Consider the following 275,021-nt stretch of genomic DNA (forward strand, 5'->3'; position numbering starts at 1 on the left):
ATGAAAGCAACCTAAGTGTCCATCAACAGATGAATGGATAAAGAAGATGTGATGTATTTAAATACAGTGGAACACTACTCAGGCATAAAAAAAAGAATGAAATTTTGCTATTTGCAACAAAACTGATGGACTTGGAGGGTATTTATGCTCATTGAAATAAGTCAGAGAAAAATATATACTCTGTGATATCACTTACACGTGGAATCTAAAAAACAAACTAGTGAATATAACAAAAAAAAAAGAGGGAAGACCTCAACTTTTTAAATAACTTTGATACCAAAACTTGACAAAGACAAAATAAGCTAATCTCACTCATGAACAGAGTTGCAAAATTCCTAAACAGAATTGTCTCCTACAATGTGATAAAAAGATAACACCTTATATCATGAACAAAAGGAGTCTATCCCAGTACATTCGAAATTTATTTAACATCAGAAAAATGAATTAATGTAAATCACTACATTAACAGACAAATGAAGAAAAACCACATGATAATCTCAGTAGATGCAGGAAAGGCATCTGTTTTACTGAAAATTCACACCTGTTTATAATTTTTAAAAAAACTCTCAGCCAACCAGGAAGATATGTAAGCTATTAAAGTGATCATATACCAAATCTCTACAAGCATCATCCTTAGTAGTGAAACATTAAAATTACCTTTAGATTATAAACAAACCTAGGGTAACCATTATCCCTACTTTTGTTCAAGATTGTATTGAAGATCCTAGACAAGTACAGTAAAGCGAGGGGAGTACATAAATGGTATAAGAACTAGAAATGAAAAAGCAAAACGGTATTTAGAGTTGGCATGATTGTCTTCATAAAAAAAACTAAAGGCATAGATAATTAAATTAACAAAAGTTAACATTTACTAGATACAAAATCCATATGCAAAAATCAAATTGCTCTCCTATATTCTAGCAAACAAAATAGAAAAATAAATTTTAAGACCATTTTAAATAATATCCAAAATATAAAGTACATGGGAATAATCATAACGAAATAGGGCAATCCTTCATGGAAAGATGCACCTAAATTTATGGAATGTCACTATGGAAAATCTAAATAAATGGGAATATAGAGACAACACATAACATTGATAGATATACTCTTTGTCCTAATGACTCTTGAAGTTATACCACTTTTGGACAGCTCTTTTTTGGTATAATTATTTTTTCACCTACATTTAAATTGCACATGATGTTTGGGTTGGAATTGTGTCAATAAAATGTTGTGGACCAGAGGTGATAAGGAAGTGAGACCAATGAGCTTCCTTTTAGCATGTCAATGAATGATGTAGAAATAGGTGCTTTAAAACAGCTTGACAAGTTCACTTTTTTTCAGAAGCTTTTGAGTGGATATCAGAAGGATCATCAAAAATCTTTACTGTAAAGGTCAATTTTCTAAAGCTTAACTTTTGTGCATTATGCTTAAAAATCACACTTTCTTCCAAACTCATTTATGTTACAAAAATGCCCCAATTGTTTTAGATTTCTCTAAGACTCACACTTGGAGACAGCCGTAGAGATATATGTTATAGGGTGAGCCTGGGGGTGAAACCATCCTATACAATTAGAATGAGTCAGGACACAAGGAGCATAAACCTCAACTTTATAGGAATCCAAGCGCTCCAAAAGTAGTAAGAATTGCTGCAGGGGTTTGAAGGAGTGAGAGAATTACTGAAGTTCTTGGAGTCGTGCAGAATCTAATTCAGTATCAGGCAGAATTTGGGGAGAACAGTGGGTGAATTAGGGGAAAGAAGGTTGAGATTTGAAGAATAGAACTGTGATAATGAAGAGGTAAAGGATGGAGGTTAAGAGGTGAGCATGTTATCAAATACATATGCTCCATCAGGGAGAACTTTTGACTGTTAATCACTCTATCAGCAGCATTTAAAAAGCTGACTTCATCTGTGTTTCCAGTCCATATTTATTGTTGTGTTGAACATGGTATAATGATATGAAAAAATATTGAATTGGGGGCACACAGAGTGATATCTAAGTCATAAGAAACCCTAACTAGAAAATTAATTCAAAATAAAACTGTGAAATAGGTAGTCAGGAGTTAAAGGTTAACAATTTGAAGCTGAGGACACAAGGATAATGACACTTGCCAGGCCCCCTTAAATATCAACTCATCTCATAACTAGAACAGAACTTCTTGGGAAACCCTGAGACTATTCTAGACCTTTCAGGCCACTTGCCATGGACATAGTCTCATAAGGATATGAGACTATTCCCAGGGATCCAGTTAAAATGGTAAGACTTCAAGATGAGATAGTTGGCCTTATTACACTTGGCTCCCAACAGTAGCCAGGTAGAAGCTCATGCCTGCCTGAGTGTGTGTGTGTGTGTGTGTGTGTGTGTGTGTGTGTGTGTGTGTGTCCAAGGAGCCCATACTCCCTACCCTATAAATGAACAGCTAGTTTGCAGCAGAACTCACTGCACCCTCACTCTATGCCTGTTGATCCCTCCTCTGGGCCTGAGATCAGCACAGCCAATGTCATCACCAGGGTGTGCCAAAGTCAATGGAGAAGGTCAGTAAATGTGTTCACTTCTTCAGTGAAAGCCGACCCTGACTCTGTTGGCATCCATCAGAGATAAAGATCCCTGGGTTCCTCGGTGACCACTGTGTTTAGATCACACCAGGACTCTGTGGACAGTGCCCATGGAGAAGATGTCACAGATCTTGACCCTATTAACCTCCACCGTGCTCCTTTCTCCCCTCTCTAGACACGTGACTCTGTCTCTGCTTTTCTAACTCTCTCCAGCTAATCTGTTCTCTGAATCTCCCCTTCAAGTTTCCATCAGTCTCTCAGAGACTGCCCACCAGACCTCTCAGCTCTGGTGAGGAGCAGACGGCTTGGGTGTGTCTGACAGGGCCCTTCTGGTCAATTAAGGCCTGTCACCAGTTGCTGCAGAGAAGGAGACAATCCTATCTCTAGGATTACTTTTTCTCATTTCTTTTTTTTTTTTTCAATTTTTTTTTCAACCTTCCTCTTCATGTTTGTTCATGTTGGCATTTTCCAGTTATCTAACATTTTTCTTTCTTATTCCCTGGAGAAGGAGAGGCTTAGAAGTGACTCTAGGATGGTTCTATTTTAGAGATTGTGATACAGAGCTGAGGTCCATATTTTTTGCAGTGTTTTGAGGAGCAAGATTAAGAGGAAATGGGACTTAAATATATCAGGAGAAAAACGTGTGTTAAATGGAAAGACCCTCCTGACGTGGAGAAGCAGGAACCATTAGAATGGACTACAAAGTGTGGATATTGTCCACACTCTCCTCTCTCCAGGTTTCTACAGGGCCAGCTTGGTTTCCTGGTGGGACACTGGCCAAGTCTTTACAGTATTCCTTTCACATGTGAAGTGAAACCACAGGAGCGGGAAAGAAAGCAGAAATCAAAACTAATGTTTATTTATTGTCCAATCTGTGCCAGCACTAATTATATATTATTTTAGTTAATCCTTATTTTATAGTAGAAAAAACTTGAGAATCAGCTAGCCAACTCCACATTATAGTAAGTGACAATGTCAAGGTTGAATTTCAGGCATGCCTGCCTCCAAAGTCCCTGTACTTTACCCCATGCCTCACTGCCTCCCTATAAAGTGATGAGATCAGGTTCCAGGCAAGGTTTTTTAATCTCTAAATATATCTGTTCACCTCTCAAAATCATTTATTTCTTAGTCCAAGAATCTTTCTTTCAGCTTTTTTCTCTTCTATTTTGTTGATATACATCTCACTTTCTCCCTCTCCCTTTCCTTCTCTCTCTCTCTCATTATCCCTCACTTTTTCTCTCTCTTTATTCCCTTCTCAAAGCTAATCAGTCGTTGCAAATTTTTTTCACACACTTTAAGTACCAAAATAGCTCAGACTAATCAATGCCACGGAACAGCTGAAGTTATCCAATCTACTGATGTTCAATAATTCTACTTGATTACTAAGTTTTCCTCCCAGATTTCTTATTCATCTATCTTTGGACTTATGCACAGGCCCTGAATATTCAGAGGAAGATCATTATGGATACCTTTGTGTATCATTTCCTGTCTCTTTTCCTTGGTTGTCTAGCTGTTTTAACTCTTTGATTAAGTCTCCATATTGAAGGTGACTGTGAGAAGGGAGAGGAGCAGCAAGTCTAGCCTGGTTTCATTATAGCTTCTACTGGAATAGTGAATTCACTTTAGGGCTCAGCTGGAGAATGAATAGGCATGATGGTAGGAGATCAAGTCTCAGGAAATGGAGGGGGGCACTATATGGAGTTACAACCTCAGCTATAAATGAAATTGAGGTTATCTTTGGTATTTTCATTATTTATGGTGTCTCCCATCAGATCAACATGAATGGTCTTCTGGGAGAGTTTGTGACCTACATTGACCTTTGGACGTCACAGGGATCTGGGTCATCACAGGCACCTAAAATGCCCAACCTTGGCACATTTATAACACTTGGTCCTGGCCAGGCCATCATCAGGGGATTCAGGTACTTCAGAGATCCTGTTTCAGAAAGATGTAGAGAAACCGAAGTGTATCCAGTAGTAAGGAGGAGGATGAAGCAAAAAGAAGACAGAAGACTGAGAGGGACAAGAGAATTTAGAAGATTTCTACAATTTAACTCAATTGGATTAATCTCTGCTGCAAGCTGATTATTAGCAAGGCACTGTGAGGAGCAAAAAGACTACTCAGTGTCCATCTTGCTTAAGAAAAGGGAAATGGGAATAAAGTTAATATAGAAAACAGGGGAAACTGGTAGGCCCATAGAAATAATTCTAAGTAAATTTGTAAGACATTGGGATAGGTTGCTAAATTGTAACAAACTTACCAGCAGAGGCCTCCAGTGACTCACTAAGGATTAGCTGTCCTGTAAAAGCCATCTACATCTGTCCTCCAAATATCTTTCCAGCCATGGATCCATATGCTTTTGTCTACAGAACTTTGTTAGGTAATACATGGAAAAGTTCATTTCCTATTGTCTCCCAGTATGATTCCTAAGTTCCTCAAAGTTCATGTAGATGCATTAGAGAAAATCATTGAGTTCCAAAGTTACATCATATTTTTAAATCTTTAAAAATGCCATAATTCCAGGGCATTCTGAATAATATGTGAAATCAGCAGGGAAAACAATTATTCTTTTCAGACCATTTGAGGATTGGTAAGGGCCTGGCCTGTCTTTATAATGATGGGATGAGTGCCATAGGATGCAGGGTCAGAGAGGCCTAAAGAACAAAGGCTCTGGTCTTACAAGGTCTTTCTAATTTCTCTCCTTTTTGCTCCTAGTGACAGGACCCACTGTAGGTTCCTCTCTTTCTGACATTCCAGATGTGAGACACCACCCAACTAGATAGAGCTATTTTGTTCTCTCCCTGCACAGATAAGAGGCAAAATCTTCCAAACAACTCTGCAATTATGCATTCCCTCTGATCTCTGGTTGTGGATGACCGGGGTCTCACCAACAAGGATCTCTGGTTACCCTCCTGTTTTAACAGGGCTGATTCAGGACTCATCCTTTATTGATTTCTGGGGCTTGTCATCATGTCTGTATTTTTAAATGACAGTGGCCCTCTATTACATTTTTTAATCTGATTTCTAAATTCTGTTAGTTTTCCTATTTAGTAAAAAGTTATGTTCTCTCATGCTTAGTTAACAAAGAGAAATTGATTAGCCACTTTAGGGTGAAGTATACATTCTCTGAGCTGGAATCAGGAGGTGGATGCCTTTGCCTTCTTCCTCCAGGCTGCCGGTTGATCTATTCTTATTTGATTAGGAGAATTTTCAGAGATGGAAGAGGGAATACAAGCCTTATAAGTACTAAGAGCTGGCTTTTAGTTCTCAGCCTTGAGAAGCAAAGAAAATCTTCATTCAATCCTCAAAGATCCCACTTCTGGGCATATATCCAAAGAAAACCATAATCCCAAAAGAAACATGTACCATAATGTTTATTGCAGCACTATTTACAATAGCCAGGACATGGAAGCAACCTAAATGCCCATCAACAAATGAATGGATACAGAAGATGTGGCATATATATACAATGGAATATTACTCAACTATAAAAAGGGATGAGATGGAGCTATATGTAATGAGGTGGACAGAACTACAATCTGTCATACATAGTGAAGTAAGTCAGAAAGAGAAGGACAAATATTGTATGCTAACTCACATATACGGAATCTAAAAATGGTACTGATGAACTCAGTGACAAGAATAAGGATGCAGATACAGAGAATGGACTGGAGAACTCGAGGTATGGGAGGGGGTGGGGGGTGAAGGGGAAGCTGAGACGAAGCGAGAGAGTAGCAGAGACATATATATACTACCAACTGTAAAATAGTCAGTGGGAAGTTGTTGTATAACAAAGGGAGTCCAACTCGAGGATGGAAGATGCCTTAGAGGACTGGGGCAGGGAGGGTGGCGGGGACTTGAGGGGGGGGAGTCAAGGAAGGGAGGGAATATGGGGATATGTGTATAAAAACAGATGATTGAACCTGGTGTACGCCCCCCACAAAAAAATTTAAAAAAGTTTTTAAAAAAAGGCAAAAAAAAAAATAAAAAAAATAAAAAAATTAAAAGGGGAGAAACTGGCAACCATAGTAAAATCAAAAAAAAAAAAAAAAGAATAACTTGCAAAATTTATATATGGTAAATTTATTATAGGAAACCAATACTGAATAATGATGTATTATTTATAGGTATCTGCATATGTAATAAAATTACAAAACATGTGCCTGGAATGATACATATAAATTTCAGGTTCTTGACTATTTCTGGAAAGAAAAGAATAGGATCAGACTGGGCGTTAAGCTGTTTTTATAATACTTAGCTCTTAAAAGAAATGTTAAAAGATAGTCTAAAGCAAATATGTCAAAAATGTTGATAATTACTGAATTTCATGGTGAGTAATGGGATTCTGTTATATTTTGTCTGAAGTGTTTCATTAAAAATTTAATTTTAATTTTAAATTAAATTCATTTTTAAATGAAAAAAAAAATCCTCAAAGAAGCCCCAATTAGTTTACACTTTTTATTGTATGTATTTGATTTCAAAATTGCTGCATATCAGCCATTATGGAATTTGGTACCTACATTCTGTTCACACATTATCAAATTGGGAGCAGGAATTTCTGTATTCTCTAGTAAATATTGAAGAGAAACTGCTTTATATCCAGTAATAATTCAGTTTACTAAAAGAACATCTTTTATGGTTACTTTCTGCCTCAAATTCTTCTCAAAGTTTAGATATAATTTCAGCTTTATACCTAATTTGAAACATTTTGGGCTTAATTCAGGTTCTCACTTAGAGTGACCATTTTTTCTTTTACCAAAGATGCCTTTTTCCAAGAAAAACCTTTTTTAATCAGTCAGTCATTAGCAAATATTTTTGTTCCATCTGATATTTTTTCTTCTAATGCACATTTTCCTGAGTATTTTATTTCATTACTCTTCAGATCCCCTAGTATTTTATTGCAGCCCTATAGACCTTTTAACCATATTGTATTATATTTAATTTGTAAACTGTCCCTGTCCTCAACTGCTCTGCTTGCTCTGCCAGAACTTAACAGTGCTGAAGAAATGCATTTTTCATATGCACATTCAGTTTTTTAAAGGCTTTGTGAATTTTGAGGATTACAGACATTTAAAAACATAAACATCCTAATTAATATTTTTCATTTATCCAGTGACCTACAAACGGGAACAGTAAATTAAAATTTGTTGAGCACTTTTCCTATTGCAGATATTGTTTTATGTGGTTTACATGTATATTTTTATATAAATATATTTTTTGATTGAATAATTTCCTCCTAATCTTCACAACAACTACACAGACAAATATAGTTTTCTTCATTTTACAGATGAGGAAACAGGTTTGTAGGAGTTGATTTTTAAAGTTTTGTCACAGACAACATTAAATAATGTAGAAAATTGGAGTTCAGATGGTCATTATTCCACTATTCCTTCAACATACATATTCAATATATTGAACAACTGCTATGTGTTAGGCAGTGTGCCAGGAGATAAGAATGTAAATCTCTAGAGTTAAGGAGCTCAGGAACAAGTGCAAGTTCAAATAGGCTGACGTAGCAAGAGTTACTGAAGACTTCACTATGGATGCAAGAGTTGAGATTGGTCTTACAGAAGCAAAAGTTTGTCAAATGGAGAAAATATATGAAGACTGAACTCCAGAAAGAGGATTAGCTGAGACTTGGAGGCTTAGGGAGCTATAGTGTATTAGGGAAACAAAAGTTGTAGCTGGGGTATAGTGTGTCTGTAGGAGAGCAGGGGAATATAAAGAGTATTTATCAGCACTTAATAGCAATATAGTATGGAGGTTAGAAAGAAAGCAGTGGAAAGTGACTTCATGGTTTCTGGTTTAGATTACTAAGGGTTCAAGTAATAACATTAACTAAGGAGGAGATAAAGACAAAGAGCCATAGATGCTCCTGGGGGCACTGATAACTGTGCAGGCTGCTGTCTGTCCTTTGTCTTTCACTAGACCAAATCTAAACCAGACTTGACACACTGAAACTTTCATTGAAATATTCTCAAAAACCTACAGAGCAGGAAATTATACACCTTAGTTAGTCATATTGTTTAAAAGCACTTTGGGGGCAGGAAGTTCCTCTAGCTACCATATCTGCATGCCCTAACCATGAAAAAAGTGGGAGACCACTGGCCACCAGAGAGGTACTCCCCAGTATGAACTTCCTTAAGGGCCTTGAATCTCCATTTTAGTGCTTTGTTCCTTCCATCACCTCCTCCCACTTCTCCCAATAAAAAAATATTAATATTCTCTCTGGGTAAGATCTGGTTACTCACATGGCCAGAGGCACTGCCTCCATGGTGATTTAGAATGTCATTTTCTGAACTTATGTCATAAATATGCTATTTAATTACTTACCTTATTTCACTCTCCTCCCCACCCCAACTCAGTTCTCTATGCTCTTAGGTCAATTTATTCTCCTTTTAATTGTGAAAGCAAGATTGTAGTGTAGGTCTGGAGAAGAGCAACAGGATACTTCTCAGCCACTTTAGGCATTGTAGGCCTTAGGCTACTGAGTGGCCTAGGGAAAAAAGCTTACCAAGTAGCCTACCTCAAACATGAGAGCTTACCTCAACACAGGGTTGGGAGCCAAAGCTCCAGCTAGTAACAAAACTGTTTTCCTGGACTTCTTTAAGACATCTTGGGGGTAGCTATAGTCTCAAGAGGTTACCAGCTATGGAATTCGGTGCTCAACCATCATTCAGTCACTCTCCACAGGAGACACTTTTGAGGAAAGAAACAATTCTGTAAGATAAAAGAGTGCTTTCATGTTTAGTGTAAAGAAGAGAAGTCTATGGGACTTTAGTGACTTTAAATCTCTAAATCACAAGTTTTTTCACCCTTCATGAGTTCCAGCTGCCTTTTAGAAGTTGATTAAATTGTGGACTTTCCAAAAATAGTTCTCACACACATTTCGTGTATCGCTTCAGAGATACATGGACATTCTGAAACATATCTATTGATTCCCTTGGGTCCATGAACCCAAGTATGAATATGTCTACCATAAAGATTTTTCACCCAGAAAAATAATGCTTTTCTGCTTTAAGATCACAAAATAAGTATTTAATACAAAAAAGCAAAGAATTAGAGTATATAGAAGAGGAACCAGGTTTCAAGCTGTGTGAGATTTGAAATTACTAGAGGCACGTTTTATTTAAAGCAGACCTGTAAGAAGATATTCAAGCCTCACAGAGGCTGAAACTTTCTAAGAGAAGAACTTACATGATTTGAAACAAGCCTGGTGAGTTCCTTTACAACACGAGTGAACTAACCTCATCCCTAAAACAAACATACTCTACAGAATAAATAAGGAATACAGTGCTTAGTATATTTTCTTTCCTGTGGTCATAGCATGCTAGGAACGCAAAAGAAACATAGTGGCTAACTGTTGAATTATTCAAAAGTGTCCTGGCCCCTTTGGTAAATATGACAGGAGTCAGAGTCTTATTTTATAATGAGACATTTCCCCCCAGTCTAGTAGCACGCTTTGCTTATTGTGCTCCTGTGGTCATGGAGTGTAGACTTCTCTCAACTTACCAGCACTGTTCTATAAGAATTCAATATATGTGTATCAGCAGGATTCTTCCCTCTCAGGATCTGCCAGACATCACTGTGACCCAGTTTCTTTTTTTTATACCCAAAGCTCTATCATATTTCTTAGTTTACAATTTAATTTCCATGTATGTGATAATATTACTAATAATTGAGACTTTGATGGGGTCCAGTAAATAACACTACTCCTCCCTTCACTTCTTAATCAACTGAGAAATAAGACAGAGTCTGATAATGGAGGATAAAATATCAACTTTATTAATAACAAAGCAGAAATTTGAGCAATTAGACTTCCTATTGCAGAAGCACAGAGTCAGACAGACTTATTTCCCTGTAGCTAGCAGCTACAACAACATTGCCTCCCCAAACAGGGATAGAACATGCCCTTAAGTATGCCACTCATTCCCAAGGAGAAGGCTAGAGGAAAGAGACAGACATATGTGCTTGGTTTTCCTTTTAAAATCAGGTAACTGCTCCATCTCCCAGGTGATGGTGTGAATGAAGGAGAAGGGAAGGGTCAGGAGTGTGTGTTGCTACTGTATTTCCATTTACGTGGAAGGAAACATCAGGAATATGGAAGAAGTTATTCCCCACCCTACCCATCCCTAACCGTATCTAACATTGTGTTCTCTTGCCCCATTAAGTCTTTGGTTAACCAGGGGTGTAGGGTATCAAGACAGTCCTACTTCCACCTTCATGTGGCTGCTCCTCCAGTACAAATCATTCCTCTGTTGAAAGGCTCTGGGAGCTTTTAAGCAGTCCTACTTTGCTTGCAGACAGTTCTAAAACGGATCAGAACAGTAAGTTAATTAAATCAAATCTGAAGTCAGTGTAAAGCACAGCTGAAAATTCATCCTTTATTCTTTCCTCCTAATCAAACTGTGTTCAGCTACACTGCCCAACATAACAGAGGTTCTTCAGTGAGATTAAATCACATCATTAAATTACAATAATAAATTTGAGGTTCAAATGTGATGATGGTGTAAACTATTTTATAAACTATTTTAATTTAAATGAGCTTACAGACTCTCCAGTCTTTAAATAAGAAACCCAAGGAGTTGTGAGTGGTTATTTATTTTATCTCTATGCACCTGGCAAAAGAAAATCCCATGATCCTCTACTGGTTTAACAAAGAAATCTTACAAGTATATGTACCTTTTAGAAAACAGAGTGATATCAACCTAAATATTACCATGGCCATAATTAAGACCACTAATAAAAACTACATTTTAGAGGTTTGAGATTAGCTTTGTAGCACATAGCAACAATTTCTATTGTCCAGTCTTAGAAGATTCTTTGCCAAAAGTAATATTTGCAAGCACATGTTTTATGTTGCAGAATAATATGAGCTTATCTGAAGCTAAAGGAGAATAAATGTCTTCCTACTTTCCTGCTGGCATTTCTTCAAATAACAGTTATGAGGGAATCTGATTTCAAATCAAGGTGCTAGAATTCAGTTAGTTATCACAGACAAAATTTAAAATCCTAAGAAAGTAAAAACATACACTATAAGAAACTGAGGACAAAATAAGTTTATTAACAAATGGAATATGTGAAATGTAAAGTTTCGCACCTATTCTATACAAGACAGTGCGCACATAACTTACTAATATTTAAATAAACATTCATCACCTACGGTATAGATGACAAAGAACTAACAAGGTCATCAGACAAAACTTCTCTTCCAGGGTGGCCCACCAGGTCAGACCATCCCCCGGAGGACAAGTTCTTCAAACACCATGAGAGTTTCTCTGTTATTTGCCACAGTGATTCACTGACAAACATCATTACCAGCCAAGCAACAGAATGAGGTAGGATGTGATTTTCAGCATATTATATCATTTAATTATACAAATGTTTGATTGGTTAACCCCTGCTGGTAGTTAACAGGGCCCTCAATGCCAAGTATCACTGAATATTTTTTCTGGCACAATGAACCAAAAATAAGCATTTACGCTGCTGTATAATACACTACTTTCCTAGTGATTCCTTAGGTTGAACCTCAGTTTCTTCTTGGTCAAGTGGCAGCTGTCTGAAGTGTAGCTCACTTCCTTACAGCCCAGACTCTGACCTCAGCTTCAACATGTCCACTGGGCCCAGGATTCAAAGGCACATCTTGGATTAAAGAGTTCTCTCTGCCCTACCCTGACCTTTCTGGGCCCCCAGATGAAAAGTTCTAGGTACAAGTTCTAGGGGATCACTTTCAAAGCAGAGATGATGGGAATGGCCTACTGCCCAAGCACTGCCTGGACCTATCAGGAGACACCTAGAGGGAATGGGGATCTGAAAGGAGTGGCAGTGATGTCACAGCTATCTTCTAAAATTAAGATAGGCAACATGAGAGATTTAAAGACATGGAGAACAGAGGGGAGTTCAACCAGAGGTCACTCAATGACAGATATCCACCACCAGACATGAGAAACGGAGAGGGAAAAGAAATGAGTGAGAAGTGAAAGCAAGGGGGAAAAACCGAGGGAAAGACCAACAAGAGGGGGAAATTGAGTGTATAGAAAAGGGAGTGGAAGGAGAGAAAATGAAGAAGAGTGGTTGGCAGAGCTGAGTGTCAAGAAGGAATACACTGTCTATAAGCATCTGAAAGTGGAAGGGATCTACCTAATATATCCTAACTCCAAAACAAGATGAAAAGTAGGAGAGCTTTAATATAAATATAATGATTTCCTAAAAGTTAAACAATGAGAAAAGAGCATGAGAATTCTGAATGCTTGTTCTTTGATTATACAAAAAGACTTACTCTGATTTGTAAAGGGACAGATTGAAGTTGTCTGAAGGTCTATCCAGAAAGATGGAATTTGTGCCCTGCTCATAACTTCCCTTTTCTCACAGGGATGGTTGGGTCCTTTTCACCCAATGATGTATAGATGTAGAGCCCTAAATTCCCACCCCAGCAGGAAAACTATCTCCCGTTATGAAGCATTGCAAGAGCTCACAACCAGGCCCCATCTCCAGCATGCACAGCAGCCCCTGGGAGGGTGCGTCTGGAAAGAGCTAGGATGATTGGGAAGAGCTAAGCGTGACGGTTTCCAGAGATATGAAAATCATTCTCAGGACTTCCCTGGTGGTGCAGTGGTTAAGACTCTGCGCTCCCAGTGCAGAGGGCCCTGGTTCAGTCCCTGGCAGGGAACTAGATCCCACATGCATGCCACAACTAAGAGTTCATGTGGGGCAACTAAGACCCAAAGCAACCAAATAAATAGATAAATATTTTTTTTAAAAAAAGAAAAGAAACTCATCTCACCTAAGGGACAATCCTGAGGGTTAGCATGTTTTTATTTTCTCTAAAAATTCAACCCACCCATTGTTTTAAATAGGTACATTAAGACTAAGCATTTTTTCCTTCTAGAAACATACATATTCAAATATCTTTGAAGTGTATCCTCAATATGACCTTCTATAAACTATTACCCTCCCCTCAAACACTCCATTCCTCTGTTTGCCATGAGTTCTGAAAAACTATCTTGTTTTTTCACTTCTGAAGACATTTTGATTAAAGGCTACTTCTTCCACATAGAGGGTCCTGGAGCAGACACTTTACTTGACTTGAGTCCTGATTAAACTAGAATAAAGTGTAACCACTACTTCCTTAATTTTTGATATTATGATTCCATGGATGCAGCCTGTGGTGACCCTGGAATTTTCACTGCCCCATAACACTGCCAATTAAATAATGTTTACTTAAGTCACAAAACACTGACCAACACTCATCCATCTTTTATATTATATCTATCTATGTTAGCTGGGTTTCTGTCCCCAAGTAAGTACCTTGCTTTACTCTACAGCTGTCTCTCTTGTGCTTTCCCTGTCCTTCCTCCTCAAGCAGGTCCAAGCCAGCGGACCTAAGGAATGGCACCATGGTGACACAGTTCATCCTCGTGGGCTTTGAGCAGAGCTCCCCTTCCACTCGGGCATTGCTCTTTGCCCTCTTCCTAGCCCTCTACAGCCTTGCCATGGCCATGAATGGCCTCATCATCTTCATCACCTGGACAGACCCCAGGCTCCACAGCCCCCTGTACTTCTTCCTTGGCCACCTGTCCTTCCTGGATGTCTGCTTCATCACCACCACCATCCCACAGATGCTGATCCACCTGGTGGGGAAGAACCATGTTGTCTCCTTTGCCTCGTGCATGATGCAGATGTACTTGGTCTTCTGTGTGGGCGTGGCTGAGTGCATCCTCTTGGCTTTCATGGCCTATGACCGTTATGTTGCTATCTGCCACCCACTTAGCTGTGTCCAGATCATGAGCCGGCAGGTCTGTGCGAGGCTGGTGAGTACTGCCTGGTTCTTTGGACTGATCAATGGCATCCTGCTTGAGTATATGTCATTCCGGAATCCCTTCTGCAGAGACAACCACATAGAAAACTTCTTCTGTGAGGCCCCCATAGTGATCGCTCTCTCCTGTGGAGACCCCCAGTTTAGTCTGGAAATGATCTTTGCTGATGCCATCGTGGTGCTGCTCAGCCCCATGGTGCTCATTGTCATCTCCTACGCCCGCATCCTGGCCTCCATCCTGGGCAGAGCCTCCTCCTCTGGTCGGGGGAAGACCTTCTCTACTTGTGCCTCCCATCTGACTGTGGTCATCTTTTTCTACACCTCGGCCATGTTCTCTTACATGAACCCCCGCAGCACACACGGTCCTGATAAAGACAAGCCTTTCTCCCTCCTCTACACCATCGTCACCCCCATGTGCAACCCCATCATCTACAGTTTTCGAAACAAAGAAATGAAGGGGGCCATGGTGAGGGCCCTTGGGAGGAGCAGCCTTTCCCAGGCAGAGTCTGTCTAGTGGGAAGACTCCTGGAGGGGCAGCTCCCTCCTCCAGCCCTGACAGTTAGGTAATTCTCCGGTGCTGAAAGGCTCAAGGAAAGAGCATTCATAGCTTCCTTTGCACTAGCATCAGACCTGGAAGATCCTATTGATGTCTGATGCTCATCCGTCTGATGTAACTTTAAGCACTGTTTTCTCTTGGACCTTCCTCAGGAGAATGTGAGACTTTCCTGAGTAACCTTCTTCTAAGTTATCACAACAGGATCTATAAACACATAAGGACACAATTCTATTTCATTTTCTTTCTGTAGCACTTTTATGTTCTTCCCAGCCTGAGTTCTGCATATACATTTGGGAGTAAACTTTTTTCTCTTTCAACTTATCATTTTAATCTGTTTTTCTTTCTCACACTCCACTCTCACTTCCTGAATCTGCCCTCATCCACCCTGCTCCTATATGAGAAACAGTAGAGGAAGAAGTAAGAAAAAGGGAATTAGGGAGCAGTGTTGACATTAAGAAAAGTCAGTTACAGAAAAGAAGAAAAAGAAAAAGATCAGTAGCCTGAACTTCATCTTGTTTGCCTCCACTAGCCCATGAGGGAGAATCTGTGGTGGCATTAAATTACCAACACTGCACTGGATGTATGTTTATACTTGTGTGTGTTGCAAACGGACACGTGGGTGAGGCCAGGTGTCAAGCCCCTTCTTCCTAAGTCCCCTAGTTTCCTTAATACATGACTATTTGATATTTCCCTTCAGATCCAAATTGTAAGCACCTCTAACAAGCTTCTCAGACTACCAGTTTCCTTCCCTGAGACCCATACTCCTAATTAACTTCCCTTTCCCTACTGCCTGTTTTTCTCAACCATGTTTCATTTCATTTCAGTTCAGTCCTACTCCACCTTACCTCCTCAATGTAAATGGTCCACTTCATTCCCTGTACTTTAAGGAATACCTCTCCACACTACCTCCTCCACTGCAGAAGGCTTTCTATTTGCAACCCTTCCTCTCTGGCTTAGTTCCTCTTCTTAGCAAAACTCAGTGTCCCTTGAGAGGGCATTATAGTCTCAGCTGTTCTTTCTTTGAAAATTGCAACTTTCTCATGCTCCTTTCACAGTAAATAGGAAAGGAAAGAGGATAGGCCTGTGCTTTGTTTTCTGGTACTACTTCCATAAACTGAACACACCTCACTTGGGATGCCCTCAAATAGATGTACTACCCTTTCCACATCCTGACATCACATACTAACTACGCTGCAGTGAACTGAAACAGTAGCTTCACTCCACAAAGCTCTAGTCTTTTGAGTCCAAATTGGTGAATCTCTAGATAACAGAGGACATATGAGAAGCACTTGTCAGACAGCAAGGAGGAAATGAGACACCACCGTAATCAAGAAGAAACAATAAGCACAGAACCTAAACACTTACATTATCAAAGAAAAGCTATACCAAGGCAAAGTTAAGCAGGCAAGAAAGACTTTATTTAAACCTATTGCAATAGGAAGGAGACTGAATCCAACTCTGCTGAAACAAGTGGCTGGAGAGTTTTTAAGAGCTGCAGTAGGGCGATCTTAGGCCACCTGTGGATTGTAATTGTTCTTACCCAAAGAAAAGTAGGCTTACATGCTGTAGTTTACAATTTGGAGCAAGATACCCACTAAAGCTGGGCTCCCACCCTCCCACAGAGACTAGGAAATAGGGATGCTATCTTCCTTGAGGATTACAGTTCAAAAGGATGGCTCCCATGTTCTTGAGAAAGATATTCCCTGGGTTTTAAAACTGGCAAGAGGCTTTTAGGGAGATTTCTATACATTTCAAAGGGGCAGAGAAAGAATTTTCAATTGCAAGTTTCTAAAGTAAATTCTGAGAAAAAGGGAGGTCAGGGACCTATGTTCAAGATAAAACCTGTATAAAGTTTAGTCAAGCCGAAAGGGGAATGTTAAGGCCTTCTTCGTCACCACAGAGAATGAAAGAAGTGCTTATTTTCCCCCAAAGATCTCAGCTCCTGCTCTAAGTTTGAAAATTCCTGTCTAACAGTGCCTTTTAAAGTAAAAACAAAAAGTGAAGGAAAGAAAAAATAGAAGGGAAAAAGCAAAAAAAGAGGAAAGTGCTTTTAAAAGAGTTTTCTGAGAAATAATATAACATTTTCCCCGGACTGTTTATGCTGATATTATAAACAAGACAGTTCCAGCTTTTAAAGCTCTAACAGGTCAGCTAAGAACAAATAATGGTAATACAAAGGGCGAAGTTATAACAGCCTATACAAAGTACATTGGGATGACAGATAATAGCGCTCACAACTAGTAAGCACTTAGGTTCTAAAAACGTTACATTTAAACCTCACAAAACCCTTGAAGTAATAGTACTACCTCCATTTTGAGAAGAAAAACTGAGATTCAAGGAGGTTAGGTAATTTGCTCAATCAAAGCTCGTTTCAAATGGCACAGCCACAATTCTAAATGGGCACCACTTCCTGAGCCTGCACTCCTTAAAGAGATAACAGAATAACTATCCCGAAGAATGGGGCAGGCTTTATACTGAGGAGGTGATATCAGAACTAAGCCTTACAGAAACATCAGTGAATTAAAGGTAGAAAGTGGGGCGTGTTGTGGCGTTGGCAGGGACTAGTAATTCTAAGCAACCGGAACTGCCTGATTCATCGTAAAAATGGTGCGGTCACCGTGGATGACGAAGGTCGAGTATGGTCAGGAATGCTGGAAAATCAAGCTGAGTGACCTAGAACTGTCTTCTCAAGGGCACGCACTTTCTGGTTCAAGGTCTGGGGCTCCCAGGAGCCCCGGACGCCGGACGGGAACGGACGCGTGGGGGAGCTGCAGAGCTAGAGAAGCTCCACCCTGGCCATGTCTCACTGTCACAGCTTCTGCCTTGGTCCCTGCCTTGGACACAAGAAATGCCCACAGGGACTGCGAAAATCCCTGTAATTGCGTTAACTAGAAGCCATCCTGAAATGTGCGTCCCTGCTCATCTCCCGATGCAAATTCACGGCTCACCGGATCGCGCGACCAGGCTCTCGGGTTACCACAGCCCGGCCGAAGGGCCGAAAATGTGGGAAGGAAACCCAGGAATTCTACCCCGAGTCCCAGCTCAGCCAGACCTCAGCTGTGGCCGGGCCTTGGGTACCTTTCATCTAAAGCCGGCGCCACGGTTCCCGGCCGGGTTCGGCGCCGCACCACCCAGGAGGCATCGGGGCCCTGACCTGATTGCAGCTGGCAGAAGAGGTGGGCATGGTCCGCGCTAAGAACCCGCGGCCAATCATCCTTCCCCAGCCTCTCGGATCGCCGCCATGGCAACCAATGAGCGCCTTCTCCTTGGCCGCCCCGCCCAGGCAGGAGAGCCCTAACCAGACCCTCTGGGAGACACTCGCTATTCTGGGAGACTCCGCAGCAGCGCGCACCTGCTGGTGATGCGGACCTCAGGGCCTCGGGCTTGGGATGCCCTCACAGCCCAGTGCCGCTGTTGAATCGCCGCGCCCCTTTGCGGAAGGTGGGAAGGGATGGGGGCGGAGCAGGGCTGGAGGCAGGCCTGAGCCGAGATCTTTGCCGATCACGTGAAGTCACCCTCGCTCCCAACCCTGTCCACGGATCTGTAGCCTCGTTCTTTCCAGGTGGGAGCCCCCCTTTCAGCGAATTGCCTACTAGTTGGGCTCCTCTTCCCTCTTCTGGACAACGGCAGTGTTCTCTGAGCTTCCTTACCTCCGTTTCCAGTTACCGACTCCAGGAAGCCATCCTTGATCCCTTGCCCTTTCTGAGTTCACTGGACTTTAAGTTCCCTTCATAACCTGTGCGTTTTCCTGACACTGTACTGTTATTTACTTTTCTGTCTTCCCCACCGGTCTGTGATTCGTGAGCCCTTAGCACATTGCCTGACTATAGGTGGTGCTATAGCGTCTGTTTCCTCATTGAAGTCTTGAGCAGAATCCTGATGTATTAACCAAATAAAAGCAAAGCTGTTCTGATGCGAGTGGAGAGGGAATGTCCAGAGCCCTGGACCTCCCAGGAAGCCGCTGAGCCACCATAATTAGTGACTTCAGCTGAAGTAATCAGTTTAATGTACATGGCCTACCCAGGACATGAAAATTAAACATATCTAGAGCCTCTAGGAACACCCTTAAAATCTCATTTTTGGATTTCAACTCTGATTACACGTGTTTGTTTTTATTTTCCAATCTAAAGACCTAGATAGCTGTTTCTCTCTTCTGTTTTAATTCCTTACCCTCTTCACCCAGCTCTGGGCTTTGAGGCTAACCTGTATGGCCCACATCAACAGATTCCCTTACCTCTGGCTTTCTGTTGGGTTCAGCCAGTGAGTAACATAGGCAGAATATCAGAGGGAAGAAAGGGTGTGGGATTGGGGTATTTAATCCTCTGACTGTTTCCCTGTGAGGTTTATGGGCTCACTTGAGTCCCCTTGCCAAGATCTCTCTCCTGCCATGTGGCCCCCCTCTACCTAGGTCTCTGTTTCTAAGTTTGAACCACCATTTCCCATTACCTCTTCAGGCTCAGCCCCTCTAATACTAGATTCTGGGAACTGCCCACTGCCCTCGTGATTTCCCTGCACCATGCCCGCAGCTTTGCAAATAAATCTTTGTTAAACTTCCTCAAATTATTGTGATTTGAATGTGTCATCTCTTTCCTGGGTATGCCCTTTTACAAGATCATTCTCTTTTACTGGGGTAATGGAAACAGTTATCTCACATGCAAACATTTGAAGGTTATGTGATGTGTTAGAAAGAGCATGAGCTTTGAAGCTGGAGAAAACTGAGTCTCATGTCATTCAATCATTCATTCATTTGGCAGATGTTGCTCAGTCCTATTAGCTGTGGTAGAGATTTTAGAGAGTATCTGCTATGGCACACAGCCCATTTCCCAAGAAGCCTCTTCCCCTCCTATGAGGGTGAACCCAGGCAATCAAGTTAGTAAGCGCCATGGGATACCACCCTCCACCATCAGCACAATCAGTGCAGCAAAGCTAGATGGGTTAAGTCCTCTTTCACCAGAGTTTGGAATTGGTATGCAGTGGAAATAATCAGTTCAGGGCTGGAACAGGCAGACACCCAACCTATGGAGCAATTGTCTTCTGCCACCCACCTGAAGAAACAAAGAAAATTAACATGCAGAATAGGTTGAAGTCAGAGGAGAGGTAAGCAGAGATAAAACACCATGTCTCTAAAGAAAGAGCCCAAGATAATGACTGCCCTGGTTTTAGTCAGCCTTGGGGGCCCACCTGCAGTCTTGCTCTTGGGTTTTGTGAGATAACCTTGCATCCTTATAAGAAGCTCCTTTTTTCTTCCCTTAAAAGTATTACAGGTGGGTTTCTGTTTCTTGCAACCAAAAAAGTCTTAGCTATGGCAATATCTACCGCAATGTGGTTACAAGGACTAAATGAGATAAAATATTTCAAACATCTAAATCAGTGCCTGTGAAAATGTTACTTTCTCCCTTCCAACTGTAAATGGCACCCATGTGCTCTGAGCATCATACTGATCTGTTCTTTGTACTTCTTATTTGGAGTGACAAGCCCATTTTACTGTCAGTATTTCTGCAAGATTTTCTTCATTCCTGCTTTTCCTCTTCTGGTTGCCATTCTGTTCATGGTGCAAGTGCTGATATATCTGTGTTTGTGTTTTGCTACATTTTGTTTTGAAGTTTTTGTTCCTCAGTGGATAGAATTAATCATAATCCTCAGTTCATGAGACACCATCACTGGTCCCTGCAAGGAAAGGCTCTCCTTCTATGTCTTTATTCCTTTAGTCTATCTTTATACCCTGTATCTTCACTACCTCCACCCCCGCCCCCCCATCCCCAAAATAGGCAATTTTCTAATGTGTATGTTTCTGTTTAACTGTATCCTTGGAAAATAGTTATTATTTTGTAGGCATTTATTTTTAAATATACTCCAAAGCTACTGTTATACGTCTCATTCTGTGCCTTACTTTTTTCACTGAGCACCGTTTTTCACCTCCAGCCACGTTGCCAGATGCTAGCATTGAATCTGTTGCTTCACTTTGATGCCTACTATTCCATGGTGTGCACTATTCACTCACAGTGTTGTACCTATCCACTCCTCCACTGATGAACACCCACATAGCCCCCAAGTCCATGCCACTACAAATAACCCTGCAAAGAGCATCTTCATATTAGTCCCTTTCTTGACTTGTAAAGAATTTGTTTTATATTTCTCAGGGGAGGAATTGCTGGGCTATAGGGTATGGATCTATTTAATGTATCCAAGTTATGCCAGATTGCTTTCCAGAAGTGGTGGAAGCAGTCTGTAGCAGTGCAGGTTTCTACATTTCCACATTCCTGACAACATTAGTAATTATCTAGATTTCTAATTTTTGCTGTTCTGATAGGTGTAAACTGATATCTCATTGTTGGTTTAATTTGTATTTGATTACTAATGGTTTTGACCAAATTTCCATATCCATATTCATTTTCTCTATTCTGTAAATTGCTTATTGATATTATTTGTACCCTTTTTTTCTATTGGGTTGCTGTCTTCTTCCTGTTTATTTGCAGGAGTTCCATGTATTTTTTAGGATGATATTACATCCTTGTCAGTTTTAGACAAAGCAAATATTTTCTTCATTCTGCCATCTGCCTATTAACTTTGTCCATGGTGTCATTTATCCAACATAAATGTTTAATTGTTTTGTAATCAAATTCCTCAGTTTTTGCCTTATGGTTTGTGCTTTTGAGAGTGTTGAAATATGTGGATTATTCTCTTAATTATGCTTGCACTCTGCCTGGCATCTCTAGATCTCAGTTCACTGGAGAGGTCCCTGTAGTCATTGAATCCCCTTCTCTTCATTGGACTCCAAAGTATTTTCACTGGGTAGGTTTCATTCTTAAGAGAATCACATCTTCCTTGAGCCTTTTCTCCCACAGAATCTCAGGTTATAAAAATCATATCTTTTAACTATGAGTTGCAGTCCCTACTCTGCCATCCTCTTCCTTATGAAGGATGATACTACACTAAATCAACATTCTCCTCACTTCAGGAATTTGGCTTTGTGCCATTTCATAATTTGTTCCTGGGACCTATAATCAGTTTATTTGTTTTGACAGACTCTAGCACATTTTTACAATGATGTTATTCATTTTCCTCTCCTTTATCTTCACATAAGTAATTCCTTTCTTTTCTCCACTCTCAAGGATATAAAAGACTATCTCCGTCATGTAAAGTACTACTTTGACTTTCCTTCTATCATTTTCTTTTGTTTTTATTCCTCCTACTTACTTCCTTGTGTCTCTTTTCTTCTTTCCTTCTTTCCCTCCCCGCCCTTTTTCTTCCTCCTTTCCTTTCTGAATTTTACAAATACTAAGGGCCATGGCTGGCTTTCTGTAGATCGCGGCAAAGCAGCTGCTTCTATCCCAGAAGCAAGTTCCCCACAAATGTGGCAGTTCCTTTCTGGTCGCACATCAGAACCCAGTTCTGTTTCTTTGGAACACTGTACTTTTCACTGCCATGGACCAGGGTGTGGTCCAGGCACGAGTCCCATCCTACCAAGTTTCTTTACATGTGTGACATTTTATTTTCCTCATTGTGTAAAAACTCAAGTTCTAATTTATATTACCTGTACTTTGTGCACTGGTGTAGAAGCCATAACTATTTTTTCCCCAACCCTCTTCTACTTACTTTTTTCCAGAATGCTATGGAATGCCACCTTGGCTACTGCTTTTCTTCCAGGACATACTTGATGTCCTCTGTAGTATAAAATTTTGTGCATTTTTTTCACTTTTGTCTTCTCCATTTTATCTTGTCACCCCCACCCCACTGATTCCCAACGCACCACACACTCACACACACACACCATTCCCATTTTCAAATTGAAGTGCTCTTAATTCAGTTAACATTGCTCACAGAAAACAGATTTTCCCTTCAATCTTCTGAGACGCACTCTGTTCCAATTCAAAAACATAGCATTACCTCATCATTAGACTGTGAGCAACATAGGGGCAGGGACCATGATTTCTTGGAGTCTGCCCTAGTACCTACCATCTTCCCTGAGACATGGTAAGCAGTTGGTAAGTACTTGCTGGTAGATTGAGTCAGTCACAGTTCTCTTCTTGGATGTCTTTTCCCATCATCCTTATAAACGTTATTCACCTACTATAAATGGAATTTTGAATTTCCCTTTTTATTCTCAAAGCAGAATCCAAGCCACCATAAGCTTCCCTTAGCATATTGTAACTACTTATAGCAGAGTAAGATACAGAACAATCTAATGAGAAAAAAAAAAACTGATTTTTATTTCAGACGAACAGGGTTCTAGTGCTAATGTCGTCGTTGACTATGCCAGCTTGCACATGTCATTCCACCTATTACTTTAGTTATATTAAATGACATAATTAATGTTTACTCACTGTTAACCCTCTTAAAAGGAGTCTATACATTTTTTTCAAAGTACTGGAGGTAGAAATAAGGTAAATTTCTCTGACCCAGGGGTCTAAATGTGAGATAAAGTATTTAATAAGAAAAAGAATTTGCTTGTTATTCTATAGGAATAACAGGCAGAGGAGAAAGAGAGTAAAAGAAGGATAGGGTGGAGGAGCCTGTGAAAGGCATAAACTTCTCATTGGGAACTTTCCTTGTGATCACTCCTTTGTTGTTCGTGTGCGTGCGTGTGTGTGTGTGTGTGTGTGTGTGTTACGTGTCCCAGAATTGATAAGGAGTCAAACTGAGACAGCGCTCATGGCTTTAGGGGTGTGGATGCAGAGGGAAGGAGATGCAGAGGGAAGGAGAAGCAGAGGTCACTGCAGAAATTGTATGGAATGCTATGGAATTCCCAGATTTTGGAATTTGAATTTGAGCCAAATTTAATCAGATCTCAAGAGACATGAGTAGTCTTTTCAGATATTTGAGTTATATATAAAATGGCTATATAATCCTCACTTAAGTTTCTTTCAACAATAACATATTTGAAGATTCTAAGAAATGGTGGCTTTTTTTATTCCCAGCTCTAAAATCCTATAATTTTTCATTTATCTATTTGAGATACATTTAAACACTTATTTTGTGCCTATTATTTTGTGCCAAACACATTTCCCCCCCCATATTCTAACATCTCTGAAATGGGATGTGTCTTATAATTGATCATTGATGTCAGTTTATAGTTATTGTTGGCCAAGCAGCGGTCGTGACATAGTTGTCATTGCCTACACATGTCTGGGCCTAATTATTCTAGGTGGTGTGGCTAACAATCTGCAGTCCCTTGATATTTCAGTTAATTAACCATTTAAGGACCATTTGAAGGAATATTGGTCCTCGTTGTCGGAACATCTTTCTTGACCTCTTACAGGCAAGATAAAAAAAAAAAAGTCCCCACTTTAAAATTTGCAGCATTGGTGGTGTGGCCTGGAAGAAATTCCCAGAGATCACAATCAACCTCTGTTTTAAGAAATGCTGCTTCACTAACACTCAAAATGGTCCAGAGAGTATAAATGTGTGAAAAATACAGACATCAACAACGCCAAGCCAAAAAGTGATTCAGAAGTGTCAGACTCGGTATGAAGAAATTCTAATAATACTGTAATGACTTTCAGTTATATTTGTGTGCATTGTAGTGATATAAAAAAGTTCATTTTCTAAATAAGTCTACATAAGCTCTTTAAATAAATTAAATTTTAAAATATGTAATAAGAAAGCATAGTGATAGTTCAATTGGCAGTATTTTTTCTTTCTTAATGGTACCTAAAATAATGTCGTGCCACACAATTGATAGTGCATTAAAATCAATAAGATAAGATAAATATTTCAGAGACTCTAAAAATGAGAAAGCAGTTCCAGCTCAAGATATTCATAATCCAGAAGGGGGAATAATAAGCATAAAGAATAGTAGAAGTGAGGCGAAATGTAGTAATTGTCCCCCAAAGAGGCACAAACAAAAAGATTTGGATATTTAAGGGAGGAAGAGATCACATGAGGAAAGGCTCCATGCAGGAAGTAGCCTTTGAGAAGGGCCTCGAAAAACTGATGGGATTCCAACTGGCAGAGATGGAACAGAGTAGGAATAATAGACAGTAAGAGATCAGCTGCAGAAAAGTGGGCCTTTCTAGAGAATGGTGAATAGCATATTTTGATTCAAGGGTTTGTTAACCTTTCTTGGCTTTAAGAACTTTATGAAGGCTATGGACCCAATTCCTAGAAATAAAAGCATAAATTTCATAATCAAAAAGTTTTTTGCATACTGTTTCTGGGGATTTCCTATTTACAGGTAGCATAAGAGAGAGGCGGGGAAAGCATTCTTGTAGGACACCCTATGAGAAGCTGGTGCAGGTGACCAAGGCTGCAGAAGTCCCTTTTCTGAAGGAGAATTTTGGATCTGACTGCATTTGGGAAGAATGGCTAAGAGAAATGGAAGCAAGGGCCAGGGGGACACATCTAGTCCACTTATCCAGATATTAAAAGAGCTAGGATACCCTTGGGAATCATTTCTAGCTGACTGGATGATATAGGCTTCCAATTGATGGTGTGGTGGCTAGAGAATGTACCTGGGAAATGAAAACTATGGGTTTAAAAGTATGCCAAGGCCTTATTGCAGGGAGCTTGACCACCCCCACTGTATTTTATGCTTAACTCGAGAAGTAATGGGACATGATGCAGATTTCTGAGGCAAATGAATGTTCAGAGCTGTGGTTTAGGAAAATCAATCTTCAGAATTATAGGTGTGTGAGAGGCCAGGGGAAACCATTTAGGAATTCATTGCAGTTGGTTTTTATATCCTTCATATACATTCTATTTATTCGGTTCCCCTTCTGTCCTCACCACTCACTATTTGGCAGAGCCAGGCCTTTAGGAAGCATTTGGTGGTGCTTGCTGAATTGAAAACCGTAAATTTACTTTGAGGGTCCCCTTGTAATATCCCTGTTACTCAGCAGGGGGCACCATTACGGCATTACTTACAGAGCAGGCTCCTTCTATAAGCACAGGGCTTCCAAGCAGAAAGGCTGTGTTTCTTTGAGGGAATTCACCTTCAGGGGACAACTTAGAGGTGTAGGGCAGGGGGAATGGTAGCTGGGATTAAAGATTCAAGAATATTCTTTTTGTATTGTGTATTAACTATATCTCAACTTTTAAAAATATTCCTTTTGTGCTTCTATATGTCATTTCTTATTATAGCAGAGTATCTTGGCTGAATTTCTATTCCTAAGCATATAGATGGGGAAAGGTGCTTAGGAAAACCTGCCTCTTCAAAGATGCAAAGTTTTCGGTCTTGTAAGAAGTATTAGACTCAAATATATCTGGGAAAGAACTGTCCCTTAGTTCTGGGAATACTTCTAGGTGAGCCATTTCATTATACATATCAAGCAGAGACCACACTCTGGTGATACTGAAGCCACATAAAACTGCATATTTATGTTGCAGGCCAGTTTGCATCTCTAAAAGAAATAACTATTTCTCTAGAACACATTTCAGTTGTACCACACTAAAGTTGTAGCTTATTTCTGGGAAGTTGTATGTTTTCATTTTGAGATTAAGAGCTAACCCTGAAGGACTTCCGGATGAGAGATAGGCGGGTCAGAAACGGAAAGAGTTGTGATGACTTACATGCAGCGTTGTGTTGGGCTCAAACATAAAGTGCAGCACAAAGCTGGGGGTGGGGGCGGGTACCATCACCTCACTGTCACACATCAGCAGTGCTCTGACAAACTCCCAAGTACTGGAAGACTTGGCAGTAATGGTAGGCAAGATTCTTAGCACATTCTAAAGGGTGTCAATATAATTTGAATTTGTTGAATAAGTGGTGAGTAATCAGGTTTATGCAAAGATTTCAATTCAGTGTAGGAAATACTCTGGAGGCCCCAGGAGGCAAGGATGTATCAATTCAAGCACGGTCATTTCTTCTGTTATTTTTCGAATTTAAAAGTCTCATTACCTTTTAGCTTAGTGATTCTTACCTTTTTACTTAATTCTATCTTATAGAATTAAGTTGAAACAATAGATCTTCTCCCTAGAGAATATACATACATGATTTTGCATTCAATTTCAAGGGGCTCTGGCTCCCTGAAATTCAATAGTGACCTCATTCATGGGTTCCAGTTTAGAAACCTCACCTGAAACTCACTCATCACAAGCATTATAAAGGAGAAATGCCAGAGGAGAGTGGAGAATCTGGAGAAAGAAGGAGGTGGGAGAGAAACCTGTGCTGTATCCCTCTGAGATGCTGGTGCAGGTCACTGAAGAGAGCTGAAGAATTGCTTTTTCTGGGGAGATTTTTATCTATTTGGACTTGAAAGGAATAGCTAGAGAACTTCTAGGAGCCCTGGGCTAAGGGACTGATGACACATTTAGGACAGTAGGCATAGGAAGAGGAACTAAATTGGCGTCAAGGGTTAAAAGCCTCAACCAGACCTTTCTACAGGTACAAAAGGGCTAAGCTGCCTTGAGATTCATGTCATACTCTGCAGAATCTGAGCTACAGGGAACAGGAAAGAGGCACAGGAATGGAGCTGTGTCAGGGAATATCTGGGAACATCAGCTTCTTCCTTTCAAGAAGCAAGTCCAGAAGGCCATCTTCTCGGTGCCATTATTGTATTATCACCCACTAGACTCTGAGAAGGGTCACTGACCAAAACCTGATCTGCAATTACTTGTTCTGACTGAGAAGATGAAAAGTGAGTAAAACTAACATTACTTCCTATTCAGGACTCTTAGACTCTTGATTGGGGAAATAAGGGATTTCCTTCTCTGAAGAAGAAATAATAGAGCAATTAGTGGAGTGGTTCCCATCTAGGGTTCTTTAAGTCAGAAGATCTGGATTTAAGTACTGGTTCTGCCAAGTACTAGCTGTATGACCTTGACCAAGTCTTGCAGTCTGTTTCTGGAACTGTTAAGTGAAATTAATAATAGTGTTGTTGGGAGATAGGGTTGTTGGGAGATAAAATTGGGCACAGCATCTGGCACACAGTAAGGACTCAATAAATGCTGCCATTGTTGTTATTGGTGCTGAATGCTGGAACTGTAACAGGAAACTATCTTCCAGCCCTCAGGGGCACTGCCCCACTAATATACTTTAGCTGCCCTCTCTAGGGCCCTGGCACATATTCCCCAACCACTGCACAAGTCAAGGCTTCCTCTGGTCATCCTACGTGTACAGGGCTGGCTTTCAAACCTTTCTGACCCATAACTACATGATGTTTATGAAGAAAGTCCATGTCAGCTTGGGAATCTCATCATCACCTTGACTATCATGAATGATAAGAGTTTTTTAGGTAGGGAAGGATTATATTAAATAAGAGCTTCTAGAACCTTCCCTGAGTAATTGTATTTTCCCAGAGGAGCCAGTTACCACCATCACCCCCTATCCCAAGAGAACTATAAGAACACTAACATTTGCACAATACCTTCCAGGGGTCTTAGATATTTTTCTCCTCAACAATTTTTGTCCCCATTTTACACAGGCATAAACTAAGTCTCAAGCAAGGAAGCAAGTCTCAAGCAGTCATTTACTGCTGGAACTGAGATTCAACACCAGTGCTCTTTCCATCTCTCTTTCCATCTCTCTCTCAACCAGCATCAAGAACACACACACACACTTATATACACATACATACACACATACACAGGTGCAAGCACACGCACACACACACACACGCAGAGCAGCCCAGCTCATTCTCCCAAATTTTGTTTGGAGAAGCCTTGGGAAATCTCCAGTGCCCAAGGGAGCAGACTAGAGCTGATGTCAGTCTAAGCTCCTGGGGGAATACCTTACCAGCATTCTCCACTAGAGGCCTGAGGCAATTTTTGCGGTTTTCTTTGTGATGTGTCACTCTACTGCCAGAGATCCCGGGCAATCCCTCCTGAACAATACCCCCTCCCTAACCCTTCCATGGAACAAGTGTCATGCCTACCATTCCAGAACTCAGATTTGGAAAACATCTCCCAGAAGCCATGTGCTTCACTGAAAAGAAGTCTGCTGCACATCTGGAGTTCTAGCTAAGAAAAACCCTTGTTAGTTTGGGAATCTCAACACGTACCCTGTCCTTCTTCAATCCAGCTTGAGGTCAAGGTCCAGGATGGAAGTGACACCAGGTAGCGTTGGCAATGCATGTCCCAATCAGGGCAGGGACAGTCAACTCCTAGGAACCAGAGGCAAGAAGAGAGGAGGAAAGGCATGGTCCCTGTAGTTCCCGCTAAGCCTGTGTCCATACAGTGGGTCCAGAAGCCCCACCCTGACATAATCCTAGTACCAGTCAGCAAGGAGGGGAGATGACGCCTCTTTATTAAGGTTAACACCAAGGAAAGCATTGAGAAGGAATACACAGAAGAGGAGGAAGGGCACACAAAGTCACCACTTAAGGAGGTGGGAGGGAGGCACATCAGCTAGAAACCTCAGGACAGCCACATGCTCCATGCCCTGGTTGTTGGGGGGAAGAGGAGAGGAGAGCGGAAAGCGCCATGAGAGCTGGGGGCTCACAGAAGGGTCTGAAGCCCCCTGAACCTAACACCAGAGCCATAAGCCCTGCCCCTCAGGGCTCACACACTACTACAGGTTGACACACGTAACACACACAAGACATTATGAAGGCAACACTAAGAGGGAGTGCGCAGGGAAGTACTGACGGGAAGAGGAACTGAAGTTAAGCAGGTATAGCCAGGAGAGAGACAGTTTTTGGCTGCGGCCCCCAAGAGTCCCTCAAATGTCCCCTAAATCTGGGCTGTTGCTGGGCACCCCCAAGTCTCTGCCTGCGAAGTGGGCTCTTTGTTCTCTAAGCCTCAGTGAGTGGATAAAGCAATCCCAGATGAAGTCAATGACAAGGCAGGATCCGCTCTGCATGCAAAATCCTAGAGGTTGAGTTATTATGTCTTCATGCACATTGATAGCCAGCTCCTCCCAGCCCAGGGGCCCTTGGAACCCCATTCACCCAGATTCCTAGGGCTGCAGTTCCCTCCTCAAGCTTCTTTTACCAATCAGCAGCCGTAGATATCTATGAGGGGGAGAGGCTTCTGCAGAACGCTGAATAGCTTGGATTTCATCAGAAGGGTAAATTTTCTGTTGCCAGAACAGAATACCCCCAATTCCTTAATTTCTAGGTAAATCGTTAGCGATTATTCGCCATAGTCCTAGATAAGTCCTTTTTCGGAATAGAAAAAGCAGAATTTTATTTACACAATTCAGGGGTTCTCCTGTTGGCTGGGGACAGGGAAAGGGCAGAGTAGGGGATTGGATCGGAGTCCAGAGATGGGCGCTTCCTCTCCCGGAACCTCACCTTTCCGCAGTTTGCTACCTCTCGCTTGGTTAGGCAGAAAGAATTCTTGATGCTCCCAAAGTCCTTCACCCTGTAAATGCTTCCTCGAGGGTGTCTCTTCCGCCTGACCCGCAAGAGAAGCATGCTTGCATCGTGCCGTTCAGTCCCCTCACGTCATGCACTCGGAAACCCAAAGCCAGCCCGGGAAAATAGTGCCCCCTCGGAGTCCCCTCACAGAGAGGCCTCGCCCTCCAGCTGCAGCAGGGTAATGTCGGGCAGATCTAGGGGCTCCACAAGTGGCCCGTCCCCCTCCAGGAGGCCAGCACAGGGGCTCTCGGGGCGCTCACAGTGACTAGTGGGTGTGGCGGAGCTGGGCATCTCCTTCTCTTCTTCATCGTCGTCCTCCTCGTCCTCAGGATCGCGACCCAGCAAACCGCTGTCCGCGATCCCAGGCGAAGGGGTCTCCGGCTCTTGGGGGACACCCGGGAAGCTCCCCTTGCCGCCGACCACGCCCAGGCCACCCTGGCGGGGCGCGGTGGTAATAATCCGGCACATGGAGACGATGGCTCGCTGGTTGGCGCACACGTCGTCCGAGAGCACCTGGATGTGCGAGGCCTGCTCGTCTAGGGCCCCCCGCATGGCCCGCACGTCCTCAAACAGGGCCTGCAGCTGGGCCTTCAGGTGTTCCATCAGTTCCTTCATGCCGCCGTTGTACTCCCCGGAGATCACGTCCCCCACAGCCGGCACGGTGGACACCTCCAGAGGTGCCGGCATGTCGCCGCCGTCCTTGGTCATGATCTCCAGCAGACCGTCCTCCATTGAATGGCAGAAGCGGGCGGTGGCGGCTCCGGGTCCGGTCCAGCCCGGCCCTGGGCGGGGGAAAGTTACGGGGAGGGGGAGAGGTGCCTGGAGGTGCTGGGAGGAGCCGAGGGAAGAGGAGGCTCCGGAGAGGGACGGAGAGCCTATGTGAGGAGGTGAGTCCCGGGCGGAGGGTAAGGGCAGGATCGGGAGGAGGCCGGGAAGAGCTGGCGGGACGAGGACCGGGCTATAGCCCCAGGGCCGGCGTCTCTCCGGCTTGCCCTGGGACGAAAGCGCCCTGCCCTGCCTCGCCTTCCTGAATTGCACCCGTGTCAGCGCCGCCCTCTGGGCGCCAAGAGAGGCAAGTGCCCGCCGGTTCCCGGGGTCACAGAAGCGCTCGCACAGGGGCCCAGGTCGAGGCCGAGGCCAGCAGCGGGTCGGGCACGGGACTCCCCTCGGCCATTAACGGGCAGCGCCCGCGAGTGTGGTTGGAAGTGACAGGGGCGGGTCTCCCAGCTGCGCCGCGGATGCTCCTCTGTTTCCAAGGCGACGCACAGCACGTAAATGACGTGTGTCTCCATGGCAACCAGGAAGTGGAGAAGAAAAAGGAGGAAGGTTGGGAAGCTGCAGTGGGGCTCTGGAGTCTGAGCTAGCGGGTGGAGCGGGAAGGGAGGGGACGCTGCAGTGGCCTCAGCTGAGGCTGAAAGAGCGTGTGGCTGCAATGTTTAATAGGGAAGCATGAGAGAGCAGTTTGCTGCATAAATCCCCAGGTCGGGGAGACATCGTCCCTCCCCTAGCCTGGGTAGTAGGCACTTAGCGCCACTGCCTTGGAAGGATTTTCACCCGCCTGCAATCCTTTCTCTGAGGATGGCGTTAGAGCCAGGTCCTGCATCTTCTCTGTCGTCCAGCAGGAAAGCAGAAAGTGTAGAGGCCGAGCCTATTACCTAGACTCGAGCTGGGACGCGGAGCTCCCTGGAGCCCGCCCCGCCTGGCCTTAGCGGTACAGAGGCGCGGGAGGGCACTACGGAGGTTTCCGCCACTCCCTTCTGCTTCTGCAGTAAATCAGCTCTCGCTGTAGATAAAATAATACAGGAGCCGAGAAAAGATGGGATTCCCTCCCATATGAGACCCAACCGCTTCTACCCAGGACACTGGGGGTTTTTCCAGGACGGTGAGGCAAAGTGCTTCTGTTTTGAGAAAGGAAGCTCCGTAAGAACAGAGATTTTTGTTTCCTCCGTGTCCTCCAGCACGGAATCCCCAGCACCTAAAATAGAACCTGGCGCATAGTAAGTAAATGCTCAGTACGTTTGTTGAATGAATATTTTAACAAGAACCACTGTGTCCCACTCCCTCATCCAGAACTCTCCAGCTCACAGCTAGTGGATTTTAGGAGACCTGGATTCCATTTTGTTTCTGCCATTTATTTGTTGAGACCTTGAATAAATCATTTTTCTGATCTGTTAGGGGATTGGACTGGATAATATTGGGTAATATTATTTCCAACTCTTAATAACACTGCATTAGCTCACAGTTGAGTGGTGAACTGTTGGCAATGTGTGGAAGAGATGGAGGTGGGGGATTATGTAAGGGTAATTCCCTCCCCGCAAGCCCACAGCCCATGTACATACATACACTGAGTGTCTCAACCTTTGGGACAATTCCTTTCCCTTTTTGAGGAGAGGGGTGGGAAAGGAGGAGGAAGAAGAAAAATTGAATTTAATGTATTTACAGACAACTTCAGATTGAAAAGCAAACAATACCTGGGCAGCAGCATATTACCTAATAATGATGTTAGTAAATTGGAGAAGCCAAGTGGTCAGAAACCAAAAATGAAGTTAATAAGAAGAAATAAATCTGGGGAAGAGAAAAGCTGTATCACTTCAAGATGGAGAGGAGCTAGGTATGGGTGAGTGTTTTGTATACTAGTGGTTCAGCAATAGCAAATGTGTTACCTTGAGGTTTCCCTGGTTGCATACTCTAGTGATGAGGAGTGGGACTGGCCCGGAGAAACTTTTCTGGCAGTAAAGAACGCTTTGACTTATTCCATGTCTTACTGCTATTAAAACAGAAATAAGTGGGGAAATATCCTAAACAGCAGAATGTTTAATCTAAGGCATTGTTGGTATAGTAAAGTATTATGCAGCCATTAGAAATTTAATTTCCCAAAACAAATATATGAACAAATTTTTAAAACCTATTGTATTTTCTATGATTCAATCCTATTTGCTTGTTCATTCCATCCTTCCTTCATTCCACAAACTTGTGACTCTCACCTCAGTTATCACTCCCACCTCCACCGTGTGCCCCACAGGTTATTCCTAAAGCTCAGGAGAAGACAGAAATGCTTTTCCTTGGTTTCCCTAAGCACAGCCAAAGTGCGCTGGTATTCACTAAAAGACTTTACCAAAAAGCAACCATAAGAAAACAGACAAGACAGAAAAAACAGATGAGCTTACACAGCATGTTTCTGATCATACTACAGCAAGCATATTCTCCGGGCTTATGGGTTCAACCCTGCTGTTCATCTTTCCCTGAAGAACTTTGCTATAGTCAGAAAAGACTGGCATGATTTTCAAGTTTTTTGCCTGAGTCTGTTCCTTCACATCTCTTGACCAGCACTCCACATGGGCGCTTTCACCTTGCCAGCTCTCTCACTCTTCAGATAGGTCCCTGCCTTCTACCTACGAAGACTGACCCTGTCCCCAGTACAGGGCCTCCCATCTTAGCCTTAACCTTACATTAATCATAGCCCCCATACAGTAGGAGCTGGGTTATGCCATCATACAAGGACCTTTGCCACTATTGTTGAGGATACCATGTATGTCAAGGCTTTCAGCATAAGATTACATCATGCTGCCCAGAGACGCTGGCATGAGGTCTGCTGAAAGTACAGAGGGTCTGAACCTAGAGGGAAGGGAAATTATTGGAGAAGCACGAAAGAACATGGGAAACAGTGCAGAGATCAAAGGGTGTGGCTCATCCAGTCAAGCTCCAGGTCAGACATTTGAGAGTCAAGGGTAGGTGGGATCCGGGGGTGTGGACTAGTAACAGGACTGGAAAATACAAGGAGATAATTAGTGCCTCAGATTCAGGACCAGATAATTTTAGGAATTCTGTGTGAAATTAAGACAAGGGAAAAGAGGAGAAGGGTCTAGTCTCAGAAAAGTAAGGGGGACAGATGCAGAGAATGGAGCAGAGCCTCAGTCAGCTGGCTGGGTTACAGCGCTGGGCTCTCTGGAAGCCAGTGCCCTGGAGTTTGTTAAGTGGGTCCAACCCCAAGCGAAATGGGTACTCTGGCCATATCACTAGAGTATCTACACATAGCAAGAAAAAAAGAAAAGCCCTATGCACTCCTCTTCTGTTTCCTGCCTTTTTCTTGTCCTCTGGGAATCACCTTAGCTGTTCTGTCCCTTCATCCCAATCTTATCAGCCCATAGGGGGAAGAGACTCCGTGCTGCATAGATAAATGTCTCCGTCAGGTACACCTAGCTCCAAACCTCCAATTCTCACTAAAATTGTGATTCTTAGTAGTCTCTGCCATTTTCCTCTGTCTGGTGTCTAGTTTATCTCCAGTTTCTGTTTTGTATAGCTGATGTACTTTTTGCACTATAAATCCAGCAATCACAATGAAGATGCTCGCTTGACTCAGATCTAGAATGATGGTCAAAATCAAGGAACAGCTGACTGTACCACAGGTCTGCAATCCCAGACAATACTCCCCAAATGTTAATTTTATGAAGCTGAGTTGCCTTGTGGCCCACCTCAGCGTGATAGTCACTCAAAAGAAACACATCTAATAACCAAAAAGAATTAAAAAGCAGTTGAGATTTTTATTATGGTCTCTGGAAAAACTCTAAAGGGGTTTACATTCTTAGCACAGAGCAAAACATCTTAAACTTCTCTTCCCTCCTTCTCTATTCATCTAGCTCATATGACCATAGCTGTTGCTACCCTTCTCTTTCTTTTCTCCACAAACACCCTGAAACTTTCTCTGAAGCCTGGCCCTTACTTTTTCACTCCCCCAGCCCCTTTACTTCTTGAGTGTATTCTTTTTCTCTTCTGCAAGAAGACACTCCTGGTTCTTGTTTCAGCTCCTTTGATTCTGTGCCTCAGTCCCCTGATCTGCACAGGTACCAGGAGCCCCAGCTATCAATGACAGGAGCCTCCTTCCAAGAGGATAAGAAAGACCGAGAGGCTGAGAATACTCACATTGTTGTGGATTTTGTCTGTCACGTAGACTAAATTTTCTCAGCACGAGAGGGCTGTTTGCTGGCATCACAGCCAACCTGCTTTGCTCACCCTCCACAATTGCACAGAGAACTGGGCACGGTCATTTGCAAAGATCCTAAACCCATATGAGCCTCTGACTAGAGGGGGGGTCCAGCTGTTCACATTCTCAGGAGTCTCTGCTGTCACAGATATGGTCATTAGGTCACACACACACACACACACACACACACATCCCTCACTTAAGGCCTGAGCTGGGCTTTCAGTTTCTTGCTTTGTGCCTTCAACCTAATTTTAGGGATCCTAAAGGCCACCCCTTCCCATTTCTTTCTCACCCATATTAACTTAGAGCAAGAATTCCCAGGGACCTTCTGACTTCTCATGCAGTCTGCACTTCCACTGAAAATAACCTGTCATTTCAATTAACCTGCTTTGCTGCTTTTCACCCTGCCTCCCCTTTCTTCATTGCGCACTACAACAGCTTCTCTTGTATCAACACTTGCAAAGCCTTTTTCCCCTTTCAGTGCATGTTTAGCCATTTATCCTGTACCACTCTGAACATGACTAGTTCTAATCCAAGTGTCACTGGGCAGTTGGCCATAGACACAGACACTCCAAGCTCTGAAGCCACCCATGACCCCTGGTGCAGGGCCTCATGCACCCTCCTCATGCATCCTCTCCGTATGTTTTCTTCCCCCAGAAAGTTGCCAGTAGTTCAGGGCCTGGTTTGTCCCCACATCAGGCCCCTCGTCAGGCATGGGTAATGCTGCACCACCTGAGAACATGCACAGTTTCTGGTACCCTGGGGCAATTTTGCTTGGCATTGCCTCTCCCAGAGTATTGGTCAAATTTGGAGGAAATTATGTCTAAGTATCTGGGCAGGGTATGGACTGTGGCATGTCTACCTCAGACTTCTCTTCCATTTAAAAGAATTTTTGGAAATTTAGTTCCTCAATGCTGACAAACAAACTTCCAGGCCCCTTTTCACCTGTCATATCTTAAGGAAGTCTGTGGACAATTTATAAAAAATTTTTCAGGTCTCACTCTTAATAATGCCTCTACTTATGCTCTCTCCAGACTTCTCAGAGGCCCTAAAAATACTATCAAAAGTGGTTCCTACCACTTCCCTTTTACTAAGAGATGGTATTCCAAGGGCCAACAAGGCACTGCCAACTGCACTAGTAGAGCAACCACTGCGAGGGTGCACTGTGGTTCTATCCAACACACATGACTACACTAGTATTCGTGACTGTGTCATGAACAGGGTCCCCCAAATGTGATCCACATCTTCAAAGTGCTGCATCTTAGGCAAAAGTGAGGAGAAGGGCCCTCTCTCCAACTTTTTCACAGAGATCCTGAAGCCCCTGTTTTAAGAAGTCTTACACGAAAGCAGCTCCATCTTCTGTGGTCAACCACACATTCACAGCTTATAGACATAACGCTTGCTTTATTTGTTTTAAGACACAAGCATCCCCTTCACTCTGGAACACTTTAGTCCCTCTACTTTGCTTTACATGTCTCCACAGCCATTAAAATCTGTGATACTCTATTTTTACTTGTTTATTTGTTTATGTATTTATTTATTGTTTTTCACCTCCAACTAGGTGTAAGATCCGTTTTGTTCACTGCAATATCTCCAGCACTAGAATAGTGCCTGGCACCTGGGAGAAGCCCAATAAATGTTTGTTGAATAGATGAGTGAATGGAGCCTGAATCCATATCTAGAAAAAGAAACATCTCCCTTAAGGACACATAGCCTGCAGAGCTCCAACTCTGCCTTATCTTAGAGAGCAGGTTATCTTTGATTTCAGCCATCTACTTTGATGATCTATGGCTTACGTTCACACAATGAAATGGCCCTTTTAGTGGCTTTCCTTGAACAAAGGAATACTTACTATAAGACACATGGAAGTCCCCATGGTGGCGGGGGGGGGGGGGGCTTTTGTTTTGTTTGCAAAACAAAAACATGCTTGTAGCTTTGATATAATTATCACCTAGCCACCCACTGGAACCCCCAGTGGCATATTCCACCAGTATCCCCATCAGAGTCTCAAAGATCGGGGCCAAGTTTTAGTCCAACCTCAAGGTCAGAGAACTGCATGCTCTCCCTTTCCCTCAAATGTTTGAGAATGGGATGATGCCAAGCCTGTATCCCCATCCTGTATGTCACAGAGAAGAACTCCTGATTTATACTCTTATTCTACTAGAGTCAGGCTCGAAAAAAAAATACCCTGCTACTAGTTATAAGATTGATGGCTAACTGAGAAGGAATATTGTGAATAGAAAGGTTACTGTGCTGTAAAGTTAGTGTTTTTCTTCCCTTAGAGTTCCTGAGCTGATAGACTAATAATTTAGTGTAATGTTAGCCTGGGGTACTTTATACTGTAATAAAATTGAGGCCTTTTTGTCCTTTTCTTATGCCTTCCCTACTTCTGTTTTAAAACCAAACCAAAACAAACTCTTCCCGTTGATCAAATATATAACAAAGGAGACATAAAGGTCAGTTTTTCCAGGATAGTAAAATCAAATTAAAAACCAAACATCAAACCTGGATCAGAAAAACAGTATTCCAGGAATTGAGGTTAGTCTTTAAACAACCTTAGTGTGACAATTTCAATAAGAACTTGCTGTTCACAACAGTGTTATCTGGGTCTCTAAGAAACAGAGGGCAATTTCACTGGTAATTGCCCAGATCAAATGCATTACACTGGGACTCAGTTCCCCTCAGAGGGTGATCCTGAGTCATGTATCTAATCTCCTATTCACCCCAGCTCATCCATCACTGTATCACACACCCTTCCAGTTGCTTCATGTATTATTAAAAATCAGTTCCCTCTTACCAAGGACATTAGTGGCTTTTGCTGCTCAGCAGAACAATGAGTACCAACTGAGACACTTGCAGGTGTGAAAGACAATAAACTGCCCACAATTTTACGTTATTAGAACATTGAAATCGCTGGTGTTTCAATTATGATGAGTTCTCTGGGATATAAGGCCTCTCTGCTTCATACTTGTGGATTTTTATTAGTGTTTCGGGGACATTCTTTTCCTAAAAAGAGTGATTAAGGAGACAGATTCTAAGGAGATGGAGATGGAGCATGGAGGTGATACCAGGGCTATATAATATGAGCCTAAGGTCTAAGGGAAGAAAGGAAATATTCAACAAAGATGAGAGAGAAGGAAAAGCTAGAAGGAGATTCTCAATAGATTTTAAACTCTGAAACAAACCAGCAGAGGATAAAGGGCAGCATCCTGTGAGGACAAGTGATAGGATAAAACATTTAAGCAAGATTTCTTAAAGGACTTCTTGAGAGTGCTGGATATGTGAGAGGAAGGAATTTGAATTTCCTTTCCAGGAGGACTTGAAAACTGGGAGAGTCTTACTTGTCTGAGTTTAGCTTGGAAAGAAATAGATTTATTTACCCTTGAGACCAGCTCTGTGATATTTCGGCACCCCATTGCCCACATTTGAACCACAAACCCAAAGCTGAAAGAGTCCTGAAGTGATTGCATATTTTTCAAAATAGGAAGATTTGCTGGAATCTCTGATCCCACAGACCCTTCTCTAATCCATTTCCTCCTCCCCTTTTCTACAGGCAATGCCATCCTTTAGGCCATGGTTATCTCATGCCTGGAGGAATGTGACAGTTCCACTTCAGCCTTTCTTCTGCCCCTCCCCTCTCTCCTCCCTGTGCATCCCTCTCCTCACAGCATTTAGAAGAATCTACCTAAAATTCAGATTTAAGCCTTTTAACAACCCAGCTTAAAATATTCCATAAGTTTCCCATAGCTTCCAGCCTCAATTTTCCCACCGCTTTCTGCCTCACTGTTTGCCTTCTAAATGCACATACACCCAGCACACTTTCATGCCTCCCTACCTTTATTCATGCTGTCTCTTTCTCACCTTTTTCCCCCTTTCCTTTTCTTTTGGACCTTTATTAACTGTGAAATATAACACAAATATATAAAAGTAAATAAACATACATGTACAATTTAATGAATAAAGGCAATAGATGTATAATCACTCTACCCAGGTCAAGAGTATTGCAATCACCTTTCCTCCCCTCCCCAGTGTCCCTCACTGCTATGCTGGAGTCAAAACCCTCTCCCTCCTGTGGGTGACCGCTGTCTTGATTGCCACAGTAATAATTGTCTTGCTTTTCTTTACAGATTGTCACATACTTATACATTGCTAAACAATATAGTGTAATTTTGCCTGTTTTTGAACATTGTAGGGATGGAATCACAATGGATCTATTCATTTGAACTTTATGTGAATGGAACTATACAATTTATCATTTTGTGTCTTGCTGCTTTTTCACAACATTATATTTGTAAAAGTCATCAGTGTTTTGGGGATACCTGTGCTTTGTTCACATTTATTTTTCCACTGTAGTCCACTGCAGGAATATACTGCGACGTATTTATCTGTATTCTACTGCAATATTCTGCTGTTGATGGACATTTCAGTTGTTTTAAAATTTAGGCTATTACTAGCAATGCTGAATGATTGGATATTCTAGTAAATATCTTACAGTGCACAGAACAAGTCTTTCTAAAGTTTATATATACAGACAGACTTGCTGAATCATAACGTATGAGTTCAGCTCTATTAGAAAATATCAAATTGTTTTCAAAAGTGGTTATAATAATTTACATTCCACCAGCAGGGTAAAAGTTCTCATTACTCCACATTCTCTCCAACATCTGGTATTGTCAAATTTGTAATTATAAATTTCTCTCCAATATAGTAATCCCAAGTGTCTAGACAGTGCCTGGCTCATCGTATGCATGCATTAAATATTTGTTGAATGAACGAATATTTCTTAATTTCCAAACATGAGAATTTTCTGGTTATCTTTTTGTTATTAATAGCTTAAATCCATTGTAGTTGAAGAACCCTTCCTGTTCAATATCAACCTTTGGAAATTGTTGAAATTCACCCAATAGACAAGTTGTTTGCAATTGTTACGTATATGCATCATGGAAGAGTATGTGTTTTGCATTTGTTGGATGCAAGGTTTAGAGACATCCATTAGCACAAAATTTAGAACAAATTTATAAAATGTTTATTAAAAATTTTTATATCCTAAGTGATTTTTTCTATACAAATTACATATTACTAAGAAGAGGTTTTTATAATCTACCACTATGTTGTGAATTTATCCTTCTGTTAAATTTGTTATAGTTCTGATAATTTTTGCTTTATATATTCTAGTGCTATGTTGTAAGTGTAATTTAAATTTTTAAATTGTCATATTTTCCTGGTGAATTGAACGGTTTTCATTATTGGGCAGTTTTCTTGTTCACGAATAATGCTTTTTGCCTTAAATTTTGACTGATATTAATATAGCTACACCAGCTTTCTTTTAAATGGGGTGCATAATATCTCCTTTTCCATTTATCTTTCAACTTCCAAAGTCTTAAGTGTATTTCTGACAGATAGCATAAAGTCAAATTTTGTTTTGTTTTACATTTTGTCCATTTTGGCAGACTTTGTCTTTTATCTAGTGCATTTAATGCACTTACTATTAATAATTTGGATTTAAACCAAATTTGTGGGTTTATATATTTCTCATTTCTAATGGGTTTTGCTTCCTATATTTTGAAGTTCTTTTCTTTATGTGTTTAACAATGTAGGATTGTTATGTCCTTTTGCTGAATTGACCACTTTATCATTATGAAATGGCCTTTCTTTATTCCTAGTAATATCCATTGCTGTAAAAGTTACTTAGTCTGATGTTCGTGGAGCCATTTCAGCTTTTTTTTTTTAAAATGTTTGCATGGTATATATTTTCTATTTTTTTTCTTTTGTCATATCTGTGCCTTTATATTTCAAGTAGGTTTCCTATGGGCAGAATGTACTTGAGTCTTACTTTTTATCCAAACTGACCATCTCTATCCTTTAATTGGGATGTTATTTATGCTTATTATAATTATTAATAAGATTGGATTTCCATCTATCATCTTGCTATTTTGTTTTCTATTTGTCTCATCTGTTCTTGGTTTCTTTTTTCTTATTTCCATTCCAATGTTTAAACTAAGGGAATTTTTTTTAAGCTCTTTATTGGAATATAATTGCTTTACACTCTTGTACCAGCTTCTGAGGTAGACCAAAGTGAATCAGCTGTATTTATACACATATCCCCATATCCCCTCCCTCCAGCGACTCCCTCCTGCTCTCCCTGTCCTGGTCCCCTAAGGCATCACCCATCATCAAGTTGATCTCCCTTTGTTATACAGCAACTTCCCACTAGCTCTCTATTTTACAGTTTGTAGTGTATATATGTCTATGCTACTCTCTCACTTCATCCCAGCTTCCCCTTTGCCCCCTGCCCCCCCCAACCCTGTGTCTTCCAGTCCACTCTCTGCATCTGCATCCTTATTCTTGCCTTGTCACTGGGTTCATCAGTACCATTTTTTTTTTTTTTTTAGATTCCGTATATATGAGTTAGCATACAGTATTTGTTTTTCTCTTTCTGGCTTAGTTCACTCTGTATGACAGACTCTAGGTTTATCCACCTCATTACATATAGCTCCATTTCATTCCTTTTTATGGCTGAATAATATTCCATTGTATATATATGCCAAATCTTCTTTATCCATTCATCTGTTGATGGGCATTTAGGTTGCTTCCATGTCCTGGCTATTGTAAATAGTGTTTGGACTAAGTGAATTTAAAGATGATTTTTTTTACCTTGGCTTTTGGGTTTTTAGTTCTTCCTCTTCTTTTCTCTTTATTTTGTTTTGTTTTTATTGCTTTAGGGCAGTTCTTTCCAATAGAATTTTCTGTGAAGATGGAATTCTATATTTGCATTGTAGTATGGTAACCGCTAGCCACATATGACTATTTAAGAATTGAAGTATAGCTAGTATGACTAGGGAACTGAGTTTTTAATTTTTTCTAATTTTAATTTTAATAGCCATATGTGGCGAATGGCTACTGTATTGGACAGTGCAATTCAAGAGTTTACAACATACACTCTTATCTTGTCACAGTGTAAGAACCATACAAAGACATACTCTCATTTCCTCCCTTGTGTCCTTTGTACTTTTGTTGTCACACATATTACTTCTACATAAGCTAAAATCCCAACTGCACTTTAATTATTTTTACTTTAATCATTTCTCTTTTTAAGAAATAAAATTTGAGAAAAATATTTTATAATATTTTACCTAGTATTTATCATCTTTTGCACTCTCTGTTCCTTTGTGTTGATCCAAATTTTCATGTTATTTTTTCTACCTGAAGAACTTCCTTTAACATTTCATCTTTTCTTTGTTTAAAATGGTCTTTATTTCATCTTCATGTGCAGAAGATACTTTTGCTGGGTAAAAAATTCTGGGTTGACCTTGTCTTCTGCTTTGCACAGCTTTTATAAGAAATCTGCTGTCATTATTTTCTTTGTTTTTCTGTGGTGGGGTATGGTAAACTTTCCTGTAAAGGTTCAGGTAGTCTTTTAGGTTTTGCAAGGCATATACTCCCTGTTGAAACTACTCAACTCTGCAAGGCAGCACAGAAGTAGCCATAGCAAATACATAAATGAATCATGTGGCTGTATTCCAACTAAACTTTATTTACAGAAACAAGAGGTGAGCCAGATTTGACTCATGGCCATAGTCTGCCAATCCCCGCTTTTTTTTTTTTTCTCTTTTTTATTGAATCCCTGCTTTATATGCAATTTGTCTTTTATATCTGGCTGCTTTTAGAATATTTTCTTTATCCTTGATTTTTAGCAGTGTGACTGTGATGTGCCTTGGCATGGTTTTCTTTACGCTTATTATGCCTAGATTTCATTGATCATTCAAACTTGGAATTTTTTAGCCATTATTTCTTTAAATATTTGTGTTTCCGCCAGCTCTTCTGAAACTTCAGTTACATGTATGTTAAACTGCTTGATATGTCTCACAGATCACTTTTGCTCTGATCCTTTCTTTTTTCAATCTTTTTTTCCCTCTGTTTCATTTCGAATAGTTTCTATTTCTATGTCTTCAAGATCTCTAATCTTTTCTTATTTGCTATATTTCCCCTGTGAAAATTTTAAATTTTATTCATTTTTAAAATTTTATAATCCTTATTTTACTCAACATTAAACTTTAAAATTTGCACCAAATTATCAAAGTATTACTTTGACTCACGATAATATTATACATATTTAAACTCAACACAGTTACAAAATGAAACTGTTTATTTAAACAATATAGTTTTCCTCTAATAAAAAATAGCTTTAAATATAAGGTTTGACTTCAAACTTTCATTGCTGTTTCACTCTTTGGCCTCCATTCCAGAAACAGACATATTTCAACTCATTTCTTTAATGGATATTTTGCAACAAGTTTCTGAAGTTTTCTAATTCTTTCATAGTTGTAGAAATTCTTTCAGATGCATTAAACAATGATACTATTTCTTGTCTGTTTGGATGGATTTCATACGTGGGCCCACTTTCTGGTATATTTGCTATCAATTTCTCTGAAAACAAGACCTTCAAAGCAGTGCCCAAAGCCTGAGTCTGAATATTTTCCACAGTTGACATTTAAAACAACCAACACAATCCATAATTTGGGGAACATTTCTACAATGCAGCCTAAAGTGCGCCTGTCATTAGCCTGCTCCTTTTCTTCATCCCAAGCAAAAAAAAAAAAAAAAAAAAAAAAGAATTCCATAAAAATGCAAAAGAAAAAAATTGACTTTATGAAATATTTCCAAGAGTAATTTCTGAATCTTGTTTTCTGAACCTTAAACTTCATTTTCAGTGAATAGTTAGCAATCTAGTTGCCCAGAAAATGGTAGCACTTTAGATAAAGGCCTTCATTCTTTTAAGTAGAGAAAATACGTGTTCTTAGGCCTTCTTGGATCTTCCCCTTCTGTCAAAATTCCATCAGACCCACTGATGAAGTTCTGTAATGTGTGTCCCTATTTCTTTTCTGAACAGGTATCTTGTAAAAGCTCTCTCACACTCAAACACGCATTATTACTTGTAGTCCAGATATGTCTGCAGTATGACACTTTTTTTACACAGAGACCTTCTAGGCATCTGTGAAAAAAATGTTCTCATCACATTTCCCTTGACTAGAAGCCAAAATATTTAAATGTCTTTAATTGTCTGTGACTTAAAATGATTTTCTTCATAGATAATGATATTCCCTATCTTCCAAGCATCTGGTCCCTTCCAATTGTGTAATGCTTAGGATTAAGAACAACCTACAACAGTCTACAGAGCCAAGGTACTATATGTCATCAGCTTCAAAGATGTTGTCTGAAGAATCATCATACTTGGCCCACTGAAAAACAGTCCTCTGTGTTTCCTGACTTAGAGATCCTTCCCAAACTCCACATCACTCAGCTTGTTCGTATTCTTCAGTGAGCTTATTGGCTTCTTCAGAATACTTGCATCTTGTGGATTTAATTTAAATTTAATTAAAACACAATTTTTTATATAAATTTATTTATTTATTTTGGCTGAGTTGGGTCCTTGTTGCCATACTCGGGCTGTCTCTAGTTGTGGTGAGCAGGGGCTTCGCTTCATTGCAATGCGCAGGCTTCTCGTTGCAGTGGTTTCTGCTGTTGCGGAGCAAGGGCTCTAGGCGCACAGGCTTAGTACTTGTGGCATGCCGGCTTAGTTACTCCACGGCATGTGGGATCTTCCCAGACCAGGGATTGAACTCATGTCCCCTGCGTTGGCAGGGGGATTCTTAACCAATGCGCCACCAGGGAAGTCCACTAAATTTTTAACATACTTAATGTTACATTTTTATTACTTCTTACACTGAACTTATTTGCTTTATCCTATAACATACACAAAACAGTTTCACAATACCAGTATTAGTACTAACCATAAAACTACAGAATGAAGTTTTAAGAGTTCTTTGCAGTTTGTTTCGTTCTTAGAATATATGCCACTGAAGGACAAAGTCCTGTGTTCAAAAATCATTTGAAATAAATCTTTCTTTTTGGTTTTGTTGCCAATATCATACACATTTAGGTTTGTTTTGTTTGTTTTCAATTTTAGGGCTTGCCCTTTTTGTTTCTTTTTGGTTTAATTTACTTTTAGAATATGTAAAATAATTACATGATTCTAAAGTCAAACATGCATTAAAAGTACATTCAGAGGAGTCTGCCTTCCACTCCTATCCCCTGATCCCAGTCCCCCCATCACCTCCTATAAGTAACTATTTTCATTGGCTTCTGGATTATCTTTCTAATGTTTCATTTTTGTTCAAACTGTAGCTACCATATAACTTGTTCTGCACCTTGCCTCACATAAATGTGACAATTATTCTATAGCAACATACAAAAATATTCCTTATTATGTTTACAGCTTCATAGTATTCCACTATGTGCCATCGTTTAACTATTCAACTGCCCACTGTTGACAGTATCTGGGATATTTCTAGGTTTTTGTTTTTTGGGGGTTTTTTTTTTCTGTTAAAAATAATGCCACAATGACTAACCTTGTGCACGTATTATTTCAAGTTTCTGCAAATGTACTTTTAGTATAGATTTCTAGAAAATGTGATAGCTGTGTTAGAGGGTGAATGCTGGGTTAGAGGTAATTCTGCTAGATAATACAAAATTCCCTATAAAATAGATAATAAGGACCAGCTGTATAGTACAAGGAACTCTATTCAATACTTTGTAATAACCTGTATGGGAAAAGAATCTGAACAAAAAAAGAGTGGAGATATATATATATATATATATATATATATATATATATATACACAACTGATTCACTTTGGTATACAGCAGAACCTAACACAACATTGTAACTCAACTATACTCCAATAAAAAATTAATTAAAAAATACACAAAATTCGCCTCCTAAAGGGCTATATCATTCTGCACTGCTGCCAGGAGCATATCAGTGGCTCCTTCCCCAGAGCTTTGGCCACAAATCGTTCTCTCAAACATTTGGATTTTTGCCAACACAGCAAGAAAGTCTTTCTCAATGTAATGTAATTTATTTTTCTTTCTTGAATGAGTTGAGTGTTTTTTTACTATTTTAAGGGCCACTTGCATGAACCTTTTCAAACTATCTGTTCATGTCTTGTGCTCATTTTTCTACTGGACTTATGTCTTTTTATTTCTAGAAGATGTTTATATATTAGGGAGATTAGCTTTTTCCTGTGGTAGAGCTGTGAATATTCTGTCCAGTGAATTCTTTGTCTTTGGTCTTACTTACAGTATTTGGGCCATGTAATTTTTAAAAGTTGTATGTAATAGAATTTATGTCTTTTATTGATTCTAGATTTTGAATCACATAAATGCTTTCCCCACTACCCCCATGGGTATATTATACAGAGATCTATGCATGTTTTCTTCTATAACTTGTATGGTTTCCATTTTTGTTATGTTTAATTAACTGACTCATTTGGAGTTTATCTTAGTGTGCACTATAAGCTATAGATACAAGTTTATCTTTTTCCAAATGATACCTAGTTGTCTCAACAGCATTTATTTGAGTCCATTTTTCCATTATTTTGGAACGTCCTTATCATATAATAAATTTCTTTATGTATTGGAGTGATGCCTAGGCTTTATATTATGTTCCACTAGTGTCTGTCTATTCATGCACCAGTTTTACACCATTTTAATTATGAAGGCTTTATACTATTTTAAATGTCTAGTAAGGCTGGCCTCTCCTCATTGCTCTTTTTTTGGGGGTTTCCCTAGAAGTTCTTGTTTATTTTTCCATGTAAGCATAAGAATCAATTTGTCTAACTAAAAAACAAACAAAAATCTTGTTGAAATTTTTATTGGAATTATATTACATTTACAAATTCACTTAAAGTATGTCTTTCATTTGCTCAAGTCCACTTTTGTGTCTTTGGGGAGTAGCATAAAATTTTTCTCATAGATTTTTACATATTTCTTCTCAACTTTATTCCTAGGAGTTTTGTAATTATGGTTGCTATTAAATGGGATGTGGGTATTCTCTGCTATGTTATCTTCTCACTGGTTCTTCCTTGTTTCTCTGAGCCTACTGACTTCTGTAAATTGCTTTTATATTCTACTACCTTACTGAATCATCTTTTTGTTTTCAGTAGTTTTCCCATTGATTTACTTTCTATACACACCATCAGGTTATCTACAATTCTCATACATTTAATTGCTTTCTTTGTAACAATACTGTGGCAAATACCTCCAACACCATGTTAGATGTTACAGCAGTGTGGATAGCCTTTTGTTTTAGACATTAGTAGGGATGCTGCCGGTGTTTTCCTATGAAAAAAGTGAGATAGATATTGGTAAGCAATATACTTTGTAATATTAAGAAAATAGTCTTCTATTCCTATTTTGAAAGTTATTTTTCCTAGGAATACATCTTGAATTTTCTCAAATATTTTTCCAGGACTATGGAGATAATTGCAAGATCTTTTCTTCTTATATATAATAACATTATTAAATATATTAATGTATTTTCTAACATTGAGCCATCTTTGTATTCTTAAACAGTTTACACTTGGTCATGACACTTCATGCTGTTTGATTCCATTTGCTAATGTTTTATTTAGGATATTTGCACCAATATTCATAAACGAGATTGGTCTGTAGTGTTTCCTTTAGTACAATCTTTATCAGATTCTGGTTTCAATGTTGTATTTATTTCTTTAAAGAATTTTTGAAGTTGTCCTTCTTCTGTGCTTTGGAATAGAATTGAGATTATAAGCCTTTAACTCAAAGATATAAAAAACAAACCAATGAGGATACGGAAGGGGGCAGAGACAAGATAGGGGTAGGAGATCAAGAGGTATAAACTACTATGTATAAAATAAATAAGCTACAAGGATATATTGTACAGCACAGGGAATATAACCAATATTCTATAATCACGTTAAGTGGAGTATAATCTATGAAAATATTGAATCACTATGTTGTACACCTGGAACTCATATAATATTGTAAGTCAACTATTCTCCAATTAAAAATAAAATAAAATTGGGACTTCCCTGGTGGCACAGTGGTTAAGACTCCTCGCTCCCAATGCAGGGGCCCCAGGTTCGATCCCTGGTCAGGGAACTAGACCCCACATGCGTGCCGCAACTAAGAGTTCGCATGCCGCAACTAAGGAGCCGGCCTGCCATAGCGAAGACCTGGCACAACCAAATAAATATTTTTTAATAAAAAAATAAAATAAAACATTATATGTCTTTTAAAAACCCCATTTGAAACCATCTTGGATACTTTTAGGGAGATTTTTTAAAAACATTCTATCCATTATTTTAATTGTTTTCAGAAGAATGACTGGTCTAAATAAGTTATTACTTCTATTTCCTGAGGAAAAACTCCCACCTTTCTTTACCTTATTTACTCCTTCTAATCTTTCAAGACTTTATTCAGTTATTATCTCTTCTGAAAATCTCTGAACCCCCGGGTTGTGCTAAGCTGCCTCTTTTCTGGGCTCCCCCGGGACATTGTCATTCTTGCATAGCTACATTATATTGAAGTAATCTAATAATGGTATCATTATCCTCTATTAGCCAGAAGTTTCATGCAGACAAAGATCCTGTATATTGGCTCCACTTTTTCACTTCCAGTGTGTAGTGCTAAACACTGTGGCTGACAATCTTTGATCAGATTCCTCCAAAGCCCCCCCACACAAACACACTACACACACCTGCTTATTCTCCAGTTCCTATCTCTGTAAATGGCCCCTCCATTCATCCAGGAACTCACAGCAAAAATCTAGGACTCATTCTTGGAAATCTGTAACTCCTCCAATCCAGCTTGTAGTCAGTCACCAAGTTCTATCAATACTGACCTTAAAATACTTCAAATGAACCCACTTCTCTCCCTCTCTGTGGCCACAACCCTAGTTCAAGTCCCCTTAATTACCCATATCTCTTAATTGCTGTTTTCCCTGTCTTACTCCTTACTCTGCCCCTTCTACAATCCTTTCTTCATCAGAAAGTCAGCGCAATCCTTTAAAAACACAGCTGTGATCATGTCACTTGCATTAAACCTATTGATAGCTTCCTATTCTTTTGGGATAAAGTTTAGAATCCTTCACATGTCCCCCAAGACCCTGCCTGATCTGGAGTATCCCTACCTTTCTAGCCTCAACTTATGCCCCAGCCTCTTTCTCTTCTTCAAACTTCCTCAGCTCTTTCCCTCTTGAAGTCTTTGACTACTCTTTCCCATTATCTGGAAGGTCCACTCCCTTCACCTCCTCCACACCTTTGATCTGGCTATATCCGTTTATCTTCCAGGTCTCTGGGAAATTTTCCTTGACCCCCCAGTCTGATTGAGGTCTTCTGTTGAAAGGTCATAATATCTTCCACACTTTTTCTTTATATAACTTATCACTATTGTGATTATTTAGGCATTCAGGTGATTCCTTAATGTTCATTTCTCACACTAAACTATAATTTCCCTGGAGACAGGTATCGTGCTGATATTATTTTCAGCTGGATCTTCAGCACTATCATAACAGAAAAATAATAAGATTAAATAAGTATTTGTTGAATGAATGGATAGAAGGAAGGAAGGAAGGGGAAAAAACCTAATTAATTAAACTCTGAGCAAGAAGGCTGAAGGACAAATGCTCTATTTCCCCTCTAGGGGGAGATACACTCCTACTAGAGGTAGCACAGGCCTGAAGCAAGCACATAATTATGAGATCAACCATAACTTGCTTCTCAAGCTCCTAAAATTGATCCAGAGAATCCAATCATTTCCTTGCTAGTAGGACTCTCCAGATCAGTTTGAACAACCCACTGAAACCAGGCAAGTGGGCATTTCCTCTGTTAATTTCCATCCCCTGAACAATCTTAAAAACTCTCCTGCTAGACTTGGTCTACTCCAGTCTTGGTTTGCTAGGAAATTTAACTGCCCACAATCTTGAAAAGATAGTATCATGCATGTATATGTGATTTAAATATTGTCATTAACATTGTCATTTGTATTTTTACAGTAACTTTTTATCAAAATCCCTCAGGCAGTCTTTCTTTATAAAGTCTCAAAATTAGCAAATTTATTCTGATAGTGGAAAATATGGGTAACTATTGGTAGGGCCAAAAAAATAGTAAAATATTGATGAAAAGCTAATTAAAAAAAAATAGTGATTCATAAATTTCCCCAGCCTTGGGGAAATTTAAAAGGAAAAAGAAAAAGAGCAGTTTGAATACTGAGAGCATGTCTGCCTCTAAGCAATTCTGAAAGAAGTCCTTGTTTAATCCTGATGACATGTCTTGGGAGACTACCCCTGCTGCACATTAATACTGTTCTTTTCTTCACTGAACTACTTTCTCTAGGACAAAGTTTAAGTGTATAAAAAATTTCATGAGGTTTACATTATATTTCCTTGAACTTTTATTTTTTTCTTTTTCTTTGCTCTGTGTCCAAAGCCCTCTTTCAACTTTCCTTGTAAATGTGCCACTGACTTCTTTCTCAAGATCAGGGACCAGTACATAGTGGCATTTTGCTATTGCTGTCTTTGAGAAGTCAGTTCACCTTAGTTCAGTTCAGTTTGCATTTATCAATACCTACTGTGTGTTTGGGACTGGGCTACAGGGAGAGGTGAGTTCAGGAAATCTAAGTGCCTGCCTTGGAGTCCTTTACAGTGTAACTGAGAGGACCAGACATTTGGTAACCTCCTTGAACAAATACAACAATGACATAGATAAGAACCAACATTTATACAGTTTACAAAACCGGGTTTCACAAATATAATCTAAGTTTTGTGAAATTAACTGTTGGGCTAGGTGTTGTTACTCTGATCCTCTTGCAAAGTCATCAGTAAACTGAGACTTAGATAATGTAACTTGCTTAGACAGGTAAGGTATGAATAACTAGAGCTACTGTCAGAACTGGAACCGTAGTCCCTGTGGTATTTGCATGGATATTTCATTGTTTCTAAATTAAGGAATATGCTACAAGTGATAACCCTAAAAATTAAAGAAATTCAAAATAGAGAAAATGCACTATTATACTAATGAAAGAAAGCTATTTTTCCCAGCTAGCCTGACACTTGGATCTTATTTTTTCACTCTACGTTATTTTTGACAGATCCTTGACTTTTAGGGACTCAAACTTCCTTTTGGTTCTTTCTCTTTGGTGATGGGGAAAGATCTTTAGAAGGAATCACTTCTTATTTAAGTCACCTTTCTCTAGGAAGGGCGTAAGGAAAACTTTTTCATCAATATTAGTCAAGCAGCCCCTGAAGAAGGATGAGGGCTTTTTAGACAGAAGAATAATTGATGAGTTTTGGCCAGAAGCCAGAAAACCCTTGCAAAATGCTTCATGTTACCACTTAGAGAGATTGCAGGGCAGAATTCCTCTCCTCCAAGAATTGTCACCCTAGAGGACTGCACTCAAAATCAGGAAAGGGTTTGGAGCCAATTGGTGAAAAAAAGGAGTTTGTCACTCCAAAAAGGAGTTGTACAAAAGCCCAGGGCTGTTAGGTTGCCACAGTGCTCAAGGAGCAAGACACCCAGCTCTGAAACCTGGGACAGCTTGATGGCATCTATCCACGGAGACTGGATACTAATACATGTTGAACAGTGATAGCAGCAATCATTACAAGCAAAACATCATTATCAAGTTTCTAGTTCAAGTTTATGCCAAGGTCTGAAAATAGGAACACTAGTTGTACTGTCAATCAACACCATCTAATGAACACTTCTTTAAAACAGGACTAGAACTAGCAAGGGAGAGAAGAAAAAATAAAAGTATTGTGAAAGACACAACATATTTAAAAAAAAAACTCGGAATCACTTGTAATCAAAGCATGAAGTTCATAAATAACAAACTGAAATATATACAGATGGAGTTAGGATGCTAAATGCAAGATTCATGGGATATGATCAAAATACCACTTTACTTTTTGTGTTTTACTATCTGTTAAAAATATTTATTGGGAGGGGATAATTTTCCCATGCCCCTGAATGAAAAGTTGGGCAGATTCTCTGACTTTTTGGTTTACTCTTTGATAATTAACAGTCATTTAAGTCAAAAAAAGAGTCTAAGTAGTAACTGGAATGTTTCCAGTCCAAGATGGTACTCAGATACTTCAGTCTTCATCTAAGGTGTAGGTCTAAGCCCTCTCCTCCCCTCCCCCATTGAAGGTCTCCTGTGGTTGGTGGCTGCCTGCCTTCAGCTTTCTTCTCAAATTACCTCCTCCTCCACTAGTTAACTGCTATTTGATCTGCGGTGTAAAAGTGGGAGGAGGCAGGACAGCCAAGGGGATAGGGCAGTTCTGTTTTGATAAGATGGGTCTGTAATACCTGGGTCTGGCAGATTGTTACTCTTTTCCTTGTAAGGTGCTTTTAGAGGTTCTTTGGAGTTTCCCATCATCGGGGACTTCTCACTTGAGTCCCTCTGGCCTAGATAGACACAGGTGGTTGCCTGCAGCAACCTCTGTGGGTTCTAGGATTCCTGTGTTCACCTCTAGCTTCTGGTCACTGGGTCCCTGTACCCCTCTAGACAAGTCTTTTGAATAGACCAGAGGCAACCTCATGCTGACTGTCTTCTATGTGGCCCACGGTGGGTCCAGGAAAACATTTGCACATTTGTCATCCCTACCGACTCTGGGTGTGCTGGTGTATCCCAATGCAGCCACCTCTGTTTTGTGGCCACTGCCTTCGTTAATGTATATGCAAGAGTCAGTGCAATTCTCTGTGTTTTACAACTACGGGAAACAATTTCCAAGCGCTCTGGTCCCACAGAGCTCCTCTTTAGGCTTGAGAGGGATGCAGCAGCAGCACTGCCTCTCCCTCTGGGTGGGGATGGAGTAGGATCTCAACAAAACAAACACATTTCTCCACGAGAAACCTCTTCACAGACCCTCTCTCTCTACATGCTCTCTCTCTCTCTTTTTTTTTTTTTTTTTTTTTTTGGCTGCTTTGGGTCTTCGTTGCTGTGTGCAGGCTTTCTCTAGTTATGGAAAGCAGGAGCTACTCTTCCTTGTGGTGCGTGGGCTCCTCAGTGAGGTGGCTTCTCTGTGTGGTGGCTTCTCTTGTTGCGGAGCACAGGGTCTAGGCGCGCGGGCTTCAGTAGCTGTGGCACATGGGCTCAGTAGTTGTGGCTTGCTGGCTCTAGAGCACAGGCTCAATAGTTGTGGTGCACAGGCTTCATTGCTCCGCCGCATGTGGAATCTTCCCGGACCAGGCACCAAACCCACGTCCCCTGCATTGGCAGGCGGATTCTTAACCACTGCGCCATCTGGGAAGTCCTCTCTACACTCTCTTGATCTCACCATGAAGCAAAACTGTTCTTCAACATTGACTGTGTACTTAAAAATTTTGTTGAAATAGTGATCTTTAAATGCAATTGACTGTTTGCAAATCTGTCTCCCAATCCTTGATAATAAGGAAATGTTTCTCTTCATCTATGTCTTCCCTGCACTGATGAGTTTAGAGCCTGGAACAAAGTAGGTGCCCAATAATTGTTTGCTGAATATATGAATAAATGGATCTGAAACTGTCTTTGGTTTTGCAGTGGATTCTCAGAGACTCTGTAAAATAATATGTATGGGCTGCGCTATTTTTCACTTCCTGGAAGACTAAGCATCCTTAATTTCTAAGATGCTGGGAGTTTCCCAGAATTTATATACCTCAGCATTTAGCAACCAAGAAATTTTGAGGGATGAGACCACGATGGGGGTGGGGGGTGGGGGCAGATTCATCTTTTTTCAAGGAAAAAATGGATAAATAAACATGAGATAGTCCAGGTCTTTGAAAACTTATGTCAAGTCAAACCTCAGAAAAAATTTCTGGGGAACTATGGATATTGTCTGAGTGGTTTTTTTCAAAACCTGAAACAACAAAGAAACAAACAAAAAATACATTTAAAATATCTGACAAAATGTTAATGTGTTAAACATAGGTAATAATATAAAGAGTTCATCATACTATTCTGTCTAGTTTTTTGGTGTGCTTGCACACTTTCATAATACAAAGAACACTTAAAAATTGAAGCTGGGAATCAGCACTGTCTTTACCCTGCTTTGGAAAGGAGGTACCAGAAAAAGCAAAAATGGAACAAAAACTACATGGACTTTACCATGTTATAATTAAGTCTTCATGGGTCCCATTCATATAAAAGTATTACAATAGCCATAAAGCTGATCTTATTTGGACTAGGGGGTAAAAATTTTGGAAGCAGGATTTTTTTGCTTAGGAATTAGGTAGCTTCAGAATTTATAGAAGTAAAAGGATATTTAGAGGTTATTTCAGCCAACACACTCACTTTACAAATGAGAAAACTGATGCCCAAAGAAATGGAATAATTATCGATCTTAGAGCCAGGACAAAAACCTAGGTTTTCCGCACTCCAGCTTCTCTTTCTACCACTCTGGTTGGCACATAACATTGAACGAGAGCTGCCAAGGCATAGAACCTCTGAGAAGGGATGGATGCCACCCTTCAGGTGCAGTAATTTTATTTGCTAGGTCCTTTGTCTCTATCATTTTTGCTGTGAACAGGTGGGGACCTCCTTTTGTGCAGTGGGTTTTCTGAGAAAGAATGGTGGACCCCCTAGAGCTAGACTTAAAAAGATGAAGGCCTTAGAGTCAGGCACTACCCCTCAATAGGTGAGCTATGTGAAGCTTTGCTCTGCTTTGAGAAAGCTCTGGGTGGTGCCAAGCAGAGCATCACCTTACTGGATCTGGAGAGAGAAACTTAACAAGTCTGGGCCCACAGCATGATGGGATGGAATGTATTACATCTCTGCCTCTCATCTCAGCCAAGTAGGATTGAAGGGGCTTCGATGTAGAATATGCCATTGGGTTATTCATGTGAGTCACACAATTCTGGACACAGGGATGGGAGTTTGAGAAATTAGAAAAGACATGTCGGTGGCTTGATTTTTTCTGTGATATTGCCTGCTTGTGGCCAGGAAGGATAGGTTCACACAACGAACTCCCCCATTTTGGATTAGCACCAACACATACATCTCTTCCCCTTGTGTTTGGAAGTTTAACATTCTTAGGGCCCTAATCCAAATTTCTACTTTAGAAGCAATGGACACAGAATGGAGCTGTTTCCATTCACTGAATTTGGTCAAATGTCTTACTTGGGGGTAGAGTGGAGAACTCTAGCCTTCACATAATCTCAGTTTCCTTCAAACTTTCTGAAGTAAATATATGAATTAAAAACATTGTAGTTAGTATGTAGCTACAGTTTCAACTCCAGACTCCCTCCCAGTCAGAGGGCTGCCACTAAGCCCCTCTTCCACAGAGCTGCCAATGACCAAAGCAGCCTTTAATCCAGAGTCTGGGATTGGCAGCTTGCAAATTGAATGTTGTCTGTTTTAAAAATTTATTTCTTGAAAACAAATACTGCCAACATTTGCAATTTGGTAGAATTCAGTTTTTTAAAATCTAGATTTCAGCTTCTTTTTGAAAAATTGAACCATCTCACCAAAGCAGAGTGCTGGGAGGTGGGGGACACATTCCTGCATGGAAAAATCCTTTGAGTTTGGAACTCAGAGGAGGCTCACTGCACTTTTCCAGTTCGCCATTCCCTCACTGACATACAATAATTGTCTGGGCCCTGCTTTACTCTCAAATTGGTTAGATTTTGTCGCTCCGAGCAAGCTTTGGGGAGTGGGTGCTGGGGCACTCTTCGTTAAACAGGCTGAAGGATAGGTTACAGCACTTAACAGTCTACCTGTGTGGGCTGCTTTACTCTTTGTATGCATCACTACGTGCTGCTGGCTTCTAAATGTTTATGCTTTGCATGGAAAAATCATCACTCAGAGGTGTCAGCATCTCTCTGGTTGGGAAAGGTTAATGTCAGCATGTACATCTGTTTTCAGCCCTCAACATGTGCGCCAGTACTCATCTTGCATGCTTATTTTTGATATATAACTAGTTTCCTTTGAGGGAGGGTGGACAATATCCAGAAGGGTTCCGAGGAACATAGATGCGTTCCAATGTTATGAAAAATGCTGGAAGTCTCTTTTATTTGCCAAAGAGACTTATAACAGTTCATTCTCCTAACCAACCGAATCAGAGTGGCGAGTCTGGGAATAATCTGGGATTTGGGTGTTCAGGTCCGATATCAGACGGAGACAGTGAGAGGCAGCTGAGGGCTCGGATGATTGCAGGCCTGGTCCACACAGGTAAGGCCCCACGGAGTTGGCCCAGCAGCTCGCGGAGGGGTGAGGTCTCTGCCTACCACTGCCGCGGACCAAGCCCCGAGCTGCGGCCGAGAGCGCCACATTGCGCCTGCGCAAAAGCCTCTGGCGGGGCTAGAAAGTAAACCGGCTCACTAAGCCTGGGTTGGACCGAGGCGGCTTCACAAGTCTGCGCGTGCGCGTTCCGTCTTCGGACACTTGTCGGTGCGCAGGCGCCCATGCTAGCCGCCCATCCTGTAAACAGAGCGGCCCGCGGGAGACAACTTCTGCTTCCGGGTCACGCCTTGACAGCAGCTTTCACCACCCAGGTCAGCCCGGCGGTTCGGTGAGTGTTGCCCCGCTGCGGGGATGTCTGCAGCCAGCTTCCCTAACCCGGGGCACCACGCCCAGTAACGCTCCCTCCACTCCCCGCTCGGGGTCGGCAGCCCTCGAGGCTGGGACCTCGTTCCGGGCCTTGGGGAGATCAGGGCCGGGGTTGCTCCGCCTTTGGGGCTCCCCCGGCAGCTTTCGCGACCCCGTTTCAGTCCCGGCCCCGGGAGACCTGCTGGGATTGCTGCGGTCTCTCAGGAGCCCGTGCGGAAAGGGACACCACAGGTCTTCGCATTTCGTGCAGCTGCTCTCCGCCCCGTAGACTTGGCGAGACCAAGCTGCCGCGAGCCCTCCCTAGCAGGTGCGGTGGGGCGGGGGCGCACCTGGCCGGGGGCGCCTCCCCGCCGGGGCCTGAGTAGCACCAGAGCTGTTGAATGTCGCCTCTCTCCTACTCTGCTTCTAGCCTCGCAGTGAAAACCACCACCACCACCTTGGTATTATCTCTGGACCCGAAGTGAAAGAAAACGGGAGAGAGAGGGCTTTCAGCTCCAGCAGAGGAAAGGGGCCACTTGGGGTTAAACCGCGCACAGGCTGCTGCTCGGAGACAGGTCGAGTTTAGATTTCCTTGACCCTTGCTGACAGTGGATGTTGTGCATGTGCCCCGAAGTTACACTCTTAAGCAGGAGCTTCGAGGCAGCAGCAGAGGACCAGTAGTCATATTCTGAGTTACGAGTTCTTAGCCTGGAGTCCAAGAGCGCTCCGAAAATGATTGCAGGGTCTAGTTTTTTTTTTCTTTTTTTCTTTTTTTCTTTTTCTTTTTTTTTCAGATTATCATGACCCAGAAATGGTTAACAGAACCGCTTCGGTCTAAGCCTTCCACTTTGGATGCTGTTTTCTGCCCCTGTTCTTGGAATCACTGACTCAAATGCATCTATGCCTTTTTTTCCCTCTTTCCTTGCAAAAAAGAAGTGTAAGATACAAACCCTTGTCTCTGAGGAGTTTCGTGGCTGTTGGAGTAAAACATCGCATTTAGAAAATTTCAGAGTGACATATAAACAAGTGTGTAAGCTTATTTATTCTTAATAAAATAGGGTAGAATACCCAGTTTGTCATTGATACCTATGAATTGAATATTTTTAACTTGCATTCCATTAATGAGTACTGTATATATTTTAAACAGATAAATGGCTACTGATTAGCAAAATGGAAACTATTAGAGTCTATAGTATATTATGTAATGTGTAAGGGGATACATTGTGTATCCCCTTATATTGAATGTATTACAATTGTATGTATTACAACTTTTCACAAAAGGCAAAAATTACATAGTATGAAATAACCAAGATAATTTTAGGATTTTTCCCTTAGTAATCATCGTATGCATAAGATGCTTAATTACTGCAAGTCTTGAATTGTTTTAGGATCCAAAGTAATAAAGCTTTACATTGGTTCAACAAATATTTATTGAGAACCTGCCATGTGCCAAGCACAATTAAAAATAACACTATACCCCCATGGAGCTTACAGTTTGATAAGAACATGGATTTCTAAACAGTTATACCTAGAAAGCCGGTACAGCATACCATATTTTCTCTACAGTTTGATATATGCTTTTTCATAGAAATGCTCCACCTTTGCTGTAATCCTAAATGTTCCCCAACTGATAAATGGCTCTTATACAGCCAAAACTTTTACCATAGTTGAATTTAAGTATATTGCATTATTTTCTTCTTTAAGCGCAGAACTCAAGTGTACTTCTCAGTTATCCCAAATGGCCAATTATTAAATTTTTAAATTTATTTTTCACTTTTAAATATGCTTGTTTTCCTACAGCTGCAAGCATGTGTCATTGGTGTGAACTTTGAAATTTTTTTCTAATTTTATATAGATGAACCCAGAGTAATTATAGTTTGGCATTCCTTCATTTTAGAATCTTACCTCAAAAACTTCCCATTTTTTTCTTTGCTGAAAACATTTAAAACTATTTCACAGATGCCTTGTCATTATTAACATAGAAGTATTTGTTCCGTCTCTTCTTACAGGTCCGTTAGTCAGTCAATCAACCAGTATTTATTAAATACCTACTTTTTGTGAGACTCTGTGGCTGGCCTTATATGGGCCAAAAAGTAAAAGAAAAGGACTTTGCCTTCCAATTGATTACAGTTTAGATGGAAAAACAATATGAAGATAACTATATTGCAAGGCCAAATGTAACAAGCAATCTAAAGGGGGTGCGGATAATAAAGACCGCCTAATTCAGAGGAGGAAAAGAATGTTCTGTGGCACCTTTCGCCTTTAAAAGAATCCCTTTCCTTGCCTAGTCTTTTTTAAACCACACAGAGCTCCGTGGGGAGCTTGGAGCCTCTTGGGGAAACCTTGTGCTAGACTAGGTCAGAGAGTGGAACTGAGGTTTCAAGGGTCAGAACATTTGCATCCTGGTTTACCCAGCTCCCTCAGCAACTATTATAATCCGCTTCCTATGATTCAGAAAAAAATGATAATAATGAATTATTTGATCTCTTTGAAATCTGGTTTTAGTAGTGGGAAGGCCTCAGAGAACCTCTAACCCTAAGGACGGGTGTGCTCAGTGATATTGTGTATGCCTAAAACATCTGTGTTTCAGGCAGTTTGGAGCATGTGAACGTACTCTGAGCCTTGATGAGTTCCAGCATGTGGTATATTATGCAGAGCATTCAGAGCAAATACTCTCTCTCAGAGCGCTTAATCCGAACAATCGCTGCCATTCGCTCCTTCCCACATGACAATGTAGAGGACCTCATCAGAGGGGTGAGTGTGCTGTGCTGACGCGAGAGTCCTTGGGGAGGTGAAGTGGGAAGGTTCCTGGGGAATCCCTAATGGATCACAGATTTGCAGCTCTGACTCAGTACAAGATCACATGGGAGTTTTTGCATTTTTCTAAAATGTGTTAAGTTGACCATTAAGATGTTTTGCTTCTCTTCCCTTCTGCCTTTCACTTCGTGCATATATTTTTCTTCAGGAATTATGTTCTAGATAAACCTAGTCTTGTGTTCTTTGTAAAATCTCTGTCTGGATATGGTGCACATGGGATCTCTGACACATGTTCTAAGGGAGGAAGGAGGCAAGCAAAGCATAAGTGGTTTTCACATCCTTTATAATAATTACATGGAGAGATATCACTGGCCTTCTATCTTAACAGCAGCTACCACTTACAGTTCTGTAGAGAATATCAACCCCTAAAATGCATGGTAATTTTTGACTTAAGAAAACACTTTAACTATCTGATATCTAACCACTACTATTCAGTAATTCTGTTAAATGACTAGTATCCTAGAAGGGCTTTGATGCCTTTTTCTGTATATTATTCCTGTTGAAGAGAAGTTGCAGGGTAATTTTTTTGATCACTAGAGAATGCATCCAGATGGTTACTTCTGTACATTCTCTTTAACAACTTTAGAATCCTTGTTTACAGCCTAGAGTTCTGTAGCTGCTTAGAATTTTGTGGCACAGCTGTGAGAAGAAAAAGTCATACAGCATAAGCTTGTTCTCGGGAAAAGTGGTATCAGAAGACTCAGCAGTAGAAACTTTGTCACGTGCTAATTCTAGCTCTGCTGCTGAGTCATTCTGTGACTTTGGTCTGATTGTGGTATCTCCATCTCCTTTACCAGATTTGAAATAGAAGTACCGATGGGGGCTAGGTGGCAGAGAATGCTGATACTAAGAGACTACTTTGACGATGTTTATAAACAGAGATAACATGACCTTACTATTAATGATGGTTATCTGTCAGATGGCAGAAAGAGCATGCCAGTTCCCTTGGCTTCAGTCTGAAAGACTCACTTTCCTTACTTTTTCAGAGCATGGTAGCCATAGAAAGTTGATTGCTTTTCCAGCCTTCTGGCCTGATGATAAGGTTGCACTGCTTTTACATATAAGGTTATGTCCTCAGTGATATCCAGATGACCATCTGGCAGGCTAGCTTGTGGAGAAACTCAACGACTTGTTCTAAGGAATCGACAGTTCCTTTCATTCATCTTCAGTGTATTCTCTTGATCTGGATATTGGTTTATAATATCCTTTAATTAATAGTAATAGAAACTGGGGCTGGTAGTATGTTTATAGTACAGTGAGAGTTAGAACCCTTTCCCCCACCAGACCTTGTTCTGAGTCTTGTCCTGTGTGGTGAGCCAGAGCTGAACACACTGATGGAAGTTTCCTTCTGCCCGTAGGGAGCAGATGTGAACTGTACCCACGGCACACTGAAGCCCCTGCACTGTGCCTGCATGGTGTCCGATGCTGACTGCGTGGAGTTGCTGCTGGAGAAGGGAGCTGAGGTAGTGTTTTTGACACTGTCACATCGGTGATTCACTAAAACTTGAGCTTCACACTTTCTTAAAATTTCTTGTCTCTTCTCCTATTTCTTCCCACCTTCTAGTTCATGGTAACATTGGCATGGCCAATATTAAAACAAAATGTAATGGTAAATCATCCAAAGTATTCCATTCCTTTGCCTTTCTTCCTTACACTGTCCAAGCCTCCACCAAGAAGGACTTTTTATCTCCCGTTAATCTCCCAGCCTTCCTTCTGGGGTTGTTTATATTTCCATTTAATCCTTTGATTGCCTGTTGACTCTCCAGGCCCCTCAATCCTGATTCAGTCTAAACCACTTGAGACCTGCTATCAGATGTGCACTTCTAATACCTCTGTCCCTAAATCATTAGGCAGTCCCTTCCTTGGGATTGAGCTACGTGTGTTCTTTCTGCCCACTAATTTTTTTTCTGTCTTAGCATATCTGGTTCCTGTCTTCTTTCAAATGCATCTTAACATAAAAAAACATAGATTAATTTTTACTGACATTAACAAGAAGCAGCATAGTATAATGAATGGTTAAAAGAATAGTCTGGAGCCATACTTCATGGCTTTGAATTCCAGCTCTGTCACTTTCACCTGTGTGACCTTGAACAAGTTACTTAACCTTTCTTTGCCTCAGTTTCCCCATCTGTAAAATGAGGATGATAATGCTGTCTTCTTCATAAGGTTGCAAGCTGTTTAGAACACTGGCATGCAGTAATTCCTAAGTAAGTGCCTGCTGAATAAATAAAGTAGCAGTTTTGACAACGTGTGAGGCATCTTCAAGTGCACATGCTGAGGCACTCATTTGAATCAGATATGCCATGAAGCTGGTGTGCAGGCCTCCGACACGCTGGTCGGTAAGCCTGCTCCAGCCCCCAGCATCCCCACCTGCACACAACCACGTTGTTCTCTACTTGTCATAAACTATCCCATAACTTTTGTGAGTGACCCTGAAGTGAAAGCCAGTGATTAATATTAATGATGGAAGTGAAAATATCCCGGGGTGGGGTAGAGGGAGGCAGTTTTTAGCTAAATAGAAGGTTGAATTCAGTTAAATATTTCAGGGGGGTTTTTTCAGTGCATTTTATGGGAGAAGATAATTTGCTCTTTAAACCTGTGGTTTGAAGTCTCTGTAGCCTTCAAAAATTATAGGTGATGCTGAGTTTTAGCAAGCCAGCTGCTCTTCCAGCACTGGAAGATTTGCGCACTTTCCTCCACGCTCTCTTATGACCCCACAGCATTGTGTCTGCAGGGGGCTGACTTGGATTAACAATTTTGCGCTTCTCCGTATGGTTAAAGAACACAGCAGAGCTACATGGGCAGAACCTTGACCTCGTTATTTTTCAGTCTGGTTGCAGTTAGCCACAGGATACAGAGTGAACCAGGATAAGTAAAATAATCCAAAACCTTTACTCTGGCCAGTATATTTAAGCCGCTTTCCAATAAATGTCTTTCAGAGTAGTTACAAGGACTTAGACTTCATCTCTTTCTTTCCCCTTATTCTGTAGTAGAGGTCCTAGTGAATAATAAATAAGTACATAGCAGCAAAATCCTAGATAATGCAGGTCAGCTAATCAATGGGCATAACAGAGTGTTGGTTGTTTGGGGACAGTTGTTTTCCTATTTGTCCCTCAGCTCCTGTTGTATCTCCATCCTGATCCCCACAACTGCCCGGGAACTGCTTGTTGAGCCTCACGTTCAGAACGTTACGTAGTGAAGGCAGTGGATAGACACACGCAAGCTTCTTTACCCACCTGTCATCCTCTCAGTCATCTATACACTGTAACGTAGTTGCTCCCTCTTTACAGGTGAATGCCCTGGATGGTTATAACCGAACAGCTCTCCACTATGCAGCTGAGAAAGATGAGGCTTGTGTGGAAGTCCTGTTGGAGTATGGTGCAAACCCCAATGCACTGGATGGCAACCGAGACACCCCACTTCACTGGGCAGCTTTTAAGAACAATGCTGAGTGTGTGCGGGCCCTCCTAGAGAGCGGGGCCTCTGTCAACGCCCTGGATTACAACAATGACACCCCCCTCAGCTGGGCTGCCATGAAGGGAAATCTTGAAAGTGTCAGCATCCTTCTTGATTATGGTGCAGAGGTCAGAGTCATCAATCTAAAAGGCCAGACGCCCATCTCCCGCCTGGTGGCTCTGCTAGTCAGGGGACTTGGAACGGAGAAAGAGGACTCTTGCTTTGAGCTCCTCCACAGAGCTGTTGGACACTTTGAATTAAGGAAAAATGGCACCATGCCACGAGAAGTGGCCAAAGACCAGCAGCTGTGTGAAAAACTGACCATTCTGTGCTCAGCCCCAGGGACCCTAAAAACACTCTCTCGCTATGCTGTGCGCCGAAGCCTGGGACTCCAGTATCTGCCAGATGCAGTGAAGGGCCTTCCACTGCCAGCTTCTCTGAAGGAATACCTGTTACTCGTAGAATAGCCCAGAGGAGCTGTGTGCACCGTCAGGCAGGCAGCTCTGGGTAAGGTTTGGCCCTGCAGCACTGTCTCTGTCTTGGAAAATAGGAAAAGAAGTTGTTCTTTTGTGTGGTTTATATTTCGAGGCAACATGTCACAACAGTGACCTCCACGTCACCTCTCCTCCCTAGACCAAGCAACCAAACAATGTCCCTCACTTTTGTTTCTGTTTCTTGCTTACTTGGCCTTTTATATTGCACCCTGCAAAGGAAGAGGTCCCCCTGACCCTCCCCTTTAGGGAAAAAGTCAACAGTGGGACTAAATTTCTGTAGGAAGATGAAGCGTATTTATAGAATGTGTTTGGTTTTCCTTTGGGGACATGATTAACGTTTTCAGAAGAATCCCTCTTAGAAACATTTAAATTGATCTGTGAAGAAGTTTAAGAAAATTCCAGCTAACAATTGCAGCCCAAAGATGAAGATCCTAGAAGGTGAGCAGGTTCGGGGCTGGACGATATCCCTGGAATCGTCCTGGGGCGTTCAGAGGGGACTGGCCCCCTTTCTCACCATCGAAGGGGAAGGCAGTCTTGGCTCCTTTTCCATGGGTGTGCCCAAGGGTTACATAGTTCAGCAATGTTCTTTTAGAAAGAGTGTCTTGCTGCTTTCCACATAGTGGAAGAGAGAGGAGGTTCTACACAGTCCTGAGACCTTTTCTTCTAATGCAGTTCTTTCTCTTCCTGACAGCCAGTTTGCTTTAGGGGGCTTGGTGGGCACTTCCTGCACCGTACACGGAGGTGTTTGCTCTCGCAGGGGAGGACATAGGCTGGGCTGCCTTTTCTCATGGGCCTTCTTCATTCACTCTGCTGTGAGTTTGGAGTTTGTTTTGTTTTCAGTTGTTTAGGAAACTTTGCTTTTTACTGAGCTATACAAGACATTGGTGGAGGAGGTGGAGTTGGGGAGTGGGGGAAGAGCATTTTAAGAGCTTCCTCTGAGGTGACCCACCTACCCAAAAAAGATCTGTCCTAGTGAATAGTACTTAGTCTACAATACTCTCCCTTTTCGTGTTCTTAAACTAGATCACGTTGTTATTGATCCTAGATGACCTTATGCAAATGAAAAAAATTTTTTTTAACCGATTGGGAACCATAAATAAAAATGAACAGAATCTGCTGACACAGCTAATTTGAAAAAGTAGGTCTGCTTTTGTCCTTTTGCTGTTGGTGTTTTTTGCTCACTTAAGAAAAAAAAAAAGAAATAAACACTTCTAAAAGCAAGTTTGGCAATTTCTACTGTTCCTACTTTTCTCTACATTATTTAATTACCCTGAGCCCCAGTGTCCTCATCTCTGAAATGGGGCTGTCACCACCACCCACATTGGGTGTTTTGAACAATCAGTGATAACAGTGCTGAATATTTATTGCTAATTTCTCTTCCACTTGAAGAACTGTACAGAGAGCATTTGGCTGCTTTAATGCTGGACTCTGACAAGGCTTCTCGGTCATTTTTTAGAACTGTTTTTAGGGTGCAACAGTTATATTTCGGACAGCCAGCAAAAGTGAAGTACTAGAGATAATCCTTTCCTCAATCCCTTGTAAAACCACCTTCCTGCTTCAGCAAGTGAGGAAACTGTGTAGGTTGGGAGGAATATGTATTCTTGTGCCAAGAGCCAGGATCTGATTATTGGAGACTAATCTCAAGCCTGGCATTGACATTGCAGCATCCTGTCAATTGGGGGCATAGTCTGTAGTCCCAATCCCAAGGACCAACTGTATTACATGGGTACTTCCTAATGAGGAAATATGGGGCAGAAAACAAATTGAGCTGAATAAGAACAGACAATTTTCCTAAGCAGTACTGAAACCAACCCACCAAACTAGGTCCAGGTCTGGGTGTCCCTATTTCCCAGGTATTCAAAATGTACATGTCTCCCTACCAATGATGTCTGGCTTTCATCCAGGAAGGAGCACAGGGGAAAAGTTGAGAAGGAAGAACCCTGGATTGTCAGAGGAAGATTAGAGATTGGGGGATGGCTGGAAAATAGCAACATTGGGTAATGGGTATATGATCAAGAGATGAAACACAACTTTATGCTTACCGAAGATGGGAGCATCCCACTGGCTGCAGAAGATGCAGGAGGGATTAGTTGTGGGATGAGGATAAGGACAGTGTCCTATGTTCTGGGACCTTGTGTACAGAGTCAAGAGATGTCCAAGAAGAGAGAGGTACACGGGGTTAGCACATGGGCTGCATTTTCCTAGGTGTCCATCTGGGCAGAGTCTGTTGCTTGGGGCCGATAGGAATGCAGTTGTAAAGATGATAACAGGAGAACCAAAAGCAGTGACCAGTTGGCATTTATTAGTGTAGTTATGGTTTGTCACTGTCGTGAAAGTAGTAGAGGAACTAAGACTTTGTTATCACAAAGAAATAAAGCTTATTTTTAGGAAAATTCTAACCAAGTAACTGAAATCGAGCAGTAGCACTAGAGGAGCCCAGCCTTGTGTGACACGTGAAGCTAGGGTAGAAATCAGGATAAATTCTACCTACAAGGAGCTTCCACTTACTGGCCCCTGCCCCAGCTCCCTGGCCAGAGCCGACCATGGCTGCAGTTATGGAATAAAAGGAAACCTAATGGAAAATGAGCTGAAACACTTGAGAATACATGGACTTGGTTCTGTCAGGGTAAGCTGACCATGATCAGACAATCCGTTTCTCTCACTGCAAAGAGGTTTAGACGGTAGCTTCTCCGGACCGCTTCCGACTGATGTGCTCCAGGTGGGCATGCTCAGAGGTATCCAAGTCTATCTCATACTTGGCTAGGATTTTGAGGATGGGCCTCAGCTTCAGCCACCACTGTTCCTTGGGGATACGGTGACTACGGAGGAATGAGGCAGATGATGATTTAATCTTTAGCACCCCAGTCAACTTTTATCAAAGGCTATGGGAAGAAGTTGAACAGAAGAGGCTGGATTTGGGGCCTGGGCATCAGATATTAAGTAAGTACAAATACAGGTGTTACTCCTAAGAGAAAAGGACTGAAGACAGTGAACTGCTTGGGAAGAGTAGATTTCGAAACTACCGGGGAGGAAACCAGCCCAGGAAGTAGAGGTACTCACTCAAAATCCGTCTGTTCCTGCAGCTCAGTCACTGGTTGAAAGACCAGGGCCCTCTTACGCATCCCGAGAACACAGCCTGAGTCTGGGGTATTGGCAAAGATCCGCCCTGCAGTAGGGATGGTCAGTCAGCTTCTATCCTGAGAACAAGCTTCTAGGAAGGAGGCTCACCCTCTTACCCCACCTACCATTACGGTAACTCTCTTTGATTTTCCCAGCCATCCAGTTCATAGCCTTTGCACCCATCTTAGTGGCAAAATTCCTGTCAAATGGAGTTGGGCTCCCACCCTGGAAAAAGAATCATAAAAATTACACGGGGAAGGACTCTAATGAAGAGGCAAAGACGTGGGAATACACAGAGAAAAATGAAAGAATGGGCCTCAGGTTTATAACCAGAAATAGGAATCCCGAAGTCTAACTATGAATGGAAACCCTGAAACAGGGCCAGGAGCCAGGGCGAGCTGGCCTAGCATATTTGGCCGTTTATCAGATATAAGAGTAACTGATTAGTACGAGGGGATGATTGGTGTCACAGTTGCCTCTTGCAGCTCCATAGCTGCATGACCCTGTCCACTCCCTTCTAGTCTTACTGGCCGTTCGGTCACTTCCCTGCCCCTCGTTAGCCTAGCAGATTCTGCCAGTCACCATCATCGATGACACAAGTGTTCCTTGTGACCCAATTTGGACACCCTTGGTAGCACCTCAGAATAATATAAAACATGGTGCAGAGTTTCTCTGAACAAAGCAAAAGTAAGTGGGAAAATGGGAAGGAAGGAAAAATAGAAAATAGATCTTCATACTTTATCCAATAGTACCCCATCCCTGCAAGAGCTGATAAGCTCATTCATACTGAGACAATGTGAATTCATCTGTGGGTGTAGAAAGGTCAAAGGCCAATGCTTAAGAGGCATCTGCGGGGGACGTTTGGGATGGGGTAGGCCTCAGGCCACTAGTATCATCTGTGAGTGAGGCCTGCCTTGAGTGAAGATTGGGTGTGAGTGATAGAAAGGGATTCCTTTCCCCTTGAGGCCCCAGTTAGTGGAGACAGAGCCCAAGCCTAGCAAGGTGCCTGTACTCATCTCACAGGGTCCCCATGGAAGGCAGCATGGGTGATGGGGAAAGCACTAGGCCAGCTCATTTTGGCCTCACCCACGCTTGACTACTGGCCCTGGAAAGATTACATCTCCTCTCTTCACCTCGTTTTCTTCATCTGAAGCAGTGGTTCTCAACTGGAGACGATTTGGCCCCCCAGGGGACATTCAGTAATGTCTAGAGACATTTTTTCAGTCATACACGTGGGGAGGCGTGCTACTGGCACCTAGTGAGTACAGTCCAGGAATACTGCTAAGCCATCCTACAACGCACAGAACCACCACAAAGAATTTTCCAGCTCAAAATAGCAAGAGTGCCAGGGTTGAGAAACCCTGCCCCAGTAAAGAGAATGAACCACAGAATCTCTAAGGCCATTGCCAAGGTTAAGATTTCTGATTCTATGACTGTGAAAGCCTGCAGGCCCATGCTCTGTGGCCACCCCGATAGCCTCCAGCGGGCCGGAGGCTCCTGAGAGATTTGGTGGTTGTGGGGGTTATTTATGGCTGTCTGGTGATGGGCGTGGCGTGTCTTCCCCACCTGCTGCATGTGGCCAAGCACATTCTTCCTGCTGTCAAAGATGCCCTTCCCCTCCTCAGAGTACAAGTTGAAGATGAAGTCAGTGCTATAGTTCTCATTGCACTTCTCGTTCCTGCAAGAGAGACCAGAACCTGTGCTGGGCACTGTCCCCCGCCCTCACTCGCCTTCTGCCTTGGTCAGCTTCGGCCCTCCCACTTCCATCTCCTCCCATGGTCCAGGCTCTCTCCCTTTGTATCCAGACTCCTCAGGGTGTCCCAGCCACGGATGCAGTCTGACTAGGGCCAAAGCCTGACTGTTGCTTCTCTGCATTTGGGAGCAAACCAGGGATGAGGTACCTTAGCACCAATCCTCTCTTCACAGTTGTTTTCATCTTTTGTACCAGATGTTCCACATTCACCTGAAAATGAAACAGAAAATCCGAAGTCTGGCTGAAAGTGGACACAGCTGGGCAGGCGCATAGATCCCTTTCTCCCCGCCAGGCCTCTGCAGGAGGGAGAGGGACATGAAGAGGGCTGTTTACAGCTCAGGGCCTAAACCGTGCCTAATCCCTTTAAGAAGGTCAGTGTGGACTGAAATTAAGCAAAGACTCCAGGTGCAACAGGCAGACAGAAAGTTAGAGACAGTGTGGTAACTGTCAGTTTTCAGCCCCTTTCCACCTCCTCCCAATCCCCCTTTCCAGGGGTTTCCACTTCTCCCTCCCTCAGAGGGCCGACTCTGCTCTCTGGTCTCTAAGAGGGTTGCATCCCAGCTGCATCCATCTGTTTACAGCAGTGATTCACCCGGAAGCAGTTCCATCACTGGGCTTTGAGTTGGGGGTGAAGAAGGGAGAGGGTCACCCTCCAATGCGGGCAGGGGTGGGCTGGGCCCTTGGATTAGGGAGTTCCCTCAGCCTGCAGCCCTCCACTTTGTGGCTCTTTCTCCCTCCAGTGAATGGGGATCTTGGAAAGTGAGGATCACAAGGGTATCCCCTCAAAAATGGAATGAGGAGTCCGGTTTGGTAGCAAGGGAGATCCGGAGGCAGGGCAAGGGGAGGGTGACTTTCTCAGTCAGTGAAGCCATCTACTCAAAGTTCAGAGAGGTTTTGTAACCTCACTAAACCTTTCTCATCTGTAATGTGGAGATAATAGCTCCCTTGCATGTCTGTTATGAAAATAAAATGCAAAAACGCACATAAAGGGCTTAGCTGCATGCCACCCTTCAAACAAATGCTCCAGCAGGAGTGGTGGCCACGTACGGGTTACACCAGAAAATGCGTGCCCAGTGCTCTTTCTAGGACTCCACAGACCAGCAGCTCTGTCCTCCTCGTAAGCTCTCACAGCTTAGGTCACTGTGGGGACAGTGGGGACAGACTGGGGCAGGAGAGAGCCCCCCAGTAGGCTCTGAGTAGCCGTCTACCTGCAGGTCTCGAATGGTGAAGGGCTCCTCAAAAATATAGGCAGCATCCGCCCCGGCCGCGAGGCCTGCCATGGTGGCCAGGTAGCCACAGTAGCCGCCCATAGTTTCGATGATAAACACCCGGCGCTTGGTGCCTGCCGCTGACTGCTTGATGCGGTCACAGGTCTGCAAAGACAACGGGTCATAGAAAGACAGGGTCGGGGATGTGATCCTTGTCACTTCTCCAGCCCCGGCCATCATGCCATCACCCAACTCTGGAGCGATATCCTCCCCAGGCCAGTGGGGACCCTACGCCTCATCAAGTGCTTGCCTTCATGGACGGCAGAACGTCCACCAAGCACAGTGCAGAGCTCCTTCCCTGGAAGGAAGCTGTCCCTACCCCCGCTGTTGCTTGGAGTAGGGGAATTAGGCTGTAGGACCTCAGAAAGGCAACATCATTTGATATGCGGAGGACAGACGCATTTCCAGGTTAGAGGACTCACAGGGGGAGGACGGTGGACACTGTTTGTATGGTTAAATGCAGTGTGTGTAAATGCCAGGGCTTGAAGAAGCATTCTTCTAACACGGCCACTTGGCTGGTACAAAACAACTGGCTCACTTTCTAGGCCAGACGCGGTCCAGGGATTACAGTCCCGGCCAGAAGCGGGGGAGCCGTGGTGGCCCTCACCATGCAGATGGTGTTGAGAGCCGTGTCAGCCCCCACGCTGAAGTCTGAGCCGGGCACGTTGTTGGAGACTGTGGCAGGGATGACCACAAACGGGATGCAGAGCTCATCGTACTGCTTCCTGCCCTCCATCAGTTCCAGGCCCCCCGTGTAAGCCTGAGAAGATGAGAGCAGCGGGGGCAGGAATGAGGGGAGAGGCAAGGTGGCGGGGGAGGGGAGGAGGAAATGACGGGGCACTCACCTCAAAGCCCCCGATGATGACAAGGCCCTGAATGTTAAACTTAGTGATGCTGGCACTGATCTGTTCGAAGCTCTTCTTGGGTAGAGTCCTAGTTGATTGGGGTGGGGAGTGGGAGGGGCAGGGGAGTAGAATTTGGGGAAGAGACAGCAAAATTGAGGGAGAGAAAAGCCAGAGTGAGAAGGCACTTTGTTTATAATTTCTTAACTTGTGCCTGCTTCCCTATCCCACTTCTCAGCCCCATCCAAGAATACACGCTGGGGCTCTTAAGTTGCCAGAGCTGCTGAGAGATGTCTGGATGGGCGTGTCTGCCCTCACTGAGGCAGCTGTGAGCTTGGGGGGAGAGGACCCGGCCACAGCACTGGTCTAGGCAGACCCTGACGGAATGGACTGACGCCCACGTGCCAAGCGCCACCTTCTGGGGTGACTAGCAGGAGGTGCTCCTGTAATGCCACTGACCTTTTAGTCCCAAGTCTAGAACCGCCTTGGCCAGTCCAGCCCCCTACATAGCTCCAGCCAGCCTCCTCAATCTGTGGGGGAAAAGTCACACAGGTCTGCATCCTGGCCTGACACCACTTCTTGAGTTCTGACCCCACCCCAACACCCACCCCTCTTAGCACTGGAGCAGCAGGCACCAGCTTTTCCCACCTCACTGGACTTCCTCCACCCTTACTGCTCACTCACAGATCTTAAGCACCTGCGTATGCCGGGCCCTGTGGTGAACTCTGGGACAGAGAATTCAACCAGACACGTTGTTTGCAAAGGGTTCGTCTCAGTGGCTCCTGCCTGTTCCTACTGCCCTAAAATTAAATACAGCAGTCCCCCTTCACCTGCGGTCCACTTTCCCCAAGCTTTGTTACCTGCAGTCAACCTCGGTCCAAAAATATTAAATGGAAAATTCCAGAAATGAACAGTTCGTAGGTTTTAAATTGCGTGCTATTCTGAGTAGCATGATGAAATCTTGCGCCATCCTGCTCCATCCCACCCGAGATGTCAGTCATCCCTTCGTCCAGCGTGTTCACGCTGTATATGCTACCCGCCCATTAGTACAGGAAAAACACGTAGTATACAGTTGACCCCTGAACAAGATGGGGTTGTTCAGAGATGCTGACCCCCTGCACAGTCAAAAATACATGTATGACTTCACAGTCAGCTCTCATATCCGCCGTTCTGCATCCGTGGATTCAACCAACCCCGGATCTGCAGTGTTTGCTGCTGAAAAACTCTGGGGAGTTCCCTGGCATTCCAGTGGTTAGGACTCAGTGCTCTCACTGCCGTGGGCCCAGGTTCAATCTCTGGTTGGGGAACTAAGATCACACAAGCCGTGTGGCGTGGCCAAAAAGAAAAAAAGATTTCTGCGTATAAGTGGGCCCATGCAGTTCAAACCTGCGCTATTCAAGGATCAGCTGTACCTCGGGTCTGGTGCCATGGTGGTTCCAGGCACCCATTGTGGATGTGCCCCCTGCGGACAAGGCGGGACTACTGTATCACCTTCTGCTTGAAACCCAAGAGACAAAGGCAGTGAGGGACGGGGGAAGGTAAGAGAACTGACAGGTCAGCCGCTACACTTATCCTCCGCACGACCGCTCCTTGGCCCCAGACAGGTGCCCTCCTTCCTCGTAACCCCGTACCTGACCCTTGGCCAGGCCCTCGAAGCCGTCGTGCACAACCAGCACTCGGTTGCCCTGGATGAGGCCGATTCTCACAGTGGAGCGGACGGCGGCGTTCATGCCTGCGGCCGGGGCCCCCACGTTCATCACGGCCACTGTGTATGAGCCACTCTAGGGAAGGAAGCAGAGAGGGAGAGGGGAGAGGGGACAGCAGGGGAGCAGGGACAGGTCAGGGAGGGGAGCTGGACTCTGAGTCCCTTACGGTCCTGACAGCACAGCCCTCCCCCAGGGAACACCAGCACAGCCTGTCCCCTCCCCCCATACCAGGGAAGCAGAAGTCTTCATCACAGATCAGTAAATAAAGCTCTGGTCCCTGAACCCAGATTATTACTGCACAATGAATAGGAGACCCTCCAGAGCACTGTATCCCAAAGTGGGATGCTTGGACCACCTGCTGCATCAGATCCACCCAGGGAGCTTATTAAGTCTGCATATTCCCGGTCCTACCACCCACCCCCACCCCGGCCATGTAAATCCCCTCTGAGGGAGGGGAATACGCATGTTTAACAAGCCTCCCAGATAATTCTGGTACACGGAAAATATTAAGAACCACTGTGCCAATGGAAGAGGGGGCTCAAATACACTTAGATGTGATCATTTCAGATTTGCCCAGAGAAAGTAATACAAGAGCCTTCTCTGCCATTCCTTGCATGCTACCTTGTCAGCGCTGAACTGGATGTGGGTCTCGGGTTAGAGACACCCAGGGCACTCTGAGAACATGGGCTTGTATCTGGGTGACTGAGAGAAAATTATCTTAGTGGGGTCTAGGACTCAGCACTGAAGATGACAGGCGAGCAAAGAAGCTGGCAAGGCATCAGGTTGTGTGGATTGAGGGTAGCACTTCATAATGCTAGACTGAGGGAGGAGGAGGGCCAAGGGGAGAGAGCGACTTGCCAGTACCTTAGATACTGGGGGTCTGACATGAGCCAGAAGCTTGTATACCTCCCAGTTGTTCATGAAGCTCCTAGAAGAGTACAGAGAGAGACAGAGAGACAAAGAGACAGAGACAGAGAGAGGTATCTTCAGGCCATTCCCCAAGGCCAGCAGCCAAGGGGATCTGGTCTGAAGTTTTGCTCCCAGCGTGAAGTTCCACAGGGCAAACCTCTAAGGACACAACGGGGACTGAACAGAGATCGGGCGGGGCTCCAAAGTGGCCACCACACCCTCCCTGAGCACTCTCCCTGCCTGGCCTAGAGAAATTTATGATCGAGCTGGGTCCACATACAGAAATAACAGACTGTGAAAGGCTAAGCCCAGGGAGAGAATCCCTGCGGCGAACTGAGCCTCCTGGTCATCTTGCAACTAATTCTCTTGAGGAGAAAACTGCTGCAGAGACAATAAGAAGAGGAAAAGCAAAGGCTCCTATTTTGGGTCTGGAGCTACATCGATTTTTGGCTTCATTCCGGCATCTGATTTCTGTAGCTAGCGAGCTCCTGGTCGTTTCCTCACCGGCCTCTCAGCTTCATGGCTTCATCAAATCTCCTCTCATCCATCGCCTTGGTCACGTCTTTGGTCTGAGGGAGGAGCATGGCAACAGTCAGCCTCCAGGGCCGGGTTCCACAGAGCTGGATTCCCATCCCACACTGGGACCCTGCCTGCCTCTGGGCTTGCGACCAGATCCTGCCCATCCCATATCCCACCTTTTCTATGCCTCCCAAACTTTCATAGAAGAAGTATCTTTGTTTTTCCTTAATTTTCTGAGCAATGAACAGCAAAATTAAAGGGCTGATTCAATGCTCTATCCAAAGATGGGCAGAGTGGAGGAGCACACACAGATAAAACAGCATCTTCCTCCATTCCACACCCAGAGCCCCAGCCTCAGAGCAGCCTCTAAACTAATGAGCAAATGAAGATGATCCCGTGGATAACCAGTTAGGAGGAAAGGCTGGTCCCTGCCATGTGCTTCCCAACTACTGCTTTCTGCTCTGTGAGCCAGTACTTCAGCTTGGGGGCTTTCAGAGACACGGTTCCTGGCAAGGCTGGAGTCTGTCTGGGCTGTAGGTCATCAGGACTCCCGAGTCTCAGGGAGAAGCAGCCAGGGGATAGGGAACCAGCCCTGACAGTCAACCAGACACCCTAGCTCCAAGCCACAGCGTTTGCTCTGGTGGTATCACAGGAATGATTCCGCTATAATTAGAAACTCCACTTCCTGAGGGCTCAGCATCTTCTAGACCATTTACATATCTTCTCTCCAATCCTTATCCTCACCTTCAAGGTGATTATTTATTAGAAACCTCATGTTGGTTCAGAGAAACGTGTTCAAGGTAGAAATTAGAAAGACGATAAGCTCCCCAGCCAGACCTTAATAATATTCCCCTGCTTTTGATAAGGTTTGGAGGGAGACTGCATGTCTCTTGAGGTTGGCTGTTATGAGATATTGGGTCTCATTACTAGGTAGGATGTAGAGTCTTGCATCTTCTTTAGGAACATCTGGCAGATGGGAAAACTGAGGCTTAGTTAGAGAGATGACAGCTCCTGCACAAAGCCCACTATGTGCCTTCTCCACGCGCCCCTTCCTGTGCCATGCCGCCTCTCCACCTGCTCCCACACTGCACTGCCCTCCTCCCGCTCCCCCAGCCTTGGAAGCTGCTCTCTTTCCCCATTAGCTCTAGCTCAGCGACAGGGGCTTAGGGCTGGTAGGAAGGCAGGCTGGAGTCAGTACTCACCACCTGGACACACTCCATGAGGGGCAGGCGCACAGCCTGGTTACCAGAGAGGCTCACCACACAGGCTGGGGTGTCCGGGGTCCCCTCCAAAAGTGCCATCACTGCTTCCACACCCATCCTGCTGCCCTGCAGGGAGCAAAGATAATCTATTTCAAGCCTCCCCATCTAGTCTTGGCCTGGAGAACCTGGGCATTCAAGGCCCTTTCCAAATCACAAGTTGAGCTCCGCATTTAAGGACTGAGGCCAAGAACTCTCTGGGTTTTACCTCCCGACCCAGATTCCATCTAAAGCTTAATGACTCTTCATCCTTTTGCCATCAGAGACCCAAGGATGCTACCTGGTTCCAGAGAAATATGCCCACTACAGTAATCAAGGGGATTACTGGGGCTGAATAATATTTTCTTGAAAATTGATAAAACAATGAAAGTAGGATAGAGGGTACAAACTGAGTGTCTGAGGCTAGATCTTAATGCTGTCACCCATGCTCAAAGCTTAGATATTAGACCTTAGGGGAGCATATAGTTTCCCATCGTTTTTTGCAACCAAAGAGAACTCTTGAGCATATGGGGATGGGTCAAGGGCCACTGCAGTCCAGAGGCTGGTGGCAGGGCAGCATAAGCAACGGTTGAAGGCCCTGTGCTGGCGAAGTGCAATCCTGCCGGGAAAGGACAGCAAGTTGAGGGTTCCACGGTGTGAGGGCCACAGAGCCCCATGACTTACCAGGATTCTGTCAAAGGCTGACGGTGTCCCACCCCGCTGCACATGCCCCAAGACCGTGACCCGGGTGTCATATCCCAGACGCTTCACCACCAGCTGAAGGGGCCAAGAGAGGGACAGAGAGAGAGATACAGAATCAAGCAGAGGAAGCAAGCAGGGATCTAGATAAAGCAAGGATGACTTCGCCTCTTATCTTGCAATGATTCCTGGGTGGGAGAAAACCAGGGGGCAGGAAACCTGGGGAGAGATGTACAGGACTAAGGGGAGCTGCAGAAACCACCCCGTGTCGAGGCCTCCCTGGCTCCATTCACACTAACATTTTTGATGTCTTCCGAGGAGATTGACTTCCCATTCCTGTCAATCGCACCCTCGGCCACGATGATGATGTTGAGACGAGAGCCGCGGTTCCTCGTCTGGTCAAGGACAAAGGGGAAAGGTCCGTGTCGTGAAACTGACGGGCAGGAGAGGGATCAGCAGCAGAACAGGGTGAGGGATTCTCAAAGGGCAAAATGAAGTGCCGGTACCTCGCTGAGCCGGCGACACAGGTGCTCCTCCCAGTCATCATCCGGTGGACACTCAGGAATAAAAACCCAGTCGGCCCCACAGGAGAGAGAGGTGACAAGGGCCAGGTATCTGAGATGAGAGCCAGAGGCGTCATGCCAGTGTCACTCCACACACAGCCTCACCCGTTCCCGACAAGGCCACCAGGCCCTGGGGGTGGTGAGAGGTCTGCGGAGCCCCCGTTTCACTCTTGACGCTGAGACCGCTGCTTGGTGCGATTCGGCCCCTAAGAGCCCCTTCTATTCTCGCTCACCTGCCGCAGAGGCTCCCCATCTCAGAGCCCTGTCTGCTCTGTCACACTGCACACGTGCCTGTGCGCACACACGCCTGCACACGTGCATGTGTGGGCATGCGGGGGAGGTGGCGTGGAGACGGGGACAGGCGGCCACCACAAGAGGCGCGTGTTCGCCTCTAGATCTACCACCACTGGAGGCCTCCCTGGACTCCCCAGGGAAGAGGAAAGGGCTATTGCCTGGTCCATGGAATAAATGCGTCAAGATGGGGGATCTTACCCACAGTGCCGGCCCATCACTTCTAACACAAACGTCCTCTGGTGGCTGCAAGAGACAGACGTAGGGCTTACATAGTCCAAGTGGCCCTACGGCCAGGACCAAGCCCCCACCCACATTGAGGCCACATCCCACTCTGAGATGCATTTATGCTGTGGGACTTCTTCTGAGAGACCTGGAAGACCCAGGGGAAACACTTTAGCCATAGGGCATCCTTCCCAGGCCTGAGAAAACACTGCAGAAAAAGTGTCAGTACTGAGGCTCCGTGTCTCAGAAGGAGGGGGCCTGGGAAGGCAAGGAGTGAAGGGGAAAGAAGTGGAGAGAGGACTCGACTAACCTCGAATCCTCTGGGATCACCCTGCAGGAGACTGTCACCCCTTCATCCTCCCATTCTCCTGCACTGTCTCCCCTGAGTCCCTGCCCTTCTGAGCAGTGGTGTAATGGGCTCTACAATCTCTCTGATACGGTTGGAAAGGTTTAGGGCTCTCTGGATTTGTCTCAGTCTGGACACTATTCACTTAGGAGACGCCACAACTATTAAAGACCTCAGAGCAACACGTTTGGACAGTGGGTAGACAGTGGCCAGAGGCAAGTCTTACGGCATTTGTAGAGCAGTGCAATTCAGTGCTCTAGGGATAATTCTTAGTTAAAAACAATGTTCCAGCCCCAGAAAACTGGTCACTGTAGTCACCATAGCTCAAACACTTTCATCTTCTCCAGTCCCCAGCCGGTTGGTCTGTTCCAGCTCCATCCTCCCATGCCGCCTCCCACCAGGCCCTCACCTCTGAGCGGTAGTAGTGATGGCGTCTACAATCTCTATGATCCGGTGGAGGGCAGAGTCAGTGCCAATGGTCATGTCGGTGCCGCAAAAGTCATTGTCAATTGAGCCAACCAGACCCACAATGTTCAGGTAGCTGGACTTGGCAGCCTCCTCCACTGTGATCTTACCTGACAAGGGGAAGCAAAGCAGGAGGCACGGGGTGAGGTCCCTGGCATGCCAGGGAGCAGAAGGCTGGAGAGCGAAGGGGCTGCGGCCAGTGGCCACTGTCAACAATGCCAGAAAAAGGAGGGCAAAGACTGCCCTCTGTGTCTGGGCAACAGTTTTCTCCCACGGGAGGAAATGGGGCACGGGGGGGTGGAGGGCCAGTGTGTGCGCACAGGCGCAGAAACCACACTGACGAGAGCCACGGCCACGTCTCACCTGATTTCTGGAGGTCACTCAACAAGTCACTCCACTCAGAGCGGAAGGTGTCGGCCCCGGTGAGGCTGCCGTCACCCCCAATGACGCACAGGTTGGTGATCCCGCGCTTCACCAGGTTGTGGGCGGCCCGGAGCCGGCCCTCTCGTTCCCGAAAGTCCTTGCACCGGGCGCTTCCAATCACCGTGCCTCCCTTCGGGGAAGAGGCGGGAGTCAGCTCCCCAGGAGACACGGCCAAATTTGGGCTCAACACGCTAAGGTTCCTGTATCCCAACACTGTGAAGGGCTGCCGTCACCACGTGGCTCCCTAGGAAGTTCCCTGACGCCCTGAAGAGTCATTGGCCCCTTCCGTGCGCGTGTGTGTGTGTGTGTGTGTGTGTGTGTGTGTGTGTGTGTGTGTGTGTGGTTTTAAAGGTTTATTCTTCATGTAAAGGATTAAGGAAATTCACATGAGTTTCAAATCCCAGAGCCATGAGTACTGATGTTTAACTCTGTTGTCTGAGGGTCTATGATTGTACAGACTTAGCCATTAGTAGAAGACATGCGAGCCTTGATTGCCTTAGACACGTTTCTATTTCATTTGCCTAACTCCTTTGACTGCATTCAAGATTGTTCATTTTATCTTCATTTTTAGCTTAATCTGCATGGGCCTACACACAGATTTCCCTGTTTTTCATCTCCTTGGAGTTCACTGAGATTTTTTTTTTTTCCACTGGCCCCTTATAAAGGAAGGGGAGATGGTGCTGGCTGAGGTATCACAGGGTCGTTCCCACGTTCTGCTATGCTTCTTAGAAGACTGCTAAGATGGACCCACTCCACTGAAGGCTTTGTCGCCACGACTGTCCTAAAGAGAACTAGGGAATACACACATATCTGTAGGCTTCTGAAATAGTCTCCGTCTTCCTTGTTCTAGACTTTTAAGCAGCAGCAGCAGTGACTTCAGCAGGGACCAGGCACAGCCGATCCTTTCCCCTCTGCACCTGGGGATCGTGTGCTAGTAGGAGGGGTCACAAGACCCTTCACAGGAAAAACAGCCCTGAGTATGGAAAGCCCTAAATTCCCGGGAGCTTGTAGATACCCCCAGAGAGGAAAGTACTTAGGGTTTTCACAAATCATCTGAACTCCTGGCATTCATGACTTCGAGGGTCCTGATAGGGACCACTTGATAGAGGCACCATTGCCTGCATAAAATCTTCAATGACTGCTGCTCATTAAATTTCTTCCCATGGATTTTTTAGGGGATTGAGGTAAAGAATGGGGATACAAATGTAATGTGTAGATTTTTCAGTAAATCAGAAAATGAGTATAGAATGACTTAGAGAAAGTAGCAGAAAGGGCTGTGGATACAATCAAGACAATCTTAGGGTATTTTTTTTTTTAACTCTAAAAGGCTCTCTGGGTTCCTCCCTTCCCTAAAAGGTCTGGTTTCAGGTCACCTCATCGTCATCACATGAGGACTGGCAAACTTCAGCTCTACTCTGGCTCTGGCTCCAGTCCTCTGGTGAGGTTATTTTCAGGGCCTGACCTTCCCCGTGACCCCAGAGCAGGACCTGTTATGTGCCAGTTCCTCAAGTCTTGCCTATGACATTTCTATAAAGAGCAAAGCGTCCTGTGATCACATCCCCACCTTCCATCCCGCCCCAGGGAACCAGGGTGATGTTTTCAAATGCAAAGAGTAAAGGGCAAACATAGCCCCTCTCTGATCACAGAATCCCTTCCCATCAAGCCACATGGCAGGGAATTTGGGAAACCATGAGCCCCCATCCAAGTCGGTGAGACAAGGGCAGGACAAACACAGGACAGGAGTCTCCAGGAACATACCAACTGAAGCATCATCGAAACGCTCTCCCAGGTGGCTTCCTTGATGTTATCTCCACCATCCACCAGGCCCTGATAACCCTGTGGGGTACATTACACCCATTCAGCCTCTGCCAGGCTTCCCCCAAATTCCCAGGATTAAGACAGGGTCCCTGGGAAGAGGTTCTCTGAGAATCAAGTCACCCATCCCACCTTGCATCTGGGTGCTCCTGACATCTGGGTGCTCCTGAGAATAACATAGACTAAGGAAGGAGACGTCAGCTTTTTCAATACCCTCTTCCAGTTTCTCTCATTCTCGAAACATCGGGATGCCCCTCCTAATATTTAATTCTTGACCCCCCTTATTTCTGGCTCATCCCATTTCCTCCCAGAGGAACTAGATGACAGATGGTTTTGATAACCAACAATGGAGGGGAAAAAAGAAGGGGATGTTAGAAGGAGGAAGGGAGAGATATGTGACTTGAAAAGATAAGAGACTATAACATTTGAGAGAAGAAAGGCAGATAGACCTTATGGAAAGAAGACTGGACAAAGGATGAGAGGAAAAGCAGAGGAGGGAACCAAAGAGGAGTTAGAACCTCAGAAAGTAAGGCGAACTGCAGAAACAGTGGGACTCCTCCCTCCTAAGGCTCTGTCTCTGGATGTACTGAATTGGCTGTGAAATACTAACTCATTTCAGCTTCTCTTCTTTTGGGGGAGGTAAAGGGAAGACAGAGCTTCTTACTTTAAATCAAACAGGCAACAGGAGGACCCAGCCTGCAGATCCCTGGGACCCACCGTCATTCCTGGAGCCCAGAGTGGGGAGGGGTGAGTCACAGAGACAGGGAACCAAGACAAATCAGACACAGCAACGTAACTGGGAGGTAAGGAAAGAGGGTGGGGAGGGAGAGCAGAAAACAGAGAAAGAATAATGGGGAACAGAGCAGAGAACCAACCTCATGGACAAAGAAGACACGGGCACCAGTATAGATGCCAACTCGAACCACAGCCCTGACAGCAGCATTCATGCCTGCAAGGAGGAAAGAGTCAGAGAGAAGTTACTCCTAATAGCAGCACTGGACTCTATGATCTGAGACAGTCCTTTTCTAAGGCTTTTCTCTGGATCTAGAATCCTCTCATCCAAGTCTTATGACTTCCCCACTAACAATGAATTATTCCATTCAATGTTAATATAGCACAAGCTACCTTCATTCATCTCCCCTCCCCCCAAAACCCCATCTTTCCTAAGACCTTTTCTGGCCGGGGCGATCTGGGGAACAATAACCTTGAATGCTTGTTGTGGGGTTAGATGCTACTAGATGCTCATCCATTGTCAACTCATCGAATCCTATCCGCAACTTGAGAGTTGCCTCCATTTTACAGATTTGGAAACTGAAGTTCAAAGAGGTTGAGGTCACACAGCTAGGACAAGCTCAGCTTTTAATCCAAATCCTAAATGTCTAAACCAACACTGCTGACCTCCATGCTAATCCCAATGGCTGTGCTAGGCTTTTCCTTGCCTTCTGCACTGAATCTAGGCATACAGCTTGTATGGGCTTTCCAGGACAAAGACATGGCTCTCTGGGGCTCAGTGACCCGACCATTCACAAGCTGTTCGTGAGCACGTCCATTACTGGCTGGCGGATTCTCCCAGTCTCCACACAGACACAGCTTTTCAGTGTCATTGAGTTGGTGTATGTTTCAGTGTGCACCACACACTGAGATCCTCTGGCTCCCAAACTACCAGAAAAGGTTGTGACCAAGTGTGCAGGTAGAATTAGTGGAGACTCTATACGCTCTTTCTCCCGCTCTGATCTTCTCCTGTGACCCTCTGCGTAATGTGTATGAGGAACTTAAAAGTCACACTGTCAATTATGCTGTTTCCACTGGGAGAAACAATTAGGGCTGAAACAGGGAGGAGAGCCTTTCCCCCTTTTCCCATGTGAGTAGCATCCTTCTCCTAGTAGCTACTCAGTGACAAGAACTCTCTCTCCCAAGAGTACAGGAAGGAGCTGACCTGTCTCAACACACAACACATGGCTGTGAAGACCTTCACAGTAGAAACAATGCCACTGCTACTGTGCTCAGCACAGCCTCCCTGGTGAGACATTCCTGGGTCTTGATCCTGGTAACCCTGTCCTGCCTTGTAATGTGAGGAGGTGAAGCTATGATGGATCAACTTCTTGTGAAGCACTTTAATCACCCTCCCTCAGATACCCCTGTGTACATTACACATTTTTATTTCAATCTGAAACCTATTCATATGGTCCTTAACCCTGGCTGGGGAAATATCACATACCAGTAAGCACCAGAGAGGTCAGTACCTGGAAAACTCCGTAGCAGCAGACTAAAATCCATCACCAACTACTGATTACCCAAAGCTATCTGAAATGGAATAGAATCAAAAAGACCAGAATGTCTGTTTTGGGGGGTTCATTTGTTTGCAGGCTGACAAAGGTTGGTATTACATGGCTACAAGCTCCAAATCAAACTGAAGGTTCATTTGCTTACTGAACAAATACGTATTAGATACCGATCATGTTTCTGACACTATGTAGGCACGGGGGATGCATCAGGAAGTCACAGAGAGCCTGGGGATACAAAGACAAAGGACTTGGGAATGGTGCTCAAGACTTGGGAAGAATTATAGTGTGATTCCAATTTGGATCCTCATGGAGGGGATTCGTACAAGGTGCAGGCGGGACAAAGAGAAGGAGCGACTATGCTGCCGGGAGAAAGTCTGGGAAGGTGACACAGAAAAGGCAGCATGTGTCCTGAAACCTGAAGCATAATTTCCTTTCAAATATTTTTGTCCAGTGGATGGATTTAGGGAGAATGTTGTAGGCAGGAGGAATAGCACAAGTAAAGGCGAGGATCAAGAAGTAGCCTTAGGTAATTCAGTACTATAAAGAATAAAATGTAAAATGACAGAGAGATGAAGCTGTACAGGTGGGAGGCACCTGTGTGCCCAGTGAGGAAGCTTGGCTTTTATTCTGGAGGCCAGGGTTTGATTGGGGATCCACAGGTGATGGTTTCAGGGAATCCATGAACCCCATGAAACTGTATTAAAAGCTTCATGGGCATGGGCATTTCTTTTGGGTGAAGGTCCACAGCTTTCGTTTGATTCTTAAAGGGTTATGTGACTTAAAAAAAAAAAAAAGTTGCAGAAAATGGAGAATCTTTGAAGACTTTGAAGAAAGGAGGGACATGATGAGATCTACATATCAGCAAGATCACTCTGGCAGCAACATGGAAGACAGATTGAAAATGGTGACACCAGGATTAGAAGGCTACCTGGCAGCCTAGACAAAAATGATGACGGCCTAGACTGGGCATTTGGGACAAAATAGAGACTGGACAGGAGACACCTAAGAAACAGGAGCAACAGGACTTCCATCTAATCGGTGATATGATTAGATTTCAAGGTGTTGGAGAGGAAGGAAGAAATGTCCCATGACTGACTCAGGCTACGGGGAAAACGGTTTTGCAGTTAACTGAGCAGAGGCGGGTTTTGGTTTGAGAAGGTAGGGGTGGGGATGATATATTCATATTTGGATCTGTTGAGTTTGAAGTTCTTGTGGGATATCCATGCGGACTTGGAAGAGACTGTCTCAAGAAAATATGTAAAATGAGAAGGGAAAAGGGCAATGAATGGAACCCTGTGGAAAACCGACATTGAAGGAATGGGCAGAGAAGGAGGGGTTCCATGACGAAAACTAACACGGAGTCCCAAGAAAGACAAGCAGAGAACCAGGATGTGGCAATGTCTTGGAAGCCAAAGGGGAGAGTTTCAAGAAGTGGGAACATTGTCAAATGCTTCTGATAATTGATCTAAGATGAGGACCGGAGGGTTGGGCTTGCCAACAAGAGCTCATTGGTGAGCAATGATGTCAAAACTTACTTATGACATCACTAAGGCAAGGGCCCATGAAGTCCAGAAGTCTAATTGAAGGACTTAAAAGAATCAAAACAAAAATCTGTAAAGGGAGGGGGCTTCTCAGAAGCTTTAGGAAAAGCCTCTGTGTATGAAAAAATACAAGATCAGAGTCAACGCAAAGCCACTAGTGCTTTAGGGAAGATGAATAAATTCAATTTAAAAAGATCAGAACAGATATGAAACTATTGTTTGTCTATTTATTTTTAGGCTTTCACAAGGCCTATGGGATTCTCTCTTGGATACCCTGAGTCCTTGAGTATAAATCTGTAATCTTAAGAAATAAGGAAAAAACTTTCTTCTGAAATATATAGGTTGGAATGCTATTTCCTGCTCCTGAGGTGAGCAAGGGTAGGGGAGAAAAGATTTAAGGAAAACAAATCACTTAAAAGGTTTTAAGTATAACACAAACAACAGAGGGTGGGCAGGAAATATCCAAATCCACTGGCAGAAGAAAAATCCCTTAAGATTTTCTTTTCTCCAGCCTCTGCCTTCTTACTTCAACTGTATCAACCTGCAGAGGTCATCCTTCCTGCCTCTGAACTGGATATCTGTCTCCCTAGAAATCGAGTTTTAGGACCTCCTTTGTGCCTCTATACCTGTGTCTCAAACCCCTAGTTCCCTAGAAATCACAGATTGGGCTGGATAGATAGCTTATACTAGAAAGTTCCAATAATTCTTTGGGCTCTCCTACTTAACAGCACTGGTCTATTCTGGCCCCAGGCCAGCCCTTGCCTGTTCCATGTTTCCCTAAATAACCCACTATGAGCAGCTGTCTGACTTATTAGAAGCAAGACAAAGGATAAGATTACAGGCACCATCCAGGGGGTATTCTGGGTACAGCCAGGAGGGGCTCTGGAGAGCATCAGAAGCACGTACTTTAGAGTCTCCAATTACAGCCTGTCGGGAAGAGGCTTTAGGGAGAACTACAGGTGATGGGTATCTATGACATGAGATAGGAAAAAAAAGAAAAAACAATAAATGACTTGTTAACTACTTTTTTGCTAAAAAGTTTCTTTCTACCCTAACTGAACTTTAAATAAGAAAGTACATGAGGAGCAAATGTTTGTTAGAAGTGAATTATACTTTCTGATGGATATGTAATTAAAAATTTTAAGTCCAAGAACAGAATCCAGAGAGGAAATAGAATCCTGTTCCTAAGAACCTTTAAAAACAGAATAAACATGCATTTGGAATGGACTGCCTGTCTGAAGACAGAGGGATAGAGTAGATGACTGAAGTCCTTTCCAGCAGAATATGCTGATTTCATAAGGCCAAATGTAGCATGGTTTTAAGAGGACTGGGACCACTTCTGAGCTGGAAAGGGAGTTAGGATTTGGTATCTAATCAGCCCAGTTTCTGAGTTCAGGATGTCTGATTCTTGGCCACTCTTCTACTTTAAGAGGTTATTAGCCTTGCTAAGCTCAGGGAGTGACACAGCTGAGGCCCCTCTGGATCTTACAGAGCCCAATCTCACTTTCCCATGTGGCCCACAGCCTCTAGGGGAAAACCTTTCTGTGACCTCTCCCTGGGAGAACTAGGGCCCCTCAAACCCATCTCCAGGCAGGCCACTTCTGCATTTGAGCTGCTCTTTGAGTTGGGACCTCTCAGCCCTACTTTTGAGTTTTCTGTTTTGCTTCCTTCCTCCCTAGAATTCCATCCTCTACCAATTTCAGTTCCTACTGACATGCACCTGTGATGTTATGTGGACTCACAGTGATGTTTCCCTGGGTACACAGTGCCTGTCACAGAATCCCATAGGCCTTGGTCCAGCTGGGCCCTCCAGAAATCAGCTTATCAACATCCCTTGCCTCCACGGAAGGTGAGTCTTCCCTGAAAGCGGGTGACGGTCATCTCTGAAATAAGAGGGTCTCTCTGCTCAGGATCAGAAGCTGGAAGAGTTCTGCTGCTCTTCAACTCATGTTAAATTCTAGACCTCTGTTGTTATTTTCTTTTTTTAACCTCTTTCCCTCTCCAGTAAGCTCTACCTTTTCATAAATTTGTAACTCTGTGTGCTTCATCTGGATTTTTTAGCAGGCTCTCGCTTCCCCTAATCTGACAATCCAATTCCACAGGCCATCCTACCAAAGTTTTAGGATCAACACTCAGAGTTCATGTTGAAGAACTCATTACTGATATGGGATTCCTTCCAGGAAAGGAGAGAAAAGCAACAGAAGCCAGGTCAGCAGTCTCAACAGCCTCAAGGAGGGCTCTGCATTCCTAATCTGGCTACTATTCTGAAACTCAGGCCTCTGTGCCCTCCTTCCTCTGTTTCCTCATTGCAGCGTTCTCTTGTTCATAATATAGATCACAATTATAACTAAACATGAGTTTAAAATATACGTAAAGCCTAGCTTAACTAATATACTAATAAGAAGGCTCATAAGAGCAAAGATGATGTGTGACTTTTCCACTGATGTAGCTTTAGAGCCTACCATCCTGTTTGGCACACAGCAGGTGCTCGACAATTCACTTTCTATTTAATTAGCAATGCATGGATTGCATCATGCACTGTTCTAAGCACTTTACTTAAATGAAGAGTTCAGTTTCTTGAAATCTATCTCTTCCATGAAGTTCTCCCTGCTTAATCCAACCAAGGCCTATCATTTCATTACGTAAGTGGATTCTACTTGGTTAAGACACACTTTATTATTATTATTTATGTGCCTTACGTGAGAATTCTAGTCATGTATCTTTCCTCATTAAATTAAAGTTCCCAAAGGAATCAGCTTCTCCACAACACACAAGACAGGGCTCTATACAAAGTGGGTGCTTGACACAAAATCTAGGAAAGCCTAGGGAGAGTGGTGCAGAGGGAAGGGGCAGCTAGCTGAGATCCCTTCTTTCTCTCTTTTCCTCACCACAGTCTCCATGTCCTAATATCCTTTCCAAAGAGATTCTGCCTCTCTTCAACATACTACAAATTAGAATATACAAGAACATACATCAAAGAGGGAAAATAATTTAAAAAAAAAAAAAAACCACATCCCCTATCTGTCACTTCATTTTTCCATACACCTGATAATTCTGACTCCCAGGTTTCTTGGACTCAACCCAGAGATGGGTTCCCTCTGGCTTTGCTTTCTGCCCCACCCCCTTGGATGTGTACTGATTAACTGCCGCTGTTCCTGTTTGTTCGAGGGTTAAAGGAATGGAAGGGGAGGAAAGGCCTTAGAAAACAGAGAACGATAAAATGATGCACTGCGCCTAGGAGAAGAAAATGTGCTGTAAGAGTGAGGTACCTAACTCGGGTCAGTGCTGGAGCTCTGCAGACAACAGAACTGATTACCTGAAGATTCACTAGGGCCCACCAAATACCAATTCCAAATCTCCTCCTTTTCCCATCATTTTCAACGTACTTGAAGTGAATCCACCTACTGCCTCCTCAACAATTTTATCTCTTTAGTCTCTTTCTTTCCAATGTTGCTTGAGAAAACACCAGTTTTCTAGGTACCACAGGACCAAAATGGTCCCAAATCTTCAGAGAAACTTGGAAAGAAGTTTTATGGAGACTTAAGTAAATAAAAGTAGAGCAAATGAAATTCAAATGCACTTGCAGACTTACACATAACAGATTTTTACAGAAGCCCAAGATTCCAGTGTGAATCACATCAAGAGGATCTTAAGGAGGAGAGTTCTGTTCTACAAGCTAAGGGAGTCAGGAAATTCAAGGGGGCCTCCCAGCCATGGTTTTTGTGTCTCCCCAAGCTGGGCCCTCCTCCTTACCTTGGGCATCGCCACCGGAGGTTAACACAGCGATGGCTTTGCCGACCCCCAGCGTTTTGGCGGCATGGTGCTCTTCATGGTTCATGATCCACTCTAGAATTCAAGACAATGGCCAGTTAAGACACAGCTGGATCAAGCTGCTACGAGCTCAGGGGATGGCTCTGTTAGACTGGCTAGAGCCACCTCAGTCAGGCTCTCCCACTATACCGAGTCTGAGCTTTTCAGCCAGGATCTTTGGACTTCTTCCAGAAGAAAGCCACACCCTCGAAGCATGACAAGCTGAAATGTCACAGAAATCAAGCCCAAGACTGCAGAAATCCTTGCTAATCCCTCCCACCTCAATTGGAGCCTATTTGGAGAATGAGCTAAGGTCAATGGGAAGGGTGGGTGACTGAACAGAAATGAGAGAGGAGAAAAGTTAGCCTCAAAGATTCCTCCCTTCTAATGAAGGGAAGGGTTGTTGCAAAGGATAGGAATCAGATGAGGTTTGGGGCACTGAGAACCAGCAAAGTGGAAGCAGAAAAGCAAGAGCAAGTTGGGTTACGGTTAAGATTAGGGTTGGGTGTTATGGAATTGGGCTAAGTTGGAACAGGAGTTTGAGGTTGTACAGGCACTTTAGAGCTTGGGCAAAATAGTGGTTCAAGCTCAGGAATGGTTAGGGCCTTGCTCTGGCTTTTCCCATCCCTCTCAGGGCCTCTGCCTCCTGAGCATCTCTTGATCCTTCACCTTCAGGCCTTGCTCCTCACACTAAATACTGTCAAATGAGAAGAGTAACACAAAATCACTGCCACATGTACACAGATATGTACACATGACATGTGAACAGCTTCATATTTTTGTCTTTAGGGCTTATCTCTTTCAAAGGAAAACACAACACATATTTTTGTACCCATAAAAGTGCCAATGGAATCATCATTCTCCCAGTTATCCAGGCTAAAATCTGTTGTTTTTAAAATTTATCTCCTCTTTGCTCTCAGAATCAAAACAGTTACCAAGCCCTATTATTCTCCCTTCTTATTATTTTCCTTTATCCTTCTCTTTCTTTTTGTCCTCATTGCCCCTTTCTACCTGAATTGCTCTCTACAATAGCTGGTCTCCCTCTGCTTGTGCTTCCCTTTTCCACGCTATTTGAGACACAAAATAAACCTCCATGGGAAGGTCATAGGCCCCTGAGGCCTCAGTGGAGGGAGGATTCATTCACACGAACAGGAGCTGATGACCTTTAAGTACAGCTCATGTTTCTGCTGTGAACCTGGGGCAATCAGGGTAGCTGCTGATAAAGACATAGGTCACATCCACATACAAATCCACACATATGCCAATAAAATACATGCAATGAGACACTCACAAAGAAAAACATACACAAATATACACAGTGTTGTTAACAAACACAGATTCACAGACATGCTGCACATAATCAGTGCTGACAGATAAACCCAAACTTCTTGGGTTGGCATTCAAAGCTTCCATGATCGAACCCTTGCCTACTAATTCAACCTTTGCTCACATGAATTCTCTGCTCCATTATCACCTGAGCATTTCTTTGTTCCCCCCTACTTTTCTGCCTGTGCACACTGCATCACTTGCCTGGAAGGCCACCCCTGGCTCTTTCCACAGATCAATATCCTACTCCATTATCTAAGGCCCATCCTAGTCACATCCCTATTAAACCTATTAAGCCCTCACTGATTACCACAGGTCAAAGAGGGCTTCTTGCTGGACCTCCTCTAATCACATATTGTCTGAAACCAGATCATTTGCTTAGCACTTAATTACTATTTTCTGTGATATTTTAATTGCTTCTTATGTATTGAAAAGGTTGGACTAGAAAAGGAGTCAGCAAACTACAGCCCACAGGCCTAATGTTTTCATATTGCAGCAGCTAAGCAAATCTTTCACATTTTAATTGGTTGAAAAAAAACAATTTCATGATGTAAAAATTATATGAAATCCAATTTCAATGCTTATATCCCTCACATTCTTTGGTATATTATCTATGGCTACTTTTGTGCTATGACAGCAGGGTAGGTTACTGAGACAGAGACCCGATAGCCTACAAAGCCTAAAACATTTACACTCCGGTCTTTAACAGAAAAAGTGTGCAGACACCTGGACTAATGATTGCTAGTCATTTCCCCAGCTAGACTGAAAACTCCTCTGGGGGGGGGGGGGGGGGGATCACGTTCATTTTTTAAACTCTCCCACAGCCTACCAAAGCCTAACTAAGTCTATGCACATAACAACAGGAGTTCAATAAACTCTTATTAAAAGTATTAGTGAACTGACAAGCAACAGGAAATGCACACAAATATAGACAAATTTTAAAATATGCTTGGATACAGATGTATCTCTATATTCCCTCTACTTCTAACACATACAGATACAAATAGGACTTAAGAAAGCAGATAGTGACAAACAGTGAGAGGAATACAAACACACATGGATAGAGACAGTCTCCTATTTAACTAGAGTGTTTATGTCCAAATTTCTGCAGTTCTCAAAAAAAGAAAGACTAAGTGGTTGGTGCAAACAGGAAGGCAAAATTTTGGAAAGGAAAGAACAAAACATGAGTACTACGCTGATCCCTTTTTCCCTGAGTTTTTTCTTCTCATTCACTCTGGGAGCTCATCACTGATTAGAAATCCAGATAGGGATCTTCCACCCAGGGAGGCTTCAGTGAGGGAGAGAATTCATCATAAACAGGGGGAAGGTTAGGAATGCTGACCTGCAAAACACAGCTCAAATTCATCTGCATCTCTAAAACTGTTATAGAGGAACGAGTCACAGCTATGCAAGCAGATCCATGAATAAACAGATCGACAGTAGCACACAGAGAAACAGACAGGTTAAAACCTATATGTAAAATCACAGATGCGTAGATAAGCACTAGGGAGGGAGAAATACAGGAGAGGCAGCATCATAGGTGCACTGATTAGAACTGGATGAGTGCCAGGGTAGGAGTCGGGCAGCCCAGGGCAACTAGGTCCGAGCACCACCCACCCATCCCTGATTCCCAAGCAAAGGGGCAGTGCATGCAAGCCGAGGGAAATGAGCCAAGGAGCTAGGATTCTTCACCCATCCCCCCAAGGGGCTAGGATTCTTCACCCATCCCCCCCAGGGGCTAGGATTCTTCACCCATCCCCCGCCTCAGCGCCTGCTTCTGATGCCATACCACCTTTTTTCTTTTCCTTTCTGCTCCTCTCTGTTCTCCCCCACTGCCTCCTCACAGCACGTTCATTCCCACCTCGCTCTCAGCTCTCCCCCTCGCTCTTTACCCAAGGGCCCCTCTTGCCTTAGAGTCTTAGCTCTCCTCCGCCCGGGATTCCTTGCAGATTGTCCTTGGGGAAAGGGGGAGGGGAGCTTGGCGAACACGGGGAGGAGCCAGGTGGAGGCAACAGGGGAGGGGAAAGAGGAGAGGCTTTCCAATCTCCACTAAGCTGATGCTGGCAGGGAGACTCCGCCTCCTCCTTCTCGCCTTTCTCCTCCCCGTCCCCCCTCCCCCTGAGAACACAGATCAAATGTGACATCGGCTTAGTCTCATCACTCCCCAGAGGGTTCTGGAGTCCCCGCATCTATCTCGGGACCCATCAGCTCCTGTATACAGTGGGAATCAGGATTTATTTAGTTGTTTCCCTTATTGTCATCAGAAGCACTTTTTTCCTAGCCAGGGCTGCCTGAGACTCCTTGCATTCAAACATCCTCGGCAGCTAATAATAAGCCTCCCTCCCCGGCCCTGTCTGTTGTCTCCCACCTCTATCACTCTTTGAACAAACATGTATTGGAAGTCTGTGTGCCAGGTTTTGTATTAGGTTCTGAGAAATGAAAAGATAAGTGAAACAGAATACCTGCCCTTGAGGAACATTGATCACTGGTATTTTCTATGGAGGGATCTCAAAAACTCCTTCTACATTTATGTACGCTTCTCAGAGAAAATTCAGAGAAGCTAGCTAGGAATGAGAGTACTAAGAGGCAAGACCCCTGCCTTGACAGCCTCGTTCTCAAGGCTGCTGTAGAAGGGGGTGCAGGATTCTGAGAGTGAAGCTAGTATATCTGTTGGGCTACAAGCAAACAGAATCCACCCTGGGAACACCGGTCAATACTACCAGAGCAAGAGGGGCATCCTTTACCCAGATCCTCTTCACTCTTTCCACTGCTCCACCCGCGCCTTGGTTCACTGCCTCTCCACAGTCATCTCCCATCTCTTTGCTGTTTCCACTGCCCTCCCTCTTGCTTACTTTTGTTTCTGCTCCTGCACATTTTGCAAATAATAAGAATGCAAGTGACTAGGAGATAAAACCACATGACTACACAATATTAACTTTTGTATTGCAAATGTTGCCATCAAAAAAGTGAAAAGACAACCCGAAGAATGGGAGAAAATATTTGCGAATCATATATCTGATAAAGGACCAGGTATCGAGAATATATAACTCTTGCAACCCAATAATTAAAAGATAATAACCGAATTTAAAAATGGGCGAAAGATCCGAACATATATCTAACCAAAGAAGATAGACAGATGGCAAATAAGTATACGAAATGATGCAAAACAAAATATGTCATTAGGAACTGCAAATTAAAACAGAGATACCACTACAATCTATTAGAATGAAAAAGCAAAAAACAAAAAACTGACAATACCAAATACTGGCGAAGAATGTGGAGCAACAAGAACTCTCATTCTTTGTGGGTACACATGCAAAATGGTATAGTCACTTTAAAAGAGTTTGGCAGTTTCTTACAAAGCTAAATATAGTATTACCATATGATCCAGCCACCACATTCCTAAATATTTACCCAAATGAGTTGAAAACTACATCCATACAAAAACCTACACATGAATGTTTATAGCAGCTTTATTCATAATTTCCAGAAACTGGAAGCAACCAAAAAGTCCCTCAAAAGGTGAATGGATAAACAAACTGTGGTACATCCATACAATGGAATATTGCAATAAAAATAAATGACCCATGAAGCCAAGAAAAGACACGGAGGAACCTTAAATGCCTACTGCTTAGCGAAAGAAGCCAGTATGAAAAGGCTACAAACTGTGTGATTCCAACCATATGATATTCTGGAAAAGGTGAAATATAAAGACAGCAAAAAGTGGTTGCCAAGGGCTTAGAGTAGAGATGGAGCAATAGATAGGTGGAACGCAAGGGATTTTTAGGGCAGTGAAACTATTCTGTATGATGTTGTAGTGGAGGATATATGACCTTATGCATTTGTCAAAAGTTATAGATCTGTAGACACAAAGAGTAAACCCTAATGTAAACTATGGACTTTAGTTAATAATAATGTATCAATATTGGTTCATCAGTTGTAACAAATGTGCCACACCAATGGAAGATGTTAATAGGGGGACTGAACAGAGGACAGACAGGGTATATGGAAACTCTCTGTACAATCTGCTCAATTTTCTGTAAGCCTAAAACTTCTCTAGCAAATAAAGTCTATTAATTTCAAAATTATACTCTGTTCAATGAAATATCAAATAAAATTGTGATATTAAGAAAGAAAAATGGGCAAGGGTTTGAAGAGACACTTATCTAAAGAAAATATACAAATAAACAATAAGGGCATGAAAAGATGCTTTCTTTTTTGGAAGATTATTAATTATTAATTCAATTTCTTTAATAGATATAGGCCTATTCAAATCATCTGTTTCTCCTCGTGTGAATTTTGGCAGATTGTGTCTTTTAAGGGATTGGTCCATTTCATCCAGGTTATCAAATTTGTAGGCATAGAGTTGTTCACAGTATTCCTTAATTATCCTTTTAATTTCCAGGAGATCTGTCGTGACGTCCCCTCTTTCATTTTGGGTATTAGTAATTTGTGTCCTCTCTCTTTTTTTTCTTAGTTAACCTAGCTAGGGATTTATTAACTTTATGGATCTGTTCAAAGGACCAGCTTTTGCTTTCATTAATTTTCTCTACTGATTTCTTGTTTTCAACTTTATTGACTTCTGCTCTAATTATTTTTTTTTTCTGCTTACTTTGGATTTAATTTTCTCTTCTCCTATAGTTTCCTAAGATGGAAACTTAGGAAACTGTAAGAGATTTAGATCATCTTCTTTTCTGATATATCCATTCAATGCTATAAATTTCCTTCTAAGCACTGCTTTCTCTGCATCTGACAGATTTTAATAAGCTGTATTTTTCATTTCATTTAGTTCAAAATACATTTAAATTTCTCTTGAGATTTCTTCTTTGATTCGTGTTATTTAGAACTATGTTGTTTAAGCTCCAAGTATTGGGGTATTTTCCAGTTATCTTCCTGTTATTGATTTCTGGTTTAATTCCATGGTGCTCTGAGAGCAGCCATTGTATAATTTCTGTTCTTTTAAATTAGTTAAGATGTTTTTTATAGCCCAGAGTGTGGTCTATCTTGGTGACTATGTTATCATGCATGCATGAATGTATGAATGAATATGTATGGGTGAATCGTGTGACCTTGTGAAAAATTTATGTTCAGCTGCTGTTGAATGAATTGTTGATGTCAGCAACATTCAGTTCACGATGGCACTGAGCTTAACCATGCCTGTACTTACTTTCCGTATGCCACATCTGTCCGCCTCAGAGAGCAAGAGGTGGAAGCCTCCCACTCTGATAGTCAGTTCCTCTGTTTCTCCTTTTAGTTCCATCAGTTTTTGCCTCACATAGTTTGATGCTGTGTTGTTAGGCACACAGACATTAAGAATTATTATATCTTCTTGGAGAACTGACCCCTTCATCATTATGTAATGCCCTTCTTCATCCCGGATAACTTTTCTTTGAAGTCTGCTCTGTCTAAAATTAATACAGCTACTCCTGCTTTCTTTTGATTAGTGTTAGCATGGGATATTTTTCTCCATCCATTTATTTTTTATCTCTAGATATCTTTATATTTAAAGTGGGTTTTTTTGTAGACAACACATAGTTGAGTCATGTTTTCAGATCAACTCTGACAATCTGTCTTTTAATGGGTACATTTACACCACTGACATTCAAAACGAGTACTGGCTTAATATCTGCCATATTCACAACCATTTTCTATTCGTTGTCCTTGTTCTTTGTTCCTATTTTTGTCTTCCACTCTTTTTGTGCCTTCTGTGGTTTTAATTGTGGTTTAACTTTATGTGACTATTTTCCCTCCTTTCTTAGCATATCAGTAATGCCTTATCACTTTTTTTAGTGGTTTCCCTAGAGTTTGCAATATACATTCACAACTAATCCAAGTCCACTTTCAAATAACACTATTTCTTAAGATTTCCATCTCTCTGCTTACATTGCTTGTCTGTTCTTACATGCTATTTTGTCCATTAGAACCCTTAGCACATTAATCATAGGTGTTTATAAATTCCCGGTCTGATAATTGCAACATCCCTGACATGTGTGGTTCTGACGTTTGCTCTGTCTCTTCAAATTGTGGGGGTTTTTTGCCTTTTTATATGCCTTATAATTTTTCTTCGTAGCCAGACATGACATACTAGGTTTTAAAAAGTGCTATAAATAGGCCTTAATGATGTGGTGGTGAGGTATGGGGGAGGGAAAGCATTCTATAGTGCTGTGATTAGATTGCAGTCTTTTACTGTGCCTATGCTTCTGGACTATGAATTTCACAAGTGTTTCTCAGAATTTTTTTCTCCCCACCCCCTCTTAGGTGGGCTAGGACAGGTAGAGTGGGCTGGAGTTGGGTATTTCCCTTCCTCAGGTCAGTTAGACTCTGATAACTTACCCCTGTAAGTCAGGCTCTGGTTAACTAGTTTCTCCTGGAAGCAGGCCTTGTTAAGAAGAAAAAGTGCTCTTGTAAAGGGAAGAACAAATCTGACTCCATATTGAATGTTTCTTTAACCTTTGTAGTCTATTGCTTTTGCTAACAATCACTAATGGGGATGCTGCCTATAAACCTAAATTATAGGTAATGGGCCACCTCTGAGAACCCTGCCTCCCATGTAATGAACATGAAGTTAATATACTTTTGTTTAGCTCACAGGAAAGCTTCTGACCTTGGCTGCAGCAAGGAAGAAATTAACACATGTAGGAATCAGGACTTTACCCCCTTCTAAGTATAAAAGAAGCCTGACTTCTAACTCAGGGAAGATGGCTTTGTGGGACACTAATGCACCATCTTCTCAGTCTGCTGCTTTCCTTGCCTCAACAATTTGTCTCAATTTATTGGCCTGTCCTGAGGCCAGCAGTACAAAGCTGGACTTGGTAACACTCTGGTTTATTTCAAAATCGTTCCTCTTCTCCTCCCCCTGCTGGAAGGCCAAGGAGATTTTTGTCCGATATTTACTGTGGGAATCTGGTCAAACTTCTGAAAGGAAATCTCACAATATTGTGAGGGCCCCTCTTTGACTGGATCCCCCTATAGTTTTTAACTCCCAGAGCTGTCTGTGCTGAGCCTCCAGACATTTGTCAATTACAGTTCAGGCTTTCCTACCCCTTCACTACTTCCCCAGGAGGTTTCCATTCCTGGGTCTCTGCTCCAGTAAGCTGTGATGAACTGTATTCACATGTTTGTCTCTCCAATTTTGGGTTCAACAGTTTGCCCTGTGTCCTCCCCTCTCTTATGGATTCAAGAAAAGTTGTTAGTTTTTGAGTCTTCTTACTATTACTTGCTGTTAGTATGGAGTGTGACTTTCAAGCTCCTTACATGAGGAACTGGTAGACAGAAGCCCAAATCATACATTTTAAATGGGTGAATTTTATGACATGTGGATTATATCTCAATAAATATGTATTTAAAATTTGAAAAAGGAGAAGCTGGAAAAGCTCCCCATACATTCTAAGGTTTTTAACTCCAACAATGAATCTAAAGGCTAAAATTTAAAAGTCAATCCACCCCTTCCTTTTCTACCCACTACCCACTCCTATATCTTCATTGAAAGTGTTCTTACTGAATTACTGCATTAATGAGTCCACCTTAAGTAGGTGAAGACAAGGAAATGTCACTTACTCATAACCTTATCCCAAGATACTTGATCCTTTATATCAGGGGTCCCCAACCCCCAGGCTGCAGACCAAAGCTTCATCTGCCACTCTCCATCCCACTCCCCATCTCTCGCATTACCTCCTGAACCATCTCCCCACCCCCCACCTCCAGTCGGTGGAAAAAATTGTCTTCCACGAAACCAGTCCCTGGTGCCAAAAAGGTTGGGGACCGCTGCTTTTAGATCCCTTTTTCTGTCCAGGGATCAATCACCCTTAGGGGTTCCTAGAAGACTATAAGAGCACAATTCAAAGAAACATCTCAAAAGTCACCTAGGGAACCTTCAGGTCAGTTGGAGGTGGGGATCACAGAAAAGAAGAATATTCTCAGAAGTACTTAGGCCTTGGGACTTACCTGGTGGTGCAGTGGTTGAGAATCCACCTGCCAATGCAGAGGAAACGGGTTTGATCCCCGGTCCAGGAAGATCCCACATGCCACGGAGGAACTAAATCCATGTGCCACAAGTACTGAGCCTGCACTTTAGAGTCCGCAACCCACAACTACTGAGCTTGTGTGCTGCAACCACTGAAGCCCACGCACCTAGAGCTCGTGCTCTGCACAGAGAAGCCCATGCACAGCAACAAAGAGTAGCCCCCACTCACCACAACTAGAGAAAGCCCTCACGCAGCAACGAAGACCCAACACATCCAAAAAAAAAAAAAAAAAAACTTAGGCCTTGCCTACGGTCATCCTGGTACAATCCCCAAACTTGAAGATATTATTCTCTGAGAGCTAAATTAGTGAAAAACCAACACAAAATAGAGAGTAGCTAATGTAAGAAATACTTCATATTAAGAAATAGCTGCAAATGTCTTCCTGATAAGAATTTTGAGAAACCTCTATTTGTTATTAATTTATTCATACATTCAACAAATATTTACTGAGGACTCATTATGTGCCAGCCACTGTGCCAGGTACTGAGGTATAAGAAGCTCCCATGAAGCTTATTTAGAGGGACTATCCAAGGTTCATAAGAAGTTTATATTTCATTGGACCTGGGATCTAATTGAAGGAGTCAATAACCCAATTAACAATTATATCAAATTCTTATGCTATAAATATATTAGTTGAGGGAAAATGGAGTAAGAAAAAAAATGGGACCTGGATATTAAGTATTTAGCAGTATTTATTTAGTCCTGTTCGAGAGAAGAGCACCAGTGGGTACGTATATATTCCAGCATTAGAGAGACAGATGATATGATAAAACCATGATAGCTCCTTATAAATGGATTTTCCTTAATTTTAATCTTAAACTCTAAAACCAGACATTTCGCTTTTTCATAATTTTCTGTTTATCAAACAACTTTTAAATCTCAAATATTGTTTCCCAGGATGTTTAACGACTTGGAAAGGGCACTTTAGTGAGATATGGTTGACTTATGAATCAAACTTTGGATGTATAATTTGATGGTGGACTAATGACAGAAGAGAATGCTTGAGATCTGGGAAGTTCTAGAAAATATGGTATATACCCAATCCTCAGGCCTCTAATAGGGGAGGCTGAGAAGCATCTCTCAGGGCAGGGTGCTGGTGTGTGAAGCCTATAGGTAAACACAGCATGGTGACTAAGGAAGAAGAGGTTGAGAAAGGGGTCTAAACGTTGTCATACAAGCTAGGGTGCCTAAGGAAAGTGTCAAGAGTAAGGTGCACAGCTTAGCAGAGTTAAGGACCAGGGGTCACAAAAACAAAGCAGCAAATTAGGCAAACAAGAGATGGTACCAAAAAAAATCTTGAGGCAACCAAACTAAGCCAGTAGCTGAGTTTGCCCTCATTACAAGGTTATTTTCATTGCTGATATGGTTTAATGGGGCTGGAAAAGGACACCCTGAACCCCTCTTCCAGAGAAGAAAGCTGAAATGTCCTGGGTTTGCACTGAAAAAGAACATGGGATCCTCACATAGGCTTCTCAAGGGGGGCTTGTGTCCATTCTAATGACTCAGGGATAGGAATTAGCTAGGGTTCTGCTGAAAATCTAGAACTTTGTCCAAACTATAATGAGCTTTCTTCAGTTGTCAGGGTTGGTAGCTAGAATTCAGGCTTTAGGGGACTTGGCAGAGAGTGAGGGGAAAAAAAGACTTGAACTCATAAGAAGAAAGTCAGTTGGACCCAGAAGGCCATGTGGTTAAAGTCCACTATTTCTTCTACCTTGTGCTATCTGGTGGTGGTCTTCTTGTTTTCAGCATATCAGGTAAGCTAATGCGCACAAAGGAGAGCCACCTTATATGATAGCTCACCTCGTATGTCATACGCTGGTACCAAGCAATGAAAGACGTATTCTTTACATAGATCCTTACAGCACAGGAAGACATTTAGAAGCTTCTCTTAGACTCCCCAGAGCTCTCTAGGTATCAGACAGCTATTTGGGATATTGGCATGAAGTCCAGGCAAATACTAGGGGCAAAAATTATAATTATTATGAACTAAGGTATGCTGGGGGAGAGAAGTATAAGATGTTTAAAGAGAATTCTGCAGCAGCTAGATAGGAAGAGCACTTGAATAAACCAGCTGAGGTATCCTAAAGTACCTGGTTCACATGCTCTGCCCATTAACCCTGTGAAGTAATGGTAGGTAAGTAAAGATATAGAGAGCTTTGGAGAGGACCCGCCAAACTAGGATAAACATAGACATTACTGCCAGGAAGTTGAGCAGTTCATGAAGACAGAAGATCTCTTTGACAATGATTACTAAAGGCTGGTATAGATGAGGGGCAATAAACAAGATGCTGTACGCCATTCTTGTGAGTCCATTCACTACCACTAGGATGGTGTCATGACTATGGAATGGGTACAGATCCACCACCGTGAGGAGAAGATAAAGATTATATTGATGATGCTAGTGATGGTATACCAGGACATTTAGGAATGAGAAGTAGGTATATCAGTCATCCAGGTGTAACTCTAACCCTGGAGAAGTGAAAATAGCAGTACTATAGTACTATAGGTTTCCTGTGTTCAGTCAACAAATATTGAGCACCTATTACATGTTAGGCACTTTTCTAGACTCAACGGGATCCAGGATTGGAAAAAGAAACCCCATCTATCCTCACGGAGCTTAAACAATAGTGAGGAAAGCAGATAATGAACAAATTAGTTAACTAGTGATAAGTGCTTTGAAGAAAAATAAAGCAGGGCAGAGAAGCAGAGTGACAAGGGTGCTATCTTAAGTAGGGTGTTCTGGAAAAAGCTTGCTGAAATGACATTCTAGGAAGAAGTCTGAACAAACAAGAAAGAAAACCATGCTACCAGTTGGAGGTACAGCTTTCAGATGGGGAGAAGCAAATGCAAAGGTTCTGAGGCAGGAAGTTAGCAGTATCAAACCAGAAGATCACCAAGATTTCCTTTGGACTAGATTCAGAATTGTAAATGGGTTACTATAACTTGGCGGGTTCATATTGTGAAACACATGCAGCAGTTAGGTATGGGTCTCTCTCTGGGTTGAAACAAATATCTATCTGGTCCCCTCACTTCTACACAACCCCTGGATCTCATCTAGTTATTACCTAATATGCTATTGTCTGTTTGCATCCACTAGAATGGAAGCTCCCTGAGGATGGACCCTGGGCACAAGCATGAAACCATTCTCTGTGTTGGAAAGTCATCTTTAGCTCTAGTTGGGATAGGATGGCTCCTGGAGACATTGCAGCCTCTACTAGCAACTAATACTAAAGTTTCTGACACAGAGCATTGGCTTAAGACAAAGGTTCTTGGTTCCAATCCAGCAGATTCAGCATCATCTGGATCCTTGTCAGAAATGAAAATTCTTGGGCTGTACCAGGAACCTACTGAATCAGAAACTCTCGGGCTGAGGCACAATAATGTGGTTTAACAAGCCCTCCAAGTGATTCAGATGCACAATGAAGTTTGAGAGCCATTGTTCTAAATTGTGGAGGTCTAGGAACACCATCTAGAAGAATAAATCTGCATGTCTCAAAGGCCTGGGTGGTTCCTATGGAGTCATTTCTGCCAATGAGGATCACCTTCTTGAGAAAGCTAGGCTAACTTTTCAATAAAGAGATTATAGGTAGCAAGATGACCCCCACTGCAGGCTGAAGCACCAACTTTCAAGTCTTGATAAGGGCAGAGGTAAATAAAGTCTTTAGCTGAGGTATGAAGACTCAAGCTTGGACCAGATACACGTTTTCTTTTCTTAAACAAGCAAGTTTGGGGGGATATCAGAGAAGAGAAGACAAATAATCATTATATAAGACAATACTGGGAGTGAATATTCTACTTCGGATCTGCTAACACCTCATCGAGCATAATGTGAAAGGCCTCGCTATTTAGCAAGCCCAAGGAATATATCTTCAGGCTCTTAAATACATTTCCCTGCATTAAATGAAAGGTAGTTTAACTGGGGACCACCCAGAGTAGGGTAGTCCAAGAGGATAAATAAGATAATTTCTATTAATCAACAGAAGATGAAAAAAGTGTTCCACAGGTCCACTGGTATCCTTGCATATTTGACTGGAAGAAGAGCATCTGTAAGGCTATTTTCCCACTCAATGACCTTTCTAATTTAGTTGACACTATAAAAGCCCTGAGAATTTTAGCTTCACAAAAACACAAGTTCTTTGGAGCTGGTTCTGGGAGGTTGGGATCGGGAGGTCAATGTTGAATGGCGACTAGGTTGAGATAATGACTAGGTTGACAGAGGCAGAGCTCCCACTGATTTTCCTTCAGCAAGAATACAGGTTCTGGGCTTCCTAGGTGGCGCAGTGGTTAAGAATCCGCCTGCCAATGCAGAGGTCACGGGTTCAATCCCAGCTCCAGGAAGATCCCACATGCCGCGGAGCAATTAAGCCCATGTGCCAAAAAAAAAAAAAAAAGAATACAGGTTCTTAGAGGAGAGAAAAAATGGCGGCGAAGTAGAAGGACGTGGAATGCATCCCTCTCCACAGATGCGTTAGGAATACACCAAAAGACGCGATAATTCACACAGAGAACCAGCTGAACACCAGCAAATGACCTCGGACACCAGAAAGGACTGCAAAGATCCCAACATAACCGGGTAGGACAGAGGGGGGAAAAAAAGGAGAAAGAATACATGTTCTTGGATCACTATAGCATAGCATCTATATATACAGAATCCTGTCTCTGATGCAGAAAGCGAGTACACCTGCCTGGAAGGAATTTGGGCTGTGGGGAGCAATCATCTCTACACATCAGCTCCACTCATAATGCTGGGATAACGTCGCATCCTGGTCTGCATAAACCACCGAGGTGTGAATGTATTATCAAAGGAACAGAGGGTGGTAGGGACCTGGGCAATGCTGGTGACAGAAAGCCTAGATGAAGCAAAGAATATGATAGGTAGGTCTTATGCTTCCAGGCTGGGGTGTGGGGAACTGTGACACAAGAGGCAGATGGGTGTAACACTACTCTCTTGACATGCTCCCCTCATTTGCAGCCCAATAAGAAATGGTCTCAGTAGTCAAAGGTTACCAAGGCTTTTTGCCCATCAGTGAACAGGAGGTGGTTTGTGCACAGGGGAGGCTTTAGATCTAGTGGGCACCTGGATCTGTTAAACCAGAGCCTGGCCCTCAAAACTGCCTGCTACCCGAGTGTTTGTCCTGGAGGTAGACGTCGCACACTCTTAGTTGTCTGGGAATACTAACCATGTTTCTTTACAATGGTCAGGGCCTAGGTGACTTACTCCCTTGCTGTGCCCCACTGCGGGACCGAGTGACTTCCTTATGTTGAGAATTGATCCCCTATAGGCCAGAAACAGATACACACACAGACAACCTGCCTCACTGTAGTACAGGCTGATTCATCTATGCTGATGAGCAGCGAGTTGGAGAAAATAGCAGCTGCAGCTGCTTGCCTCTCAGGTATGAGACTAGAAACAAAATGTATTCCATTTTTCTTGAGGACTAGAGCTCATCACCTCCATATATAGCTTCACTTAGAGCAAGGAGCAGAACATCTTGAAGGGAGTCCCTATGAATTTTTCAGGGTTGCAGCAGCAACAGAGGGACATCAAGCCAGGATTTGGGGGTTCTTTGGCATCAGTAGCTCTGAGCTCACCTCTGCCAACCAAGCTATTTGGTGTCTGACTTCCTCACTCATGCCCTACCAGGCTGCATTGCCTAGATGCAAGGAATGGAGCAAGGCAGTGCCATTATCCATCCCACCAAAGCAGGTAACCACTCTTGCCCCCTCCAATCCATCCTCAACACAGAAGCCAAAATTATCTTTTTTAAAACACAAATATGATTCTGTCACTCTTCAGTGACTTCCCATAGCTTGGGAGTGGTAAGACCTAGAAGGCATAGCATGATTTGGCTCTTCTACTATCTTTATAGTTGGCTCTTCAGCTACTCCTCCCCTCACTCAAGCTGTACTGGCCTCTCTGCTCCTCCAATGAGCCAAACCACTGCTCATTTCAGAGCCTACTGTCCTTTTTCCCAGAAAGCTTCTCTTCCCCCTTTGCCTGCTAGTGCACACTCATCTCTCAGGTCTTCCTAAGAAAGGATCTTTCTGACTTCTCAGGCCAGGTTAGGTCTCTTGTTTTACACTCTGATTACCTGGTATTATTTTCCTTCATTGTACTAGCATCAATCTAATTATCTAACCACATGTGTGATTATGTGATTACTGTCTTACTCCCACAAGACCTTAAACTTCATGAGGGCAGGCAATGTACTCATTTTGTTTACTTTAGTCCCAGTGCCAAGTACAGTGCCTGACATAGTATGTGCTAAACAAGTTTTCTTGGAAGGATCGAAAAGGAGGAGGGAGAGAAGGAGGGAGATAGAGAGGAAGGATGAAAAGGAAGGAGGAAAGAAGGAGGGAAGGAAGGAGGGAAGGAGGCAGGGAGAAAGGCAGAAAAGGAGGAATGGAGGTCCCAATGAGGCAAACTGGGAATATATTTGATTCTCAATCTCTAGTGGGAGAGCTGGAAGGGTTAAATGTAGCTCTTACCTGAGGCCTCAATGCTTAAAGGCAGAAGTTGAACATCAAAATTTTGTCCGTGGAATAATGCTGAGTTCAAACCACAGAAGCAGGTCCAAATGGGTCATCAGAGCAAGGGGGGTCTGAGGTGAGTATTAGGTATAGAGCAGAATGAGAATAGGAAAAGCAGGGAAGAAGAGGGCAAATAAGAAATAATCTGTACAAATTCAGGAAACTGTAGGACAAGTCAAGCAGCTAAGCTTATTTCTTCACCTACCAGCTTTCTATGCGTGGGCAAAGCAAGTCTGATTAAAGGGACACAGACCACACACAGTTGCCATATATAGATATGTATTGTTCCAACAGTGTAATAAACTGGGATTCTTGTATACAAACCATTTTCTCGTGAGTCTGGTTAACCCTGGGTACATTAAGGAGATTGAATTAAGTTAGAGAGTAACCCATTTCGAAGCTTAGGACTGGATCCTTGTCCATGGTGCCCTGACGACATGCTGGAGCTCAGTGAAGCTCTGCCTAAGCAGTCAGCTGGCGCCTCCCTTTCCTACCTCTTCAAGGGATCCTCTTTTGAAATTCAACATTTTTGAACCAAAGTTATCAAGCTCTTAACTTACACACTGTCTCATATTATCTCCCTTCTTGATCGTCAACTCCTGGGGGAGCGAGAAAGCATCTAGTTCATTTTCTCATCTTCTACTGAGTCTAGTACCATGACTTCAAATAGTAAATGCTCAAAAATTATTGAATAAATATTGCTATATATTTCATAGGTGCTGGGAGTAATTACGCCAATGAATTTGTTAACTTCTTGAGGAAACCTTTTTAGACCTGAATGCCTTCTGAAAATATAAGCAGTTGGACTAAATAATCTCTAAGGCATTTCCACACTGTAAACTACTAGGACACTGACAAGGTTATGTTACAACCTCTCTACCATTTCTAGTATATTATTGGGCACATAGTGGGAACTCAATAAATGTTTGCAGTGAACTGACTCCAATACAGATATACTTAAGTTGAGAACAAACACAGAAATGTGTTTCTGAAGTTTCATATAAATTGCTTGAGTTGGACACTATTTAAAAAGAAATTTGTTATTAAATGGATTCTGAAGGTGAATTTTTTTACGATGTTTGAAATCACTTTGTGATAATAATAACTCCTTAATTTATTTTTTAAGTTTCACATTTTTATATATCAAGGTTCTTAATAATAGGATAAACCAGATTAGCAGCTTACAGCTATGAGGGAGCCAAATGACTTACTATTGACTAAATCAAGCTATTCTTCATAGAGTGAACTGTCCCTCTTTCTATAGTTTCACAGATTTCTCTCTCTCTCTCTCTCACACACACACACACACACACACAACTTTCTCACTTGTCAACTCATATTTCGAATTTAGTAGGTCTATCCTAATTTATAATGCTTTCATAAATTTTTAACTTTCCAATACTCCTTTCCACATCCCTCCCCCTTGTTTAACCACATGCCTCACCATTTTTAAAAACAGGTATGCCTTCCACGGTGTCTGGATCATCCGTAGTTTCTAGATTCTTCAAGGCGTCTGTCTCCGGTGGTGGCTCTTGCATGAGCATGCTGGAAGTTGAAGCGTCCCCAGCTGAGAAACAACATTTCTAGGTCACCCTCAAGGTGGGATTCAGGGAAGGGAGTGCTCTTTATTCTCTTTCACTTTCTCTGTGGCTCTCAGCTAGCTGTCCACGGTATTTTTTGCATAAATCCAGTGAAAAATTAGAAAAGTGATGACTCCTACCAACAACTATCTTACCTCCAAAAGGTTCTATTCTTTTGATATAAATAATGTAAAAGCAGAACACTTAACTAGAGACTTTAAGACTAGGGTAGAAGAGAAAGCCATTTTTCTTTGGGATTCTATCTTATAGGTTTTGGAGTATCAATTACAATGGCAACAAGGACTCCCACATATGAACCTGGAAAGGTTGAAATAATTCACAAAGGACAGAGAAATCAACTACAAGCTCATGTGCTATAAATCCTGTTCTCCCTCAACTCCCATGTCCTCCTTATCTGTCTGGGGCCTGTCCCCACATATCAGGCCAAAATCTCACCTGATACTTGTACAAGGAAAAGACAGGATGCAGTCATAAACACTTTCTCATAGTGGGGGTGGAATAAACAAGGTCAGTTGACTGCTAAAGCCCACCTCTACACTGGTAAGTCTCATATCCTGTACTGAGATTTCCTGCAAGAGAACCCATTCTGTCACTGGAGTATAATCAGGAGACAACGGTACCTATTGTCTGAGGAGTCCTGACTAACTGGCGAGACTGAATCACACACATGAAAAATTTCAGATGCAGTTCCTTTTTATGCATGGTTTTCTCCTAGAAATAGAGACAGGGTTTAATGTAAATCAACAGATCTGTGGAATGATTAAGATGGACAAAAGGGAAATGGACCAGGTGTGTTCAATACTAATCAGCCTTAGGACCCATCAGCATAAAATGTCAACAGATGAAGTCATACATATAATCTACCTTTATACATTTGACAGGGCAAGATATCCTGAACTCAGCAAGCATCTTCTGCAGCAGCTGAGGGTAGCTAAAAGGCTGGGGGCCTGCAGTTCAGCCAAGTCTGACCTCAGACTGTGGCTGTCATCTGGGTCTTAAGTGCTTACTCAGAAGCATTTCTCCAAGACTTCTAGACAGGGCCTGGGTCCTGAGGCTCACCAAGCTGAGGAACTTGGTAACAAGTCTAAACGAATAAATATATTTCTTCTCATTATTTTCTCTTTAAAATAGAGATTAAAGGTTAACCAATTCAGTCCCAGGAACAACAACATAGCCATTTAGTTCTTCAGAGGACAGAATCCTGGGTTTGGTCTCGCATAGCTTTCCTCACACCTCCTGGAGGAGTGTCTCAAACTCCTCCAGAGTTCTGGAAGTTTCTACACATTTCCAGAGTCTAACCTACGCTGATCCCAAGATGTTCCCGGCCTCGCTTTTCCCCAATGGCCAATCAAGCATGATGTGGTGCAAAGAATATAGGACTGCAAGTTAAGAAACTTGCTTCCTACTCCCAGATCTGCCGTGTACTTTATAACTTTTGGAAAAAACTCCACTTCTCTGAAACTCTGAGACTAAATGATCGCCATTAACTCTACAGGCACTAACGTTTTGTGATTCTCAATGAAACATGACTCTAGCTTGAGCTAGATTTAGCTCTCAGGTCTGTATCTGTCAAGGTGGCCACAGGTTCCCGCAGATCGAGGGCCACAGCAAAAAGCTGCCATGGAAACCAGAACGTAAGCAAAAGTCGCCGAGCGGAACTAGAAAGCGGCGGGTAAAGGGGCCGAGGGAACAGAGAAAAGCGAAGGACGAAGGGCACACTAACAGTGTACTAACAACGAGAACGAGAAAAAGCCCAAACTGAAAGAGGAAATGATGACTACAGCCTTAGACGATCCCCTGGCTTCTCAGGCCTCGCCACACTGCGCAGGCGTTCCGCGGGTCCTCAACTCTGCTCTTTGACCTCTCGCCCCACCCCCATCCTCCACAGCCACCGAACAGCTCTTCCGGTGTTGTAGAGGCGGTTCCGGTTCGCGGCGGTTCCCGGGTTTTGCGTTCCGCGCCCGGCCGGAAACCCCTTCGCATAGCAGCCGGTTCCGGTTCGGTGAGTGGCGGCGGGAAGCTGGGGGAGGGGTGAGGATGGAGGGAGCTTGGGCCGGGAGGCAGTGCGGGCCCGAGCCCGGCAGCCTGGGCTGGGCTGGACGGAAGCGGGGACGGCTGTGGGGACGGCGCTTTTCCCTCTGCCCCGCCCCCTGGGACCACCTCCCCTCCCCCCTGCCGTCTGCCGGCCGCGATCTGGCCGGTGGCCGTTAGTTAGGTTTCCCGAGGCCGTATCTTGAGGCCTCTTTCTCCGGAGTCGAGGAGAGGCCGTCTCCCTGCGGCCACGGCCGGCCCCATCTCAGCGCCCAGCCCTACTTGTGAGAAAAAGGCCGGTTGGGATTTCGGGGCTTTCCCGCCAGAGCAGGTCTTCTCTCAGGGGAAAGCTGTTTTCACAGGGAAGCTCAGCTTTTCTGTTATACCTGCTTCACCTCCCGCCTTCCTTGAGACCTGAAAGATATTTCTCGACTACTTCTGCGTCTCACGTAAACATTTCTCCAACTCTTTTACTCTGTGGTATTTCCCCGAGATGTGATACCGCTAGTGCCACCACCAGAAAGAAACGTCTGGACCCTCCTGCCCAGGTTATGAAAATCCCCTTAACTACCACCGTTTGCTTACCTGGCTCATCGCCTCCTGGTAATTCCCTTGAACCGTCTCTTTCTAACTGAATATATGCCCAGTTTCTCTTGAGCTTGGTGATTTCTCTTTATCGGTGCCTCTGCAGTATTTCCACTGTCTTGTTGGCAATAACTTGCTCCTTTATCACTTTCATGTCAGCCTTGTTAAAGTCACTTCACCTCACGTTTGGTTCACTTATTATATCTGGGGTGGTGGTGATTCTTATGAAATTCATATAAGCTTTTTATAGGGCACCAACTGTTTGATGTAGGGACCTTCCTCCAACTGGATGTTTTTGGATGTAGTAGATCGCATCATCTCCTAAATATTCTTCCTAAAGATAATTTGTGTTAAGGATTCGTGTTGCAAGATAGATTACACTGAATTTAAAATTACAGTTAGGGTGAAACCTTAAGCGTCTCTTTAAGCACGATCCCTTAACCTTCCAATTTAGAGATTCCCTTTTTTCTCTCTAGTCCCATTTTGGGAGCCTTGTTTTTATCCTGAGAAGCCTCATTCACTCTTGCCTAATTGCAATTAGTTATCCCAGCTGCAAAGATGGTCTTCATATCACCCACCTGATGACAAATCTAGAGGGAGCAAATGCATTAAAAAACAGGTTCTAAAAAACAGGTTCTTCTGCCTCAAGCTAAGGTGATGTAACTCTTCACTACTGCTTTGGAAGTCTTTCCTTTTTTTAAACCTGACTCCTTCACCTCCTGCCAGTTGCACCAGCTTTACTGTTTTGCTGTATCTGTTGATGAATCTGGTTTCCTCCCGTGGACAGTGAGATTCTCAGCATCAGGGACCAGTCCCCTGTAGGTTATTGGTGCACAGTAAATGTTTGTGTATGAAAGAAAGTGAATCTTTGGTGTTTCAGGTGTTAGGGTCTAATTGGAGAGATTCATTGTAAAAATATGAAAAAACAAAAAAGTACATAATAATATAGTGCAAACTGTTTCATATACGTAATTTTCCAGAGTTCATAATAGAATGATCATATGATCACTTCCACACCCTTCTCATAAACTGTCCTTTCTACATCTTGGTCCTACATAAAGCTAATTGTACAGTGCCTCTCATCAATATATATTTTCAAATAACTTCATCATAGCTCTGAACATTCACTTTTATAATCACCTCTTTGCATGTATGTAAACTTATAAATGTTTTACCATACTCATTACATTCTGTTATTGTCAGGACTTTGCCATCTTTTTTTTTCTTTTAGATTTCCTGTTGTGTTCAGCTACTTACCTGACTTCACCTGAATACCTGTAACTACTTATGTTCCTTTTGTAAATTAAGTGACCAATGTGAAGTAGAAAATGAGTTACTAGAATACTCTTCTTAGAGGGAAAATATTGTTATGCTTTGAAGAGTTTGGTGGCATCAGAGGTTCCAGGTCCAACATTTCATGAATCTTGGGGTAAAATATTCCTTCTCCCATTGTATTTGCGAAGTGGCAAAAAGAAAGCATGCTGAAGAAGCTGAATGTATTTGTAGTAAAATGTAAATGTGGGGCTTTAATTATTGAAATTATAAAAAAATGTGGATTCCCCAGAGTTAGCTAGGGATTACTTTTATCTTGCCAAAGTGTATGAATCCTTGAATAAAGGATATGTTAAAGAATGTGAAATTTTGTGATGTTTGCTGAAAGAGCATTTGCTTGGAAGTGAGGATGCCTGGATTTTTGTCTTCCCTTTGCCCCATCTTTGTGATTTCAGGCAAATCATTTAACGTTTCTGGACATAATCTCTAACATTCTTTGATTTCTTGCTTGCTTCTCTCTTCACCTATCTCAGCAGTGCAAAGGAAGTTTAACATGGGATTGTTCTAATGGGCACCAGGCTTTTAAATTGGCATTATTCTTAATACAATAAGAAAAGTTAGTGATGACTGCTGGTCCATGAGGGCAGTTGGGGGACAGGGAGAGAAGAGAGGCAAAGTGTCCCAGGGACCTTTCGAAGTGCTGAAATTATTGGACAGTAGAAAATGAGCAAATATTTTAAAACTAAACCTGAAAAAAATGTCTCCTCACCCCTCCCCACCCAAGCCAAACAGGTGTGTTTTGAAACTTTAAATATGATAAATAGTAAAAGTGTAGGTTTGTTTAAAAAAAAAAAAAAAAACTAGTGATGACAGTTACAGGATGGCCTGAAAGAGTGACATGTGAAAAAGCCACTGCTAGTTTATTGGTTGATAGGATTTTTTTTCCCCTTAATAGGAGACCCAGGGAATTTGGCTTTATGAAACAAAAAAAAAAAGAGGAAAGAATAATCTGGAGAATTACCAGATAGAAACCTTTTAGTAAGTTCAGCATTTGGAAATATATTTGAAGCCGAAATCTAAGGCTTAAATTCTTTGGGCAAGCTCCCTGGCAAGACTAGGTAGTCAGGTGGTCACTCTGCTTAGTCTGTACCTATGCCAAGAAGGGCTCAAGCAGCCTTCCTTTAGGTGTGCACTTCGTTATTTGACCATAAAGAATTCCTGTTATCATCATTCAGTTTCCTCAGATTGAAGTTCTAATAGTGCTATGTACTTAATGAAGTGCCCAATCTTTTCAGAATTATGTGATAAGATTATAAATATATATATCCCTAGTCTCCTCCTCTTTTAAATCTGCTACGAAGCCTGTTACAAGGGTATGTTTATTAACCTAGTTCCACCAGTTAGGCTTTTAACTTCTTTTTCTGGACAACTTAGACATATCGAGGAGAAAATAATTTCATGTAGGCAAAGGGGCTTTGGTTTGCAACTGAGTAATGATGGGGGAAAAATTACTTAGTACAACTGCGAAGTGTTCCCTTGATAGCTTTTTGTTTGGCTGCTAAGACGTATGAAAGAAGTCTTAATAGGACTACCTCAAGATCTGTCACTTATTTATAAAATGGTTTAGCAGGACTTCCCTAAGGGTCCAGTAGTTAAGACTTCGCCTTCCAATGCAGGGGGTGCGGGTTAAATCCCTGGTGGAGGAGCTAAAATCCCACATGCCTTGGGGCCAAAAAACCAAAACATAAAACAGAAACAATGTTGTAACAAATTCAATAAAGACTTTAAAAGTGGTCCAAAAAATAAATAAAATGATTTAGCATGCGGTAATAGAAAGAGCCATGGATTGGGAAGAATGTTTAGGTTGTAATTTGTATGCAGTCACTAACTTTATGATCATATGCAGATTAATCTCCAAAGGGTTGGCTCTTCTAACCTGCTACGTGCTGTAATATTCTGTGATTCTGTGGGTAGTCCACACTTACAGAAATGTTTGGAACTACCTCAGGCTAGTTTAGTTCCCATTCTTTTCCCATCAACTTGCCTCATCATCTTATATTTTTCTCCACTAAGACTACAGGTGTCACTTCTGAGTGGCTTCCTGTTCTATAATTATATGAAAGAGATGTTTCAGAATGTAACATTTCTGTTTTCTGTCTTCTTTTATAGGACTTTGTATCTTTGCTGAAGTCAGTGATGTGAAAACACCTGACATGGGTAAGACTGACTGTGAAGTAGTGTACAGTCCTTTTAGTTACTCTTATTAGATTAGCTAGAGGGAAAGAATATTTGCATCTTTGTGCTTAATAATATTTTCAGTATTTGCATCTTTGTGCTTAATAATAATTTTAAAGGAGATATCCTAATTATTTAATACAGTATACCAAACAATTTTCTTTTGGTTGGGATATTGTTTATAGCAAAATTTTAAAGCATTTTCTCATTCATGTTGTTGAAAATGCCAAACACACAATAGCAAGCATTACTATGTGCAAGGTCTTGTTTTTTAAGTAGTTGAAATACCTAATACAGTAAGTCCCCTACATCTGAACCTTCGAGTTTCGAACTTTCAAAGATGCGAGTGTGGATTCGCATGTCCAATCACATAAGTTAGTTCGCGTTTCTGGCATACATAGTCACATGCATGCATCCTCTACAAGTGGTTGTGCTTTTGTGTACTTTACTGTACAGTACTGTATAGGGTACAGTAGTACAGTATCTTTATTTCAAGCCCAGGATGTCCGGAAGCAAGCATAAAAGCAACAGTGATGTAGGTGGTACTGCTAAGAAGCGCCAGCCGTTGTACTGTACTACGGTACTTTTCAAGGTACTGTAAGATTAAAAATGTTTTCTTTATTTTTTGCGTTTGTTTTTTATGTGTTATTTGTGTGAAAAGTATTATAAACCTGTTACAGTACAGTGCTATATAACCAATTGTGTTAGTTGGGTACCTAGGCTAACTTTGTTGGACTTAACAACAAATTGGACTTATGAACATGCGCTCTCAGAACGGAACTTGTTCGTATGTAGGGGACTTACCGCAGTACCTAGTAAGTGCTATTATTATCTCCATTATATTGACAGAGAAACTGAGACACAGAGGTTAAGAAACTTGCCTAGGATCACACAACTATAACTGGCAGAGCCAGGGTTTAAACTTGGGGACTGGTTCCAAGGTCCTTGTTCTTTAGTACTATGTTATACTGCTGTCTATATGATAAATAATTTGCTTAAGGTAAAATTTAAATTTCATTTAGCTAGTGGCATTGAGGATTAATTGTGATCGAAACATTTTCTGCTATTCATAGTACTTTATGTCTGTAGTGGGGAACAGTATAAGGTCAAGGCTAGTAGTCAATTTAGTAACAGGTTGAAAAATCTGTACAGTTAGATCTTACAGCATCCCATATTCTACTTTTAAGTCCATAGTAGTCTCCTCTCTACTGTTTTTTCCCTTTTGTTTATTCTACCATCTTTCTCCTGGTCGTTTCCCTTTTCTTTTATTGCTGATATCAGTGTAAATCACTGAGTTGCCTTACTCTCATTTGTTCCTGTTCTAGCTCTTTTACAGTAACAAAGGTCTCAAAAATGGTTATAAAGTAAGGTTCTGCCACAGTATTATAGTAATTGAGCTGATATCTGTTAAGAGCTATATGAATAAATTATTCTTTCTGCAGAAAAAATTTTTAGGTGGATTAAATTTTAAAGCACCTTTTTGAGTTGAAACAGAGGAGATAAACCAGGCTTAAGAGTATTTGTCTTGAATTGTGAAATCCCCCCCTTTTTTTAATATTTAAAATTTTTTCTGCAGTTAAAATAATCAAAATTTTCTTTTGGGAGGATTTCATTATTTTTAAAACTTTGAATTAGGCTCTTTTTATTCTTGTACAAGCTTTGAACCATTTAGTAGATAATCTCAATTCCAGATTAACCAATTTCTGCACATGGGTCTGTTTTCTGGACAGTGACATTTTAAGATTTCTTGCCAATAGTTATGAAGGAGAGGTTTTATTTGACTGTAGAGGTGTTTAGGGGAAATCATTTTTATTACGTGAAAAGATTGGTTCAGAGGCAAGTAGGTAATGAAGAATTATGTGACTTGAACTAATCCAGACTCTTTCCCCAGATGATATTGCTGATAGGATGAGGATGGATGCTGGAGAAGTAACATTAGTGAACCACAACTCCATATTCAAAACCCATCTCCTGTCACAAACAGGTTTTCCAGAGGACCAGCATTCACTTTCTGACCATCAGGTTAGCAATAATTTTCTTTCCTTAATTAATGAATTATTTTTGCTTAAGTTTTCATCTGATAGAGTTTAAGTCCCACACTCAAAAGCACAAGAAAATATGTAAACTTTTTAGAGTCAGTAATGCTGGTATTTGGAATTCACAAATGGAGAAAACAGCACCTCTGGCAGCTGCATTGCCATAGACTATAACATATGCCTACTTTTCTCAAATGCTTTTAGTTCTGGTTTCTCTTAGTTCTTCTCTAACATAGTACTTTCTTTTCAGCAAAAGCAAAATGTGTTTTCAGATTTGTTACTTTAGTAGATTATCTCTACCAATTAAAAATGCAAAGCGTTTTCTGTTAAAAAAAAAAAAGATAAGTTAAATTAGAACCAGGCTGTGTGTAAATTCTTGGAGAACGGTACCTTTTAGAAAACTCTGTATTAGTCCTCTGAATATTACAATTACTAATACACAAATCAGCGTTCTTTTAAACTGGTGTCTTAAATTTGCTGAGCATTAAATGGGAGGAAACTATGAAAATACACAGCAGCTCTGAGATTTCTCTGTTCTGTGAAGCTTATTTTCTCCAGGGGCCAGCAGCATCAGCATCACCTGAGACCTTATTAGAAAAGCAGAATCTCAGGCTTTACCCCATACCTACTGAATCAGAATCTGCAGTTTAAAAAATCTCCAGCTGTCTATATGCACATGAAGGTTTGAGGAGCGCTGTTAATAGAGCAGTGTTTCTCAGTAGGAAGCCATTACTAATTTGGATGAGACCGTTCTTTGCTGTATGCAGAATGTTTAGCATCCTTGGCCCCTGAGCACTAAATACCTATAGCATCTGCCTCCAGTAATCATTTTGATAACTGAATATATATCTACACATTTCCAGATTTTGCAGCAGCACCCCTGATGAAGAACTGTCCTGTAAAGTTATCAAAAGAATCAAAATCAGGTTGATTTTGTCAGCTGCTTTGATATGTGATACAGCTGGCTTTGAGAACAGAATATACTATATACATATACCTTCTAATGAGCATTCTTTGAATTAAGTTGTATAATAGATATTTTGCCCTTTTTCCCCTTGAATCCTTAATCATTTCATCAGATTGTCTATGTGTTTCCTTTCTTACTAGTGTGTAGTTTATTTATAATATATATTATTATTATATTCAGTTCTGAAATGTGTCATAATCTTTAATTGTACGTTTTTCCTAGTGTAAATTTTTATTCCATTTTATTGTAAAAAATATGATATAAGAAAAATCTTTCGTTTTGTTTAGATTTTACCTTCCAGGCAAGGAAATTTGGACCGATCTTACACTTGTTCTACAAGAAGTGCATCTTATAATCCAAATTATTATTCAGGTATGACACATTACTTGGAGTCAAGGCATTTCTACCTTTCATACTTCTTCCTAGCAAATTGTTTGTGTTTACTGTCTCTAAAAGTGAAAACATTGTCAAAAGCAAAATAGTATTTTCTCCACTAAAACATCATTTTATTGAGCTGTATGTGTATGGTTGCTATAATACTTCACTGATCTAGTCTCAACCAAATATTTTTTAAAGGGAAAGATTTTTTTGGAATCCATTCTCCTACTTGTCTATTATGCCATTGTTAAAAGCAATACAGCTTTGTTTCTGGCTTTTTTTTTTTTTTTTAAGATATGTGTATGTGCTGTAAAGGATATTTGTTTTGTATTGATTTAAAGCACAGAGCTAGCCTATTTGTATTCTGCTTGAAATTACAAATCCTGAAACTTTATTTCTACCCAAGCTTGTCCCTCCATTAGGGCAGGAAATGTTAACTACATGTTTCTATCTAGCACCTGCCACAGCCATGCTTGCATATTCAAGGGCTTGCCTTTCCAACTTGTGATCCATGACAGAAGTCAGCATTCTCTAGGCTATTCCTAGCCCCTGGCCTGCCTGACTTTTCATCTGCCCCCTTCTTAAGGTTTGGATTTCCAGTGATCTGACTCTGTCTTGGGGAAACTTAAGAGTTTTTTATTGGTTAGCCTCCTGGCAGTGTGACCCAGGAAAATTATAGTGGTCTTCTGAAGTCTTTTCACTCTTCATGCTTTAATCTCCTCACCTGACCATAAGTATGGGAATATTAGCCATACCATTGAACCTGTTTCAATGGGATTTTTATAAGAATAAGCTGAGATAATAAATATGAAATGCAAATAATAATTATTGTTGTTATTTGGCTTCCTCAGGATTCTTTGTCAGCAAGATGAGATCTCCTCCCCTAAAAAGACGTTAGTATGATGCTCTTTTAGATTTGTATTATATTTAAATATAATTTAGGTGGGTGGTACTTTACCCTGGGCACTGGATTTCCTCTCCGCAGGGTGGAAAATGGGCTCCACGTAGTATGTGCATAGTTGTATAGAAAAATCAGTTAAGTTTTTCAGAAAGTATTTCTGCCATCATCATTTTGAAAAGGCCTTTCTGATGAGCAGAGAGCCTGAAATCTGGCTTGATAGCTTGTTAGTATTAGTCTTAGGGGAAGGACAGTTGAATGGATAATGAAATCAGATCATTAATATTTTCACTTGAGCTCAGGCTGTGTTTGCTTGTAATTTTGAATGCTGATTTATCATTGGACAGAATATTTGGTTTTAGTTTAAAGTAATTGCTTAATAGCAAACAATTGTATATAGAAAATTATACTCAAATTATACTCAAGATCTGGCTAACTCAACTCTTACTTAACTCTGTGGTCTTTTTTGTTTTTTTATCTAAGTATATGTCCATGTACACATCATATGATTTGAAACACATGATCTTTTGTTAGCCCAATTTTTTTTTAATTTTCTATCTGCTTATCTGTTATTCTTCATATTTACCTTTTTCTGTTGATTTCTCTTAATCTGTGGAATTTATGTGCACATTCACAATCCTTTATGTGCATTCCAAAATCCAAAAAGCTCAGAAAACCAAAAATTTTTTTCATAATTTATTTGATGTCAAAACCTGACCTGAGCTGAATTCATTATTTGGCAAAAGCTACATGAACAACTGACATTTAACTGTTTTGTGTTTTGTCTTTTATTTATCTCTGTAAGTATGAATATTTACACTTTTCACTGTAGATATATCAGTATGTTTGATAACAGGGTGCTGCTTCAGGTTATACTTAGAAGTGCTACATAGTATATACCAGGTTATCTTTGTGAAATTCTCAAAATGTTTAATGTAGGAACACAGCTGGATCCAGGTGGCTGTGATTAGGATAATGGGCCCGGGACTTCATTTCCTTCATTTTCTCTGTGGTTTAGGTCCCTTCACCCTCTCCATTTTCAACTATTATAAATAACATGATTTAAAATCATTTGTTTTTAGCTTTTTTCTTTTAAATTTCAGTAGACCCTTGCTATTCACAAAGGAAATTTCTGAGATCATCTCAGGTCCCTATATTCTTGACCATGGTGGTTATTTAACCAGATTGCTGGCTTTCTACTCAGTTACATGATTCTTGAGGGTTATTTTTTTCTATGTTTGTCCTCATACCACAAGTTGATCCCTATATCAAAATCTTATGCCAGAGTTTTTATCTCTCACTCGAAGGCTATTTTTTTAGGAAAAGAAAAAAATTAATTCATAATAGTTACTTTATTCATGATGATGACTAGAGAATACCAACAGTGAATAATAAAACCATGTGAAATGGGGATGCTGAGCTATTAGATTCATTCTCTCAAATTACAGCCTGAAGCAGAGGACTCAGATTTATGCCTCTGCCAAATATAATCTAGTCCCTGACCAAACAAATTTATGGCATGTCACAGATCTCTGAGGTTGCTCCTTGACAATCAGAATTTTAAATCTGTGAATACCAAGGATCTATATTGTTTTTTCTTAGAGACTTTAATTCAGATCTTTTTACCATGTACTTTTTTTTAACTTTGTTACTTTGCCACACCCATTCTTGTTCGTTGCCAGTCCTGCAGAATATTGTTTTTGCTATCTCCTATTCTTTTCCAGTAATTTCCACATTGATTTTTGTGGTCAGTCACCTTGAGCCTTACCTCTTGATTAGGCTGAATGTGGGTCCCCGGTTTACCTGCCATAGTCTCCTCATTCTAAATGCACTGGTCTGTATCTCCTCTCTTACTGTCCTCTCCTGCACTAAGAGGAAAACAAACACAGGAAAACCTCAAACTTTAGAACCTAGAGTCCCATTTATACTTTACTGGATCTGCCTCTCTATATCAAGGTTTTAAAATATTTGCTTCTTAATCCCAAGATTAGACTGTTAAAAACGTTGATTTTTTTTTAATTTAGAAAGCAGAGAAAATGCAACATTTTCACTTTAATAACTTAATGCTGGTCAGACTTCAAGACCTCGTGATTTTATTAAGAGCACAATTGAAAAGAAAATTAAAACATTTTAAACCTTAAAGAAAGTAGCTTAAGATGAAAAGAAATGATTTTGCTCATGCTTAGAATCATTATTAATGTCTTATCTTTGGAAAATATGTTAAATTAGGTTGCCAAACTGGCATTTAGTAGGTAAGGTGAATTAAAGCATCCTGTATTCATAATAACTAAATCTGAAAGTTAGCAGGAGCAACTGATGGTTACTTTCATAGTAAGTGATTGCCTGACACAATTTTTTTTAATATAGTTTTGTTATGTCCATAAAATTATTGCCTGCCCTTGTAGAAAATTTGTAGAGAAAAGTAGAAAAATGCTCATCATCTGTCATTGAAACACAACCAAAATTAAAATTTTGGTGTATTTCTCCGTAGTTCGTGTGTGTATATGTACACATAAGTAATCTTATTTGTGGCATTTGCAATCTGACTTTTAATGATAACAAAATACTAGGTTAAACTGTCACTAAAAAAGAATGTTTACAGCCTCCTCTTGATCGCTCTCTAGCTTTGCTTGATCCCATCAGCAGTAGAGCACTTTTCAGTGATTTCACTGAGTGGGGATGGAACCACCTTACTCTGGTGAAATAGATTGCCTGATCCTGTGCTTTTCCCTTGAATTTTAAAGCCAAAGCCTCTGTCAGATGCCATTGAGGAGGCTACTCTGGTTTATCCTTGGTCTCAAATTTGCATTCTTTGGTAGACTTATTCCTCAAGTAGACGTCTCTAGTTAGATCATTCCCTAATCAAATTTTAGCAAAAAAAGTATGAGAGACAAAGGTTTCTACTGTTACTGCTTTGCTTAAAGATAATGATTTTCTGGTCCTTTAATGAAACTCGTTTTCATTAGCCTCATGTCTCTGTTTTTACAGTAATAGTAATAGATGTCAAGCATAGTTGTGTTTTTTTTTTTTTTTTTTTTTTTTTTGGCACACGGGCTTACTTGCTCCGCGGCATGTGGGATCTTCCTGGAGCTGGGATCGAACCCGTGACCTCTGCATTGGTAGGCGGATTCTTAACCACTGTGCCACCTAGGAAGCCCCGATAGTTGTTGATTACAAAGGGAAAAGGTTGTAATTCATTTTGGGAAAGTAAATTTAATTATTAGATTAGGTCATCCACTTATACATCAGCTGGTACTAATACCACCTCTGACTGCTGCTTTTTTTCTCTTATTTACCCTAAATTCTGATAATCCTGATCAACCTAAAAAAAAAAATCTAATCCGATACAAAACTGATATTTTTGTCAGCTGCCTAACTTTTTGGATAGAGTATCAAAAGCTACATTAAATAGTTTAAATAACATAAATACATAATATTGTGCAAAGTTCTGTAGTAGTATGCTTTGAAAGAGGATCCACAAAGTGATGTTGGCATTAGACAGAAATTCAGGAAGTAGAGAATTACATTTTTGTCTTTCCACGGTGCTTCTCAGTTACATAACCTAACATCTGAAGTTATTTTGAAGGTGCTGTTTTAAGTTGTCCCATCCTGCTGATAGAGGGGGGTATAAAAATTTTTCTACTCCTAGCTGAAACTTTGTAAGATTTTTATTACCCCAGTTTGTAAACCACAAGTCAGAAAATTCAAATAATAATTAATCCTCGCTTAGTCTGACTGCAGTAGCAAGCATCCGAGTATTGATGTGTCTGATGATTATGACATTAAGTGACTAAAGGTTATCATACCAGAACCAAATGCATATGATGGGTCATTCCTGCCATAAGCCGGCCAGAATAAGCAGCATTTAGGTTATCTCTGCTCTTAGACAGAGCCCCTGAGTCGTTAACATGGTAATTAAAAACGAGAAAGTGACACCGGCTGCTTATTAAGCAATAACTGTTGTTCATTTGAATTACAATTCTCCTTGGCCCTCCACCTGCTTTCTTACTGGTCTGGCCTACCTTCTTTCAGGCCCAGGCCTGGGAGTGCTTGCAAGATATAGTTGGGGTAAAATGTTGACTTTTGGTGGACACCACGGAGTCACATTGATGCAGATAAGGCACATGGCTGTGGCAGGATTCAGCTCCTTCATCAATTTTCAGGTTAGTATGGCTGAATCAATTATAGTTTGTAGAAGTTCCCTTACTGCAGACTTTACTGGCAGTTGAGACTGGGATCTTTCTTCTGCGAGAGACATGGTGATATGCCACATTACTTTGGAATACAATGTTGGACATGGTTGCAGTCATATTGAGAACCACTGTAGATATTTGTTTAATTTATTCAAACTTTTATTCTTCTAGACAACCCTTCCTCAGACAGTTTTCTTGGCTCAGGAGACCTAAGAACCTTTGGCCAGAGTGCAAATGGCCAGTGGAGAAATTCCACTCCGGCATCAGGTTCAACTTTACAAAAATCAAGAAACAGCCGAAGTCTTTACCTCGAAACCCGAAAGACCTCAAGGTAAGTATTCTGGCTGCTTAGTTCACAAGCCCTTCCTCTAATTTAAGGGAAAATGGCTGTAAGATAGTTGTTACATTGGCATTTTGAAAAAGTAACACCATTTTTGAACTTTAAACCGTAGAGATATGGACAAATTAATTTTGAACTTTCAGCTTTTATCTGATGCTGAATTTTGGTGACAGCCAAATCTTATCATTAGAGGGAGAGAGTTTTGAGGGAAATCTTGGTGGATACAAGTATATTGGGACCCTTCAGGATCAATGTGACTATTATGAACCTTAAAGTTAAAATTGATCAATTTCTGCAACTTCAGTAGCAAAGAAACCAGCACATTTTGTACGCTCTCAGATGAGCAGAGATCTGGCTTAAACCGAAGCAGCCTTACACCTTAGTCAACTACTTCTATTAGAAAATAGACTCATAAAGAACTTTATTGTATTTAGTCTAACTTATAAGCCCTGCTTATTCCCTCACCAAACTTCTACTGATTATTAAAGGCAGATGAAGTTTGGCTTAGAAACTTTTCCCTCAAGTACTTTATTATATTAGTATTTCTTTTTTAATATGGTATTTATGACTTCTTAAATAGTACTCTGGTGATGGATTTTAGGCATGTGAGATCATTCAGTTTCCTACTTAGTCAAAGCTAAGCTTTCTGGTGTTGATTGAAACCAGCAAGATGGTTTTTATTTTATTTTATGATTATCAGCACATGGACTCTGGAAGCATGTGTGAGTGCTCCCAGAGAGTGTCTTCCCCACTTCTTAATATTTTAAAAATTATATAAGAATTCACTAATATAGTCACATTGTAAAAAGTAAAACATTACCAGTAAAGCCAAAGATCCTTTGACCACTACTCACAATCTTACTCCCTTCCCCTTCATTTCCTGCCAAATCTTTTCCTACGCTTGTTTCTCTTTCACTCTCTTACTTAAATATAGGATGATATATATGCTGTGTAATACTATAAAATGTATAATGTGTGTCTTCATTAAAGATACTCTGTATGCATCATTTGGCAAGTTGCTTTTTTTACTCAATAATGCCATGCTGTTATTTTTTTTAATAACGTTATTACAAAAACAGGGCATATGCTTTGTACAAAATTAGAAAATACAGATAAGCACAAATAAACAATAAAAACATCATATTCCCACCAGTTAGAGGTCACCTTTGTAATGTCTTAGTGCATATCCTTCCAGATATTTTTCTCTGTTGACACACATTTTTTTTCCAAAAATGAGTTCATACTGTGCATACTCTTTTGTAATCTGTTTCAATCATCTTCTCCTTTTCATTCAGTAAATTTTATCTTGTACACTGAATAAATTTTAAATTTTCCTAGTTGATCCAGAAGTATCCTTTACAGCTAGTTTGTCCAAACCAGTATGCAATTTAAAATTGCATCTGGTAGTTATCACTCTTAAGTCTGTTACAGTCTTGAACTGCACCCCTTTTTTGTATGACATGACTTTTTTCTGCATAATGTTCCACGTTTTGGATTTGACAGGTTGCTTTCTCATAGTATCATTATTTTGTCCTCTATGTATTTTGTAAACTAGATTTTTTACTTGGATAAAAGCTGATGCTGTGTTACATCATATTAGAAAACCTACAATCCTATCATCAGTGATGCTGGATTGACCTCTAGATTAGAGTGATAACACTCTGGTCCTTAATTGTATAGTTAGGTTTTCTTCCCCCTTGTGACTAGAATGTAATCTAAATGATGTTACTTTGGCATTATATGAATGACCAGTTTCAAATCGGCCCGAGAGTTATTAATATCAATTGAGAATCCTTATCTGTTAATAATTTTTTAACTGAGGCATAATTGACAATATAACATTATATTAGTCTCAGGTGTGCAGCATAATGATGCAGTATTTGTGCATGTTGTGAAATGATCACCACAGTAAGTTTAGTTAACGTCCATCACCATACATACTTACAAGATTTTTTTTCTTGTGATGAGAACTTTTAAGATCTACTCTTAGTAACTTTCAAATATGAAATATGATATTATTAACTATAGTTACCATGCTCTACATTATATTCCCATGACTTACTTCTTTTATCACTGGAAGTTTGTGCCTTTTGACCCCCTTTGACCTGACAGTAATTTTATTAGAGTTAATGAAATGGTATTTTTCTAATTTTATCATTTCTTTTACACTAATTAATTGGCCCTCTGCTATATGGGAGAGCTTTTTTCCTCATTATTTAGGGCTGTTTGGCTGCCCTGAAATACTTTCCTACTGGGAAGGCAGAATATGTGATTAGATCTTTCTTTTTCATTACCGATTTTCAAAGTAAGTTTTTTAATAGCCACTTCATGTGGTTCAAATGAATTTTTCTGTTCTTTTTTTAGTGTCATGGGTTCACTATGTTTCAGTCCACTACAGTCATTATTCTTTTAATGCTTACATTCTCACAGCTTTACTCCTCAGACTTATATCTGTGTCTGATTCAACTTTGTTCCTTGCTGGTAGCACCCTTGCTTTCTGGCATTGCAAGATGCCCTTATACTGTTTCTTTAGGGAAAAGAATCTTTTGCATTACACACACACACTAGGAAGAATAAATACAAAAGACATTGTGGGGAATTCATTATATCTTTACTAAGCAAATTATATTGCCCTTGCCATCTTTTCCTAGCCATATCTACCCATCCTGAGAAAAGAACCCTGTTTCTGAAATTGGAAGTTCTTGCTCCTTTCCCCACTCTAACATGCATAGAAAACAGAGTTTGAAGAGTTAGAGAGAATATATGCACTTGTTAATTTTCTTTAGGCCTAGTCTGATTTCATTTGGATCCAGACCACATGTATGGATTTAGAGAGTTTGTTCCAGCAAAGGCAGCTTGGTCAGCCATGCACTTTTTATTCCTCACCCTCGGCAGAAAGGAAGAAAAGTGATTATACTGAGCACAAGTACCTATGCTGGGCAATGAAAGACAAAAAAGAACACATAAAAAAGAACTTTAAATTATTAACCTAATCTTAGAGATAAAACTGGGGTTTGAGTCCACAAAAATATTTTTCTTGCCAATTTTTCCCATTATTTGAGGCACATATGGTATAAAGAAACAAACAAACAAAAATTCTCCTTCAAAAGAGGTAAATAGTGAGGCCAGAAGGAGAAGTTACAGTGATGCAGCCTCATAAAAAGCCTTCTAGTTGTTTTTAATGAAGGATGGGAGCCCTCTGTTGGTCTTTTAGGAAACTTTAAAATTCAATTGAAAAGCTTAGTTGAGAAGCTGCAGCTTTATTCATCTTTGCATGTTTAATCTTAAAATAATTCTCTCCAAAAGACTGGGAGAGGGGGCTGCAGGGAGTAAATAGAAAGTGTGTGCATGTTATCATACCTAGAAACCAGGTTTTCTGAAGAAGTCTAATCTGATATATGCTTTCTGTCATACCACACAGGTCTATGGTTTCTGACCAAAGGAACTGGTAGATGGCAAAGCTAAGAAATACAAGTTTAGGTGTTTGATAATTGTATAGTTTGGCAGTTTAAGATGTCCTAAGTGGCAGAACCTGATGAAGCAACTCATGTATCATATCTTGTATATTTCTGTCATGGGGTACATCTGCCATTCTACCTGCTAATTTTTTGTTTTTGTTATTTCTTGAAAGTGAAAATAATCACTTGGTTAGATTTTCTTACTGTTCTTGTCTTTTCTTACAAACTTTTTTTTTCCCCCAGTGGATTATCAAACACTTTTACAGGGAAGTCAAACCATCACTGCCATGTGTCTGCATATGAAAAATCTTTTCCTATTAAGCCTGTTCCAAGTCCATCTTGGAGTGGTTCATGTCGTCGAAATCTTTTGAGTCCCAAGAAATCTCAGAGGCGACATATTAGTACAGCAGAAGAGGTAAGGAAAACCTGCAACAAAAGCTGCTAAAAGTAAGACTCTTCCTACATCAGCCATATATTCCCTCTCACTTAGATGTTTATTAACCATTCCATTAATCCTTTCTGTGTTTTTATTTTCTTTCTTGATTACTATTTTTGAGTGCCAGCATCTGTTCTAAGGAAAGTAAGGAGATATTTTAGCAGGACTTCAGTATATTTCTTACCATCTTCTATTCCTGTTGGATAGCAGACTTATTCTTCAGTATTGTCTGAGTGGCTTCTCATACATCAAACTATATCTGTTCTCATTTGGACCCTTCCTAAAATTCTAGTTTCATGTGGCAAACTAACCTTGCTGGATTGGATAAAATACCTGCCCTTACTCCTAACTAGGATATTTTTTCCTCAATATAAAAGAAAAATCAAGAAGCCAGCTAAGCAGTTTACATCCTTTCATTATGAGTAAAATCTTTGAGATCATAAACTTTCTCTACAAGAAAGATGTGTTGACAGTATGTTTTATATTCATTCAGTAAACTTAGGAAAAAATCAATTCTGTAAATATAACATAATTTATACAATAAGGAAATGTGCTTACAGCTGTTCAGTTAAATATTTATTATGCATCTAGTCAGCTTTGGATTGGTTGCTGTGGAGATACAAATGAATAATAATGACCTCATACTTATTTAGCATTAGACTTTTCCAGTGTGCTTTCCACATGTATTATTGTTTTGAATTCTTTCAACCACGTGAAATAGGTAGAGATGAGGTAATAACCACTTACAAAGTTGGAAGGTAAAGATCAGAGGTCACACAACTAATCGGTGGCCAGCCTGCAGCCCAGTTCTTCGGCAGGAGTCTGGTGTGGTATGCTTTCTGTTACACAACGTGGTGATGTGGTTCCTGCCCATTGGAGCTTACAGACCGTGGAGTCAAGAATATAGCATTATGTGCTAAATAATTATGCATTTTGGCGGTGAAATTCTCTTAGGTGGCAAAACTTGATTATTTGTGACATGGTTAGTTTAAAATGCTGTGTATTTTTTGGTTTTAAATTTGTATTGAATCTAAAGTATTCAAGCAGAGTGTGATAGAACTAGTAAATCATAATTATCAGGGAAAGGATAGACAAGAAACTAGCAACAGTTGCCTTTGGTGATAAGAGCTGAGCAACAGTTATGAATGGGTGATTTGTTTTTCACACTACCTTTTGTAACATTGAATTTAGTACCATCTGTGTATCAGTTATTACATACATCAGTAATCTTTTTAAATTATTGGAGTTGTGGGGGTTGTGCTTATGCTAGAGTGTAGGCAGCCAACAGCATACAGAGAGGCTTGTGGGGAAAGAGACAGTAATAGCATGGCAGCTGGATACAGGCCCTCCAAACCCCTCCCTGCCCCGCATGGCTGCTGCTGGCATCACCAGGATCCTTTAGATTGTGTTCATTGTAAGCCCACCATTCACCCACTAGCCAACCAGTCCTTGGGACCACTCAGCGCTTCCTCCTTTCACCTTCACTTCCAGCCTGAGGACTTGGGCTGACCAAATACTTTCATCCTTCCAATCTACCCTCCAAGCCAGGGTCTGGGTCAATGGAGGACATGAAGTTGGTTTCTCTTTCCTTCTGCAGTGTCAAGAAGATGCCAAGGGTTGAACCTATCCTATGGAACAAGAGATGAAGGAAATTTTGCCTCAGTTTTGTTTTTTTTTTTAAAGGGGTCTCTGACAGAACTATTTATTTATTTATTAGTTGTGTTGGGTCTTCGTTGCTGCTGCGCACGCTTTCTCTAGTTGCAGAGAGCAGAGGCTACTCTTTGTTGTGGAGCACAGGCTCTAGGCACATCGGCTTCAGTAGTTGTGGCTCACTGCCTTAGTTGCTCCACCACATGTGGGATCTTCCCAGGCCAGGGCTCAAACCTGTGTCCCCTGCATTGGCAGGCGGATTCTTAACCACTGTGCCAGCAGGGTAGCCCTTGCCTCAGTTTTTAGGTCTATAATCTGCTGTGAAAAGCAAGTAGTGTAGAAATATGGAGTAACCTGTATTATATGAATAAGACAAAATATTGGACCAAACTTTATGAAATGAAACTCTCAACAGATTATTTAGGTATTTAGTCTTGGATTTTACAGATAATCCAGATTAAAATGTTGCTTTTACCCCCTCGGACTCAAATTACTGATGGGAGCTTTTAAACTGGAGGAAAAGTTATTTTCCATGGAAATGTTGGTATCTCCAAGATAGTTCTGTTGTTTATATTAAAGGAGAATTGTGTATGAATCTTACTTCTGGAATTGTCTAACACCTTCAGGAATATGAAGCCATCTACAGAATCAACATGTCACCACTGTACTGTTCAGTCTTACAAGAGGGGTTTGAAGATAATATATGAGGAAGAAGAATTTGGGACTATGCTGGTGGTGGCTGTACCACCACTTGGCTGATGGCTGATTCAAGAGCAACATTACAGAACGATACTATCCACTAGGGTAACCACTAGCCATGTGTACTATTTACGTTAATTCAAATAAAATAAAATAAAATAAAATAAAAATGTAGTTTCTCAGTCACACTAGCCACATTTCGAGTACTCAGCCATATATGGCTAGTGGCTACCATATTGGACAGTGCACATAGAGATCATTTCCATTATCACGGAAGGTTTCTTAGCACTATTACAGAGGATGTGTTTCTGTTTAGGAAAGAAAAAAATACTAGGGACAAGAGAAAGTTTAAATAGTAAAAACACAAGTAGTTTCTTTTCAATTTTATGTTGCTTCCAGACATGCTTCTCTGCTACATATTGAGCAGCATTTTAAGATGTTGGACTGCCTTATGGATGACACTGGTGGTTTTATTCTTTTTTTTTAAGAAAAACATACTTTACTAATTATCCTTACACTTATTAAACTTTCTTTGGTCCATTATTAGGTTTAAAACATAATATTAGCCAACTTCTAACATTTTATCCAATTATAGCTTCCTTTCCTCTTAATTTCCTAATTTGCTCACTCAATAGAAAATAGTTTAATATACAGAGCAATATATATTTTTTTTACTTTATATACCAGATGCTCTCCAAAAAAGGATTATGTTTGAAGTTTCAAGTGACTTACCTCTTTGCATCCTGCATTTTCTTTTGGTAAAGCTAAATGCTAAGCGTTCTTTTGAGAGTTGCCTAGACTATTTTCTCTTTGTCTGAAATGGTTCTAAATAAAGTGTAACATACCCAGTGTTTTTTATTTAATGAAGCCCCAAACAGAAAAGCACCTTGCATCATTTTAAAAAAACATAAATTCTTATAACTTCCAAATTAACATGTAGAACAGTGAGAACTTCTTAACCTTTTTTCTGTAATTTCTTTTTTAAACCATAAATCAGTTTAAACTGAAAGTATGGGCCTTGAAGGACCTCAGATAATTATTTGGAATATGAAACATTTATTTCTGTTCATTTTATGTTATCTAATGACTGTGAGGATGTTCAGGCTCAGACAGAAGCTTTTCTTTGAAGATATATTTATTGGGGAAAATGATTTGGGGGGGGACTTTTATATGTGTTAAATTATTTTTAAATATCAACTCTGCATTCAGTTAATCTAGATTTCTTGTAATTTGCATTAGCTGAGTTGCTTAATGGTTCCTTGGTTCTTCATGTTTTATTTATAAGTATAAAAATTTATTTCAAGAAAACATTTTGTTATGTGATATCAGGGAGGAGGGAAATGTTTCTAACTTTTTATGGTTTGTCTTTTTTTAAAAAAATTTTATTGGGATGAATCGGGAGATTGGGCTTGCCGTATATACATTACTAATAAGAAAAAAAATCAAATTGTACATTTTAAATATATGCAGTTTATTGTATGTCAGTTATATCTCAATAAGTCCTTAAAATTTTTTTAAATTAAAATTTTATTGAATTATAGTTGATTTACAATGCTGTGTTAGTTTCAGATGTACAGCAAAGTGATTCAGTTATGCATATACATGTATTTATTCTTTTCCAGATTCTTTTCTCATATAGGTTATCACAGAGTATTGAGTAGAGTTCCCTGTGCTATACAGTAGGTTCTTATTAGTTATCAATGTTATATTAGTAGTGTGTGTATGTTAATCCCAAGTTCCTGATTTATTCTTCCTCTCCTTCCCCCCACCCCCAGCTTTCTCCTTTTGGTTGAAAGTCTTTAGGGTACCACAAACAAAGGTCCTATCCATCACATTACTCTTGGTATTCTCTTGAGGTCTTTAAGTGATAGAGATATTTCTTTACCTTCCCTTGGAGTGCAGAGTAACCTCTTGCAGCAGTTTATCTGCTTTACTGATATGATAAATTCAGTCAAAGCCTTTTAAGAAGTAGTTTGTTGGGACAGTGGAAATGAACTAAAATGATTAATAATATCCATGACGCAGATGTGGTATTCTGCTTATGATTTCCCTTCCCTCCCTCCATTTTACCAACCCTGAAAACAACATACTGTTAACCCCATAGTATTGTAGGTTAGGTTACTTGATGTAGTGGGAAGGTGGAGTCAAGATTTACACTGAAGGGTATTCAAAATTTCAGTCATTAAAGTGCCAGATAACACAACTTTCCTGTATATAGATCACAATGGAGTTGGGTGGCAAAGATCTCTCTCAGAATCTAGTAATCTGTTATGATGCTTCATTCTTCATATTATCTACTTGAAGAATTTTCATGATAGCCAATTTATGTTTTAATAAAGAGGCATTTGTTTTAATTATGGTTTTTAATACTGTAGGCAGTCCCTTCACAAACACTAAAAAAGAGGATCACCCTTATCTGGAATATAATATTAATGTCTAAGGGATAAATAATGGTGATTATTTTCTTCATATAGAACGTTACAAATTTGTTTTTTCTTTTGGGTCTATCTTGCCACCAGATGCTCAACTCGTTCTACCTTTTCTGATCACTCAAACTATTCAGATTTAAGGATAGCTCTTCCTCATAAGAAGTTGTCATGCCACACAGTACAAGTAACATTATACTGACAATGTAATTGGAATTTACTATATACTAAAAAAAAAAGATGCAACAAGAAAAAACAATGTCTCTTTACCTTTGCAGAGATAATTGCTTTTTTCATTGTGCTTTTAACAAGCATTTGTAATTGAATGAAATGCTTATATGTGTATTGAAATGTCACAGCATAGGATATTGCTAGCACTGGCACAAAGTATTAAAATTAGTTTATGAAGATTGGTGGTTGTATTAAACTCTCTATAAGATTTTTGAAAATACTGGGGCATGTTATTTAATGAATGCAGCCTGTTGCTTCAGGGGATCTGTGCAGAGTAGATACTTGACCATGATCATAGTTACAAGTCCCTATGTAATCTGGTTTTCTGCTAAGTGACTTCATTTCTTACTGTTCTCCTCCTGATTCACACTGACCTTACTGTTCCTTGAACACATCAAGCATATTTCTGTCTCAGGGCTTTTGCATTTGCTTTGCCTCTACCTGGAATACTCTTTATAAATTTCTGTGACTGATTTCTTCCTTTGATTTAGGTTTCTGTTGAAATATCACCTTTGTAGAGAGTTCTTACCTGTTCTTGCTGTTCATCCTCCATCACTTTCTATTCTCTTATCTTTAGTTTTCTTCATACTACTTGGCTAGTTTGTCAGTCTTTCAGTAATGTAAGCTTCACAAGGACATGGACTTTATTATTATTTTTTAATTTATTTATTTTTTGGCTGCATTGGGTCTTTGTTGCTGTGCACGGGCTTTCTCTAGTTGTGGTGAGCAGGGGCTACTCTTCATTGCGGCGCATGGGTTTCTCATTGCAGTGGCTTCTCTTGTTGTGGAGCATGGGCTCTAGGGCGTGCAGGCTTCAGTAGTTGTGGCATGCAGATCAGTGGTTGTGGCTCATGGGCTCAGTAGTTGTGGCTCATGGGCTCTAGAGCACAGGCTCAGTAATTGTGGTGCACAGGCTTAGTTGCTCTGCAGCATGTGGGATCTTCCTGGACCAGGGATCAAACCAGTGTCCCCTGCATTGGCAGGCAGAATCTTAACCATTGAACCACCAGGGAGATCCAGCACAGACTTTATTTTATTCAATGCAGTATCTCTAGTGAATGGAGCATAGTAGGTGTTTAAGTCAATAAGTGAATTATGCTGTGGAATATGTGCTTTTCCCTAAATTCAGTATTGGGACTTGAGGGAAAAAAACAAATAAATGTTGGCAATGAGAAAACCATCTCTAGAAAATACTTACACTCTTAAAAATTGGATAGAATAGGAAACTTTAGCAAGATATCCCACTCTGATCTTGACTGTTCTGGTTACTTCTTTGTGGTTTTTCTAACAGGTATCAGGAGTCAAGGGGTTTGTTGGAGTCCTATTTAGAGGTCCTCAAATGTTTTATTTCTGGGACTCTATCAGCGACACAAAAGTGGCCTTCTGGTTTCATAACCTATAGTTTTTCCTGTGCTGTTATTTACGTATATGCCCCATAATTTTCCAAAATATACTATCTGGTATTTGCTTCACTCAACTCCTCTTATGTATACTTTATAATTTTCTAGAATATTATTAATGAACCATAATTCTTAATTATCGTGAGGATGCTGCCAGAGCTTTGACAGAGCTTCTGGGAGTCTAGATACTACTTTGAGAAATATTTGCCTCATTGAATGTATTTAAGACTTTTTTTCTTTTATAGACAGTTCAAGAGGAAGAACGAGAGATTTACAGACAGCTGCTTCAGATGGTCACAGGGAAACAGTTTTCTGTAGCCAAACCCACCACACATTTTCCTTTACACCTGTGAGTCACAGAAACATATTTCAAATGAATTTAATTCTGCATTTTGTTATTCGATATTGAAATTGTATTCTTCTCTTGCTAGGTCTCGTTGTCTTAGTTCCAGTAAGAATACTTTGAAAGACTCACTGTTTAAAAATGGAAATTCTTGTGCAGCTCAGATCATTGGCTCTGATACTTCGTCATCTGGATCTGCCAGCATTTTAACTGCCCAGGAACAATTGTCCCACAGTGTGTTTTCCATATCATCTTATACCCCAGATGTTGTTGCATTTGGATCCAAAGATTCTGATCCTCTCCATCAGCCCCAACATCACCACTCTCTTTCACATCAGCCAGATAACTTAACATCTTCAAGTACACAATCTGAAGGTAAAAGTGGTATTGTATAACTATATTTCCAATCCTTATAGCCAATTAATGGCTTTTTAGATCTGTATGAATTATAGGCAAGGTAGTAACACACATGTAACTTAATTAAGATATAAGATATCTTAAATACATTTAATTCAGTTAGCCATGCCATGAGTAAATGAAACATATAAGTAGCTTACTTTTTTCTTACATGGAGATGCAAATGACTTCGTATAATATTTTATTTAAAAGATTAACTTCCTGAGCAATCTTGTGTCCGAGTATATTAAGCCCAGTTACTTCAGTACTTTCTCTGTTTCTAGTACTTTACAATGAGAATTAAGTACTCTGAAGTTCTAGGAGTTTTGGAACATTAATTAAGAATTGAAATAAAAGTTCTTAAACAAGTACTGTGTATAAAACGTGTAGTAGGTTTATGCATTTTGGAAAGGTCATTAGCAAGTTTTGGACACAAAGTTTTCTACCTAACTTTTACTTAACCAAAATATTTAATCTCTAAGCATTCCAGTAATTAAAAGTTTTGCTATGGTAGTTTTTGTTGTTGTTTGCTTGGTTTTCCATTTAAGTATATGTTATGTGTGTATTTATGGTATGTATTTAGGCATGTAACTTAAAACAAGTTGTATGTTAAGTGGTTAGACATTAGGGGTCTTTTGCTAGATCAGTCTCTAAGGCTCTCCCTTCCTTCTTCAAGTCATTTAATTTTTTCTTTAATCTATTCTTCACTTAAAATTCTCACTTGGGGATTAAAATTGTTGATGACATCATTATATAGCTACACATATTCATGAAAAGTTAAGTTTGTGAGGTGATTTACTGAGAACTATTGTTAAAAGCCATTAATTTCAGGAGCATGCATTGTATGTCAGATGCTTAGATAGAACTGAACTGGAGCCAGTATACTACATTGAACCGTTTAATTACTTTCCTTGAACCATTTAATTACTTTCCTTGTACCATTTATTAAATATTCTAAGTGAGATTCTAATCCTGGTGCTTTAGAAGGACATGATTCCTACTTCTGTCAATAGAAAATAAATGCTAGAATGATAGAGTTTATTCTCTTTAGACTCTGCTACTTCTCACATAGCTGTTGCTCTCTTTCTTTCTGCCTTCCCTCCTCTTCTCCTCCTCTCTCCTCTCTTCCCTTCCTCCTTCCCCTTTCCTCTTTCACCTTATTCACTCTTGTAGCAGCTCATAAACTAAAGACTTGAGAAATCTTGGCACATTCTTGTTTCCCAGGAGTAGAAGAAGCACAGGGAACAAGCTCAGTCCAGGAGGAGATGCTGAATGGCATATATACTTTTTTTTTTAGAGTGATTGCTTTATTTGTGAGGCAAGCTCTTCACTAAGCCCTCTTTATGGCTCAGTTAAAAATGGACCTGCCTGTCTTTCTCTTCCATCTTACCTTTATCTTTATGCTGTGTTATTTTTATGGAAATAGAATATAACAAAGTATGGGACCTTAAATTACAGACATCTAGAAGGTACAACCATGTGGAATTTTGTTAATAATGATATGCTCTTGTGTTTTTTTGTTTAGGATCAGACTCTGTGATTTTACTCAAAGTGAAAGAGTCCCAGACTCCAGCTCCCAGGTAAACTTTGATTAAAAGATATTCTTAACATATTGTTTTCCCTCTGTTTTTTCACTATTTCTTCACTAAGATCTAAGTAATATAAAATGGCCTCAGCTCAGACCTCTCTTGTATATTATTTGAATTATTTCAGTAACTTCCTAATTGATCTTTTTTCCTTCAGCCTCCATTTTGTTCTTCATTCCATTTTCCACCATGTTCTCTAATCCATTCTTTGCCTTGTTCTTTAGGCCATCTTCCATTCTGCAGAGTGAGCTTTCTAAAATGCATATCTAGTCATTCGTTAAACTCCCTCAAGGGTGGCTTATCAGACATAGAATCAAGCCCAAACTTCTAGTATGGAATACAGTACTCTTCCTCTACAAGTCTTGCTTCCTATCACGCGTTCTTTCCTTTAACAAGTATTTATTGATAGCCTGCTGGGTGCCAGTACTAGTATGGACATTGGAGATAACAGCAGTGAACAAAATGAAGTTCTCGCTCTCAAGGAGTTTACATTCTAATTGTAAGGGGTGTAAGGGGAGGAATGGGGGACAAATAGTGAACAAATAGGCAGATAAACATATGCCTGGTGGTGATAAGTGCTGTGAAGTAAAATAAAGCAGAGTAATGTATATACTGGGGTTTGGGGGTGCTGTTTATCTAGGACAGTCATGGCAAGTTTCTTATAAGGTGATATTTGAGGAGAGGCACGATGGAGGTGAGAGGAGCCATGTGTAAATATTGGATTTTTTCGTGTGCTTATTATATTCTGACTTATAAGGTGATAGGTATTTTCTTACTTTCACATTCAGTGTGCCTTCTGCCTGGTGTGTTCCCCCTCTACCCGCTCAACCTGTCTGTCTGGCAGTAGTCTTTTTCTTATTTTTAAGTCTCAATTAAAATATTATCTTCTGTATGAAACTTGACCCCTCTGAGAGGTACCAAGTACTTCTTCCTCTGTAATCCAATAAGTTTTACTTAGATTGCTATGTCTTTGCCATATCTGGCCTTAGCAATTCAATTGCTAGAATAATAATAGTATCAGTTTTCATTGAGAAGATTAGGGATAATAAAATGTTCTTTCTCATCTCAGTTACCCTGCATCTTTGCAGCTCCCCTGTATGTTCTAAACTTTAGATATTTAAACAAATTCTCCAGTTGTTGTAGTTTCTCAAGGAGATTTTATATTTTATATTCTTTATTCTTTATATACATATATATATATATATATATATACATATATATGTGTGTGTGTGTGTGTGTGTGTGTTTTGAGTTAGACCTGGGTCCTGCTCTTGCCTTTTCTAGGCTTCATGTAACATTGGACCAATTACTCTTCTAAACCTCAGTTTTCTTATCAATAAAATACCAGTATTAATACCTTACTATTGAATTGTTGTGAAGATTAACTTACAGATAAAACACTTACTTATAAAAGTGTTTTACATGTATGTGCAAAAATAGGTGTTCTTGGGAAAAAGTTGATTTCAGGTAATGGGTATTCTCAGTTCTTCAGTTCTTTATTGAGTCTGCCTTTATGGAGAATTTCTCCTAGTGATGACTGAAGAGTGAGATGGATGAGAAGTAGTCTTGTGTAAGTCTCATGGATGATGCTGTTTATCAGAGTTGGAGCCTGCTCTCCCAAGGCTTGGTTGGTTGGCTCTTTATTCTTCATCTCCCAACAATGACTCTCAGTTAAGTTCCAGCAGTGAAGATCTGCCCTTATTTCCCAGAATATGCCATGCATTTTATGCCTTTATGCCATTATACATTCCAACCTTTCCCCTTCTGCCCAGCATTTCCTTTCTCTCCTTGTCCACTTGTTACACTTTTTATTTTGCTTTTCAAAATCTGACTCAGGAGTCATTATTTTCTCAGGACATTTCTCTGGCTTCTCCAGATAGCATTAGTCTTTCCCTCCAGTACTTCTATCTCTGTACCTTGTTCAGTACTAATACCTTTGCACTACCACCTGGTGCCAATAATAGTGCATGGCACATCATGGGTACTTAGTAAATAAATCTTTGTTAAATAAATAAATTTCCTAGAAAGCCTGAAATACTCTCTTGAGTAGCCCAGATACTCATCGTCTCCATTTTGGCTTAATACTTTGGTTTACTAGAAGACACTTTACAATAATAGAAAGAACACAGTCTTTGGAATTGGACATAAATAGTTTCTAATCCTGGCTCTTCCAAGACAAATTATTCTTTTGAACTCAATTTCCTTTTCTGTACAGTATAAGTAATATATCCTTATTATTCATTATATTGAGGCTTAATTAATTTGAGGATTATTGTGAGACTTAACTAATATGTAAATATAAAACTCCCTAAAGAGAGTTTTATATATGAAGCACCAAGTAGGTGCTCAGTAGTAGCTGTAATTATTATTGTTTCAATTATATGAGTAATGTATAATCTCTGAAAAGCAAACAGATTTTGCTTTTTCCTCTGCATTTTGCTTTTCTGCGCCAACAGATATTGTGATCCATTAAAGAGAAGTGCTTGTCCCTTACATTATTTACTTATTCAGTAAATACTGCCTGCCTGCTATGTGTCAGATGCTATTATTGGTGCAGAAGATACAGTAGTAAATACAAAAGACAAAAATTCCTATCCTCAGCAAGTTTATATTCTAATAAGGGGAGCAGACCAATTTGAATAGCATGATTCAGTACAGTGAAATTCTGGGTGATTCTTGTCACTTCATTATATTGTGCAATAAATGTGTTCTCACGTTCATTTGTTTTTAGTATCCCACACTAAGTAACCCCTCACAGTGCTTCCACTGATCTCTGTGACTTTATTTCTTGGCTGTTATATCAGTCGTTCACTGCTTTAAGGAGGTAGGCTACTGACAGTGGGGAGGTAACAGAGCAGCATTTTTATCACCAAACCCCAGAGCTAAGGATGATTGGGAATACTAATTCTCAGAAGTTAGGCTAAAGAGCAAGGGATAATCTCTGAGCCCTTATTCTTGCCTTTTCAGGACAGATTGTAGAAATTTAAGAACTGAAAGGGAGGGCTTCCTAGGTGGCGCAATGGTTGAGAACCCGCCTGCCAGTGCAGGAGACACAGGTTTGATTCCTGCTCCAGGAAGATCCCACATGCCGCGGAGCAACTAAGCCCATGCACTACAACTACTGAGCCTGCGCTTTAGAGCCCATGAGCCACAACTACTGAGCCCATGTGCTGCAACTACTGAAGCCCACTTGCCTAGAGCCCGTGTTCCGCAGCAAGAGAAGCCACGGCAATGAGGAGCCCATGCACCACAATGAAGAGTAGCCCCCGCTCACCGCAACTAAAAAGAAAGCCCGCGCACAGCAAAAAAGACCCAACACAACCAATAAAATAAATAAATTTAAAAAAATTAAAATAAATCTCAAAAAAAAAAGAACTGAAAGGGACTCTAATCTCCAAGTTTACAAATCCAGAAATTGAGGCCCATGGAAAGGAAGTGACTTTCCGAAAGTCACAAAGCTAATCAGGGACAGCTCCAGGAGGTCCTGTTCTCTCTCTTTTTTTTTAAGAACTTTTATTGAGATACAATTAACAGACAATAAACAGCATATATTTAGAGTGTACAATTTGGTATCACAGTCTCCCAATTCATCCCCCCTCAACCCTCCCCGCTTTCCCCACTTGGTGTCCATGTGTTTGTTCTCTACATCTGTGTCTCTATTTTGTCCTTTCTTGTCTCTTGTAACATTTTTTATTTTAAAGTCTATTTTATCTGATATGAGTATTGCTACTTCAGCTTTCTTTTGATTTTCATTTGCATGGAATATCTTTTTCCATCCCCTCACTTTCCGTCTGTATGTGTCCCTAGGTCTAAATTGGGTCTCTTGTAGACAGCATATATATGGGTCTTGTTTTTGTATCCATTCAGCCAGTCTGTGTCTTTTCGTTGGTGCATTTAGTCCATTTACATTCAAGGTAATTATTGATATGTATGTTCCTATTACCATTTTCTTAATTGTTTTGTTTTTGTTTTTGTAGGTCCTTTTCTTCTCTTATGTTTCCCGCTTAGAGAAGTTCCTTTAACATTTGTTGTAGGGCTGGTTTGGTGGTGCTGAATTCTCTTAGCTGTTGCTTGTCTGTAAAGCTTTTGATTTCTCTGTCGAATCTGAATGAGATCCTTGCTGGGTAGAGTATTCTTGGTTGTGGGTTCTTGCATCACTTGAAATATATCATGCCACTCCCTTCTGGCTTGCAGAGTTTCTGCTGAGAAATCAGCTGTTACCCTTATGGGAGTTCCCTTGTATGTTATTTGTTGTTTTTCCCTTGTTGCTTTTAATAACATTTCTCTGTCTTTAATTTTTGTCAATTTGACTACTGTATGTCTTGGCATGTTTCTCCTTGGATTTATCCTGCCTGGGACTCTCTGCACTTCCTGCACTTGGCTGGCTATTTCCTTTCCCATGTTAGGGAAGTTTTCAATTAGAATCTCTTCCAGTGTTTTCTCAGGTCCTTTCTCTCTCTCTTCTCCTTCTGGGACCCCTATAATGCGAATGTTGGTGCATTTAACATTGTCCCAGAGGTATCTTACTTAGGCTGTCTTCAGTTCTTTTCATTCTTTTTTCCTTATTCTTTTCCACATCAGTGATTTTCACCATTCTGTCTTCCAGGTCACTTATTCGCCCTTCTGCCTCAGTTAATCTGCTATTGGTTCCTTCTAGTGTATTTTTCATTTCAGTTATTGTCTTGCATATCTCTGTTTGCTTTAATTCTTCTAGGTCTTTGGTAAACTTTTCAATCTTTGCATCCAGTCTTTTTTCAAAGTCCTGGATCATCTTCACCATCATTATTCTGAATTCCTTTTCTGTAAGGGTGCCTGTCTCCTCTCGTTTAGTTGTTTTTCTGGGTTTTTATCCTGTCCCTTCATCTGGTGCAAAATTCTCTGCTTTTTCATTTTCTCTATCTTTCTGTGGCTGTGGTTTTCAGTTCCACAAGACGAAATACTGCTGACACTGCTTGATCCTGCTGTCTCCCCTCTTGTGGAGGAAGCTATCTAGGAGGCTCCTCCCTGCTTCCTGATGGGAGGGACTGATGGTGGGTAGGGCTGGGTGGGTGGAGCTCAGTAAAACTTTAATCTGATTTGCTGGACAGAGCTCAGTAAAACTTTAATCTGCTTGTCTGCTAATGGGTGGGGCTGTGTTCACACCTTGTTGGTTGTTTGGCCTGAGGCTACCCAGCACTGGAGCTTACAGACTCTTTGGTGGGGCTAATGGTGGATTCTGGGAGGGTTCACGCCAATGAGCACTTCCCAGAACCCCTGCTGCCAGTGCCCCTGTCTCCTTGGTGAGCCACAGCTGCCCCCCACCTCTGCAGGCAACCCTCCAACACCAGCAGGTAGGTCTGGTTCAGTCTCCTATGGGGTCACTGCTCCTTCCTCCTGGGTCCTGGTGAGCACACTTTTTTGTGTGCCCTCCAAGAGTGGAGTCTCTATTTCCCCCAGTCCTGTGGAGGTCCTGCAATCAAATCCCGCTAGTTTTCAAAGTCTGATTCGCTGGGGATTCCTCCTCCCCTTGCTGGACTCCCAGGTTGGGAATCCTGATATGGGGCTCAGAACCCTCACTTTAGTGGGTGGACTTCTGCAATATAACTGTTCTCCAGTTTGTGAGTCACCCACCCAGCATTAATGGGATTTGATTTTAACGCGATTGCGCCCCTCCTACTATCTCATTGTGGCTTCTCCTTTGTCTCTGGATGTGGGGTGTCTTTTTTGGTGAGTTCCAGTGTCTTTCTGTCAATGATTGTTCAGCATTTAGCTGTAATTCCGGTGCTCTTGCAAAAGGGAGTAGTCCTGTTCTCCTAACTTCCAATTTGGTGCTCTGTTTATTTGTTCTACATATCTGAAAGTTTTCTTTGGAAAAACATTCACTCTTCTTTCATTTCGTTCTGAAAGAACTCCTTTAGTTAGGGGCAAGGAGATAAGCAAGGAGACAAGAAAGTTTGAGGAGAGCAAAAAGCTCTAGGACAGACAGCATACTCTGCTAAGCATTATTTACATGGGTTGTCAGCAAGAGCTGCATGGAATAGAACTGGTCTTCCATCTTTGGAATGGAGTTGTATTGCTGATTATCTGCTTTGGTTTGTTGGCTCATTAGCTGTTTCATATGGACTATTCTGTGGGCAGGGGTTTTCAGTATCTGTGATGTGGTTAAATGTATGTTGACTCAAGTAAACCTACAAGAAGTCCAAGAACCTGTAAGGTTTTATTAAACCATTAATAAATCTGTCAACCTGAGCCATTTGGAAAGAGGAACGTTCTAGCTTAATATATCACCTTGACAAGCAATGTACTCTTTCATATCATGTTGGTCTCTCTTGCAAGTAAGGAGCATGCTAAACAATTTCTCTGCTGAATGTTGGGTTATCTTTTTAACTATATATGTGCAGATGACTCATGTTTGTATTCCTTTACTTCCCAGTTAGAATTGTTTTATGTAATTTAGGTCCTTTTATTTATTCCATACTTGTAACACATTCTTTTAAACTATTTGATTAGTTTACGTAATGAAAATATTTGATTTTCTTTTAAGTCTTCTGCTCATTTGTCACATTTTTCTTTTCCCACCCATAGTCCTACTTTTTTCCAGGCAGAGCTGTGGATCAAAGAATTGTAAGTTATTATTTTTGGTATTATTTTTCCCTCTCCATCACTTTCTTTTCAGTTAGGAGAAATCAATTAGCCAGTCACCCTACCTGTTTTTAATCAGTAAAAATTTCCTATTTTTGTCAAAATGACTTTTAAGTTACTAGGTTTTAAAGGTTCTATTGGAGTTGGGACATTTCTATGCTCAGATTTATTAAATCTTTAACAATTGTTGAAGCTAAATTGAATTGGAAAAATATTTCAAAGTTAGCTACTATATAGAAAGGAAAATAAGTAAATGCCTTTATTTTCACATTGATAAAACTGATTGAATAATCTTTATTTCTGGAGTTTGCAAAATCACTGAAAGTTTAGTCTCTAGTTTTAAGGACTCACTTTGAGTTATCCAAATCCCCTGGTCTAGTTGACTTTTTTTTAAAGAAAAAAAGAAACCCATATTTCTTTTGGGTAATAAATACAGTATTTGAACTAAAACCTCAGTGATACCCTATATTATTCTCTTCTTTAGGATTCAATCTCATTTTAGATTTCCAGGATGAAGCTTTACTTTCTCCATAATCTTAGAAGCATGTTTTTAAAAAAGGACTACACATTTATGAACATCCACAAAAATCACTTGTTCATGCTTAGCAACAAACTAGTAGTTTTCATCATTTCAAAAAAAAAAAGTAGGAAAATTTCAGTAACACCATGTAGTTTCACTTTGTCTTAAAGTAAGTATAGTGGTAAGTTAGTATAAGGATTTTAAGCTTTCCCTCTGAGGGTTTTGTATTTAATGCTCATTGTGCATCAGTAACATCCTTGATGCTGAGAGAGTGGTCTGCCTTTGTGTCACATTCCTTTTCATTTCCTAGAACTAGTGTTTATGATTCTCGAGCACGGGAAAGATTGCGCCAGATTGAAGAGCAGAAAGCACTGGCATTACAGCTTCAAAACCAGGTAAAACAGCTTTTTTGAGATAATAAATGCATAGCACATCCAGGTTGAAACCAGTTTGGGAAGGTTACCTGGATTTGGGATCAAAGTTGTCGTAATTGCAAGATAGCGTATCTTGGTATGGTAGCATAGCATTGTATAAGTGGTTTATGTTCTTGGACTCTCCAGCTAGTACTAGTCAGTGTACATAGACAAATAGTAGATTTCTTTATTCAACTTATTTTGAAGTTCTATTTTTCAGAGACTGCAGGAACAGGAACATTCAGTACATGATTCAGTAGAACTGCATCTTCGTGTGCCTCTTGAAAAGGAGATCCCTGTCACGATTGCCCAAGAAACAGGAAAAAAAGGTCATAAATTAACTGATAGTGAAGATGAATTTCCTGAAATCACAGAGGTAAATTATATACTGTAAATTTCTGCACTGGCAAGTGTTGTGTTTAGAGAGAATTCTTTGGACAAATTTCAAACACAAAAGTAATCTGGTATTTAATTTGTATTGCATACCAATCTTGGCTTTATTTTTAAAGGATTATTGAAAATTCAGGAAGGAATTATGGGTGACTTTTAATGACTTCAGTGAAAAAGCATTTAATAAATTTGTGTTTCATTTCTTGTGCGTTTTTACTTAATGCATGTGTGTAGTACTTTGACATCAAATAGTAAGTTGAGCCTTACCATTTTTTTAAGTAATAAAAACTCAGTATAAAAATTTCAAAAATCCATAAAAGTCTGCATACATTTAAAAATCTGTTCCTTAATTCATTCTTCTGTTTGAAAAACTATCATATAGCTGGTGAGTATAACACAGTTATTAGAGTTATGCTGAATTCCACAGTTTTATACTAAAAAAATAAAACAAATTTTTCCAGGAAAATGTGTCTGAAAGACAGCACTACCTTTTACTCCCTTATTGACTTTGAGATTCTATTTCTCAGGAAATTGTTTGGACCAAAGATATAAAATATAATTAGGTCTTCTCATGGACTTAGGAAATTTGATAGCAGAAGGTTATTTCAGACTTCAGGAATAATATGAAACAAGAGTTTGAAATGTGCTGAAAAAGAGAAGGGAGAACAAGCTAGGATGGCAGGAAGTAATCAGGGAGATTACTGGAAGGAATAGAAACCAAAATGTTAGAAGTAAATAGTTGATTTAAGTCTGGGGATTGCATAGGGCTTGGTGAGAAATTGGTGTGTCTAAGGCCATGTATGCTTGATCTCTGGCACTTCTTGGTTCCCTAGGAAATGGAGAAAGAAATAAAGAATGTATTTCGTAATGGGAACCAGGATGAAGTTCTGAGTGAAGCATTCCGTTTGACCATTACACGCAAAGATATTCAAACTCTAAACCATCTGAACTGGCTCAATGATGAGGTAATCTCACGCTTGTTTTTATATTCAAATAGTAAGTGAACATCAAGTGGAAACTAAAGGCATTATTTCACTGTTTCTGAAAGTGTGGTCCTTAGATGACCTGCTTCAGAATCAGCTCTCACAGGCCTCTCCATTCTCCTAAATAAGTATGAAGCAGTGTGATAGAGATATGTATTTTAAACAAACATCTCAGGTGATTTTTTTTATGTACCTTACTGTCTGAGAACTGCTGATTTACCTTTTTATGTATTGAAGATCTGGACACTGAGGGAGAGGACGTGCGCTCATTGTTACCCTCACTCTGTTTAGGCCCCTGCCCTGCAGTTCACTTCTTTTGAACAAATATTTCATAGCTGACTATGTTGCAGCATGAAGGAATACTTTGGGGTTTCCATGTAGGAATCTGTTTCTGCTACCCTTTCTGTCTCTACTTAGGTTTTGAGTGGGAGGCTTTCTAAAATAGCCTACATTTATATGTGATATTTTTTAAACTGACATAGAAGTTATATTATTAAATTTTTGATGTATTGAGTTTGAAAAAAAGTTACGTCTCTCAGCTCTCGAGAGTTCTAATTATTTTATGTTGAGAAGTTACATTAGAATCTTTAAACTGATCTGTCCTGTACCTAAACCTGTAGGAGCCTGTTTTATTTCCAAAGGATATTTTCACAGCAAAAGAAAAGAACTGGGTTGGGGTTTTTTCCCTAAGTACCTGCCTCCTTTCTTAGGCCCACTAGGAAGCATCCATGCCTGATATCTTGGGTGTACTCAAGCTTCATAGTTATGGAGACTTTTTAGATGCTCAGTATAGTAAGCAGTAGGTATTCCAGGTACCTGTATCCTGGCCTTGTATGTTGAAGACCTTCCAAATACTAATATTGGCCAACATCTGTTGGGTATTTACCTCATGTTACACTCTTTTCTAAGTGTTTTATGTGTTCTACTCATGTCATAGTCCCCACAACCCTTGGAGATAGATACTGTAGTTTTATCATCTCCATTTAATAGATGAGGAAACAAGGCATAGAAAGATTAAGAAGCTTGCAAGGTTACATGACTAGCAAGTAGTAGGGCCAGGATTCAGACTCAAGCATTGGGTCTTATCTGTTATATCATACTGCTTTAGAATCTTAAATTGGACCCTGTTTCAGGATTAGATGTATGGGATTTGAGAGCCATATGTCATGTTTAGTAGGTTGATTTTCTGTGAGGCCAGCTGAGCTAGCCCCATTTTCTTTGCCACTGGTGAGTGTATTTATAAATTTCAGACGTTCATCACTCCCTGAATAATATCTTTGACCAAGAATAGTAAAGAAGTTATGGTTTGATACCGTCTTGCTTTGGGGGAAACAGCCCTTGCATCTTGTGGCTCAGAATAGTGATATTAGAACATTGGGTCAAATAATAAGAAAAAAAGCTCACCAAATCAAAGGGCAAAATGAAAATCAGTAACAGTCAAAAGTATCCACCAATTAAATGCTTTTGATTGGGAGATATTAATCTGTGGTCTCTTGCCATTTTTTTTTGCCTGCCACTGCTAAATGGGAGGAGTCAGTTATTCTATAGGGATTGTAGCTCGTTTGTTGAAAATTATGCAAAACCTTCTAGGGGGCAGCAATGAGTAGGCTATGAGCTGAGTTCTTGCTATATACTGTGGTATTTACCTCAGTGAGCTCCCTTACAGAGGCAGCATTCATCAGGACATATCTTCCATTCCCTGGGCCCACCAGAGGCTGGATTTTTAGCAAGCAAAGTTAATGGAAATTACATTACTTAGAAGAGACAAGGGGAAGGAAAGATTCCTTGTCTACTTTATCTCTGCCACACCTACCCATGACTTTTGTAAGGAGTACTTGTCTTCTGAGTTCAGAATAATGTTAACCTTGAAAGCAGGTGCCAGTTGGCATGTTCATGATGATGATGGTAGCTATTTTGGTAACTACTTTAATAACTATTTTAACTATTTTAAAAAGCACCATTTTTCAAAAGTACCACATTTCTCAGGCTTTCAGAGTTACTGCCCTTGAGAAGCTAATAACATTCTGAAGGGGAATTAGTAGATATCCTTAAGTATTCATACTCATTTTAAATTACTTAATTCTGTTTCTCAGCTGTGAACTCTCAACCTTCTGTAAGTAATTTGCTCTCTCTTCAATCCTGTTCCTTCAAATAGATATTTTAATTAATAATCATTTCTTTTTGTTTCTCATGTTAGTTTTATAGGCTGCATTAAAATTTTCTCCAAAATAAGGTGATTGACGCATTATTTCTGCCATTTTATAGACAAGGAGTATAGGATCGTAGAAATGAAAGGGATCAGATTTAGTATATAAGGAAAATAAAATCCCAAAGTCCTATATTTGGGATATGTACAGAAAGCCATTAGGCTACCCTTTCTTTGATCTCTTTCCTAAAAGAAGAGTAGGCCACAGTGCCTGCTCATACAGTAGGCTTTCCAACATGTTTGTAGGAATGGATTTTTGTATAGGTGAATAGTTAAATTCTATAAAACTTCAAAGGACTGATAATTGACAGGATTAACATTTTACCTTACTATAAGAAAATGAAACCTCTCAAAATTGGAATGTGGCTGCCTTGTAAAAAATACAGAAAGGGGCTGAAAAGCTAATAACATATAGATGGAGATTTCTATACCAGGTCTGGTAATTGGTTATTAATAGAAATATCTAATTAAGGGAAGGAAGACAGGGTTAAAGAGAGAAGGAATTAGTTGCAAAAGTAGATTGAAAGTCACAATTAAGAAACAAAAGGAAATATTTTTAAGTGGATATCAACACTAGAAATTACTTATTTCCTGGAGATTGAGTTGAATAACTTGGTTAATGATCCTGAGGAAGGGACTACTTTAGGCTTTGTGTTTCTCTTTATGTTCTGCTTCTTAGAGGGCCTAAAAGTTGTTTTATAAAGCATCAGATAAATTTAGAACTATGTGGAAATTATTTAGGCATACAAGTAAATGAATCTGACTACTTCTGGTCATGATACAATGAAATGGATCAGGTGTATCTTTCAACTTAACTAAAAAATTAGATAAAACATGAAGCAGGAATTTTCAGACATTGGAGAACAGTGATTGCTGAGAGAAGGGAAATGAAAAGAATGAGCCTATGATTTCCACGGCTATGTTGAGGGGAGAGGGCTGGTAAAACCTGGCAGTGCCTGGCAGTCTTACTGAATGGAGGGGACAAAGTTCAGAGTTCAGGGATGCCAAAGTGGCTAAGGTTTATGAGAAAAATACTGGAAGGGAAGTTGCTGAACAAAGAGAAAGCTCCAGAGATGTGCAGAGGGCCCTCCTCAAGTGGCTAAGGTTTGTGAGAAAAATACTGGAAGGGAAGTTGCTGAACAAAGAGAAAGCTCCAGAGATGTGCAGAGGGCCCTCCTCAAATCTTTGGCTGAGTACTGATCCGTATATGTATGGGAAGAAACTACCAGAGCCTGGGGAAAGAACCACCAGAAAGAAGGAATCAGAACAAGCCTGAGAGCTAACACAGGAGCCAAGAATAGCTCATGTCCCAACAAGCTGGAGTAGAAAAGTTGTGGGGCATTCAGTAGAGTCCTCAAAAGGGCGTCACCTCAGGAGTGGCACCAGAGTGGCCCTAGAATAAAGGCTGCCCTGGAGTCATGTAACAAGCTTAAATACAAGTCTTAAAAGCTTGAAACTAATCCAAGTAACTTTACTATATCACAGAACAAAGCCCAGTGATATTTAAAGGAATACAGCAAATTCTGGTAACAACAAAACCCAACAACATGAAATTCACAGTATCTGGCATCCAGTTAAAACTTCCCAGGCATGCAAATAGAAGAATAAATGTAACAGAGAAAAAACAATCACTATAGGAATACCCAGAAAAGACAAAAATGATAGGATTAGCCAACAAGGATATTAAAACAGATATCATAAACATAATCCCTATGTTCAGGAAAGTAGAGGAAAGTGGACATTATGAGAAAAATGGAAAATATTTTTAAAAGTCCCAAATCTCACTTCTAGAGATGAAAAATACCGTATCTGAAATGAAAAATACATGAGATGTGGTTAGCAGATTAGACACTGTGGAAGGAAAAATTAATGAACTTGAAAATAGAGCAATAGGAACCATCCAAATGAAATAGAAAAAAGGCTGAAAAAAGATGACTAGAGCTTAGTGAGCTCTGGGACAGTGTCAAGTCTAAGCATGTAATTGAAGTCCCAGAAGGGAAGGTGGGATGTAGATGGTGTCAGAAAAAATGTTTAAAGAAATAATGGTGGAAGATTTTCCAAATTTGAAAATATACTGACATATCCAAGAAATTCAGCATACCCCAAGTAGAAGAAACACCATACTGAAATGTATAATAATCACATTGCTAAAGACCACGGATAAAGAGAAAAATAATGAAAGCAGCCAGAGGAAAAGAGACATATGTTCAGAAGAACAAAGATCTGTCATAAACGATGTAGACCAGAGGACAATGTAGCTACATCTTTAAAGTACTGAAGGAAAAAAAAAAAAACTTCTCAGCCTGAATTCTATACCAGCAAATAGATCTTTCAGAAAATAAGGCTATACTTTTTTAGGCAAACAAATGCTGAGAGAATTCATCACCAGCAAGACTTCCTCTGTAAGAAATATTAAAAGATATTTTTGAGGCAGAAGAAAAATATGAGGTGAAAGTTCCAGTCTACACAAGGAATGAAGAGCTGTGGAAATGCTCTCATTTTTTAGTATTTCTGAAAGACAATTGACTAGTCAAATCAAAAATAAAACAGCATAATGTGGGGTTTATAACATGTTGAAGTAAAATATATGACAGTCATAACAGAAAGGAGGGGGAAGTGGAAGTACATACTTGTCTAAGTTTCCTACACAATGCATGAAGTGGTATAATGTTATATGAAGATAGACTACAATAAGTTAAAGACATATAAATCCTCGAACAACCAGTTAAAAACAAAAACAAGAAACAAAGAGGTGACATTAATAAGCCGGTAATGGAGATAAAATGGAATTAAAAGATACTCAATCCAAAGGAAGGCAGGAAAAGAAGAAGCATACAAAGAACAGATGGGACAAATAGCAAAAAAGTAACATGATGGTAGATTTAAAACCAGCCATCTCAGTAATCACACTGAATGTAAATGACCTAACCCAGAATACCCAATAGAAATATAATGTGAACCATGTATGTAATTTTAAGTTTTCTAGTAGTAAAACTAATTTTATAGTTTATAAAAATTGTAAAAAATTATAAACTAATTTTTATAATATATTTTATTTAACTCAGTATATTCAAACTATGTTATTTTGGCATGTAATAAATATTAAAATATTATTAATGAGATATTTTACCGTCTCTTTAAAATGTATGCATTTTACACTTACAGCACAATTTACATTTGTCACATATTAAGTGTTCATGAGTCACATTTGGCTAGTGACTACCATATTAGACAGTATAAACATCCAATTAAAAGGCAGAGATTGTCAGATTAGGTTAAAAAATATGTCTACAGGAAACCTACTTTAAATATGAAGACACTTATAGGTTAAAAGTGAAAGGATGGAAGAAATATACCATGCAAACACTAAACAAAGGAAAGATGAAGTAGCTATATTAATATCAAACCAGGTAGATTTCAGAGCAGGGAACATTACCAGTGATAGACATTTCATGGTGGTAAAGGGGTAAGTTCATCAAGAGGATTAACAACCTAGATGTGTATACACCTAATAACAGAACTTCAAAATACATGAAGTAAAAACTGAAAAAACTGGAAGAGGAAATAGACATTTATAATTACTGTTGAAGATTTCAGCACCTCTCTCCCAATAATTAATTGTTTCCAAGGAGAAGTTAAATCTAAGTGATGCTTGGTAAGAGAGGAAACAGCTTGCCAAACATTAAGCCCAATGAGACAAACCTAGCACAAGGAGTAGGTTTTCCTTAGGAAATAAAAACTGCATAAGAAGGAGGGAAAATTAGACAAAATGAGGTAAATTAGTTAAGTGAATATGATGGGGTCTACCATATGCTATGTACTCTTCTCTCATGTGGAATAAAATGATCAAAATGGAAGTTACAGTGTTTCTAACATGACTCATTGGAAGATTCCACATCGTTATAGTTTAAAGTGTTTCTTAATAGAACTAGTCCTTTTGATAGACCAGGGATTTATGTGAGGTCACAGGGAGAATAGAAATGACAGTTGTCATGACTCCATAAAGTAGATGTTGCCTGCCTGTCTTTCTCTAAAACTTTGGCAGTAATTCTAATGATTTGTAACTTGAATTTGCATGTGAGACAAATCCTGGACACAGTGAGGGATGCAGTAACATAGAACTTACCTGAAGTCTGCCTTCTTGGTTTCTATAATATTATCAGATTAGATATTAGGAGCGAATGACCTTCTGACTTATAATATTCAGGGTTTGTTGCTTGGTTAGTCTTTTGAGTTTTGTGATTGATCTGGATAAGTCTAATTTAAAAATCAGAATGAGGAGGTAGAGGGGGAAATCTGGAGGGGTAAAATAGGAAAACAGCTTTTTTTTCCCCCTTAAAAGTTATCTTGGTCTCTGCCCAGGAACACTGTCATGCTCAGGACGTGTAGAACATTTTTTTCCTAAGTCAATTATAAGGGTTCAGTGTATGAAACAGGGAAGGGTTCAAAGTCAGGACTTTACTGTTAGTGAAATGTTTTACTTCTCAATGCATGAGAAAACAATAGTTTGGCTGGTTTACTGCATGAGAAGGAGGGTACAAATAGCAGTGGTCATTTATGTCATGGTGGTAATGTACAGGAAAAGGATTGAGTCCTTAGTTTGAAAACATTGTAGGCTTTTCTTTTAAAGAGATGCTTTTTTCAGCTTCAACCTGGCAGCTCTTCAGATAAAATCACAAAGGAACAAGACACTATAAACAACCACTCCACCCCCAAACAGGACTGCATAGACAAGTAGGCGCTCATGGCCAAGGCTGCGAAGGCAGCAGGAAGGGCAGCTCTTTAGGCACCAGGAGCTGCAGCAAGCAGCGGCAAGTGTGGGCCCCCCAAAAAGTGACAAAGTGTTAGACAGACAGTACGCACAGGGCTGACTTACTATTCTTAGCCCCCATTCCAGAGGAAATTCAAGATCTTCTGGAGCTAAGAGAGTCCTGTGTGCAGAAAAGCTCTCACCATGGAAGGGGAGGGACCCTTGTCTTCACAAAATACAAGCAAATGCTCTGACCATCATTGCTTCTCTTTCATCTTAAGCACTGTGATCCCTTCTCTCATTTCTTTTTCCTTTATCTTCAGCCCTCCTCTGTGAGATGATGTGTAGAATTCTTTTTGTTCTCCTAACTCCTAGCTTGTTTTTTTGGTATGATTGTGTCTTGGCTGAACTATGGTGATTTTCCTTATTTGGACAGAGTAATAGCTGAAAAACTGAGGAGAGAAACTTGGATCTAAATTCTGTCTCCGTTGTCAGGTTACACATCCTCAGCTAATGGGAGGGAACATTGAAGCCACTAAGCTCCCTCCTACTGGGATACAGGGGAAGTGAAAAAGAACCCAGATCATTCCATAGAGCTAATTAATGAGCTGACTTTGGAGGAAGCCATTTCCCTCTCAGTGTTGAAACCTTGGTTGAAGGCAGAACTAAAGCAGTGGAAGAAGGATTCTTAATGTGGTGTCCTGATCACTGGGTCTCTGTTCCTGTTCAGCTGGGTTGGTCTTTAGCTTATAGGTCCACTCTCTCAAAATAACAAAATAAAAAAAGAAACCAAACAACTCAGGCTGTGTAGGTCCAGCTAAACTTAATTGGCTTCTGGCACTCTTTCCTCCTGAAAAATAGGATAGTCATGTGTAGCATGACACTCATTTATGTCATCCTTTTCACTTCGGGATAAGGATCCCAAAGGTGATATGCCCCTCTCATGGACACCTGGGGGAGATATATTTCCATGGCTTTCATGTGCTTGGCTGTCCTTATCTCTCTGTGATTCCTTCCACTTCCTTCTTGAGTCCTTATTGCCTGTTGGAATATATAACTTGTCTGCCCCCCTGGAGGGTTTGGCTTACAGTGACTGACAGGTTGTCTGCCTGTTCACTTCACCCCTTGGGGTGAAGGGTTTATTTAGCCTTGTAGCATGACTAATATTGTGGGATAGAATACCAGAGGAATCAATCCCTTCTTGCAGGTTTTCTCTCACTAGAGGATGTAGAAATCTGTGCTTGCTGAGCAGATCCTCCTGCATTCCTGGCTGCCTTCACAAGCCTAGAAGCATCAGCACCATTATCCTTGGGGACAGAGTTAGATTAAAAACCTGGATTGGAGAAATCTACGATCCTAGTTGTGTGTTAATCCATTATCGTTATTTTAAACAACTGAGCCCCAGTTACCTGTTGGGCAGTCCCACTAAGCAGAGAATTAACCACAACCTGAGGCCTCTGGGCCAGTTGCTCTGTCTTCAGAGATGCAAGAAGAACAGTGTCTTTCTTCAGTCCTGGCTTTCCCTCCCACCACCCTCATAGCTCTGCTTCATGGTGAATGTGGTCTCCCTGCAGCTGCCTAGGCATCCTCATCTATAGGCCCTTTCTCTAGTCTAGACCATGCTCCGGTGTGTTCCTGGCAGTGTTCCCTGCTGCCTACCCAGTATGTAGTTGCCTACTGTTGGGCAGTAGCTCACTGCTCTGGCATCCTAGTGTGTAAATATTTGTCAAAGGACAGGGGCGTTTTCCCATTCCCCAAAAAGCATTCTGAAAAATGTGCCTGTTTTCTTAGTCATATTTCCAAGCTTTGGATCAGTTAGCCCATTCATTCCTTGCAGTTGACAGACACTGGCCTGACCTCAGCTGGCCACATAAAGTAAGTATGCAGTAACTTCCGGCACAGGAACTTTCAGGCTTTAGTACCAAGGAGTCCTGGACCTAAAGGAACCATGGACGACATAGTCACTATTAGAGAACACATTGTTTCATTACCATATGTCCCATATCAAGCATTTTAATTTCTTTCACTTGTACTTGATGCTGACGGCATAAATGGAATCAACAAAAATGAGGCAGCTAACCATACAGATTCTGGGGGAGAACTTTACTCTTCATGCTTGTGATTTTACTTTCAGGTCTCATATAATATAGGTTATACTTTATCCATGTCTGCCCCTATAAAGGTAACATTGCTGAACCAATACCAGTTTAGAGATGTTTTTCCGATATAGTTGATGGTTTATTCTGTCACTCATTCTTTGAGTACTTGAGACCAAACAGTTTGCTTCTGCTAGGTGACTTCTTAGGCTGAAAATGCAGTCTTTAGTCATGAAGCAGAGTTTTCTATCTTTGTGGAAAATCAGGACCTGCATAGAAGGATTGAACTGCTGATCTTAGCTTTATTAACATTAAACTCTGAGCTCAGGATTTATTTAAATTGCTCACACAGTCCCGATAGATTAAAGGAACTGCTAATGTGTACCTTATTAAGCTGCTTGTATGCCTTCCTTTCCTTTTCTCTGAGTCTCACCTTGTAGCACCCCTTCCTGCTCATTTTCCAGTTTTTTTTAACCTAATCTTCAGTCTTCTGCAAGTCTGGCCACCATATACATACACACATACATACATACATACCAGCTTTTTCTGTTTTCACTGTTTATAACCACCTCAACACCTTCCTCCCTTCTAGTCAGAATTTGATATAGGGACATGAGGCTGCTGGGTGTTGAAGTCATAAATGAATTGATTAGGAAACTCACCAAAACTGTGCAGTACAGCAACTGTGTTTCCTTCTTACAGCACAACTATTTTGAAAGGCTGGAGTATCTATTTTAATACATATACTTTCTTCCCACAGATCATCAATTTCTACATGAATATGCTGATGGAGCGAAGTAAAGAGAAGGGATTGCCAAATGTGCACGCGTTTAATACCTTTTTTTTCACTAAGTTAAAAACAGCTGGTTATCAAGCAGTGAAACGTTGGACAAAGAAAGTAGATGTCTTTTCTGTTGACATTCTTTTGGTGCCCATTCACCTGGGAGTGCACTGGTGTCTTGCTGTGAGTTCCTCTTTTATTATTGATATCATTTAAAAGAAACCTATATAATTATCAAATACTCAGAGAGTAGTGAATATTGGTTGTACATTTTCACTAGACGATTGAGAGGAAAAGTAGCACTTAGTTTTCTAAAAATTGGATAGATCAGTGAACTCCCTGTCAAGAGTGGGAGATACTTAGACTTTGAAGAAAGCTGTGGAATTTCCTTTTCTGGAAATATTTCAAAAGGGAGTTATAAGTCAACACAGGCTAAAGGCAAGGCATGGGGAGAAAAAGCGACTTTTTAACGATGCTACCAACTCAGGTTCTGTGACAGTTATTTTCTGCCTAATCATGACTTGCCTTGCATACTTGGTAATTTAATATTTTTTATGACTCTGAGAACATGGATACATTAGCTTAATATATTACTGAAAGTATAAAAAGTATTTCACAATCTGTTTTGAATTACATTTGAAAAGCATAAGCCAAAAGGAAGTTCTCCAAGTAAAGAAACAAAACCTAGAATCTTTCAACATCTTTCTAAAGTGTGTGGAAATGATCTCACTCACCTTACATTCCCTGAAGAGCGTGTTGTGTCTTCACTGTTGCCCACATTGCAGATGGAGAACCTGAGTACTAGAAAAAGGTTTCAGGGCAATTACTAGAGCCACCAGTCAATCAGCCCCCACCACAGTTCTGAGTAAATAATCCCCTGTTCTTCTTTCCTCTGCAGATTAAGCATGGTATAATGCTAGGTATCCATCAGACTTGTCATGATTTCATAGGAAATCTGGCAGAAGGTTCCAAGTTCCAGGGAAGGGAAAAGCTGAGAAACCAGTTTGCTTTACTTCACAAACACAGATTTTTTTTTTTATTCCCAGGTTGTGGACTTTAGAAAGAAGAATATTACCTATTACGACTCCATGGGTGGGATAAACAATGAAGCCTGCAGGATCCTCTTGTAAGTAGGGAGTTGAGGACAAAGAGTTTGATGTTGGGTATATGTTATGTTTTTCCAGCTATTGAACTCAGTTCCCTGATGCCTTCAGTGGAGTGACTAACAAAGGAAATCTTTATATTGAGAAAGAATGGATATTTTCCATCTAAGTAAAGTATTGAGTAAGAATGGATATTTTCCATCTAAGTAAGTAAAGTTTAATAATAACATTATAATACCAAAAATACGCCCTAATGGGGATAGTTACTACCCCAGTGCACTAAAATATAGAGTGGATATATACATATAGGTATAGAAGCTACTTAGAAATCATCTACGCCAACCTCCTAACTTTTCAGATGAAGAAACCAAGACCCAGAGAGGTGACTTCGATTTGCTCAGGTCCTACTAGTTAGTGGCTCAACTGGGAACCAGAATGCAAATCTCTTTATACCCCATCTGTTTCTCTTTCCTAAGTGTCTATTCCTCACTGTACCACTCTGATGGCCAGGATGGGGGTGGGTTCCAGAATGGCGAGCAGTTTGCAATTAACAAGAGTGCTGTATGTGAGGTATGCACTCAACAAATTGTTGATTTGGATTGAATTTTCACACAGGAGAATCAAGACTATAAATAAATAAATACCTCGATATTGCTAGAGAAACATTTTTCTTCCATTAGATTTGAGTTCTAAAGGACCATATAAACCAAGGAAAAGAATCAAAACTTGGACTTCCTAGGTGGCGTAGTGGTTAAGAATCCTCCTGCCAATGCAGGGGACATGGGTTCGATCCCTGCTCCAGGAAGATCCCATGTGCCGCGGAGCAACTAAGCCCATGTGCCACAACTATTGAGCGTGTGCTCTAGACCTCGTGAACCACAGCTACTGAGCCCATGTGCCGCAATTGCTAAAGCCCATGTGCCTAGAGCCCGTGCTCTGCAACAAGAAAAGCCACTGCAGTGAGGAGCCCCTGCTTTCCGCAACTAGAGAAAGCCCGTGTGCAGCAACGAAGACCCAATGCAGCCAGTAAATAAATAAATAAATAAATTATTGGGGGAAAAAAATAAAGAATCAAAACTCATTCCTCAGGAGGGACAGTAGGTAGAAGGAGCCTGGGTATCAAAGGCAGAGGTCATGCTTCTCTTGGGTTGACAGGGTGGGCATGAATTGTGAGAGCTCCAGAGGAAGCTTAGCAGTCCAAAGATTCCCTGCCTAGCACTATATATTGTTTTCCTTGGATGTGCGGAAGAAAACTTTTCCTAAGGATTGTCAGCCCCATTTTTTCTGCAGCAGCTGTCATCACTGCTCCCCAAGCTCATCTCATTCTCTCCTAATACCTTTAGGCAGTACCTGAAGCAAGAAAGCATTGACAAGAAAAGGAAAGAGTTTGACACCAATGGCTGGCAACTCTTCAGCAAGAAAAGCCAGGTACATTTCATCTTGATGAGATGGAAATCCTGAGATTAGGGTATTGGAAAGAAAAGGATTTTACCACTTGGTCCCCAGGACCTTCTGTCTTACTGTCTAGCCTGACCTCAGCTTGGTCATTTGGTTCCTTGGGGAAGACAGAGTAAGCTATCTGTGGGAAAACTAGTAATGTGTTTCTCATGAAGTTTTTCTAAATGCCCAGCTATTTTACTAAACTTTCATCTGTGGGAAATGTTTGCCGATTGGCCCTTTTGGGAGGGTGTCATGGAAGTTTAAGATAGTCTCCTGTGTGATTAATAGGAAATACATAGGGTAGACTGAGATGCTGAATTTTTTTCTCTCAGCCTCTGCTGTTCTGAGAGGAGGATCAGGATCATCTCTTCAGAATTTGGGGAAACCTGTAAAATTTGTATTCTTTGGTTCTTGTTTAAATCTAATAAGAAGGAAGCTTGGAAAGATGTCAACTTTTTATTGTTTTTGGCCTTTCAGGAAATTCCACAGCAGATGAATGGAAGCGACTGCGGCATGTTTGCCTGCAAATATGCTGACTGCATTACCAAAGACAGACCAATCAACTTCACGCAGGTGAGCCAAGCCTTCAGGAGGGAGCTCTGTGACCACCCTGTCTCCAAGGCTGCCCGATAGATGTTTTTCTCTCCACTTGCTCCACTTAGGGGACTCTGCGTCAGCCTGTGGCTCATAACACAGGTGGTTACTGCCTGTGCTGTGTCACAAGAAAAAGGATAGTGTTAGGCCACATCCTGGGTTACCATACATCACTATTGTAGTTAAGGAACCTGGGCAATAGCAGAGCCTTCTCTGCCCACCTCCCCCACCTACCTCAAATCTTGTAAGAAGCAGAGAACTGGGACCAGAGCAAATTTCCTATAGTTTCGTTTATTTGGAGAGCAGTTAAGTTTTAGCACAGGCCACACCTTGATCTAGGATAATTTGTTATGCTGCCCTCTTCTCCTGCCCCTCACTTGGTGCAGCTGGTCAGTCTTTTTATAGTTTGTGATTATTTCTGTCCACGTGCTCCTTTAGAGACCAAAGTGGGTTGAGACTAGAGATTATGGTTTTATTCTGTGTCTTCCATTTAACCCTTTACTTCTGTTTAAATTAATGACTTTACCAGATTTTCCCACCATTGCCCTTGGGTGGAGCTCACTCTTAACAGTTCCTATAACTCTTCCCATAAAAAGTGAGTTTTTGATTTTCAAGCCTCAGATCTCACATCCTCTTAAAAGTTCAACATAGAGGACTTGATAGACACCATTCTCAAAATTCTTAGAGACCTTTGGGTACAGCCGGGGGACTCCTGGCAACGCCCAGCAAAACTTCTGAGGTTACAGCGATGGGCAGTAGCAGTAGCGATAGGAACAGAAAAGAGCAACAGAGAGAAAAAAGCCACATGTAGTGAATAGTGAGCAGTTTGAATGATCAGAAATACAGCTGAGACTACTTTAGTTGAAAACCTCAGGAAGGAAAGGAGTGTTAGGTGTGCATACGAGAGATGAAAATAAGGGTGTCTCTGTGTCCCTGCAGCAACACATGCCCTACTTCCGGAAGCGGATGGTCTGGGAAATCCTCCACCGAAAGCTCTTGTGAAGACCGTCTCAATTAGCAGACATGGACTTGTGGGGGACCAGCTTTCTGTTGTCTACAGCCAGAGACCTTCGAAACAGCTGCTCCCAACCCTCTGTTCTTGTAAAGTCCTTGATCCTGGACCAGGCCCTGGAGAGATGCACTCACAAGCACATCTGCCTTTCCTTTTGTATCTCAGATACTATTTTTGCAAAGAAACTTTGGTGCTGTGAAAGGGGTGAGGGACATCCCTAAGCTGAAGAGAGAGACTGCTTTTCACTTCTTCAGTTCTGCCATCTTGTTTTCAAAGGGCTCCAGCCTCACTCAGTGTCTAACTAGGGGCCTGAGAGAAGCTTGGAAAGACTCTTGGTTTCATATAAACTCTTGTTGTTAAGGCCTTACTAAGAGGTAGGAAAGGACGTGGGCAAAAAGGTAGGGATGAAAACCACCAGCATATAAACGCACACGTACATACACACAGGATTTTCAAGATATGTCACCGGGAAGGTGACTGTAAACTGGACTTTGGGGCACCTGCATAAGTCCCTCCTCCAGGACTTTTCCTATTTATATGCCCCTTTGTGAAATCAGTCTGCTTCTGTACAAGGCTGTTGTATCATCTGTAGCTTCTTCCCCTCCTGAGGCACAACACGTGAGCCCTGGGTGGACCCCAAAGTCCCAGGCAGTCCTTTCCTTAAAAGCAGAGGTTTGCATGTGTTCGCAACACATGATATGGGGAAGACCCACCCAGGGAGCGGTTTAGTGGAGCAACAAGGCACCACTTTTACTGTTACCTACTTCTGACCAAGAAGAAGAAGGACCTCAGTCTTTAGCATAAAATTCCAGCATTGGATGAATGCAGGTCTAGTTTGGTCTGTGGCTAGCTAGTTTAAATATGTTTCTAACCACAGAGAATTTAATATATATATATATTTCACAGGGATATGCTTTTTTTTTTTAAAGGGCTGAATGTGTTCACCATTTTAGCCTGTAGATTTATTACCATTTTCCAAATTTAGCTCCAGCACGCACAGATCCCAGCCCCTGTGTGTAGGGTGTTTGTGGACTTCCTAACAGAATATTTTGAGGCCTGGATGCATTTTGGCTTAGGGGTAGAGGTGACAGAGGGAGGCAAGATTTTAAACTGGGAAACGGGTGGAATTTGGACTGATCGACTTGAGATTGAAAAACTTTTGTTCTTTGTAGCATCTCCCCATCCTCTGAGCGCTCCTCAGGCTAGATAGTGAAATGATCCAATGCCAGTGTCATTTTGTACTTAAGTTCCAAAATAGGAACGTTTTATACTTTTTTCTGTATTGTAATAGGTAGTTTTGTATGAAATCTTCTCTTCCCTTGTACCTCATCCTTTCCAACATTGTGCTTTCTCCCTGGGCTTATTTGAAAATTTTACTCTGTTTTATATCAAGCTTGTTTAGTACATTTTTCTATGTGTTACCACAGGTTACAATTTGAAAAGAAAACTATTTTTTTTAAATATTCCATTGTTAACTGAATGTTACTGTTTCCACTCCAGCAACTAGATGTCCTGCCTTTTTCATACTGCCTGCCTTTGGGGGGAAGACCACCTTTTATTTGTTTGTTTTCTCTTTTTTTCTTCTTTCTTTCTAGTTTTTTTTCTTTTTTTCTTTTTTTCTTTTTTTTCTTTCTTTTTTTTTTTTTTTTTTTGGTGTTTTCTATAGGAAATAAATAGCTTTCTATATATGAGTTCTTGGGACTTTTCACATTCTCTTTTAGAAAGCTATGGCATGCAGGCTTATTGTGGGACACCTGAACATTGATTCTTGGTACTTAATGTATTTAAGTGACAACTTGAAAGGTATAGATTTTGGACCATGAATCAAAAGACTTGAGTTTTTCAGGCACTCTTGCTATTGTCTGGGGGACTCAGAACAAGATACTTCTCTGTATTTATTGTTTGTCCATTTAGATAACATCTGTCTTACCTTCCTCACAGACTTTTTGTACAGACCAAAGCAGCAAATATTTATTGCCATGTATAGCAGAAAATGAAACATGCAACAAAAGCACTTTGAAAAATATATAAGGAATTGTTAAGCCTGTCTGAATTTGGCCCCACTTTCTGACCAGTGCAGTTTTGTACAAGATGAAGTGAGCGATCCTGAGATAGCCTGCACGAGTGGGCCAAGCTGAGACACAGGTTGTGGTCTAGGGTGGCAACCAAGTAGACTTACACAGTGGGGGCCATTCTTTCCAGAGAGCTGCTCGAGAAGAGCAGGACTAGCATCTGGAAACTTTCTTCATTTAAGGGTGGGCCTTGATGACCAGGGGGAGTAAATGCATTCCATGGCCAAGGACATGTTATCAATACCTTGTTTAACCTGCTTTAAACTAAAGCCTGTTGCTTTCCTTTCCTCTGATCTTCCCCCCTCCCCTGTGTCCAGTGCTCATGATTACCTACCTCCCCTAAAAAAGGAGCACTTGATGGATGATAAGCTCTAGATGCCAGATATGAAGCCTTCAGCAGAAACCACGGTCTCAACAATCACTCCTGGACCCGTACAGAGAAAGTCAGACACCATTCCTGCCCACTTGAGAATACATGGTTTAAGGCATAGAGGCTAGTTCTATCCCATTTGTCACCTGGGACCCACTGTTGCTCTCGGGAACCCTGTTTAGGGTTGAATGTAAGAGTACTTTTCCCTTATCTGGCCTGGAGACTGTGTAAATTGATTCCTTCTTATGTGAGGTGCTTCATACTTCCTGTAGTATCAACTTCTCTCTTATTTAGCCCCTGTAATTGTGCTAGCATCTTCTACCCACTGCTCCTAGCAATATTAGCCCCAAAGTTCTGGGATACAAAACAGGTTACCTGGAAAAGCACTGCCAGCAGCCGTATTCCATAGTCTGTCCGTCGCCACCTGGTTTTACATGGCCCATAAAAGGCTCTAATGGGTAGAGAGGGAGGGTTCACTTCAGAGCCCCAATGGTCTTAATGTTTCAGCCTCTGGTCCTTCTCCTGTGCCATCCCTCCAGCTCTCAACTATGTGTTGACCCAGAGTAAGAGAGACGACTGACACGTGGGCTTTGTCTTCTCCCTTGCTCCACCTGGATGGGCCAAGGGTGGGGGTGAGGGTAGGGTGGAATATGACGCTTTCATCCTGGGAGCTCACGTACCCAAGAGAGTCAGAAAAGGATGTGTAAGGCTATCAGGCCCTGTTGTTGACTCAGACGACATGCTAAGCTCCTGGCAGAGTGGCCATATTTCCCTGCCCAGGAGCAGTGTATCCACAGCTTCAAAATCATCCTAAAATTTGGGAAGGGACAAGTAAGGCTCAGCCCAGCATCTTTCCTAATAGCCCAGGCCTTATTTCACCTGTGCTGAATCCTAACATCTGTCTTTTAAGAGCCCATAATTCCTATTCCCAGCTTTGGAGGTGGGGAGTGACATACCATCAGGGTAAACAGGGTCATGCTGGTCACCACCAAGAGGAGGGAATACTTAGACACGCATCCCCTGTGGGAGAGAAACGGGAAACTAGGAGACGTTTAGCTAGAAGATAAACCTCAAGGAAATGTTAGTGCAGGCTGCCTCTCTGGCCTGTTAGGGAGAGGATGGAGAGAATTCCAACTGGGAGTGGTTGGATCAGGTGTTGAGGGTCTTGTCAAAGTCTAAGGTTCTGAAATGTTATTGAGGGCCATAATACTGCTTGTAATAGAAATTGGCCAAGGTAGAGATTCAAAGTCAAGTCTAAGGCCATTGCTAACACTGGCTTGGTCTTAGAGTTAAGGCCCAGGTCAGTCTTTCCTGATGGAACAGATCAAAGCTGCTAACTTTTCTCCATTTTAAACTGAGGAGTAACCATCAACTGCTTGACTTCTGGAGACTGTCCTTTCATCCTTTGCAGAACTTTATTGCTGGGAAGGGAAAGTGGCGGTGGGGAGAAGGCGCTCAAGGAGCCCAGAGCCTTCAATCTGCTGGGCACCTCTCATCCATTTTACTCATTCCTTTCACAAACACACAGCACACACATACCCAAATCCCACCTCCTTGAAGCCTTCCCTGATCACATTATCTTAAAATCTCTTATCTGGACATCTGCAGCCCTTAGAAAATAATACAACTCCACATGGCATATTGTAATCTGTCCTTTACATCAGGAATGGACCGAGACCTAAGTTGCCGCTGAAGGCAGGTGAATGATTTGGTGCATTTTTTTAAGCCAGGAGTACAAGCTGCTTCTCTCTGGCCTGCTAGGGAGAAGTAGGGGTAACTGACCAAACACTTACTTAGACAACATTGCAGGAGTTGGGGGAAGAAGGTCCACTCACAGCAGCCTGCAGTGAAGCTGCACCTCCTTTGTGGCCCTAAACCTAATGTCTCACTCTGCCCTTAACAAAACCCTCTTCCTCAGCAGTTCAGCATGTCCTTCAGGGGTTTCAGTCTCTATCCCAGGGGGCTAATCAAAGTATTTTTTCCCTAACCACACACCTTTCTATTATATACAGTTTTCTCCATCTTTATTTCCCGTGATATTGTACATCCATTGTGGATTGTGGGTCCCCTTTTGTTCACCTTGTCCTTTAAGTGGACTGTTTTACGTGCTGCCTGTGTCTTGTCTACTGGCCAGAGCTAAGTTCCTGGAGAGCATTTTCCTCATCTAATACTTCTGAGGAGCCCCTTATGCTAGGTGTTTAATAAGCCTGTGTTTAAGCACTGGGCTTGGGGGCCCCAGAGGGTGGAGTGGAGAGATGGTTTGACCAAGGAAACAAAAGCCACTCATCCTCAAGGACCTTAGACTCTAACTAATTTAGGAGGCCAGACAGATACCAAGCAACAGACCTTATCAAGAAGGCAGACTCATAGGCAATGGTCCAATTTGAAGCTGGGTGTGGATGATGGAGGGGCAGAGGTGGAGATAAGGGAAGGATGACGTTGCCTTTATCTGAGTCTCTATGTGTGACTCTCTCCCTAGTTTTTAAAGGTTGGTTTATTTAAAATAAATGAATTTTGCTTTCTTGCTTTGACTGGAAACTCCCTGGTAAAGAGGGCTCGATGGTGTTTGTCTCTCTGACTGTCTCTCTGTCTCTTTGACTGTTTGTTCTGTCTCTGTCTGTGTCTATGTCTCCTGATCCAAGCTGGACCAGTGATTGGATCCTCAGTGTGGTCTGGATTCCAGAGTCCACCCCTTAACCAGGAGTCTGAATACTGTTCATTCATTCGTTTCATTCCACACACCTGGAATTGAAGCCTGAGACGCAAATAACATGCAAATCTGTGGCTCCCTGGCACTGTTTAAAACCAGACCTGTCTGTGGAGCCGGCCAGAAAGCCCTCCTGAGCCAAACACACCAGTCGGGACTTCCAACCCACCCTGTTAACAGCATTCCTTGTCTCCTTGCCCCCTGCCACGCCCCTTTCTCCTCACGATCTAACTTTCAGGAAGGGCTTCCGCCGCTCTACCTGTAAGACTCGCACTCCGAAGAATAAAGCAAGAAAGCACCAACTTCTGAAAAATCTTCCACTATCCTGGTGAAACAGCTTTATCTGTGTTGAGCTAGAAGAGTTCTTTGTCACCTCCAGGACATTCTTGAGTTCTGACGTTTTTCTGACATGGTTAAGATTTTTCAGCCATTTGACAATAGTTGGAGTGAGCAGGAAAACCTTCAAGCCACTCTTGTTTTCTGATTCCCCAGTGTGGTTAAAGATATCTGATGATTGCCTGGTTCTACATGTCTATCTCCAAATGGAGAGAAGACTCCGTCACAGTGGGGTCCTGCACCCGATCTGGGTCAGAGTCAACCCCTACCCCCAGGTGCCTAGGCTGGTCTTGGGCACTGCAGAATGTTACAAAGGGAAGGGGCGTGGGATTCACGTTCCTTAAGGAACTCATGTTCCAGGTGCTTTTTTCCAGTTTTATTTTTTTCAGATTCTTTTCCATAGTAGTTTATTACAAAATATTGAATATATAGTTCCCTGTGCTAGATAGTAGGACAGCGTTTTTTATATATAGCGTTTGTACCAGATGCTCTTCTGAAACTCAGGAAAAAAAAGTTTTCCTTCCTTGTACACCTGTGCCCCATTTCCCGTAAGCCCATCACCAGCCAATTATCTATGCCTACGACGGCCTGTGAGGCCCTGCACGGTCAGCTTACCACCTCTCCAACAGCTTCTCCTAACACCCTCCCCAGGCTTCTTGGCCTTGGCCACACAGGCCTCCTTGGGGTTTGTCTAACAAACCCACCTTGCTTCTGCCTCATGGTCATTCTACTTGCAGCTTCCTATGGCTGGAGGGCTTTTCCCCAGACATCCTCCTCCCTGACTCACTGCCCCACTTCCTCCATCATCCCCACGCCCCAATTCTCACACTCCCTAGCCCCCATCATGTTTCCTCTGTAGCATTTCATATCTGACTATATTGTTTACTCGTTTGCTTTGTTGCTCTCTCACTAAGATGTCGATTGTGTTTATGCTGCATGCCGGGTGCCTAGAACAGCTGAAGGAGAGAATTGTTGGAGTGAATGAATTACAGTTATTCAGCATCTCTGAGCAGTGCCTCCCTTCCATGCTGAGAGCCTCCACTCTATTCAAGTCCTCACTCGCTTACTCGTATGTGGTTGACAGTTCATCCGCCCACAGGGCCTCTGGCTTCAAATTCATCATCCACTTAGCACTTAGAGCTGTCTTCTTCCAATACTACTAATAATAAGAGTAGGCATTTATTGAGGCCCTGGCCCCAGCCTTATGTGTCAAATCTTTATATACATTACTTTATACTTTATATATATTACTTATTTATCCTCACAAATGTATGATGTAGGTACTGTTATCCCCATTTCTCAGATGAGAAAATGAGAAGCGTAGAGATTGAATAACTTGCCCAGAGTCTCACAGGTTGTCAGTGATAGAAACAGGGATTCCAAGCCAAGAGCCTGTGTCTCCGAAGCCTGTGGCCTGCCGCTTCACACAGCCAGCCCTGCTCCGTCCAGCAGGGGTCACAGGGCTCCACCAGCATGAAGTCGAAGAGAGCCTCCCATGAGGTCCGCAAAGGCCAGTCTTCCCTCTTTTCCCTCATGAGCAGGCCCTTACTTGTCTCTTCACCTTAGTTGGGAGGGTCAAGGGGAATGGCGGGGCACCTCTCCTTTGGGGTTCATTTCCTCTTGACTTCTCTAGAAAGGGGTACCAAGGAATTTCCCACCCCTCCTTTGACAGCTCTTTGCCCAACTGCCCTTCTTTTTGGCCTCCACTCTTGTCCCCAACTCCAGATGCCTATATTAGCAACACTTTTCCTTTGAGGCCTCTGGTTCTAACCCCAAGCAGATCCAGCGTATCCCTACCGGGTCTCAGGAATCAAGGGGGTGTATGTGGGGGGACCTTTGGAGACGTTTTGGGTGCTCCACAGAGCTCCATTTTATCTTTTCACTTTTGTCTGTGTCTTGGGCTCTGTCCCTCAGTATGGAGTTTCCTCTGCCATTCCATTCCAACTGGTTTGAGAATCTCAGGAATGCAGAGCCCAGTGCCCTTCTGCTCTCCCCTCCCACCTCCGGACACAGAGCCCCTGTAGAGGCTGAGGGGGAGGGGTCCTGCTGTCTTCCTGGAGAAGAAAGACAACACACACTCAACCCTTCCTCCCACCCTCTCTCTGATTTTTTTCCCCAAAATCAGTCTGCCACTTTCAGCTTCCTTTTAAGCAGACAGCCTTTCCCACCCTCACCCCTCACCGGGGGCCTCTCTTGATGGTAATTACTCCTAATTGTTTTCCCTTGGCGCACGAGGCCTTTTATTGCCTGCCCTGAGCCAGCAGTTCTGTGTCTGCTCAGAAAATGGGCTCAGCACAGACCAGAGGCAAGCCCCCTCGGGCCTCAAAACTCAGGCTCTCTGGGTCTAATTCAGGGGGCAGTTTTGCCCAGGGATAAACTTTAAGGGAAGGCTCCACTTGGAGTCTCCCGAGGCAAATTGCAGCAGGGAATAGTGATTAAACTTCAGGAGCGCGTCCCAGCAGCAGGGGCCCCTGAGGAGCTCTGACTACTTCCTTCCATGAAGATCTCAGTACCAGAGAAGATCTATTGGGTCTGGCCTGGGGACGGGACCCCTGAATGAGGTCTCCGAGCCCCAGAGCGCCAGCCTTGGTGGTGTGGAGCTGCCCATCTCATCAATCAAGCCCCCTCTCCACCAGAGGATCAGCTGCCCCCGCCCCCACAACCCTCAGCTCCATCCTGTGCCCCAGACAGTGTGGTGAGGACGCCTTTCGCTGGAGTTTGAGATCATCACAGCCACTCATACATGCACACATGCACGCATGTACACATGGCAGCTTTGTGCTGCTCCCTCCTGGCGCCCCCAGCTTCTGGATCAACACTGGTAGCGAGTGATGGGGCTGGAGGAGGAGGATGAAGGAGGGGGACCATGGGTAGTGGGGGTGGGGCGAGAAGAGTTTGGATGGGGGCAGAGATGACACTGTCCCATATTCCCTCAGCAGGGCTGCTGACCCTGACTCATTCTACCCCTAGAGGAAGGTCCTTAGTGGTCTAGCACTCTTGAGAACTCTATATACCTTTTGGGAAAGGATTTGGGGGTGTTATCCTGAGAGAAGAGGACATAGAAATGTTTTATTCATTCATTCATTAAAAAAAAAATAATACAAGTGCTTACTATGTCAGACCCCTGTGTTAGGTGCTGGAAATGTTCTCTACCTCCTGGTTCAGGCACATAACAGAGTGCTCTAGCCCCAGCCTAAAACATTTTGTCCCCAGGGTCCTGTTGCCTGGCACCCCCATCAACCCGAGCCTCATCTCTTCCCATCTACCTCCTCCCTGACTCAGTGCTGCTTTGCCCAGCTGCAGAGCACTTTTTCTAGTGGACAGAGAAGCCTCTGCAAGAAGAGGCCTGAAGAAAAACATGAGGATGGAGAAAAGCCCAGTTTCACCCAATCCCAGACCTCCAGGGGAGTCTCAAGGACACACTATAGAGTCTGGGAAAAGAGGTTTCCTTTAGATTCAAGAATAAGTTGACTGCACCTTCTAGACCTAGGTGTCTCCTTCCTTCTGCCTCTTGGACCAAGAATTCAGATTAGGTTTATCAGAATGTCTATTTGGATCTAAGAGTCTTCATTTATTATCTTTCCACTCATTCACTCATCTACACATCTGCTTATCCATCCATCCATCCATCCATCCATCCATCCATCCATCCATCCATCCACATTCACTTACTTATTCTTTTAGGACCTACTCTGTGCCTGGCTCTGGGGAGAGAGGGGTGAATATGGCATGGTCATTGGTCTCTGTGAGCTTATTCTTTGGTCCTCAGGCATCTCTCTCAGCCTCAGCTACTTCCACAAAATCCAGATCTCCCTTCTCCCCTCACATAAGAATCCAGACTCCTACTGAGGACGATTCCCAGTGGGTAACTAGAAGTCCTGAACCAGAGGCCACTGGTAACGAGGGCCAGTGAGGGGAATGGAGGCCAGGCTAGTGGTTGGAGGGATGAGGAAGGCTCCCAGCCAGGCCACTGAGCCCATCACTGTGGTTTGGCTCTTTTGGTAAAAAAATAGCAGGTTTGGACAAGTGTCTCCCTGTATCCTGAGCTCTGGGCTGCTCCCAGACAGGAGTCACCCCATTAAACAAACCACAGCCAAGGGCAACAGGGGCCCAGAAAGGACTCGAAGGGGGAGTGGGAACATGAGGATCAGGACAGGGCTTGGGCCAAGGCCGTCCATCACAGACACAACGGTGCAAGTGAGGCCTCCTGGCTGGGTTGGAGGTCTGAACGCGCATCGCAGGAGCTGCAGGTGAGGCAGGGGAAAGAGAAGCCGCACCCAGACTCACAGACAAGGAGAAAACAGACACACATAATATAAAACTGAAACCTCCACAAAAGCGAATGGGGTCAGGTCTCTAGAATCTGTTTTAGGGTATTAATGAAAGATTCTTCCCCTGAAGTACCCAGATGGGTAACAGGAGGTTGACAAGAGGGCTGAGAAGAGGAGGTTATGACAGGGCACCAGCACCCATGCGTGCATGTGCGTGCGTGTGCATGGTGTGTGTGCACATATGCGTGTGCGTGGTGTGTGTGTGCATGTTGTGGTGTGATGTGTGTGCGTGGTGTGTGCTTGTGTGTGCATGTGTGTGGTGTGTGTGCGTGCGTGCATGGTGTGCACAAGCGTGTGTGCATGTGTGTGGTGTGTGTGCGTGCGTGCATGGTGTGCACAAGCGTGTGTGCATGTGTGTGGTGTGTGTGCATGAGTGTGCATGTGTGTGGTGTGCGTGTGTGGTGTGTGTGTGTTCATGCGTGTGGTGTGTGCATGTGTGGTGTGTGTACATGTATGTGGTGTGTGCGTGTGTAGTGTGTGAGTGTGTGTTCATCTGTGTGGTGTGTGTGTGTGTGTGGTGTGTGTGAATGTGCATGTTTGTGTGGTGTGTGCGTGTGTGTGTCCATGTGTGTAGTGTGTGCGTGTTTGTGTGGTGTGTGTGCATGTGTGTGTGTGTATGTGCACGCGCTCTATTAATATGTGAGTTTGGGTTGGTACAATTTTCTTTCTTCTGTGTCTTCTACTTCATTGTAAAATCAGGACTCTGAGTGGTCTGGGCTTCTCCAGGCCTCTCCTCCCCTTTCCACATGTGGCCGAGGGCGAGTTAGTGGGACCTGCACACACAGAGGCTCACACAGCCTTGAAGACAGAGGACCATTCATCCCAGGACACTGCGGCACCTCTCTCCCAGGCTGGCCTGAGGTCCCTGCCCCGTAGCTCCATACGTGTGAGTGAGAGACGTGCACCTTTGCACATGCCACCTTGCCCTAGAACACACACACAAAGCCACACTCAGGCTCTGGTAACCCTTCACCACCACGTGTGGAGGCTCTTGGTTCCCAGCCTGGGCTCTGGCTTTGTCTCTCTCCATCCCTTTTACCCAAGCCTTGAGTTAACCCTTGAACAACCTCCTCAGGATCCCCAGCGAGCCCACCATGGGCTTGCAAAGCCTCCGGGTACCCTGGTGGGGAAGTGAACATACTCAGCCAAAGAACTGGATGGAGGCATTCCTTCCAGTGGAGGAAGAGAGAGGACTCTGAGTGTCTGGGTTCAGGTCACAGCTATGCCACCTGCAAGCTGTGAGTCCTTAGACAGTCATTTAACCACTCTGGACTTCAGTCTCTGAACTGTAAGATGAAAAGAGGTAAACCTGAGAGAGAGAAACCTACTGAAATTATATGCAAAACATGTTGAATTCTGTATTTTTCTGGAAAGAGGTTTTCATAAGTTTAGCCAGCTTCTCATAGGTCCTTCAAATGCCCTCAAAAGTGAAGAATCATTGAATTTCTTGAACATTCAGGACTCTGCGTGTATGAGTCACGTGCTTGGTAAGTGAGGCAGACACGGCCACCCAGCACCTTGTTTCTGAAGTTCTCCCACGTGACCGCTATTCCCACACCCCCAGGTTGGGGAACCCCATAACCACCACCTCCATGAAGAGCCTAGCTCAGGCTCAGACTGAGGTGTGTCATCCGATGGACATATTTGCTGGGATGGGATCATTAGGCTGGAGGGTCAAGCCCAGTAGGGGTCAAGGGGCAAGGGAGAATGGAGGACGGGGTGGATATTAGGAATAATAACCATGACATTGACGTCTACTGAGTGCTGTCTAGGTGCCAGGCATCAACCAACGAGTGCAGGGAATGATATCATTATTCTCATTTTACAGATGAGGAAACTGAGGCTTGGGGAGATTGTCCATCGCCCAGGATCACTTAGCTAACAAGTGGTAGAAACTAACACTAAAAGCAGGACTGTCTGACTCCAAAGTCTTTACTCTTAAAAGAGAAAGACTTCGAGGAGATGAGACCATCCCCGGTGACATTTCAGATAAAATGGGCACAGCACTGCAGCATTTGGGGTACAAAGCTACATAAGGAATCCCCTTTGGAGAGAAGGACCAGAGCCAGAAGTCTACCTGAGCCAGTCCTTGGGGGTATGAGGGCAGCAGGGAGCCTGGGCCAAAGGCACTGGCTCTTCAGAGCTTTCGCCAAGACCTGATTCAAAGCCCTCTTTGTTCACTGCTCTGACTTCTACAGGGTCCTCCGTCTCCATCCTCGGGGACCTTGGGCTGCTTCACCCACATATGGGGGTCTCCAGTTCCTCCCACGCTCAGCCAGAGAATAGCCAACCCCCATCAAGCCACGGGTCCCTAAGATGGTGCGTGGCTCAGTGACCAGGGGCAGGACTGCTTGGAAGAAGGGGTGGGCAGAAAGGACTGTGTCAGGGAGAATCAGAGTGGAGGGACTGCACGCCCGCTGCTCCCCAAACAAACGCACTTTGCCTCTTTTGAGACAAAGAATCAAAGACTTATTACCTGTTTATTTTTATATTACTTAAAACAGCTTTGCAAATTCTTATTAATTTGCTATTAAAGGGCTCAGAATTCCTCCCAACACTTGCTAATACTGCTCTCCATCCTCTTCTCCCTATAATCCTTCCCACTGCCGCCTTCAGCCTCTGCTGAAGTAACAAAAGAAAAGGGAAGATGGGAACATACGCTGGTTAGATTCTTAGCTCTCCCAGAACTTAACTTCAGCTTCCGCGTCCCCAGACTGGAGTCTAGAAGGAACCCAAGAATGTAGGAAGGAGCCCTAGCTCTAGGAGGTTCTGGAGCATGGAGTCCACTCCACTAGGGAGTGGGGAGTCAGGGAATCTCCAACTCCTTTCCCGGTCCCCTTGCTGGATGCTACTAAGACTCCATTCTTCTCACACTGTTACCTTGGCCCTTCCAGATTTGAGCTCCATCTCCTTCCTGAGGGTGGAGATGGTAGTCATGGTCGCATTTCCTAAGCCCAGGAAGCATGTGACTGACAGCTCTGCAGGAGCCTCCATTCTGTGGCCTCGTTTCCTTGCCCCCTTTGCCAGGGAGGACATGAGGCTGTTCCCAGACAGGTTTTGTTCCTCCTGCTTCCCTGGGCCCCCCTTACAGAGCACCTCCTTCAGGTACCCCTGGTCTCCGCTTAGCAGCCACCTCCTGCTGCAGTATAGGTATCTTCCTGCCCTGACAGTCTGGCCCAAGTTCATAGACAATTCTAGATATTTCCTCTCAGTGCAGAGCAGTGTGTGGCCTGTGATGGTGGGACGTCCTCAGAGCTGGGTAGTCCAAAGGTGGGCTAGAAACTACTTGGGACACCAATAGGGCAGGGTTGCTAAATAAAAAATTAATCATGAAATTTCTGATATTTGATTTTTTTTTAAGCATACAGGTAGTCATCATGGTAAAAGCCAAAACTTTGTTGGACTTCTTTTTTTTTTTTTTTTAATGTTGAGAAACTGTCAAATTGTTTTCCAAAGTGATTGCACCATTACGTTCCCATCAGAAATGTTGGAAGTTTACAATTTCAGCATATTCTTGCCAACTCTTGTTATTGTACATCTTTTTTTTTTTTTTTTGCTCTTTATTGGAATATAATTGCTTTACACTCTTGCACCAGTTTTTGAGGTACACCAAAGTCAATCTGCTGTATTTATACACATATCGCCATATTCCCTCCCTCCCGCGACTCCCCCCTACCCTCCCTGTCCCGGCCCTCTAAGGCATCACCCATCATCGCGTTGATCTCCCTTTGTTATACAGTAACTTCCCACTGGCTATCTATTTTACAGTTGGTAGTATATATATATGTCTATGCTACTCTCTCACTTCGTTCCAGTACTTACTTTACCATTTGAACTTCCTTAATCTGAATACCAATCTTTTCAAAGCTGGCACTTGTAAAAGTTTTAATCCAGCTCCAAGGGTTCTGTATTGTCCATAAGCAAGAGGAAAATCAGCCTGGAAAAGTCAGCCCTCTATGGCCCCCAGAATGGGGGTGGAGGGGTGGAAGTGTGCCAGAAATAAGGGGCATAGGCTCGGGGCCGAGGGGCCGTGGTTCAGGCCCCAGAGCCATCATGTGCTACCTGAGACACCTTCAGCTCACCCTGCATCCTCTCCCCTCTAGACAGTGCAGTATTATTTGACTCTACTTCAGTGGATTGTAATGAAGGTCAGTAAGACTGCAGATGCCCAAGCGTGTTGAAAATAGTCACGACATCAATATCAGTCATCATTAGAGAAAAGGGTGGAGGAAGCATCCCAGAAAGACCATCAGAAGCTTCAGGATGGCATCTCGTCCACCTCTCAGCTTCTAGTTCAACCCAAAGATGCACAGGGAAGGAGACCCCAGGCCTTCTCAGTCTAATTCCAGCCTCACCCCCTCGTGAGGGTGGTCTCTCTCTATTGCTGAAACAAACCGCTTTGGGTTACGTGAACAACAACAGTTTAGTTCAAGGTAAATTTCCGAAAGGACTCCCTTTGCTAATTACAATCACGACCCCACTGTAAGGAGCCCTGCCCAGGTAGGGCTTCTTGGTCCCTGTGGTGTCAGTGGGGACTGTCATCTCTGAGCTCACCCTCTTCCTCCTGGCAAGGGCAGAGTGCAGCCTGTGGGCTGTTTCTATTGTGTGAGCGCACTGTCAGAGCCTACTAGTTGAAAATTGGCTCTCCTTGGATGGCCCTCAAGCTCTGCATTTTTTTCAGCAACTCTCACCAGACCCACAGATGAATTTCTCTTCCCTGCATGCGCCATTTGGCTGTTTCTGTTTCAGGGAACCGCTAGCTCAATGAGCTCCTCTGTTCTATCGAGCTGGCCAAACAGCCGCAGCTCTGTTCTCTCGGCCAGACCCTGGGCCCTGGAGTCCTGCCCCCGGGAATTCCAGAATTTGAGAATGTTAGAGCTGTAAGACATCTCAGCCCTCACCTAGTCTTGCCCCAACCTCTATACAGATGGGGAAACTGAGGCCCAGGGAGGGGGAAGGCTTTCAGGAGCACAGAACGTGAGCCTTTCCTTTAAGCTGTGCAGGCACCAAATTCCCTGGCCTGCTGGCCTCTCAGCCATGGAGAGCTCGGACCCTCCCCGGCAGCCCACTTCATTGCTGGAACAATAGGAACGTTCTTCCTAATATTGGGAAAACTGACCCCTTGCCTCCCTTTGTTGCTCAACTTTTTGTGCAGTCTCTATGGACAGATAGGACTGACCTATGCAGAGCAACATAGAAATCAGTTCATCATCAAAGGAAGTGGAGCAGACTGTCCTAGGTCTTTTCCGGGCAGACTCTGCCACCAGATTGCAGAGAAGGCCCAGCATCCTCATCACAGATACTTGTATTCAAATCACACTCCATTGCTTAAGAGCTATGTGATGGTGAGCATGTTACCTAACCTCTGTTCCCTCATCTGCAAAAATAGGGATGATAGTAGTATCCATCTCTAAAGGCTGTTGTGACAATGCAATGATATAACATGAAAAGTGATTAAGCACAGAGCTGCTGTATGGTCAGAAGGCAACCAATGTGGTTTTGTTGATACCGTTGGAAGAGCATAGGCTCTGGATTCATATTGCTTTCATTTAAATCCCGGCTTCTTCGCTGATGGATGATACTTGACTTTGAACAAGTTACTTAACTTTCCTGATATTTTGCATCAGTTTGGATACTTGCAAGGCACAAAAAAAAAAAAAAAAGAAAAGAAAAGAAAAGAAAGAAAGAAAGAAAGAAAGAAAGAAAGAAAGAAAAGAAAAGAAAAGAAAAGAAAAGAAAAGAAAAGAAAAGAAAAGAAAAGAAATCCAACTCAGCTATCTTAAATAATAATGGACTTTATTAATTCACATAACAGAAAATCCTAAGGTCATGAGGGTTTCAGGAATAGTCTGATCAGGGCTTCAGCTTGTTCTCTGTGACTCTCTTGGCTTGGCTTGGCTTTGTTGATATGTTGGTTCATCCTCATCTATGATGATGGCTCACCTATGATCCTGAGATGGCTACCAGCAGTTCCAGGCCTCACACCTGCACGTATCACAGTCTAACACAAAAAGGAAAGAGAAGAGCAGTCTTTTCTTTCCTCATTATTAAATCAGCTTCTGCTCAACACTTCATTTGGATCAACCTGAAAGAGTTTCTTGGGCAGAAGTGATAGGATTGTCCTGATTGGCTCAGACCTACCAGATTCTACCCTTGAAATTGGGCCTGGGGTTAACCCTACCAAACTGCAAGTCTGCTCCACAGTGGGGGTGGGGTGTGATGGATGCTGGAGAAGTAACCACCATTCCTCCACAGAGGACATTTGTTAGGGCTGGATTAGGGAGGTCCCGGTGCTAATTTTTTATGAACTAGCATCCCCACATGTGCTGTGAATCAGTTTTCAAAAGCATTTCTTTTTTTTCTTTTTTTTTTTAAAGTTGTGGCTCACAGGCTCTAGAGCACAGGCTCAGTAGCTGTGGCGCATGGGCTCAGTTGCTCTGCAGCATATGGGATCTTCCCAGACCAGGACTCAAATCCATGTGCCCTGCACTGGCAGGTGGGTTCTTAACCACTGAGTCACCAGGGAAGTCCTCAAGTGCATTTCTGATGGCCAGTTTGGGGTACAGTCCCAGAAGCATGACCAAGCCTACTCCTTTCTATTGCACAGCAGCCATGTTGCTACAGCTCTACTCCCTGTTTCTTTCTCCCTTAGGACTCTGCAGCCTCAGGCCACTGGGAACCCTTTAGGCCCTGCAGTGCCGACAACCTGCTTGTGATTATGGCTTCTGTAGCCCTCTCCTAGACTTGGGGGACAGCTGTGATGCATGGCTCTTTGTTCCCAAAGTTGAGCTTCCTTTATATATAGTCTTTCCACATTTCTTTTTTCTTTTGGCTGTGTTGGGTCTTCGTTGCAGCACGTGGGATCTTCTTTCTTCCTTGAGGCGCGAGGGCTCTTCCTTGCAGTGTGTGGGCTTTTCTTTAGTTGTGGTGCTTGGGCTCCAGAGTGCATGGGCTCTGTAGTTTGCAGCACACAGTTTCTCTAGTTGAGGCATGTAGGCTCAGTCGTTGTGGCATGCACACTTAGTTGCCCCACAATATGTGGGATCTTAGTTCCCTGACCAGGGATCGAACCCAAGTCCTCTGCATTAGAAGGCGGGTTCTTAACCACTGGACCATCAGGGAAGTCCCTGGTCTTTCCACATTTTAAATTCTTCCTCCAAAAGTTGCTTTAAGACATCCCAGAGCCCAGCTCCATTCTCCCCTTTGATCTGTGTCACTCAAAGTACAGCAGTCCCAAGTCCCAGAGAGATAATATGTACCCTCTGCTGGCCCCATAAATTATCCCAGGAGAGATAAACCTTCCCTCCCAGACAAAAGTTTCAAGGGTGTCTTCAATGTCACATGTCCTACTAACGTCTGATTCTAAGTGGATCAATCCCAGGTTTGGATGATAAAAAACTATGCAAGATTTCTTACAGCAAAGGACTTCACTTAACATGATTAATATTAGGACCTACTCTTCTCCAAATGGTGGAGGCTCCTCTTTGACCTTCTGGCTGCAGCAGAGAGCCTCTCCTACAGCTTTCAGGTGACGTGAGTGGTCTGGTTACTAAGACTCTGATGACTTCTAGGTCAACATCAGCCCGTTGCCAGTGCCTGGAGAAACGTGTCCGAATGGGCTATCCCCTCCTGTCATCTTGCTACAACTTAGAGAGTCCATTGGACACCCTTCTGTAGATCTGCCCAATGGCCCTGGGAGCTGGTGTGGGGGTAGGTAGTTGTTATTTTTCTAGCTTACAGATAAGAGAATGAGGCTGGAAGACTTTAAATGTTTTGTATAAGACCACCCAGTTCAAAAGTAGGAGAGGTGGGACTTGAATTGAGGGCTTCTTGAGTCCAATGCCAGTGTTCTTTTAACTCCTGCAGGTTCATTTCTTGACTTTGGACCTGGCTCTGGGGAAGGAATACCCTGAGAAACCGGAATCAGGCTTGTCTTCATGCCTAGCCCAGCCTCAGCCAGAGCAGGAGTTGGTGCAGGTAAGCAGGAATGGGCCCTAGAGCCCGGCTCTGCCCCCGCACGACCTTCCCCTTCGCTGGGGGTGGGAGGCACACACGGTGGGGATCCCGGGAAATGGACCGGATCCTCAGCTACGTCTGTAAACACGGCCGCAGTCCCTTCTCATCCCTCGAGCTTCATATCTGTGTGGATGGACATTTCTCACTGTTTCTCCCTTAACTTCAGTCTCCTCCCCATGTCTCTCCTCTCTATTGAACTTGATTTTCCTCTTTGTTTCTCTCCTGATATCCAGTGCACCTCAGCTGGCCTTCATCCCTTGTTGATTTCTTCTTTCTGCTCTTTCTCAGGACTTCCTGGGTTAAGCAGGCAGGGAGAGGCTTCGGCAGGGCTAAGGCAGAGAGACTGCTGAGCTGCCCCCCTCCCCCTCCTCCTTCCCTTCCCCACCTCCCTCCTCCCCCTCCATGCCCTCCACTGGCAGTCGCCCTGCACCCCTCTCACGTGGGCCCTGGCCCTTCGTTGCCTTAGCCAGCTCCTCCTTGATGTGCGGGGCTGAGACGAAGGTACAGGGAGGCTGTCAGAGCCACTTCTCTGGATACAAAAGCTTCTTTCTCCCCCTCAGAGATGAGGTTTCCAGGCAGGTTATTTTTATAGCAGGGCTCAGGCAGGATCCTTCAGAGAAAATAAACAAAGTCACACACACCAGTCCTTCACACCCCTCAGCCCCTTCTCTGGAGAGGGGCCCAGCCGGGCTGTGCCGACACAGGGACGCCCACCGCCCCAGAAGGGCTGCAGGAGCTGCTGCCTGGATGGAGAGAGGCTGGGAGGTCCATGTTGGGGGAAGGGTTCCTGCAAGGGAGACAGACAAAGGTCCTCTGCCGCTGGTCCTGGTCTGTCCAAAGGGGTCCGGGAGGGGAGTGTTGAAACCCTGGGGCTCCATCTCACAATAATCTGGGCCAGGGTCTCGGATTCTCCATCTACAGGAGAGAATCAGATTCAGATTTGGATTTAACACCAATTTTCTAAATGCCTGCCAAAGGCGGGCCCTGTGCTTGGAGCTCTCATACCCATTTCATCACTGTACCCAGCAGAACTCAGTTCAACAAACTGCCACCCTGCATCCACTGCTGTGTGCCCTGTTTCAGGTGCCTGAGAGACAAGAATGCACGAGACACACAGAGGGGCATCCTCAGAGCAGCGCTTTCTGGACTTGGGGTGTGGGGGTTGTGATACGGGACTACAGGACGCTGCTCACTTTGCAGATGAGAAAACCGAGGCTCAAATGAGATAAAGTGACTTGTCCAAGGGAAGCCTGGGCCTTGGAAATCAAGGGCAATGGGAATCTCTCGGGGCAGGTTTCTGCTAAGAGGATGAGAAGGGCAAGAAGCCTGAACAGGGGTGAAGGACAAGGCACAAGTCCATGTCCATTTTCCTGGGGTCCCCGATCCCCACATTCCAGTGGGGCACACATGGTTCCCTACCCTTGAGGCCAGACAGGCGGGCAGCGATACCTTGTCTACCAGATCCCCAGAAAGGAAGGCCTTTCATAACTAGATTCCCTGAAGTCTCCTCAAAGCTCCTTTATGAGGAAGCCTCAGGTTAAAAAGGTCTTCATAAATCACACACATTCTCTGCTGGGCAGGACAGGAATACACAGCCCCCGAGCATCCCTGCCCAGCGAAGGCAAACAGTTCTCGGCCGTGGCCGGGGGTCCCCCGAGGCTGGCCGCTGTCCTCACCCTTCCTCAGCAGAGCTGGTCCCTGACCAGGGGCAGCCCCTCACCTCCCCCGGGACAGGGAATTCCAGATCCCAACGTTCACATTCATGACCCTTCAGGAGGCGTGAACTTCAGCGCTGCCCCAGCCCCAGTGCTCATTCAGCCTTTTTATGACTCATTGTGGAGGGAAGGAATGTGTCCCCACTTCAGCAATTTCAAGTATCAGGAGGTCGCATTCTAGCGAGTTCCTGAAGAGCCAGAGGAGCCCCAAATAACACCTACTGGTATCTGTACTCCCTTATCTTTAAAACCAAGCTGATGGGGTGGGTGGTGGGGTTATGAGAGCTCCTAGATAGGCAGTGCTTAGCACAGCGCCTGACGCACAGTGAGCGCACGGCAGGTCTGAGCAATTGCTGGCCCTGCTCCCCGAGGACCCGACTACGTAGACATTCCCTCATGAAACGGATGTTGAGCGCCTGCTTGCCCTGAGGATGTGCCGGTGCCGGGCACGGGGGGTTCAGGGTCCTCTGAGGCCCAGCCTCTATCTCCAGATGTTCATATAATGGAGGCTGTTCAGACCTCACCTCTGGGACCCTCAGGATCAGGCAAGAGAAGTTGGCGGCCCTTCCAGGAACCAGGGCCTTCCCTTCCCGGCTTGAGCCCAGGGCATCCCCTTCTAACCCCCGAGCTGGCGTCCCACCCCTCTCCCAGGTCGCAGTTGATTATTTTCATTCGACTGGGGGTTGACCTCAGTACGGTTTAATGGCCTTTTCCTCCTGCGGCCACTCTCATCTGACACCTGGAATGCCGCTCTGAGCTGCCTCGCGCCTTTCTGTCCCTGCTAATGAGGTTTTCTAACAAAGCCATGCGTCACTGGAGTCTGCTCACAGAGGGACCGCTGGACCGCCGCCTAGGGACCCGGGCTCTGTGGGAGGAAGGGGATGTGGCGGGGGGAGGGCTGAGGGAACACAGCATTTCTTTCAGAAAAGGCTGAGGACTGGGCGGGGGAGGTAAGGCACTCTGCTACCTCCAGGCTGGCTCCAGGGTGGCCACGGGCCGGTTGCTGGAGAATTCGTCTTAAGCCCCAGGCTCTAGAACTGTCTCTATAGCCCACCTGAGCAAGGGCCAAGGGGCCAGACCACGGAGTAGGGCCCAGACCTGCAGAGTGCACCCAGCACAGGGCCTGGGAGGAGGAGCTCCTGGGTGGGTGTGGGCTGGGGGTCTCTCTCTCCTGTCCGTACAGATAGCCTTGCATGTGTCCAGGCGCTGTCCTGTCTCCACCCATCTGCTCTGGGGATGCTTCACGTGCCACCTCCTCTGGCCTCTCCTGCTCCTGGGAAGACTCCAGCTATTCACTCGGCCAAACTTGAAGGATAAGAGGTAGGTAGTTCCACAAAGCGCCCTGGAGGCTAAAGATAACTTGGTCCAGAGAAGAGAGGGCCGTGAGAGGGCCCAGGAATAGATGCTCTTCAAGGCTCCAAAGGGTCCCAAGACCCAGGAAAAGGAACGCAGCTCTCAGGCTCCATGGAGCCTACGATCAAGAGAATGTAAGAAAACACATCACAGCACAGCTACGATCAATCAACAAATGTCTATCAAACACCTCCTCCCTGGAAAATGAGTGCCAAAAGGCTGCTCTTGGCAAGAACTAAACTCAAGTTCAAGGACGGTACAGCCGCAGCAGTTTACTTGCTGTTACTGCGTATCTGGTGCTTTGCCAGGAGCATCTCACTCAGTTCTCCCAACAAACCTGGGAGGATGTTGCTGTCATTACCCACTCGTTACAGATGAGGCAACTGGGTAACAGAGAGGGTAAGTAACTGACTCAAGGACACACAGCTGGTAAGCATTAGTACCAGTATCAGAACTCACAGCCTGCCCACGAGCATTATGCTGTACTAGCCATCCTTCCTCAGGGAAGAGGAGGTCTGGGGGCCTGGGAGGAGGCTGAGGAGGAGCAGGACAGGTTGGAGGTGGGTGGGCAGTTCACCTCCGTGGAGCAGTTTGAGCAGAGGGGAGACCAAAGGAAGGAGGCCAGATGTCTGGGCAGTGAGTACACTGGGCCTGGGACAGAGGCCGGAAAGATGGATTAAGAAGGGCTTTGAGTGCCAGGCTGAAGAGTTGGCCTCCATCCTGCAGGCAATGGGGACTTGCAGAGGGCTTCTGAGCAGTTTGAGTGAGACATGATGAGAGTAGCTTTTGAGGACGGCAAGTCAGGCCAGGTGCAGACCACAGGGTACAGACAGAACCACCATCCAGGGAGCTGTGACATGTCACCAGAGCTCTTTGGACAGGGAGCAGCCCCTCTCTTGCCCAGCCCAGCGTGGGACCCTTCTGTTTAGATCAAACCCTTGTCCATCAAACTGCCATGTCTAGGAAGCTTTAGGTGAGGGTTCAGATCAAGTATGCAGTGTCCCCTGATGGATTTGTCAGATCAGAGGATCACCTGGACTACTATTGATTTAGTTGTTTCCTTAAGTCAGCTCTCTCATTCTCTTCTGCTTTACTCACATTTACATGAACTGAAAACTCTACATCATGGCATTGGTATGCTACCTTTTCCTCCAATGCACATTAAAATAAATACATTACAAAAATGTATAACTATTAAAACGAAAAACATTTACCTGTGTTCCGCCTGAAATCACCCCAGGGACCTCCGCACTTAGGAAATATCGGTGACCCTCTCCTTGCTCCCCCCACTTAAAGCGACCTCATTCAGAGATTTCACATTTGGAAAAAGCCAGTCAGAAATCACTCAGAGCCAAGGGAGGAGGCCAGGCGTGGGGTGGGGGTGGGGCTCCATAAACCAGGCCCAGCGGGGGGTGCTGGTGGGTGTGAGACTGCGGCGCTAGGGGCAGCCCAGAGAGCTGCCCGGGAAGTGAATGAGGCCTTGTTGAGAGCCGTGGCAGCTAGGCAGTGTGCAGAGACCGTGCTGCAAGTGTAAAGTTTCCAATAACTTTTATGGACGGTTTCTTAATAAACATTTGAGCCGTCTGTCTGGACTGGGACATGTGTTGTCCCAGGCGCCTGGAGATGGGGCTGGGTGAAGGACTGCTGTCTCGTGCACCTCTCCCACGATGTCCCCTCTCCCAGTCCTCGACTTGTCCCCTTGTTCTTCTTTTTTGTCATAATTACAAAAGCTTCCGTTTGCTGAGCGCTGACTGAGCCCAGTGCTGTCCGTTGTGGTCTACATTGTCTTATTTAATCCTCACAATTAATTTGTAAGGCAGAAAAGTGCTAGAATTGTGCCACTTTTACATGTCAGGAAACATGTAAGCACATCAGGTTGCAGAGCTGCTAAGTGGCAGAGCCTGGCTAGCCCTTTGGGCCCAGATCTGTGATGCTCTGAGCCACCTGATAACTTCTGTATCTTATTCTTTCTTGCCCATGTCAGCACACTACCCACCCTTTCCTCCTCTACTTCTCCTTTCAAAGCCAATCTCAGCTAGTGCCTCTCCTCTCAAACATCACTAGGGAAATACCTCCCCCCAAGCGTCACAACTGGCACCACTCACGAATACAGCAGGCCCGTCCATAGGGCAGCTGACTTTTCTGCAATGGAACTGATTAATAGAACGCCGAGAAATCTTCTTAGCCATTACAAGCCACCTGGATTATTGGCTCTGGCTTCAAATAAACAGGGTAAATAAACTTCAGCCAAAAAAGGAAATGGTTTCTGGGGTCTTTCTCAGAATTTGGTACATCCAAAACAATCAAGTTCTAGTTGGAAGCATGAACTTCTTACAAGCACCTTCCAGTGGCGTCCCTTGCTTTGTTTAGTTGACATATGTGAATTGATAATAATTTTTAAAAATATTATAGATGCCCAATGGCCTTGTTGGGTCTCTCCAAGGATAGACTGTTATAGGAGAGGAAAGCATCCCGAGAAGAAAGGTTCTCAGATGTCAAGAGGCAGAAATGGTGGCCGTGAAGCATTTACTAGGTCTGCAGACCTATTAAACCCTCAACACTTAGCTCATAACAAGTCAATCAACCTGTTGCATCTAGTCCACTAGAACTAGCCCAACTGACTTCAGCCCTGTATTTCTTGGGTCTGGAGCTTGTGTAGGGTCCATCTTATCTGCAAATATACAATTTTCAATGCCCCCACCGGCCAGTGAGGGAGCAGCCAGCTGGTAGTTACCACCCATGAATAGAAGCTACTCTCATCCTCTGTGCAGACAAAAAGTCAGCTTAGATTATTCAAAACCCTGAATCGACTGGTGCATATATGTGTGCACTCGAATCCTGCCATGACCTCTCTTATTTTGTGTTTGCATGCAGATTGTAAGCTTCCTTAGAGCAGAGACCATGGCCAGGGAAGTCCTTCTCCTTCCAAGATAGAGACCAGGGAGGAGAGGGCCTCAGGTTGTCCATGGGTTGCCCCTGTCCACGCTTCATGCTCTGATTAACATATGGCTCGCAGGGCTGTGGGCCTCTGGGGTTGGAGCACCCACCTTTGTTCTCCTCTAACACAATCAAGAAAGAGAAAAGATGGAAAGATAAAAACCTTAGCTAAGGAATCTCAGCAGCTGACGAGCCGTCACTGGATGGGGGTGAAGCCCTGGGCAGGAATCAGGCCTGAGAGCTGGTCCAATTCCTCCCTTCGCCTGGTCTGTGGAGGCTGCTCAGAGGAAAGAATCAAGGACCCAGGCTCTGGACGGCTTCCCTGAAGGACAGAGAGTGCTTGTTACAAGCAGTTCCTCGGGGTTGAAATTCCACTTCAGGTCTCAGCACCTAAAGTCATTTTTCTTCCTTATTTATGTTTCCTGTGGAAAGTCTGAAGAGAAATTTGTGGAGCATCTTTTGAGCTTGCATTTGGAAGGGAGAAAATATGCTCCCTCTCTGCTGGGCAAACACGGCAAACATTGGTGCTTTCACAACTCAGACACAAGCCGGTTTTCAAAGCTTCCCGCTTGGCTGCCCTGCGGAGCTCGTCGGAGGGGTTGAGAGGGTGCAGCACCTGGGCCGAGGAGGTTTGCTTTGGGAGCAGAGCTTGGAATTTGTGAATTTCGTACTCCAAGCACATCCAAACGGAGCAGCCACAGCCCCCTTCTGCACAAGCTCGCTCAGGCAACTGGGGCTCCATCTGCTTGGGGTGGGGCTGGAGGGCCAAGGGCCTCAGATGACCGGCTCCCTGCCCTCACGAAGCCTGTGCTGGGATGTTGGAGGCTTAGCAGAGAGGATGCAGATGAACAAAGATGGCTTCAGGGACTCTGGTCCCTCTCTCTGGGTGATGCTGAGGATAGAGGGTGGAGGTGAGCGTGAAGGGGACATGCGTCCGCACCCACAAATACTTCCAGGCTTCCAAACACTAATCAGGAAAACCACTGGGCAGAAGTTGTTCCTATAAGGCTGCGGTGAGATGGCAGCTCCCCACTGCGGGCTGTCTGGTTTTTCCAATGTGGTCGGCAGCAAGGGTTTCCTCCCCTCCCTCCCTCCCTCCCTTCCTTCTTTTCTTTTCTTTCATGAGAGAATAATATAATAAACTCCCAGGCACCCATCAATAGCAATGATCAACTCATGGTCACTCGTGTTTCATCTATAACTACACCTACCCCACTCACTCCATGCCCTCCGACTGGAATCTTCTGAAGCAAATTCCAGACATCATCTTATCCATAGATATCGAGATTTTTTTTTTTTTTAAGTATTAGACTCTGACACCAAGAACCCTCCTCCCCCTAGGCCTATGTATACATTTTGCAAATCACTGCAGGGGTTCAGGGAACATCTGAAACGCATCCAAAAGCCTTAATTGAAAACCTCTGTTATATCGCATAATCTCAATCTCCTAAGGAAAAGTTTCCTTTTGAGATCTTGGAACTCTCAGCTGTCCCTTCTAAGGAGATGTACTTTCTTGTTTTATTTGCAGTGGCTGTTTATTCAGTGCAGGGGACCATGCTGGGTGATTGTGGGGGAGGTGAAAGAAGCCAGGGCACGGTGGCTGCCTTCTAGGTGCTTTCAGTCCAGAGCGGTGGTGGTTGGGCGGGGTGGGGGCGGGGTGGGGGCGGAGGGCACCTGTGGGAAGGAGCCCACAGGCTGAGGGAGCAAGAACTCAGCCTTGAGAGGAGGAGGAATCTCTTCTGCACATCTCTCCTCGGGGGTTGTTTATTGGTCAGCATTAGTTAGGTTTCTTAGTGGCTGTTAATGTGTTTGTTTAAGGTCTGTTGTAATGTCTCTAAGATAAGGACCAGCTCAGTTTACACTCCACCTTCAAGAACTGGGCTTGGGGCCTAGGAAGCCTGTGAGGGAAGCAAGGTGGTGATCAGAGGCTTTCCTGGGCTGCTGACATTGAAAGGCAAGATACCTCCAGAGAGGATCAGCCGAGCGCTCGGGGGAGAAGGGCTTCCCTCTGGGCGGGACAAATAGCCAGATTTTTTTTAAAGAGGAAACAAACTTTGTTCTCTTTTTGATTTTCTTTTGGGAGGAGGTGTGGGAGCAAAGCCATTTTTGATGTGAGGTTCTTTGGAGAGAGCTTAGAGACCTTAATATCTATCCAACCTTTTGCTATTCCTCCACCCTCACCCTGTCCCACCACAGTGTCTGCAAACCTAGAGACCTGCTGTCAAGTCCAGGAGGCATCTAAAGAAAAGACAGAGCATGGGGCTGGTGCATGGGGCCCTACGCCAGTGGGGCAGCAGGGGAAGCCCTGAGACAGGCACAAACATACTCTGGAAGTGACAACATAGTAAAGATGGCATTTCCACCAGTGAGGAAAGATGAACTTCTCAGTAAATGTTCTGGAACAGCTGGGTAGACACTTGGGGAAAAAAATTAAAGTCAGATTTATATCTCACACCTTAAAATGAAATAAATTGCATATGGAGCAAAAGTTTAAATGTAAAAATTAAACTCTGAAAAAACTCAAAGAAACCATGAGAAAAAATTTAAATCTATGAATTAAGCCAGAAATCAAAATAAAATAATGATAAATTTGACCATAAAAAATAAAAGGTTTTTGCATGGCAAAAACCAAAAAATTCACCATAGGCAAACTCAAAAGATAAAATGTTAAGCCATGAGAAAATACTTGCAACTATTATTGCAGTATTACTTCATCAAAAGACTAGAAATGGCCCAAATGTCCATCAAAAGAGGATTGGTTAAATAAATTATGGTATAACCACAGAATGGAATACAAAGTAACCAATAAAATAATGAGGCCATTTTTAATATATTGATATGAAATCATCTCCAAGATGCAAAAAAAAAAAAGTCCCAAGTAGACCAGTGTGTAGAGTATGTTACTATTTGTGCTGAGACAGAGGAAGGACGTTATTGGCCATTTGTAATGGGAGGGGAGCACAGTTACTTAGCTATGCTTGGAATCTCTCAGGAAGGATAGCTGAGAACTTGTCACGTTGGTTCCTTCTGGGAGGGGAAGTAGGTGACTGGGAGGGAGACTTCACTTTTTGTACCTTTGGAATTTTGAATCATGTGAATGAATTCCCTATTAAAAATAACAGTAAAGTTATGATTTTTTTCTTTAAAAAAAGAAAAAAGAAAAGAAGGGAGGAAATGGTACCATAAAGGAAGAAGAGAAAAACCAAGCGTACTTTCCATTCTTTGTAGCTGATGCAAAGCTGACCCAACCTGGTTCATTGGAAGATGGCATCTCACTGCACTCGCCTCTCCTTTGTGGGCTCTCCCAGCAGCCACGCTCACAGAGATTTTTAGGGAACAGTTGTCTATAAACACTCACCACCAAACCACGATTTCCATAAATTTGGGTTTCCAAGCTTTTCCTTTGAGTGGGGGACAGTTGCTCCTACAGCTAAAGGATGTGAATTAAAAGCAGCACTGATTCTGGGCAAGGACCATGTACTCTTTCTGAGAAAACTGTGTGCTTTACATGGCTGTGCAATGGAGAGCACTGGAGAAACAAAAAAGGGGCTTATTTCCAGCCAAAAATTTAGAGGGGAGAGAGAAAGAGAGATTGAGAGAGAGAGGAGGGGAGGGGAAGGAGAGAGAAAACAAAAAGAAGCAACTGAGTGTCCATCAACACGTGACTGATGCGCCACTGTGCATCCAGTGTCACGTGACCATACAACCAAAGAAGAGGTGCTCCTCGGTGCCCGGTTGTTTGCATATTGTTCACCCTTTTTGTGCCTGAGGCTGTGCTTTATGCCATGAGCATGGGGTGAGTAAAAGAACCACAGGTATGGGGAAGCTTGATCAAAGAAACAAAACCCTTTTGAAGAATGCCAACCTGGGTTTGGAAAGGATGGAAGGGGCTTCCTTGCTTCCAAAGCAGTGCAGGTGAGAGAGGGTTGGGCAGGAGAACTGGTCCACATTTTAGCCTGTGTTCCTACATCTCTTATTACCTCACTGCAGTATCACTATATTGATACTATCATCAATAGCAATCTCTTATTTAAGGAACAATTTTGCAGTTTCTTGAATTTGCAAATTTGAATTTCTTCTTTGGCTGGGTCAAAGTCAGAGTGTTATTACTCCACAAGTTCTGCTCCTTCCACGCTAGAGCGCTCCACCTATTTGGAGAAACGTGAGCTTGCACTTCAAGTCAGCAGAGAAGAAGGAGGTAGACATAGTTGGAAGACCCAAGCTCTCCTTTTGCCTCTGGTTAAAACTAGTGCTGCCTTGGGCAAGTCCCTACCCTTCCTGCCGGGGCCAAGCAGGCCTAGGGTGAGAGGAGAGCAAGGCACTTGCTTTGGGTGCAAACTTTTAGGGACACACAAAAAAGCCTTAGTAATCAAGATAAAGAGTATTTTAAGGTAATATTTTACGAGGGTGAGTCAAAAATTATCTGCCCTCCAGTCATGCTAAAACTTCTGTAAATGCGACATCCAGAGTGTGGATAATTTTTGACTCACCCTCGTAAAAATAAAAATTAATACCTAAAATCCGTGATAAACAGAATGTCAACCTTTTAAATAAAGATGGGGGCAGCGTTACTGATTTCTCCTTTAGCTTTAGGCTCCATTATGGCTCACAGCTCCACTCCCCAGGCCTCATGTCTCCATCTCTAAGTCAAGAGGGTTGGACCATTTGACCTTCCAGTCGCCTGCTGGGTCCTGCTGATTTATGCCTCGGTAATGAAGTGCCACTGGAGAATTAGGGAGAATTTAGCAAAGTGCTAATTGTGCAGTCCAGACAACAGTACAGGTGGGTGACAGGGAGTCTTCATCAAGACAGTGGGACAGCAATAGAGCTGAGACAGTTGGAGGAGATAACATTCAGCCGGCTTTCTCTCTCTGTTTCCACTGGGCCCAACCTACCTATGCAGCCACAGAGGGAAGAAAATCCTCCCCCTGCCTCTTTTCCTGATTCTCCCCCTGGAAATGGGTTCATATCCAGTCAGAGCAGAGAGAGAGCTTCATTCAGATGTGGCTTGTGGCCAGGGGCCTGCTGGCTAACAAAGCCTCCTAAGGATGTCTGGATGTCTGCAGGAGGCTTGGGAACCTGCAGGTGGAGGTGGATGTGGGGGAGACAGCAGCAGAGGCCCTTGCTCTGGCTATCCTAGGACCTTCCCAGAGCTGGCCCTCACTCCTCCCTGGTCCCAAATGGGCAAAGCATCATGGCTTGTTCCCTTGTTCCTGAGGGCACCCTTGTCTTGACAGAGTCTTCTAAGGTTGGCACGGAGAAGAGTTATGGATACAAAGTTTAAAAAATTTTATGGACATGTTGAGAGAAAGAAATTTTATGGACACGTCAAGACAAAAATTATATAGCTGTGGATCCCATTTCCACATCGAATCACCTGCATCTCCATGTCACCCAAGTCAAGGATGATATTCCCCAGTGAGACTCCGGACATGGATGCTCCACACAGGGACTGCAGCTCCTTCCCTTGGGAAACTATGTGCTCATGGGACCAGTTTTCTCAGAGCCTGATTTCAGATGTGCTTTTCCCAAGCCTTTGCCAGCTGGGAGATGAAGACTCATCCCCTAAACTGTCATTCATCACTAGAAAGTGACTGGAGCCTTTAAGGTCCTGTTAGAATCAACAGGATGAGAGAGTCCGGCTCTTCAGGAAAACCCACCTTTTCTCTTTGGCCCTAGTGACCCTCGGACATTTGCTGAGCTTCAGGGAAGGGAAGCTGAAGACAGTGGAACTGGAAAAACTAGCCACTTCCACCCTGGTTGGGAAGAATAGCTCCCTTCATGCTGCTGCTCTGGGATGCCAGAGTTATCTGGGACCCAGAGTGAGGAAGTGAATCAGCCCTTCCCAGCCCTCCAGTCATCAGGTCTGTTCAGTACCCTCTGCTGGTGTGGTATTTGGATGTGTTTTGTCAAAAACTAATGAACATCTCACTTAGGCATTGGAAACAAACATAAGCCCTAGCCAGTTCTTACACTTGCTGAGGATGAATAACTCCCTTTGGCTTCCCAGTGAGCCAGGCCCAACAAGTGATTTTAGAGGCTGAGATGTGAGTCGCTGGCCCCACACAGACGCATTCGTCAGAGTGTGACCCAGGCTGGCTGCATGGCCCAGAGGCAGCCGTCCTCACCCGTGGGTGCACACTGGAATCACACAAGTGGGGGCTTAAAAAGCACTGGTGCCTGACATTTTGATTTACCTTATCTGGGGTACAGTCACAACATTGGGAATATTCAAAGTTCCCCTTATTAGGAATTCTAATATGCAGTCACGTTTGGGAAGCACTGCCCTGGACTAGTGCTTCTCAAGCTTCATGTGCAAACACATGACCTTGGAATCTTGTTAAAATACAGATTCTGACTCAGTAGGTCTGGGGTGGGGCCTGACATGCTGCATTTCTAACAGACTCCCAGGAGATGTGATGCTGCTGGTTTGCGGACCATACTTTGAGTAGCGAGGATGTGATACATAATCCAAGATGGTAGCTACTAGCCAATGTAGCTAATTAATTAAAATTAAAACCAATTAAAAGTAAATAAACAAAAAGTCAGTTTCTCAATTGCATTAGCCGCTTTTCAAGCGCTCAATCGTCGTATGTGGCTAGTGACTACCATATTGGACAGCACAGATATAGAATATTTCCATCATCACAGAAAGTTCTGTTAGGCATTTCTGTCTTAGAGCATCTCTTTGAAGCTGTTGGAGCAGCCATCTCTTGAAATGTGGGTTGAAGCTTTCTTGGTGCGGGGACTACAAAACACTTCCTTTGCACTCCTCACAGCACACCTGTGCACTGAGCCTGTGGAAGATGCTTGGTTAACGCTTCCTCAGGTTAGCACATTCATGCTTTTGTCCACAGACAAGTATCGCATAAACACTGGCTGATTTACTGATGTCTACTTGGGCATCAGTTAGCATTCTCATGGAGTTTTATCCAGGACAGCTCAATGGGCTCTGAAGAGGTTAATAACCAGGTTGCCCTGGGGATGCCTCCCCTACCTCTGGCTGGCCCATGATTCAGGCAAGAAAACGCAGGGCTTCAGGTGATTGCCTCCCAGAGCATCTGCTGTTATCAGTCATTATAGCCTGGAAGATGGACCAGGATACAAAGATGGAGCTAATGGGGCACTTCATTTCCAATCCTATCTCAGAGATGACAAATCTAGACACATTCTCTCTTCTCAAGGCATTTCCCCCCGGGTCTTGGGGAGAGGGACGTGCTGGAGACAGCCTGCTTCCTATGCTGGGTAACCTCTCTGCTTCTCCCTGGGTGACTAGCGTGGACCCAGTTGGAGCTGGGAGAGGGGTGCTGAGCCCAAAGGCAGAGGAGGCTTCATCTGACTTAGTCACACTGGGTGGGAAAGTTAAACCCTCAGCCAGTTGACCTCTTAGCCCACAGTGGTTGATTTTCAGGTTTAATTGATGGGTCATTGACAGTGAAACTAGGATTAGGGTGAAGTAGAGGGAAAGAAGCTGGAGCTGGTGCCTCTCATCACAGAACCACAAGCAGCTACCTCATTTTACAGATGGTCGCAGAGTAAAGCAATTGGATCAAGATCACAAGGCAAGTTAGATGCATGGGTCGGTGTAAAATGTAGGTTTCCTGACTCCAAGGCGAATGTTCTTCCAAACTGCTCCACGCCCAAGAGATTTGTAAGGATGCACAAGCCATTGAAGAGAAGAAATAGGATATTATCTAAAATTTTACCTGTAGTACAATACATAATATAGGTAGGTGTTCTTTAAATGTTTGCTAGTGAGGATGGTAATGAAATTGCTCTTTTCTCATCTTCTCACTCCCAGCCACCACATCCTGCTGCTGGATTCACCTTGCACACACTGCTTCTGGGATAACTAAACCTCCCCGCCCCCCTCCCCCAAACACACACACTATTTTTTTAATAGTAAATATCTTCAGTACTATGGACTTGTTGAATCCACAGATGCAGAACTGTATACGTGGAGGAACCGTAGATAAGGGAGGGTCAGCCGTAAATTATATGCCGATTTTCCACTGCCAGAGGGTTGATGCCCCTAAGCCCTCTCTCTTTCAACTGTATAGCGTTGGTGCTATTGTGACCCGAGAAGAACCAGCTTCTCTTTCTCACCTCTGTGAGTTAGAGCCTCTGGAGGGTCTCATCAAATTGGATCAAAAAGCCTTGCAGGTAATTTCCCCCTGAATCTTGGTCTTTCCACAGTTATGTCAAACTGGTCTTTTTGTTTAAACTGATACTTACGGAGAAGGTTAATCGCCATCCTAGTCTTCCTAGCTTTCATGATAAACTTAGACGTTCCGGTTCTCCTCCTTAGGGAGAAGTTGTGCCCAAGAACTGGGGCCATGTATCCCTAGAGCCAAGTTTCCTTTTCAGGTAATATTAAACATTTCTGAATCCCGAGTTTGTGTTACTGACTTCAAAACAATGAAAGCACTTTCAATTCCATGCCTCAAATCCCAGGATCTTCATCGATCAACCTAGATACTATCAGTTGTCATCCAAACTCATGGAAACATAACTGGGAAGACAAAAATGTTACTCAACTAAATTAAAAACAGAAAAACGAGATTGTTTCTTTATGGTATGGTCGGCAGGTAAATAAACAGGGTGGAGATCACAGAAAGCAGGGATGAAGATAACGTAACTCAGCCTCCTCTGTGGAGGGCTCTGCCAAGCTCCACATCTGTACTTAATTTACCCTCTCAGTGAGCCCAGGAGCAAATCGCTGTTATCCCTGTTTTACGGATGAAGTTCAGAGAAGCCGAGGAACTTGCCCAAGGGAAGGGCAGTTGCCTTGTCTAGCCTGGGCAAGTTGAAGGGCAACAATAAGGCTTTGTGCATTTCTAAGAACTCTTAGGATAAAACTAGACAGGCATCTTGACGGGCTGGTATAGGAGGGAACTAGGGTACAGGTGGGATTCTTTACTCTTGTTTCCAGGAGAACGGAGCTCTTGTACAACCGGCTGAGGATTCCTGGGCAGGGTCCCCACGTGACAAGGAACAAAGCCACTGTGGGGGCCTCGCTGGTGTCTTAGTTAAACTGCCCAAGGAAGAAACTTACAGTTAAGGATGGTGGGGGGTGACGGCAGATCTCTGGAAAGTCTAATGATTAGTAAGTAACACCATGGCACAGACGTGACCAAGCTGCCTTCACCGCCCAAAACTGTGTGAGGAAGGGCTCTTCTCAGTGAGATGCCATCCCGGAGCGCTTCCATGCGTGGCACTGAGCTGCCTCACACTGTGAGACATTATACTGCAGCCCGTTTACCTTGTATCGATCGCTTGGCTCTTTATGTGACTGTCCCCTCCGAGGTGGTGATCTCCCTCAGGATAGGATCCACGGCAAACAGATCTTTCTGGGTTGGTACTCAGCCCCGTGTGGTGGAAGGAATGCTGGTGGGGCGGGGGAGGGGGAGGGGGACAGAGTGAAGGGAGACAGTCAAAGAGGAGTCCCCGGCTTTGAGCCCAGGAGTCTGGGGGGTGGGCATCAGGGGTAGTGGGTGGCTGTCAGCAGAGGGCCTGGCCTGCGGGCTGGAGCGGGCTGGAGGCGTGCGGAACAGGGTGGGGCCCTGTCTGCCCCTGGACAGGTGCCTTGCTCAGCAGGGCAGACGAGGTGCCTTCACTGGGTTTGCGGGTGGGGATGGGCACACCAGTGCCTTCTGCTCCCTCCTGAGGTTGTTTTTGGCAGAGGAACCCACTAGAAGCTTACCACATGTTCCCTCGAGCTTTTCAAGGACTTCCTGGAGGGCAGGTCCACCCCACCCACTGGGGCAGAATAAACTTGGTTTCTAGGCACCTGGCTTTCTTGGGGTGGGGTGGGGTATGCACCCTACTAGGCCCAGGGGCTCCGGTCCAGCTCCTAGCTTTCCATGAGAAACTCCTACCCAGGAAGAGTTCATGGGTCACGAGTCCTTGAGAGGCAGGGCTGATGGGAAAGAGGTAAGACATCAGCCTCTGCTTTAGCTTGGCCCCGAGAATCTCTCTCCATGGAGTTCTGGACTCAAGTTCTAGAATGGGTCCTTCTCCTCCTGGCACCGACCCCACTTCCTATCAGAGAAATGGAACATAAGAAAAGTGCCCCCCCAACCTACTGCAGAAAGAAATGGCCTTTGAGAGCTCACACACTCATACCCCCAGCAGCAGGTTTTCCAAAGCCCTGAATCTGTCACCTCCTCTGCCACCCACTGTCCATCCCTCTCCCTCAACACCAGCCCTTAACTCAGGGCCCTCCTTGCCATGCTGGCAGACGCAGTGCACGTGTGATCACAGCTGTCTGGAGCTGCAGACAACACCTGCTCTCTTAGCCAGGGCTGCAAATAACTATCCTCAAACCAGTATTTAGACCAGCACTTCTCCAACCTCAATGGGCACACGAGTTCTCTGGAGATCTGGTAACATGCCAGATCTGACTGAGTGGATTCCGTGGATCATTCTTCCAGTAGCAGGAATTCAGAACACTTACTACGTGACAGCCCCGTGCTAGACAGACTTTGTAGGGAAAACTACAAATGAAAAATTGTGGGCCCTGCTCTCAAGGAGGTATGTGGATAGACTCATGTAGGATTTTTCTGTGTGGTTGAGGGATAGACGAATGAATGAATGGGGGCACAGCTGTATGGTATGGGCTATGTATTAGTGCAAAGAGTTCAAGGGAGGGAGAGAGATAGGAGATAGAAGCCACCCACTTTCACACGGCTGGTGGGTGGCCAGTCCCTCAGAGGGTGTCCCTTGGAGCCTCGAAGGGTGTCCCCTGGAGCCACCGTGCTGTGCCATTGCCTGGTGAGTGCCCAGAGCCAATGCTCCCTGGCTCTTGGAGACAGCTGTGGCGGGACAATCACTGCTGCTTCACATGTAACCTCCGCTGGGAGTACTCCAGCATCTCTGAATTGAAGCCCTGATGTTTTTCCCTTCACCCCAGAACCAGCAAGAACTGATGAGAGACACACATGTTCCTTAAAGCCAGAAAGCCATGTACCTCAAGAAAATGCAAGACTTTGTTAAAAAAAGGGGGGGGGGGGAATGGGAGGGTCATTTCTATATAAACAAGTACAGCTCTTTCTTCAAAAAGTAAGCCTTTAGAAAACCCAGACATCTTTCTCTTTTGCCCCAAAGGCCCACCTAGTAGGAGAGGGAAAAATGAGAAGTAAGAAAGGCAGGACTGAGCCAGACCCAGTGACAGCTACTGGCTCTCATGGAGTCCTCTGTGTCTAGCCTCGATCTCATCCCTGGTGCTATGTCTTATTCCCACTGGCCCCCATGGCTGACTCCACTCTGTTCTGGGCCCCCTGCCACGTCTTCTGGTTCATCTGCCCTTCTTTGCTTTCTTATGGGTACCATCCTGTCCTCTCACTATACTTCTGAATTTCAAAACCCCACCCATCCTTGGAGACTCACTTCTCCTAGGAAACCTTCCCCAGCTTGCTCTATGGCTTCCAGAATGCTGTTCTTTCTGTTTTTGTTTGTTTTGTTTTTTAGGAGGAAGGAGGGTACCTTGCTTGCAGCATTTTTCACAGTCTTGTTTTTCTTTTTCTCATTTCCCCTGCAGATTCAAAGACAGTCTCTTAATCCTCTCTGTATCTCCACTTCATACAGAAGAGGGTGTTCCGTGTGAGCGCTAAACTGAGTGTGTATGGCGCTGGAACAGGACTGAAGAGACAGGGTTGGACTCCTAATTCTGTTTGCGTTGAGACTGCATAGTAACACATTTATGCTCCCATGAAACGGAATGTACACCATAAATCTAGAAACCCTATCCTGGACAGTCCTGATCCTGTTACTCTGCCCCCAAAACGCCAAAGGAAAACATAAACACATCTTGAAAGGATGTCTGAAGTGAGCCCAACCAACAGAAGCTGGATGTCGCTGAGCGAGTTGGCCCTGCTCCCTCTCCAGCGAGGCTGTCTGTGTGAAGCCTGTGCACTCACCACCTGCCGTATTTGGGGCGGGCTTACCTCTGTGGAATGTGAATCCTTCCTCACTTTATCACTATTTTTAAATGGGATTTGTGTCGAGGGAGAGAAAGAGATCTTTTCTTTACAGTTTACCTACAAATGTCTTCCCCATTAAGGCTGTGTCCACTAAATTTAATATCCCCATAAAAGAGAGAAAAATCATGAAATAGTTGTTCTGTCCATACAACATAAAATGGTTTAATCCACCTGTCTCACTGAGTTGGCCTGATTTGGGGGGGATACACTGATTGTGTCTGTTTAATTTCTAACTGTTCCACCAAGGCTGCCATACTTAAAGATGTAAGTGAACGATGAAGGCCACATGGGACCGTCATCCTTAGCTATTGATGCCTTTCTTCCACTAAGTGAGGGAAAACAGCAGCTTTTTGATTCCACTTCTACAGTTCTAGACATTGCAGTGCTTCTCATCCAACACTGCTAGATACAAGATTTTTCACATTTAGTGAACGAACATTTATTTTCATTATATTTGATGGAAACCTTTCTAAAATGGAATGAAGATTTCCTTGTCTCCCCGAAGAGACCACATTAAACTTGAGTTAACATTTTATTGGATGTTTAACTTCATCAGATGAAGCACAGGGACAGCAGCAGATGCTATAAACCCAGGATACTCCCTGGAACCACTGAGGACTGCAGGGCTATTGACCCCTAGCCTCTTGGCCCTAGACAACCATAGTTTTTATTGGTTCCTTTTCTATCTCCTGTCTTATCGTCCCTTCTTGCTGTTCTTACTGTGTTTCATTAACTGTGCTCCTATCTTACCTCAATTTTTTCGCATCTAATTGGTGAGGTCAGATGACTAGCTGTTAATGAAAGATCTAAACTATGAATTAATAGACACAGAGTAAGAGGGACTCTACTACACATAAAATGCATATGCTTTAGCACATAACACAAATTTGGGCTGCTCAGAATCCCGAGTGCTGCTTCTCCCCACAGCTCACAGGTTTATTTCTCCTTCTTTTCAGTTTCTTGGCTATGTTCTGGATAGTGAGATTGCTGGGTGAGTAATCTCCAAATCAGTGATTTTTTTTTCACCCCACATATAGGTTCAGTCCTAGTCTGAGTCACAAATTAGAGGTTTTTAAAATGTAGTCGTTTGGATTCATGGGTGGGTGAAATATTAATATTTGAGTTTAGTTGACTTTAGAACTTAAATAATTTCCATAGTTTATTTTGTCTCTGTCAATTGAAATCTTATTTTGCTTTTGTCAATTCTCATCTCTGATGAAAAAACTTTTTTCCGCCCATGGGGAGTAGAGAACTAAATTTTGTATTCACAAATGAACCATTATTACTAGAAAGACTCCAGAGTTCATATATATAGATGTAGTTCACTGCAAAGATGAATCACAGACTTCAAGGACAAAATCAAGAGCAACTTACCAACAGAAGTGTCACTTTGTTGCCCACTGAACTGGATCACTTTGAAACAGACTTCAATTTTTTCATCTATTTTAGTGTTTTCACCCAAACTCTTCTTTTAGTTGAATTTTTACGGCCACTTATATTTGAGACCAATTGTATAAATGCCTAGCTGTATAGCTGCCTATGTATTGCTTGTATCAGAAAATGAATCATATTTTGCATCTAAATGCATTAGTCCACAGGGGTTTTCTTAAATCCTCCTATGTGCTAAAATTGTGCTAGGCACTGTTTTTGTCCCCAAGGCTCATCGGTAAGATAAGACCAGTGAATACGGGGTGGGGCGGGGAGAGAATAAAAACCACACCAAAAAGTATGTAGCTTAGAATATAGTTGTGGATACAGCCTGTAAATGCCAGAGGGATTCAGAAAGGCAGGGAGACACTGCATTCTAGGGATATCAGAGAAGGCTCTCAGAGGGGCTTAAACTTAGGGGGTCTTGAGAAATGTGTAAGATTTGGTCATTCTACCTTCCAGGCAGAGAAGATAGGACCCATAGCTCCAAGGAGGGCCTGAGACACCTCAGGGGTGAGACTGGCTTTCTCCCAGCAGAGGCTGGGGCAAGGCTCAAAGCTTTATGCAAGGCCTTGAACAGGAGGATGGGAAAATAGCCAAGGAAGGCAGACAGCAGGTAGAGGAGCAGTTGAACCAGTGCTTTAAATCCTTCACCCACCTCCATCCAGACTACACAAAGTGTGGAGGTATTTCTTTAAACAATGCAAGTTCCTTCACTTTCTAGCCAGCACACTTGCACTGAAATTCTGCACACTTGGAATTCAGGACTCTACTCTGAGAAGCTTCAAAACTCCAGGGGGTGGAGAGAGGGAGGAGAAGCCCAGAGTCTCCTTGTGAAGCCTGAGGCTTGGGTGGGAGAAGCAGCTTCTAAGCAACTTCAGCTTCTAGGAGGAAAGCACTGCAGAAACCCTACTGCTGGGGAGAAGAGTTCTGGTTAAGTCAAACTCCAAATTCTGAGTTTCATGAAAGTTTGCATTTTTGCCTACAGTTCTTTGGGGGACCTTACAATCCTCAGGGATAGAAAACAGTTTACTCAAGAGGAAGAAGGTCTGTTTGGGGGCTTTTCCTCCCTGGTATTAATGGAGACACCCAAAGCCAAGAGAAGAGCACAGCTGAGCCCAGAGGAGAAGGCAGCATTTGGGCCAAGGTGCCAGAGGGCACTCACTTGGGAAGGTGAGATGAGGTGGGAAGTGAGGGCCTGGGGGCCAACTAGGAAATTCTGGCTTCTCCCCTGGCTCACAGAACTCGGTCCAGCTGGAGCGGCCTCCTCCCTCCTTGGCCAGGGCTGCAGCAGTGGCCGACTGTCCCTGGCCAGAACTGCTCAACCCGGCCGGCAGCGCCCACACCCCCCTAGGACCCCCAGACCCCGGCCAGGAAGAGCAGACACCAGGTCTGAGCCTGGAACTAGACAGTCCCCCACCTCGGCAGCGCGCACGGTTTAGCCTCGCCTCCCTCCGTCCTCTGTGTCTCTTCGAGCCCCCTCCCCAGCGCCTGCCCCCGCCCCCCACACCTTCACATAGGTCTCCCTCTGTGCTGTAACACACTGGCCCCTTTCCTGGCGCTCGGCTCCGGTCAACGTCTGCTGAGGTTCCAGAGGAGGCCCATTCATCGCATGGCTGGATGGGGGAAGGGTTGGGGAGGCTCTCGTTCTGAATCTCCAGGTGGGAGTCCAGGGGCCAGGTGCTCCGAGAAGCGGCTAGAAGATAGGTTGGGACGACCCCCAGACTTGGCCCTGCTTGCCAGTCTCCAAGATTTAGGACTCCAGTTACTTCGTGGGCTCCCCCTGCGCCCTTCCCCTCGCCGCCCGCTCAAGGTCCCAGCGCGATGCCCCTCTCTCCCTCCCCCGATGCTCCTTTCTACCTCGTCCCCTCCTCCCTCCCAAGTCTTTTCCGTCCACGGTCTAGGGCTCGCGGCCTGCGCCTCGACAAACACCCCCCGCCTCTCCAATCCGGGCAGAACTCCGAGGGGAGGGGCCGGAGGCCCCCCTTCCCGCCTGTGGTCGGAGAGGGCAGCGCCGCAGCCCCGGGTCGGGGGGAGTACAGGGGCCGTCTCTGCGCCCCGCCCGATCAGGCCACTCGGCACACTAGGGGTGGGGGGCGGGAAGCAGGGCTAGCCGAGAGGGGGGTCCTGCCCGGGCAGGTGTGGGCTCTGGCTGGGCCCGGGCGGGCTCCGGGGGGCGGGGTCTCGGGTTACAACCCCGCGGGGGGCCGGGGGCGGCCCGCGGTTTGGGCAAGCTCGCCAGCCTCGAGAGGGGCCGGGCGCATATAACGGGCGCCGCGGCGGGGAGAAGACGCAGAGCGCTGCTGGGCCGCCGGGTCTCCTGCCTCCTCCTCCTGTTCCGAGGGCCTCCTGCATGAGGACGCGGTAGAGACCCGGACCCACACCGTGCTCTTGCCGCCTCGCTGCGCTCCGCCCGGGCCCGGCTCCGCCAGGCCCCGCGGTGAGCCATGATCCGCCTCGGGGCTCCCCAGACGCTGGTGCTGCTGACGCTGCTCGTCGCCGCTGTCCTTCGGTGTCACGGCCAGGATGTCCGTAAGTGGCCCACGCCCCTGCCTGCCACCTTTCCGAGCCGTCCCTCCGCATCCTCCTCCCTGGCCCCCTCGCGCCCCGGAGCCCGCGGGTCGGAGTTAGAGCGGCTCCGGGGTCAAGGCGCGCCGCGACGGGCGCAGGATGCGCAGAAGCTCACCAAGCGGAGTTCTGCAAGTCAGGGGCTCCGTCCGAGCGTCCGCCGTGCGGGTAGGGGTGGCAAGGCATCTGCAGGTCCCTACATCGCGCAGGAATACTAAGCAAGCAAAGCGTCGGGTCAGAGGTTTGCGCACAGATTTAAGCGCGCTTTTTTCCACCGGCTTTGATAAGTAGGCGCACACGCACACAACTTGCCTTACCGAAACAGAGTTCAGTAAAACAGCTTGTGGCCCATCGAGCTTCGGAAAATCAGGAGAGAAAGCACGAGCGGAGAAGCGAGCAAGCGCCCAGGGGTTGAATTCCCAGTAGTGTCCGGGGGTTGGTGTCTGAGGGTTCAAAGGGAAGTTAGACAAAGGAGATGATCTGAAACTGGTGGGCTGAAATCCGAGGCCACAAAGAAGGGCTTCGGAGAGACACTCTGAGACCTCAGCGCCTCTCGCGGGTTTCTTCCCCCTCACGGCTGGCCCAGGAGCAAAGTGCAGCCCTCTTCGCATCTCGGCTTTCCTCTTGCCTCTAAAAGATACAGAAAATTCCCGTAGGAGAGGCCATCTGAAAGGCGATAACATTCCATCCAGACCGTGCTTTTCAAACGCCCGGGAAAATAGCGCCCCCTCCCCGCCGTCTTCCCCCCTAACACCCCCCACCCCCGCCCAGGTACTACAGTGAGTTACTTTTCTAAAAGTTTCTGTAACTAACTGAGGCTCTGCCAGGTGTGTGTGTGTGTAGCAGAGGAGGGGGACACGGTCGGTCGATTGCTATAACAGTTTCAATCGCATATAATTAGAGATGGCAGTTTTACAGTCTGGTCCAAAGGCGGTTCGAGCTGCACCTTTCCATCGCCTCCTTTGGTAAAGTCCCATTGTCTGGGATTATATTTAGGACAAATGAAGCCTGGAAAGTGTATTAGGTAGAGAAGACTTTTTTTTTTTTTTTCCACGTGTTTGGGCACGTTTCCGACGGCTGGGATTCCAGCCCTGTCTTTGTATGTTACAGATTGTAAATCAATCGCAGGAGAAATTTTTTTTGAGGGGGGTGGGGGTAATGGAAATCAAAGTCCGTCTGCCGACGAGGCCCTCTGCCGTCTGTCCTGCCGCAAGGCTATCTCCAGAGACAGTTTAGAAGGCTGCGGGCCCAGAAGGACTTTCTGTCCATTAGGGTGGTTGACCCGGAGAGGGGCAGGGCCGGAGCCCGCGATGCAGCTGCAAGGAGCCCCGGGCAAGAGATTTTGCCCAGGGCGTCGGATGGTGCACTAAGCTGGAGGCGTGCTCCCGGGCACTTGTTGGAATACGGTGGGTCTATAAGTGGCCCCAGCTCGGACTGACTATATATTTGTCCTAAATTTGCTGGTACACACTCACAAAGCTGTCTTCTTGACTGACCTCTGCCTTAGTGCGCAATGGAATTAGCTAGATGACTCTAAGATAATTCCCAAATTCTCCATCTGGTATTAGAGGCGCTCACTTAAATGGCAGAGTGTTGTCAGAGCCGCAACTTTCCTAGGAGGGAGTGAATTCCACAGTTTCTTGGGCCCAAATCTTCCAGTCGCTCCTCCTCCTCCCCAGGGGGAGTGCACTGGAGCCGCTGACAGTGGAGCCCTGGCGCGTCCCGGCTCCGTAACCCCCTCCCCTGGGTCAGCGGACCCAAAGACGTGACGTGGGGAAAGACGCAGTGTGCGTGGACGTCAGGAATGTCAGAAACCTAGAACACGGGCACGCCCCTCCTCCCCATCTTTCCACAAATTTGAGAAACGTATTAGCTTCAGCGTCTTTGACCCACATCTGCATTTCACAGCCCTCGCCTCTGAAAGTGCCCCTCGGCTCAGGGGAGAGACCTCAATCCTCCTTTGTGAGGCTTGTTTGCGTTGGGAGATTGGCAGCGATGGCTTCCAGATGGGGCTGAAACGCTGCCCGTATTTATTTAAACTGGTTCCTTGCGGAGACCTGTGAATCGGGCTCTGTGTGCGCTCGAGAAAAGCCCCATTCATGAGAGGCGAGGTCCGGTGGGTTCCCCCGGACTCCCCGACCCCCTCTCCCACAATGCCCCCCTGTGCCCGCCCGCCGCCACCTCCCGGGCTCCAGCCCTGCGCAAAGCCGCTGCGAAGCAAAAACAGTTCCCCGAAAGAGGTAACTTTTTAATTGGCCTGCTACAAAGAATCACTTATATGGCTCTGCGGTAATGAGGGGAACCCGATCGGGCGCTCCGGGATGCTATCGGCAGCCGTTTCGAACAGCAATTATGGTGGTGCTGGGCTCCTCCGTCCACACCTAGGGGATCCGGTTTCGGCGCTGGCTCCTTTCTGGGGCAGTCATTGAATCCCACTTTTCACCCCACCCCACCCCCAGTGTCTGTGGGCGAGCCGTGTCCACAGCCGCAGCCACAGAGAGTCACCCAACTGCTCTCACACCCAGCGCTGCCGGCCCCGCCCCTGCGCCGGCGCATCCCAGGCCGCCCTTTCGAGGGAAATCTGACACGCCTTCAGGATGCGCCCCCCTCTCCCAGCACTTTCCTCTCGCCCCCCACGGCCCCTCTTGGATGAGGGTGGGTTCTTCCTTGGTCCGAAAGGGTGACCAATAACCTCTCCTCCTCCTCCTTCCCCACCGCTCGCTTTCTTCAGCTCCACCTATTTTAGCGGTGGGTGTGCGCCAGCAACATCTGTATATACCCTAGGATTCCCCCTCCCCTCCCGGTGATTATCTTGCCTAAGGGCTGCGTGGATTTTTTTCTAGTGGAAAAAAAAGAAAGAAAAGGTTTACCCTTCAGAGTCTCCTTAAAGTGTAGGGGGCAGGCCCGTTTCTCTCTCCGCCCACCGGGTCTGTGGCCCTCTCCTAGTATTCCACCCCTGCAGTCGCCGGTGCTTTGGGGATTTTGATGAGAAAAACAGCACTGGGCGCGCCCTAGCACGTGGCGCGGGCTCTGCCGCGCTTGGCGCTCCCGGCTCTCCCCAGCGCTCTTGTCAGCACCGGCGTCGTGTGCAGGGTGCATTCCAGACGGCAGAGCGCTCGTGGAGAGGGACTAGTCCGTGTCGTTCTTGGTCTGCATTCTTGGAGGAGGCCAGGCCTGGACAGGCTGATCTTAGCCCTGACCAGGCCTTCAAAGCCGCCTTCCACGCCCCGCTTCCTCAAATTGGGCTGTTGTCTTCAGATGGAAGCAGGGTCTCTCCAGGGAGGACGACAGCTGGAGATCAGCACCCGCCGCGGGGGGAGGGGTTCTTTGGCCCTGCTTGCCTCCCAGGGCATTTTATTAGCACGCTGGGATCCCAGGTGTATTGTTTAACTGGGTCTATCCCCTTCCCCAAATTGGTCCTAATCCTAATATGATTTAAAGAATGGAACAAGATCCTAATTCTAATAGCTCCTCTTTTCAGACGCACCCCACCCCCACGTATCACTTCTGGACACTGGCTGTTTATAGGGTCTAATTTCTGTGGGTAGAATTCCCTCCATGCCTTCTGAATTTTAGTTGTCAGTTGTTTTTAGCAACTCCCATGATTCCTAGAGGAAGGCAGGAAAAAGGAGGCCTCTGTTCCTGTGCTGGGGGTGGTGGGGTGGGGGCGTCTTTCCAATTCCCCCTCCCATCTTTACAGTTCGGAGTTCCCATTCAGAGGCTCATCTCCTCCTGCTCCCGCTCTAACGTGCCCCTAACCCCCCACATCATCAGGGCTCCCCCATGCCTGTTGCCTGAAGACAATATGGGCATAGTCGGCCGCCTCACCTTCCCTGCCGGGTCAGGATTTTCACGGGTGAATAGACAGCAGCGTGCAAGGCACACTATAAATATTTGTTGACGACGTGAAAGAATGAATGGTGTCTTCGAAAAATGATTTCCAAGTTCTCTATGTTCGAGTGGCCCGAGCCCGCATTCTTCAGCATCTGAATTATGTCAAGTTGACGTGCAACCTCTTTCTCTTTTTCTCTTCTGGCTCCTCACCCCCTCCTTCCCTTGGCTCTCTGCTTCTCCTGCCCCACCCCCGGTGCAGAGAAGGCTGGCAGCTGTGTGCAGGACGGGCAGAGGTATAATGATAAAGATGTGTGGAAGCCTGAGCCCTGCCGGATCTGTGTCTGTGACACTGGGACTGTCCTCTGCGACGACATAATCTGTGAAGACATGAAAGACTGCCTCAGCCCCGAGACCCCCTTCGGAGAGTGCTGCCCCATCTGCTCAACTGACCTCACCACTGCCAGTGGTTGTAATTTATTTATTTCCTGTTCCACATAAATAAATTACTCGCAGGGGCAGCAAATGCCCTGCCATGGATGCCCGTCATCTCTGCGAAGAGCAGGGGCAGGTTATCCATGGGACCCCAGCAGCTGAGATGAAAAGGAAAGGCCACTTCTCGCTTGCAGGTTGACACTGAGTGAGCCGGACACACTAGAGGGGTCCTTCCTCACCCAACACCTCCAAAACATATGCTTCCGAGACATGGAGGACAGAGGTGATGCCACATAAGTAGCCTCGCTGGAATCACCTCTGCAAATCACTAGATCCACAGTGGAGATCCAGTGCTCCTTCTGGCCAAACCACAGTGTAACTCCTCCTCTGTTACCTACACCTTGGCTTCTCTGTAGAAGGCCTCCAGATGTATGGTCTTCACTAGGGAGCAAGCTCTGCTGGCCAACAGGGAGACAGAGAGGGCAGGCCCACTTTTTGAAATAGGGAACATTGGTGGCAGTTTCCTTTGGGTTTTGCCTCTGTTGGCTTTCACTGCCAATTAAGAGGCAAGTTCCTAGGAGAAGGAGGAGCTGGGGTCTGGGAGTTCTAGTGGTGAATGGCGGAGATGGGGCTGGGACAGAGCCCCGTGTGCCTGCACTCTGGTAGGCTGTTAACTCCCAGCTGAAGCCGGGGCTGGTGGATGTGCAGGTGTGCAGGCGACCCCTCCCCAGCTCTGGAACACACCCCCTCTCTCCCTGTAGGGTGGGTGGGGACACACACCTAGGCCTCTTGGGTGGCCCTCACCGTTCCTTTCCTTCTCAAGTAGAGAAGACAGCTGAAAGGGAAGCGAGCAGTTGCCTTTCCTTAACACTTCACCCACCCTGGAAAGCTGCTTGGGGAAGCTGCTTTGATGGTCCAGTTTCCTAGATCATTTCTGAGGGGGCCTGTGTGAGTGAAGCATTGATCGCCTTTACCACTTGCTGCTACAAAGCGGGAAGGGGGGTATCGATTCGGGGTGGCACCGGCTCCAGTGCCCTCTGTAACTCTTATGCTCTGCTGTTTTTTTTGTGCTTGCTTCACGGAGACCCAGCCTGAATGTAAGACCTTTCTAACTACCTGACTCTTCTTCTGGGGTGGGGGAGGTTGGGGGGTGGGCGCTTGGGCTACGGGAGGGGCTTCTTACCCTGTGGGGAAGAGAAGAGACTGAACCTCTCAGTGTCTCAGTTTTGGGTGCTTTCTCTCCTGGTGGCTGATGAGATCTTGCATTCTTTGTTTTCTCGTTGTACCGCCCCTGCCCCATTCTTCTGCATGCTGACTGCCTTGTGAATAACAAAGTCTGGGTCATCGCCCTTCCTCATGGGAACTCAGCAACTTCAGGACCCTAGTGACCCTAGCACCCCAACAGAGGGGCTCAGTGGAGTAACAGGAAGCTGCCTCCTTCCCCGGTTGTGTCCCTTTCTTTGTTTGATCCGTTAAAGAGTGTTTGAGTGACAAGAAGTTGTACTGCTCCATCTCATGAAGCTTACATTTTCCTTCTCTCTTTTTTTTCCATTTGCAGGGCAACCAGGACCAAAGGTGAGGATTTTTGTTGTTTTTTGCTTTTTCATTTGCCTTTGTATTTCCTTCTTTAGAAGCAATGTCATGTTCATTCAGCCTGTGGTTGTTAGACACCAACAGGGATCCGTTTCAGAGGGCACCTTGATGCAGGGGCTACTGAGCAGGGTTTTGTGCTCGGGGCGCAGTGGGCTTGCTTGACTCAATCCTAACAATGTTTCATGTTTCAGGGACAGAAAGGAGAACCTGGAGACATCAAGGATGTAAGTACAGATTATACTCCCATGTTGCATCTACTGCTCTCACTGGGTCATTTCCTTGAGGTCCCCTCTAACTTGCCATCCTGTGGGTCTCTCTCTCACAGATTGTAGGACCCAAAGGACCTCCTGGGCCTCAGGTAAGAAAGGGAGAAATCCCTTCTTCCATGCCTTCCTTGAGTTACTGACCTGCAGGTCCCTGGTCTTGCTGTCATCTCAATATTTTCTTCATTTTCAGGGACCTGCAGGTGAACAAGGACCCAGAGGTGATCGTGGTGACAAAGGTGAAAAAGTGAGTAGAGAAACAATGCTGCCTGACCCTTGTGGACTCCCAAGGTTCTTTAAGCAACCCCTCTGCAAATGGCTGACCACCTCCTCAAGGGCAGCCTGTAGACGGATGGTTGTCGCATAAACACTGCTTCACATTGGGCCTTCTTCTCTTTCTGCCAAGGGTGCTCCTGGACCTCGTGGCAGAGATGGAGAGCCTGGGACCCCTGGAAACCCTGGCCCCCCTGGCCCTCCTGGCCCCCCTGGCCCCCCTGGTCTTGGTGGAGTAAGTATCCTTATGTCCCCTTTCTTCAGGCTGTCCCTCCAGAGGTGTGGCTTCTAAATTGCTAGTCACACTCACCTGGCTGGCTCCCAGGGCTGCCAGCAGTGTGTACACAGGCTGTCCAAGGGCTTCTCCCCCAGGCCTGTAATTTAGTGGCATCACATCGTAGGCATGAGATTGTGGTGCTAAGGGATGACGTTTTTCACTCACTGGGTTTCTGGAAAGAAAGTCTTCACTTACCTGGCTTCCTGGCATCTGTACTGTGTGGCTGGGTCTTGGGAGTGGGTGTGGAGGTTGGGGGAGAGGGTGACTGGGCACTTGTAGTTCCCTGGAAGAAGAGTGACCACTGTCCTTGGAAGACATTGACTCTTCATCCTTGCCAAGTACATTCCAAGCAACTATTTATTCTCATGAAAGAGCCCCACTGAGTGAAGGTGTGTGGCTAAAGTCATTTTTGGAATCAAACCAATCAACAAATTATATTATTGCCCAGTTTTTGCAGGTTTGCCATTTTGATGTTCGCTATGATTTAAATTTTTAAACTTGAATGGCTCATAGATGCCTATGACATCCACTGCTGAAATATTTCAAGACTCTTCATTTTAGTCTTTTGCTGGGCATTGAAGTCTTGGAAAAGAAAAAAAAAAAAAAAGAAATTTTAAAAGTGATATTTTTAGTTATATTTCTCAATTTATATTAAATAATGTATTTAATATTTTAGAATTTTAAAAAACAAACATAAAGTGAAATGCAAGTAATAGATACTCTTCCAAATAACACTTCGTCTCCCAGGGAAATGATCATGCTGCTGTCATCTAATAACCCATTTCCAAAACTATTTTTCAGGAATCATTAGTAATTCTGATCAATGCTAGGTTAGTCTCCAACAATTAGAGTTTATCCAAGTAGAGGTTTTTCTATCCAGATAGAGCTTACCTAGCCAAGTAGGAAAAACACAGGGCCTCTCAAGCTTTTAACGTTGTTGGGTTTATTTGCAGAACTTTGCTGCCCAGATGGCTGGAGGATTTGACGAGAAGGCTGGTGGCGCCCAGATGGGAGTAATGCAGGGACCAATGGTAAGAAAAGACACCCGTTCTTAGCAGCCAAAATGGTAGGAGGTGGCCCTTAGCAGAGCCAGGTTCTCTGACAACCTCACTTTACAGATAATTGCTTAGAGCAGCTCTTCCCCATCGGTTATGTAAGCTCCCATTTAGCTAGCCCAAAGCATTTGGTTTTTAATGGTGATGGGTGCCAGTTTTAATGATGCGCTGGAGTGACTAAGAAGAATGAGGATGGAGAGGGGCATATAGGCTGATCTGTCAGAAGGCCAGTTGCTATTGCTCTTGGAATGAGAACTGAAGAATGCAGAGAGCAGCCACTGTTCTCCAGCATTCACAAGACTTCCAGCAGGAAACCTCAACCCTGCAGCTCCCACTTGGCACATGCTAAATGAAACTCAGACTTTAGTAAACATGGCTGCTGTCCAGGAGAAAGCAAGGCCAGCTTCTCTGTCCAAATGGTACCTATAAATAAAAATAAATGGTTGCGAGGGGAGTGGGAAATGAGAGGGAGCAGCCACTGCAGGCCCCCTGCTCACAGAGTAATTCCTTGTCCTTTGTCTGGGCTGTTAGCTGCGAAGCCGTGGCCCCCTGGAAGCAGTGGGTGAAGCATTGCCAGTAAAGCACTTTATTTTCTGTTCCAATGCAGGGCCCCATGGGACCTCGGGGACCTCCAGGGCCTGCTGGTGCTCCCGTAAGTACTAGGTCTTTCCTTTGGGAACGTGGAGACACATTCTTTCAAGCTCTGATGTCAGTTTTGGGAGACCAACCTGGTGTCCTCACTTTACTTTTTAGGGACCTCAAGGATTTCAAGGCAACCCTGGTGAACCTGGAGAACCTGGCGTTTCTGTGAGTACCGGTGTGGGCCCCGCCCTCCTTGTGGGGAGCCTCCAGTCATGTACCACTCAGACCCCCGTCCTGTCACCTCCCGGGCTCTGCCCAGCCCTTTCCGCAGTGGAGGGCTCAAAGGAAAACCAGATGTCCCCTCTTAGCTCTGGGGCGGCAGAGAGCCAGATGTGGCAAGAACCACCCAGAACTCTGTCATCTCAGTCCTTTTTCTGGGTCACCCCTGGCTGTGCTCGCCACTGACTCCCCCTGTGATCTGCTCTGTGCCTCTGCTCTCTCTCCCACAAAGTAGGTTCTTCCATCTTTTTTTTTTTTTCAATTGGAATACAGTTGAAATTTTTGACCAGGCCATGCAGCATGCCTGCATGTGGTGGGATCTTAGCTCCCCGACCAGGGAGCGAACCCGCACCCCCTGCATCGGAAGCGTGGAGTCTTAACCACTGGACCACCAGCGAAGTCCCAGGGTTCTAGCATCTTTTTTTCTTTATAGGGGAACTAGCTTCCAAAAGTTACAATCCCAAAGCTGTGTCCACTGATTAGGTGTTTTCCCCCTCCAACCATCTCTTAAACTCTCTTATTTTCTTTGTAGGGTCCCATGGGTCCTCGCGGTCCTCCTGGCCCCCCTGGAAAACCTGGTGATGACGTGAGTACACCTGAGTAGTCAAACAAGTGGCAGCCTCACTTGAAAGGGCCCAGAAAGGGGGTGCTGGGCAGTGATACAGATGTGCTCTCAGCATGGCCCAGGGCGGAGGCAACCTGAGGGACAGAGCTGGTCAGTAGGAGACTTGGACTCTACCTACTGTCTACCTTGCCTACTGTCTACATTTCCACTGGCAACTTAGCTTGCACGTGCCTTGGGGACCGCTTTGGACCCACTGGGAAGGGAAGTAATTAAAACATCATTAGCTCCAGAAAGGGAAATTGAGAAGGGAGAGGGAAAACACAAGGGGAAAGATGTAGAGAAGGAAAAACAAAGAACCACTCAACAGCCCAACATTATCTTAATTGTAAATGAGCTAGGAAAAGCTCAGCCTGAGTCAGGATGTCTGCAAGGGATGCAAACGAAGGGAAGAGACAAGCGTTGGCACGCGAGCTGCTCTTGTGAATCCCATTAGACAGCGAGTGTCTCTGAGGGTAGGGAGCACTAGGCCAGTTAGCAGCACCTATGAAAGGAGACAGGGAGCCCACCCGGGAGGCTGGAGGCCCTGGGGGGCGGAGGAGCTTGCTCAGGGCACAGGCCGCTGTGTGACACAGGGAAGGCATTCAGGGAAGTCTGGGACCTGAAGGGGGGGGTGGGGGGTGGGGATGAGGAAGCAGGTGGGCAAAGCCACGGTGGGCGGAGAGGAGAGACGGTGCTCTGGTGTGCTAGCTGTGCTGACGCGGCTTCTGAGGAAGCTGAGGTACATCCCTCTCCCTTCAGGGTGAAGCTGGAAAGCCTGGAAAATCTGGCGAGAGAGGCCTTCCTGGTCCTCAGGTAAAGCCCCACCTTTCCCACCTCCAGCCTTGTTACCAGAGCCTCCCTCCTTGCCACCAAGGCAGTGGCCTCCCACCCAGCTCATCCAATTCCATTAGCTCACGCCTAAAATTCCAGCAGGCCCTCATACATCACACCTTTGTGCTGGTGACCATGTCTCTGATCCCAGCATGGGCCCTGGGAGGCTGGCCGTTGTCACACCCACTTTGCATAAGATGGGGTGAGGCACAGTGAAGGGGGGTTCTAGGATTGACTGAAAGATGGTCCCAGTGCTGAGCTTCCACCACTCCCTGGCCACCGAGGGCTCTCTAGCAGCCCAGGGCAGCCTTTACCCAGTTCTGCTAGGTGCCCTGAGCATCTCCTCTTTGGTTTGCAGGGTGCTCGCGGCTTCCCAGGAACCCCAGGCCTTCCTGGTGTCAAAGGTCACAGAGTAAGTATCATGGGTGAGGGTATTGGAAGGAAGGGCCTGATCGAGGGAGAAAAAAGCTTTTGGAGGACATGAGTCTTCCTATTTGGCGTCCCCAGAAGTGCGATTGAATGTCTTCTCCTGTCCCGTAGGGTTACCCAGGTCTCGATGGTGCTAAGGGAGAAGCTGGTGCTCCTGGTGTGAAGGTAAGAACCAAAAAGCACACGGGGACAGAGGTGGACGATGAGGAGGTGCTGCTGAGCTCAGTGGAGTTAGGACGTCTGAACAGCTTGGATTAGGACAACCAGCTCTATGTCCTAATGGACGGACAGGTCTGGAGAGCTCCAGGAAGTGTCGCTCACAGAACTAAAGTTTGGGGGTGTCAGTGCTAGCTGGGAGGACCAGAGCTTTCGGCTTCTTCCATGGGAGCTGTCTGGGGGCTGGCAATGGGGTCCCAGTCACTGACCATCTGTATCTTTTTTTCAGGGTGAGAGTGGTTCCCCAGGAGAGAACGGTGCCCCAGGCCCAATGGTGAGTATTCGCATTGCCCTGGGAGGACTTGCAGACACCCTTCAGATACCTTCTGAAGCCTGGCAGGTGGCTCCGCTGTAAACGCCATGGCTCCCTTTGTGCAAAGTCGATCTTCAATTTTGTAGGTTTTGCTTTTTTGCTTATAATCAGATCAATGTATCAAGCAGATGATTTGTTCAAGGTTTCATCAACATTTCCTCAGAATAGCCCTGTTAACACACTTAAGGTGTGCTTCAATTTTTACAAATTCTGTTTCTTTTCAACATTTCGGGGAGCTCATCTACTGCAGGAAGCAAGCTGTACCTATAACGAGGCTCCCAATAGGTAACCACAGGAGCACCTGTAGGTGCTGCCGTGGCAGAAGAACCTTTGGTGTAGTAGGAGGGTCCTGAATCAGGAAGGTGGGATCAGGGCATCCACACCTTTGACTCCCAGGTGCTGCACGCTTCCTCCCCTCCAGTGTCCAGGAAGGGCCTGCAGGTTCAGTGATGGTGCAGAGTGTCCTTGAGTCAACTCATGCTTGTGCTGTCCTGCTGTGTGTTCCAGGGTCCCCGCGGCCTGCCTGGTGAGAGAGGACGGACTGGCCCTGCTGGTGCTGCGGTGAGTAATTGACAAGACCCAGAGCCACCATTTGCCTGGCACTTTGGAGTTTATGAGGCACTTGCATTCAGGGTTATTTTGCTCGAGGTGTAGAGAGTATCATCCTCCCATGAGGATTCACTCTGAGTGTGCCCGTCACAAATTCCCAGGCTGGGTCTACACAGTTGAGGACTGGGAGTGGGCCATGGGAGAGCTGGTTGGTGAGGGCAGGAGTCTCCTTAACCAGTCTGGATTATCCTGGGAATCCCCTCAACAGCCCCACCCGCTCCCCAGTCCATCCCGTCTGAATTTACGGACAGACCGAAATTGGCTGTAGTACCGTGCTCCTTTTTGTTCTTTCTGTGTTGCTCGGATGCCACCCTGAAAAAGTATAACAGTCTAGGGTCAACTCACGTACTTGACATTGCTGCACTGCTGGTGACACGAGGACATATCGGTGGCCACCGCTTCATGGGCACGTCCTCTGTTTAATACCTGAGATACTTAGTCTCATCCAATCTTCCCTCAAATCCTGCGAGGTAGATTCTATTGTCCTCCCCATTTTAGAGAAGAAACCGAGGCACTGAACGGCTAAATAGCTTAAGACAAACGACACTTTGCAGCCTTAGACTCTGGCAGCCTCTCGTTGATGGGGGATGAGAGCACGGGAGTTTGCAGCAGTGGGGGTGCAGGTGTTTAGATCCGATCCCTTAGCAATAGAGGGCCCTCCTGGGCACCTGGTCAGGCGAGTGATGCAATGAAAACTGTGTTGGAGAAAGATTATGCTGTCTGTTGAGTTCGCACCCCCTCCACCCAAGCTCTGAGGCCCCTCCCTGTGGGTCCTTGCAGGACCGGCCAAAGTAAATCAGCTTCCCTCGGTTGTCCTGCTTTCCAGATAATGTATCTGTTTTGGCGGAAATTTCCCTCAAAAGCAGATCAGCGAAATTACAAGCAGCCCCGACCCCCGTGTGTCAGCCAGAGCTATTGAAGTGGCATGTCCCCGGGTGACTCTGTGTGAGGGGATTAGAGAGCACGGGGCCTGCCGGGAAACACCGCCATCCCTGCAGATTTTCGAGAGCTGGCTTGTGGCTTTTTGGCCAGGCTTGGAGCCACGGTGGCCACACTGCGTGAGGGGCACAGACGAGCTGTTCTCCTTCCTTCCCGAGCACAGGAGGCCCTGCTTCCTGCTTCTCCTTGCTGATTCCTGTCCCCGTGATAGTCAGGCGAGCCGGGTGTGCACAGGATTTGGCAGAGAAGATTGACAATGTCACGTAGTTCCAAGTGCAGGCCGGGGGTCAAGGCCTGGCCAGGGACTGGGCTGGGTTGGCCTCTGCCCGCTGTGGTCACGTGCCCCCCACCTTGGGCCAGACGGTGCCCACTCCCAGCCTTGCTGCAGGGGGAGCCCTGGGTGCCCACTCAGCTCCGGCCTCTCGGGCAGCAGTGCAGCTCTCCCTCGCTCACGGCCAGCCCAGGCCTCTCCTCTAGCTAACCCCTGGAGGGTGGGTGCTTCTCGAAGCAGCCACACAAGTCCAGAGGGGGCTCTGGCCAGTGCTGAGGCTTTATATTCCCTGTGACATTTTCTTGTGTTAAATCTTCTCTTGCTTTCCTCTTCAATGCCAACCTGGAAGTCTCAGTCAGGAGAAATGGACCATAGCCAGGAGGAAGATTTGAGCCTTATTTAAAACAGGAGCTCCCCCTAAAGCATCCTTCTTCAGCTTCCAAGGAAAGGCAGAGGCAGGCAGATGGGGCTCAGCTGAGTTCCTCCAAGGACCAGGCGCCAGGCCCAGCTTCGCCTAGCCTAAAGGTCCCCTGGGCCCTGAGGGGTGGTCACCACAAACCCAGGAGAAAACCCTCAAAGGCCTGCAGAGGAAATGCTGGCAGGCTTGCCTTTCTGTGAAAGAAGTCTTGGGGCAGATGTGGTCCTCTGGCTGTGCTCAGTGTCCTGTCCCCATCACAGAGCTTCTTCCTGGCTGGTGGCAGACGTTCTGCAGCTTCTCTGTTTTCAATAGAAGCAGGTTGTTTTGTACGTTGGGGGCGGGGGACACAGATCCTAGGGTTAACCAAGCCTTAACCAAGGAGGTTAACCGAGTCCTGAAAGTGCTTCCCGCTGTGACAGGTGGTAAGAACTGCGTTAGGGTCGATGCTTGGCGGTTTCATTTTCCTTTGGCCCAGTTCACTGAGTCTTTAAATGACAGCTTGGCCTTGAAGCTGGGGATATTTGGGGTCTAAATGGCAGTTTAAGAAATGATGAAATATAATTGCTAAAACTTGGAAGCAGACAAGATATCCTTCAGTAGGTGAATGGATAAACTGTGGTATAGCCAGAGAATGGAATATTACTCAGCACTAAAAAGAAATAAGCTATTAAGCCATAAAAAGACATAGCAGAAGCTTAAATGCATATTACTAAGTGAAAGAAGCCAGTAAAAAAAAAGGTTACATACTGTATGATCCTAACTATATGACATTCTGGAAAAGGCAAAATTATGGAGACACTAAAAATATCAGTGTTATTAGGGGTTCTGGGAAGGGGAGAGGGATGAATATGTGGAACATTGGGGATTTTTAGGGCAGTGAAACTATTTTGTATGAAACTATAATAAAGGTTACATGTCATGTGAACTCTGAAAAAAAAAAAATGATGAAATAGCTGGAAAATTACCAAAGCTTGGTTAAGCTGAGAACAAGCCCACTGTGGGCCCAGTTCTCAAAGCCGCCTTGGAGGGTCCTGGGTCTACTTCCTCCTGCGGCCCATACCTGCCCGCCTCCCTGGGGCGCCGTGGGGTGGGCTGGGCTGGGGCAGGCAGGGATTGGGTGTGTGGGCGCCTCTCACAATGGCTGTTTCCTTCTCATTCACAGGGTGCTCGGGGCAACGACGGTCAGCCAGGCCCTGCAGGGCCTCCGGTAAGTTCCCTTCATTCCCGCCGGTTCACCTGAGTCCCAGTCAGCAGCCCAGGCAAGCTGCGGTGTTTACGCAGTACCCAGGCCGTGCTCTGGCCTCTTCTGGAAAGGAGGAGGAATGATGTCTCATGACTAGGAGAGCATGTTGAACAAGCTTTGAAGCAACGCTTCATTTCTCTCAGCCACCCTCTCGGTAGTTTTTGAGGAGGGATACAGAGAGAGATGAAAGAATCACCTCCTTCTCACCATGTATATAGTCAGAAACCTGCTTTGCCTTGTGAAGCCAGGCTTGGGGACCCTGGCAGTGGGGACAGTTTTCGTCCAGGGCCTTCCGGCCACAATAGGTGTAGCGTAATGTCAGTACAGAGGTGGGAAGGCATGTGAGGTGTGGGAGTGGCTCACTGTGGAGGCTGGAGAGGGCCTGTCCAGAATCAGCATTTACCTCTCTCTCCGCTTGCTTCCTCCAGGGTCCCGTGGGTCCTGCCGGTGGCCCTGGCTTCCCCGGCGCTCCCGGTGCCAAGGTGCGTGTCTTGCGCGTCGAGTCGGGAACCCCCTTTCCCCATAGCCCTCGCTGACTGCCCCCCGGATGGTGCCTCTTCCCCTTCCCTTCGGAGGAGTATCCCCCCGCCCCCGCTCCGCCGCTGCTCTCCAGGCAAGCAAGGGAAAAGCCAGGCATCTCGCAGCGTCACCAGCGGGAAGGGAAAGGAAGATGGAATGATAAAGAAGCGGGAGATACAGTTACGGCTTCAGAGTGAGACAAGGCAGAAAAAGATGGGGAGACATCTGAGACCTGGGAGGGAGCAGAAGACCAGGAACCGAAGGAAAGAAGGCAACGCTCAGCCAACGTAAACCCAGAAGAGAGTTGGAGGAAGTGGGCTCAGAGATGGCTCCGTGCTTCCCTCTCACCCCTGCATCATTTGGGGGGCTTGACTCTTCCAAGCTGTGTTAACAGAGTGCTTCCAGGGATTAATAGAGGCCAGTGGGAGGCCAGCCAGTTCAGGGAAAGGCCCCTGTGGCCCAGGAGGGATTCCAATGCGCGTGTGTCCCTGGGAATTCTCTCCCGGTGCCCTGTCGGTGCTGCCAGGAGATGAATAAGGAGCCTCCATGCGGTCATTGGCATCAGGTTGCTTTTCCCCTCCTGGGGGTTTCCATGGCAACCAGACAGTGTCTGAGGCCCCAGGAGCTGGGTGAAGGAGACCCATTGTGAAGAGGGACCGTGGAAGGTGAGGGGGCCTGACCTTTAGAAAATAATAATTACAAAAGTAAAGCAAGAATGTTCTGAGAAGAAACCTGAGGAGGCTCTGCCCTCCCTCCAGGTCAGCAGTCTTCCCCAGGGACTCCGCCATCCAGAGAGCCCAGATCGCAGCCAGTTGTAACTTTCAGGAAAAAACGAAAGTAAAAGCAGAGGCCATGTTGGGAAAAGTAGTGTTGGGCCGCTGGTCCCAGCTTGCTTTTGCCCTGGCTTTCTGGCTCCCTTCAAACACGCTTAGCCCCGAGCCTGGTTCACACACCAGCCAGATACAAGCCGAGTGGTGCCCCAAGCTGATATGTTCGAGAGCCTCAATAAAAGAGAAAATCGGTGGGGAAGGGGAGGTAGAGATACCTGCCCATCGCAGGCACCTGTCCATCATCCCATGATGCTGGGCTGGCAGGATCCCCCAGCTTGGGCTTTTCTGATGGGCGCTGCCGGGACACAGCAGGAAACCGTGTGCTTGCTTGTGGTGGTCACCATATAGGGGAGAGAGAGAGAGTGGGTGGGGTAGGAAATCATCAGGGCAGCGAGCTCAGGCAGGCAGCCTGTGTGGGAACCTGGGCGCCCATGTGCAGGGCTCAGCCTTTTGGAACGTGTGTACGGCTTGCCCTGAACTTGCCCTGAACTGTTGCAGGTCCACAAGGTCTCTGTCCGCCTGACTTGTCCTCACTCCATCCCTCCCTATCTCTTCCCAGGGTGAAGCTGGCCCCACCGGTGCTCGAGGTCCTGAAGGTGCCCAAGGTCCTCGCGGTGAACCTGGTACTCCTGGGTCCCCCGGGCCGGCCGGTGCTTCTGTAAGTGTAGCTTTTCTTTTGCCCGAAGGGTCTAGGGTCTGAGGCCTTGGCACACTTGGCTGTGCTTAGCTATGAGGGAAATGGCACCTCAGTCATCAAACCTTCATCCTGGCTCAGTGCCTGCCACCCCCATACCCATCTCTAGAGTCATGTCTCCCTCCATCGCCTGTCCTCCCCCTGAAATGTCCAGCAGGCCCATGCCTGGAATGGACAGCTGCTGGTACAGCCCCTGGACCTGGGGCCTGGGAGGGCTAGGAGGTAGCTGGGGTTTATTCTTTGCTGCTTATTTTATAATGACACTGTCTCCTTTTTCAGGGTAACCCTGGAACTGACGGAATTCCTGGAGCTAAAGGATCTGCTGTGAGTGCTGCCCTTGGACTTGGCTCCTCCAGGTGGGGTCAGTCCCTCCTTGCCCCTCTCCTGATGCCCCTCTCTCTGCTCACGCTGACAGGGTGCGCCTGGCATTGCTGGTGCTCCCGGCTTCCCTGGGCCCCGTGGTCCACCCGGCCCTCAAGGTGCAACGGGTCCTCTGGGCCCGAAAGGTCAAACGGTAAGATCCAGGGTGAACCCCAAGTGCCCCCGAGTCAAACCTGCCATCCCTCCCTCCTGCACTCACACCGTGTCCTTTGGTGGGGCACCTTTAAGGGTTTCGGGAGGTGGGGACAGGGCCGTGGAGAGAACCGAGTGTGAGAACCTGCCTTTCTCCTTTGTTAAGGGTGAGCCTGGTATTGCTGGCTTCAAAGGCGAACAAGGCCCCAAGGGAGAGCCGGTGAGTTCCTGGACACCACCCTTGGCCCACTGCCCACCTGCACAGCAGCAGGCCCTAACCTGCGCCCTCTCAGGCTGTGCTGGAGAAGAGATGACAGGGTTGAAAAGCTGATGCAGCTTTGGCTCCATCTTTGGCCTGACCAGCTTGACCAGTGTGAACTTTATACTCTCTCTCTTCCCACGGGGCCACTTCTGCTCTCCCCCGGCTGATCCTTTGTGGTCCTGCCTCCCCAGGTCCCTCAGCCCTGAAACAACAGCCACAGCCACTCCTCCACATGCCAGGCCGGGGCTTGCCCCAGGGCCAGGCGAAGACTCACCCTGTTTCTCTTTTGTCCTGGTTCTCAGGGCCCTGCTGGTCCCCAAGGAGCCCCCGGTCCTGCTGGTGAAGAAGGCAAAAGAGGTGGCCGTGGAGAGCCTGGTGGTGTTGGACCCGCTGGCCCCCCTGGAGAAAGAGTAAGTGGGCCAGGAGTCTCTACACTCATTGGGGTGTGACCTGGAGATGCAAGTCCAGTCCCCGCGGCTCCAGGTCTTTGCCAAGTCTGTAGCCTTCTAGACATCAAACTCCTCTTTACTCCATCCACCACCATGGGGGTAGGGAACCTTCTCCTTATTTGTGTCCCTCACCCCCGGGATGACATGAAACAGTTGGAGTTCCTTCCCAGAAAGGTGGGCACAGGCCCAAGAAGTTAATCTCTCAGAATCTTGCAGGCCGTAGCCACTGCTCCACAGAAATTGTGGTGGAGGGTTGGTGGGACAAGACCCCCTGGAGTCTGGCAAGGCTCTCTGCGGCCACAGTTGGGTCAGGCGCCACTCTAACTCATTGCCTCTTCTCTCCACTTCTTCCTAGGGTGCTCCTGGCAACCGTGGTTTCCCAGGTCAGGATGGTCTGGCAGGTCCCAAGGTGAGTAGCGAAACAGGGGCCGGGGTCCCTACCTCATTGGTCAAATGGCTTTCTGCTGAGCCCCTGCCTCCTCTTGTGTAGGGAGCCCCTGGAGAGCGAGGGCCCAGCGGCCTTGCTGGTCCCAAAGGAGCCAACGGTGACCCTGGCCGTCCTGGAGAGCCTGGCCTTCCTGGAGCCCGGGTGAGTAGCAGAACTGCTTCTGACTGAGCAGAATCCTCAGGCCATGCCCCACCTGGTCCCTCCAACCCTGTGCTGCAGGTTTGGGAGGTCCTGGGGCTGCCCTGATACCCGTCCTCTTCTCTCTCCCAAACAAAGGGTCTCACTGGTCGCCCTGGAGATGCTGGTCCTCAAGGCAAAGTTGGTCCTTCTGTAAGTCCACCATCTGGAGTAGTGTGTGGGGGGGCAGGGGGGAGGGTTGGGGAAATCCTTGGGGAGGCAGGTGGGAAAAAGAGACCAGCGTTGGGTGGGGGCAGCCTGTGAATTTTGAGAATTGGGGAGGGGGACAGATGGTAGGTACTAGGGCCATGTGTGGCCTGGGCAGTGGCTGTGAATTCTGAAAATGCCACCCCCTTGTGCATTTGGGCCTTCTTTTGGGGGAAGACAAAGCCTGATGTGCTTTGTCTTTCAGGGACAAAACTTCTAAGCAGCGCCCTGTCGCTGACGGGGCCTGTGTGTGATATGGGCTGCTGGTTGCGAGCTTGCTGTGTGTGTCTGGCCAGTGCCCAGCCCTGAGCCTGCTACACAGTAGGCACCTAGTAGATACTAGATGGACGAACGTGGTCGAGTGTCCGTGTTCTGAGAATGGTGTCCTCTCTTTCAGGGAGCCCCTGGTGAAGACGGTCGCCCTGGACCTCCAGGTCCTCAGGGGGCTCGTGGGCAGCCTGGCGTCATGGGTTTCCCTGGCCCCAAAGGTGCCAATGTAAGTAATCAACTGCCCTTCTCTTTCCTTCCACATAGTGCCACTGGCTCCCTGCCCCAGGGGAAAGGGCTGGCCCTGAATAGAGTTAACCCGAGGGCCGTGATGAGCGGGGTCCATGGTGCCCTGGGCAGCTTGGACCCCCGTGCCCCGCAGGAGTGCATGTGATGGGGGAAACCTCTCAGCCATGACATTGATCCATGGGGCAGTGCTATCAGTGCACACCTCTGAGCATAGGAGAGGTGCTGATACTCGACTTTAGCCTTTGCTGTCCATCTGGCAGTGGCCCCAAGCCCCAGTCTCCCCAGCTGGCCATACCCCCACTCCTGCCAAAGCCCTCCACCTCATGGCCCTGCGCTCTTTCTTCCAGGGTGAGCCTGGCAAAGCTGGTGAAAAGGGACTGCCTGGTGCGCCTGGTCTGAGAGTAAGTACCCTCCCACTGCCCGTGCCTTGGTGTTGGCTGGACCCCTGTGAGGAGAGAGCATCCTTATGGCATGCTCCTAGGACCCCTAGTTGGCAGCCTGGATTCCTGTGGCGGAGCCCCTGCTGCTCTGGGCCCTGTTGGAGTCTGCACAGGAAGACTTCTGGGTGCTGACAGCAGACCAGGGAGTTGAAGAAGGCTTCCATGCTGAGAAGGATGGAGGGAAAGGAGGGGGTCAGGGAAGGATGGGAAGGGAAGGTGTGGAAATGGAGTTCAGGTGGGGGATCATCTGGAAACTCTGGGCCACATAGTACACCTGCCTGGTCCTGGGGTCTGTAGAACTGAAGAAAAGTGTATCATTACATTACCCCTTTCTCTCCTCTCTAGGGTCTCCCTGGCAAAGATGGTGAGACAGGTGCTGCAGGCCCCCCTGGACCCTCTGTAAGTACCTTCCCAGCCTCTCCAGGTGGCCCGTGGGCAGGGGCTTGGTGGGTGGAGGTGGGGAGCAGTGGAGCTGACAGATGTGGGTCTGGGCTGATCCGGGATGCCTGACCCAGCCTGAGCATGCGGTACAGACCCCAGCCTGGTCGTTGGGGCTGCGGGTCACTGGTGGGAGAACTGCAAGGCACGCACGTGTTGCTGGGGCAGTGAGGGAAGGTGTCGCCTGCCCTCCTGCGGGCCAGCCCCAGGCCCCTCTAGGCCTGGATGAGGCTCCCAGGTTCTCTGGAGGCTGGCTCAGCTTGCCTTTGTCTCCTTCTGTAGGGACCTGCCGGTGAACGAGGCGAACAGGGCGCTCCTGGGCCATCTGGCTTCCAGGTAGGTGGCCGGACCGGCTTTCTGGTCAACCTTCGTCCGCCCAGGGCTCTGGGGCCCCGCAGCGCCCCCTCGAGGGGGACCAGGGGATGAGTGTTCCCTGCACCCCTCCCCTCTACACACCCACTCTCACCCTGCTGGTGTTCCCGCGGGGCGGGGCAGCAAACGCACTCCTTTCCTAACGAAGTCACTTTGGCTTCTAGGGACTTCCTGGCCCTCCCGGTCCCCCCGGTGAAGGTGGAAAACCAGGTGACCAGGTGAGTATGGGGCTCTTTGAACCTGCAGCCTGTTTAGGTGGGAAGATCTATTCTGATGCCCAGGAGGCAAGGGCGGGGGGGGGGGGGGGCACTACGAGACTGGGGAGTGTCCGGGACCTGCCGCCCAGCTCTCCACAGACCACAGTCTGAGCTCAGCCCCCAGCGGGAGGGCCACTCAGCCAAGAATCTGGGACAGAAAGGCCTCTGGTCTCTCACACATCCTTCTTCGTTCTTCAGGGCGTTCCTGGTGAAGCTGGAGCTCCCGGCCTCGTGGGTCCCAGGGTGAGTGTCCCATCGGCCATTTCTGCATGGCCTCGTTGGGCCGGCCCTCTCCCTGTGTGGTTCTGCCTGTCTGTCCCAGCAGCGCAGCCACCCCAGATCCTGGGGCCCTGCTCAGCTCCCACCTCCCGGCTTCTCCTGGGTCTCCTCTCTCTTCCGGCCTCCACCCCATCTCTCTTGCCTGACTGCTCTTTGGTGTCTCTGCCACAGGGTGAACGAGGTTTCCCAGGGGAACGTGGCTCTCCCGGGTCGCAGGGCCTCCAGGGAGCCCGCGGCCTCCCCGGCACTCCTGGCACGGATGGTCCCAAGGTAAGTGAGGCGGGTCCTGCTGGCAGGGGTCCTCTGGGCCAGAAGGGGAGGGGGCTCAGGGGGAATGAAGATGGAAGGAGGGAGGGATGGAGGATGAGACAGAAAGGGGTCTGGGCAGAGGAAGAAGGGAAGGAAAGGGGGCTTGGGGGGCCCAGGGTAAGTGCTGCTCACCACAGACCCCTCTCCCTTCCACAGGGCGCAGCTGGCCCAGCAGGCCCCCCTGGGGCTCAGGGCCCTCCAGGTCTGCAGGGGATGCCCGGTGAGAGAGGAGCAGCTGGTATCGCTGGGCCCAAGGGAGACAGGGTGAGTACCAGGCTAAGTGTGCCTTCCCCACAGCTGGGCTTCCCCACACTGCTACTCCCCACAGCATCTGGGGGTGAAGGTCACAGTTACCCTCTTGAGGAACCTGGAGACCCCTCCAAGGCTCTCTGTTTGACCTTTAGTGACATCCTGCCCTGACACTTCCCTCCATCTCACTTCTGTTACTCCTTGTCATCCACCCTGAGACCACAGCAAATCCCTCCTGGCCAGGCTCTGAGCTCTGCCTGGAGCCTGATTCAGGCGGGCACTGAGCTGGCAAAGGGGGTCTTGGAGGGCCTCCCTGAGGTGGCCTGATTTTCTCTATCCCACAGGGTGATGTTGGTGAGAAAGGCCCCGAGGGAGCCCCCGGGAAGGACGGTGGACGCGTAAGTGGACGCTGCTTGCAGGCTCCCTGGGGCTGCGATGGGGACAGATGCAGGGGACCTCGTGCACTCAGGGGACAGAGGGGTGTGTGTGAGCCTGGTCCCTGGTCCTATCTCAGTTATGCGGTGTGGGAAACCGCAGGGACTTTCTTGTCAAAACTGGGGGCCCCAGGGTGAGAGGGAGTTCTGGGGGCCATGGGAAGATGCACCAAGGTCCATTGGGTGGGGGGTCCCCAGGCTCCCTGCTCCCTTTGCATCCCTGGCTGCCTCTCCCTGCCCCTCACTCCGCCTTTCTCTCCCCAGGGTCTGACTGGCCCCATTGGCCCCCCTGGCCCAGCTGGTGCCAACGGTGAGAAGGTGAGCCGTGGACCCCTTTCCTCGCTCTGCCTCGCCTCCCTCATCAAATCTCTCATCTCCTGCCAAAGACCGCTCTCTCTTCCCTTCGCGTGACAACTGTGACACAACTGTGACCCACCTGCCCTCCAGTGGCTGCAAGGGAGTTGGGGTGGGGGGGGGCATCTTCGTAGAAGCAAAGCACGGCTGTGTGCACCATCAAGGCAAGCAGTTAGATGGGGATGCGGGTGTCTTCAGCAAAGGCCCCGAGGAGGGTGCCATGTGGCCAAAGCAGCAAGGGGAAAACAGGCTGCGTGCGGGTCGGTGGGGAGGCCAGAGCCCCCCGCCACTGTCAGGGCTTCCTGGATACACTTTGTTCTGGAAGGGCCCCCTCTGACCCCACACCCCTCATCCTTGTCTTCTGTCCCCCCTTCCGCACCTTAGGGAGAAGTTGGACCCCCTGGTCCTGCAGGAACGGCTGGTGCTCGTGGTGCCCCGGTGAGTAACTGGCCCTGCAGGCTCCCAAGCACAGCTGCCTCCCTGCCCTTTGGGCCTGGGGGTGGGAGGAGAGATGAGAAAGGAAGGCAGCAGGTGCATCCTCCCCGTGATGTGATCAGGGTGGACGGCTTTTGGGTCCGCAGACCCTCTGACCACGAGAAGCCTTCTGTCCTGGGTCTCTTTATTTAGGACGGAGCTTCCTGACCCCCTTCTCTGTGGGGGTTACTGTGCAGTAGGCTAGGTTGGGCCAGAGTGGGCTCTGGACTCCAGGAGGGAACAGAGCCGGCAGGCAGCTGAGCCTCACTCCTCCTGGCCCTCTTCTCTCACAGGGCGAACGTGGAGAGACGGGCGCCCCCGGACCCGCTGGATTCGCTGGTCCTCCTGTGAGTATCTCTGTCCACCCTCCCTCCCAGGCCCTCCGCTCTGGCCAGCTCCGCGCCATTTCCCAAGGGCACCTTCCAGCACGCGGGGGAGGGGGAGACAGGGTTTAAAGAAGAAGGAATGGCTCCACGCCTTCCACGTCTCCACAGTGATGTAACAATCCTACCCGAGACCCGGCGTTCCGGCCCAGGGTGCACACACACTCACACCGTCTCTGGCTCTTCTGGAGGAACCTGGAGTATTTGCCCCCACTCAGTGGCTTCCTCCTTCCCGAGACAGGGTGCTGACGGCCAGCCTGGTGCCAAAGGCGAGCAAGGAGAAGCCGGCCAGAAAGGAGACGCTGGTGCCCCAGGTCCTCAGGGCCCCTCCGGAGCTCCTGGGCCTCAGGTGGGTGACCCTGAGCTCCCCCGGGCACTGATTCCACAGGGCAGGGAGTGCTGGGGGGGGAGGGGGAACGGCCTGGGCAGGCGCGGGGGGGACTAGGAGGCCTGGGGGATGCCCACCTGTGTGTAGGGCCCTCCCCCCAGCAGACGCGGGAGGGGGAGGCTGCAGGGAGGTGGGGTTCGAGTAGCTAAACTGGCTTTCATGGTCACGGGTGTGGGCGTGTGGTGGGGCCTGGAGGCGGGGCACAGGGTACCGGCTGTGTCTCCCTGAGGACAGACAGCCCAGGACAGAGCAGCCAGTCTCCTGGGAGACCTTGGACTGGCTCTGAGGACACCTGATGGGCTTCTCTTCCCTGAGGTCTCCTAGAACACGAGTCTCCTGTTGGTTGGGGTAGCAGGCCTGCCTCGGACAGCCTCTCCAGGCTGGGATTTTAGTGCTGAGGAGGCTGCATCTTTGAGCACCTGGCTCTCAGGAGTCTGTTGTCGCGCCTCGGACGGGCCCTGCGCCCAGAAGCCCACAGCCCTCCCCAGGGCCACCAGGCCTCACTGTCTCTCTCCTTCCTCTTCAGGGTCCTACTGGTGTGACTGGTCCTAAAGGCGCCCGAGGTGCTCAAGGCCCCCCGGTGAGCGAGGCCCTCACTCCCAGGGTCACGGGGCCAGGTGGAGGGCCCTGGGGTGCGGCGGCTTCTCTCATGCCCACCCCCCGCCCCACAAAGGAGGCCTGGCCCAGAGGCTCCACCCCGCCCGCTTCCTTCTCAGCCCGATTTTGTGCCCTCCCGAGCATGTCCCACAGCCGGGTGGGAGAGAATGCCCCAGCCCAGTCGCCCCTGCAGGAGCGCGGGGCCTGGAAGCTGCAGCTGCCCGAGGCAGGGGCCAGACCTGGGGGCCCTTTCTCCCTCCCTAGCGCCCCCTTGCTGCGGTGCAGCCCCTCGCCTCTGTCCTCATCAGCCTATGGAACCCCCCCCCCAGATTTGATTCTTGGGCCTCCAGGGTCCGAGGCACTCAGGGTCTCTCCTCTCCTCACACAGGGAGCCACCGGATTCCCTGGCGCTGCTGGCCGCGTCGGACCCCCAGGCTCCAACGTAAGTGCCGCCGCCGGCTGGTTCCTACCCGACTCCCGGCGTGGGAGGCGCAGGCAGGGGTCGAAGAGTCTGGCCCAGTCCCCTACACGTCTTTGTGCCCGTTCCCTCTCCTGGGAGGAGTAGTTCATTGACCACAGGGCCCTGTTCTCCTTGTAGACAGCTGGGAGCTGGGGCTGTGCCCTCTTGTCGGCCACGGGCTCCTGGCTCAGCGGACAGGAAGGGGCTGGTACAATTGCCTTCATCGTTGGCACACATTTCTTGAGCACACTGTGCTGGATGAGAAAGTCTACATCTTGCCCTTGGGGAGTTCGCAGTAGAGGGAGAAGAGATGACGGGAAGTCACCCAGCTCACCAACACTGCCAAGTGCAGAGGGAGCTGGCGCAAAGGCTTTGGGGTCAGAAGAGCAAGGTTGGGGCTGTTCTCGAGGACCGGTGGTGGGGCTGAGGCCAAAGGGAAGGAAGCAGGAGGGAGTCCAAGTAGATCAGAAAACGGAAAGCATGCAGAGGCTGAAGGAAGCAGGCTGGCTGCCCAGCGCTCACATGGGAGAGAAGAAGAAAGAGGTAGACCAGGACAGGGTCAAGCTGCCCTTGGTGTGGAGGAAGCCCCCAGAGGGTCATGGCGGCTTTGGCAGGCCTGGAGGGATGGGGAAGGGTCACTTCCCGCATTTCCTTCTTCTAGGGCAACCCTGGACCCCCCGGTCCCCCTGGTCCTTCTGGAAAAGATGGTCCTAAAGGTGCTCGAGGAGACAACGGCCCCCCTGGTCGCGCTGGCGACCCTGGCCTCCAAGGTCCTGCTGGACCCCCTGGCGAGAAGGGAGAGCCTGGAGATGATGGTCCTTCTGTAAGTCCCACCCCAGGCTGGGGCAGCCCAGGGCCAAGGTCCCTGGGGCAGGGATGTGAAAGGCATGTGGGCTCACAGAGCCCAGAGTGAGGGAAGCAGGGCTGTGGGGCTGGCAGGGGGGCACTGCAGGGGGAGGGGGAGGCTGCGGAGAGACGTGCCCTGCAGGGCCGGGGGAGCACGGGCCCGGACCTCTGCAGCGGGCAGCCGGCCACCGCACGGGTGGGGGCGGGTCCGTGTCACGTCTCAGGTTCTCACCTCCCTCTTCTCCTCCCTCAGGGTCCCGACGGTCCTCCAGGTCCCCAGGGTCTGGCTGGTCAGAGGGGCATCGTCGGTCTGCCTGGGCAGCGTGGTGAGCGAGGATTCCCCGGCCTGCCCGGCCCATCGGTGAGTGGGGACGCCCCTTCCTCCAGGCGAGCCTGGCCCAGCCTGGGTCAGGCGGAGGCTCTTTACCCGGCGCCCTTGGTGGCCCGTCCACCCCGAGGCCACCACCTGCTCCGCACCCTCGGAATGCAGCCCCGGTCAGCCGCTCCCCAGAAGGGCTCGGGGGGTGTCGGAGCGCACACTCATCCTGCTTGCTGCCGTTCCCCAGGGTGAGCCTGGCAAGCAGGGAGCTCCTGGAGCATCTGGAGACCGAGGTCCCCCCGGCCCCGTGGGTCCTCCTGGCCTGACTGGTCCTGCTGGTGAACCTGGACGCGAGGTGAGCAGCGGGCCCCACTGCAGGGTAGCCCGTTCTAGGGAGAGGGGAGCCCTGGAGAAGGGGTGACAGGACGGGCCGAGCCCAGGGGCCCAGATTCTATGGGAAGGTCGTGATGGGAGAGAGAGGCCACGGAGACTAAGCGCTGGGCGCACGGGAGGGAGGCAGGAGGAAGCTTGCTGAGAAAGCCTTGGCTGGATGGAGGGAACACACCTGGGCTCCTGAGGGAGGACGGGAAGCGGAGGCAGGGATGGCGGGCTCTCATGGCGTCTGTCTCCCTTTGTGCAGGGAAGCCCCGGTGCTGACGGCCCCCCTGGCAGAGACGGTGCAGCTGGAGTCAAAGTGAGGATCGGGGCCTGTATGTGCGGTGGCGCGGGGAGGACATTCCATCGGCCTAGCAGGGCTGGGGTCAGACTCAAGTCTCTCCTTGTCTCTTCTGGAACATTCCTCCCTGAGCCTGAGACCTCTCTCCTGACAGGGTGATCGTGGTGAGACCGGCCCCGTGGGTGGCCCCGGAGCCCCTGGGCCCCCCGGCTCTCCTGGCCCCGCTGGCCCGATTGGCAAGCAGGGAGACCGCGGCGAAGCTGTGAGTATCTCTGAGTCAGTAAAAGCCATGGTGGGGGAGGGTGGCCAGGTGGGCAGGGAGCCCCTCCCCCACCCGCCCTCCCCCACCCCAGGCCCCGGGGGCGTCCCTGGGTCTGGGTCTGGGAGCAGCAGCCTCAGGGCGGACGCAGAAGAGGCCCCCCCGCCTGGACTGTGCTCTGACGCTGCCCCCACTCTCCCCGCAGGGTGCACAAGGCCCCATGGGACCCTCAGGACCGGCTGGAGCCCGGGGAATGCCAGTGAGTATCTGAGCGTCCTGTGCTGGGTCCCTGACAGGCGGGCTCGGGGGGCGGGCGGCAGGGACCTGGGGCTCCGGGGGCTCCTTGGCGTGGGGGAGGCCAGCAGCGCGCTCTTGTTCTGGCCCGAGCTGACCCACCCTGTGTCTGTGTGTCTCGTTCCCAGGGCCCTCAAGGCCCCCGAGGTGACAAAGGAGAAACCGGAGAGGCAGGCGAGAGGGGGCTGAAGGGACACCGTGGCTTCACCGGCCTGCAGGGTCTGCCCGGCCCCCCCGTGAGTGCTGCTGTCTGCGCGTGGCTCCCCCGCGCCTCCCGCTTCCCCACAGAGCCCACGCGAGTGCCCCATGCTGCTACGGCGACCTGGGCTCATCCTAAGAAACGTCCAGGACCTCCTCAGGGTCGGAGGGAGGAGCGCGTGGGAGGGGCGTGGGGGTAGCACGCGTCTCTGCTCCCCGTATCCCAATAGATACCCATATTCAAGAAGGCCTCCTGACCTGGAAGATGGGGCCCTGTCTGTACGGACCTCTGACCTTTGCCTCTTCCTTCTGCACAGGGTCCTTCTGGAGACCAAGGTGCTTCTGGTCCTGCTGGTCCTTCTGGCCCTAGAGTACGTGAGATGGAGCCCTTCCTCCGGGGCGGGGCCAGGGGGCTGGTCAGGTGTTTGGGGAGGAGGGAAGTGTGACTGCTTCTGGGGAAGCCTCAGACTCGGGGGCCTCACTCGGCAGCAAAGGTGGGACTAGCTTGGTGAGACTGTGGCCAGAGAAGCACCTGAGATCATAGGATGAACACAAGAGCAGCTCTCAGCTGTCAGACAGACCCCCTGGGAACAGGATCTGACAAAGAGGACCGTAGGAGGGTAGGAGAGCTCTGTAGCCATCCTGCTGGTTCTTGGCCACATAGAGACCAGCGTGGGCATCTATGACGGAGAAATGGGAAAACGTGCACATAGAAGCTACCAGGACGGCCACCTCACCAGCCCCAGCGCCTCCCCAACCTTCCCTTTGTCGATGGCTCTTTTCTCACTGCCTTTCTCTCTCCTGGCCTGCAGGGTCCTCCTGGCCCCGTCGGTCCCTCTGGCAAAGATGGTGCTAATGGAATCCCCGGCCCCATCGGACCTCCTGGACCCCGTGGACGTTCAGGCGAAACTGGCCCTGCTGTGAGTGTCCTGACTCCTTCCTGCTGTCTGGGGTGTTCCCAGCACAGGGATGCTTGAGCTCTGATGCTAAAGGCTTCCTTCGAGGCATTAGCCTGCAGCTACTGTGACAGCATCCTTTATCCTGCGAGCAACCTGGAGGTTCAAAGGGCCCATAGGAGACAGAAGAGAGGGGTTAATGAAAAAACAGGGAGTTTTCTTGGTCCTGGCCTGCTGTGTGTGCATACACACACACACACACACACACACACACAACCTCATGGGACTGGGAAGAAGACATTCTAGTATATCCTAGAACGTGGGGATGGACACAGGAGGGGTGTCTCCCCGTAGTTCCTGGCTGATTTCTCTGTTTCCTGCTGCAGGGTCCTCCTGGAAATCCTGGACCCCCTGGCCCTCCAGGTCCCCCTGGCCCTGGCATCGACATGTCTGCCTTTGCTGGCCTAGGCCAGAGAGAGAAGGGCCCCGACCCCCTGCAGTACATGCGGGCCGACGAGGCAGCCGGCAACCTAAGACAGCACGACGCCGAGGTGGATGCCACACTCAAGTCCCTCAACAACCAGATTGAGAGCATCCGCAGCCCCGAGGGGTCCCGCAAGAACCCCGCTCGCACCTGCCGAGACCTGAAGCTCTGCCACCCTGAGTGGAAGAGCGGTGAGCCTGGAGGGCAGGACCCCCGCCCCAGAGAGTAGGACGTCAGCCCGCCGGGCACGGTCCCCTTCAGAACGAGGGAGCAGACGCCTCTTAGCGCAGGGCAGAGTCAGGCCTGGAAGGTTCTGGCACGGATGGCGCTCCCATTTCACAGCAGAGAAAATGCAACCCTGGCCCCGTCCTGCCATGGCTGCCTGGCGGAAGTGACTTCAGGGTCGAGTTCCACCCACCAGGCAGGCCCTGCTCCTGCCCTTTTGCTCGCACATCTGTTTAGCCCCGGACATTTCCATCCAGGTCTCCTCACCTGGGTCCCTCTCTCTCCCCTCCCTTTGGCTGCATGTGGCTTTCACACCCTGCTCCTCTCCCACCTCCACCCCCACCATGGTGTCCCCACAGGCCTTCCTGTCGCCCCAGGCAGGCCTGGCCCTCTGTGTCCGTGCCCGTCTGAGCCCCGATGGGGTGTTGCCTCCCCGCTGCAGGAGACTACTGGATCGACCCCAACCAGGGCTGCACCTTGGACGCCATGAAGGTTTTCTGCAACATGGAGACTGGCGAGACCTGCGTCTACCCCAACCCAGCCAGCGTTCCCAAGAAGAACTGGTGGAGCAGCAAGAGCAAGGACAAGAAGCACGTCTGGTTTGGAGAAACCATCAACGGTGGCTTCCACGTGAGTCCCTGCTTGCTCTAGACCAGGGGTGGTGCCTCAGAATCTCTCTCTGCTTTCTCCCTGGCAGTTTTCAGCATTTTGCCCACATTCTCAGCAGTCTGGAGTTGGGGGTGGGGTGGGGAGGGCTTAAGAGGAAGGAAAGAGGAGGGATAGGATTTTTTCTATTTAGTGGTGGAGGAAGAGGTCCTTGGAGGCTTGCCTCACTCCCTGGAAGCAAAAATTCTCCCCAGCGACCCACGCCCAGAGCCCCCTTCAGCTCCTCGGAACCCTGGTCGGTGGGCAGCCCCCCCAGCCAGTCCGCGGGCCTCACGCCACTGCTTTCCGCCCTCACAGTTCAGCTATGGAGATGACAACCTGACTCCCAACACCGCCAACGTCCAGATGACCTTCCTGCGCCTGCTGTCCACCGAGGGCTCCCAGAACATCACCTACCACTGCAAGAACAGCATCGCCTACCTGGACGAAGCTGCTGGCAACCTCAAGAAGGCCCTGCTCATCCAGGGCTCCAATGACGTGGAGATCCGGGCTGAGGGCAACAGCAGGTTCACGTATACGGTCCTGAAGGATGACTGCACGGTGAGTCAGGCCGGCGGGGCCGCCAGAGAGATGAGCTTCCCCGGGGCCCGGGGCTCAGGCTGGAGCAGGCAAGGGGTTGGTGCGCAGCAGGTGTCGTAGTCCTGCAGGGGCACGCGTGTGAGGGGCTATGTGGGGACGACACACAGAGCGACGGGTGAGGGAGAGGAGCGCGGTGTCCCGTCTCCTCCCCTCCCTTGGCTCAGTGTGTCCAGTGACTCTTGTGGGCACACTCACGCAACGTGTGTGGGCCTCTGCCCTCCCTCGCAGGCTGGGTGCTCACTGTAGGGAGGGGGAAGGAGAAGGGCAGGGGGAGGAGGCCCTGCTGCTGAGGACTGGAGTCCAGGTGGAGGTCACTCCAAAAGAGGTCTCGGGCCCCCCCGGATGTGTCCTGCGCTTTGTGTCCTGTGATGCTCAGTTTTGGGGTCCAGGGCGGCCGGCACCGGATCACAAGGCATCCACTGACTCTCCTCTCTTTCTCCCCCAGAAACACACCGGTAAGTGGGGCAAGACTATGATCGAGTACCGGTCGCAGAAGACCTCGCGCCTCCCTATCATTGACATTGCACCCATGGACATCGGAGGGCCCGAGCAGGAATTCGGTGTGGACATAGGGCCTGTCTGCTTCTTGTAAAAACCTGAACCTAGAAACAACACAATCCATTGCAAACCCAAAGGACCCAAGTACTTTCCAATCCCAGTCACTCTAGGACTCTGCACTGAATGGCTGACCTGACCTGATGTCCATTCATCCCACCCTCTCACAGTTTGGACGTTTCTCCCCCCTCTCTAAGAGACCTGAACTGGGCAGACTGCAAAATAAAATCTCGGTGTTCTATTTATTTATTGTCTTCCTGTAAGACCTTTGGGTCAAGGCAGAGGCAGGAAACTAACTGGTGTGAGTCAAACGCCCCCTGAGTGACTGCCCCCCAGCCCAGGCAAGAGGACCCCCCCCCTGCAGGTGCTGGGCGCAGGAACTGTGTGTGTCCTACACAATGGTGCTATTCTGTGTCAAACACCTCTGTATTTTTTAAAACGTCAATTGATATTAAAAACAAAAAAATTAATGGAAAGTACATGCTGGCTTGTGCTTGGTTCTTTATTTTCTATTAGTCCCAGATTCTGTGGGCAGGACACAATAGCTGTCCTCAGGCCTTCTTCTCTTGACTGAAGCCACACTGCTGGGTTTAGCCACCTCACACAAACACAAACTTGCCCCTTTTTGTAAACTTTGGCACTGAGTGGAACCCAGGGGTGAGCTAGGAACAGAGACCAAGGTTTGGGAAGGGAGGCACACAAGTGGGGGATGGCCTTGTTCCTGAGCATAAACCCGGACACACCGCCAGGGCGGGTTAGTGCAAGAGAAGTGCTCTGAGCTCGGACGCGGATGTGGGGGCTGCATCCTGCCACTTGGGAGAGATCAGAGATGCCCCAGAAGGGGGGGAGGTGCACGGTGTGGGGGTTGGGGTGGGGTAGGGGAGTGACTCCACAGAGGCCCGTGAGACGTGCGCACAGTCAGACAATCTTGATGACCTGTTTATCAATATCTGTGTCTCTCCCTAAGACTTTAAGTTCAAGGGGAAGTGTTAGCGCTAAACGCTCACCCCACCCCCTTATTGCTTTTTCCTGGCCCCCACTGCTCACTTCCTGGGCTGGCACGTAAAGCTTCCAAGGGTGTCTTCTCAACACCAGGCTTAGGAGTGGACAGCCTGCCATTTCTTGCTTTCCAAAGACCTGTGTATGTGGGGCAAAAATGAGGAAGTGGCCACCTTTTCCACTAGACGGGGCTAGTTCATGACAAACTAAAGGAGTAAAATGTAAACATAAGTAAGAACACATAATCAGAGGAGCTACCTCATAACTTAAAATGGACAGTACTTCCGTATACCAAGAGAGCTGATGGGTGCTTGCGGAAACTTCCCCAGACCGCAGGTGGAGCTGAATAGTTGAATTTGGTTCCAACCTGTCAGCTACACTCAAAGCCCATCCTGCTCCCTAGCTCACTTCACTGCCCACGGTGGTGTCACAGCTACTTATCCTAAAGCAGCTCGGCAGATGGTGACTTTAGCTCGGACCTTGGTAAGAGGAGTCCCAGGGTACCAAGCTGATCCCTTGCAGCCCACTCATTTCCCAGGTACCCAGTAAAACCTAGAAATAATAGCAACTGCTGCACGGGTGACGGATGAATGAACCGGAAGGTGGAGCCCAAGGGAAGAGAAGCCGCAGGACAGAAAGCCCTGCATCGGTGGTCAGTTCAAAATGCACCACGCTGGGCAGCACTGCTGCGCTACAGTATTACCGGCCCCTTGTCCGGACTGGGCCAGAGGCTCACCACTCACTCCCAGGTCTCTCCAGGCACAATAACCCTTCAGATAACATTCCGACCCCAGCAAGGCTGAGCGGACAGACCTGGCTTATTAACTGCAGGTCTCAGTCAGGTTACTGTTCCTTTCTTGAACTTCCTCATCTCTGCGAAAGTGGCCTCAAAGGGCTTTAGCTTTTGACTCTGCATGGACTCAGGTGTCTGAGTCGAGCAAAGAATTACTCAAGACCCTGGATCCTGGGTAAATCACATACCAACTTCTGAAACAGTTTCCCCTTCTAAACAAGAGAAGAAACACAGAACAAATCATGAGGTGATGAAGAATCTCACTCATAAAGGCAAAGAATAAGGATTACTTTGCCCAGAGAAATGCTTGGGACCCCTTAGATTCATGTAGAGCTCTTACAAACAGGCTGATTCTTTTAATAACTTGTTTCACATTTAGGGCTGGAATCCCTAGAAGGACAGTTGACTGAGAGGTCTCAGGGATCCTGCTATGGGGTAACCAGTGTTGCAGAACAGACAGTGGAGGTAAATTGTGGCCTATATGGGACCTGGTGAGTATCGAAGGCTTATGATGGCATTTGAAACTTCTAGCTATGACTCTGGACAAAAACACATAGAAAATGCAATCCTTGGCATATAGCCGGTGCTCAATAAGTCCTTTTTGGAATGAGTAAATGAACAAATGGAGATTACAACACGGTGTAAGTAATCTGAGAGTAAGAAACAGGGCACAGCAGAGGCCAACCCAGAAGCTACAGAGAAAGAGCTCTGCTGAAGCTTCATCGCCAAGAATCACATTCTTGAGTTCCAATCAAGATGGCGGAGTAGAAGGACGTGGAACTCGCCTCCTCCCACAAATACATCAAAAAATACAAATGGAACAAATCTCAAAGAATACGTACTGATCACTAGCAGAAGACCTCAAACATCTGAAAGGACAAGAAAGATCTCCACTTAACCAGGTAGGATGAAAGTAAAAACAAAAAACCCCCCAAAAAACAGGAAGCAGGATGGGACCTGCGCCCCTGGGAAGGAACTGGAGTGGAGAGGTTCCCGCACTCTGGGAAGCCCCCTCACTCGTGGGGAGATCAGCGGGGACAGAAAAGGAGCTTCAGAGGTTCAAAGGAGAGCACAAGTGGTTTGTGGCAGGCAGAACAGAGAGAGACCTGCAGGGATGGTCTGTGCCACTGCCCTGCACGCCCCAGCCTGAGATGCGCACCTGCTGGTACAGGCACAGGCTGGGTGCTGGAACCCGGGGTTTAGACAGACCCGGGGAGAGGACTGCCATTGGCGGCATGGAGACAGCCTGAAGGGGATGGACTGTGGTACCGCCACAACTGGGGGTGTGCGCAGAAGCCTGAGTCCACCATAGAAGTTAAATGCCATTAAGTGGTGTGCAAAGGGAGGGCGGGGCCGCCACAGCAGCCTTTGTCGGCTCGGAGAGTGCACACCCAAGCCACCACCTCGGGGGCCCACGGCCTGGGTGGGCTCCCACCTCCCAGCCGCCGCCTGGGCGGGCTTGGGGAGCAGGCACCAGCGGGCTGCCCGTGTGCAGAGGCTGGGCTGAAATCACAGCTGAGCCCAGGGGCCACAGGACTTAGGAAGCGTGGCTGAAATCTCTCCCCGCGGCTGCCGGAGCTGCGGATTTACACCTCCACCCCCGGCGCTGTAGACTCAGCACTGGCAGGACACCTGAGCAGACACGGTGCTCTCCCGTGGCTGGGATGGGTCTGGCCTGAGCCGCTGTGGGCCGTGCGGGCACGTTCACGTGGGGGCCGGGCCAAGCCAGGGTCTGAGCTGCCTCCCCAGCTCGTGCAGCAGGTCCAGGTGCGTGACCACTGCAGGCCTGGGACCTGACTTCAGGGCATCTACGCTGGTGGCCTTGCGAAAACAACGCCCGAGGGACACGCGGGCCGACTGCTGGCATTCCCACGGTTGAAGCGGGGCTGAGGCAGTGACGACGACGCACGTTGTGAGCCGGCACAACGGGGTGACAGGGAACACTGCAGAGCGCACTCACCGGTGGACTGCCCTGGCGGAGGAATACTTAGAGGCTCCTCTCCCAGTGCAAGTGCTCCAGTCCTGCCTACCTTGCACCGCAGCTCAGAAACAGATCTGGGGGCTTCTACTCCAACAACTAGGAAGCAGACCCTACCCCTGGGAGGGCAGTGACAACCACAGAGCTAAGAGGCCCCGCTCAACATCCAGTGCAGGCTCTGAGCACCACAACACAAGTCACACCTCCTAGCAAGGGTAGGTAAGGGCCAGCACCCACCAGGAAAGACGTGCAGACACCCACACTAAAAGCAGCCCTCACACCAAAAGTATTAAACCCACACAGGCGACACAGGGACGCTCCCATATAGAAACAGCCCTCCAAGACCACAGTAAATAACTGCTTCTCCTAAACTCACCAAGCGAGAGAAATAAAAGTAAGATGAAGAAGCAGAGGAACTGCGCCCAATTAAAAGATCAAGAGAATCCTCCTGACAGAACAACCAATGAAACAGACCTCTTCAGTCTAACAGACACGAAGTTCAAAAAGGAGATAATAAAAACAGTGAAGGAGTGAGGCAGGGCTATTGATGGAAACGCAGATTACTGTAAAAAAAGGAACCGGAAACTGTAAAAAAGGAACCAACAAAAATTAGAGAACTCACTCACTGAGATGAAAGCTGAGCTAAAGGCAGTAAAGAGCAGGATGAACAACGTAGGACAAGGAAGAACAAATAAGTGACCTGGAAGAGAGAATAATGGAAAGCACCCAATCAGGACAGCAGACAGAAAGCCAAATTTTAAAAAATGAAAGCAATGTAAGAGACCTATGGGAGAATATAAAGTGAGCCAATCTACGCCTAACAGGGATCCTGGAGGGAGAAGAAAGAGAAAGGGGCACTGAAAGTGTATCTGAAGAAATCATGGCTGAACATTTCCCAAACGTAAAGAAGGAAAATAGATACCCAGGTACAGGGGGCACAGCGGGTCTGAAACAAGATGAATCCAAACAGACCTACACCAAGACATATTATGATTAAAATGGCAAAAGTTAAAGATAAAGAGAGGGTTCTAAAAGCAGCAAGAGAAAAACAGAGAGTTAATGACAAGGGAACCCCTACAAGGCTATCAGCTGATTTCTCTACAGAAACGTTGCAGGCCAGAAGGGAGAGGCCAGATATAGTCAAAGTCCTGAAAGGAAAAAATCTGCAACCTAGGATCCTCTACCCAGAAAGATTATCATTTAGAATAGAAAAAGAGATAAAGAATTTCTCAGGCAAAAACTAAAAGAATGCAGCAATACTAAACCTATCCTAAAGGAAACATTGAAAGGTCTTCTCTAAATAGAAAAGAAGAATCTATAGGGAAGAGAAAATCACAGTTGGAAAGTAAACCACTTGAAAAAGCCAGTAAGCAGAGTAAAAATAAATTTTCTATGAAAGCAATAATTACAGTGAACAGCAAAAGGATGAACGTGAAGATGTAAAAGGGGATGTCAAACTCATAAAATGTGGGGGAGGGGAGTAAAAAAATGTAGACTTTTTCCCTAGAATGTGTTTGAGCCAGTCTAAAGCAAGTAGATATAGGAAGGGCTTAACATACTTGAAAAACAGGGTAGCCAGAAATCAAAAACATACAATAGATTCACAAAAACCAAAAGGAACACAAGCATAATACAAAAGAAAACCATCAAACCACAAAAGGAAAAACAAAAAGGGGAAGAGAAGAAATATGAAATCAACAGGAAAACAAGGTTTAAAATGGCAATAAATATGTCTCTATCAATAATCACTTTAAATGCCAATGGATTAAATGCACCAATTAAAAGACAAACAGTGGCAGACTGGATAAAGAACAACAACAACAACAAGCGCCTTCAATATGCTGCCTACAAGACAACCACTTTAGGGCAAAGGACACACACAGATTGAAAGTAAGGGGAAGGAAAAATATTTCGTGCAAATGGAAATGACAAGAAAGCGAGGGTTGCAATCCTCATATCAGACAAAACAGACTTTAAAACAAAGGCTATAAAGAAAGATAAAGGACACTATACAATGATAAAAGGAGAAGATACTATACTTGTTAACAGATATACACCCAATATAGGAGCACCTGAATATATAAAGCAAATACTAACAGACATAGAGAAAGTGACGGGAATACAATGATAGCAGGAGACTTAAATACCCCACTCACATCAACGGACAGATCTTCGAGACAGAAAATCAGTAAGGCAACAGAGATCCTAAGTGATACAACAGTTAGACTTAATTGATATTTTTCAGGACATAACATACAAAAAAAAGCAGGATACACATTCTTTTCAAGTGTGCATGGAATATTCTCTAGGACTGACCACATACTAGGGTACAAGCCTCAACAAGCCACAACAAATTTAAGAGTATAGAAATTATTTCAAGCATCTTTTCTGACCACAATGGCATGAAACTAGAAATCAACCACAGAAAAAGAACCAAGAAAAAAACAATTACATGGAGACTAAACAACATGCTACTAAAAAGTCAGTGGGTCAACACTGAAATCAAAGAAGAAATTTAAAAATACCTTGAGGTAAACAACAATGAAAACACAACCCTACAAGATCTATGGGATGCAGCAAAAGCAGTTCTTAGAGGGAAGGTCATAGTGACACAGGCCTTCCTTAAGAAACAAGAAAAATCTCAAACAACCTAACCATCCACTTAAAAGAATTAGAAAAAGAACAACAAACAAGACCTAAAGTTAGCAGAAGGAAGGCAATAATAAAGATCAGAGAGGAAATAAATAGAGATTAAAAAAATAGAGGAAAAAATCAATAAAACCAAGAGCCGGTTCTTTGAAAGGGTAAACAAAATTGAAAAACCTCTGCCAGAAGAAAAGGGAGAAGACCCAAATAAACAAAACAAGAAATGAAAGAGGAGAAATCACAACTGATACCAGAGAAATACAAAAAAACCATACTGTGCACAATTATATGTCAACAAATTCAACAACCTAGAAGAAACGGACAACTTTCTAAAAACATACAGCCCACCAAAACTGAATCAAGAAGAAACAGATAACCTGAACAGATTGATCACTAGAAGCGAAACAGAATCTGTAATTTAAAAAACTACCTACAAACAAAAGTTCCCAGGACCATATGGTTTCACATGTGAATTCTACCAAACACACAAAGAATTTTTACTGATCCTTCTCAAACTCTTCCAAAAGGCTGAGGAAAAAGGAACACTCCCAAAGACATTCTATCACCCCGATACCAAAGCCAGAAAAAGACACTACCAGAAAAGACATTTACAGGCCAATGTCTTTGATGACTATAGATGCAAAAATTCTCAACAAAATATTAGCAAACTGAATCCAACAACACATAAAAAAAGATACACCACGATGAAGTTGGATTCATCCCAGAGTCACAAGGATGGTTCAACACACGCACATCAATGTGATACACCACAACAACAAAAGGAAAGACAAGAGCCATATGATCATCTCAACAGATGCAGAAAAAGCTTTCAATAAAATTCAGTATCCATTCATAATTTAAAAAAAACCCTTATGAAAGTGGGTATAGATGGAACAAATCTCAACACAATAAAAGTTATTTATGACAAACCCACAGCCAATATAATACTCAACGGTAAAAAGCTGAAAGCCTTCCCACTAAAATATGGAACAAGACAAGGATGACCACTCTCACCACTTCTGTTCAACACAGTATTGGAAGTCCCAGCCACAGCAATCAGACAAGAAATAAAAGGTATTCAAATTGGTAGGGAAAAGGTAAAACTGTCATTATACGCAGATGACGTGATACTATATATAGAAAACCCTAGACTCCACACCAAAACTACTAGAACTGATAAATGAATTCAGCAAGGTAGCAGGATAGAAGATTAACATACAGGAATTGGTTGCATTTCTTTACTAACAGCAAAATATCAGAAAGGGAATGTGAACAATCCCTTTTAAAATCACATCAAAAACAAAAATAAGAATAAACCTCACCAAGGAGGTGAAAGACTTATATGCTGAGAACTATAAAACATTAATAAAGGAAACTGAAGACGATTCAAAGAAATGGAAAGATATCCCATGCTCTTGGATTGGAAAATTTAATACTGTTAACATGGCCATACTACCCAAAGCAATCTACAGATTTAATGTGATCCCTATCAAATTACACATGACATTTTTCACAGAATGAGACTAAATAATCCTAAAATTTATATGGAAACATAAAAGACCCAGAATTGCCAGAGCAATTCTGAGGGAAAAAAACAAAGCAAGGGGCATAACCCCCCCAACACTTCAGACAATACCACACGCTACAGTAATCAAAACTGCGTGGTACTGGCACAACAACAGACATGTGGATCAATGGAACAGAACAGAGAGCCCACAAATTCACACACCTATGGTCAATTAATCTTTGACAAAGGAGGCAAGAATATACAATGGGAAAAAGACAGTCTCTTCAGCAAGTGGTGCCGGGAAAGTTGTCAGCCACATGTAAATCAATGAAGTTAGAGCATTCCCTCACAGCACACACAAAAATAAACTCAAACTGACTTAAAGACTTAAATATAAGACGTGACACCATAAAACTCCCAGAACACGAGCAAAACATTCTCTGACATAAATCGTACCAATGTTTTCTTAGGTCAGTCTCCCAAGGCACTAGAAATAAAAACAAAAATAAACAAAAGGGACCTAATCAAACTCAGCAAGCTTTTGTACAGCAAAGGAAACGATAAACAAAATGAAAGGACAACCTACAGACAGGGAGAAAATATCTGCAAATGATGCAACCCAACAAGGGCTTAATTTCCAAAATATACAAACAGCTCATACAACTAAATACCAAAAAAAACAAACAACCCAACTTAAAAATAAGCAGAAGACCTAAATAGACATTTCTCCAAAGACATACAGATGGCCAATAGCCACATGAAAAGATGCTCAACATCCGTAATTATTAGAGAAATGCAAATCAAAACTACAATGAGGTACCGCCTCACACAGACTTGTGGTTGCCAAGGAAATAGGGGTGAGGGAGAGACGTCTGGGATTAGCAGATGCAGACTGCTATAAATAGGATGGATAAACAATAAAGTCCTACTGTAGAGCACAGGGAACTATATTCAATACCCTGTGGCAAACCATAATGGAAAAGAATATGAAAAAATACATATGTATAACTGAATTACTTTGCCACATAGCAGAAATGAATGCAAATTGTACATCAACTATCCTTCAATAGAATTTTAAAAAGCAGCACATTCCTTTCAAATCTCAATCCAGTAGAAATACAACAGTGATGGCAGTGACACCTGAGCCAGCCACATCCCCTTTCTATTTTGGTGCTGCCGAGAGCAGATTCTATGCATTTGTTTAAGAGTTAACAGAGAGTGATACAACTATGCAGACCGTCCCAACGTGCAGTAGGGGTGCTGAGGCTATAAACAGGTATGAGAGTTCACAGCATCATTAGATCAGACTTACTGCTGTATGTTTGAAAAAATTTAACTGCTCTCCTTTGAATATCACAGCTGCATTTAAAGGCAACACAGAGAAGCAAGAAATGCGACTGAGGCACATAGCCACAAAAAATTATTCAAAACTGAAGTACCAATAGGAGTAGCTTTTTCAAAATCACATGAAAATCACAGCTAGAGGCTGTTTGGAAAATGGGAAAACTAAAGAAAAAACGTTAGCAATGTGAACATCTCCGTGTGCTTAGGGCATGTTCTCAAAAATGGTGCACATCTGCTTCCATACAAGGCACGTTCCAACATTTACACACACAACAGTCATCACCATCGTGTACGTACATGTCATTAAAGGATGCAGGTTAACAGGGGAACTAAGCTTTCACCCCTCGGCTTTTGGGTTATTCAATCACGGTCAGTATCAACCAAACAGCCATGAAATTTAGCCTTAGTCTAAAGATGCAGAGTGCAAAACTCATTCATACTGCATTATGGGAATGCAGACAAAAATGAAAATAGACCCTCTGCCACCACCTGTTGCTGTTAGGGTTTCCTGAGGCACCAGTGCTGGTGAAGGAGCTTGAGCCCATCTCAGCAGAGTTCTGAAACCCGGCTGCTCAAGCTTCTCCCTAGATGCCTGCCATCCTGGGGCTGGTGCCTGCTCTTTGGTGGCAGAGAGAGTGGAGACAGTTCAAGAAACGTTCAACTTCAAACAAGGTCCTCTTCATTAGCAAATTACTCCTCCTCAGGCAAGTAGCTTTTCTCTCCTCAGGCATCACTGCTCTACCTCTTCCCACCTCCAGGAGGCACTGAGTGCTCTGTTCTAGAACAGCAATAGGACAGCCTGTCACCACCAGAGGCAGGCGGACAAAAAAGAGGCTGCCCTGGCAGGAGGCCGCTTCCTGTAGTAGGAGCTCACGGGGACAGCACAAGCAGGGCTTCTTCTCTTCCCTGCCCATCCCGTGCTGATCCACTTGGCAGGCAACTATTCTGCAGTCCCCCAGAGCTGCCTTACTGAGACATCCAGGCAATCAGAGGACACACAGATGAATCAAAAGCCGGGTTTATTTTTCTACCAAATGCCCCAATCCATGTTCCGGCCAATGGAAGAAGGGTAAATCAGACCCCACATACACTCTTGGTAAAAACAATTTTAACTTCCTACAGGAAAAAAAAAAGTTGTTTCTTTCTAAAAATTAAATTCCTAGGTATTCGGAAGCAGATGAAAAAATTTCACACGTTGAATGGTCTGTGCTTTCTTCTTCAATGTATTCAAATGCTTCCTCCCTGCTGCCTCTTCTGGGATGAGGTCCCGACAATAGTTCTGCAGTTGCACTGACAGTTCTATTTCCTTATCACTCTATCATCTGATAACCTAGAACCCTGGTATGATTTCAATTTATAATGCCCCAAGAACAGCTGAAAAGATCTCAAACTCTTCAAACCTTCTTTGAATACCTACTATTTGCTGGGCATAGGCTAGGCACAAGGCAGTGATCCTGCTGGATCTGAGAAATGTAAGTCGTGCTACAGAGAGGAGTTTTCCTCCCAAGTGGCAGGAGGATGTTTGCTGGGGATTGAGAGAACCAGTTTCTCCTCTGGTTCTATCACCTGGGGTAGGTACAGGGCTCAGGCCCCAGGAACAGATGCTGTGTCTCTTCTGACAGGTGATGCCCTGGAAGAACCAAGAGCAGTTTCTAAACAGCTGTGGAATTTGCTCCACAATCCACATAGTGATGTGTCTCCAAGGAGCTCTGGGTCACGTGGCCAATGTAGGAAATCTTCACCGAAGTTCTAGGGAAAAGAAAACCAAGAAGAATTAATTCTGTTTCTGAGATGAAATAAGTGAGAAAGACTGCCTAAGTAATTTCTTGCAAGCTCAGGGAATAATATCCACAAGTCCCAGATGCATATCTTCATGGTTATACAACCAGAAGGTCAGAGGATCTTTCCACCTCCCCAGAGACACTGCCCTGAGCTGACCTTCTAAATAAATGGTTCTCAACCGAGGACGATTTTATCTCACAGGGGACTTTTGGCAACGTCTAGACATCTGAGGGTGTTACACCTGAGTGGGGGAGGAGGTGGTGTGACTGGCATCTAGTGGGTAGAGGCCAGGGATGCTGTAAAACGTCCTACAATGCAGAGAACAGCCCCTCACAACAAAGAACGGTCCGGTCCAAAATGTCAATAGTGCCAAGGCTAAGCAACCCTGCTCGAAACCCGCTTATTTCAAATGTCTGCAGCAGACCCTCGTCACTTGCAAATTTAACAGTCATGGTTCTAGAAATAACGCTACCGGTCCATGACATGTAACTGGTGCGATGAGAGAGTAAGTCTGGCCAGATGCCCAGGGCTTATGCCTTGAGAAAGCTTTTCTCTTCTTTACCAGTCCCATCAGGATTCTAAAGGGATCATACAACTCGACTCCGTTTCACGGAGAAAATTCTATGTCTAACCATTCACCATGACTCCGGTGATCTGTGACAGGGACTTGGACACTGCCTCTAAAGGTAGCAAGGCTCTGCCATATCTGTGCCTGTAAGGCATTGGGCATCCCCTCCTTGGTTTGTGGGTCCCACAGGCTCTCCCGAGCAAAGGTGGCCAGCTCACTCGGCCTGACGGTCCAGGCTCAAACACAAAGGCCCTGGGCACAGGAAGTGAGCTACGTACCGCATGAAGACCACTATGTTGTGCACCAGGATATCGGGCAATGTGCAGAAGAAGCTGCCAAACAGCAAATAGAGAAATGGTCATTTTGGGTTTTTTGTTTTTTTGTTTTAGAAAAGGGGAATCAGCAGAAGCGCTGAGTTACACTGTCCAACTGAGGAGAAGTCAGCCCCGTTTGGGTGCCTCCCCTGTCCCACACCCGCCCTTCTGGCCTAAGTGCTGCCCTGGCTCACTAGTTCCAAGTTCCCACAGTGTCCATCCATCCTCTCACGTCACCATCTTTCTGTTTTTTTATACCCATCCCAAAATGCTGGAGCTTGGAAATGTTTCTAGTGGCCTAATGTTCTCTTTTAGAAATTTGAGCACTTTAGTCACCTATCAAATATCACATCCTCCACATAAACCTGAAGATGACCTAAAGCTAGGGAACCCACAGGCCAACGGCTGGAGCCTGAGGCAGGACCAGCCCTCATCAACTGAGCTCAACTCCGAATGCTTTTCATCCAGTAAAAAGCACACATATAGAGAACACTGTCCTTACTATACGTAGGAAAATGGTCCTCCCATCTCAGCCTTCGTGGTAAAATTCACCTGAAAATAAGACACCAGAGTCAGTCTGTGGCTAGGCAGGCTTGACACAGAACAGTACTATTATTAGCAACCCAAGGACCTGGGAACATTTTTTTAACACGTACAAAATATTTCCCCAAGATTGCCCCTAATCTAGACGATAAACCTCTAATAAATATTCCAACCTCTTCCCTTTTGAGAGGCCAATGGACCCCAGACTATCAAATGGTCTCTTCTTGATTGCTGGCAAATTGCTTTCTCCTACAAATTCTTTCATTTCTTGTAACACTTAAACGCTAGCTGATATTTTCCCTAATTTTTCATAATTACAGAGCTCATCAGGTCTTCCTCATCAGCTAGTTCCTACAAGTGGAAATGAGGAGAGAAAGAGGAAAGTACTGAGGTGACAGCATCCCACAGCCCCTACTTTCCTCTCAGGCCCGCAGGGCCAGGATCCTAAAAGGATGTCATACCAGCTGCTCGCTCCGAGGTGGAATGAGGGAGACGTTAGTTGTCACGTATGACCCAACCACGGTGTTCATATACTGAACCTGGCTGGACAGGCTGGTCACTGCCACAGAGTAGAAGTTGGAGTTCCTGATTTTCAGAGTGGCCTGCATCAGGGCAAGAGAGGAAACATGTGTAAGTGTCCTGGGTACAAGACTCGCAGGCGCACGACCCAGGAAGGGAGCCCCTAACCTTACCGTGATGGCGAGGATGACAAGGGAGTCCTGCTTATTAAACGTGACTTTCACCACTTTGATGCCATCATCATCCACGAGGACCGAATGTGGAAACAGGAAGAAAACAACCAAACCAGATGCCAGGAGACAGAGCAGGACAGACAGGAGGACATACTGCTTACTGCAAACAACAAAGCACATGATCAACCCAGGTGGTCAGATATCAAGGTCCAATCAGTCAAGATTAAATGCAAAATCAGGAAATGAGGCGGGGAGGGACAAGAAAGTACAAAGAGCCGGGAGTCACAAACCAGGCAAGAATGAGTGCAGCGGGAGAAGCCTTTCAAACCCATCTGAATGCTGTCTGCAATCTGGGAAGAGAAGCTGAAGAGAGGAGCTGTGTGGACGGAAACACCTCTTCACCTCCCAGGACACCCTCTTCTCCACTTCCTTTCAATTCAGTTGCTTCATTTGGCCTCTGCCCTCAGAATGTTTCTAGCTTCAAGTTTCCTTCCCCAGATTGTGATGGGGGCAGAGGCATCTTGCTTGAGCAAATAGTATTAAAGGAAGTGGGGAATTTACAAGAACAGATAACTGGCATTCATACACAGAAAAAGGGACTAGGGACAGCTGTAGGCATTAACAGGAAAGAAGTGGGTGACTCACGTTTTCTGAGGACGCAATCTCTGATCACTGTGTGGGATCAAAGCCACCAACTCATTTACTTGCTCTAGAGAAGAAACAAATAACAATTTCAGTAAAATAGATGCCACGTATTGCAGTGCTTTCTTTCACATACAAAGCAGCCTGCCACAACATATATGTGTCTGGAATTAGACGTTTCTAAGATACTAGTTTCACACTCTGGGTCTAATGAACAAGAAACAAGTAAATATGTAGAGAGTCCTACATATTATAAAACATCTATCAGTGCTGCCAGGGCAGTAACATGGGAGTTGAGAAATCTAGGATCTTGTTCTGGCTTTACTGCATGCCTTTGAGCTGTTGCTTGGCTTTGAGCTGCTGTGTGGCCTTCAGCTGCAGGACAGCCTAGGGGAAATCATTACCTGTCTAGGTCACTGTGTCCTCATCTGTAAAATGAAGGTTTTGGAGTAAACAGTTTCTAAGGTTCTTACCAGCTCTAAACCTCTGTGACTTTCCATCTAAACTGCTAGGACTTTTTGAGAGCCAACTTAGTGATAGATGATTCTGTACCCAATCCAGGCTCCACTCCTGTACATGTTTTTCTCCTCCCACTTGATTTATTTTTCAGACCTTAGGTTGTTAATGATTCACTATCTGCTTCCTTGAACAGAAGCTTCCAAGATGGTGTCTGCTACTCCCCTACAAAGCCACGCCAGGCCTTATGAGTGAGAACAATAAAGAAATGTGCCTGTCAGGGACTTCCCTGGCAGTCCAGTGGTTAAGACGCCGCACTTCCACTGCAGGGGGTGCAGGTTCGATCCCTGGCTGGGGAACTAAGATCCTGCATGACGCATGGTGTGGCCAAAAAAAAATAATAATAATAAAATAAATTTCAGAAGGACAACCAGATATTAAAAAAAGAAAAAGAAACGTGCCTGTCAACAAATCCCACAATGTAGAGCAAATCAAATGCTCCAAACCAAGGAAACAATGCACAGAAGAGTGGAAGTGAAGAAAAGCAAGGCTTTCGAGTATTAGGAAACCCAGAGAAGTTGTGGAACCTGCCCAAGTTTATGGAGTCAGCTGAGCTCGCTCCTGCTCAGGGCCTGGCCTATGGCTGTGGTATTGCTGCCTAGAAGAAAAGTTTCGTCTGGGAGACAGGAGAAGCCCTGGGGGTAACCTGGGATTCTCCTTGGGGAATCGTCCTTCCCATGATCACCAAAGACGCTCACCTGTTGGAATGTAGCCTGTCCCCTGGCATGTAAGACAGGTGATGCTGTCTCGCCCAGTAAACTCCACATATGGGAACTGAGCAATGGCTTCTTCCTGCTCACGTTCAGCCAGCAAATCCTCCCTGTCATCTGCTTTCTTCCGCTTGCAGGAAGAGGGGTGAGCATAGGCGGAATGCTGGGACCCCATGGCCAGGATGTGCCACGTGTGTCATGTCCTAGGATGCAAAGAGGCAAGTGAGTGCGTGTGAGCAGCCGCACATCTTTCTATGATAAAAGTGATAACACAAAAGTGACCAAACTGCCGTCCTGAGTGTGATCCCAAACACCTGCACAATTTCCACCAGGCCCCTCCTGTTGCACCGGCGCTCCCTAATCCCCCTCCGACTTCCGACACACACAGCTGGAGGAACGGGACAGCCTCCGACAACCTGCCCAGCTCCTCACCGTGGTCCGGCCTCACCCCTTCCTGTCCACTATTTGCAAACTCTGCTCCCTCCTCGAGAAAACCTCCCCGACGATCAACAGGCAGCAAACTAAAAACAGGCCTCAAAGATTCCCCATCCCCCTCCACTCCCACACGCAGGGGGCGGGCTCAGGTCACGCCCCTTGGCAAAAAGGGCGCTCCGAGCCCACCAGAGGCGCCCAGGGGAGAGCTATTGCCGAAGACCCCAGACCTGCAGGACACGAACTCCCGGCTGCTCGTCTCCGGGCCGGACACCCAGCACCTGCCCGCTTTGACGGGTTTACCCTCCCCTTGGGTCTCCGGACCTGCCCGCACTCGGAGCGCATGCGCCGAATGGCAGCCTGGCCCGGGGACGCCCGCGTGAGCCCGCGCATGCGCTCTTCGCGGCCCAGCTAACGCCGCCGGTAGAGGGCGCCAGAGAGTTGGCGCAGGGGTGGGAGCAGGGCCTCTCGGGACTTGAAGCGGCTGGTCCAGTGGGGATGCGTGAGGTCCCCCGGAAACGCTGGAAAAGGCTCGAGTCAGGTTTCCAGAGGGAGAGAAAGGCGGAAAGCGCTGGCAGCCAAAGCCATCCTCAACTATGCGTTGAGCACAGGGGTTGTCTAGATGCTAAGGGTAGAAATATGCATCAGACACAGCCTTAACCTGCCCTCATCCTGCTTTAGGGCGTTCTCTTCCCCAGCGCTAGACAGACAGACAGACAGACAGACAGACAGACACACACACACACACACACACACACACACACACACACACACGGCATCTTGCACATAAGGGGTTAGAAGACACTTTTAAAAGGGCGAGTTTCTTTGTAGGGACAGCCTGGTTGAGCTTCTCATGTAGCAGAAGGAAGCGAGCGAGGGCAGACTTTAAGTAGGTGAAGTTATAAAGGTGATGCTCGGGAGAGGAGAGGTTCTGAACTGCGTGAATGGGGGGCTTGCCCTGCAACGTGGAGTGAGACTGGCGACCTGCGAGCTCTCTGCCACCTCCCTCTCTCTGTCCTCCTTCTCCCGTGAGGAAGGCTCATGCCACCTGCCCAACAGCTGGTCACAATCAGCCCACGGAGCCTTTAGAATAAGAAATGGTAGGGATTTCCCTGGTGGTCCCGTGGGTAAGACTCTGTGCTCCCAATGCAGGGGGCCCAGGGTACGTCCCTGGTCAGGCAACTAGATCCCACAACTAAAACTCTGCACGCTGCAACTAAAGATCCCGCATGCCGCAATGAAGATCCAGTGTTTAGGCTGCAGCTAAGACCCAGCACGGCCTAAATAAATAAATAAATAAATAATTTTGAAAAAGAAATGGTAAAGAAAAAAGTACTGAATGACACTTGTTGGAGATAGGAAGGCAGACTTGATTCAAGGTGGGCAATGGTGATAGGTGTGTTAGGACAGCTGCACCAATGGGGTCTTGCAGTGGGGGAGAAAGATTGGGTTCAAGTCTGAATACGGCAGGGTAAGTAGGAATGTGGAGTCAAAGAGCAGGGTGAGGGTCAGTGGGTGGAAAATTACTAAGAGACGACGTCAGGGGTAAGGGGAATTCTGGTTAAGCTGACCTAACAAGGTTCTTGTTGAAGACAGGCTGTGGTGATCAGACATCACTTGGGGGATGATGGAGGATGAGGAATCCAATCAGATATGGAAGGTGATCAGATTTTGAGGGTCAGGGGTTCTTGCTAGGGTGACTTATCAGGGTTCATACTTAAACTGGATTATACAATCAGTGCACAGATGGGCCTAGGAGAAGGTTCAGGAACCTGACTAAAGTTTGGTCAAGCAAAGAATATTTGTCAGAAGCAACAAGACGCCATTACTCCTCTTTTTCCACCTCTGGCCCATACCTTCCCCTTCCCTCTCTCCTTGCAAGCTCTCTGCCAGTTTATATTCCTTGTTTACACAAATCTGATTTTGTTGGAGGCAGCAATATGCTCCATGAAAAATACACTTCCCCACCTTATTCACCATATGACACAGTTTGAGCCAGTGTTACGGGTGGGACTTCCAGGAAAGCACCTTAAAATTGATGGAGACTCAACCTATGCTTTGACCTTCCTCTTCCTGTTTGGAGTTTGCCCATCAGGCAAGAAGTGCGTGCTAAGGAAGGAAGGAAGGATTAAAAGAGCCTGGGTGGCATTGGGAGCCACACACCGGCTCTGGACTGCCTTTCTTTTGACTTCTCATTACATGAGGAAAATAACCACCCCCACCCCTACAAATTGTGATGTGTGTGTGTGTGTGTGTGTGTCTTGCTCATGGTGGGATTTCAATCCTAAAAGATACAGACATGGATCTAGCTAAGGGGGAAGCCTGAATTTTAACACAGGCAGTCTGACAGCTTTATCCAAACACCATGTAGGCCACACTTAGGTTTCTGTCTTCTTCTGACATCTGCCTTTAGGGCACATGCCTTTAGAGAGAGGGCGGCCCCTTGCCTGTCTGAGACCTGTCACCCAAGTTCAGCTTTCTTGTCTGAAGACCCACTTCTCACAGTGAATTCACCTGGGGAATCTGGGGAACGAGCCCATCCTTTAGTCACATGGGGCTTGCCTCACTTTGTGGCCTCCGCTGGAACCCTGCCAAGGGCAAGAGGCAGTGAGCATAGTGTCCACATATGGATGGACACAGCAGAGGGCGGTCCAGGCTGTCCCAGGAGCAGGGAAGATGAGGAAGGCAGCAGCCCAATTCGTATCAGCTTAACAGGAAGAGAAGGTCAGGGGAAGACTGAGGGCTGTGGACACTTTGTAAAGGAAGGGGAAACAGGCTAAGGGCTTGGGCCTGCGGAAGGAAAAGGGGGCTCAGGTTGCTGGGGACCGTAAAAGGGGTCTGGGGGTGTAACCAGCAGAACCCTTGCAGCTTTCCAACAGTCCACAGTCTGGGGCAGATAGACGGTACCCTCTGGTGGGGCTCCTATTCCACCTTGTCTCCCCAGCACCCAGCTTGAAGCCTGGTGTGTAGTAGGCCCTCAATAAACGCTTGTAGAACGACTCTGCCTGGAGGCTGGCCAGCACTGCCTGGGGGATGAGTCCCAGCATCCGCCATGGCCATCCATCTGGGAGACCGTTTTAATTGGGCTGCACATTCCTGAAGAGACACCCATCACTTCACACCTGTGCCTGGCTTCCAGGGTTGTCTCAGCATCCAGGTTATGAGCAGTGAGGTTATTGCAGACCTGAGCTCACTGGGCACTCGGCGGGGGGGGGCAGGGGGGGTGCCGCGGGGGGTTGGGGCAGAGTGGGGCCAACTGGGGATCCCTGTCCTCCAAGCATCCTTGATTTCTCCACGTGTACCCCGGCCCCACAGGCTGAGGGGAGTCGAGGCCTCGGGGGCTGCGTTCCTGACAGGCCCTGCACACAGGGAAACCGAGGGCTTAGAGTTGGAAGTGTTCTTCATGGTCTTCATGCTGCCCCCTTTATTAAGTGGAGAAAACTTGCTTGAGGTGAAATGACACCCAGTAAGTGAAAAAGTCCAGACCAGAACCCCATCTGCGGTTTCCTTGTTCCATATACTTTCCAAAGAGATCCAGGGACTTGCTAAACCGTGGAGAGTGAGGGGCAGAGCCAGGTCACAGCCCATCGCTGCAGCCAGTGGCCACAGGCAGGTTGAAGGGACACACAACCCTTTTTATGTAAGGGATTCTGTGTTTATCCTAACTTGAATCAGAGATCTCAGCGTTCCAAGCTCTGGTGCACATGTTGTTCAGATAGAGAGAAATCGGTCCCTCCCTCCAAAGTTCCAGGTCCAGTTCTCTAAAGGAAGGTCTAGAGGGAGAAGGGTCCCTTGCAGTTAAGAACCTCTTCTAGCAGTGGAGCATTTTGCCATTTACCTGGAGCTTCCATCAGTGTGAACCAGCTGTTACTTCCGTTTCACACTGAGACGTGGTCAGGGAAGATGACTGCCCCAGCAATAGTGGTAAGGTCAGAACTGGATCATGGGTTTTCTGTTCCTGAGTCCTGTCTCTTTTTATTTGACTATGCTATTTCCTATGAAGAACGGTCACAGGAGGAAAGTTTACAGGTCTGTTCCAGGAAGAGAAGTGGTACAGAGGATGCTTATATAAAAAAGGGGTCTAGGTGGGGGCTGCACTGCGTGCTGGGCCCACAGCAGCTGGAGGCAGGGAGCTCTGCCCGGAGAGGTCACTGTGATGGAGAGCCCCAGTGGGGATGCAGGGCTTTGTGTGCTCAAGGAAGTGACAATCCGTCTCAAGCCACTGAAGGTCTTAGCCCTTCACTGAAGCCACCCTCAACCATGGTGGTCCTCAAGGCCAGGGTCTCCTCCGCTTCTTCCCCGGGGAGCAAAGAGGAGGCTGACCGTGGGCCTCATGCTCACCTGGCTCAGGGGTGCACCCTGGAAGAGCCAATAAAGTGTTCTGAGTGCTGGCTGCATGGGAGGTATGAACCTTCTTCCACAAACCCAGCTGGACAAAAGATGTCCTATTTTTTAAAAATGGAAACCAACCTAAATCCAGCTCAGAGTCCCATCCTGACTGGCTAGCAGGGGACTTGATCTTGGTCATTGATCCAATGACCTTCCGCAAGGTGTCTCAAGAGCCCTACAGACTTGCTTCTTAGAGCCCAGGGAGCAGGTGCAGGAAGGACCTCTCGCACTCAGCCCATCATGTCCTGCTCTCTGCTCCTCATGCAGCACCCCACGGGCCTCTGATGTGGGGGATCTTACTGCTTTCCTGGGGTCTGGGAATCTTTGCTCAGGTTGGCAGAGCTGGTGCCTGAGGTCCGGCTGTGCACAGGGCAGACCCAGCCAGGGCAGGGGTCTCAGAGCCTCAGGGCCCCCCCAGCAGGCTCACCCAAGGGAGGTCCCTTCCCTGACTGGTGTAGGCTCCATCTTTCCCTGCCCTCCCCATGTTTTCCTTTCTCTCCTCAATGGCACCGCAGGGGTACCTAGTATCATCTCCCTAATGAGCTGAGCCGTTGATGGAAGATAGTTTAAGGGGTAGTCTTAAAGCAATCTTTTAAGAAAATTTTTACCCCGTAGGAATCAGAGAGACCTAAAGGGCTGTTATCTCCTTGGAGCAGGGAACAGGAATACAAGGAAAACCGAAAAACAGAAAGAAAAACAAAACAGAACAAGAAAACCCAGCATCTTAAAAGGAACACCTGAACTAGATTCTCTTGTAGGGGTCCTGCAGATGGAGGGGACTAATGCCTGGCCACTGAACACTATTAACAACTGTCCCCAGGGTCTATGTGACGGCTGTGGGGGCCTTGATGCTTATAATTGCCAAAAGTCCCTGCACTGACCGCAACCTGAGATGAACACGCTCTAAGCCACAACAGCTATACACACGTAAAGTAAACTGCGTGGCCCTCCCTTCCTTCCAGGAATTGCCACCCCTAAGCATCCCCCCCACCCCCGCAGAAGTTCTGGACCACCTCCTGAATGGGAATTCTGTTTAGGAGCTGGGACCCTCGGGGCAGGTGTGGGAGGAAGGCTGCCTGGGCTGGAGAATCTGGGAAGCCTGCCTGAGGGGGAGGCCAGGGGGAGGCTTGGTAAATTTTAACTCCGTAATGATGAGACCCAGGCAGCCATGAGCCAGTCTTCCTGGCTGACCTCCCCTTTCTCACCCCCTGTGCCAGCTTCAGGGACAGACCTAGTGGCGGAGCAGGTGCACATCTGATTATCGTTAGAAACTGCCATTCACAGAAATAGAGACACAGATGTAGAGAACAAACATGTGGACACCAAGTGGGGAAAGCGGGGTGGCTGGGGGGATTGGTGGGGGATGAATTGGGAGACTGGGATTGCCATATATGCATTCCTAATAAGAAAGAAGTATCAAATTGTACACTTTAAATACATGCAGTCTATTGTATGTCAATTATATCTCAATAAAAGTTCTTAAAAAAATAACCAAAACTGTCATTCAGCTCCTGTCTGTGTCTGCTGCCACTCTGGGCCTCAGCCAGCAGGACGGACCAGCCCTGGACAAGCAAGCACCCTGTGCAAAGCAGCCAGGGAGGAGGCAGCGGGTGAGAACAATAAGAGAGCCCCAGGAGAGCCTGAGGACAGGAGACAGAGATGAACTGCAAAAGCTGTTTAGAGAAACGAAATCCATACCCAACTCCATCCTGAAAGCCAACCGTCTGAAATAGCTCTTGGTGTCTTCCCTCCCCATCCACCCAGAGGCCGTGATTGGAGTCAGGCCCTCTATATCCATTGCCTAGGCAATTGTAATAGGCGGCATAGTAGGCTTTCTGACTTCAGAAAATGGTAATTTACTGAGCATGTATGATGTGCCAAGCACTGGAGTAGGCACTTCCTGCACAGTATCTCATCCGGTCCTCTCAACCACTCTGCAGGCTGGCTGTCATCACCCTCTTTGACGGATGAGGAGTCTGCGGCTCAGAGACGTGAAGTGACGTGCCCCGTGTCACACAGCCGGGGTACAATTGCCACAGCAGCCTGGGCTGCTTGCTCTTCCAGCCGTTCCTCCGCATTCCATTGGTCTAGGGGTTCTTTTCTGAGTTGCAGACGTGGTGGTATCATCCTGTCTCTTAAAACCTTCTCTGGCTCCTCACAGGCTGCATGAGAAGATCCAAGCCCCCTTACACAGCTCGCAAGGCCCTTTCCACTCTCCTGCTGCCCTCTTCCCGCTAACCACACACCCCGACCACAGAAGACTATTTGTAGCTCCCTGAACACGCTGGGACTTTATGTGCCTGCTCTTTCTGTCCTCTTTGCGTAGGATATTCTTTCCTCCCTGCCCCACCCTACACCACACCCTGTTTCCTATTCCCAGAGAGATCCTACGCAACCATCAAACCCAGCCAGATGTCACCCCGAAATCTTCTCCGCACACCCATCGCCTGCTGCCCCCACACACAACACTGTTCGGTGTCAGCGCCGCTGTCCTCACATCCACTCTTTCTCCTCCGCTGGACTCCTCTCTAGCACCTGTGCTTTCTCCACTGTATTATAATTGTCTGTTAACCAGGCTGAACATCCTGGTAGACTGTAAACTCCGTGTGGGCAGGGATGGTGCCTCTGGAGCCTAGAGGAGAGCCTGGTGGAGAGTAGGCGCTCCACAAATATTTGCGGAATGAGTGAGTGAGTTGAGTGAATGAATGGCGGGCACCTTGGGACAGGGATAGGGTCATGGTCACAAGACACGGTCTGCGTCCTTATCTCATGGCAGGTGCCCAAGCCTCAGTGGACGTGCCGTCAAGGGTGAGTGAATGGAGAAGAGAAGCGGAGGGAGGATGGAGGTGGAGAGAAAGGAGGGAATGTTGGACTCCGAAGGCAGTGCGGGCCTGCACCGCTGTGTTCCTTCCGCCAGAGGGCGCGAGAGGCCCGGGAGCCGGAGCCCTCAGACTGGGCGTCATCTTCTCCTGGAGGCTCAGCCTTAACACCCACAGAGGTTTGGGGCTGTTTTCCTCCATGGAAGGATTCCGGAGGCAGCCTAGATCCGAGGGAAGGAGCCCACCCAAAGCTGGTTTACCGCAGCAGCAGACCTGGCACTGGCCGGGCCGGGCCTGCCTGGGGGGACCGGAAAGAGCCAGCTCCCCATCCTGGGATCTGGGTTGACCCAGGCAAGGACCACCTTGGGACAGGTGGATGCTTGCAGCTGGAGGCTGTGGCTGGAGTCGAGTTGGTCCAGAGCCAGGAAAGGGCTCAGAGCCCTTCACATCATGGGCCTGGGGGAGGTAGTTTGCACAAATTCCTGGACAGTAAGCAACTCTTTAGAACTCACAGCTTTGCCTTCCCACACCACCCCAAGCCAGTCAAGGCCAATCTTCCAGGGAATCGGGGTTGGGAGACGGTGCTGAGCAGGACATAGTCCCTGCCCTCCAGGTGCTCGCTCCCTCCCTCCCCATGGAAGCCTTGCATCCCGAGTGTGACCTTGGGCACCGCCCTTAACCCTTTCTGGCCCTCAGCTTCCTCACACGTAGCGTTGTTAAAATGATGCAATGAGCTAATCCATGAGAGCCTCTTAGAATAGCGTCTGTCAGGTAAACAAGCATTCAGTAAAGGGTGGCTATTATCTGCTGTTATCATAATGATGAGTCTCTATCAACAAGCCCTTAGAAGTTTGCATGGAAGGCCCACAGAAGAGGGCCAATGCCAGTGTCTTTGGATGAGCCTTGAGCACCCGTCCAGCTGGTCTTTCCATGGCAAGTCCTTAGGTATGGAGAAGAGGGCTGGGTTCTCTGCTCTCACGCTCACGGGGACCTCATACCTGAAGGTGAGAGGACCAGTGACTGGAAGAGGTCACAGAGCCAAGTGGAGGCAGGGCAGAGAAAAGAAGGGTCCCGTCCATTGACCTGCCACCCTAGCTCTTGGGACCACATGGCTGTGTGGCCACCTTCCCAGGCCATTCATCCCAGCCAAGACAGCTTGGTGATTTTGGTCTAAATTAGATGCCACCAAACATTTGTATGATAAAGTGTTTTTAGAGTGTTGTGGCTTTTGCCTCTCCCCTGTTCCTATGAACAGGTGTACAAGGGGACCAGTACAAACAGGAAGAGTGAGAGGGTTGAACAGGCAAGGAGGTGTCAGAGGGAGGTGAGAACGCAGCCCAGGATGCTGGAGAGATGGAGGGTGAATCTGGATCATGGTCCATAGTGGCCAGCCCTGGGCTCAGCTGCGTGTCCTTCCTCTCTGGGCACTGGGCAGGGGCAAAGACGGTCTCTTGAGGCGTGGGGGCCAAATGTTGGGAGCTGGGGCTCTTGGGTCTTGTTTTTGTCTCTGCTCCTGCCTCGGCTTTCTCTGCTCTATACCTTCTGTCCCTGCCACTGAGCATAGGCTCAGAATCCTCCCTATTCTTCCAGAAGTCGTGCTTGTGTTACTTCCTCCACGAAGCCCTCCTTGATTCTGACCGTCTGCCTTGGGACCATCTCTTTGAATTTTCATGTTAACTTGTTTACACTCTCTCATGAGGCTTTTGCTTTGCTTCTTACACGATCGTACAGAGGCAGCAGGATACAGCGCTGAGAGCATGGATTCTGGACTCCCTTGGCCTAGATTCTGACTCAAATGGTGGAGTGATCATTTTTCTTTCTTTTTTTTTTTTTTAAAATATTTATTTATTTATTTGGCTGTGCCGGGTGTTAGCTGCAGCACAGTTGCTGTGTGCGGGATCTTTGCTGGGGCGTGAGGGATCTAGTTCCCTGACCAGGGATGAACCTGGGCCCCCTGCATTGGGAGCACACAGAGTCTTAACCATGGGACCACTAGGGAAGTCTCCCCCTCCTCTTTTTTTTTTAAATATGAAAGTTTCTTAACTTCTGTGTGCCTCAGTTTTCTCCTCTATGAGATTGGGAGAACAAAAGTACCTTCTGTACAGGGCTGATAGGGCTCTAATTGAGTCATACACGTAAAGTGCTTAGGCCAGGACCTTGAACTTAGGAAACATTCTCTAAGTGTATGCTCTTGCTGTCACTGGAGTGTTTGCGTCTGTGCTTTACCTCCTCCTGAAGCTTGCAGCTCCTTGAGGAGAGGGCTCGTTACTTAAGCTACTTTGTGTCCTCCCGGGGTCCCAGCACAGGTTCGGGCCACCACGGGTCCTCACTGACCACGTGTGGCATGGCGATGGGGCCCTCGGCCCTCTCCCCTGTTCTGCTGTCCCTCCAGGGCCCCCGCAGAGCGGGGCTGCCTCCGTGGCTGAGGCCCTCCCTCCCACCGCCCCGCCTGAGCTCCGGCAATTTTCCCTGGCAGCTCCCACGTGCTGGACTAACTTTAGGGTTGGTTTCCAGCTGTGGTTGGATTTTTCTGTTTGAAAAATATTTTAAGCAGCTGGTGGGGAGGGGGTGGAGAGGTGGGAAAAGAATAATAAATAAGCTCGTGAAAGGAAGGCTGTCTAAAAGGCTTGGCGCGGCCACTGCCTCCAGCCTGGCCTCTGGGTTGTGCTAAGGCCTGGGGAGCTAGCAGGCGGTCGGGGATGGGGAGGGGACACCCTGGTGGCTTCACGGGCTGAGGAGAAAGACTCTCCACGCCTCACAAGCACCTCTTGTGCTTGCTTTCATTCTACGCCCTGCAAGGATTCTGAGGGTGCAAGAAAGACGGGAAAGAGCTAGTTTTGCAGCAGGCAGGCTTGAGGTCAGACCCTGAAAAGAACTTCATATCAGACCCTATCCTGGAAACCCACCCTTAAGTCACTCAAGACTGTATTTCTCCAGAACTCAACGACCTTCTTAGCTCTTATGACACAAGACCTCAGGCAGTCTCCCCAACCCCCATCACTCTTCATTGTGATACCAACAGGAGGCCCATCCGCCAGCACCCCAGTTTCCTCACCTTCCTCTTCCCTTTCAGCTCAGCTCTGCCGTTGATGTCCTCAGGCTCTTTTCTGAAATCTTCACCTCAGTTACCTCCCAGGTCGGGGTGGGGCCTGAAGTGGGGAGACCTCCCGAGAGGGGCAGGCAGCGACTCAGGCCCAAGGCCAGGAGCAGAAGCCCACGGGCTGCCCCCCCCCCCACCCACACACACACAGATGGAAGTTTCCTGCAGCCCCTGTGCTGCCTGGGGAGACTCGTGGAGACAGAGGCCCACAGAAAAGCAGGGATGGGAGAGACTAAATCACAAAGTCAAACAGAAGCCGAGTCAGAAAGAGACAGGGAGCAAGTCAGATGTGGGGTAGAGAGCTGACAGTCACCAGGCAGTATCCCTGGCCGGGACTGATGGGAATTCCTGTGGCCTCTGATGGCAGGGTGGGCTCAGCCCTGAGGGCTGGTGGGGTGCTGGGGCCCAGCAGGGGGTTTCTGGCCTGGTAGGGCAGTGGGGCCCTGTCCTCCATGCTGAGCTCTCCTGGAGGCTCCCTCCACTGGAGTCAGAGCCAGTACAAGGGGGGGAGCCATTGTGCAGACCGGGCTCTGGGAGCCCTGGGATGCTGCGGGTGGCGCAGAGCGCCTCACCATCTAGGGGAGCCAGCAGCAGGGCTAGGAAAGCCTGGGAAGTAGGGGGCAGACCTTCCGGGCACAAGGGAGGACATCAGTGGAGCAGGTAAGTGCTGGGCCTGAGGACCAAGGAAGGCACCGTGCTGTTCGAGAATACGGGTTGGCGGCTGGGTGCGGAAAGGAGGTCGTCTGGGATGCAGGGAGCTTTGCCCGGGCGAGGATTATGCCAGGCAGGAAGACTGGGTGGGCAGATGTGCCTGTAGTTCTCAGCACTCTGTGGCGGGGAGGAGCTGTGGAGGATGGCAAGACTGACAGCTTTCTTCAAGGCCTCCCCCATAGCCCTTCACACCCCGTAGGCACCTCTGCCCTCCGAGGCTTCCCCTAGCAAGGAAGACAACACTTGTCTAGATTTATAACTGAAATCTCTGTCTATTAGCTGATCCTTGCCACCCAGCTAACCCTGACCACAGCAAAGTTTAGAGTCCTGGACACTTCTCAGAAGGCATGAGAATGGGAATTTATGCTTGCTAATATTATTTTACGTTTATGCAGAACGTGAAACTTTCCAAAAGCATAATATACATATGTTAAATATATATGCAGTTTAGTAAATAATTATAAATTAAACATCCATGGTTCCATAGCCCAGGTCAAGAATTAGAGTACTGCCAGCACCTCAGAGGTCCCTGTGTCCTTTCCTGATCACAGCGTTATTCCTCTGCCCTGGAGGGAACCAGAATCCTGACATCTGTGATTGTCATTTCCTTGTTTGTCTTCCAAAGCATTTAGTCTCTTAGATATTATCACCTTTGAGTTTCACAATAACCTTATCATTCCCATTTTACAGATGAGGAAACTGAGGCTCAGAAGGTCTTAATAACTAGCCCAAGGTCACCCAACAAGTAAGCAGCAGAACCAGGGTCGTATTTGGACTGGCTAATGCCCAGGTGGTTTCTTAGTCAAACCAGAATCTAAAGGAAGCTCTGGGACAACCCCGGTTTTGGATACGGGTGCCCCAGAGAAGGGGGAGGCCATCTTCATGGCCAGGCCATGTGCTCCCTCCTGGATTTGTTGACTCTCCTGACTGCCTAGGGTCCTGCTGTGTGAGTACCTGGCAGGAAATGATGGAGGCCCAGGGGAGAGCATTTGGTGGTTGGGGAAGCAAGAGGAGCTGGGAGCTGATTTGAGATGGGATGGATGCCTAGAGAGAGCTTCGGGTCCTGCCAGACACACGCCAAGGGAACTCGGGACTGTGGGGATGTGCCTGAGCCAGGTGTGCACCCAAGTTTTTTCCAGATTTACCAGGTGTGCCCTCCTTGGTGGGCTAGATGTGCTTGGTGTGAGCATGAGCACATGTGTGTGTGTGTGTGTGTATGTCCACGCACCTACCAGCTCTATCTACACACTTTGACTGCTCTGAATCATCTCCCCCACCCCTATCTTTTTTCTTTTCATTATAAAATGATATATGCTTAGTATAAAAAATTCAAATACAAAAGTCTCTCTCCTTTTCTCTAATTCTAATCCAAATGACCCCAGGTATAAGTTTCGACATTTTTCCTCCTATACGTCTTCCTAAGCACATTCAAATATATACTTATTTAGATATGCATATCCAAATATACAGTGGCTTGTGGTTTAAGTATTTTTAACAAAATTGTATCAGAATTTACTTGTGGTTTTCCACTTACTTATACTTTGATCATCCTCCCTGTCAGGAGGCATGGATTTATTTGACTCTTCAAGAAAGAGTATGCCATTACGTAGATGTACCATCGTGTGTTTAACTGGGTGCACCCCTCCATGTCCCAGGTCCCCCAGAAGCTGAGAGTCGGGTACAACGGGAGGTGGAGGACGTGGAGATTGGCCCCACCACGGAAGACAGCCCAGTGCCAGCTGCCCTTGGGCCTCCTGCAAATGGATTCCCCTCAGCCCCACCCACCCAAAGTCCATACCTCCTGTCCTCGGTCATTTGTCCCCTTCCCCTCCTCTCTCTAATGCCTGACCTCTGCACAGCGCTGCAGTTTGGGGGGATGCTGGGTGAGCTCCTGGCCTCCGAGGCTGCCTGATCTCAGAGAGCTGGGAGGAATTCATTTCGGGGGACCCAGAGTTCAGGAGACTCTGCACGGACACCACGATGCCCGTGAGCTCATCTCCTGCCAAGGTGGCCCCGGGAGGGGGCGCCAGGCTGATGGTGAGGCTGGCACTGCCCCAGGCCCATAGGGCAGCTTCCTGCTTCCCAGAGGGCACAGGTGATGGGAACTGTGCCAGACAGGCACGGTGCCCCCACCCCTGCACAAGTGTCATGGAAAATCCAAAGCCTTGATCTTTGTTCTTGATCACTCCTCCCCGGCTTTTACGACTGGAAACTTGCGGCCTCTTTGTTCCCATCAGCTTGGGAGGGAGGTGTTGGGAGTGGAGGGGGAGGCGGCTGAGTCAGCAGCTGGGGGTACAGAGGTGCTTCTGAGGACCAAGCCCGACCCCTTCTCTCTCTCACCCATACTCTCAGTTCGCCTATAAACAGAGGGCAAGGGGAAGGGGCAGGGCCTCTGGCTAGACTGTCTCCCCTCGCCCAGGACCGAGCCCCCTGCCTGAGCCCCTTGCTGCCAACACCTTGAATCCTCTAATGTCCTGGTGGCACGTGGTTCCCAGCCCTGTTCGTTCCTCGGGCAGGTCCGGTGTGTCTGTGTATACCACCGGATCCAATGAGGAGTTTACGGGAAGGAAACCACTAGGGGAGTTATTTCCCTCCCCTGCTCCTGTGGGCCTCTCCCCCTCCTCTCCCGCGTGGCCCGAGTTCATGGAAACGTCTCAGGTCAGTGATTCTCACCTTCTCTTCCTCCTCGGGAGAGAGGGGCCCAACCCCCCTTGTCTGCAGCCTGGCACCTTCCTTCCCTCAAAGCCCTGCCTTCCTCGGGTATGGAGTGCTGTGGGGGAGGAGGGGCAGGCCTGGGGCTGGATCCAGGGCAAAGCCTCAACCCCACGGCTTCACCCCATCTTCCGGCACCATCTGCTGGATGAGAGGATGTGTCTCCGGCTTCCTGTGGTCTTCGAGGTGAGCCTGGGGAGGAGAAGGTGAAGCAGAGAGAGACAGGGGGGTGCCTTTGCTCCAAGGTGAGGGAGGACAGTGGCGCTGACCAGATCCTTACGCAGCAGGTTCTGCACCCACAACCAACCCACAGGGTGGCGGGATGTCCATAAGCTTTTGGAGAGATCTGAGGGAGGCTTGGGCAGTCAAGGCCTGCCTCCTGAAGTAGGGTGGGAGGCCACCCCTCCCTGACCATGGGCGATGGGGGCTGCGCGGGCCACATCTGCCTGGCTGGGGCTCCACGGGGCTCTGCCCTGCTTGTCTGTCTGTCTGGGTGGCGTCCTCCTCTGGGGTCCAGAGCAGGCGGTGCTGTGGGGCGAGAGGGGACTGAGCTCACTGACCATGGCCGGTGCGTGGGCTTCCCTTGGGGATGCTCTGTCTGCCAGGAACCATCACTCCTGGCCGGGCCAGAGCGAGACTGAAGAACAGTGCTCGCCCCTGCAGGCCAGGGAGGGGCCAGGCCTCTCCGCCCCCCACATCCGATCTGCCTCACCGCCCAAGCGGCACAGATTATTTTTGCTCCTTCAGACTCTGCCAGGGCCTTTGCCCCATCTGCAGGAGTTACTCAGTTACAGCATCAGTTTTGTATTTCCAGAGCAAGGCAGGCCCTCCCCTCCCGGCTTCCTTCACCCAGGCCCTGGCATTTCCTCTCCATCCAGCCCGGGAGGGGCTGAGGGCCTGGGCCTGGGTCCAGGGGCAGGGGATTCCTCATCTCCACTGGAAGAGGCAGGGGCCTCTGAGGGAGGGCTACCCCCCTTCTCCTTCGCACCTTCATTCTCTGGCCTCCTCTCAGAATGCTCCCACCTGCACAGGAACAGGGCTTTTAAAAATCCCTCTACCAGACCCACAGCCCCTCCCCCTCGGCCCTCCCCAGGGAGGCTGGGGGGTGGGGATGACACTTGCAGTTTCTACTTCCTCCCCAGCCATCCCCTCTTCAGCCCACCCCAGCCTGCCTTCTGCCCCACCTCCATTCATATTACATTCACCAAACTCTTGCCTCAGGTGTCCCCTCTCTCAGCAGCTTTAACTCAGCCCACCCCACCCTGAAGCTCTGCCCTCTCCTGGCTTCCCCACGCGGTGCTCTCCTGGTTTTCTTCCTGCCCCGCTGGTGGCTTCAAAAGGACTCTAATGCCAGTGCCCTTGGACTTGGTCTTGGGCTCCTCTTTCCCCACCTCCATGGCTGTAGACACCACTCACATGGTGGAAAGTTTCTGACTGGCCCCTTCCTCCTCTTTGAGATCTGACTTCCAGAGGCAGGTCCTATGTGGCATTTCTTTCTTTCTTTTTCTTTCTTTCTTCCTTTCTTTCTTTCTTTCTAATTAATTAATTTTATTTTATTGGCTGTGTTGGGTCTTCATTGCTGCACATGGGCTTTCTCTAATTCCAGAGAGCAGGGGTTACTCTTCGTTGTGGTGCACGAGCTTCTCATTGCAGTGGCTTCTCTTGTTGCGGAGCTCAGGCTCTAGGTGCATGGGCTTCAGTAGTTGTGGCACGTGGGCTCAGTAGTTGCGACTCGAGGGCTCTAGAGCATAGGTTCAATAGCTGGGGCAGATGAGCTTAGTTGCTCCACGGCATGTGGGATCTTCCTAGCTCAGGGATCGAACCTGTGTCCCCTGCAATGGCAGGCAGATTCTGGCCACTGCGCCACCAGGGAAGCCCCCACGTGGCACTTCTACTTGAGGTCTCTGGACGTTTTGAAATTAACCTGTCCTGACAAAACCTCTTGATTCTCACTGTGCCCTCCCCTACCAGGCTTGCCTGTATCACCTTCCTAATTGCTAAAGACTGTGGTCCTTGCTTCCTCCTCACCTTCCACATCCTTTTTATCATCAGCTCCAGCAAACCCTGCCCCCAAAGTGTACTTCTGATCCCACCATTTCTCTCAATTGCCACGAACACCCCAGTTTTTTCTAGCTTACCCTCCTCTCCTTACCTGGACTTTATGGTGGCCTCACGACTGGTCTCCCTGCTTCCAACTTGAGGCTCTTCCATTTCAATCTCCATGAAGCATTAAGAATCATCATTCAGACCATAGCAGCCTTTCCCCACAAGCCTTTCAGCATGTCCGTGTGTGTACGTGTGTGCGTGCGTGATTGTGTGTGTGTGTGCGTAAGTGTGTGTGTGTTTGAATGTTACTGTGGCCTATCAGGCAGGCCCTGAATGATTCAGGACTTTCCCCACTTCCCTAGCTTCACCTTCAGCCCTCCTTACTGGCCAGGCACTTGGCTCTTTTAGTTTCTGATGGTCAAAGTTCTTTTCCTGCCTCAGGGCCTACAACTTCCACTGCCCCCAACCTGCCTCCCCCCACCTCCAACAGCCAGCCCCATTCTCACCCTTTAGGTTGGCCTGAGTGTCATCTCCTCAGAGAGGCTTTCCATGCTGTTCTGTCCATAGTAGCCCTCCCAGGTCTCAGCTGTCAGTGCCAGGTCAGTCTGTGGGGCTGGAGGTGGGGAGGGGAGGGGAGGACTCCCCGGGACAAAGCTACCTGCAATCAGGAGCAGAGGACAAGCTTCCAGCCTCTTTACACCCAGGCCCAGGGGATCGGCCTGGACATCAGGTGGAACAGGTCAGCAGCACATGTCCAGGGGTGTCCTGGTCTCACCAGCCTCTCCCAGTGACATTAAACATATTGTCTAGTGACCTCAGTCTCCCAGAGGCTTCCAAGGCCTGGGGAATACAAGCAGTATGGGAGAAGGGGCTGGTGACACGCTTGTACCCCCGACCCCTCCCATCCCAAGGGTCTCTGACCCTTCCAACTCTGGGTCCACAGGCAGGTTCCCATTTCTTTGCTTGGAAACCCCAGATCTCATAGCCTCTCAGATCAGGTTGGGCTCCAGGAGGGCATCCTTGCCCTCCTCTTCCCTCCACGAAGGACAGGCCCTTCCCCCACTTACATCCCTGTAGCATCAGAGATCCCTGGGAAGGAGAGGCTGCACAACCCATCTTGTTCACCCGCCCCAGGGTCTTCCGTCCCTAAGAAGTAGAAACTTCTTCCCAGTTTTGTCCCTCGCAGTGGCTTTTGTGGCAAGTTGCTGTATGTAGTCCAGGTCTCTGAGAACCAAGATGACCTTGTTTCAGCTAATTCTTTTTCTGTCTTTCCAATTCCCCATGGCTCTATTTTCCTTTGTATCTCTATGTTGCTTCTCAATTAATTAATAGTTTTCAAGGAGATGTAGTGTGGGTGTGGGGAATCGCCTCCTTGAGTCCTCATGGGACGGACCCATGAGATTTCCCAGCATCGGGTCTGATACCTACTGAATGAGTCTCGATACACACTTTATACATCTTCCTAGTCACATTTGGCCTGATTCCTAGGGCCGCTCCTCACATGTGCAAACACACACAGTCACACGTACGCACACGTGCACATATATATTCTCTCAGCCATTCTTGCACATACATTCACACACATATACACTAGCACCTGGATGCCATCCATCTATCTATTCTATAACGGGAGGCGTTGGTGTATCAGGAAAGGGCCCACTATCACTGACATCTGTAGAGAATTCATCCTCGGGCCCTTTGTTGAACAAGCACCATGATGGGCCGTTTGGGTCCTGGGAGGCAGTTCTTGAGTGGGATAGGCTTGAACTGAGACAAAGAGATAATTAACATAGGAATTTGTGGGTGAGCGCTGTTTAGCTTAGAGGGCACTTGGATGAAGAAGGAGCCACAACATGGTAGGAGGCTTGAGCCCAAGTAGAAGACAATTCCCCGTGGCAGGAATGTGGGGGAAAGGAACAGCTGAAAGACTTTTAAAGACAAAGATTCTAGTAACCAACATTAGGAGCTATTCTATGGTGTGGCAAAGAACAACCCCTCTGTTGCTTCCACATCCACAGGGAAAGTTGGCTGCATCCACTGACATTGGCAAGTGATGTTTTGGGGAAATCAAGGAAAATGGACTGAATTAGATGTTTGAATCCATGCAGGTGGAGACTGGAAATTTCCACAGGAGGCAAGACATAAAGGAGAAAATCGCACAGAAGCATGAACTTAGAGCCAGAAGTGACTGGGGTGGCCCGTGTGGGACTGCCAAGTCCCTTCCCACCCCAAACATTCCGAGAGACATCGGGAGGGTCCCTGGGTTTCCCATCACCTGTGGGGTGAATGTTTGACTTGATATCTCATCTCAAAGAACTAATGAGCCAAGCTGAGTTCCATGTAAATGCACATATTAAACCATGTGTGTTCACACTCACGTAAGAATTTCTTTCCCCTTGATAGAGCATGAATGGGGCAGTGATTTGGCAAGTATCAGGTTAACTTTATAAATGAAGACAGCCAAACCAGAATATTTAGGTTCAAAAGTCTACCGCTGGCCTGAATGATCTGGTTTGGCCTTCTCGACTTAGCAAATTAACCAGAAAATTGCCAAAGCCCTGCACTTGTGCCAGACTGACACAGTTTTAGCATGGCCTGCATCTTTGTAGATACATAGATATCTCTCCATGCATTATTATTAAGTAGATCGCTCCATACGTTATTACATCTAATTTATATTTGTCACCAACTCAATGACTGTCCCAGATTATCCAGAACCAATCTTTCATAGCAGGCTGGTTTTCTACAGCTGCCTAGCATGTGACTGAACAATGGGTATAAAACACTGAAAAAGTAGGACACGCTGAACAAAGAAAAGGCCATGATTGCTTCTGTTCTTGTGATTGTTTTCATTCTCTATTAACGTGTGTCAGAAAATCCAATGACATTTACTGTTAGCCTAAGTTGCACATAATTGGCAAAGAAAGCCTGCTTTTATAACAGAACCCCAAATAAGACGCACCAAATAGGAAAATTTTTAAGTAAAGAAATAGGAAGGGTGCAGATGTAATGGAAGCCTTTTGAATCAAAAGAGAGATTTGCATTTTCACCTTAGTTTTGCTAGGACTTGCTTTGAAAATGTGTCAGTGTCACCATCTGTACCGTGATGGAGTAGGTGTAGGTGCTTTTGAGAAGTTCCTTCCAGCTCTAAAAGACAGACTCCCCAAGAGCGTCTAACTCGGGTGGGTCATCAGGTGTTTATGAGAATGGTCTGATATGATGGACATAGTATGCCTCAAATTTTACTGTGATTATTAAAGTGTGAATCACCTAAGGATCTTGTGAAAATACTGATTCTGATTCACTAAGTCTGGGTTTGAAATTTCTTATTTCTAACAAGCTCCCAGAGTAGGCTGATGGCTGATAGTCCAAGGACCACACTTTGAGAAGCAAAGGCATTAAACCTCCTGGGTCTGGAGTGAGAAGTCCCAGGTCTGTCCCTAGTTTCTTATCTTTGCTGAGCCTCAGTTTCCTCTTTTGCAAAATAGAAACAGTCTTAAATACATACTCCCAGAGGATGTTGTGAGGCTCATAGGAGATAACGTATTTGAACACCCTCTCTATATTATAAAGTGTCTTACAAGTGTTCGTTATTATTGTTTTGGGGTTGCCCAGCTTTACCTTCAAAGACTCCCAAGTGCTGCTGATATGGCTGGTGGACCGATGGGATGATAGCAGCGGGCATCCCTGCATCCTCGCTTCGATGCACTCATGTGAAGCTGTTTCCCCGGAAGCTGTTATTTGCAGAGCCAGATGCTCTGTGTTTCTCTCTCCACCCCCTGATTGCAGGTCTGCTTGTTCTCCTGGCCCGTGACCCAGAGAGGCCACATGGCTTCCAGCTGTGCTGGGACATCTGGAATACATTCCTCCTCCCCTCCACTCCTCCCACCCCTGTCCCCGCCTTGTGAACTCTCCCTTTAGCTCACTACATGCTCAGCGCTGGCCCAGGCAGAACTCTGCCCTAGGCAGTTTTAACTCCCTGTTTTTCCCTTAGGCAGTCAGTGCCCTCGTGTCCTTATGCCGTCAGCTCACTCCACCCAACCCGCCCCATCAAGTCCTCAGGTCGGGAAAACATCTGATTCTCGAATTCAGGGTTAGCAATGGCTGATAACACTTAGGGTGACCTCTCCTTAGGGGACAAAGCCAAGATGTGGTTAGAACCACAAAGGAACGGTTGAGGACTCAGTGCCTGGAAAGGGCATTTTTGGAAAGGGTTAGGAGGCATCTCTGCTACCTCCGAAATCCTAGACTTCAGTGTCCTGCATCTGCCAGTGTTCCGTTTTCAACCAGAAACATCCAGCCTTGCGGTGTTCTTGATCTTGCTCCCAACCCGCGTGGGTATTTATGAAAGCCGAGACTAACTCCTTTGGTTTCATAGACTGATGTGAAAACCTGGCAGGTCCAGGTTTCTTGGCCCCGTAGAAGCTTGGACACAGACATCATGATGAACCGGGTGTTTCTAACCTGTTCCCTCTCGACAGCCTTGTTAGTCGGTGGTCACGTGTGGGACATACTCTCCTCCAAGTGCCCTGGGTGATGAATATCCGCCCCCACCTCCACAACCCCACCCCAGCTATAACTCTACCCTTTTCATTCTTTTTTTTAATATATATAAATTTATTTATTCATTTATTTATTGGCTGTGTTGGATCCTTGTTGCTGCGCACAGGCTTTCTCTAGCTGTGGTGAGCAGGGGCTACTCTTTGTTGCAGTGCACGGGCTTATTGCAGTGGCTTCTCTTGTTGCAGAGCGCGGGCTCTAGGTGCATGGGCTTCAGTAGTTGTGGCACACGGGCTCAGTAGTTATGGCACACAGGCTTAGTTGCTCTGAGGTATGTGGGATTTTCCTGGCCCAGGGATCGAACCTGAGTCCCCTGCATTGGTGGGCGGATTCTTTTTTTTTTTTTTAAGCTCTTTATTGGAATATAATTGCTTTACACTCTTGTACCGCTTTTTGAGGTACAACAAAGTGAATCAGCTCTATTTATACATATATCACCATATCCCCTCCCTCCCGCAACTCCCTCCCACCCTCCCTGTCCTGGCCCTCTAAAGCATCACCCATCATCGAGTTGATCTCCGCTTGTTATACAGCAACTTCCCACTAGCTATCTATTCTACATTTGGGGGTGTATCTATGTCTAAGCTACTCTCTCACTTCATCCCAGCTTCCCCTTCGCCCCCCACCCCCCCCCCAGCCCTATGTCCTCAATCCATTCTCTACATCTGCACCTCCACTCTTGCCCTGTCACTGGGTTCATCAGTACCATTTCTTCAGATTCCATATATATGAGTTAGCATACAGTATTTGTTTTTCTCTTTCTGGCTTACTTAGCTCTGTATGACAGTCTCTAGGTCTATCCACCTCATTACATATAGTTCAATTTCATTCCTTTTCATGGCTGAGTAATATTCCATTGTATATATGTGCCATATCTTCTTTATTCATTCATCTGTTGATGGGCATTTAGGTTGCTTCCATGTCCTGGCTATTGTAAATAGTGCTGCAATGAACATTATGATACATGTTTCTTTTGGGATTATGGTTTTCTCTGGGTATATGCCCAGTAGTGGGATTACTGGATCATATGGTAGTTCCATTTTCAGTTTTTTAAGGAACCTCCAAACTGCTTTCCATACTGGCTGTACCAGCTTACATTCCCACCAACAGTGCAGGAGAGTTCCCTTTTCTCCACACCCTCTCCAACATTTATTGTTTCTAGATGTTTTGATGATGGCCATTCTGACTGGTGTGAGGTGATACCTCACTGTGGCTTTGACTTGCATTTCTCTAATGATTAGTGATGTTGAGCATCTTTTCATGTGTTTGTTAGCCATCTGCATGTCTTCTTTGGAGAAATATCTATTTAGGTCTTCCGCCCATTTGTGGATTGGGTTATTTTCTTTTTTGGTATTAAGCTGCATGAGCTGCTTGTATATTTTGGAGGTTAATCCTTTGTCCGTTGTTTCATAGGCAACTATTTTCTCCCATTCTGAGGGTTACCTTCTTGTCTTGTTTATGGTTTCTTTCACTGTGCAAAAGCTTTTAAGTTTCATGAGGTCCCATTTGTTTATTCTTGAGTATATGCCCAGTAGTGGGATTACTGGATCATATGGTAGTTCTATTTGTAGTTTCTTAAGGAACCTCCAAAATGTTTTCCATAGTTGCTGTACCAGCTTACATTCCCACCAACAGTGCAGGAGAGTTCCCTTTTCTCCACGCCCTCTCCAACATTTATTGTTTCTAGTTTTTTTGATGATGGCTATTCTTACCAGTGTGAGGTGATACCTCATTGTAGTTTTGATTTGCACATCTCTAATAATTAGTGACGTTGAGCAGCTTTTCATGTGCCTTTTGGCCATCCGTATGTCTTCTTTGCAGAAATGCCTGTTTAGGTCTTCTGCCCATTTTTTTTTTTTTTACAATAAACTGCATATATTTAGAGTGTACAATTTGGTGTCCCAATCTCCCAGTTCATTCCCCGCCCAACCCTCCCCACTTTCCCCACTTGGTGTCCATATGTTTGTGGCAGGCAGATTCTTAACCACTGCACCACCAAGGAAGTCCCTACCCTTTTCATTCTTATTCAGGCCAATCTTATCCAAGTAAGGAAGAAGAATATTATTATAAGGATAACTTAAGTTTACTCTGATTATTATTATTTTTTAAGTGTGGGGTTTCTAAACTTTGGTGCTTTATTTAACAGTAAGAACATATAGTGACATTGGATAGTTGTTGAGAACTTTGTCCACGGACTCTGTTTGCTCTCATATTGGGGCCACGGACTGCCTGCTCAAGAAGAGGATTTGATTTTATATAACAAACCTACTGAATATCTATTTTGTACTAGGCTGCCAGCCTTTGAAGATAGAAAGATAAGACATGGGCACTGCCTAGTCGGCTGGAAAGGGGAGGGAGAGATGTCTCCCCTAAGGACAGGATTTTGTCATATCCACACTGCCTCTAGTTTCCATTAAGGCTATTTCTGCCACCTCTTTTTTTTCTTTTCTCTTCCTAAATGAATCATACTATTTTATTTTCTTTAAGTTTGTCAAGTTCAGTAATCTTCTCAGAAACAAGATTTTGAGTTTGTCCATCACTGTTTGCCTCTGGATTCTTTAATGTTTGTTTTTATTTTTCTGTTCCTACTTTCTTTGACTGTTCTCTTGATTTTTTAAATTGAATATGTAACTCATTAGCATTCAATCTTATTTTATTAGCAATAAACCATACATTTCCAATAGAGTATTTTCACTGCACGCATAAAATTTGATGTATATTGTTTTCATTATTTAGTTATAATTTTCATAACTGTAATTATTTTTCTTTGGCCTATAAATTATTTCAGAGAGTATTTGAAGTTTGCCAAATAAAAAATTTATCTTTTTGAAATTGAATTTTTGTTTTACTTCACTGTGGTCACAGAGCATGTAAAAAAATTGTTTGGTCTTTTTTTGGAGATGGTTTATGTTCTATTTTGTGAATATTTTATCATATGTTCTTGAAAAGAATGTGTTTTCTCCAGTTTGGGGGTGCAAGATTTTATATATGGCCTTTGGATCAAGACAATAATAAGTTCTGTTGTAACAATTTGTGATTTATGTTCTTATTCAGTTTTTTACTTCTTAAGTTTTGAGTTTCTGAAAAAGGTAAGTGGAAATCTCCCACTCTGATCGTGGACTCGTTAATTTCTCCTTGTAATTTTGTAGGTTTTTGCTTCATGTATTTCAGGACTATACTGCTAAATACATGCAGACTCAGTTATGACGATATGTTCCTGGTATAATATCTTTAAGTAATGATTCTCTTTATCCCTACAATGCTTGTATTTTTTTTCTCACTTTAAAGTCTATTTGATAATAGTAATTAACTAATAATACTATTTTTGCTTATGTTAATATTGCTATAGCAACTTTCTTTTTCTATCATTTCACTTTCAACATTTTTGTGTTATGAATTATAAACAAAACATAGATTGACTTTTAAAAAAACAACCTGAGAGTTTCTGAGAGTCTGTATCTGCAGCAGATACATTGTATCTATTAGCATTATACACATTTACTTTTTTGTATCCCTGGGTTTTAAACAGGAGGTATCCAGAGGAACTGAGGATGACATGGCTATTCCCAGGAAAATGAATGTGAATTATTCTCTCACAATTCTCCTGAGCCCTGGCCCTGGGACTTTCCTTATCCCGTACTTATTTTACCGTTATCATTCGTTTAAGGTGCAGTCATCTTCACTGCCGCCTGCATCTATAAGGCCTGAATCTGTCCCATGTACCTCGGTCCCCACCACTTGGCTCCCATGATCCACAAGAGGGCGTTCTACTTGGGTGGTCCGTCCATTTCCTCCAGCACAAATGACGGATACACGAATGGGTTGCTGCAGTTCCTCACAGTGAGCCCTGCCGGCATCCTCAAGTCTGAGCCAAACCCTCTGTTCTCCCAGGCTCTGTCCACCTGGATCTTCCTCTGTCCTCCCCTCCCTGTGTCACTGTGGTTTCTCCTATCTATAGGTCCCTTCACAAACCTCTCTCCTTGCATGCACAGGGGCACAGGTGTGCACGCACGCACACAGATTCCTCTACTGCCTCCAGTGCGGGCTGGCTGGGGAGAATTTTGCTTTGATGAGTGTCATTGTCAGAAAATGCCTCTGCTTTTCTTTGAAGTCAGCAAAACAGATATTTTTGTCTGGGGAGGGGAAGTACAGGTAGGGACACTGATCTAGTGACCAAATGGTGTTGGCGGGGGAGGCGAAAGAAGCACTCATATTTACTCCATTGTGGGCCCCACAACAGGGCTGGGCTTGGAATGTCCAGGCTCTCTCCCCACCCAACCTGAGGTCAGACCTCAAGCTGAGCTTGAGGTGGGGGGGGGGGGGGGGTGTTTCTGAAAGTCTCACCCTAGTGACTTAGGGGCAGGAAACTGTGGAGGCTGCATGAGCGTCTGTGGTCTGGGAAAGCCCTGCAAGGTAGGAGGCAAGGGGCCTGAAGTACTTGCAGCACATCAGAAGTCTGTGGGATGTGATGTGGGCAGGTCAAAGGAGGCTCCAAGAGACCTGTGAGCAAAAGAATACCTAACCTTTCACAACCCACGCTACCTTCTGCCTGGAATGGGGGCTCTCTTAGGGCCTGATCAGGTGCCAGGTGACTTGCAGGGACCCAGGGAGACAGGGGTGGCAGAGCCTGGGGGTGGAGTATTGAAGGGGACTTTACAAGTATCTTCAGGGTCATGGCTACATTCACTGAACTGGCAGGATCTAAAGACAAGCTCATCAGGGACCCTACTAGGGGTGGGAGTAGGAGGTGAGTTTCGCTGCTTGAAAGCCTTCCTGCTGGGAGGAAACAATGGAAAGGGCCAGGTTTTCTTGGTAACGAGAGGGTTCTCAGAAACTATAACCTATGTTAGGGACCAAACAACCCCATTAAAAAAGCACGTTCACACAAATCAATGACCCAACATGATACATTGTAACAATTCGTAAACAATGTCCTCCGACCATTGTTTAGGATGGGATTAAGAGGAGCAGCCTTGTGGGGGGACACATCTGTACAACATGTTCTGCTGATCAAGCTGAGGGATCAAAGCTTCCAGATGTGCTGATCCCCAGCGGACTCCTTGGCCCTCACATCTACCCCAGGAACGGGAACACGTTCTCACTTGGGTCGTCCCCAAGCACACCCAGATATCACCAAGCCATCTGGCATCAGCTGGTCAAGACGGACTTGGGTGGACACATCTAAATAAGGATGGCGTTCCAGGCCTGCGAGCAGGGCAGCAAGAACACAGGACTGGAGGCAGCAGCCCACCGCATAGGGTATGTGTCTCAGGCAGCTCAGCACAAACCCAGATCTTTCCGTGGACTCTCTGCAGACCTCACCCCTGTGTCGCCTACTTGCTCAGCTGAGACAGACTCAAGGTTTGCCTGCAGCATCTTGGAAATGCTCTCTGCCCTCCTTGACTTGCCTTGGGCCCTGATTCCTGTGGCAGGGTTGGGGAGGGGAGTCGTCGGGAGCAGACGGGACACTGAGTTCCCGGAGAGCACCAAGGTGTCAGCCCCACTCAGAGGAGGAAAACAGCTCTGGAAGAAAGTACCTTAGTGGCGGGTGTGTGGGTGGGTCCCTTCCTCCCCGGCACACGGCAGTTAGAGTAATTGGCCAGATTACTGATTACCGCCATGGCAGGTGAAGTGTGTAATTGGGCTAGGGTATGTGTGTGTGTGTGTGTGCGCGCGCGCGCGTGCGCTGGGGATCGGAATCTAACAGAGTTTTGGAAATTGCAAGCTGGCTTGTTAACAGGGAGAGCACCCCTGCACCTGGTGCTCTGCCCCAGGGCCTTGGGGCCTGGAGTCAGGGCTCAGGGTGAGGATGGCACCCAGAGATCCTCAACGTTGGATCTCTTGCTTACAGTGGGTTTCTCTCGCTTCACTATAAGCTAATGAACTCTAAGTCACATCTGGCCCTTAGTTTCTCTTTGGACATCAAACCAGGGAGGATCTGATGGTGGCTGCCAGCTCCACCCAGCCCCAGTCCCCCCGCCCATCTTTCCAGCCTGCACTTAATGGGTCCAAAGTCTGACTTAGGGCTTCATGCCGAGCTCATGGGCTCCAGGGGACCCTGGGGAGCCATGGAGGGCCTGGATGGCAGGGGCTGTGACGCCTCTGAATGCGTCTCGCCTGTGGTCTCAGGCAGGCGGCGGATACCGCCGGGTAGCGTGGTCTTGGGCTCAGCTTCCACCCTCCCCACTGTCCATGCTGACCCAGGCCTCCCACCCCCACCTTGGCCCGCCTTCTGGGCCTGGGGACCCAGGGAAGAGGGCCTGATTGTGCAAGTGTGGGTCCAGACCTCTGTTGTGGGGGCTTTCTTTGGGCTCAAGAGGGAATTTGGGCTACGGGGTAGAATAAACAGGCCGTGTTCCTGGGAAGAACTGCCCTGACCAGCTGCTTGAGGTTGAGGGAGAGGGCTCGGTGTCCAGACCCAGAGCCGTGGGGCCAGGAAACATAGACTCCTCTGGAGGGAGAGGAGACTGGACTCAGCCAAAAGGTGAGTCCTTTCTTGAGCCTGATGCCTTCCCTGGCCTTTCATGGGGCACTTCAGTCTGCCTTATTTTTGTTTTCAGTTGCTGACCTGGTCCTTAAAGTTCCACAGGGCTGGAGAAGCTTGCCCTGGAGCTTGTTGGGGGCTGGCTCAGCTCCACTGGGTTAGGCTAGATGTGAGAGAGAATACTTAGCCTTCCTGAGCCAACTGTTGAGAGCGAGCAGGGGGTTGTCCAAAATGGACAAGGCAGCCTGGAGTGTGTGTAGTGGGATTTGGGTCACTTAAGGGCTCCATCTGTCCTAACGGTACTGACTGTGGCTCTTTCCCAGAATTAATTTTAAAGTCTCTGGATGGTCAGAAACTTTCCTAGGATCATTCTAAGCCCAAGGAGGATATTTTGGGGAAAGAATGTCCTTATTTAAAGCTGAAAAAAAACCAGTGTGATTCTTGCTGTTCTAGTAAATTTATCAATCCCCTATAATTTTCCTGACCCAAAAGATAACAAGCTGTGCTCTTAAAGAAGGACTTAACCACATCCTTCCCCTGTGCCATCTCTTTGCTGCCCCTCTCCCTCCAGAACACAGCCTTACAGCCCTGGCACAAGTGGTCAGTCCAGCCCACAACTCTAAGCATGGTTTCCCACTACTCTAAGTATGGAGACCCTGAATAGTTCAGGCTGCAATCTCTGGGAAGCCCCTAATGTCCTTGGGCTAGAAGCTCCCACAATGACATATGATACCCCTGAGTTCATTCCCCCAAACTGTCTCCTCTTACGGGAGGTGATTGCACTCGTAGAGGCAACTACTGAAGCCCATGCACCTAAAGCCTGTGCTCCACAACAAGAGAAGCCACTGCAACGAGGAGCCAGCGCACCACAGTGAAGAGTAGCCCCTACGTGCGGCAACTAGAGAAAGCCCGTGTGCAGCAATGAAGACCCAGCACAGCCAATAAATAAATAAATTTATATATTAAAAAAACCCCGAGATTAAAAGCAGTCATGGTTGAGCCCATACGTGAGCCAGGTCATGGCAAAGTCAACATCACGGCAAGGCCAGTGAGCCTCCTGCTTCCCTGACGTGTTGATCATTCTCCATTCTTCGTTCCCACCTCTCCCCTAGATCCATTGTCTGCCTTTCTCTGCCCTGTTCCATGCTCCAGGAGGATGACTCCTCTGGACCACTTCTTCCTGGGCTCCTTTGCCGGCTGGCTTCTGATAGGGTTCAACTACAGGAGGCACTTTCAGGGGATCAGAGGGAGGAGAGAGAGATTAGGTATTTCTCTCTGCTTTTTTTTTTTTTAGAGTGTACAATTTGGTATTTTTCTTCTTATTAGTAATGTATATATGGCAATCCCAATCTCCCAATTCATTCCCCCCCAACCCTCCCCGCTTTCCCTATCTCCCTGCTTCTTCTTGCTTCAAAACTAATTCTCTGGCAATAGTTCCATGCCTCCCCGACTGCAGTTTCATCCAGGTGGCCGGCCCATTCTGCATGGCGCCAGCTCACCTTGGGCACTGGTTACTATTTTTTTTCTTATCCTTGGACCATTGAGGTGGTAATGATTTCCTGTCACTCCTACACTCCATGTCTGTTCCCTTAACCTGGCCTACACATCTGTCAAATACCTTTCTTCAAAGTCTCTTCATGTGAGCCCTCTGGGGAAATCATATTTCCTGCTGGGGCCCCACTGGACATATCTCCTCCCTTGCATTTCCTAAACAGACAGCACTTCTCTGGCTAATAGGATGCTTGGGTCAGTCTCAGAGCCTCCCTGCCCATACGTCTTCCATTACCTCCTATACGAGACTCCCGGGCTCTGATCCACTCTGTTCCTTCCACTGGAGAAGCTGATTCACTCCCACTCACTGTCAGCCGGTCCCTTTGAAAGGGCCTGGTGGTGGATGTCGGCGGGCGTTGTCAAGGCTATGGCTATGCAGCCATGTCCTCTTCTGGCCATCATCAGGCAGGACTCCTGGGCATCTTCCTACCTGAAGGGAAACAGTGGCAGAGTGAAGAGCAGGAATGATGCAGGTGGATATTAGACAGGAAAGGAAAGAAGAGAAGAGCAAGACAGATGCATAAAAAGCTGTATGGACACCCTGGACACTGGTCAAATAGGACAAGTATTTCCATGTTGGGCAGGAGATGACAGAGCTACGAGGAGGGAAGAGGGGTTAGAACATGGTGCTCAAGATAAAGCCCAAACTCCTCGACATGCATGACATTCAATGACGTTCCTGGTCTGACTCAGACTCAGCTTTGTAGACTTCCAGGCCTGTGCACTCATGCACCCCACGTTTCCAAGCTACTTGCTCTCCCCCGAAGTCTCTGAGACCTCGTGTTTTCCCTCCAAATACAAAATGCTTCTTTCTGAGATTTTTGTTGCTGAGTAACAAGCATCACATAGGTAACGGCTTACAACAACACCCATTTATGATCTCACTGTTTTATAGGTCAGAAGTCCAGGTGTGCTCCACAGTGGTCCCTACTGAAGGTCTCACAAGGCCAGAATCAAGGTGTTGGCCAAGTTGGACTCGGATCCAGAGGTTCTGGGGAAGAATCTGCTCCCAGGCTCATTCAGGCTTTTGGCAGAATTCATTACCTCGTGGCTACAGGATGGAGGTCCTGGCTGGCTGTCAGCCAGGGGTCTCTTTGAGCTCCTTTAATCCATCCTCATCCCCTCTCCTGTGGTTCCTCCAGCTGCAAAGCAGCAATGGCACGTCAAGCCCTCCTCATTCTTCAGATCTCTCTGCATTACTCTTCTGATGTCAGCTAGATAAAATCCTTTGCTTTAAAGTGCTCTTGCAGGCTTCCTTGGTGGTGCAGTGGTTAAGAATCTACCTGCCAATGCAGAGGACATGGGTTTGAGCCCTGGTCTGGGAGGATCCCCCATGTCATGGAGCAACTAAGCCTGTGCACTACAACTACTGAGCCTGTGCTCTAGAACCTGCGAGCCACAGCTATTGAGTCCACGTGCCACAAATACTGAAGCCTGCGCACCTAGAGCCTGTGCTCTGCAACAAGAGAAGCTGCCATAATGAGAAGCCTGTGCACTGCAATGAAGAGTAGCCCCTGCTCCCTGCAACTAGAGAAAGCCCGTGTGCAGCAATGAAGACCCAACACAGCAAATTAATTAACTAATTATTTTTAAAAAGGGTGCATGTGATTAGATTAGGCCCATATGGACAATTTCCCTTTTGCCATATAATCATAGGAGTAATACTATCCATCTTAAAATTCTACTCACCATACTTTCTGTCCTTAGTTCAAGTGCTACCACCACTGTAAAGCCTTCCTGGTGAGTTCACTCAGAATTTCCTAGCTTATCACTGGCCCTCCATTCAGCCTCTTATCTCATTGGGTTAATGAGCAATTTGAGAATAGGAACCATGTCTTACACATCTTTGAATCTCCTGTTGCACCAAAGCCTCTCACTTAGTATATGCTCAATAAACATTTATTAAAAGACAGAAAGCAAGGAAGGAAGGAAGGAAGGAAGAAAGGAAGGAAGGGCGGGAGGGGGGAGGGAGGGAGGGAAGAGGGAGGAAGAGGTAGAAGCTATAAGGACGTAATGGCAAGTACCTGAAAGGTCACCTAGTCTGAAGGATTACATCTCCATAAAGATATCAAAGATAGTTCTTTTTGTTTGTTTGTTTTGTGTTTTGGTTTTGGTTCTTCTTCTTTTTTTTTTTTTTTCTTTGACATACAGTAAACTGCATATATTTAAAATGTACAATTTGATATTTTTTTCTTATCAGTAATGTATATATGGCAATCCCAATCTCCCAATTCATCCCACCCCAACCCCTCCCCACTCCCCCCCACCACTTTCCCCACTTGGTGTCCATATATTTGTTCTCTACATCTGTGTCTCTATTTCTGCCTTGCAAACCGGTTGATTTGTACCATTTTTCTATATTCCACATATATGTGTTAATATACGATATTTGTTTTTCTCTTTCTGACTCACTTCACTCTGTATGACAGTCTCTAGGTCCATCCATGTCTCTACAAATGTCCCAATTTCATTCCTTTTTACAGCTGAGTAATATTCCATTGTATACATGTACCACATCTTCTTTATCCATTTGTCTATCTATGGACATTTAGGTTGCTTCCATGTCCTGGCTATTGTAAATAGTGCTACAATGAATATTGGGGTGTATGTGTCTTTTTGAATTACGGTTTTCTCTGGGTATATGCCCAGCAGTGGGATTGCTGGGTCATATGGTAACTCTATTTTTAGTTTTGCAAGGAAACTCCATACTGTTCTCCATAGTGGATATATCAATTTACATTCCCACCAACAGTGCAAGAGGGTTCCCTTCTCTCCACACCCTCTCCAGCATTTACTGTTTGTAGATTTTCTGATGATGTCCATTCTAACCGGTGTGAGGTGATACCTCATTTTAGTTTTGATTTGCATGTCTCTAATAATTAGTGATGTTGAGCAGCTTTTCATGTGCCTCTTGGCCATCTGTATGTCTTCTTTGGAGAAATGCCTGTTTAGGTTTTCTGCTCATTTTTTGATTGGGTTGTTTGTTTTTTTGATATTGAGCTGCATGAACTGTTTATATATTTTGGAGATTAATTCTCTGTCTGTTGATTCGTTTGCAAATATTTTCTCCCATTCTGAGGGTTGTCTTTTCGTCTTGCTGATAGTTTCCTTTGCTGTGCAGCAGCTTTGAAGTTTCATTAGGTCCCGCTTATTTATTTTTGTTTTTATTTCCATTACTCTAGGAGGTGGGTCAAAAAAGATCTGGCTGTAATTTATGTCTAAGAGTGTTCTTCCTATGTTTTCCTCTAGGAGTTTTATAGTGCCTGGCCTTACATTTAGGTCTTTAACCCATTTTGAGTTTATTTTTGTGTATGGTGTTAGGGAGTGTTCTAATTTCATTCTTTTACATGTAACTGTCCAGTTTTCATAGCACCACTTATTGAATAAGCTGTCTTTTCTCCATTGTATATCTTTGCCTCCTTTGTCATAGATTAGTTGACCATAGTTTATCTCTGGGTTTTCTATCTTGTTCCACTGATCTATATTTCTATGTTTTTGTGCCAGTACCATATTGTCTTGATTACTGTAGCTTTGTAGTATAGTCTGAAGTCAGGGAGTCTGGTTCCTCCAGCTCCATTTTTTTCCCCTCAAGATTGCTTTGGCTATTCAGGGTCTTTTGTGTTTCCATACAAATTTGAGGATTTTTTGTTCTAGTTCTGTAAAAAATGTCATTGGTAATCTGATAGGGATTGCATTGAATCTGTAGATTGCTTTGGGCAGTATAGTCATTTTCACAATGTTGATTCTTCCAATCCAAAAACATGGTATATTTCTCCATCTGTTTGTGTCATCTTTGATTTCTTTCATTAGTGTCTTATAGTTTTCTGAGTACAGGTCTTTTACCTCCTTAGTTAGGTTTATTCCTAGGTATTTTATTCTTTTTGTTGCAATGGTGAATGGGAATGTTTCCTTAATTTCTCTTTCTGATTTTTCATTGTTAGTGTATTGAAATGCAAGAGATTTCTGTCTTAATTTTGTATTTGAGGATACTTCATTTTTTAAAAGAAGTTTTCTCCTCCTCCTCCTCCTCTTCCTGTTCCTACTTCTCTTCTTTCTCTTCCTTCTCCTTCCTCAAACTTGATTTGGAAGTTTCAAACTCAGCATTCATTGACTACACCAAGGGGGTAAGAACTAATGTTTCATACCTTTGTTTCCCAGCAAAGTGAATAGTGTATTCATCAAAAGAACCAATTCAAGAAATTCGTCCTAAATTGTGTAAGCCTAGTGGTTATTCCCTCTTTCAAAAGGCTGGGATCAAGAGGACAGGCCACAAAGGACAAAATCAGGGCCACAGCTCCTCCTGCGGGGGTTCTAAGTTGGCCTTCTCTGATTCTTCTCACAGTTTCCAGTTTCCCCTTCTTCCTACCCAGGCCCCAGATAGCAAAATGGAGAGAGGCAACTCGATTAAGGAAATGCATTCTTTTGAAGCACTGACACTTTAAAAACTAATAAATGTAATACACATATATAGTGAATACCCAAACTGAACAGAAAGATTAGATAAAAAGTAAAAATCTCCCTCTACACATCCCTCACCCAACCCTAAGTTTCAAACCCTAAGTTCAGAGAGGAACCTCTCTCTAAAGTTGTCACTGTTAACTGTTTCTTATAACTCCTTCCTGAGAAAAATTTGTATGGTACCTGCATTTTAAGTTCAATAAGAATACTTCTGCAGCTAGTACACAGTTTAATTGGGGCCTGATTTCCATAAAGATCATTTTCTCTTCTCTGAACTATTAAGTCAATTTAGAAGCAGTTAACAAAACCACTCTTCAAGCAAATTAAAGTATTGAACCTGTTTACAGTTCATCCAAGATGAAGATGAACTGTGTTATTTTAATCCCCCAGGTAACAGCTTCCTCTCCTCCTCCCCACCACCATGCCCTCCTCATCTCCCAGTGTGTCTGTCTGCTACCCAAATGAAAGTAGTCAAGAAGTTCAGAAAGACATTTTCAAGGACATTTCAATATTTTCTCTCTGGAAGATAGAAAGTGGACAAAACCATCTCCCTGATACTTTTCCATCTGCCTTGACTTCAGCCCTTCCTGGATATGCAAGAAGGCAATGACTGAGATATTCAAATAAGGAAGAGCCATAATGTTGGAGACACAGAGATCCTTGCTAGTTACAAAATAACACCCTTCCTAGTTACTTCCTAATATACCTGTTAGGATGTAATTTGGAGCATTTATTGAAGTTGTGTGTTTGTGTGTGTGTGTGTATGTGTATACCTTTCTTTTTATTCAGGGTGGCAACCTTTCTGTTTATAAATAAAGCTTCAGAGCAGAAGCAAGTGAGATCAGCGCTAGGTACAACTGGGCTGAGCAAGTTCTTCATTCGAAGATATATCCTAAGAGAGATTTAATGATCTAGATGTTGGGGGTCAACCTTGGGCAAAGGTCTCCATCTACCACTTCTGAGATCTTTTCCATCCCCACTCCCATTATCTATATCTCTTTTCTCTATTTATAGCTTCATCTTGACTCTGCAATCCTCTAAACTAGCTTTCAAATGATCTAAAATTCATTTAGGTATAAAGTCATTTATAAAACCTAAAGCAGTAGCTCCACAAGCATAAGCAATAAAAAAGTTTTCCACTCAATGCTCCAGGGAACACTTCGGTTTGGAAAAGCCTGAATACTATGTCTCCTGCTTGAGGCGTTCCAATACAGATTCGTGCATGAAAGGCCCTGAGAAGTCTTGTGTTGAAGGAATCTATTTAATGTTGGCTCATTCATTCATTCAAATATTTATTGTTTCCACTGTGTGCCACATATTTTTCTAGGCACCAGAGCTGTAGCCAT

At 45.4% G+C, this 275,021-nt stretch overlaps 7 protein-coding genes and 1 pseudogene across 24 annotated transcripts; 4 read left to right on the forward strand and 4 right to left on the reverse strand.

Moving 5' to 3' along the window:
• Window positions 1-12,955: 12,955 nt before the first annotated feature.
• LOC130834107 (olfactory receptor 10AD1-like) lies at window positions 12,956-14,886 on the forward strand. Its single transcript, XM_057704183.1, has 2 exons — window positions 12,956-13,074; window positions 13,923-14,886. The coding sequence occupies exons 1-2, from the start codon at window positions 12,956-12,958 to the stop codon at window positions 14,884-14,886; spliced, it is 1,083 nt and encodes a 360-aa protein (XP_057560166.1).
• Window positions 14,887-29,089: 14,203 nt separating this feature from the next.
• On the reverse strand, window positions 29,090-31,367 carry CCDC184 (coiled-coil domain containing 184). The gene has a single exon (XM_057703564.1). The coding sequence runs from the start codon at window positions 30,894-30,896 to the stop codon at window positions 30,309-30,311; it is 588 nt and encodes a 195-aa protein (XP_057559547.1). The 5' UTR covers window positions 30,897-31,367; the 3' UTR covers window positions 29,090-30,308.
• A 12,050-nt stretch (window positions 31,368-43,417) lies between these two features.
• LOC130834108 (ERO1-like protein alpha) lies at window positions 43,418-56,401 on the reverse strand (annotated as a pseudogene).
• Window positions 56,379-64,511, forward strand: ASB8 (ankyrin repeat and SOCS box containing 8). 8 transcript variants are annotated; one of them, XM_057703504.1, is made up of 6 exons: window positions 56,407-56,506; window positions 56,954-57,098; window positions 57,457-57,549; window positions 59,114-59,277; window positions 60,699-60,803; window positions 62,631-64,511. In XM_057703504.1, exons 4-6 carry the CDS (start codon window positions 59,149-59,151, stop codon window positions 63,261-63,263), a joined length of 867 nt encoding a protein of 288 aa, XP_057559487.1. In that variant the 5' UTR covers window positions 56,407-56,506; window positions 56,954-57,098; window positions 57,457-57,549; window positions 59,114-59,148; the 3' UTR covers window positions 63,264-64,511. The 8 variants fall into 8 exon arrangements, with proteins under 8 accessions (XP_057559491.1, XP_057559484.1, XP_057559487.1 ...); XM_057703506.1 differs by having other exon boundaries at window positions 59,118-59,277; XM_057703502.1 differs by lacking the exon at window positions 57,457-57,549.
• Window positions 64,512-65,572: 1,061 nt separating this feature from the next.
• PFKM (phosphofructokinase, muscle) lies at window positions 65,573-105,301 on the reverse strand. Of its 3 annotated transcripts, XM_057701246.1 has the most exons (24): window positions 105,211-105,301; window positions 104,434-104,556; window positions 87,052-87,144; window positions 80,348-80,421; window positions 79,416-79,493; window positions 77,598-77,787; window positions 77,179-77,344; window positions 76,400-76,444; window positions 75,851-75,959; window positions 75,644-75,739; window positions 75,330-75,422; window positions 74,610-74,735; window positions 73,393-73,457; window positions 72,844-72,907; window positions 71,905-72,054; window positions 70,733-70,803; window positions 70,277-70,364; window positions 70,039-70,191; window positions 69,372-69,536; window positions 68,312-68,373; window positions 67,977-68,088; window positions 66,536-66,635; window positions 66,351-66,456; window positions 65,573-66,109 (listed from the first exon to the last, which is right to left on the reverse strand). In XM_057701246.1, the coding sequence occupies exons 1-24, from the start codon at window positions 105,290-105,292 to the stop codon at window positions 65,965-65,967; spliced, it is 2,556 nt and encodes an 851-aa protein (XP_057557229.1). In that variant the 5' UTR covers window positions 105,293-105,301; the 3' UTR covers window positions 65,573-65,964. The 3 variants fall into 3 exon arrangements, with proteins under 3 accessions (XP_057557229.1, XP_057557230.1, XP_057557231.1); XM_057701247.1 differs by lacking the exons at window positions 104,434-104,556; window positions 105,211-105,301 and adding an exon at window positions 90,344-90,423; XM_057701248.1 differs by lacking the exons at window positions 104,434-104,556; window positions 105,211-105,301 and adding an exon at window positions 90,227-90,245.
• A 1,213-nt stretch (window positions 105,302-106,514) lies between these two features.
• On the forward strand, window positions 106,515-157,093 carry SENP1 (SUMO specific peptidase 1). 6 transcript variants are annotated; one of them, XM_057701253.1, is made up of 20 exons: window positions 106,606-107,224; window positions 108,438-108,483; window positions 110,648-110,695; window positions 111,210-111,305; window positions 112,605-112,735; window positions 114,004-114,088; window positions 119,357-119,516; window positions 123,227-123,398; window positions 130,071-130,174; window positions 130,257-130,543; window positions 132,090-132,144; window positions 138,714-138,752; window positions 139,601-139,685; window positions 139,924-140,079; window positions 140,927-141,058; window positions 150,889-151,092; window positions 151,956-152,035; window positions 153,356-153,440; window positions 153,930-154,025; window positions 154,986-157,093. In XM_057701253.1, exons 5-20 carry the CDS (start codon window positions 112,622-112,624, stop codon window positions 155,046-155,048), a joined length of 1,917 nt encoding a protein of 638 aa, XP_057557236.1. In that variant the 5' UTR covers window positions 106,606-107,224; window positions 108,438-108,483; window positions 110,648-110,695; window positions 111,210-111,305; window positions 112,605-112,621; the 3' UTR covers window positions 155,049-157,093. The 6 variants fall into 6 exon arrangements, with proteins under 6 accessions (XP_057557234.1, XP_057557236.1, XP_057557238.1 ...); XM_057701255.1 differs by having other exon boundaries at window positions 111,215-111,305; XM_057701252.1 differs by lacking the exon at window positions 111,210-111,305.
• Window positions 157,094-194,725: 37,632 nt separating this feature from the next.
• COL2A1 (collagen type II alpha 1 chain) lies at window positions 194,726-225,855 on the forward strand. Of its 2 annotated transcripts, XM_057701533.1 has the most exons (54): window positions 194,726-194,836; window positions 198,966-199,172; window positions 200,697-200,713; window positions 200,923-200,955; window positions 201,057-201,089; window positions 201,188-201,241; window positions 201,401-201,502; window positions 202,498-202,575; window positions 203,207-203,251; window positions 203,353-203,406; window positions 203,993-204,046; window positions 204,824-204,877; window positions 205,254-205,307; window positions 205,436-205,489; window positions 205,770-205,814; window positions 206,361-206,414; window positions 209,253-209,297; window positions 209,762-209,815; window positions 211,242-211,340; window positions 211,656-211,700; window positions 211,792-211,890; window positions 212,056-212,109; window positions 212,454-212,561; window positions 212,956-213,009; window positions 213,091-213,189; window positions 213,325-213,378; window positions 213,830-213,928; window positions 214,296-214,349; window positions 214,734-214,787; window positions 215,109-215,162; window positions 215,363-215,416; window positions 215,654-215,698; window positions 215,906-216,004; window positions 216,200-216,307; window positions 216,637-216,690; window positions 216,991-217,044; window positions 217,465-217,518; window positions 217,848-217,901; window positions 218,179-218,286; window positions 218,852-218,905; window positions 219,311-219,364; window positions 220,044-220,205; window positions 220,482-220,589; window positions 220,795-220,902; window positions 221,188-221,241; window positions 221,378-221,485; window positions 221,688-221,741; window positions 221,905-222,012; window positions 222,292-222,345; window positions 222,787-222,894; window positions 223,257-223,545; window positions 224,022-224,209; window positions 224,543-224,785; window positions 225,270-225,855. In XM_057701533.1, the coding sequence occupies exons 1-54, from the start codon at window positions 194,752-194,754 to the stop codon at window positions 225,414-225,416; spliced, it is 4,464 nt and encodes a 1,487-aa protein (XP_057557516.1). In that variant the 5' UTR covers window positions 194,726-194,751; the 3' UTR covers window positions 225,417-225,855. The 2 variants fall into 2 exon arrangements, with proteins under 2 accessions (XP_057557516.1, XP_057557517.1); XM_057701534.1 differs by lacking the exon at window positions 198,966-199,172.
• Window positions 225,856-235,648: 9,793 nt separating this feature from the next.
• TMEM106C (transmembrane protein 106C) lies at window positions 235,649-241,213 on the reverse strand. Of its 3 annotated transcripts, XM_057703859.1 has the most exons (8): window positions 241,076-241,213; window positions 240,402-240,616; window positions 239,191-239,254; window positions 238,546-238,705; window positions 238,315-238,455; window positions 237,813-237,862; window positions 237,275-237,328; window positions 235,649-236,395 (listed from the first exon to the last, which is right to left on the reverse strand). In XM_057703859.1, the coding sequence occupies exons 2-8, from the start codon at window positions 240,586-240,588 to the stop codon at window positions 236,299-236,301; spliced, it is 753 nt and encodes a 250-aa protein (XP_057559842.1). In that variant the 5' UTR covers window positions 240,589-240,616; window positions 241,076-241,213; the 3' UTR covers window positions 235,649-236,298. The 3 variants fall into 3 exon arrangements, with proteins under 3 accessions (XP_057559842.1, XP_057559840.1, XP_057559841.1); XM_057703857.1 differs by lacking the exon at window positions 237,813-237,862; XM_057703858.1 differs by lacking the exons at window positions 237,813-237,862; window positions 241,076-241,213 and adding an exon at window positions 240,846-240,960.
• Between the last annotated feature and the right edge of the window lie 33,808 nt (window positions 241,214-275,021).

This window comes from Hippopotamus amphibius, chromosome 12 (genome assembly GCF_030028045.1).
Source record: "Hippopotamus amphibius kiboko isolate mHipAmp2 chromosome 12, mHipAmp2.hap2, whole genome shotgun sequence".
Classification (NCBI taxonomy): domain Eukaryota; kingdom Metazoa; phylum Chordata; class Mammalia; order Artiodactyla; family Hippopotamidae; genus Hippopotamus; species Hippopotamus amphibius.

What these genes read in the sequence shown, in the direction of transcription:
- ASB8 (XM_057703508.1), top strand. Translation starts at nt 59,149, where the DNA reads ATGAGTTCCAGCATGTGGTATATTATGCAGAGCATTCAGAGCAAATAC. An exon ending in TAGAGGACCTCATCAGAGGG is followed by an intron (nt 59,278 to 60,698) that starts GTGAGTGTGCTG and finishes TTCTGCCCGTAG; the next exon opens with GGAGCAGATGTGAACTGTAC. An exon ending in TGCTGGAGAAGGGAGCTGAG is followed by an intron (nt 60,804 to 62,630) that starts GTAGTGTTTTTG and finishes CCCTCTTTACAG; the next exon opens with GTGAATGCCCTGGATGGTTA.
- PFKM (XM_057701246.1), bottom strand. Translation starts at nt 105,292, where the DNA reads ATGCATAAAAAGGAACTGCATCTGAAATTTTTCATGTGTGTGATTCAG. An exon ending in CCTCGGAAGACATCAAAAAT is followed by an intron (nt 75,423 to 75,643) that starts GTTAGTGTGAAT and finishes TGGCCCCTTCAG; the next exon opens with CTGGTGGTGAAGCGTCTGGG. An exon ending in CTCTCAACACCATCTGCATG is followed by an intron (nt 69,537 to 70,038) that starts GTGAGGGCCACC and finishes TTGTCTTTGCAG; the next exon opens with ACCTGTGACCGCATCAAGCA.
- TMEM106C (XM_057703857.1), bottom strand. Translation starts at nt 240,588, where the DNA reads ATGGGGTCCCAGCATTCCGCCTATGCTCACCCCTCTTCCTGCAAGCGG. An exon ending in GACAGGCTACATTCCAACAG is followed by an intron (nt 239,255 to 240,401) that starts GTGAGCGTCTTT and finishes TTTCTTCTCTAG; the next exon opens with AGCAAGTAAATGAGTTGGTG. An exon ending in TTGTCATCCTCGCCATCACG is followed by an intron (nt 238,456 to 238,545) that starts GTAAGGTTAGGG and finishes GCCCTGATGCAG; the next exon opens with GCCACTCTGAAAATCAGGAA.
- CCDC184 (XM_057703564.1), bottom strand. Translation starts at nt 30,896, where the DNA reads ATGGAGGACGGTCTGCTGGAGATCATGACCAAGGACGGCGGCGACATG.
- COL2A1 (XM_057701533.1), top strand. Translation starts at nt 194,752, where the DNA reads ATGATCCGCCTCGGGGCTCCCCAGACGCTGGTGCTGCTGACGCTGCTC. An exon ending in CTGGCCCCCCTGGAGAAAGA is followed by an intron (nt 212,562 to 212,955) that starts GTAAGTGGGCCA and finishes ACTTCTTCCTAG; the next exon opens with GGTGCTCCTGGCAACCGTGG. An exon ending in CTGGCCCCAAAGGTGCCAAT is followed by an intron (nt 213,929 to 214,295) that starts GTAAGTAATCAA and finishes TCTTTCTTCCAG; the next exon opens with GGTGAGCCTGGCAAAGCTGG.
- LOC130834107 (XM_057704183.1), top strand. Translation starts at nt 12,956, where the DNA reads ATGTATAGATGTAGAGCCCTAAATTCCCACCCCAGCAGGAAAACTATC. An exon ending in GCACAGCAGCCCCTGGGAGG is followed by an intron (nt 13,075 to 13,922) that starts GTGCGTCTGGAA and finishes CTCCTCAAGCAG; the next exon opens with GTCCAAGCCAGCGGACCTAA.
- SENP1 (XM_057701250.1), top strand. Translation starts at nt 107,173, where the DNA reads ATGAAAATCCCCTTAACTACCACCGTTTGCTTACCTGGCTCATCGCCT. An exon ending in ATATTAGTACAGCAGAAGAG is followed by an intron (nt 123,399 to 130,070) that starts GTAAGGAAAACC and finishes TTTCTTTTATAG; the next exon opens with ACAGTTCAAGAGGAAGAACG. An exon ending in GAGCTGTGGATCAAAGAATT is followed by an intron (nt 138,753 to 139,600) that starts GTAAGTTATTAT and finishes TTCATTTCCTAG; the next exon opens with AACTAGTGTTTATGATTCTC.